Genomic DNA, 288,358 nt, shown 5'->3' on the forward strand with positions numbered 1-288,358 from the left:
CAACCTGGACTAACAACAAATAAATGCCGAACTCGCAAAAAACAGTAGGCTATATTTTTTCTGTTCAATGTAACATTTTGTGTGAAAAGCATTGCCCTACCTACCAAACTGATATAACCTGCAGACTTTACAAGGAAAGCACCTATATGACCGGGCGCCACAGTGCTCCGCACCTAAATATTGTGACGCCACAGTGTGCGTGCCTATTTGACCGGCTCTTAACTGTCTGCATCTGAAATACATGCTCCCCTGTATGCAGAGATTAGAGGCCAAAGAAACTTTTCTACTTGCTTGCCACTCGTCCCACTCAAGATTGACCAATCACCATCTAGTGTTGAAGTTAGTTGTAACATCACAATATTCAGTATATATAGTATTATTGTGTTCAAGAACCTCTGTTTTAAGTTACATTATGTGATACATTAATTACTTGACCGTCCAATACTCATTCCTAAGTCCTACCTTTACCTACATTGTGTGCAGTGTAAATGTTTTTCTTATAACTACCCTGACTTTTTTTTATTTTGTTTATTACATTCCTAACCGCTGTATCATATTTCTAACTGTTTACACCTTCACTATTAGGGTTTGTAGCCTATGCTGCAGTGAACTGTTATTGCCTGCTTATCGCTTAGTGCTGTATTCTACACTGTTTAGCTGTACTTGCAGAATGTCTTGTATATATTGTGTTTTGGTCTTCATCTTTTGCTATTTTATGTAACATACAAATGCATTTTTCTGCTTTTGTCTTCAACATGTGCATCTTCTTTTTTTGAAAAGTAAGAGGAGACATAATTCACATCTGGTCAACTTTCTCAATGTAGCACAGCAATGTTGTCCTAATTTCACACTTGATTCAAATTTTTGGTATTTCTACTCATTTTATCAGCACTGTGTTACTTACTGTGTAGTGTGTATTCACAACCTATGATATTCTTTCTTTTCCATGCTTGGCATTTCTGTAGTGTAAGGACAATTTCAAGTTAACATAAACCTTGTCATTATTTAGATGCATAGGAATAGAATTTAATTTAGAATAGGCCAATCTCATTCTCTGTTGCTATAAACTTGTATTTTATGATGCTCAGTCTTATCTTACCTGGCAGTAGGGCAGGGTAGGCCTGTATCATATGAGGTAAGTGACATATTTATCTTTCATATTCAATATTATTGTGCATAGCGTATTAAAATTAAATAATAGTTTTATTGCAGCCTGATATATCGCACAGATGTCTAATTCTGCAGTAAAATGTTGTATGGTGTGCAATACGCCTAAGCAAACATCACGCGCTTTGCCCAAGATGAAGGGGGCCCGGAATGACTCTTCGTACCCTTGGTGAAAACTTCTCTCAGAGGCCCTGGTGGCTGGAGTCGAACATGCAGGCTCTCGACTGCAAGCCCAACGCGCTAACCACTCGGCCACTGCTGCCAAATTGGTATACTTTCTGCGACCCCTGAGGTTCGTTACGCGACCCCTCAAGGGGTCGCGACCCCCAGTTTGGGAAGCCCTGATATAGACGAAGCTCAGGCTATGACGAAAAAGCAAAACATCGAAAGGAAAATCACACGTACAAAAATCACCAAACGTAAAAAGAACCTAATGAGAGTAGGATGGTCAGTACTCAGTTCCATTCTCTCGGCCGCCTTTCCTTCAGCAACTACGCCCACCCAATTTGTTACACCCTGAGTAGAGGTAAGCAGTGTTTTTCAACAACCAGCTAGAGCTGAGGGTCAAACCAGGATTGTACGGCTCAAAAGTGGGGCAAGAAAGCAGTCGATTTCGGCCGTAAACTTTTTCAATGCATGGAAATAATAAATCTCATCAGTCTGTTTAGCAAAGTTCACATTCTCGAGAAAACATAGGTAGTGTAGCGATCCATTATTTCATCATATAAATTCGCTTTCTTTAACTAAATTGAACCATTTTAACCCATGCGTAATTTCCTAAAGAATTGTACTTTTCCAATTAAACTGTTGAAATAAGAAAAAGGGAACAGAAAATAAAATGATTTGTTCGCATTTGGCGAGAGCTCAGTTCGACCATTTCAGCTCTCAGAAAAACATTAAATTGATTGTTTAATTAAAATGTAATAACTCGTGATAATGTTTCACTATCCTATAATTTCATTATTCTGTACTGTTTAAATTCAAATTGTGTTATAGACCTACAATATTATGTGAACACCTTCTGATACCAAAAAATTATAATTCGAATAACAATAATTGTGTGGACATTATTTCATGGAGTCAGATAGCCAAACTAGATAAATTAGATAAATAGAAATTTCATTAAGCAGTTAGACACCCTTAATATAAACAAACATTAGACCTTAAATAAAATAGACCTAAATAAATATTACCACAGTAGGCTAATGTGCAAACAATGCAATAGCCTATAGTAGGCTATAATTTGCATAAAACTCTGTTAATGATAGCCTGTTTTATTTTATCGCTTTATCACTTTGCCATTCACAAATCAGACTTAAATTTCTCAATATTTTTACGACTTTCTCGCAACGTTTGGCAAGTGCTGCACAAGGTATCTTCTCTCACTTTCATAAACCCCTTTAATTTAAAAATAATTTAAAAATATCCTTCCACATTATGCGCTTTGTCAAAACGATATTCTGAGGTTCAATTGCCTCAACTACTAACGGCAAAACAAAGTTGGTCTTAAATTTTATCTCTTCACAAAAATGACAGTGCTTTTGTCGTAATCATCAAACATTCCCTTTTTTTCTGTGACTGGTTTCAGTTTGGTGCTGGCAGCAAGGAAGTTCCAAGGATAATCTGAGCCTGGCAGCAATGAAAAATCTGGCTCTAAAACTTGTAATTGCACCACATTTGAACAACACAAACTAAAGATAAGCTGAAAGAAATAGTGTGACGTCGTGTTTGTATTGCAAAATAATTAGGCGCTGTAATAGATGCAAAAGCACTGCTCCAAAATATCAAGGTTGCTACAAAAAATTGGCGTTGTCGAGCTCATTTCGGTTGCAGACCCTCAAAAAACTTTTTGCCCTCAAAATCCTGTTCAAAAGTAAAACCTGGACCATTTCTGTCAACACTACTGGCCTACAGCATACTTTCCATTTTACCAGAGTTTAATGTTAGAAAAGGCCTATTTTACCATCTACTAGGCCAGGGATGTCCAACCTTTTATTATAGTGGGCCGCATTGTCGCTTGAAATAAATCAATGGGCCGCAGGACCTATTAAATTTGAAGAAAAATAGGTACATAAAGAAACAATTAAAAACCATTAATTTCATCTTTGAAAATAGGAACAAATAACACATAAATTGAAAGATACAAAAAATTATTTCTACAATAGGCTACAAAGTCAATGAGATTTTTGACATTGTTTTCCAGCTCAGAGGTTATCAACATTTGCATTAAAGGACGTTGTCTTGATTCTTAGGATGTTTGCTAAGTGTCTGTCGGTCAATCTGCTTCTTTCTGAAGTTTTGATGTTTTTCATGGATAAAAATAACTGCTCGCAACAATATGTGCTGCCTCACATAAACAATAATTTTTTGGAAAAATTAACTAATTTAATAAATTCATTATATGAATGTAATTCTTTATAAAATAAGGGAAGAGTGTGTTCTCTGTGGAAAGTTTTCAAACTTTCTCGCCTTCGCAGTTTAATCAGTTCAACTTGGAATTCGGGTGTCGCTTTTTCTGTAAACTTTAACAAAACAGCACATCCACGTGCATTCTGGTTTCGTTAATTGAAATAGTCATAGTCTACCAAACAAAATCGGCCAGAATAGGTCTCTCACCACCCTGGTAGGTATTACCCATGTAGGCTAAGCATGGTGTGCCTGCTGAGTGTTTGCGTGTGTGGATGGCTCCTGGAACGGACGCACTAATGATGAGTCAAGTAACAAATCCATTTGAAATGGAAAAATTGTAAACCTGCAAGATGTAGTGGTATCCATTTTGAACTCTGAGCGCTGCGCAAAAAATAAGAAAAAGAAATGCTTGGTCAATGGTCATTGCTTGCTAAGCTAAGTTTGCTAACTTGTGACATGCCAAACTTCATCTTGCTCAGTTTCCAGAGAGTATATCTGTCATTTTTACATTGATTCAACCTATGTATACGTTGAATCAATGTAAAATGACGCATTTTTCCAAATAAGTTCTTACTTGCCGAGTTTTACCATTTGCCAACTTCACCTACTTGCTGAAATGTGACTTGCTCAGTTGTCGCTTGCTCAATTGCCATTTGCTCAGTTCACAACTGCTGACTAGTAGGAGACTCCCACTGCGAGTAATAATAAATTTATCTGGATAATGAGTTTAGTATGGTGGCATTGCTTTGGCTTAACACTTTGCTCCTCAAAGGGAGGCCAGATTTGGCCCCCCCCTCATATTTCTTTTGATTATTTGAAGCACAGTAACGCCATGCACTTGGTTTTTCTTGACTTTTCCTAAAATTGCCAGGCGGATCTGATGATATTAAATTTGATGCTAACAGTTGTGTAGTTTTCTTGTAAATTCAAGATTTTGGTGAATTTTTGCTATTTCTAGCTAACTTCCAGCAAAGCGTGAAATGGATTACATTGCGATAACAAGCCATAAGCTCATAATTGCTTCGTGCATCGATATGCGCGAGCAGAGAGAAACATCCTCTTGTTTTCCTTTGTTTGGTTTGACCTCAATAATACAAAGCGTGTTATTTCTTATGCTACAAAAGAAAAGCCAGTGATCACAAAGCTGTTAATTAGAAAAAATAATAGCAAACGTTTTTTGCGTTATCAGCTCTACAAAAAAGAATAGCAATCCACGATCAAAATAGTAGGCTATGTAGGCCACAAACTATTCAAAACAGTTGTTTCAAGCAGATAACAACATCAAAAAAAAAAAAAAGCGATTTTAATGAAACAAACCAAAGCGGCTGAAAATTGAATGAGGCTGTTCACCAGGCATTAAATTAAATAATAGGAGATGTTCTACTGGTGCAAGTTGAGCTAAACTATCACAAGATGTATACAGTGACAATTTGCTTTTATTCCGACGTTTCGTCAATCAGACACGACTGACTTCTTCAGGGACTAGACCAGGTAGTGACTACCTGTCTAGCATGGCAAAACACAGGACCATGTTGTTGAAACCAACTAAACACGCAAAATGAAAATTCAACTCTAGACAAAATTATCGCGCGCAAAGTTTGAATTAAGTTAGAAAAAAGGAAAGATTTAAATTTTAACAATTAACAACCCAGACAAAAATCTGTCATTTTTACATCTACCCAACGTCCGCAGACGTTGAATCAATGTAAAAATGATGGATTCTGCTGTCAGGGAAGAAACTGAAATACTGACAAGAGAGGAGGATGAACGGCATGAGTCATGATGAAACGAGTTTAAAAAACGCACTACTGCACAGTTTTACAATCAGCGTGAAACCAATTTAAAAAACGTAAAATAACCACTTACAATAGTTTTTTGTAGATAGCAGGAAAAGAGATGCCATCATTGCGATTCATTACATGAGGCTTTTGATTGATGAACCAACTTTCAGAAAACATTCGCTTTCTATAATCACTTTCAACTTTTAGAATTTTAGAATTGCTCCAAGTTATTCTATGGTCTGAAGTTATGGCATGCATGCAAGGAGCAGAATGTTCCGGGCGTTGATATTTGAAAGCTCTTTTGTGTTCATTAATGCGAGATTTAAGATCTCGTTTTGTTTGGCCAACATAAATTAAATTACAATCATCACAAGAAACTTGGTACACCAAACCCGAGATTTCGCTTTGTTTCAAGGGGTCTTTTAAAGACGGCAAAAATTTACTTATTTTCAAGAAAGGTTTCAAAGCGACTTTTACACCAATTTCATTTAGGATACGCCGAATATTTTCAGAAACTCCCTTGATATAAGGTAAAGAAACAAAAGACTTATACTGGGTAGATGGATGTGCTAAACTTTTTGGTTGTCGTTGGCAAGCATGCTTTCTTGGAAATCCATTGAGGCGCAGCGTTTTGTGTAATGCTTTGTTCTGTCGTGAACGTTCATGCGGATCTGTGACATGTGTGTCAATGCGGTCATACAAAGTTTTAGCTACAGTAAGTTTTTGATGTTTTGGATGGTGTGAATTAAAATTTAAATATCTGTCAGTGTGTGTGGGTTTTTTGAAAATTGTAGTGGTCAACGTGTTTGTGGCATTGTGACGAATAACTAAGACGTCTAAAAAAGATATGGAGTTGTTTTTTTCATGTTCTGTTGTGAATTGAATTGAAGAAGATATGCTGTTCAAATGTTGATGGAATTGGTTGACCGCAGACTTTTTTATAATGCAAAAAGTGTCATCTACATATCTCACCCAAAGTTGCGGTGGTGTATGGAATGAAGTGATGGCAGTGCGCTCAATGTATTCCATGAAAATGTTAGCCACGACCGGGGAAATGCAAGAACCCATCGGCGTACCATAAATTTGACGATAAAGAACGTTATTATAACAAAAGACAGTGGACTCAAAACACAATTTCAAAGCTTCTGTGACGTCATTGATGGAAAGTTTCGTGCGTTCGTGTAAAGACTTATCTTGCGAAAGTAATTGAGAGATAATCTGTAAACATTCTTTGAGAGGAACGGAAGTAAATAAGCTCACAACATCAAAAGAAACAAAGCAATTATTGCAATCAACAGGGGTGTTTTTGATTAATTGTACAAACTCAGATGAATTTTTTACAGTGTATTCTTGGTTCAACAATGGCGATAAAATGTCAATTAAAAATTTAGATAAATTATAAGTAGGCGAACCGATAAAGGACACGATAGGTCGGAGAGGGGTGTTGTTTTTATGAATTTTGGGCAATCCATAGATTTTTGGAGTTACACTCTTATTACAATTAAGATGATGATAAACTTGCATAGTGATTTTACGTTGAGTTGCCAATCGCCAAACTGATTTGTTTACAGATTTTTCAATAGATGCAATAGGATTAGGTCTACGTTTTAAAATTTTATATGTAGCATTGTCGTTTAAAAGTTCAGAGAGTTTGTTATGATACTCAGAACTGTCCATAATTACCGTTGCGTTCCCTTTATCGGCTTTCATTATTTTGATGGAGCTGTCAGATTTCAATTCTTTTAAAGCTGTCATTTCTTCTGGAAGAAGGTTGGGTGGAGGGGGTCTTGCCGAGTTCAGAATTTGAGTAATCTTTGACCTGGCCATTGCAACATACAGCTGCGTCATTCACTCCTCTGTATCCTTTTTTTTATAATTTATCTAAATTTTTAATTGACATTTTATCGCCATTGTTGAACCAAGAATACACTGTAAAAAATTCATCTGAGTTTGTACAATTAATCAAAAACACCCCTGTTGATTGCAATAATTGCTTTGTTTCTTTTGATGTTGTGAGCTTATTTACTTCCGTTCCTCTCAAAGAATGTTTACAGATTATCTCTCAATTACTTTCGCAAGATAAGTCTTTACACGAACGCACGAAACTTTCCATCAATGACGTCACAGAAGCTTTGAAATTGTGTTTTGAGTCCACTGTCTTTTGTTATAATAACGTTCTTTATCGTCAAATTTATGGTACGCCGATGGGTTCTTGCATTTCCCCGGTCGTGGCTAACATTTTCATGGAATACATTGAGCGCACTGCCATCACTTCATTCCATACACCACCGCAACTTTGGGTGAGATATGTAGATGACACTTTTTGCATTATAAAAAAGTCTGCGGTCAACCAATTCCATCAACATTTGAACAGCATATCTTCTTCAATTCAATTCACAACAGAACATGAAAAAAACAACTCCATATCTTTTTTAGACGTCTTAGTTATTCGTCACAATGCCACAAACACGTTGACCACTACAATTTTCAAAAAACCCACACACACTGACAGATATTTAAATTTTAATTCACACCATCCAAAACATCAAAAACTTACTGTAGCTAAAACTTTGTATGACCGCATTGACACACATGTCACAGATCCGCATGAACGTTCACGACAGAACAAAGCATTACACAAAACGCTGCGCCTCAATGGATTTCCAAGAAAGCATGCTTGCCAACGACAACCAAAAAGTTTAGCACATCCATCTACCCAGTATAAGTCTTTTGTTTCTTTACCTTATATCAAGGGAGTTTCTGAAAATATTCGGCGTATCCTAAATGAAATTGGTGTAAAAGTCGCTTTGAAACCTTTCTTGAAAATAAGTAAATTTTTGCCGTCTTTAAAAGACCCCTTGAAACAAAGCGAAATCTCGGGTTTGGTGTACCAAGTTTCTTGTGATGATTGTAATTTAATTTATGTTGGCCAAACAAAACGAGATCTTAAATCTCGCATTAATGAACACAAAAGAGCTTTCAAATATCAACGCCCGGAACATTCTGCTCCTTGCATGCATGCCATAACTTCAGACCATAGAATAACTTGGAGCAATTCTAAAATTCTAAAAGTTGAAAGTGATTATAGAAAGCGAATGTTTTCTGAAAGTTGGTTCATCAATCAAAAGCCTCATGTAATGAATCGCAATGATGGCATCTCTTTTCCTGCTATCTACAAAAAACTATTGTAAGTGGTTATTTTACGTTTTTTAAATTGGTTTCACGCTGATTGTAAAACTGTGCAGTAGTGCGTTTTTTAAACTCGTTTCATCATGACTCATGCCGTTCATCCTCCTCTCTTGTCAGTATTTCAGTTTCTTCCCTGACAGCAGAATCCATCATTTTTACATTGATTCAACGTCTGCGGACGTTGGGTAGATGTAAAAATGACAGATTTTTGTCTGGGTTGTTAATTGTTAAAATTTAAATCTTTCCTTTTTTCTAACTTAATTCAAACTTTGCGCGCGATAATTTTGTCTAGAGTTGAATTTTCATTTTGCGTGTTTAGTTGGTTTCAACAACATGGTCCTGTGTTTTGCCATGCTAGACAGGTAGTCACTACCTGGTCTAGTCCCTGAAGAAGTCAGTCGTGTCTGATTGACGAAACGTCGGAATAAAAGCAAATTGTCACTGTATACATCTTGTGATAGTTTAGCTCAACTTGCACCAGTAGAACATCTCCTATTATTTAAACCAAAGCGGCGTTAAAATCATGCGTCTGCCTTGCCACGCATGACTGGTGCTTACTGGCTTTCCATTGGCAAAACAGAAAATGACACTTTCTTACAATTTCAAACATATGGGAGCGGAAACTTCATGCTTATACAAGAATAGCAATGGCAGTGTCTGGTGAAAACCTATTTCTTTCTGATGAAGATTGGGAAATACACGTGAAGGTAATAATTGAGACCGTGCTTCAGACAGTAAAATATTTGTTCTGTGATTATGCACTGCCAGTAGCCTAATAAATAATTCGTTTAAGCAAATATGGCTATTTTTTGGTATTTAAATGAAACACTTGCGGTCTCTTAAAACTACTTAGCAGTCACCCAAACCAAACCTTAACAAAAACCCTGTGTGCCGTATTCTTATCTGCTGGCTGTGATTGCTATATTTTATCTGTTATTCGGCTTGCGTTTTTAAGTCATGTATTATGTCTCTTATGACCTTACACTAGAGTAGAGGACGAATTGCTTTCTTTTCGCTTATTGAATACAAGTATTTCCAGTTATTTGTTGCTTTTTTGTCCAAAAATAATATCGATCAATAATAATTCATTTGCAGAAACTCAACATTATCATAAAATATTATACACAGGACAAAGTAAGACGATAAAACACTAAGCAGTCACAAGCAAAATTAAAAATGGACCACTACTCTTTCCGGCATTTCTTTAAAGGCTGACCAACTGCACAACCGTGATGTAATTCGCGCTTTAACACAATGGTGTTGTTTTGGTATTCAAACTCATGAATATTGGGATTTTGGTGCCTTCTCCCCAACGCTCTTTGGTGACCAAAGTAGACTTCGAGGCTGTCTTGAGATATTCGCCTTGTTGCCACGCACCCAAAACCACGACGCAGGAGATAACGGACAAGCTCGACCATGCTCTTTGTGGCCAAGCGTAAGCCATCAAACGTTTGTTTTGATAAAAAAGATTTTTCTAACGAGCTTCTTCCAAACTTCTGCATGTTAGCTTCTCTCCACTGCTCTAATCGCGGAATGAAGATGTTTCCAACCAACTAAGACGGTCATCATGGATATCGCTAAAAAAATTGAAAACTATGAATATGGAGTATGCTGGACGTCTGTTAGCGGTATCGGTGAACGGGAGCTGAAGAAAGCATTATCGGAAAAATTGTGTTTCAATTCTTGTCGGAATCGCCAGCATACCAGCTTTTTGTTTTTACAAAATTTGCAAACTGCGTTAGAAAAGTTTTGAAAACTGCTTTACCAGCGACCGTCCGCAAAACCTACACAATAAATCATATGACTTGGTTATAGCTAGGTGTCTTCCTCTCTGTCTCACACACACCTAAAATCTGTACAATACATTTGACAATGGCGATGAAAATAGAAAATACCTATAAACTCGAATACTTCTTTTCCCCTTGCCTGGTCGAGCATTCATGTAGTCGAACCACGAGTCCATCATTGAAACAAAATCTGCAGTCTCTTTCATTTCTTCCCTTCTTTCAATTGGGAAAAAGTTCTTCATGGCCGTAGCAACAGAAGCAGATAATGTTTGAGCTGCCAACTTCACATTCATTTTGGAAAGCTTGTCAATTGAATGTGGCGGGCTGACAAGCGATTTCGAGCTAATTCGCCTTTCTGAAATCAAATATACGTTTCCGTATGAGAGAGTATTGCCATTGTGCCATATGAAGCAGTAGCCTACGGTTACAAAAAAAAAAATTACTAACTGCAGATTCAGTCAATCGCAAGACTGGTATAAACAACAGAAAGAAAACTCTTGTCTCAAATCGGCTGTTATGAAAAAAGTATCCACCACGAGGGCAAATAATGAGACTACAACACTCAAAAATATTCGACTAACCATTGAAATAGCAAATAGGAAATTAACCTCCCATAAAAATCAGCCCATCTCACCAGTCTGCACAAACACATTACAGGGTTCCCACACATTTTTTATAAACAAATTCCCTACTTTTTCAATACTAAGTTCTAAAAATTCCCTACTTTTTCAATACTAAATTAAAAAAATTTCGACTTGATTTTAATCTAAATTGCGCATTAACAGTGCTTAATCAATGAAAATTTCTGTGCTGTATTATTTCCACACACGATCATGCACAGTATGAAAAATAATAATAATGTACAGTAGAAGATTCCTGTTTGAAAAAAAACTCTTTTTTTTCAAAAGACCCGAACTGAAATCAGTTTGGATAAACTGTCACATTTATACTAAAAGTGCAATTCAAAGCCTCATTCCATCGGACATGGCAACCTGCCATAAGCCAAACCAAAGCAATTAAAAATCACACTACTGACAAAATGAAGTAAGTGAAAAGAACACTGAACAGTAGAACACTGTCTGTGTGATTCTGAACACTGAATCACAAAGACATTGTACAGTAAATAAGATTTATGAATGGTATTGTCTTTGTTGTTGTGTCATAATAGCCCAGTAGGTTTTACATGAAAAGCCACCGTGATTGAGGACTGAGGTGTTGTGGTCTTGGTCACAGATATTGCCTGCATTAACGATGTCTCTTACCGCTATTATCACCTAGCCAACCTGACATCATTGTCATATGCGGCCGCTAATCGACTTCAACGATCATGGAATGTTACGTAATAAGAACGATTATACTCGCAAAAAAAAAAAAAATTGATTGCTTAAATCAGCTCTTTTGTCTCGTGAGCTTTGCGTATTGCTCAACAAGCGTATACGATGCAGTTTAGAATCGACAAAAATCATTAAATTTGAAACTGAAGTTTGAATCACGGCAAATAAACGTATTCAAAACTTTTACTTCAGCCGACGCTGTTTCACACTCAGTAATCTAGGTCGCAATAATTTTGCCGCAGAAAAAATGCGTTAATTTTGAAGGCTGCCGAGCTGGGAACAGCTTGTCCCGTGTATAAGTCGAACCTGGCTTTTTGAGGTGAAAACCACTTGCGAAAATCTCGAACTACACTCGAGTATATAGGGTAATAAGTAAAATTTTGAATGTTAGGCTACAGAACAAAAATCCCGAGGCTAAATTTTCATGTCAAGTTAAATATTTCTGCTTCTGGAGTGCCCCACAATTAAATAAGTCATGCCATGGTTACGCTACGCCACTGTTTGTACAGTATAACTCCTGTTGCAAGTAGGCTAACCACAGTTCACCTAAATTGCTTAGTGGATGAACAACGGAAAATGACCGGTATTTAAAGCGCAGATGAACAAGAAAAAAACAGTTACCGAACTTCATTGAAAAGCTGCATGTTGCGCCACAACATTGTTCTTTGTAATACCGCTTTGAAGGAGGATTAGGAGTATGAACGAAAGATAACTTTTAAAATTCATTTTGAATTGAAAAGACATGACTGACGTAATGTCTTCCATCCTTAGTTATCATATATTTTTTCATTACGTAATCATAATGTCTTGTAGGAATAAATTGAAAATCAGTATGATCAGTTGATCACTCAAAATGAAAGCAATGGGATTTAGGTGATGTCACGTCATTACGCCGATTTGAGATATAATTTCATTCATAACGTCGTATGGAAGAAAAACTTTTACAAGTTTTATACTCTGCTGAGAGTAAAAAAGAAACACAAATGATAAATATTGGAGAAATTGAGTCTCCTTTACAACTTAAGAATCGAACAACGCAAAACTGCTGAAACAAAACGTTTTGTTTGAGTGAAAGAATCAATGCAAGTAACCAAAGCCAAAATGCGCGCGCAAGAAGTCATGGGAGTGTGAGATATCAAAAATTTAACAGGTTGTTATTTTTCTACATCAATGTGACGTTAGTTACTACTTTAAAAAAATTGTATCTTTGCTTCTGTAGAAAATCCGCAGCAAGCGCCTTTTTTACATGTTTAGTATCGGCCAAATTTTGCCAATACCGATACTCAAACAATGGCCGATATCACCGATATCGAAGTTTTTATCTATAATTTAGTCATCAAGGTTTTCCATACTTTTTCAATACCACGAGGGAGGTTTCACAAAATTCCCGACCTTTTCCCGGTCTGGAAAACGGGTTTTCAAATTCCCTACTATTTCCCTACTTTCCCGACTGCGTGGGAACCCTGACATTAGCTGTAGCATGGTGATATATCACTCAATAGCAACAACAAAAAAATAAATGGACTTACATTTTCAGATTCTATTAATGCAAAGTGTTCCCACAAAAGAAACTTTCCGTTCCTGTGAATTAGGCTAATCTCGGAGGCTTCTCACGTTTACTGCTGCCAGAAAACAGGCAGTTTCTCGTAGTTTTCAAGAGATGCGGAGGATCGGGAATAAGGTAGATCTGACGATCCATTTCAGGAGAAAACCAGTTAATAGCTTGATGAAGCGAATCACCATCGGAACTCAGAGTTTGAACATGGTTCGGTTTGCAGCAAGACCATCAGCCACAATCGCAAGCACCTACAGTAAAAGATCCAAATACACGCTTAACAGACCTACTGTGCCTGCACATGGCAGATTTTGTAAAAAAAATTGCAAACCTGCTACACTATAGGCCTACAGTACCAGTTTTTCAACAAAGGTAATATCACTCATTGTGCAATAGCAATTTAAAATTCCTTTGCGATATTTTATTACTAACTGAGTATGTCACAGAAAAAGAAAGAATATTGCACTACCCAATCGAAGTAATAATAAGGGCTAAAAACGCGGTTTATCATGAGCTATTGTAAATAAATGATGTAAGAGGAAAGGAAACGATGTCTGGTTTTGGAGATATAAATTAAAAAAGCAAAACAAATAACGCAAACCTGCAATCCATGTGTTTCCAATAGACCGATGCATTCCCACATGATCGATACAAGCTGGGATCCAGTCACAGTGCTCGAAGCGAATTAGGCCTACAAAAGAGGGAACTTTAGACCGGGATTTCCACTAAACGATTTCACATACACTGTAAGGGCATGTGTTGCAATCTCACCTTGTTTAGGATTCGATCGGTTTCCAAGGTCAGTAAACCCCACAAGCGTGCCCGTACAAGCATCGTACACCAAATCTTGTTTAACTGTAAAAACATATTATGCACTTAATTAGATACAACGTAGTTTACCCAAATAGACAGTATACCGATAGGCATACTGTCTGTAAACCTACCGATTTTTCATGTGATACCAGCAATCAATGATGAAATTCAACAGAACTTACTCAAGATGAAATCAGAAGTTTTGAAATGCTTCTCGCAAATTCCACATTGCCCACGATGAATTTGAGACTTTATGTTATCTTCTTTTGCATTTGGATTTCGATATGATAATATGAAACGATTAAGCAATTCTTGATGTTGATATTCATCAGTGTCTTTCTTCAAAAACTTTAAACTTTTCACTTGCTTAATGTGAACATAGTGTCCCTTTTTATGCCTGGTAGAACATCCAGGAGCAGAACAGAAACTTGGAGCCATGGAATGACAGAATGTTATACCACTAAGTAACTTGATCTGGGCCTACCTACCTTGCTTAAATGCTTATAATGCAAGTTGCAACTGTTAACTAGGTCTATAATATGATTATAATAATATGAGATAAGGTCTCACTGGACATCTCAATTACCGTACACAAGCATCATTCCATCAAACCAACCGCTAATTTGCTGCAATAGAGTTCTTTATAATATGCTGCATGCAATCTCGCAACCTTCTGCAAATACCTGTGACACCACAGACCTTTCATTAGACACAAATACCCTGCGTCGCTGAGCGAAGTCAGTAAGCACCACTGAAGCGTGACTGGAACGGAGATAAAGCGAGAAAAAGGCCAGTTTCTTTTCTACTAATGTAAAGTCTATGTTGCCACGCAGCAATAAAAAATAAAACGTGATAGCTTGTAACGTATATCGGTCGCTTTCATACCGGCATGGTTTACAGTACCATCAATATACAAATAACCCAAATCCAATGGAAGCAAGAGAAAAATGATACAGTAAAAAGTGGCCTAATAATTTCTTAACAACATAAACAATTAAGATGTGTTTATTTAAGACAAAAGTCTACAAAGTATACTTAACATTGTACAACTTTGAAATACAAAAGTCTGACACATGGCAAATATTCTGACATCAAACAAGCTTCTTATATCACAAAGATTGTTTACGGATCAAATTTTTTTTTTCAAGGCCTATAGTTAGCGACTTCACTTTCAGACATTTAATTCCGTTTAAACAATGTAGGCTCCAGTTAACAAAATAGATATAAAGTACAATATTTGTTTGCAGCCTTAGCAACCAAATAAATCGACGATAAAATATTGATCATTGAATGTCTTAGTCTACAAGGTTAATTATTGGCAAAGACGACACTCTATTTTCACATTTGTCTACATAGAATATGGATGAATCTGAAGATTACGAAGTAAGCTTAAGAGCTGCGTCATTAGTTTAATCAAAGCCTCAGACTGAGTGGTTTGACCGTTAGAGCAACATTTAGTTCAGTTTATTTCATTTTATTGGCGAATTATGGGCTACAACCAACCCAAATACCAATAAGAGAAATTCAATGTCCACAACAAAGACGGCAGTGAAGTGAGAAAGCACAGAACATAGTCTATTGTTATCTAGAACAGGGGTCGGCAACCAGGGGGCCACTGCCCGTTGCCGGTCCGGAAGGAATTTGTCCCCGAGTTATATACCACTAGGCTTATGTACCTATAGTAAATTTCAACTAGAAAGTTAACAAGAATTTTTTTTATATTTCTAAGACAAATATTCATACATTGGGTACAAAATAGTTTTGCCAAAATATTAAAAAAGTGCAATTTTTTTACCAACCCGCTAGTGAGAAAATATAAACCATTTTTAAACATTAATAAACATTTACAGCAATAATATAATCAAACCAAAAATAATAATTTTATGAAGTTTCCTTCAAAAACAGCAAACAAACCTAAATGACGAAAAATAGGCTGGGAATAAAGAGCACACTGCTGGTGTCATTGACTACCATAATTCCTAGGTGGAGTGGAAGCAACCTATTGCTGTAGCATAAGCCGATTCACTGTAATCTCATCGCGGTAATTTCATCGTGGTAATTTCATCGCAGTAATTTCATCACATGGTAATTATATCGCATACATGGTCATCGCATTGTAATTACATCGCAAGACACCACATCGTCAGTAATTTAATCGTCTTCGTCAACGTCCACCCATTTTTTTTAAAGTGAAAAGGCGAATGATAAAGTAAAAGAAACCCATTAAAATTCAAAGTTGTTGTAATAAGCAAATTAAAATGAAGTAACCATATTAAAAATATCTGAGACAGTTGCTTTTTAATCAAAACGACAAGTTATGTGCAATTCCTCTCAAGAAATCCAGAATTTTGCAATTTTCAAAATCGTTGACTATTCTTTGAATTCTGGTACCTAACCCTAACCCTGCTGGTAGCCCACGCAGCTCTCATACTGTGATGTAATTACCTGACGATGTGATATACTGCGATGTAGCCTAATTACCATGCGATGAAATTACCACGATGATATTACCACGATGAAATTACTGCGATGAAATTACCGGACACCGCATAAGCCAAGGGCTTTCTGCATTACGTGATCGAATGAGCTGTATGTATATACGTGCATACTGCATACACCAAATAAATGTGCTTTATTGTTTAACTGTAGGTAGCATCATAAACATGCGGAACGAAGAGTGAAACTCGACCCGGAACGCTCAGCATAAGACCCCACGAGAACCGCTATTTTCAAAGCGCGTCAGTTTCAGTGTCAAAAAGCACCATCGTCCCACCGTCTTACAGTTGAACGCTGAGGGCATCGCATCCAGCAAAACTGATGTGAGCGAGCAGCTCGCTCAAAAGAACCAAGTTTTTGTCATCTTACTCCAGAAGACCCATGCACTTCTGCAGACAAGCTAGTAATTCCACACTATTCACTAGCTGGGTCTACCCAAAGCAAGAAACATGGCCTTGCCACGTTTGCCCATGAGAGGTTGAACTGGACGCTTGCAAACTCCTCCGCCAATGAGAAAACAGAATGGGTTTGTGTGAGCAATGAAAATTACAACATCGTCAATGTATATAAGCCACCATCCTCACGCCTGAACCTTTCATCCACACCAACATTCCCCTCATCCAGTATCTATGCTGGTGATTTTAACTGCCAGCACACCCACTGGGGTTGGTTACAAGTACATCAACAGCAGAGATGTACGTATGCGCCGCAAATTCTACGCCGCATACATGCGGCGTAGACTTTTTGTTTGCGCTAACGCTTGTGGCCATATTTTTTTGGATAGTTTGCGCTTGAGGATACGCCGTAAAGTTTTCCCGGTTTTTTAGCGCATAGCGTCAACGCATACTTTTTAATGTCTTAGTTGTTGTTTGCAATTTTTTTTGTCAAACTGCAAAATGTTAACGTCTTGCAATTGCCCATTGTTCTAGTGTTGTGTCACAGTGTCATCTATTGTTCAGTCAGCTGGAGTTTGTTTGTATATCGCACTACTGCCTTTGACGCTAGGGTCCCACGTGGAGACTGAAGTCTTGCAGAAAAAAAGAAAGAATTAGTTAAAACAACTTAGGCCTACTGAGAAATTACGGGTCAAAACAGGAATGTAATGTAAGCAAGCAAGTAGGTAGGTTGGTAATGCCGCTCCATGTAAAATGTAAACAATGACTTAGCTTCGTAGTGTGAAGTTTTTTTAGGCAAGCAGTGTTGAAGGCGTTTGTAAGCAATTGTGAGCACTTTAATTTATATTATTTAAGTCTTGCATTTTGGGGCAAATCAGAAACTTCTCAGGCAATGAGCAGTGCAGCCTATGTATCTAAACAAACTCAAATATTTGGTCTCCGACCGTGATTGCTTGCATGATGTTGTACTCTGTATGTTATATGTACCGTAGTACATTACTTTGCCGATTATTCTTGTTGTAGGCTAGGCTATGTAGCGTAGACTGCGTAGTAATGTGTAGGCCTACATACAGTAGGCTATCAAGCTAAGGTAATTTTTACTTGACAATTTATACATTCTGTTGCGTAAGTATGTAATTATATATGTTTTGTAACTTGATGAGCAGTTTAGCAAAACATGCATCCAGGGGCCAATTGTGAGAGGCTTTTGAGTAGCCTACTGCTAATAACACTAGTAATGCTAACTATCCCTGAATGCTAATAACAAAGAGTTGTGCAGTTCAGAATCTAAACTTGCTTGTGTCTGGCAGTTTTGTCTTCCATTAACCCACTTTTTAAAAATCTTATCAGAAAAAAGCATAGAGCTTACTGAGAGAATTATGGCATTAAAAGCAATATTAGTCTTATTCAAACGGAATTATTTTAAAAAAGAGTGTTTTTTATAATGGATTTTTAGGGAGCGACAGTTAGTATATTACTAGGAGCGACAGTTAGTATAATACTAGAATTTTCTTGATAGGCATATGCTACAGTTTCTTACACTACACTATTGTATTCAGGGAATAACTTACGGTAATACTAATCTCCAAGTGAAATGGAGCATGATAATACAAATCCATGGCCTTACATGGAAAAGTATTTTAAGCTCTTCTTCGAAAGGCAAAAACTTATATTTTCAATGCCAGATGTGCCTTCCGGCCAAAAAGATAATTTCTTGTAACGAGAAATCGCGAAGTGGCTTGAAAAGTGTGTTGTTTCGAGTGGTTTATACCGTGTGAATGTTTGGCACCTAGCAAACAAAATGAGTATGCGCTAGAGTATGCGCTAACGCTGACGCCGCCAACTTTTTTTACAAGTTGCGTTGACGCATGCGGCGTATAGTTTTTCGAACGTTTGCGTTTGCGCTGACGGCGTCAATATTTTTTGTATGCGCGTACATCACTGATCAACAGCGACGGAGAATGCCTGGCTGCTTGGGCTGCGAACAACAACCTCGCCATTCTTAACAACCCAAAAGATCCAGCCTGCTTCTGGTCCGGACGCTGGGGAATGGGCACAAATCCTGACCTGGCCTTTGCAGGCATGGACGCAGACAACTCGCTTTCTGACAAACGTGTGCTGGAGAAGTTTCCACGTTCCCAACACCGACCTTCACTTATCACTGCCCCAAAGCTTGTCCCTCCCATTCTAACTGCCCATGTGAAGCGATAGAACTTCGGAAAAGCCAATTGGAATCGCTACAGCCTCATAACCAACCAAACCGCAGCAGAACTACCATCACCTTCTACCGCCAATGTGGATGAGACTTATCAAGACTTCTGCCGTGCTATCAAATCAGCAGCTAAACAAGCTATCCCTCGCGGCCGCAGAAAGAAATACACGCCGTGCTGGGATTCAGAGTGCGAAACTTTATACCGCTCTTATGTTTGTGCCTCACCTGAAATGAGCAGTCTTGAAATGCGTTGCGCATACCTCGAGAGCCGAACCAGCGCCGCGTGATCTTGAACCGGGCGCGTAACCACTGAGCCAGCCAACGGGGATGAATGTAAAATGACATCTCAAACATCCAATCAACAAAGTATGCAATACCTTTGGCTTACATGTTTGCATAGATTAGAGAAATTACCGGATTTTGTTGTACACTTATTTCAAAAATTCAAAGAGTCGCGGTTAGCGAGCTAGCGAGTATTCAAAGAGTCCAAGGTTAGCGAGTTATACATGCAGCTCATGAACCTCGATTTGTGGAGCAGAGGAGCAGCGGGCTTGATTAATCAATAGAAACAAAAAATATAGGTGGGATTGTAATACATACTCACTGGAGAAGAGTAAGCTTTGATTCGGCGAGCACGGATGTGCACTGGCCAGACGTTGACGCAGGTTCGCCCAGCTGGGTCGGGGAGGCTAGCGATTGAAACTAGAGGCACTGATAGGCTACATTACCAGGAAAAAGTAGAAAATTGGGGTGGAAATTTTGAGGCTGCATCGAGTTGATCAGGGGATCGTGTTGATCAATGCGTTGAAAGCAGAGCGAGGTTGATCCGAGCGGGCAAGAACAGCATATTCGACCACCGCTTTACCAGTCAGTTTAACTCTTATCTTTGTGGAAACAAAGAAAGAGCCAACAAAACCAGCAGGCGCCAGGGCAGAGGACATGTGAAGAGAGGGGCGTTCTTCCTGGCTATCAGCACAAGGCTGAGCACTCGCTAGTACAGCGAGCAGCTGCGATTCGCTAACCATAACGGTGTAGCTTCCACGCAAGCCATTCAGACTTTCCAATCAACGATATGTTTCTCGGCAGCCGATTATGCTGATAGCCGGGAAGAACGCCCCTCTCTTCACAAGCCTAACCTACTGTTAATTTTATAATCGCCTTGAGTATTATGTCAAGTACCAGCCGAACAAGCAAGTCTTGTTGTTTCAAGAAAACCTCTGAAACGTCAATCGTGTTTTCGTGTTGATAGAATTATTACGTTACTATTACAGACATAAAGCTTGTGTTTACTTAAATCCATATATCTCTCTCCACAGAGTTAGTAGTCTATCGAATTGTACAAAAACAATTTACATTTTTAGCAATTCCTTATTCTTCCCGAAACACAAGTTTAAATAATTGCTGTCAGTTTCTAGACAAGAGACTGGGCTTGCAAGGGATTGACTCATGAAACGGCACCAGAGTATCTGTAGTGTGTTGTTTTAAAACGCTATTTTTAACTCTACTGCTCTAAAAAACAATTTATGTCATCTTGTGGGCTGAAAATTAATCGTTGTTTTTCATCATCCATTTAAACCATAGCACGGCCAAAGGTAATTCAACGTCTAAATGTCGTTTGTCTGAATGTGAATGTAAATACTTGGTGTAGCACAATATTTTTTCGAAGCTTTCGCTGCATCTTGAAAGATTCCGCACAACAACGTGTCGTTGGTCCAACGTTAGACCATCGGAAACGTCCTGTGGGCCCTCCGTTGGTTTCCGACGTTGGCGCGTAACAAATTTGGCCAGCGGGCCACCTTGGGCGAATCGTCAGTCACAAAAATCGGTTGGTTAAACGTCGATCCCACGGTGGCACACTGTTGGCCAACCCTTTTCCAACCATTTGCCACCTGCGACCAACCTGCGACCAAACGCTTTCGTTGGTTCGACGTGGGATCCACGACGCAATTTACAACTATCCTCACTGTGGCGAAAAAAGGCTTGGCTAATCGTAGACCCAACGTTGATGCACTGTTGGCCAACCCTTTCCCAACCATTTGCCACCTGCGACCAACCTGACGACCAAACGCTTTCGTCGGTTCGACGTGGAATCCACGACGCAATTTACAACTATCCTCACTGTGGCGAACAAAGGCTTGGCTAATCGTAGACCCAACGTTGATGCACTGTTGGCCAACCCTTTCCCAACCATTTGCCACCTACGACAAAACGCTTTCGTCGGTTCGATGTGGAATCCAAGACGCAATTTACAACTATCCTCACTGTGGCAAAAAAAACGCTTGGTTAATCGTAGACCCAACGTTGGTGCACTGTTGGCCAACCTGACGACCAAACGCTTTCGTTGGTTCGACGTGGGATCCACGACGCAATTTACAACTATCCTCACTGTGGCAAAAAAGAGTTGTTTAATTGTAGAACCAACGTTAGTGTACTGTTGGCCAACCTACGACCAAACGCTTTCGTTGGGTCGACGTGGAAAACGCAATTTACAATCATCCCCTCAGTGGCGAAAACGATTTGGTTACTCGTGGGCCTAGCGTTAGCCATCATTTGCTAATCTACGACCAAACGCTCACGTTTTGCTCTGACAAGGGTTAGACATTACGACCTCACCAAACCGAAAACGTTTCTTAACTTTGACCACATGGTGGCGTGTTGTTAACTCACTTTTTTCGAGTTAATCTGTGATGATAATGATGACCACGAAGACGTGGGATCGAGGCCTCAATTCGCAGTAAACCCTATCACCTACCATACTAGCATTTCACTCGGTACAACATTGCTAGAAAAGGCATTCATACAAGCAAAAAGTAGGACAGATGGCAGTTAAGTTTGTTTTTATTTCTAACCATCACAGCAAAAACAAATAACATGCTAAATATAACAGCGGTCCAGAAAAGGGCATGAGGCAAATTAAAATCAAATTTCCTGTCTTCCTCTTCTCAAACTTCTCAATCCCTATCTCTTGCGTATTTCAGCCAGTCTGAAATAGCGGCATGGATATTTGAATTTGTTGCTGTGGACAAGTTATGGGTTCTTCGTACTCCATCTAAAAATAATAATGTCATTGGGATAAATTGCCAATAGCTGGTCCAAACCAATATGTCTAGTGGAAAAGGTTGGTTGCTGAAGCCACGTAACTAACTTTAACAAGCAACTTTTTCCCATAAAGCAATGAACTAATCACATTGAAAAAGCTCTGAAAGTATCTCCCATGGATAAACTCAGAATTACATTGATTACAACAGTCTGGAAAAGAAAATGAGAATTATCCTGCTACAAATAAACTTTGAAATCATTTCTTCAAAGATTTTGCGAATTACTTCTATTACAAATACAAAATTATGATTTTCGTCACTGTAATAAACACCTTTTTCATGCAACCTTGCATTAAATTAACTACAGAAGCTTTGTCTGTAGTTATTATTCATTAAAAACTGAGAGTTTGTTGAAAAAGAAACATAAGGTAAAGGGGTAAATGCTTAAGCCGACCATGCTTGTGCTTGGAGTGAAAAAGAATTATCGAAATCTGATGTAGCCTCATCATCATCCGTCATCACCATCATCCATCATCATCAGCCTATTCCTCACCAATAGAGCAAGTTTTCATCGACCTGAATATTCAAAACAGTTTACTTTAAAATGTGAAAATGACCTTAATGACCTAACAAAAACTTGACCAAATAATTTAGTGTTTTTTTAGATTTTATGTTAAAACTAATTGCTTTTAATCAATTAGATCGTACCAAAATTGCAAAATTGCGATAGGCTACAACACAGTAGTCTGAGCCACAAAACTGGCGACATAAAAATAAACAAATTATTGAGGGTGAGCTTTTTTTATCAATGTAGGAGGAAACACTTTGCTTACCAGTGTCCATTTAAAACAAACTGACTTGAAATAAGTAATGGTATTGAATTGACTTTTCATTGATCTATTAAATAAGCATCTGGAACCTTTTCCTTACTTTCAGAATCCTTACAAAAAACGCACCGCGCAAGCTTGCTACAAAAAGTTGACTTCATTGAAAAAACAGGAGATAAGCTATTTAGTAATATCGAAACTAACACAAAAATCAATGCACTGCACAGTACACACCCAGGTGTGTCCTAAAATCTAAATTTATGAATAATTATGTATCGGTATTGCATTATAATTAATTATAGTACTACATTGAACTAATTGAACCATCTCATGCTTTATCAAAAATGCTAACAACAATAAAAACAGCGACATGCAGTACCTAGTAGGCCTATACACTCACCAATGTTTTTCCAAGCGACTAATGATATTATTCAAGGCTGGATCTTGTAGGCTTAAAATCTTTCGCAATTTCATTGGTTGGACCTTGCTGACATACCAAAGCACCGCAATATTATCTTTGTAATTCGTACAAGCCCTCAAGCCGTCACAACTCACTGTGAATAAATTTGAAAGCATGGCAGCATAGGAAAAAAATGAAAAAAGAAGAGGATGACCTAATTAACACCAATGCATGACCTAATTAACAAAGAGCTGTTTATGGCCAGCCAGCAAAGCATGCTTTTGTATCAACATCTGTGAACGTTGAATCAATGAAAATCAATTTCTGCTCTGTTGTCCGGGTGAATCTAGTAATTAAACTTAATTCAATTCAATCAAACTTTGGATTTAATTAAACCACAATTCTATTTGGGTTAAATCACTGGCGAACAAAATCAGGCATTTTGCATTGATTTAACATCTTCAAACATTGGATGAATGTGAAAAAATTGGACTTTGCTTTTCAAAAGAAACTTCTAAGTCGAAACGAAATACTTCGAAAATTTGAAGCAAACGAGATGAGAACAAGTTTTGTGGCTAAAGGAAGTAATTTGTATTGAACACTCGAAAGTCTGAATGGTTGAGAAATAGGTTTTGCCCACCACAAACATTCATATGATCATTTGTAGGCTACTTTATGGGGGATATTTGCGGTTATTGTAAAAACATGATAAAATCATTTTTTTGGTCCAAATTAAATTATTTTATTTTGATGTAGTTAATTCTAGTCAAACGTTATATATGGCAAATGTAGGCTAATGAAAATCCTTATCCTCAAACAAGACAAAATTTTTGCATTTTGAGTTTTCTTGGTTATATTTTCAACAAAATATTATTTTTATATGAATTTTTGGCGACGGCTTATATTTCATTTCCAAAAATTTCCGATATCCAACCGATTTACTGACTTATAAACTATTGAAAAGCTGTAAAAACGTTTATCAAAAGAAGATGAATTTCTTTAATCAAATTTATGCAGCATTTGGTCATGCAACATTTTAATATAGGCTATTTGTATGAGTGATTGTAACATTTTTGTTTCGTGAGACTTGTGTTTTCTCTAATTGAAAACTATTTGATTCAATTGCATAAGCATTTTGAATTCTATGGACTTTGAGTCTGATTGCAAATAAATAAATAAAATAAAATTAAGATTTGTTGGCAAAAGGTTTGCTTACAACCGAATGCCCACGGCGACGAACGCGCTGTGGGGCCCACCATTGGCTCAACGTCACGTCTACAAACTATTTTTTATATAGCGTTTTTGTTAGAATAAACCTTTGTTCACTTTAATTTCGTCAAATTGTAACATATACTGGCCAATACTTCGAATTATTTTGTTGTGAATACGAAAAATGATATTTGTTGTAGAAAGGTTGGTTCACAACCGAATGCCCACGGCGACGAACGCGCTGTGGGGCCCACCATTGGCTCAACGTCGCTTCAACAAACTATTTTTTATACAGCGTTTTTGTTAGAATAAACCTTTGTTCACTCTAATTTCGTCAAATTGTAACATATACTGGCCAATACTTCGAATTATTTTGTTGTGAATACGAAAAATGATATTTGTTGTAGAAAGGTTGATTCACAACCGAATGCCCACGGCGACGAACACGCCGTGGGGCCCACCATTGGCTCAACGTCACGTCAACAAACTATTTTTTATATAGCGTTTTTGTTAGAATAAACCTTTGTTCACTTTAATTTCGTCAAATTGTAACATATACTGGCCAATACTTCGAATTATTTTGTTGTGAATACGAAAAATGATATTTGTTGTAGAAAGGTTGGTTCACAACCGAATGCCCACGGCGACGAACGCGCTGTGGGGCCCACCATTGGCTCAACGTCGCTTTAACAAACTATTTTTTTATAGCGTTTTTGTTAGAATAAACCTTTGTTCACTTTAATTTCGTCAAATTGTAACATATACTGGCCAATACTTCGAATTATTTTGTTGTGAATACGAAAAATGATATTTGTTTTAGAAAGGTTGATTCACAACCGAATGCCCACGGCGACGAACACGCTGTGGGGCCCACCATTGGCTCAACGTCACGTCAACAAACTATTTTTTATATAGCGTTTTTGTTAGAATAAACCTTTGTTCACTTTAATTTCGTCAAATTGTAACATATACTGGCCAATACTTCGAATTATTTTGTTGTGAATACGAAAAATGATATTTGTTGTAGAAAGGTTGATTCACAACCGAATGCCCACGGCGACGAACGCGCTGTGGGGCCCACCATTGGCTCAACGTCGCTTCAACAAACTATTTTTTATATAGCGTTTTTGTTAGAATAAACCTTTGTTCACTCTAATTTCGTCAAATTGTAACATATACTGGCCAATACTTCGAATTATTTTGTTGTGAATACGAAAAATGATATTTGTTGTAGAAAGGTTGATTCACAACCGAATGCCCACGGCGACGAACACGCTGTGGGGCCCACCATTGGCTCAACGTCACGTCAACAAACTATTTTTTATATAGCGTTTTTGTTAGAATAAACCTTTGTTCACTTTAATTTCGTCAAATTGTAACATACACTGGCCAATACTTCGAATTATTTTGTTGTGAATACGAAAAATGATATTTGTTGTAGAAAGGTTGATTCACAACCGAATGCCCACGGCGACGAACGCGCTGTGGGGCCCACCATTGTTTAGGCCTACTGTTAATAATGAATGAACCGATGATTGACTAACTACAAAAATATGCTTTCATCAAATAATTCTCGTTCTCACCATACACATTTTCTCTGATTGTAACATTCAAAATAAATGAAACATCATCAACAAAGTGCTCGAGCTCAAGGAAAAAGAATGAACCAAAAAGCAAAGGCATCAAGCAGTTTTAAGTTCTTCATGATTTTACGACAAAGCAACTTTTCATACGCTTAGGTCGACATTAAACCGAAGATGTAGAGACGAACGGCTTGATGTGCCTACAGAGACTGGGTTGGGCAGGCCTAACATTATGCCCTGCGGCTTCATGGCATTAATCTCTTCTTCTTTCGGAAGAATGAAAGTCAAAATATCATGTGACTTCGACTTCGACTCGAACTCTTTTCATTCATTTAATATTGTACTCTTCGTCATCGTCGCTGTCGCTTTCCATTGATACCCACACAGTGTTGAACCAATTTTTTTCGTTTCCACCTTTGCAAGTATGTAGTCGTTGACTTTTACTGTTTTTACTTCCTGTCGGCTTGCTTCTTCGCTTTCAAAGCTGTTTTCACTCGCATCATAGCATGGCACCTCTTTATCGGAAGTGGAACTTTAATCAGCAACCACAAGCGATTTTTTAATTTTTTTTTTTTTGTCTGTGCACTTTGCACTACCTTTTGTCATTCTTGGTTTTTCTGCCAGCTGTTTGCAAAGTTTATTTTTAACTGGTGTGTCTGTTAGCACTAGAGATCTTCCCCTTTTCCGGGTTTGTCCTTTGGTAGGTTTGGGTCTATCCGCTTTGGGAAATGGGAAATGATCTACTGGAGAAAATTCTTCTTGGGATCCAATAGCAGCATCTTTCATTAGCAGTGGTGTATGAATTTGGGCTCCTGCCATACTATCACTAGTCGCTTGGGGCTGCTTTTGGTCTTCTGATGTAGGTCGATTACGTTCTCAAGAAGCTTCTGGAGATGCTGCGGCTGCGTGGTGCAGGTCCTCTTCTTCATCTGACCGCGCCAATGGAAGGTTTGTAGCATATGCTGCCTGGAAGTCATCGTTGGTAAAAATATTTTCATTAAACGGGTAAACAGTGAACACCTGTGGCTTTATATCCAGACGTAATGTTTTGAGGACTAATAGATCTCAAAAAATATTTTCCCAGTAACTCAATCCCTTCATAAATTGTTACTCTTTGACCTGGATTATTATAGAGCCAATTATTGCTTTCAACGTTATAAAATCTTTTCAAAGGCCCAAATACACTCACATGCAATGGTTGAACACGATGAGAACAACGCCGTGTGATTGTAAACAGCACTATTCCGTTTTCTTTGGCAAAGTCAAGGGCAATGCCTCAAACTCGTTAAAGCGTGAAATCAGAATCCATTACCGCCAAAAACGGGGTTGAGCACTGTAGGAAACTGGGCAATTTTGGAGGACCTCCCCTACATCAAAGCATTTGAACTCGGGAAATGAAGTGGTTTATTCATCCAAGTAGGCAAAGCAAGAGTAGTAGGTTTACAATTAAAATGCAGTAACCTACATCTGATAGTATGATCATCGAGGCTAACACTGCCTTTTTTTTTATTCAAAGCTAATGTACAATCCACGTGCAATGCATTCAACTTGAAAGTCAATAAGTCCTTTTCTTAAACAAGTATACTTTTGCCACAGCTAAAAAAACAGTCTTTTCCTTTTGATTTATTGCTTAGCCTTGTTGAGCTTTCACATACTAGTAAAATTTTGTGGAACATTTTAGCAAGAAAATTCAAAATACTAAAAAGGAGGACACTTGAGCATTTTTTGGTGTCCTTGGAGAACAATTTATTTTGTTTGAGAAAGAAAGACAATTCTCCTTAAAGAGGACATATGGTAGCCTTAGCTATTCAATAACAGAAGTTTAACTCTTCTACGACGAAGCAGACTCAGATGCCTGAGCAGTGCCGGTCTTTTGGGTGTGCAAACCGTGCTATCGCACAGGGCCCGCAATTTACAACAAGAAAATCCCAGATCCCTTCACTCACTCAAGAAAACCCACTTCCCTTTTCAAAATACCTAGCTACGCTACTGAATTAGATCATTGTCATTGGGGTCCGCAAAGCATATTCCGCACAGGGCCCGAAATATCTTAAGACAGGCACTGGCCTGAGACATGAGGTCCCACAAGAGCCATTCCTGGCTGCTCTGCTTTTTTACAACTACACCAACGACCTGCCAAACACAGACTATGGAAATACGCATACTCGGACAACCTGGCAATTTTCCACTGCGTAACGTCCTGGAAAAACCTAAGACACTCTGAGCTGAGGCATAAAAACCTCAACTTATTTACAGACGTTTTATAGCCAATGACAGGCAATATATTGAACTTTAATCTTTAATTTGCATGACAATTTTCGTTTTATTTGAAGGTAGGCTACTTTTTAGAAGTAAAAAACTTGAAAAAGTTTTAAACCTTAAGCTACGTTGCTTTTTTAACATTTAGCTAGATATTGCAGACTACAGTAGCCTAATATTTCATGATAAACGGTATTTGTATATGATAATTTTATCATCACTTTCAATACACTTGGAACAAGTAATTAAAGATGTCAAGCAACTACACAGCGGATGATGAAGAAGTCACTCTTGAACTGGGCGAGGTAAAGATTGCCGTTGTAGCATAATTAGGCTATGTTTTTTTTTTGTTCGTCTCTTCTTGTCCGACCCCTGTAGTTAAGTCGGTATTGCCTACACTCACCTTTGTAAAGAAAGAAATATTAAAATCCAAAGACGATGTTTCAACACTTTACATGTGAAGTCGGGTAGCGCATTACAAGAATACTGTAGGGCTACTTCTCTTCTGTTCACAACATTGAATAGATGAAATTGTTTATTAACAGCAACGCTTCCACTGCACATGGTATTTTCAAAACCAAGTTGTCAACTTTGGTTATCGGCTTGCATCGGTGGGCCGCAGAGTTTTTTAATTGTGCATTTACGCTGTAGGCTACAGGCTACAAATTTATTGCAGCTACTAGGAATGAGTGGAGAAAATACTTTTCTCCACATAAACATGTAGGCTATCTTGCTTAAATTGATCAACCAGTAATGCTACTGTAATTAAACTGAACAGTAAAATTAAGCTGAAGCGAATTTAGTTATAAACAAATGGTTAGGTCACCATCATTATCGGCTGGTTGAGTTGCCATCGATTATGTCCTTAAAAATGTTATATTTGGAAAAGTTGGAATATTTGTTTGAAATAGAATATTTCAAGTAGGCTACTTTAGCATGCTCTCCAAGGCAGAACAAATCCTTCTTCAAATTTGTTGGCTATCCTATAATACAAAGAGAGAACACGATCGTGTAAAATAATGTAGCCTACGGTTGCCAACAAAAGCCTAATAATTTCTAATTAGAAATAACAGGGTAGGAAACCAAAATTTGTGTGATATTATGGCTGATGTTCATTATCATTGGGAACAATTGACAATGATTCCAAGATGTTTTCTCAAAGGACATGTCTTCCTAATTCCCTATGAAAATAGGTGTTTGTAGTAGGGCATCATAAGTAGGCCTATGACCATACCCCAAGCGCCTTACCATTTTTGCTGTAAAATGAAATGTGTCTGTGTTGTTTCGAACAAGATTGAAAAACACCGCCCAAGCATTTGCATGAAAATTTGTTGTTTTGCAACGCTAAAATAAGACTTGTGGATTTGAAAAGATATAACTTAGCTCCCTGGGCAACTGCTTATTGTTATTAACCATATATTGCCCAGGTGGTGCTGAATCAGCACCAAGCACTTCAAATGTGCTGTCGCGGCTTAAATTGATATCAGTTGAGTGTTACTGCATAAAGTTTTAAAATACACTAGGCTTTATAGCCTACCGATATTAAATTTCAACTAGAAGAAGTTTTTATATTTCTAGGACAAATATTCATACATTGGGTACAAGCAGTGTCTCAGGATGTGGACTACAGGAAGAAGAGGCGTTTTCGTAAAAATAACAGTCGGGATTATTCTATTTTTGGCAATATTTTTTATCGGGTATGGAGTCGGCTTAAGCATCCACGATCCTTCCCCCAAACAGTTTCCATCCACAGACACGCCTCCAGAAGGCTCAGGCTCAGAGAAAGAGCTTTTAATTGAAATATAGCTTAAAGTTGTTACTGATGTAAAAATCTGGCTTCTGTTTGGTATTTTTACGTCAACACCAATACAATTTGTAACTTTGACTTCATTTCAGCATGTATAGTAGAAGTCGTTGCAAATTCAAATAGCTTTTTGTGTAATAAAACCTGATGAAAAATATTTTCAGACTGACTTGAAACTAAGCGTAGAATATCATACTAAATTGATGACAACAAGTTTATTAAGACTACAGCATAACTACTGTTTTTCTACTTTTTGTTGCATTGTTGGATCATTGTTGAAATCAAAGAAACAAATTTATGAAAACTTCAGTGACAAAGTTTTATATTTGAATTTGGCTTGAAAATGACGGCCATTGGTTGTTCTTTATAGTAAAGAGCTTTTTGTAATGGAGTAAATTTTTGATGTGTTGCAAATTTGATTTTGGTTTTTCTCAATCATTTTAACTTCGTATTCTGTCAAATGTGATGTTTTGCAGATCAGAGAAATTTATGGCACTACAAACAACATTTTTTTACAAGCGATTTTTGGCAAGGTCACGTTCGAATTAACCAAGAAGAAAAGTTTATCGAGTTCATATTTATCGTTTTTATTTGTTCTGTCCACTTTGCAATATTTCAAGCCTTACGTTTTGCCATAGGCTATACATTAGATGGGAAAGCTGCTCGAAAGGCTTAATATATTTCCGAAACTTCTGTATAAGTTTTGTTTCCGATAATTGTTATTTCGTAATCATTCACTCTTGAATCTTTTAAGAAACTACTTGTTTTGACTTTTAATACATGAATCTAATTTCTATCCAATCTCCTAAAGACCTAAGATACTTTAAAACATAAAACAAATTTGCATTAATCCTTAAATCTTAGATGACAAGAACTGAGCTGAAGAAAACACATATTTGTATTTGAAACAATAAAAGCTATTAATACTACAAAAAGTGCTCAATGCCAAGCAAAAAGGCAAAGCAGAGCGAATTAAATCAAATATAGTTATTACTATATTTGATTTATTTGTATTTGATGTATCAAATACGGTAGTTCGTCGAAATTACTTTCATTTCAAAATTGATTGTACTACAGTTCCGAGATGGAAATATACCACAATAACACAGTTCCTGCATTGAATTAGTGGAAAGAATAGCGAAAGAGTAGTTGTAGTTACATGAAAATTATCAAAGATTTTCAAAAACAAAGTATTTTACTTGTAAATCAACTATATCGACACTTGCAAGATCTTTGAAGAAATATTTAACTATGTCAGTCGTGTGGTCACAGCGGTAAACCATAATCTCTTCGTGGGAAAATTTTAACATAAAGTTCCCGAATCCGTTCGTCTGTATATAATGACCGAAGAAACACACACTTAAACTTCTTTTCAAACAGTGTATTTCTGTAAAATTAGCCCGCGGCTATCGAAATTGAGATGCAATGCGTACACCTCTAAAACTGTCACTACGATACAGATTACTTGGATAAAAGACGGAGAATTTGTCCAGCTAGCAAGCACCAAATAAACCAGTTAAATGTGCGACCGACTTCCAACACACAACTTCAAGAATGAATCAGAAAAATTTGTGATAACTCAAAGGCACGCCAGCAGTTCGTGACGCAATATTTCATGTCCAAACAGGTCTCAAACTGAAACAGGTTTAAACCGGTTTGACACAGTCTTACGAACGATGGCGCAATTTTGGCTCATGTTTTAGGAATTTCCATGACGTAATATTCAGTAGACTTGAACGGTTTTTATATGACGTTTGACCAGGCGAACAACCGTCTGGAACATAGCGACCCTAGTTATGACAGTCTGACATGGCATAACTAAAAAAGAATTGACGACGATTGTGAGCCAATGAATAAAAACACATGATACACAAATTGTTTGAATCACTCACGTTTAAGTTAATACGCAAACACAAAGGGCATGCAAAGAATGAACAGCAATAAGAATAAACACGACGATACATGAAATTGATACCATAGGTATTAGGTACACGCAAAAAATGACGCTGTATACAATGGTTGCGATAATAACCGACTGTTCTGGGCTCAGACAAGTGTCGGCCACCGCAGACAAAACCAGGCTCAAACCCTAACACTTAGGTGTTCTTTACGGGGGCGAGGCACGAAATATCCCTCAACACATAGTCTACTTTCACTTTCCCCGTACTCTCATCATAGTTGCAGACGGCAACTATAGCTCTACGAACCACAGGCTTCCCTTTCCTAATTTGTGGAACTACCTCATGCACCCTCCCAAGTTGATACTTCCCACGTTTACCAATGTCCTGGAGAGAACCTACCACTACAAGTTGACCAGGCTCCAAATTCTCGGCCATTTTTAGCCATTTTTTCCGGCCCTGAAGACCTGGCAAGTAAAAATCGATCCATTTACTCCAAAACTGCTGAGAAAATGACAAATTGAACCGATAATCCCTTCTTAGTTGGTCACGATCATGTGGTTGCCCAACAGCACAGTATGGGTCTAAGTATGGGGTCAAAAGTGAGGCAGGGGTGATGACAGTAAAATCCCTAGGGTCGTCACTCAAAGGTACCAAAGGGCGTTCGTTCACGATCCGAACGGCACTACTGGTGTACGTAAGCAGTTCAATAAAATTGGGCTTACGAATTGAAGAGTCCAAAATGTGAAAAAATGCAATTTTAAATTGTTTAACCATTGCCTCCCAGGCGCCACCTTGCGCCGGAGCATACGGAGGTATAGATTCCCAGTTTATCTCTCTCTGTCTCAGGGCGTTGTGAAATTCAGCTGATCCTATCAACTCGGGTAACTTCTTAGATGCTGCCTGAAAGGTACTTCCATTGTCGGAATAGATAGCATTAACCTGCCCACGTAAATCTGTAAACCTTGTAAAGGCAAGTAAAAAATCACTCAGCGACAATGACGTAACCAGCTCAACATGAATAGCGCGAGATGCCATACATGTGAACAAGAGTCCCCAAGCCTTTTTGTGACTTCTACCTTCAACAAAAGTTAAAGGTCCAAGATAGTCTAAGCCGCAATCAAAAAAGGGTTTCCTATGCGCAGTTGTGTGAGACAAAGGTAAATCAGACATGAGCTGCCTTATAGGTCGAGCTTTCTCAATCGCGCATACACCACAGTCATTAAGATACCTCTTCACGGAGGCATTACCATTTGCGATCCAAAACTTCTGTCGCGTAGACAACAAAGTGTGCTGTACTCCACAGTGCGCATTTCCATTATGATGCGACAGTACAACAAGCCTAGTGAAGGGGTGCTTCGAAGGCAAAACAATCGGATGCTTTGCTTCAAGAGAGATCTCGGGAGAATTACTTAAGCGCCCTTCAATGCGGATTACACCAGCGTCATCTACACAAGGTCTGTACTTTTTAAGTGAACGCAATTCTTTCAAGCGTTCCTTCTCACGTTGCGAAGCGCCAACACTACCTCGCTTTATCACTTCCTCAAGGGCATCCGGCGATCGTTTGGTCATTAAATGTACCACATCGCCATACACGCTCTTCTGAACAAACTTCACAGCCAACTCTGAAGCACTGTTAAGATAAGATGCATCCAGTTTTGGCTTCACAAAGCTACGCTTTCTCGTTTTACAGCACAAAAATTCTACAAAAGCAACCAAATAAGCGATTCTCTTTTTCATAACATACAAAGAAGGTGCGGCCTCGATCAATCTGTGAAGACCACCCTGTCCAACGTCAAGCGACTCCTCTTCGTCACGAAGATATAGGCTATGGACAGGTACTGGAGTGGCATTTTCTACAGATGGAATTTCCTCACACTGGTAGAGAAGACTAGAACCATTTAACCACAACTCTCGAAATTCTTTCTTTGTAATAAGATTTGGCCTTGTGCCAACATCAGCTGGGTTCATATCGGTAGGGCAAAAACGCCAATCCTGGGCTCCAGACAACAATAAAATATGCTCAACTCGACGCGTAATAAACTTATTCAAACGTAAATCAGGGTTTTTAACCCACTGCAACACAGTACGAGAATCACACCAACAATACTTAAGGCAGTCGGGCATCTTCAATGCTTCGTAGGCCTGCTTCACGAGTCTTGCTGTATTCAAAGCGGCAACAAGCTCTTTCCTAGCTGTCGGCCAAGAAAACTGATTTTTTACAACAATGGTAGATTTACCCAGAACGAAAGACACACTCAGAATTCCGTTAACCAGTCTACGTAAGTAAACAACAGAAGAGAAAGCTTGATTCGAAGCATCACTAAACCCATGCAATTGATATGAAACAATATCATCCGGACTGCACACACCAGAGTTTGCAAAATACCATCTCGGTAACGAAAAATCCTTAAGCAGGTCCAAAGAGCGAAGCCACAACTCCCACTCTTTAACAAAGCTATCAGGGACCTCGGTGTCCCAATCAAACTTGTCTATCGCCAATTGCTGAAGTATAAGGCGTGCTTTTAGAAAAAATGGCGCTCCAAAGCCTAGCGGATCAAAATTTTGTCCAAGCTGACTGAGCATACTTCGGCGCGTGTGTTTAGCTAAGGGCTTTAAGGAACATGCGATACGCATCTCGTCAGACTCGGTTTGCCACACACAACCCAATGTCTTCGCTGATGGCAAAGTCATATTTTCAGTCTGAAAGTCAATGTCACGAATCAAAGGTGAAAGCATCTCATTATCCAAATTTGACAAGACAATCATAACCTCCTTGTTAGCACTCCACTTACCAAGTTTAAACCCACGGCTATCAAACAAAGCAATTGATTCATGAGTAATTTGCTGAGCTTCCTCTAAGCTATCAGCCGAAAATATAAAATCATCCATGTACATATTATTTGCAATATTGCAGAGAGTCAATTCACCAGCACTGCTGGGATTCTGCTCGATCATTTTCTTTATAGCCAAGCAAGCGATATACGGGCTACTCTTTATTCCCCAAGGGTGTACACAAAAACGAAATGGTACCATCCTACCATTTTCAAGGTCATCATCTTCAAACCACAATATACGAAACAAATCCCTTTGCGACTCAGGTAACTTTATTTGAAAGAAGCATTTAGTCACATCAGCCATGAGACCAAATCTACCAAGCCGAAATCTAGCCAAGACATCTACCAGAGGGTTTAACAAGTCAGGACCCGAAAACATTACATCATTAACACAAGTTCCTCGAAATTCAGACTTGCCATCGTAAACAATGCGCTTTTTTAATTGTGACGTAACAAAGTATGGTAAATACCATTCAAATCCCTTGACATTTCTTGCTTCACCAGTACGCTCAATATAGCCATTTGATTTAAGATCTTTCATGGTGTCAGTAAGGAAATCACGAAGTTCAGGTTGTTTTAAAGCCTTCTTCCTTAAAGCAGCAACTCTATCTGACGCCAACACAAAATTGTTAGGTAGATCAATAACTTCCTTCAACGGAACAGGTATCTCAAATCGACCATCTTTCAACTCAATATTCGGTTCAACAAGTTCTCTAGCCAACTTATCATTGCGAGACAATTCACAGGTTTCATTTTGCAACGTCAAATCCTGAATGACTTTATTCAGGTCTGCTATTTCCATTTCAGGAGACTCAATTTTACGCTGAAAGCCAGAGATGACATCCGACTCTGAAGACGTCTGCACTCTGCACACTTTAGCAACGCTTTCATCTAAGGGTGACTTACCACCACAAGCCAACCAACCGAGAGGAGTGAGCAAAGCATGTGGTTCACTACGATTTTCACCAACACGCTCTTTTTTTGCACACATCAAATAAGCGTTGTCGTTGCCAATCAGTACATCTACAGTACTACAATCATTCAAATGAAACATATTCACGTCATGAAAATGACGGAAACCATTTAAATCTTGTTTATGCGGTAAAGTTTTAACATCGTCAGCCCAAGCTGGGTTAACCACCGAAGTTATATCACAAAACAGTTCATCTGTCTCTAACGACTGGATGTTGAGTTTGACAAGGTCAGCACAAGTAGCTTTCTGACCAGCAAGGGTATCCATTTTAAACGACGCTTTATCGTACGGTTTAAGATCAAGTTCACACACCAAATCACTCGAAACAAACGTCAACTGCAAACCAGGATCATGCTGACAATACACCAACTTCGATTTGCCAGTCATTGGATTCAAAACACGAGCAGCAGTAACGCGGTTAAAGGCTGCTTTAACATTTCCAATCTTAACATTACGCACAGGAACTCTGGCACGAGCCTCATCTTTCCCAACAGAATTCAGAGAATCACGTGACGTCACATAAAAATCATGCAGAAGAAAATAGTGTTTCCTATCGTTGTTAGGCCCACACTTACGACAGTTATTTGCATGAACGCAATCCCTAACCATATGCTGGCGCAAACAATTCAAGCATTTGCCAGCTTTCACAATGACATCTCTCCGATCTTTAGGTGTCAAGCGCAAAAATTCTTTACAATTAGACAAAAAATGATATTCAACTTGACCACGTGACGAACAACAAATGCATGCCGGTAGGTTTTTACGTCTGGCATCACCACCGCGCGGTGCGCCAACAACAGTCGAGTACTGCGAACTCCCTGACATCACATCATCGTGGGGTTTTACGGACGTCTGCCTAACCGGACATGAAGGCAATTTTCCTTTGCCAAACTTTTTAAAATGCTGCGACTCACCAGAATCGCCCATTAGCATAATGCTAAAATCAGTCGACTTACGCGTTTCCTCCCGTACTACAAATTCAAACAAACTCTGAAAAGTAGGCTCATCAGTGCCACCATACTGATCACCTAAAAAGTCAAGATAACGCTGCTTAGCGTCAAACGGGAGTCGCTTAGCCAAATCCAAAACAAAACGTCCTTCCAATTTGTCACGCTGACCATAAGCTTGCGCGTAAAGCAAACACTGCGATAATTCATCTTTAAACTCTTTCAGATCACTGGAAGAGGTCGAAGTCAATTTGCTACCATAGCGATACTTTCTAATTTCCGGTTCTGCAAAAAGACCTCCACGAACCCCAAAACGCTGGGACAAGCGAGCTAACGACATTTCTATCCTGTCTTCCTCTGACAAGCCAGGGGTGTCAGAAACCAAATTAGCAATCGTTTGCGCAGCTGTCCTAACACAAGCTGCTTGTAACAAAGTCAAACGAGTCCCCTTAAAGGGCGAAGCTGCCATTAAGGCCGTAACACGATTTTTAAAGAAGATAAATGGCATATTATTACCATCGTAACCAATCAAGGCCGCCTTATCGAAAAACGTCCTACTATTTTGGTATTCAAAAAAGCAATCCTGCTGTTGAGAACTCGATTTAGCGGGAGAAGACAAGCTATATCCCTTAAGGGGCTGAGTGGGCTCAGTCACATGCACAGCCCGATCACGATCCTCACACACGTTAAAATCAGGAGACGCGATACGCCTCTCACAACCACCCAAATTACGTGTAGCTGGGCGATCCACAACTAGCGGCGCAGAAAACTTTGAAGGGGGCAAAGCATTACTGGTAATGGCGGCCCCGTGACCTGTACGCTCTGGGGGAGGAGTTCGGTTGTAATTCGCAGACCTTGGCTCTACAGCATTCGGAAGACCCTTAGCCGCGGCCCCAAGACCTCTTGAAACAGCTGGAAAACGTGTGGATTGCCCTGGTCCACTCACAGTTTGAACGGGCGTTTGGAAAAGGTTATGTAAATTAAACTGCGATTGATGTTCATTTCTGGAATGCCTAGAAGAGCCCTTCTTAGAGCTACGCCGAGAGCCCACCTCTGATCGATATTCAGCTAAAACTACCTCTTTACGTTGTTCAGCCCTCAACTGAGCGTCTTTGAGTGCGAACTCAGCAGCTCTCGCGGCGGCCTCAGCAGCTCTCGCTTCGGCCTCAGCTCTCGCGGCAGCCTCAGCTCGAATGGCCTCAGCTCTCGCGGCAGCCTCAGCAGCTCTCGCTTCGGCCTCAGCTTGTATCTGGAGCTCCTCTCGTCTTAGCTGCAGGTTAATTTGTGCCACTATCCGAGACGAAGTCCTAGACATCCTAGTGCTTACATTTGAGGCGCTATCCTCAGGATGTATGTCAGCATCCAACATATCTGATAACTCACTTTCTTTTTGTTCAAAGTTATTTTTTAACGAGTTAAATTCGGGATCTACCCTATCACGAAGTTCTGCCAAGATTGCAGAGTTAAAGATTTTAGTCAAAAGAGCATGGAAATGCCGTAATTCCTCTTCTAAAGTAGATAACTTAGATCTAAAAATTAACAGTTCCTGCTTATCACTCAAAGAACCTAGGGCTACAGAAAGTTCCCCAATTTGAGTCAAAATATCCCGTCTAAGATGCCGGGCCTCTCGAACTGACTTAGCCTCATCGTTATTGGGTCCCTCCCCAGAATGGCCTGCCCGACCGCAAAGAACATCATCAGGCTTAAACTCAGTCGAGTCTACGGCGGTCGAGTCCTTGTCGCCACCGAGTGTAGACATATTAAATGTTGGGGCTAAATTAACAATTAAAAAAATGAAGTTACACAAACACACAAATTTATTAGGCTACAGTAGTTATAAAAAATAACTGCCAAGACCGTAAAAATACAAAAAAGAATTTAAATGCACGATACCGTAGCTGTACGGGTATGAAGTCCTAAAGTCCACAAAACTTGCTTGGATTCTTCCACTTGAATCTACAAACACAGATGGATTGTCTTTTAATCTTCTTTCTTGCCAATGAATGTCAAAGTTATTTTTCTTCTGTACCAAACTGAGAAGAATTGTCTTTACTTTTCTTTGCTTCTGTAAGAGTGTAGACTACCAACCAACAAATCTTCTTTTATTATTTCTTGTACTTCTAAGTAGTTCTTCTGCACTAGCTGACAACAAACACGTCGTTTATTTTTATGCCTTCAAGTGCTTCTTGGCCTACCAGCTAACAAAATCGTTTTTTATTTTTCTTGCTTTAATTTCTTGACCTACCAACTGACAAGAACTCGTCTTTTATTTTTTATGGTCACAGCGGTAAACCATAATCTCTTCGTGGGAAAATTTTAACATAAAGTTCCCGAATCCGTTCGTCTGTATATAATGACCGAAGAAACACACACTTGAACTTCTTTTCAAACAGTGTATTTCTGTAAAATTAGCCCGCGGCTATCGAAATTGAGGTGCAATGCGTACACCTCTAAAACTGTCACTACGATACAGATTACTTGGATAAAAGACGGAGCATTTGTCCAGCTAGCAAGCACCAAATAAACCAGTTAAATGTGCGACCGACTTCCAACACACAACTTCAAGAATGAATCAGAAAAATTTGTGATAACTCAAAGGCACGCCAGCAGTTCGTGACGCAATATTTCATGTCCAAACAGGTCTCAAACTGAAACAGGTTTAAACCGGTTTGACACAGTCTTACGAACGATGGCGCAATTTTGGCTCATGTTTTAGGAATTTCCATGACGTAATATTCAGTAGACTTGAACGGTTTTTATATGACGTTTGACCAGGCGAACAACCGTCTGGAACATCGTGATATAAGTTGGTTGGACATTCATCATGCACGATTGCGAATGGTGATCTTTAGGATGACACTCTTAAAAGTAAGGTCTTCATCCATCAATCAATTTGGACGCATCTTAACGACTTGTGTTTGAACAGCAGCCTGATACAGAGCTTGAGTTTTCTTGATGAACAGTGACGTCATAAGCATTTATCATCTTATCCCAAAGAAAAAAATTGTCATTTTTACATTGATTCAACGTCTGCAGACGTTATTAAATGTAAAAATGACGTATTTTGCTGTCTGGGCTGTGATTCTCAACTTTTTTTTACTTTTTCTACGCTATGTTTGCTTGCTTGAATTCAGTTCATATTGATACGCTATGGTGCCTTTCCACACATCAAGTTAATGCAAAAAGAATGAAGTTTACAAGCTGGGCAACGTATTGGTTGCCTGCAATGAAATGATAAGTTAAATGCTTCATTTTATATCTCAGGAATTGATAAAACATCCATACGTGCCCACTTAGGCTATATATATATGTTTACGTTTAATTATAGCTTTGCAATAGAATAGGCTACAAAACTACACTAGGACTAAAAAACTTTTTTTCGAAGAAACACTCGGAAGCACTGGTCTAGCCTGATGGAAACAAACAATAAAAACAACCAATCACATTTATAACCACGTCACTTTGTTTTGGAAACTACATTGAACGGCAAACTATTAATATTACCAGCAATATATAGAGTATATTGCGAGTAATATACACTATATTTATAGATCAATAAATTAAGAACCATACTTTGTGCGTCTGTACTTCCACAAGAACTAGGCGTAATTACATGATATGTTACAATCGCGATAGTCTATGGCTAATTGGTTATTCTTACATTTTTACATTTCTAAACAATTTCATAAATTATTATTATTAATATTTCATGTACGTGTCGAAAACGTTTGAGTTTATTTTATTTTAATTATGTTATATTTTGTGTGAAATAAAGTATGCTAAACCCGCTAAAGTTACTATGTTTTATTTCTCTAATTTCATAAATTCTTATTGAATTCATATTCATTGCAGACCAATATGTAAAGTTTCTAGAAGTTTTAAATCTGTTTCATAACAACTTTCTTTGGAGCGTCTCTTTTGAGTGAAGTTTTATCATATTAATAACAATCAGTGTTTCAAATTACACAAATTGTTTTTTAAAAAATTTGTGCATTTCGATTAAATTTGCATCATTTCAGCGTTTTCTTTCCAGTTGCTGCTACGGTTTGAGAGATAGCGCCTGAGTCAAAGCATCAATTCAAATCGAATTCAGGAGAGTTAGCTTGTCGATCAGACAAATGATAATAAACAGCATCACATTAATCAAGACAGATCGGCCTACTTCCGCTCTCAATTTGAATCAATGATGCAAAAAAGTCGTGACGATAATCTGAAAAAGTTTGTGTTTGCCAGAAATCTGAAAGTCGCTGTTGCCAGCCGGACGTGCAAAAAAGCAACGAAAAGCCGGCGCTGAAAGTAGACCGCTGTTTATAGCAGTTGAAGTTGTGGATTTAATGTTCTGCAGCAAATTTAAAGCCTTAAACCAGGATTTACGTGGACTCAACATACATGTGAGTTGATACAACACAAGAAAGCAAGTGGGTCTACTACTGTTTTCTTTCGCAAGAAACCACAGCGAATGCATGTTCGTTAGTGCTTGTTTAGAAAACTAGGAATGTGGTAGAAACCTTTAAAATCGCATCATTCAAAGAACAACTCTGACGTCAGCACATGAAATGGACCACAAAAAGGCGATCCAGTTCAGATAAAAATGGCATAAAACCACATAAAGTTGTCCCAGCTGGTAAACCAGTCCATTTTAAATTTTTACCTTGTTTCATTCTATGCAAACGTTGAATCAACGTGAAAAAATGATTTGATGACTGGGATGATGCTGTGCTTTTACTTTGCCTATTTTGAACAATTCCAAACGTCAGAATAAGACTAACGCAAATTAAGACAGCATAGCCAAAAGGGCAGACCTACAATTGAGAGTTAAGATAGAATCTGTCTCAGTCAGTGTTTGACACGTATTGCTTGAGGCATTGATAGTTCAAAGGGCTAATGATGACAATATAGCCCATTGCACACACGTTCGCACTGAAATGTTTACAAGAACAGGAAGCGTGTCATGCTCAAATAGTAGCCAATATCAAGGCAGAGGCTACTTAGTTACTATTAACGCATTGAAAATGAGTGTACGTGAGTTGAAATTAAATAAAATATAGTTGTTGCTTACAATTAAATGAAAGATTATTGCAATCTATAGTTTGTTGTTAACCTGATTGAAGTCTTGTAAATGTTTGCTTCGTTTCAATAGAGATTTTTTGTCTTGGTTTTGGTTTTGTTGAAAGAAAAGCAATTTTGCTTCGTGTGATTGTGAACTGAAACCACCTGTTATTATTCAGATTTACAGGGGTTCAGTAAAAAAAACATTTTGTTTTATTTCGATAGAAAAGTTTAATTAAGTTATTTGGAAAGAATTTTGCTTAAACAGCACATAAAAAGCATACAGAAACTGATATTGCTTATGCAAGCAGAGGAGTTTGAGAATCAACTCCCCATAAGAATGCAATTCTTAGTTTTTCTAACGTTTTGTTGTTTATTCATCTATGTTTTCATAGACATTATAATCTATTTTTGATCATCACCGCAATTATTTCTGTTTTTTGTTTCTTTAAATTGACTTTGCGAAGAAATATTTTTACTGATATGATTAATAATGGAAGGAAAACAAAACTAAAAAGACACCTAGCATTGGTATCGAAATTTCTAATGGTGGGCTATTGCAGAGTTACATTTAGTAGTACCTCATGAACAAAAATCTCTGCGCAAGCCATTAAAATAACAGATGGTACAGTAAATTATACGCTGTCGATAATAAAGTATTATTACTGGTTTGGTTCAGGATCATAAAGGGTACCAAAACCTTCCTTGCTAGAAAAAAGATGTGGCACAGAAATAAATTAGCTTACAATGCAACCTTTCAATTTCTACGGGAAATTGTGCGCTACGATGCCATTACAATATTCTAAAGCTACCTTCGAAGCAGCAAAAGTTTAAATAAACGTTTACCTACCCAGACAGCAAAACCATCATTTTTATATTGATTCAACGTCTAATGTAAAAATGATGGATTTTGCTGTCTGGGTGCCTCCAGTTACATTGTGTTGTAAAATGACAAAACTATGACTGTTATCATAACTTGGATTCCAACCGAGCGCACGCTGCCTCTTGTACGTCGATTAGACGTCGCCTGATGATGACAACACTTAAAAACAACACGTTGTTCTGCGTAGGAGACTAAGGTTTGAAAGTGAACATTCAGGCATAGTGCTAAAGCTGTTCATCAGGTTTTGTTTATAAACGTTAATGTTGTGTGGAAGCATATTCTTCGACGGCCTGGGTGAAACAGGAATTGGCGCTGCTTGGCATTGCGCTTGGCGTTGAACATTCTTTTGTGATATTAATACCATTTATAGCATAACTTACAAATAGCCTACACAGGAATAATACAAATATTGTACTAGCTGAAAAACGTAGTCAGTGGATCTGCTCTTCTAAAGTAGAGCTACCGTATTTGAAACAATTTTTTTTTATCGAAACAAAATTGTACTTGATGAAAACTGAATTAAAGATATAAACGGCACTAAATGTTCCAGTAAAAAATAGCTCAAAACGAAATCACGGCAACGGAGATTAACGTAGGCCACCGATAAATTGTAATTGATAAACTTTCGAAGTAGACTATCTAAAGTTTAAAGTTAAACACTTGCCAATCTAAACAGCTTGTAGTTTTTTTGAATGGCATGAATCATGGTCACACACTTTAAATTGTTATAAGCTTTCTGAAACAAAATGGTCCAATATGATATATTTTCGTTGCGTAGGCTAGGGCTTTAAAAGTTGCCTAGCTGTTATCGTTGGAGTCAATAAAAATGAATGGAACTTGTTTCAGAAATGTGGAAATCAGGCTGTTTCTTGAATATATGAATTTTCCAAGAACTGATATTGCATATCCCTATTGCTTGTTACTTGATGACGTCTTTTAAAAATAATATTTAAAGCTACTGCACAGCAATGCGATATTTTAATTCAAATCATTTGAATTGTATTTGCTGACGACTAGATAGTAAAGAGAGAAAAGAAAAACCTACCAGAATAAACATTGCAAGCACGTAGCCTACCATTAAAGACAATTGGTGGAAGAAATACGCAAACCTGTAAGCGAGTGAACAATGATGAAATATTTTCTGCTCATTTTGTTCTTTTGCAGACGTTAAATTAATGCAAAAAAGAACTGATTTGCATGCTAAATAAACTACATCAGCAGCTACCTCCTTTAAATAATTTGTGGATTATTTAGTACTGAGGCTCGCTTTTGTATTATCTTTTAAAGCAAATTGCGAATCAAAGTAAGCTATGCGATCGTTCTTTCTTACTGTCGAAAGCTCATTCAGTTCATCAAGTTGAACGTGGGCATAATATTTCAGCTTTATTATTCACCTGATAAGAAAAGTCATATGCAAACAATGCAATCCATTTAACCTGTTGTATGTTTGCAAAGAAAGTAAGGGGCTGTTAAAAAAACCATTACCAAAGTACAGCTGCGCCAAAACAAATTTGATTTCTAACTAATCTCTATCAAACTGTTATCTAAAGCAGGCTTACTTGTAAACATTCCATTTTTTACTTGAATTAAAATGCACTTGTTAAACTATTTCAAACAGACCATGACAACAGTCCGCCTTGATTGTTCAATCGGTTAAGCGCCCGAATTTGTAAATGAAGAAACTTCGTCAAACGAAAATATTATAACTGCTTCTTAGTTCTTAGTCAAGAGATCCCCTATCCTGGAACTCAGAAAATATTATAGCTTAATAAACTTCTTCAGAGGCTTTCTCAGTCCGAGAGCAAGATTTCCAGAATCAACATTTGACAAATCAGGCATGTCTAAGCAATCATTGGTAGGTCAGGATTTCATTGCCTTGGAACAAATGAATTGACTTGATTAACCTATTGCCTTTTCAATCAGCAAAGAACTGAAAGAGAAAGATTTTAAAACTGTATTGAATTTGTCTATTTGACCTCATAGCCTAGGCTTGTACTGCATGATTTTTTCCTCAAAACAAATTGTAAAGAAAACCAGAGAGACTGTTTGCGCCGTCTTGCAACATTAGTTCAGAGCAAATAATATTTGAACTGTAAATGCCTTAAACAAAAAATGACGTCAATGCAATTCAAGGCGAATTAAATGAGAAAAGTAATTCTCAGGATAGAGGGGGATTTGGACGGAAATTTAAAAAGAAATCCAAAGGTTTTATAATGTTCTGTTGTATTCTGAAACCAGGGCTATAGTTGAAATTAAAATTGAACCCCCGCCCTAGTTTTATCTAATGCAATGTAGACGTAAGCCTCCCTGACGTAAGCATAACCGATTCAGGCCAACGCTTTTATGGAAACGAGGTACAATTTTTTTCAAGAGGAAGTCACCTAACCAAACGATTGTTTTACATCCAGCAAAGTATATGACGTAGGATTGTTGTGTAATTTACATTGTCTGTGCTTTTTAAATAACAAGCTATGGCCACTGCAGCTTATGCATATCAAGAGGACACAGTCTCTTCGCAAAATGTCACAGTGTCAACACAAAACGTGAGTACTCGGTTATTTCACCTAGTCATTAATCTTTTTTTCAAAAATTACTTTAGCAGTCAGTGTTATCTCTTCATTTTGAACGGTTATTGTGTGTATGGCCTAGTTCAGTGGTTCTTAACCTGGGCGCTACCGCCCCCTAGTGGGCGCTGTTAACTTTTAGAGGGGCGGAAATATTCAGGGAGCGTTATAGGGGGCGCTACATTCAGAAGGTGTAACGATATTTTCCTCACTGCAAATTTGCTTTAGTAGTTCTGCTGGGGGTACGAGAATCCACCGAGGATGAGGAGCTATATACAGTATAGAGATTGTGTTTAACAAGGGAAGCAGTGATTCTCTCTCAGAGCATTCTATGTTGGCCTATACAGCACAATGCACAACACCATCCGACAAGCGTGAACGTCGGATGGTGTTGTGCATGGCCTTTGTTGTTGATAATGGGCATTGTTTCCCTTTCCTTGTAGTAAGTAAATGGCATTTTGTGGTCAGCTTTTGGCAGGGACAGCGGGCAGGCAGTGCAAGCAAACCATAAGGACTGGTCATAATAATAGTCAGTCAATAATGGTTATTAGTGTAACTCTTACTAACTACTAAAAAATCAGCAGAGATGTGCCTTAAGACTTTAAGTTAAGAGCCTTAAGGCACATCTGTGCTGATTTTTTAGTATTAAAACTAACATCGGCTTAAACTAGTTTTTTCTTACTAACTAATAACTAATTACTACTGGCTGTAGGCTAGCCTTATAGTCTTGGAAGAAAATGTCATTAGTAGGCTACAGCCCTTATATTATGGTGGGCGCCAGACTATGGAAATCTCTGAAAAGGGGCGCTGGGGAAAAAAAGGTTAAGAACCACTGGCCTAGTTAAACCTTAATGTTTTGTGGTCTTTCTCTTTCCTTTATTCAGCAAACTTTGCGGTGGCGCTCGGCCGGACCATTTTTTCAAATAACTTTTTTATTTCAACAAAAGATTGTGAAAATCTTTATCCTCAGACTGAAGAAGCTTTTCCTGGCAGTCTCGCACACTTGTAAAGGCTCTGAAATTACTGACGCAGACACAACAGATAGGCAGAATGGAGTTTTCGCTTGAAGTGTTGTTCTCTATGAATTATTCTATCCACAAAATGGAGGGCAGTCCTTGAAATGCGTTGCTCAAACGTACACTCTGAAAGGCGACTAGACCCAGCGCTGCTTGATCTTGCATTTGTTTTGTGCACAAAGTCCGGAGCTTAACCAACTGAGCTATCACACAAAATTTCTCACAGAAATTTTTCAAAACGTTTGATTTCCTTCACCCAATCCTTTCTTTTCCAGATATCTTTGTTGCAAAGAGCTCTTATGTTATTAGATTGGTTGTTGATATGAATTAGGGCTGTACATAAAAAAAAAAAACATTACAAAAAAGGAGAATTTTTCCTTCACTTAAAAAATTGTTTCAAACTCTTACAAACAAATTTAATGTTCATGTAGCTTACACCCTACATCGATTGCAGCGTATGATTAGCATAAGATAAACTTAAAGTCCATGAAAAGTTGGTTGGTATTTATTAGCCTAATCGTGCTGAAATAGCTAACGTATTGACGGCTGCTATACATCTTATCCAACATTTATTGTTTGGGCGTAGCTTCTGCAGCAATTGCTTGCTCAACCGGTTGGGTTATTAGAGTCACATTGTGGGCTACAACCTACAGCACTTACAAATGAGACAAGCAAATCAAGAGAAAAATGTTGAACTGTCTTATCTTTTGTCAAAGTTATTGACAGTGAATGGACTCAGTGACGCAACTAGAGAGAAAATTTTAGGAGTCAAAAGCAACTGTTGGGTTGCTTTTGACAGCTAAAGCAAGCAACTGTTGGGTTGCTTTTGACAACAAAAGCAAACGTCATTCAACATAAATTACAATAGTAGTACAAACATGTTTTTGGAGGCAAGATAAAATTTGGGATGGGCGATTGGACCCCAAGCACCCTGTGGCTACGTCCCAAGGCGGATTTATGCCAATTCTGTGTCCCGTGTAGGTTAACATTATTATAGTTGTGCCAGCCCAACACACATGGCGGATTTCAACTCTGTTGCTTACTGATTATCACAATTTATCAGAAAATTCTTTACTTTTAGCAAATCAAATCGTCGAGACGAAGATCCTGCGTTGAGGAGTGGACAACAGGAGCTAAAGGGATCATCATCAAATTATTATTCGTTCTCATTTTATTTTTTGTTGCATTTACGATTGGATATGTAGTTGGTTACAGAATCCATCGTTGCAAAGATGGGCCGTGTCTCCCATGCAATCAGACCGCCACAACTCCGTTTTCAGTAAATTAGGCCAATTATGTTATTGCCCAAAATTTTAACTTTACAAAATGCACCATAAGAATTTCTGAACTAAAGGTCAACCTTTTTCTGATTTGATATTTTGTTGATATAAGATAAAAAGATACCAGCAGCATCTTACGTACACGTTTGCAAACCTCCCATTTTTGGGCGGGAGTGTGGTTGCGGATGACTGATGGTGGGGCTAGAGGGAAACCAACCGTCTGGCAAACTAAATGTAAAAACTGTGCCTCGTATAATTCGTAAATTTAATTTTTGTTAGCAAAAGCAAAAACCAAACGGCGGTAGCGGCCAGTGGAAAACTAGTCAGTGTTTTCCCCTGATACAAATCTTCAGTCACCCTAACATCTACCACTCTATTCTTTTATATGTCATGCTTTTTCGATATTTTTCCTCAGTTGATTTACTTGAATTTACGTTATTTCAACGTCAACGACGCGTGCTTTTCCGCTGAAATATATTGCAACATGCAGTTTATAAATAAAACATGTGTATTTTACGTATAAGAATGCTGTGATGTTTTTATGTGATTCTCTTTGTTCGAATGAAAATCTTTGATAGATGATCGGAAGAGGGGAATCCCATGGTAGGTGCTTGGCTTGTACGCAGTGAGCTGTAACAACACAAAGGTTCCGTTACAAGATGCAATGCAACGCGAGAAAGACCGTCTTTTGGTGATGCGACGCCGATGAAAAATAAGACGCACTGAGCGTCTTTTGAGCATTATTAGACCCTCTCTCGGTCGAGGCCTGTGAAGTGAGGTTCCTGTATCGCACCGAGCGACCAAAACCGAACCAGCGTCTCACCGCCAGCGTATTTGTAATCTGCATTTCACTGTAGCAGATGGAGTGTTTTGACCGGTAGACACCTTAATTTTCTCAAAATCGACATGGTTTAGAAAACCGGTACAAACCAGTCATAACCAAGTCTCAGTTTACCTTCACAGCGACGTAATCACCAACTTTGATTGGAACTTTCTGGATGGAATCTCTCTCGCTTTCCAGCTCGATGTTCGGAATAATCACTTTGATATTTCCGTCGTTCCTCGCGACTAAATGACTGGTCGATTTTGGTGAGACCTGGTGGTTAATATCAACATGTTTTAACGTTAGTATAACGTCAAACAATGTTAAGAATATCGAAAGCCAATTTGGCAACAGATCGTACAAGACAAATGTATTGCTAAACATAAAAAAGTTGGATTGAATGATGATGATTTTCTCAAGTCAAGACCTGACCTAGCAGGTTGGATGGTTCGTGTCTTGCACCAAGATACACGTGGTAAGTAGCTAAGGACAAGCATCTTTTTACAAAACGCAAAAGATTTAATGCCAAACCTTTGGGAGAGTGCAGACCCTTCAAAATCTATTCACTCCTTTTACCACAGTTGTTGGCTGAGAAAGGAGAGAGTTGGCTTGTTTTGGACAAAAAACAGAGGTTTTCCAAATAATCATTTTTTACGAATATAGATGATAAACTTTATGTTGAAAAACATACTTCGTGCCACACGTGAGTGGATACAGAACATGAACAAAGCAATAACGACTGATTTTTTAGCTGGAAATGACGCATATCACTTACTTTTTCGACCAACACCAATTGAACATCGCCAAGATATTTCTCTTGAACTTGGGTTAGATGTTGATGGTAGACGCTCATTATCTCACGCAATCTTCTAACTTTGGTCCTGTCCGATACGTCATCTTCCATTTTGTGATATGCATGAGTTTTCTGAAAGGTAAAGAAAACATTGCGGTACTGGTTTGAAATACAAGCAATTGTAGATCTACATAAAATAGGGAAGGCAATTTAACGTAATATAAGTTATTAGAGAACTGCAAGCCCAGTCAAGCCGGTGCTAGAGAGAAGCCCAACTACGGGTTCAAAGGATGCAAATGCCTGGGAACTTTGTATTCATCGTAATGCATGAAAAAGTCCAAATAACCATGCTGTAGATCGCGATTTCGGATATTGAAGCCGCTTCAGTACAACTTTATAACACGTAAAACAGTGCCCTTCCACAAGGTTTCGTCATTCTAGATTTTTAGTGCATCATTCTGAATTTTTTCATTCTTTCAGGATTTATTTCAGTTTTTTTTTCATTCAGGTTTCTGCGGTGTCAAGGTTTTACCAAGAGAAAAACGTCTAAGAAAAGCTTCTACCACTTTGTAACAATGCAACAGACATTCAACGGTTGGCTGAAGAACAATAGACTGCTTAATATGGCCCTTACTATGAAACGGTGCGATAAGTATTGACATGCTAAGACCAAGACAGCAAATTAATCTGTTTTACATAGTCTGCAGACGTTGAATCAATATAAAAAAACGACTAATTTGCTGTCAGGAAGACGAGTGAAATTGCTGTTTACAGAAAACAGTGTACAGTATATACCTTGCGCATGCTGTATTTAAACAGAAAGGCGTAATTGTATTTGACAAGTTCCATCAACGATAGGCTATCTTGATGGTCTTCTTCAGTCTCCCCGCAAAAGCCAGTAATCATATCAGTAGACAGAATTACGTCGGGAATAAACGCCCGGATGCGTTCAACCAAGTTGAGGTAATCTTCTCTTGTGTGACTGCATAGAGGTAACGGGTATGCGTGAAAGCTTTGTGAGCTGCAAATACTTCACAAACAAGCATATACATTATACAACTTAGAAACGTCAATGGGTTTACTTATATATTTTTTTTGTTTAAGCGAAAGAAAAAATACGTAGACAACATAAACAAACAAGTAAAACACTTTCGAAAGTTTTCAAGACATCATTGTGATTTTTCTTATCAGAAATATCCTAACAGTGAAAAGTTTGGTTGCTGCGTAACCAATCCATGGTCTTTTGGAACAAAATTATAAAATCTGATTAAAAAAAAAAAAAAACGATGTTCATTTGTTAAGATGTCTAAACTTGGATATTATATTTCTTTTGTGCGTTTTAATGATGGGATAGAAGTTAAGTGGTGGCCTATGTAAGCTCAGCGCAACATTCAAATACTTTGTGCAATTCAAGCCAAAAATTAACATGGATCAAAAAGTTTGCCGGTCAGACACCCTGGTAAAGCAAGGACCATGTCCTTATTAAATGGACATTCAATGATGTAATGTAAATGCAAGAATTTGCTTCATCGCCTTCTCACACACAAACTACAACACCTAAATCTACACCACCATGTTGAATTTGAAGTTGTGTGAAATTAAATCCACTATGCCGAGGTACAGTTCTCGACTACCACCAAGCGGCCGACATTTTTCTCACTTCTTCCCACAAGATCGCAATATTCATTCTAGTACTCACCCTCTTCTCATCTTTTCCAAAATCCTCGAGCTTCCACTTTGCGCAGGCAGGTGGATCTGCTTACATATGTTGCTGCGTTCCGATATAATTTCCAAGACCTGCGCATTAAACCAAATTCGGTCCATGAAAGAAATAGCCAAAGGAGTTGCGTAGACGCAAATAACCTATGGAAGGTCGATATAGGCCTATGTAATTACACTTCTATATTAGCCGCACTAATTTACTAGAAGCATGCTGGGGTAATGCTGCAGTAACAATAGACATCGAAGAGTACAATTAATTAAGAAATAACCATATCAATTTATGTAACGAATTGAAACAATGACACTGAAGACGAAAACAGTTTTAGTTTTCAAACGTTTGCCGAACATGGATTTAGTTGCTAAATTTTTCCTCTTGAATTTTAGATCAAATATCTTAACTGCTGTTTAGAACTTCTCTTTCTACTGTGACGTAAGGCTCATACTTCACACGACGACCGCTTTGAAGTTAATCACATTACTGCCTGTGCCACTGGTGCAAGTCATATTGAGAAAAAAATGGCATCGCCGCCGTTTGCTCGAATGCCAGACACACTCCTCAGTAAACTTAAATTGTCCAAAAGACAGGATGACATTGTGCGGCAATTTACCTCGTCTGGGAAGTCCTTCGGATGAGGAGAGATAAATCTGACTCGCATCTCCGGATCAACATCTGAGACCTTTTCGAGTAAATCGGCAAAACGTAAACCTCCCACCTTGGGCTTGTAAATCGTTTTAAAACCTAAAAAGTAAATTAAGGTTTCTCTAATAAAGATCCAGACGACAGAACTGGATAGGTTTGTTCCCGTACAATAGTGCTCCTGATAATGTTTCAACTCCTCTATCGCGCTGGAAACTGAAATTCCCAGAAGTTTAGCGTTTTTTTTTTTACTTTTTGTTTCGAATTTAAAAAATTTAAAACTCTTTACAGGCTAAAAATTATAAAAAAATAAAATAAAAAAAACATTGCAGTCATCTGAGTTGCGGACATGAACAATTTCTGTTTATTGCTGATTGGAATGGAAGAAACTGATCACATTTACAGAACCTTACAAGTGCTATACAGATGGGGGCAAATCTTCAAACCCACCCTACCTTTGCTCATAGATGTTTGATTGACAGCTGTTGTTTGATGTTGAACTTCGGAAAGATCGCGATAACTGTTCACATTCTGCCCAAGCAGGTTGACCTGTTTTATACCCTATGGATATAAAAATTCTTTATAATCTCACAGCAACTGTTGGTTGGTGGTACAACACAGAATCACTGTAGAAAAAATTTGGAAAGTTATCCAAGTTACGTTTTACATCTTTCTGCTTCTGGATAGTATAAAGTGGACCTTGGGATGGATTAGCAATTGTTTGTGCCAAAAACTTTCAGACAGGCAAAATAGCTACGTGGTATTAAGAAAATGTCACAAATGTTGTTATCAATCTGCTTGGTTTCCATTTGAATGTCTGAATTGAGGCTTTTGTGGTATCCGATGGAGGTAGCCTTAGTAACTCTGAGGTTTTTTTTATAGATTATACTAAAGTTATATATATGACAATATTTAATATCTTTTCAGGTATCACCGACTTATTGCTTTTGCATATTTTTCAGGACCTTCTGATGATCCCCCTTTTAGGATGAAACAGGCTGTAGAGGTTTTAGAACTATAGCTATTTGATGAAAATGCTACTATTATGTTTGTTGTAAAATCTAATGGTTGAATTTCACATGATAAACACGCTTGGTACAGATTCGCAGTTTTACTGATTACTGATATAATCGGCTACCAGTGTGTAGGACTTTGTATATATGTGTGCTACTTCGCAGATACGCCACGGAATCATAAACAGTAAGTACGGTACTTACCATGGCAGACAGCTTCTTAACTTCGTCAACGATTGATTCCACAGGCCTACTTCTTTCCCGTCCTCTTGTAAACGGGACTATGCAATAACTGCACATGTTATCACATCCTCTCATGATGGAACTATGAGCAAAAAACATCACAGTTATGGCATAATAAGTCTACTAGGTCTACAGTCCACACGCATACATTGCTCTTGCAAAATAACCATCATAAAAACATTTTCAAAAATATATATACGACATTAAACCCAGATGATCTTGACAACTTAACACACTGATTAAGTCACTGATGTCATTACGGAAGCTGACAAGCTGCATTAACCCAGACAACAAATATTTCATTTTTAAATTGATTTAACGGCTGCAGACGTTGAACCAATGTAAAAATGAAGGATTTTGATGTCTAGAAAGTTGGATGTTGTCTTTATTGTAAGCAGTATTCAACGAGTATTACTAGATCAAGAAATCAGATTCAATCGAACCTGTTGATATGATAACATCACCACTGATATATTGGAATCAAATCATGTTCAGTCAGTGCCGGCTCTCTAAAACCCTACGCAGTCTCACAAAAATGATACAAAAGTTAGCAGCAAACAGTGATTGAAAAACCTTATGCTGTATACCGGTATACAGAGACTAAAGCTACAACAGTATTTGTACCATTTGTTTGTTTGCAAAGTAATATAAACCCAATGAACTGAAGTGGGACAGGTTTCCAATAACTGATACGCTTGAATGACATGGCAACAGGAGACTTACACAAAAGCCGTTTTTGTTCTTTCATCAAATCGGACAGGCATTATGTCTGCATATGTCTCATCAACTGACAACATAACATTTATAGCAGTAGTCATTTCATCTGTGGCCTGCTCCAGCAAACGTGGCAGATCTCTGCAATAGATTGGAGTAAAACGAAACTATCTAGACATGTGACAGCAATCAGGTTATGTCAGGAATTCTAGTGAAAGCAAATCACTTTACAAATGACAGCACATAATTTTATGGTAGTTAAATCAATAGACTGAAGAAAATCAACTTCCATGTCATAAAACTTAAAAATATCATATCGACTATATATCAGTTTAAAGTTGCTGCACCACCTGTATGCATCTGGGCCAGCAACAATATCCACTGCTTTCTGCTTTTCAACTATTTTCTTTTTCAAACGTTCAGCCATGCATCCTAAAAAAGAATATCATAACTAACAAAGTCATACACACAACTTTGTCAAATAAAATACAAAATATAAGCTATCATGTAGCAAAATAAATAAACAGTACCATACAGGTAGCCAACTGAAATACTATTTAAGCTAGGCCTAAAGGTGTAGCCCATCACTTACAACGGAATGGCCCGTTTCGGTGAATCCAATTCGGTGAGTCCAATTTGGTGATTTTTTCAATTTTTTTTTTTAATTATTGGGTACCGTAGCTTAATTATCATTGCCGTTTTAGAGTTAGGGTTTAAGGGTTAGGGTGTTAGTGTTAGGGTCTTATTTCAACGTTTAGCGACGTTAAAACGATGTATAAGTGGCAATGATAATTAGGCTACTGTACATACCCAATAATTTTTAAAAAAATTTCAAAAAATCACTGAATTGGACTCACCGAAACGGGCTCTCACCGAATAGGAGCAGACCCCACTTACAAACACAGAATATAAATCACACCATTAAAAATACAATAGATATACCGTACAACAAACAAACTCATTCAATTGCATAAACCGTTTTATGACATAAGATTCCTATACCCCAAACCATAATTTGATTTCAGAGATAATGGCATATATTGATTAAGTGCATAAAAAGCTTGACAAATTGACAATGTGATTATCTGGTTTGGTTAGTATAAAATAATGTTTTATTAAAAAAATAAAAATTTAATTGTAAAATATAGTTTGATATCACTCACCTAGAATTCCAATTTTGGGATAGCCAACAGTGTGGTAATTATCTTTATGCTTTTTCAAGTCCTCTAAACGTCTCCATATTTTGTCTTCTGCTTTTTCACGGATAGAACAGGTGACCAGAAGTATAACGTCTGCCTTGAAAAAAAAATAATTTCGCAAACACGACACTGTATCCAAATTTTAACAAAAAGTGTTTTAAAAAGATAGTGGACACAGCTACCTCAATAAGTGCAAAGTCTGAATACCTCACACAAACAACCATGCATGCATGAACTCCATATGCAGTATGCACACTAGTAATCATTTCACAGTAAAGAAAAACACTTTCATGACAAAACACAGGCAAACGCACTGCAACAAAAGAATCCCTCCTTTCAAAGACAATAAGCTGGTTTTAATACCATAATAAAATTGCAGAATGTAAAAACAAAGATGTCAAAATAAGTCCTTTATCATGTTATGCTCTTTGCATTACAAAACACACCTTCACACCTATACCATAAAGCACAACAAAACAGTAAATATACCTTTTCTAAATTGTCAGTCTTTTTGTATCCTGAGTTTTGTAAAATAGCCCAAGCATATTCAGCATCATTTACATTCATTTGACAGCCATAAGTCTCAAAATATACAGTTTTTCCATTTGGAGGTTGTGTAAACTTGGCTTTTTCTAAATAAGGAGGCGGATCATCATCTTCGGTTGGCATATGTTCTATTAACTGCTGTGTTGATGCAAGAAAGTCTTTAATACTGGGAACATGATCAATATTACGCTTTTTAACTTTTTCATCACATGAATAATCCCTGAATATTAAATTGAAATGACTTCCAGAGTTTGAAGTCAAGACACAGAAAGTTCTTCGATTTACCAGGAAGTTAAAGTTTTGTTGACAGGAAGTAGACTTTATATTTTGACTGAAATTTGTTTTCCAAAAAACTACTTGACTGATTAAACTCTTATGTCTTTTAGCTAACAAGTTTGTCAATTGCAATGTCATTCTTTTGACCTTTATGACTACCGCATTTGCACTGAGAATGTTGTCCAAACAAATAAATCTAGGACTAACCTCTGCAAAATAATAGTATAAGCAATCATTACATTATGACCGTAATATATATGCGTACATATATATCAATTCTATTTGAATAAGTACCTTTTGATGATGCTAATAAGGTAAAACAGGCTATTAGTGAGTAGTAGAACAACTGAATTTGATGAATTCGCTCTGCTTGGCGTTTTTGCTTAGTACGGTACTGACTACTGAGCACTTGACTCACCAGGACGGTAAGCACTTTAACATTACCCACTGGTCGAAGAGGTACGCAATCATGCGTGACATGTTCATTCGCGATTCAGCTGATTTCAGTCATGTGACTCGTGACGTGATATTCTGATCAAAAATTTTGATACAAAGAAATTTAACTGAATGCTTCACCACAACCAACGTTGCCTAATGGTTAAGGCAGAGGAGTATAGTAATTTCGATTTCGTGGGTTCGATTCCCACCCTCTGCTAATACTATTTTTTCTTCTGCAACTGAACTGAGTGCAAGAATGATGTTAATGGTAGCCACTTTAACAAGTCGAAATTGTGACTAAAACACAAATATTGATTGAACATGTCACGCATGATTGCGTACCTCTTCGACCAGTGGGTAATGTTAAAGTGCCTACCCACCAGGACAAGGCTTGACAACAGCAATTGACCAGGGTTGCCAGATCCAAAGTAGCTTTGCCTGCCAAATGTTTTATAAAAACCGCCAAAAAACTATCAAATTTTTCAGGGTTTCAAAATAAACTGCCAAAAAAACTGCCAAACTGGTAGTGTTAGTAGTTACTTGTCCTGTTAATCAGAAAGGTCATACACCATACTATTTGGTGCTACATATAGCTCTGTCTGATGGTATATTGTCTTAATTTAACTTGATAGACCACTTAGTATGAATAATAAAACACAAACTGCATGTATCAAGCTAAATTAAAACAAACTTTCAAAGGTTGTATGCAGCCACATAGTTGGAGCTATCAAGCATCAACCAAGCGCAACCAGAGGAAGGTGATAAAAACCACTTGGCCTTGTAGTGCATGTTTTTACAAGTGGATGTGGAGCTATTCTGGCATCCGATGGGTTTTCACATGCAGTTATAATATCAAACAGCTGTCTAAAACTTTTGCATCGCAAATATTCTGTTTGAATAAGCTTAACTGAAGATGATCTACAGTGGCGTATATAAGGGGGGGGACCACCCCAGGCGGCACGTCTGGGGGCGGCACTTGCAGACTACAATTTTAGATTTTGATTATAACCGAATCTGATAAAAAAACGCATGTCATTTTCACATGCCATATATAATTGACTGCATGTACGGTAGCCTACTGGTGAGGAACTTCCGGCAGGGATATCTAGAACAACGGGATTGCTGACTTTGCAAATTTCGATAAAGCGATGGACACTAGAAGGGTCAGCGCTGTTAACGCTCGAAAAGGAAAAAGGCGAAAGCGCGTGTCAATTACGCTGTTGACGAGTCGCCTTTTCTAGATATCCCTGCTGTGAAGCTAAAATAAGGTCTTGAAAGTGGGCACTCCTAGGCATCTTTCCTAGCAACGCCCATAGCAACAACTAATGGCTGGCCTTGTCTATAACTTAAGATCATCATTTTAAAGCAAACTTTTGCTGTTAAGTCATCCAAGACTATTGAGTATTGAACACAGCTTTAGTTTTCATATTTAATTGATTATTGCATCACTTTTAGGCAAGTTTTAGTCATCAAAAATAGGAAATAAAAAAAACATGAAAAGAAGTAAGAAAATTTAATTTCATGGTATTGCTAAACAAAGAAAGTTGGATAAGGTTGGTTATAAGTCTAACAATGGTGGTAGACTTGATGAACTGTTACTGTAACACAAGTGTAACCTTTCCTGTAACACCAGAAAGCCATCCAACAACAGAAGATCAAAGCCCTTTTTGCCAACCTTCTACTTCAGCAAAAAAAATTAGGAAAACGAGACAGTAGCAAAATCTCTGCACATAGGCGTCGATTTTTTCTTAGAAGAGAGGAATTCTGGGTGGGCGAGAGGTTTCAAACAGATTTCATTGAATGTGTAATAGGGTGGCTCGTTTTTGAACTTTTTTTTTTAATTCTCTCGGGGTAGTGAGGAAATGGTGCCAATGAGTGAGAAAACAATCATGACAAAATTTGAGATTTGTAAAAAATTGTCTTCAGCCTCCTCATGGGGCCCAAAAATCGAAAAATGGGGTCAAAAACGCAATTTTTTTTTTAAATATTTTTAGTTTGGGTAGATACAATATTGTTTAGATATATCTAAATAACCTATAAAAAAAAAATTGGAGTCATTTGAATGATTCCTTCAGCTTCCTCACAGCTTCTAAAAATTTTTATTTTGCTGAAAATTTCGCATTTTTGTTTGTGGTTACATAACTACAAACTTTGTCAGTGACGTAAATTCAAATAAAAGACGTCACTTTTTCCTACCAAATTAACCCAATTTCATTAAAAAATGACGCAACAGCTCAGGGCAGGCCTATAAAGAGAAATACAATGACGTTTTATAGCTGGCAAAATGTCTAACGCAATTATGTATCATGTACCCACCCACAAAAATGCGAAATTTTCAGCAAAAGGGAAATTTTCAGAAGCTGTGAGGAAGCTGAAGGAATAGTTCAAATGACTCCAATTTTTTTTCTTAGGCTAATTAGACATATCTAAACAATATTGTATCTACCCAAACTAAAAATATTTAAAAAAAAAATTGCGTTTTTGACCCCATTTTTCGATTTTTGGGCCCCATGAGGAGGCTGAAGACAATTTTTTACAAATCTCAAATTTTGTCAAGATTGTTTTCTCACTCATTGGCACCATTTCCCCACTACCCCGAGAGAATTTTAAAAAAAAGTTCAAAAACGAGCCACCCTAATGTGTAATGCAGGCTATGTTCGCAAATGGTTAGTCTTGCTCACAAAGACTGCGTTTAGCGTCGCTGCAGCAATTAAGCTTTAATAGGTTTGATGTTTGCTTTCTTGCGATCTTTTGAGTGCTGCTAAACTAAACAAACTTCTTTTATGTTTTCCTTTGCGACCTAAAAAGCGCGTGACTCGTGACCTGTTATCTTTAAAGTGGCGCCTTCGGATTTGCCACATTTTGATTTGTAAAAAGCCATTGTTGCAGTACGTCTTTAGTTTGTATCGGTTATTTTATTGTCATGTTCATTAAGATGTCATATTTATATTCCCTTACGCTGACCCGAAACTGAAGTTTGATTGTGACGTAACAAAAGTGAGACCATTCGGAGAAAAGATCAAACGTGGCTTTCTCTCGGTAGCCACTTTAACAAGGAAAAATTCTGCCACTGCAAATAACTAGAATGACACCGCCAACCAATCATAAGGTACAGTGCGTTTTCCGTGACGTGAAAAAAGGGCAAAAAGAAGATGATACAAAGTAAATTAAGTGATGGATTCTCTGCCAGCTGGTTGGCTTAGGGGTTAAGGCTAGAAAGTAGTTATTTCATTGTAGTGTTGGACGATATATCAAATTTTCGATTTGATATCTTTTCAATAACGATATTTATTTCAATGTCGTTCGATATTTTAACTATTACAGCCCTAACTCGTAACTGCAAACCCCTACAAAAACATTGCCAAGGCCAAACGGCAAAAGTTGAAATTGCCTTGGCAATTGTTGTGAACGTTTATTACGAAAAAAATTGTACCAAAACATGTAAAACGAGAAGCGAAAAATATACTGGAGTAGTCTATCCCGACCGCAATGTTTGATTTGTTGTGCTGTAATAATACCAAAAGTAACGATAAAGCGAACAACGCGATACGCACGCTGTTACGGTAATTCACGTTGAATATCTCACGGGGAGGAAAAGTAAGTTAATTTTGGATTGATTCAACGTTCGAGTCAGCACAAATCGATTTAATTTTCCCGGCAAGTTATATTGCGTAACAACAATGCCTAATAAGAAATTTACGTTTGTTTTACATTAATTCGACATCTAGCGACGTTGAATTATTATAAAATAACGTTAATTGCTCAACCAGGTACCGGTAACAACTTAATAGCTCCCTGCGAGAAGATTGCCTCGATTTACGTATGCACTAACATAATTTCGGCACAATTGGGATACTGCGAGCAACACAAAGTCTGTTTGATGAAGAACTAGATGTCATAATCGGAATCATCAGATGCTGTATGGAGGATGAGGTTGTCGCGTTATCACTGGAATCGGACACATCAAGAGTTGCATCGCTTGGCTGTAAATCTACACCATCTTCGCCGTTCGCAATGAAGCGTCCACGTTTTGCGGCATTCGTGCTTTGATACCCATCCACACACCTCTTTCGCAGAGCTCCATCAGGGTGTTGACTAAGGAACAAATTTATGGCTGTGGCATAACGACTGGGAGAAATGTCTAACCCTAACCCACGGATATCTAGAGAGGGGAATATGAAGGCTCGCAGTGATTGCCTTATTCTAATGACACTACCAGGGCGGTAGTTTGTAGTGCTTTAAACATGTGGTTCTTTTTAAAATCGTAGAAAGTTTTGTAGTGCAGCTGGTACAATGAGCTACAGAAGACAGCTAGCAAATGTTACGTAGAGCATTATTTAAAGAATACTTGTGTACAAAGACAGTTGAAAAGTTACCAGTAAGCTGGGTTTTTTTAACAAAGCCTTTGCAGGAGGCTAGATGTAAAGCAAGTATATGGGTAGTTAAATTAACAAGCAACCATGAGCAATGAGCATGCTGTGAATATCCAGGCCTGATGCTAATAGCGCAATGCAAGTTATCATAACAAGATTTATTAAACTACTATCGGTGCCCTGGGTTTTTTTTTTCGCTGAGACTTTTCGGTCATTTGTCCGAAATGACTTGAAAAAATTCGGTCAATCTTATTTATTTCGATCATTTTTGGTCATATACAGTCAATTGACTATATATTTTTTCGGACATTTTGACCAAATTCACTAAATTTTTTTCAGACATTTTGCTAAAAAATCGGTCAATGACCGATAAATGACTGAAAAAAAAACCCAGTCGGTGCCAATTGTCATTTTACGATAAACAAAGATTATTTACAGATTACAGATTATTACACACAGATTATTTACGATAAACAAAAGCCCTTCTATTGTCAGACGAAATAAAAGCCTTCGTATCCCCTTCTTTAGATATCCCTGCCCTAACCTTACAAGCGCTCGTGTGGCCTCGGCATTTTTATTGCCGACGCTATAATTCGCCATTCATGCATCTACGCCGACACTAATTTCGAAGACTGAGAAACTCTTTTCTTAATTAGAACAAAAAATCGAAATATCGAGCATTTTTTCAAATATCGTATCGTTTTTTTCAATATTGCCCAACACTATTTCATTGACGTGGGTTCAATTCCCACCACTGCTATTGTTCTTTTTTCTTTGTAATTACCAAATAAAGTTCAAAACAGGCATTAACTTTCTGACTGAGTGCTAGAAGGGTCACAATTGGACGGTAGTCTCTTATAACATGTTCTGATTGGTTGGCGGTTGCATTGTAGTCATTCGCAGTGGCAAAATTTCTACTTGTTAAAGTGGCTACCCTTTCACACATCAGGAATTGCCAGCGTGTGGCAGTTGCCGTAGCAACAACAATGCAGTGAATACGGTACTGCCTTTTTTTCAACGCAGGATTGTTGCGGAATTGCTTTGTTCTGTCGGATACCTAGCGAGAGACATAGCGTAAAACAAGAAGTTGCGCTGCAGTTGGTTAGATAATTCAGCGTTTAACAAAAACGGAAATAATTGTAACGAACACTTCATAAGTGTCATGAAAACAGGGCGGGCAAAACATATTTTGCCCACCCTCGTTTCACGGCAGGGTGGGCGTCGCCCACCCTGCCCACCCTATTTCGACGCCTATGTCTCTGCATATTCAGAAATCTGCCAAATACTTGACAAGTATTGACTTGACAAATCAAGAAAAAGAAGCTTTGACATATCCAAGGCCAGGAGAAAAACATTAAAAGCACTTAAGAAAAAATTACAAACCCAAGCAGAGGCAAAAAAGGGTCTACTTATGATAAAGGAGGCTTTAAGGTGTTGAAAATGTTTATTGTTGTTTTTCGTAAAATGTGATTTTTGACCAAGTACCAAATTTTAATCCCAAATATCTCTTTCATTTATTTGCCAATCGCTTTCAAATTTTTAACACTATCAGACAGAGTAAACATGCAAAGCCTCTGGTCAAAGAATTTTGGAAATTTTGTCCATGATGTTGTCGGCACCCATTTGTTTCATGTCCGAGGATCAAAAATTTTTGAAAAAATGCAACAATTCGAATAACTTTTTATTTTCTCAAAATATCTTCATTTCCTTCCATAGAGCTTCAGTCTTGATACTTATAAACATTCTGTTAAAATTTGATTCAAATCCAGTAAGTGGTATTAAAAATATTTGTGTTTAAAATTTGTGTATTTTTCACCACTTGGTGGCGGTTGTGGGAAAAACGGCCACATTTTCAAATTTTTTTTTGCTTTTTTTAAATTATTTCGTCTTCAAGCATCATGTTAAAAACAAGAAATGGGTTGTATGTTGAGAAATCCACATTTTAGTTTGTGCAGTAATGATGCAGTAACCCTTCTATTGTCCACTTCAAAACAGAGTCAGCAATCCGACTTCCGGTACCAATTCAGCAGCTCAAGTCAACGAAATTCCTGTTAGGCTGCACAGTGACCGTGTGCTCTTCGAGACAGTAGCCTCCCGTATAGGTTTATAGCCTACCTGTATGTCAATGTGTTCTGCCCAGCCAGCCATTCATACACAGTACAGCATACCGGTAGGCCAAATACGTTCCGGTTCAAATTTCTACAAGATCTCTGGCCTAAGCTATGCTTTCAACTCAAACGGTGCGACTGCGCATCATTAACCATACCCTGTTAACACTTACTATTGGCAAGAAAATAAATGTCAAAACCGCATCCCTCCAGCTGCCCAGTCCAACTCCAACTTTGGTTGGTGACTGGAGAGACTGGCCAGTGGTCTCTGGTCTGGAGCTTCCATTTCAATAAATCAGGAATTCGGAGTTTCCAGTCCATAAATTAAAGTTTTTTGATGGACTTTCATTAATAAAAGTTTTTGAAAAAACTGTAGTGGTGAGTTGTACCAGTACCGTAATAATTACAAAAAAATGCCAGACACAAAAATAAAAAATGCCAAAAAAATGCCAAACTGCCAAACGTAATTTTCTCCTGCCAAACGCTTTCAAAAAACGCCAAGTTTGTGGAATTTGGCAGGAAAAACGCCAATATGGCAACTCTGCAATTGACCTGGCGAAATCGGACAAATGGTAAACCTACTGTGCCTTTAGTCATACTAAAATCCTGGTATCATAAGCAAGAAGATCGTTACAAAGCAAATAGTTAGACTACGTACGGTAGGGCATGAAAAAAGGCAGTTTCGCATATAGTGACCGCAGGTTCACCAAGCACCTCTAGCAGTTTCCCCTTCATAAAAACTTTTCTGCAACGAAGGACTTATACAAAAACTTCAAAAAATCTGTGACAAATTTTATCGTATTTTCCGTCCCAACAATGATAGTTGTAGCAAGATCCCGATATCAATTGAGCAATTGTTCAAGCTGGAAATTGGTGTTTTTGTGTTTAAATTTCACAACAATTTACTACCAGATTGCTTCATCAACCTTTTTAAATATGTCAAAGAGGTTCACAGCTTGTCTACAAGAAACCATGATAATGATTCTCTAAACATTCCATACTTCTCAAAAACGCTTACTCAAGTCAACATTCAATAGAATTCACAGGTGCGAAAACATGGAACGAATTTCCTTCTTTAATTAGAAAGACTGATACAAAGTCACTTTTTATTCACAAACTAAAACAACATTTAAGCAAAACGGACACTCAATAGATTGAATAGAAAGACAACATAGAAAGGCTTTCTTGCATTCTTGTGAAGATTTTAGTGGAAATCCGAAATTATTTACAAAAGACTAAGCTTACGGTAGGCTACCTAACAATAATATCGATTGCTTGTGCTGTACTTTTATGTTTGTAGACATTAACAGCAAACGCAATACTCCATAATCAACACGACACGTCGCAAAAGGGGATGAGAGCTTCATCAACACCATCAGGACATCATCATCTACCAGCTCATCCATTCCATCACCCACCAGGATAAGAAACAATAACTTAAACTGGATATCAAACCTCAATCGTCTTAGGCTACTGTGTGATGTGCAGTCTAACCATAGAAAGAGCTCAACACCTGATCTCCTGGGCCACGTTGAAACGGGCTTTTGCCTGAGGATGGGTTTCTTTTATGTCCGGTTTTTTTTCTCCATCCTATTATTATTATTATGACTGCTCATCCACATCAATATTGGAACTGGCAAATTCTATCCACAACACTTTTCATTAGGCTGTCATTCATTACTACATGTGTGCTTCTCTCTGTTTTTGTTTTATTTTTTGCCATTTGTTTTTTGGGTTTTGTGGCCGTGCTAACTACTGATATACACTATACAGCCTACTACATAATTTTTCATTCAGGCACGTTTTAAACCTTTCAAGGTTTTGCCACTTTTTCCCGTTCGTTAACGTGCTAGTAGGTTTATATCGATTTTGTAGTTACGATCGGTGAGGGAAAGCAAGGAAAGCAGTGCTTACCTGAGCGAAAACTATGCAAAATATAATGACTGAATTCTAGGTTTAACTTCTTATTATTTTTATCACGTCTATTTTAACTTGAAAATTACTGTGTTTGTGACTAGAATTACTCGTAACGCTTGTGAGTAGTCTAAGTCCTCACCAAACCACATGTCTTGCCTATAAATGCCAATTAACGCAAACGCTCCTGTCAGAAACAACCACTGAGGATCCAGAAGAGCAACTTGCAAAGTTGCTTTCCCCACGTTAAAAAACGTCAAAAAACGCCTTCGTTTTATCCAATCCTCACTCGTTTTGCAAAACGTCACCAGCTGCTTAGCCAATCAGATGTGTTATGGTTAGAGTTGCTTTCCCAGTGACGTCAATGCGTAGTCCACAATCGCTAGACTATCTCGTCATAAGCACAGAATGTTCTCTCGTCACGGTACACAGCACAGCATCATAAAGGCGAAAAGATTGTTGCTGTTTTTTGATGCCTCCTCGCCATGTACTTTAGCCTACTAGCTTTCATACTCATGCCTTTGCCCTTTTTACAGCGTTGATATAACGTTACTTCGCCAATGAACGTTCAGGTGCAGATGCAATATTTATAGTTCGTTAAGCTTCTATACGCAGGAGGCAAACTTATCCAGCTTTTTGTACAAATTGCTTACGGTTGTAATGTTTAGACCTAAGTGTTAGTTTTTGTAGTGTAGGCCTAACTGAATATCTGAGAATGAACATTCATGAAGAATTAAATATTTAGACAACTATTATTCCATGTCTAACACTGGATTTTGGTCCTGCAACGTTAAAATTAAGATTGTTCATGACTTCTAAACATTAAATGGATGTATGACCACGACATAGGCGAAGCACAATTTGACAGATTTTTATTTTTGATTTGTTTTGGAAATGCTCTCAGAGCGCACCAAATTGGAAGTGTTTTTCAAAAATTTCTGTGGGAGGCCCCCCCAGACCCCCCGCTGGAAGTGTTGCCTTCGGCAACACGCTTTGGGGCTTCGCCCGACGGTTACGCCCTTCGTGCCTACTACCTTGCTGCAGCATATTTCCAAGTTGCTTTCCTAACGGTTTAAGTCACCGAACGTCACTGCTGTAGTATCTTTTTCGTCCCGGACGCGTTAATGACGAAACATAAAATGATTGATTGATTGAAATATTTCATCCACTAGATGCCGCTGAATGTTCAATTCAATTTTATTTTTCATTGCTGGTGCAGTAGCCTATGGCAGTAGCCTATAGCCTACCCCTACGCAATAAATGCAATTTTCCGAAAGAACAGATTGTTGTGTAGCCTAGGGGAGACTCGGGTAAGTTGGCCCAGCAAAATGAAAAATTGAATTTGTGAGCTAATAAAAAAACATATGTTAAAGCGAATGCTATTGAAGAGTAGAGAATTCATCACTCTAGAAGTGGACATATTCTTGCATCAAACAAACATTCTTAGGTATATAATTTTTCAAGTTTTCCGAAAAAAATAAAATGGACCATCTTGCCTTCCTGTGCGGGTAATTTGGCCCACCATGGAAGGTAAGTTGGCCACGTGGGCAACATGTCCATCTACGGTATATGAAACACTTAAACAGTGGAAAGTTCTCTTTTTCCCCAATTTTATTTTCTTTCTAATTATTTCTTGGTTTTATAAAGGCATACATACCGTACATAATTTATTCTATGTATGCATTCATGCATGGTTTATAATATAATCTATTATTAGGCTATAATGCTGTATTTTACCTCAGTAAACTTTTTTTTACGAGTAGCCTACACCAAATAAGCTTTCGAAAATAACAAAGGTTGTATCAAACATCATGTAGTTGGAACGGCATGCCTTTATTCCTAACGATCTGGTCACCTTAACGATACTGATAGGTAGGACCTTGTTTGCAATAGGCTACAAATCCCATTTTTGCATGGGTAGCCTACCAATATCGGAGCATTTTTTAATCTATCTCCAAAACGAGGTACGTTTTAGACCGTCGTTTGAGAAGTGGTTGATAGACCTACACATTTCCGCGATTGGTTTTCTTGATTACTTACTAATATTCTATTATTTATTACCATATGGGTTAGGAATAAGTTGTCGCAAATTGTGGCATAAAAACGATGTTAGGAAGTGTATTATTGATCGTTTAAAGCCGATGTAAAGCCGCGATTTATTTGCTGTGGATACTTGATGATAGGCTACTTTAATCTTGCAAAAATGAGTCATCGTATTAATTAGTCCATTATCATTCTATGTAATACCTCATGAAGGCAAGTTGGCCATGGTGGCCAACGTACCCACCCACAAAATGGGCCAACTTTCCTGCATGGCAACCATATTGTAAAAACTAAAATTTTTGTCAAACTATCGAGCTTCTAACAACGGTTTCACCGTCAAAGTGAGCCTTAATAACCACTTTAGCGCTGCACTCACTAAATAATAACCTTTCTTATATAGTAAGAAAAAACTCACTCGACATCTAAAAAATTCTAAAATCCAAAAATTTCAAAAATCATAATTTTTCTTACAAAAATCGTCCTCACATTTTTATACTGCTTGCTAGAGCCTCCCAACTTGGTGATAAGGTAGTTTCAACAGCACTTTCTCAGTATGCGTACGATACGTAACAATAACTATTGTAGTAAAAAAATTATTTAGAGTGGGCCAACTTGCCTATTGGGCCAACTTACCTGAGTCTCCCCTACAGTTGTCAACAGATTTCGCAGCTTGTAACCATAGTGCGGTCGACCATGGTCGATTATGCGTAGAAGAGTGACAGAAATTCGTCTCCCGCTTAATAAGCCCAAAATCGTTCGATTCCGAGTTGGGCTTAATAAGCGGGGACTACTGTAATAGAATAGAGAAAGAAAACTAGACCAAAAAACATCAGGCAAAATCCCGTTTAGTTGTTGCCCAGGAAAGCACGGTGTTGAGCTCTTTTTATAGTTTTGCGGATTTCTTGGTTTTGCACAAAGTCTGGTACTTTAACCAACTGAGGTATCGGGGCGAACAACACGCGTCCTTTGATACAACACAAAAATTAGGGCTTGAGACTTGCGATCAGAATTTATAGGTTCGCTAGGGTGAAATGTCCGCCCCTCCCGATAGCTCAGTTAGTTAAGTTTTTGTCTTTATGAACAAAGAAGCATCAAAATCAAGCAGCGCTGGTAGCTTATGGCTTAAGGGGAATGTTTGGACAAAGCATTTTAAGGACTACTCTCTGTTCAGCGGGACCCGGGAGCGGGACCTAATGGATTCCAACATTGCACCTACGACTTTATCTAGCTGTAGACAACGTACAAGCTTTAGTGCGCTCTGCAACTGTGAATAAGCTAGGTTAGCCTATTTCTCTTTTCTACTGCGTTTTTTTACATCCTGATCATAAGGACTATGAGCTTACCAAAATGCACAGCCTAGGCTTGTCAGCGGTTGACTGCTGTGGAAGTTGACATTGGTTATTTTTTATTATGGTGTGGTGCCATCTTTCACTTTTGAGAGTTTATTGCCCTTTTTGTGAAAGCAATCAAATGCTTTCGCAACGCTACATCCGGCTGTATTTTAGCAGGAAGCGCAATGGAATGCCTGAAGATACGGTACCGTAAGGGACCGTTCAAATGTTACGTAACGCTATCGAGGGGGAGGGGGATTATGAAAAGCGTTACGTTAGCGTCACATCGGGGAGGAGGGGGTTCAAGCAAAAAATTAGGCTACGTAACGCTTATGAGTACGGTACGGTAGTTTATTTGTGCTGGCTGGTATCGTCGTTTGGATACTAAATTAAGCTGAAATCATATCCAACAGCACCTATTCAGCATCAACAAAATCTCTATCAAGTATCAACTACGATACTGTAATTCTCGTAATTCCATACAGGTTCTAAGTCAGGGACGGGCAACATACGGCCCGCGGGCCGGATCCGGCCCGCGACGGGATTTTGAGCGGCCCGCAGACAGTTTACGGTCTTTACATAAAATGTGGCCCGCGGCCACACTCTGCCGCAATCCACCACTACTTGCTTACTACGTCAAATAATAGTGACTGTTGGTTACTTTTTAGTTCTTTGATTATTTGTTTTCGGTTTTTAGTCAAGTGACAAACATGTTATGTTCTGTCATAAACGGGCCTTCCATTCTTTTTCTTTGTCACTTGTAAGAATCTCCTTCAGTCTCAAGCTGGAAAAATAGATCAAAGTGAAATTTGGCTGATTAGTGTAATAATTAAACCGGGAACGTATACAAATAATACTGATTGTTGGTTAAACTTTAGTTCTTTGTGTTTTAGTTTCTTTGTTTTCAGTTAGAATTAGATTTTGAATTTACACTAAATATTTTTCTATGGATTTTGCTAAAAAACGTAAAGTTGAAAAGGAGTGTCGCGAATTTAACAAATATGCTCAAGCGCTTTTTCACACAAGTCGGCAAGAAAGCAGTAGGCTACCGTATGTTTGCTTTGCAATGAAAGTGACAACTTCGATCGACCACAGATGTCTCATTGACTTCAGCAGCTATTGAAGTACATTACGTTAATAAATTCATTAAAGGCTGTTTTTTGTCTTTATGCTTTACACTTAAAGGTGCACTGCAACGAAAATACATGACTTTTGTATTTGTAGATCTTTCTAAAATAAAACGTTTTTCAACAGTTTTTTTATTTTTTGTGTTACCATTAATTAAAAAACCTTTTTTGATTTGAATGATTTTGATTGGTCAAAATTTTTGATGACGTGATTGGCTGGCAACGCCGCATCCAAGGTCTACTGTTTTGCGTGCAAACACAAGGAACAAATCGCGTAGGCTACCGAAACAGCGAACAATTTTGTGCTAAGGGAGTTTTTACGCCCTTAAAATGGTGGCTTCTTGTATGGCTCCCGGTTGTACTAACCGGGGAATCGTCAAAGGGGTATCCTTTCATCGTTTACCTCTGAATAATGACGACAAGCTGAAGAAATGGATCTCGGCGATGAAACTCAAAGACCCGCCTGTAAACAAGCACTGCCGTTTGAGCAGCAATCATTTTCTGGCCAACGATTACCAACGTGCTCTACAGGCAGAGCTACAAGGCACCAAGTCCAGACACCTCCTCATCCCTGAAGCTGTTCTTTCTGTTTTTGATTTTTCAAGATATGTGAAAGCCGCTGTCAATGCAGTAGCCTACCCACAAAACTCGATCGACCTAGGTACAGGTCTGTGAGTACGATCGGGCGTTTGGATCGAATAGCAAAGCGAGAAAACAAGACTTTGAAACAGTTTTGGTTTTGGCTAACACAGAGTCATTCTCCTGGCAACATTCGCTTTCGATTATTGTCGGCATGATGGCACAATTACCACACATAGGCCTACACCAATGCAAATTTTCCATCCGCTTGCTGTAGGCTACTAACGTTTTCAGTAGGTACATAACGTTTTAATTCCAAAAAAATAATATAGCTAAAATTTCACGTCTCAAACGCAAGCTTTAGGTGCATACAAACCAAGATATTTTATCAGCACGTATTTCCACGTCATAATTTTGATATACACTGGCAAAACGGGCTTTGTAATGGAAAAGCGTCACGTGGGGGAAGGGAGGGGGGTCAGAAATTCGGAGAAACAGCGTTACGTAATATTTGAATGCTCCCTAAATTGGCTTCCTTGCATTTCTGTCTTATTATGGTGTGTTTATTTATTTGTTTTATTTATTTATTGTGTTTATTTATGGAATGCCTGAAGATACGGTAGCCTACCGTAACCTAATTGGCTTCCTTGCCTTTATGTCTTTGATGGTCTGCACACTACACATCTTTTGCGATGCTGTTCGTTTGCTTAGCAAAACAATAAGAGTGTGAATAATCCAGAGATTTGGCGCTGGAACCGGAACCCGGCGCGTTGCATTTTCTAAACGAGCTTCAGTTGTATGTAAAATTCAGGTGGATCTGGAGCCAGTTGTTTGATGAACAACTCAAATTAATTTCATGAGATGCTATTGGTATTGGTTGATTTCACAGAATTTAAAAGCAAACCACCACAAAATTGATAAATGTTAACTGGTATTTTTAATTGTTGTGCGTCTGCTATTTCGAAGGACTTTTAATTGGAGATGATTGTTGATTGAGGGCTACTAATAATAACGTCATAGATTATTCCAGAAAATACGGTAACCTAATGGCGCTAGAACAATGGTATGAAAGAGCTCCGGAGCTGGAGTTATGCTCTGATAGAAGAGAGTTTAGGAGCAGTTTCATCTTTATGCCAGCTCCAAAACCCTGATGATTACCGCATTTACTATAAAGTAGGCTCAAGGACATTTAAAACAATAGCTTTAGATTTTTTAAACGCCAAGTCACAAAATTATATCGCATCATCACCTTCCTTTTATCGATGGTTGGAAGTAATGAAGCGCCAATTTTTCTGTTTTGTTGTCAAATCCTGCCCAGACTTTAACGTCATTGATCCAAATTTTTGGTGTTTGTAAATAAACAAATCGCCTGCAACCGCTACATTTAGGTTTTCTTTGCGAAGCTGGCGATAAAATGTTTCGATTGTCCAAAATTTCATGAATGCTTGGCGCCAAATTTGACAGACCTGTGTAAAATTTCAGGGTTAACATGCATTAATTGTCAACTACGGTAGCGTTTCAAGGGATAGTTTTTCTTCTTACCTAGTGATCAGTTTCCCCTAATTCTCCAGTCAGTTGCTTGTTGTGCTCGTCAGGCATTGCCATTGGCAAAGAAGCTTGGAATGAAACACAAGTCAAATATTATAAGAAAAACGACTAACATTGCTACTCCTCATTAACACTTACGGTACAGAAAGTACTGATACTTGACCTCTCTTGCTAGAAGCTGCTCAATATAATCATATTATCGTGGAATATCAAAATCATCATATGCGCAATAGGTTGAAACGATATAGGCCTATTTGTATTATGGTAAAAAAATGATGTAATATCATATTTGAACAGCCTAAACAGACGAGGTTACTGGCTTGAAAAGCGGGATTCTTCGTTTTCTTTCCAGACGGGTTTAGCGGGTTTCCGAATCGTTGAATAAATTCTGATCTTCTCTGCTTCTTACACGCGACACTGAAAGCGCCAATTCAACGGACACACAAAATCATTTTCAACGCAAATGTAATGTTCATTAGCTCATAGCCTATCAAACCACGAACATAAGCTATAGAGAATTTTAGTCACAAAATATTGAGTCACAAGTTACACGGTAAAATTTTAGACAGGTTGACGTAGAAGGTCTTGATAGACCTTAATTTTGCTAGAAGTGGACATATCAATGTACTTCATGTCTGTATACTGGTCGCCAATGTCAACAATCATCCCACCCATGATGGAAGGATCAACCTAAACAATAGAACAAACTGTAATAAACACAACATCTTTAAATTTAGCCTAAAACTTTGTAGGCTTAAAGCCCGATATAAACATACGGAATGGCCCGTTTCGGCTAGTCCCTATTCGGCTACAGTCCGATTCGGCTAGTCCAGTGGTTCCCAAACTGTGGTAAGCGTACCACTAGTGGTACGCGAAGGTCTTTCAGATGGTACGCGAGAAACTCACTTGAGTTGACACGTGGACGTCCACGGTTGACAGTAGTTAAAATAAAATAATACAATTTGCGCAAACTTTCAGATTACTCAATGTGCATTATTGACTGTGTCATGCAGGGTTGTCGGTATTTTACCCGACCCAAAAAAAACCGGGTGGGTTTTTTCAAAAAAACTCACTTAAAAAAACCCATAAAAAAACCCAGAGCATCATATTTGTCCAATTTTTATCAAAAAATTGAAAAAATGAATCAAAGTACTACAAAGTAGGCTACTTAAAACAAACTTCAAATTAGGACTTAAGGATGTGATTGTGAAGGAAATTTCCAAGGATAAATTGAAAACACAGTGGATATTTCTGTACACAAAAATCAAGTAATGCCACTTTGTACTACACTAAAACTCATTTATGCAAGAAGGCCTTGTAGTTAAACAGCCCTAGTGCATTATTTTATGGAGTTATGCCAGCATGTACTGTGAGTGAGAGGCACTTCATTGGTAAAAAGTAGTATTTGAGGTGAAACAAGCATGAATCTACCTTTTTCGCATCTTTTTTAAATAAAACCCAAAAAAACCCGGGTTTTTTTAAAAAAAAACATGCGGGTTGGGCTTTTTTTAAAAAACCCGGGTTTTTTTTCAACCCTAGTGTCATGATTAATTTATTCGTAAGAGATTCAAGCGTTTATGACGCAACATCTAGGTCAGTGGTTTTTAACTTTTTTCGTTGCGACGTTTTTGAAATTTTTTGTTGGATTTGCCACGCACTCAGCGATAGGAATTTCAGTAATTTTTATTTATTTGTATCTCTAGCCTTTATTTGTCGCGCGACGAAATGAATTTAGAGTTGCGCTATGTGATTGTTAAACCATAAGCATTTGCTACAGTTTCGCAATGATGAGTTCTCATGCACATGTCAGGGTATAACAATATCTGTGAGCGCTTTATTATGCAATTGAGATTAGATACGAAGCGGAATCATTGTGTGACGCCCTTGAAAAATTGAAACTACGCACCAAGAGCGTGGCGACGCACAGTTTGAGAACCTCTGACCTAGGTTGTTTAACAGAAAAGCCAAAAGTTTTCAGTTTTCAATGTTGCTACAATGCTACTGATATTAGCAGTAGTAGTGCACCCTATTCATTGGTCTTCTACTAATCCGACAGCGCAACAGCTTACTGCTTACTGTAATTATATTTATTCTAATATTACAATATTTTAGTCTTGAAGCGCTGTGCTAAAATTTGTTAAACTTTCTTGCCTTTTATTGTATATTTTTGAGATTTTCTGGTTGTAGCGTAGGTGGTACGCGAGCACTGTATGAAACTGCTAAATGGTACGCCAATAGAAAAAGTTTGGGAACCACTGGGCTAGTCCGATTCGGCTAGTTCCCTATTCGGCTACAGTTTTGAATTGTATTTTGTATTTTATTCCACAATATCGTTTCTTTTGCATTCCGACAAAGAAAAATAAATTGAAATGAAATTTAGCGCAAAATGTTTGAAATATTAAATTGAAATGTTTGCTCACATAGAATCGACATATATCCTACGTCACCGTCTGTATGCAAACTTAGAATATATTCGAATCCTCAACTAATACAAAATTCTAAATCCAACGACGCCATCTGTTTATTACTTAGCGATATTTAGTGAAAACTAAAAAGCAAATTAAATTTATTTTTGAACTATTAAATTAAAATGTTTGCTCAGATAAAATTGACATGTATCCTGCGTCGCCGTCAGCATGCAAACTTAGAATATATTCGAATCCTCAACTATTACAAAATTCTAAATCCAACGACGCCTTCTGTTTATTTAGAGAATGTTGTATTTTATTCCACAATATCGTTTCTTTTATAGTTGAAATTATCGAAGCTTTAGATGAGTGCGGTTTAGACCTAACCACTGAGATCTTAAATCATATTTATGACACCGGAAACATCCCTAGTGATATGGTGCGTTCTATATTCATAACTTTACCAAAGAAAACCGGAGCAACAGAATGCTCACTCCACACAACAATTAGCCTTGTGAATCATCTAACAAAGATCTTACTCCGAATCATGATGATGAGATTGAGACCAAAACTAAAATCGAAAATTTCAACAGCACAGTTTGGATTTGTTCCAGACAAGGGACCACAAAAGGAATTTTTACATTAAAAATGATAACAGAGAGATGTATGTCCGATTCTTCTGTTTATTTAGAGAATTTTGTATTTTTTTCCACAATGTCGTTTCTTTTGCATTCTTGCATTTTATCCAGTGTTTACCTTTGAGTGCCTTCCCAGACGGCAAAATCCGTCATGTTTACATTGATTCAACGTCTGCAGACTGCAGAACAAAATACAATTGATTCAACGTCTCGTTGAATCAATGTAAAAATGACGAATTTTGTTGTCTGGGTTCGTTCAAAATATGTGTTTTACATCAAAACAACAGTTTTCATGAGTAACAATAGAGGTTAATGAGATAAAGTCTCAGCGAAAACGTGTCAACGAAAAAAAGACAGTTGTCAAATAGCGTTTGATATAAAAGATGAAGTTAATTGGACTGTAAATTTAATTCGCTTTTTAGTTTTCACTAAATATCGCTAAGTAATAAACAGAAGGCGTCGTTGGATTTAGAATTTTGTATTAGTTGAGGATTCGAATATATTCTAAGTTTGCATACAGACGGTGACGTAAGATACATGTCGATTTTATGTGAGCAAACATTTCAATTTAATAGTTCAAACATTTTACGCTAAATTTCATTTCAATTTATTTTTCTTTGTCGGAATGCAAAAGAAACGATATTGTGGAATAAAATACAAAATACAATTCAAAACTGTAGCCGAATCGGACTGTAGCCGAATCAGACTAGCCGAATCGGACTGTAGCCGAATCGGACTAGCCGAATCGGATTAGCCGAATCGGACTAGCCGAATCGGACTAGCCGAATCGGACTAGCCGAATCGGACTAGCCGAATCGTAGCAGACCGTAACCCTTGGACAGCAAAAGTTGGGACAAAAGCAACAATATGTAATACCGTACATAAGAACCGTAAGATTGACTTGCGATTTCGTGAAACTGATACAGTCAACCCCGCTTAATCGAACCACGTTTAATGGGACCACCCGCTTATTCGGACCATTTTGCACTGGTCCCGAATCCAAATCCATTTTTCTGTACAATTTTCCCCGCTTAAACGGACCACCACCCCGCTTAAACGGACCACCCTTCGCCCTAAAATAGGCCTTTATGGTTAACGTGTTTTACTTTTTGTACATTTTTCTGCGAGGTGACGCGTCAAGAGTTGTTGATGGGCAACGTGCTACGTTCTCGCTAAGCCATTTTAAAGTGAAGTAGGCTACAGATAAACAAACGCTTGTTGTCACGTCATAAGGTCAATTGTCATCTAATCAGAATTGCAGTAATTGTGATGCGGCACCGAATACTGTATGATACTGTACAGAAGAATGAATGAATGCTTTTAGTGCTTGAATAAAAATGGCAGCAATAACTTACTACTGTACACTGTACAGTACTGTATTTTGATTGTTGATGGTGTTTTGGTTGTGTTTATAGCCGCAATTGTAAAATGCTTAAACTATTTTCAAAAACGATGAAAAAAATAACGAAATTCGTTCTCCCCGTTTAATGGGACCACCCGCTTAATCGGACGAATTTGGCTTGGTCCCGATGTGGTCCGATTAAGCGGGGTTGACTGTATAAGCGTGTTAGTCCACATTGCATTGAACTTTCATACGACAGCGAATATCCAATTCAAACCATAAAGCAAACTGAAAATAAACAGACCAGCCAATACAACGTCGGTTGGCGATTTAACTTGCATTTGCAACAAAGCGAAGTCAGTTAAATATGTATATACCTGAAATATATTTATTTTGAAAAGATTTAGTGAGGCTACATGATTTTTGACTGCATGTTTCGAGAAGCTTCACATTTTGATGACGTGTCAATTTCAGATCTCACCTTTTCTTCAAGAACAATCTTTTCGTTTTCCTTGACAAACTTGGCAAGGGCCGCCGCAACTTCTTGCCGCTGTTTATCATCAAGTGGTTGTGCAGTTGTGACCGAAGCGGGAACTTCTCCCTTTTCTGCACTCATCAAACGCGAAAATATGCTCGAAATATCAGCTATCAAGTTGAAGCGGTGGTTTTCAGCCAATGCTCCTTTATTTTTGAAAAAAAAAGAAAGATTGGAATAAAAACATAAACTTTGTACCAACATAGCATAACATTGATACAGAACATGTTTCATCCAGCCCAAGGAAAGATATTAATTCACAAAACTGTTCAAAAAACTTTATGTTAACGTGATTCACTTATAAAAATAATAATAATAAATATATATATAATGGTTGTTTTTATATAGCGCTGTATCCATCGCAAAATACGTTGCTCCTCAGCGCTTTACAAAGCAGACAGTGTCAAAGCAGCCGTATAGAGGCGCAGCTGAGTACGATACATTATTACTCGAATCTATTCCATTGCTCAGTGCCAAGCAGGAATTAAATTCAGTATGATACCACTTTAAAAAGTCCTTGGCATGACCCGACAGGATATCGAAGCCATGTCTCCGAGCCGGTTAAAATTAAAACAGTCGTATAATAAACTTGTTTACTGCTTTTAAAAATAAAATAAAATCAATTTATTATTGAGCTCATGAGCTTTTCGATGCGTATGTGAAGTATCATAATAGTTTTATTTGTCTGACAAAGTTTTGGTTCGGAATCATAATAATGTTGCATATATATTTGGTAATAGTGATAACATAGGCGCCGACTTTTATTTTTGCACGGGGTGGCGGATAGCACAATATGGCAACCTAAAAACTTTCAAACTGCATGTTTTTGTTTGATTTTTACTAAGCGTGTTTCGTAGATGCAATTGTCTTTTCACACCTGATTTGTAGCTCGATAATTTACAAAGCAACTTTAAAAAAAAGCACAGGAGGTATCATGTCGTGAATTTTATTGTTACGTGGCTGCTCTGACACTTAACATTTGGCAAAAGTATTTTTGCGAGCAACAGCTCTGTCAATCCAACTGTTAATCAACTGGTCAAGTTGTAACCGTGAAGCTTCAGCTTGATAAACATCTAAAATCAAGACGTGGTTCAATCGCTGTTGCGTCATGGTAGATCGCAAGTAGGTTTTTATGCGCCTGAGACCTGAGTGCACTAAACGATCGCTCCGCCTCGCAGGTGTGGAAGACAACGATAAGTATATTTTCAAAACTTTCTTTTCAAAAGTATAGCTTTCCTCGAATAGAGTCATGTAAACGTGTAAATTTGCAGAACGTTAAAACTGCTACTATACTAAGGGCACTTTTTAAATAAAACTCAAAAAGTTTCAAAAATTGCATTTTTTTAATGAAATTTGAAAATAGATATTCATTTAGGGGGTGGAGCTATCAATCATCGAGATACTTTTATTTCCAAGTATTTCATAGCTGTCATAATTTATAGCGATATTATGAGCAGTTTAAAATTTTTCAAAAAGGATTTTTGAGGGAGGCAATGGAAAGATCGTATTTTATTGATTAATAAATCCCATTGTAAACCTAACAAATGTAACAATGACTTATGACAAGTAACAAATAAAATGATCGCATCAACAACAAGGAAAACACTCGTAGCCACGTGTTGCGTAATCTTCAAGTAGCTTGCTTGATGTCACGCGAGTCATGCTTGTGACAAAAACAATCATTTTCTTTGCAATACTGTATTGGTTCACCTCTTGCTTTACATTGACTTGAAGCGAAAACCAATGATCAAAAAAAGATTTAAACGTCCGTTCAAATTACATTTATTTGCAGTAAGTAATGTAACCTAAAGTTAGCTAAACGGGGTGGCTGCCACCTCGCCACAGCGGTTATGGTAAGTCGGCGCCAGTGAGTGATAAGTTAGAGCGGGGACGCAAGTTTCCAAAAGGTACCATTAAAAAATCCCCTTTGAAGTTTGTTGGGTAATTACAGAAGAAAAAAGAGCAATAGCACTGGTGAGAATCAAACCCACGTCAATGAAATGACTAACACCGCCCTAACCCTCTGCCCCAAGTCAGCCGTGGGAAAACGGATGACTTAACTTAGCTATGATTTGCTTTTTTTTTTGCTGAAAGGGGATTTTTTAATGGTACATACCTTTTGAAAAGTTGCAGCCGGGACCTTTAAGTTCGGGATCATTCATTCACAACCTATTCTTTGTTTCAAACTTGCATTTCCAAAAAGTTACTTTAAATTTATAATACAAATAATAAACTCAAACAAAATTACAACACCTAACCATTGACTAGAAATGAATTAATGTGACATCTTAACTATCCATGTCTTACCTACTAGACGCAAATCAAATTCCTTGTCAAATTAAGAAGATCATACAGGAAATATAAATTAGCTTAATTTTACAATAAAGCTTACCAAATAAGTTGACAGTTGTTGCAGACATCTTCCTGCCACCAGCTTCTTTGAGCAGTTCTATTAAATAGATAGTAGTTAAATGATTTTCCTTAAACCATGTTAAGCAAATTACACCAAACTACGCAAAAACACAAGAAAAATGTATGGTAAAAATGAAACACAAATAAACAAAAACTTTATTGCAAAAAAACTTTATTCCATTGCAATTCTTGTCACAAAATCTCGCTTTTATTGTCAGACAGAGAAATCTTTTAAAACCAATGTAAATGGAACAAGTCATTATGACATTGTTCGAATGACCAATCGAAATGATGTCATCAAAATGCCACCATACTCGAATGACGCCGTGACGTAATAACCCCATACCTGAATAAATTATGTTGCTACATTTATTAGGCTATCTTCCTACAGTTAATCTCAAATCCTGCTCCTATTATAAACAACAGGGGGAAGTTAGACTCTTACAATAAGTAAAGAAAAATATATTATTTCTCTAAAACATTCATAAAAGAAACAACTTTGGAGTTGCAAGCACAGGAGGTATCATTGGGGCTGGAGCCTTTCGAACAGCATCATAAAGTCATGAATCTAATTTGGAACAGTTAAATGATTTTACTTGAGAATATACCAAATGGCTTTATCTCTGGAACACATGACTTATTAAAAAACACGCAATTTTAGCCATAACATAGTTTGGAGTTTTTTAATTTTAGATTACCAACACTTGAAAGCGTTCTTTTTTGTTGTTGATATATGCACTAATCATGAAAAATAGCTATGACAATCCAAAAAATATTCACATACTTAGTTTATCATTACTCCTAATAAAGGGATCAGTGACATAATCCGATATTTTTTGGTTCTTTAGTACATCTCCAAATGTGATTAAATCGTTTGCCACTTGATCCTTTGTCTTTGACTTGATGGAAGCAGAATATAGTGCCTGTGCGTATGTTCCGGCTATTCCAAAGGTCGGAACAGGAGTTTTCACAAGATTTTGATGAGCCATACTTGTGGACAAACTTCTCCTTAACTAAAAACAAAGGACATATTATTAACTCTGATTTGATACAACTCTCATGAGATTTAGATTTTAAAAGTGGATGGGAAGGCAAGGAAGCCAATCTTCATGTCCACCTTCACTCCTTCAGACATGTCTTTAAGTGTCCTGCCAAAGACACAGCCGCATGCTTTTGAGCGGTGTCAAACCACGCGCTTTCGATTGCCGTTCCAGCGCTCTCACTACTCGGCTATGCACCCGGCTATGAGATGCTTTTGAAGTGAACTGGTTAAAGTAACTACATGATCAATGAAGCTGACAATTGCAAAATGTACAACTCCACTTTGACTGGTTCAAAAAGTTAAACAGTATGTTGCTATTGTATTAACAAGCATGTCATAAACTATACTACTTGTTTTGTTCAAATCAGAAAGGTTTTCTAAGCTAGTTTATTCTATTGGACAAAAACAGATGACATATTCTTATCAATACAAATTCTATGGGAAGTAGGATACAATGCAAAAATGATAAAAATCTACTCACCAAAAGGGAAAGCGAAGATGCCATTTTCAGTTGTTAATTTGGTGATTAAATAATGAAAGCTTACCAGAGCTAAAACACAAACGAGATAAAAATGTCAGAAATCCAGGAAAACACAGTTCAACAACAATTTCACCATGGATTAGAAATCCTTTTTTGGTAATAGATAAACATAACTGCATAAAGGGTGGACCTAAGTGAAATAGCTCGTGCCATTAATGCAAACTAGTAACATCCAACTTTGGTAAGAAGCGATATTTCAATGGAGTGATACTATAGAATCAATACCAAAAATAAAAATGAAACACAATATATATATATATATACAATATTTTCAAATTTTAAATATAAATATTTAAAAAAAAAAATTATTTATGTTTAGTTTTATATGATATAGTTTAATTTCTTTAATTTGATTTTGGTAGAACCAAAATGATTCAAGTTGAGTAAGAATAACTCCTTGTTAAAGCATTGTCACTCTGTTAAAGCATTTGCTAATTCTAGATTGTGCATAAAACCCACCAAAAAATCACAACAAACAAATTCTTGCTGATGCAAATCTGAAATATGACCAAACCAATTTTGCAAATCCTGAAACTTGTACCGGTAATAGTCTTCCCAGTCAGCTGCTTGCCTTATTTTGGCTTGCCATTAAGTGTCTTTCGCCAAGACACAACCGCATGCTCTGAAGCGTGTTAAAAACACACCCTTTTGAATGTTGCGAAGACGTTCTCACCACTCGGCTATGCAGCCGATGTAGTCATTCAAATAGTTTAGGTTTGCTCATTTAAATTGCCCATGTCCAGCTGTGGTATTTTTTACTTAAAAGACAAATTCAGTGGAACCACATGTTTCTGGGGCAATTTTCTTAAAAGGTTTTTTAAAATCAGATACTTCAAATACGAAGAAGCTATAGTTACCATATGGGAGCACTTCTTTTAGGTGCAGACAGGTAGGCGCCCGGCAAATAGGCATTAACTGCTTAAAGCTGCTTAAACCAGCACAGCTTTTCACACAAAAGTTACATTGAACAGAAAAATATATTGTTGCTTTAATGCACATATTTGCCATTTATTTGTTGTTAGTCCAGGTTTGAGTCGGCGAAAGCTTTATCGATAAATTATTCATGTTTCCGATCATTACTGAGATGGGTGCAACCTATTTCGTCCCCTGCACACTTCGTACCCCCATTTCGTACCCTGAAAAGATCAAGAAAAAAATTCAACAGAGCTGAAGCCGCTGATCGGAGTTGCCGCAAACATTTCAAAATTTTTCTTGATCTTTTCAGGGGACGAAATAGGTTGCAGGCCTCGAAATTCAATTTTGTTGACAGCGGACAAACGTGTCCGGTCTGAGCAGCTATCTCAGCGAACAAATTAAGTCTCACATCAGACACATGAGTTTTAACGTCAATCGTCATGCTTAATCACTTTATCTTGAACTACAATTACAGTTTAGAAGACTTTTTAAAATTTCAGCGAAGTCATTCTGAAAGGCTTTGTGATGTAAGACTTGAACTAAATTGCACTGATTAGTGTAGAAGTAGGTACTCCCATCCATTCTTAGCAAAGAATTCACCTTTGTTACGCTGATTCAATGTCATCAATTGTTGAAGCAATGTAAAAATCCAAAGCTTTTATGCTTAAATGGTAGCTAAGGGATACAGTATTAACATTTTCTAGATGCGCGTTATAATGCGCTGGAAATTATATTCTCGCAACAATTGTTCGTGCTATGCAATGACGTCAGGGTTAGAAATGTTTAAGCCAAGGATTCAACCTATTTCGTCGCCAGAACACTTCGTACCCTGATTTCAGGGTACGATATGGGGTACGAAGTGTTCAGGGGACGAAATAGGTTGCATCCACTGAGATCACTTTTAGTTAAGAAACTCGAGAAACTCCCACATTGTTTGACTGGAGCTGCCACTTCTCCCGATGAAGCGACTCACCAAAGTCAACAACCTTTCGTCTGCATCTCTGTACTTCCTACAATTTGTTGGCGGTGCACATCCAACAAACATTTGCTTGTACTCTAGATCGCGAGATTTTTGCACTTTCTTTAGACTAGTGTAGTTATTATTGGGTGCAACTTAATTCGTACCATGAACAATTTGTACCATCAGTTTGTACATTGAAAAGTTCGAAAAAAAAATTTAAAAAAACCGAAGTCGCTGATTGCAGTTTCCGCAAACATTTTAAAAGGATTAGGGTATCGGAGTATCGGTATCCGCAAACAAAATAACTGAAAAGATCGAGAGAAAAAAATAGAACATTGCTGATCGCAGTTTCCGTTTTTCCGCAGTTTCCGCAAACATTTTAAAAGGGTTAGGGTTGATCGGAGTTTCCGCAAACATTTTAAAAGAGTTAGGGTGTTTCCGCAAACAAACAAACTGAAAGGATCGAGAGAAAAAAATAGAACAAAGCCGAAGTCGTTGATCGCAATTTCCATTTTTCCTCAGTTTTCGCAAACATTTTAAAATTTGCGGTAATGATCCTAAGAGTTTGCCGAAGTCGTTGATCGCAGTTTCCGCAAACATTTTAAAAGAGTTAGGGTTGATCAGAGTTTCCGCAAACATTTTAAAAGGGTTAGGGTTGGTCGAAGTTTCCGCAAACATTTTAAAATGATCCTAAAAGTTTTCGTTTGTTTGCGGAAAATTTTAAAATGTTTGCGGAAACTGCGATCAGCGACTTCGGCTTTTTTTATTTTTTCTCTTGATCTTTTCAAGGTACGAACTGACAGTACGAATTGGTCATGGTACGAATTAGGTTGCATCCGTTATTATTTGACTTAACTAAAAGTGAACTCAGTCATTTCACTCACTGAAGCCATGACATATTTTTCTGTTGAATTGATAACCCAATCATGGAGTTGCGGGGGAGGGTGACTAGTCCCCACACCTATTGATCGACGTTGCCTTACATGCGAGAGTGGGAGCTCCCGATCTGTCAGAAACAACTTAGGTTTGTAGCACCGACCTAGAGCGAAATCGGGAAACCGGATTTAGCTGCTTTGTGCCACAGAGTGGCTCAAAATCCTGCCTGCAAACGCTGGTAATGATAAGAAATAGCTCATCAATTAAACAAAATCAAAAACTATACTCTCACTGGGGTCTGCTACTATTCGGTGAGTCCGATTCGGTGAGTTCCTAACTTCTAACCCCTAACCCAACCCCCTAACCCTAAAACGGTAATGATAATTAGGCTACGGTACCCGATAATTAAAAAAAAAAATTGAAAAAATCCCCTGCTAAGGGATCGGACTCACCGAATCGGACTAACCGAATCGGACTCACCGAATCGGACTCACTGAAACGGGCCATTCCGCTCTCACTGGGCCTAATTAACCCATTTGTGCCGAAAGTGAAACTACTTAAAAAAAAAATTTGAAAATTTAAACATTGCATAATCATGACCTAAAAAACATTTCACAATTAATTTTTTTCTTAATTATGTTAGTACCGGTGGAGAAAAAGACTGTGCTACATATAGGACGCTAGGCAAATCCACTATCTAATTTCGCAAGTTTCTTGTGCGTAATGCGTAGGCCTAATCTTTATCGCTCAAAGCAGTAAATGAAAAATGTCTTGTCATCGAGCATTTTATTGAAATGAAAGTTCACAAAATACGGATGCAACCTAGTTCGTACCCTGAACACTTCATACCCTCAGTTTGTACCCTGAAAAGATCGAGAGAAAAAATTTAAAAAAAGCGGAAGTCGCTGATCGCAGTTTCCGCAAACATATTAAATTTTCCCCTTGAAAAGATCGAGCAAAAGATAGCACAACGCCAAAGTCGCTGCTCGCAGTTTTCTAGTTACCCTAACCGTAACCCTCACCCTAACGCTAACCCTCGCTGATCGCAGTTTCTGCAAACATTTTTCTGCACTTTCCGCTCACCCTAACTCTAACCATAGACTAATCTATGCACTAACCTTCGCTAATCGCAGTTTTTGCAAACATTTTTCCGTAGATTCCGCTAACCCTTATCCTAACCTTAGAGTAATCTATGCTCTAACTCTAACCCTCGCTGATCGCAGTTTTCTACTCAGTCTTTCTGTTATAGTCGTCATCTACGTTGAATATATGTAACTCGTGACCAGCGTCACTACATAATCACAGTTCAGCGTTTTCTGGTACAGACGTTGGAATTGATTACTACCGCACTGCGCGTGTAATCAATTGAGCGTTCTGTACCACGTTCCTTAGTTGATTGTTTTGCGTTTCTTTCTTACTATATATTGCGTTGATTTTATACACTGAATCAGTAAGTAACAAGAGGTAAATGGTTTTCTCACTTGGTTGGCTATCGCTACAATTATTATTGTTTATTTTATATTAAACGTCTGGAAATACAACAGACATTTAACTGGCGTCGCCGGCAGGATTCTTTACAGAATTTCTACAGGATTTTAGAAACATGGAGAAACTGATCGAAGTCCTGCAACAACAAATTGCCAACCAAGAACGCCAGACGAAGGAGCAAATTGCCAGGCAAGAAGAACGTCACCAAGAACAAGTACAACGTCACCAAGAACAAGTACAACGTCACCAAGAACAAGAACAACGTCATCAAGATCAAATTGCCAACCAAGAAAAGCGCCACCTTGAACAACTACGAGAAATACGAGCCCAAACTGCGAGATCACAGCCAACAACAATACAACAACAGGTATCTTTACCTAAGTTCGTAGCGTTCGATGCCACCACTGAACTGTGGGCAGACTATTGGAAGAGGTTTAACACCTTTGTAGCAGCACATTCAGTCGCACAAGACAAAATGCCGCAGGTTTTTCTCACCAATCAATCACCTACAATCTACAAAATGTTAACAAATTTGGCTGCGCAGGAAACAAACCCAAAAGAAGTCAACGATCTCACCATGACGGAAATTACAAATTACATGGCTCAACAATTCGACCCAAAACGCTTCATCGTGAGGGAGCGATTCCGTTTCTGGAGCGAAATGAAGCGCAAGCCCGGTGAAACAGCTCAAGAACTAGCCATCCGCATACGTCAGGCAGCTGCCACCTGTGACTTCTCGTCCATTTCAAATCCATTGGACGAAGCTTTACGTACTCGTTTTATTTGTTCAATAGGTAACGAGGCGGTGCTTAAGGCGTTATTCAAAATCAGAGCTGATGAACTTACTTTCAAACGTGCGGTAGAGGTTGCATCAGAAACCGAAGAGGCAGCCAAGGTGGCCAAAGAAACTGTTTACGGCACTCCACCAGCACCAGTTGCGAAAGTAAGGACCATCAGCAAACCTCCAAAAACTAGGCAACTTACAGGTACTTTCTTTACTTCTAAAAATAAAGAATGCTATCGTTGTGGTAATTCCAACCATAACGCCAATGACTGTAGGTTTAAGAAAGCCACTTGCCATTTCTGCAATATTACGGGACACTTACAGAGTGTTTGTCGAAAGAAAGCTAGACAGTTCAAACCTTCTAAGGTAAATTGTATCGAGGAAATTAACATGCTTTCTAGTTCTTGCAGAAAACCTCGAAATTCAAAGTTGGAAGTACCGATCTCCATTAATTCGGTAACCACACACTTAGAACTGGACACTGCTACAAATGGAAATTTCCTTTCCAACGACGTCTGGACTCGGGTAGGCGCACCTCAATTGCAAGCACCAGTGTCGCAGTTCCAATCTGCTACCAAGCATCTAGTACCAATCACGGGTTCTTTCACGGCCCAGGTAACTTGTCCTTCCACGGGAAGGTCAGATAATATTTCTTTTGTAGTCACGACAGTCAAAGGACTGAACTTGCTAGGTCGTGATGCAATCTCGTCTTTAGGAATTTCTATCGATAAATTCCTTCTGTCTAACTATTCTACTTTACAGAGTATCCAGTCATACGACAAGCCTGATAAGAGTCTGGAGAAAGCATGCTCCCTCTTATGTGACGAGTTCAAAGATGTTTTTAAGCCTGAACTCGGGTGCTTGCGAGATTATGAACTAGACATAGATTTTAAGTCTGATGCTAAACCTGTTTTTCTCAAACCTAGGCCTGTACCTTTCGCGCTAAAGGAGGACTTAGCACAAGCCTATGATTCGGGCATTGCACGTGGTGTATGGACACCAGTTCAGTTTTGCGATTGGGGCACACCGGTTGTTCCAGTCCGTAAGCCTTCAAACTCTTCAGAAGCGAAGGCCAAGTTACGCATATGTGGCGATTATTCAGTCACGGTGAACCCTTCCCTGGAGACCCATCGTCACCCGTTACCCTTACCAGAAGACTTAATGCTAAAGTTGGGTGGTGGGTACGGTTTCAGCAAGATAGACTTGGCTGATGCCTACAATCAGATTCGACTTAGTCCTGACAGTCGAAAACGACTCGCATTAAGCACTCACCGTGGCGTACTTTTACAAAATGTTTTACCTTTTGGCATATCTTCTGCTCCAGGTTATTTTCAGAAGATCATGGACGACCTTACAGCCGACCTTCCAGGGGTCGCAGTCTACCTAGACGACATTCTTGTCAGTGGCAATACTGCTGAGGAGCATCTCCAGAATCTTAGACGGCTCCTCGATCGACTTCACTCAAAAGGCCTGAGGTGTAAGAAAGACAAGTGTAAGTTTGCACAACCTCAGGTAGAGTATCTCGGACACATTTTGTCCAGGCAGGGCATCTCCAAAGGTCCCAAGGTAAACGCCGTACTGGAGATGTCTGCCCCCACTGACGTATCTTCTCTTCGTTCATTTTTAGGTTCCTTACAATTTTACTCGAAGTTTCTACCGTTGAACGCTTCTACTGTAGCAGAACCACTATACCATCTCACGAAAAAGGACATTCCTTGGAGATGGGGAAAACAAGAGGAAAACTCTTTTGCTCAGCTGAAGCATCATCTATCTACTGATGAGGTTCTTACACATTTCAATGCGTCACTTCCGGTAGGTATCGCATGTGATGCTTCTAGTGTGGGCATCGGTGCTACTTTGTTTCACCGTTACCCAGATGGCACAGAACGGCCTATAGCAAACGTTTCAAAAGTATTAACAGCCTCTCAGAGAAACTATAGTCAAATTCAGAAAGAGGCTTTGTCGATAATTTTTGCGCTAAAGAAATTCTATCAATATCTTTTTGGTAGATCATTCATTTTGGTCACAGATCATAAACCATTGCTTAGTCTTTTTGGCCCGACCAAATCGACACCTTCTTTGGCAGCAAATCGTTTGGCTCGTTGGGCACTCTTTTTGTCGCAATTTACATACACTATTGAGTACAGGAAGACGAAGGATCATCAAAACGCTGATGCTTTGAGTCGCTTACCAGCAGGAGGGGATAAAGTCTTCGAAGAGGAAAGTGCGGATGACATTGATATCGTCTGCGCTATCGATGCTTTGGATTTGCAGGTCCAGACCCCAAATGCTGCCTCACTACGTAAAGAATCTTCTAAAGATCCTATCATTTCCACGGTAATGCGTTTCATTCATGAAGGATGGCCGGCCAAGTCTTCTCCACAAGACCCGGTCGAACCGTTCCAATTTCAAACTTTCTGTAAGGAGAGGGGTATGGTACACATCACGGGTGCCCCTTACCACCCGGAAACCAATGGAGCGGCGGAGCGCCTCGTACGTACGTTCAAGCAAGCACTTCGCAAATCTTCCCTGCCCCCGAAACAAGCAGTCTTGGAATTCCTACAGCAGTATCGACGCACGCCAACTCCGAGTGGCTACTCTCCTAGCCAATTACTCAACAATCGTCAGATTCGAACCAAGATCGACACGCTTCTCCCCACACCGTCTCAAGTGGTACCCCGACAAAACCCTCACAACACCGACGCCTCCGAAGGTACCAAACGACATTTCAAACCGGGAGATCCCTGTTACGCGCTATCATTCACTCCACGACGGAGCCAGGATCCTCGTTGGGTTCCAGCCGAGGTGATCAAGCGACAGGGTAGCCGAATCTTCCTGGTACGTCTGCTGCCACATGGTCCGACGTGGAGGCGCCATATGGACCAACTGCAACCTCGCTATGCATCATCGGAGGACCAGGAGCCGGGAGATACTCCTGCACCAACAATCGACTCTTCCGCTGTCTCCACCTCAGCCCGAACGAATTCGGACGACACACCGACTGTACCGGAATTCGGGCCACACAACCCACGAAGGTCGAGCCGTCGCCGCAGACCTCCGGCTCGTTTCGGACTTTGAGTTTTATTGTTAATTCGGTGTCTTGTTCATTTTTTATGTTTGTGTATAAAAATTATCGGGGAGGTGTTATAGTCGTCATCTACGTTGAATATATGTAACTCGTGACCAGCGTCACTACATAATCACAGTTCAGCGTTTTCTGGTACAGACGTTGGAATTAATTACTACCGCACTGCGCGTGTAATCAATTGAGCGTTCTGTACCACGTTCCTTAGTTGATTGTTTTGCGTTTCTTTCTTACTATATATTGCGTTGATTTTATACACTGAATCAGTAAGTAACAAGAGGTAAATGGTTTTCTCACTTGGTTGGCTATCGCTACAATTATTATTGTTTATTTTATATTAAACGTCTGGAAATACAACACCCTCGCTGATCGCAGTTTCTGCAAACATTTTTCTGCACTTTCCGCTCACCCTAACTCTAACCATAGACTAATCTATGCACTAACCTTCGCTAATCGCAGTTTTTGCAAACATTTTTCCGTAGATTCCGCTAACCCTTATCCTAACCTTAGAGTAATCTATGCTCTAACTCTAACCCTCGCTGATCGCAGTTTTCGCAAACAATTTTCCGCAGTTTCCGCTAACCTTTACCCTAAAGCCTTGTTCACACTGACAGGCTTGTGCTGTGCCTTGTATTGAGCGGAGCTTTGAGCATTGTGAAAGTAGGTTTACATTGTATGTACCAGACAAGGCTCCAGGTCCTGACAAACGGGTGTTGCTAGTGAAAACCGTCACGCTTGACTGATATACTCAAAACAAACATGCAGATGATGCAGTATAGCCTACTATCAGTGTTTTATATAGCCTATATGCATTTCAAAATAACAAAACACATTCTTTATATCATACAGTTTTCTCATATGTTAAATTTTGCTTTACAATTGTAGTCTCCACAGCTTTGGTAGATGCAGGTTTAGTTGCCTAGTATAAAGAAGATGACACTGACATAGTATGTAGATACTAGCCTAACGTAATCAACTAGTCACAAAACTTAGGAGTGCCGGTATATCATTTTTAATGATTAGCCTACATGAGAAGCCTGCTGAAAAATTTACAATTGCAAAGCAACTTTTCTTCTACCATGTAAATGTACATTAAATCTTTGTCACCCTACACTTAACTAGATTCTGTATTAGTAAAAGCCTAGGCCTATTTCATCTCTGTCTAAGCCTCATCATGCAGCTTGTATACCTGGAGGGCAGACACGAAAAAAGCACTGCACTTGCAAGGAAGGTAAGATAAAATAACATATTTTGCCTCCTATCTCAAGTCAAAACCTTTTATGGGAGTAATTTTCATTTAAAGCAGTTTTTGTGATGTCACAGCACGCACGAAGGTCCTGCTTGCCTTTCAACCCTTGTTTACAAATCTCGGTTCTCGCTTGTGACTTAAGCCGAAATCGCTCCATTGCAATTTTCGCTCAACCGTACAAAGAACGTCTCAAGCGACCACGTTACAAGCCGCGCAGTGTGAACAGCCGCACTGAAAATCATTGGAGCAAAAACATCTCAAAGAACAACACGAGACATGGCACAACAGTGTGAACAACGCTTAACTCTAACCATAGAGTAATCTATGCTTTAACCCTAACCCTCGCTCATTGCAGTTTCCGCAAACATTTTTCCGCAAAAATGTTGGCGGAAACTGCGATCAGCGAGGGTTAGGGTTAGAGCATAGATTAGGCTCTATGGTTTGGGTAAAGGTTAGCAGAAACTGCGGAAAAATGTTTACGGAAACTGCTATCAGCGAGGGTTAGGATTAGTGCATAAATTACTCCATGGTTAGAATTACGGTAAGGGTTAACAAAAATTGCAGAAAAAATTTTGCGGAAACTGCGATCAGCGAGGGTGAGGGTTAGAGCATAGATTACTCTATGGTTAGAGTTGGGGTTAGGGAAAACTGCGGAAAAAGGTTTGTGGAAACTGCGATCAACAAACTTCGGTTTTGAGCTATTTTATCTCTTGATATTTTCAGGGGGAAAATTTTAAAATGATTGCGGAAACTGCGATCAGCGACTTCGGCTTTTTTTAATTTTTCTCTCGATCTTTTCAAGGTACGAACTGACGGTCCGAACTGTTCATGGTACGAACTAGGTTGCATCCGTCCTGGGCTAACACCCAATGCTCATAGCCTAGGCATCATAACATACATCGGATAAAACCTTTTGTGGTCTGCCCCGCTTTCCTTGTTGTGACAAGTATACTCTGGCAAAGATATCTTCGAAATAAAAATCCATTGAATTGCCACTATTGCAGATTCTTGGCAGTTGAAATGCATTGTTGACAGAAATATCAAGCATGTATAAAATCAAGCACGAACAACATTTTTTACCTCTCATTGCGATGAGATAGTTCGAAATGTCCTGATCCATTATGTCAACGCCCTCCCATATGTTCGTTATGGAGGTTGATCAAACAAGGTTATTCAATTTGCACACGCTTCTTTTCAGATGATGAATATCGAGAGGCTTTAGAACTTGGGTAAACTCCACTCGCATTCGAGCATAAATTTACAGGCCTCGAAATTCGTTTTTGTTGACGGCGGACAAACGTGACCGGTCTGAGCACCTATCTCGGCGGACAAATTAAGTCTCACGGCGGACACACCAGTTTTAGCGTCGATCGTCATGCTTAATCACTTTATCTTGATAATTCTTCGCCATTTGAGAACTATAGCTACGGATTAGAAGGCTTTTTAAAACTTCAGCGAAGTCGCTGACTCTGAAAAGCTTTCATCAGACCAACGACGTGTGCTTGAAGAGTCAAAGCGTTGTGCAGCTGCTCAATACACCGCATAACTGATTAACTTCCACTGAACGAGGTCGTGTGACTTCTTGCGTCACAATGCTCCGGGCACGAGTCGACAAACTTCTACACTGAAACGCTACTATTTTCTGTTGTGCAAAGTTTGACTAGGCTTTTTTCTTTAGGTTTATTTCTGCGCGTCATGTGAGCAAAAGTGAATTTTCCCTGGGCCTTTCTTTCTTACTGTAATACCAAAACTAAACAAATTTTGCTGCACCTTGCTTTAATAGCCTACTCGTATAATCTAATTTTGTAACCAACCTTGCCTCATCAATATTACTCAGAGATCAAAGCTAGACATTGTGACGTAAGACTTGAACTAAACTTTTGCGCTTGATAAGTGTAGAAGTACCGGGACTCCCATCAATTCTTAGCGAAGAATTCACCTTTGCTACGCTGATTCAATATCATCAATCGTTGAAGCAACGTAAATGTCGAAAGTTTTCCTCCTTGAATGGAATCTAAGGGATACAGTATTTATTATATATACATTTTCTAGATGCGCGCTAGAATGTACCGGATACTACCCGTATATATTTGCAACAATTGTTCGTGCTATGCAATGACGATTTCTATCGATATTTCTCGGCGGACAAATATGACCGATCTAGATGGTACTTCCCGCGGACATCACATGCTGTGACGGCGGACATGACCGCCGTGTCCGCCGTGAATTTCGAGGCCTGAATTTACCACACTGTTGTCATTCTATTTGCAAACCAGCATGCCGTTGTCGGTAACGGTTCTAAAATCGAACTTGCCTCTTCCTTGTTTTTTCAGAGCATCTTTAGCAATCAGCGGATTTTTCGGTCCCATTTTCACAAATTATACCTGTTGCTTTCATTAATTTGTCCTGCAGCGTTGTAGCCTAATTCACACTACTGAAAACATTGTCGTAGCACAAGTCTTTCTGTCGTACCTGGCGAGGATATTAGCAAAATTGTTGACAAGGTTTCCTCCGAGGCCTAAACTACTTCTTACTTGCCAGATCCTTACTTACTTTGCTTACGTCACAATGCGCATGTAAAAACGCCAAGAGAAAACTAAAAATTTATCAAAAAATTTCAGTAAAGTACAATAAATATGTAATTGTTCTAAAAACAAACACAACTACTTTGTTATACAGCGTAGAAATCGTAGGGAATCGCTATTTGATACCGCTTGATGCGTGGGAATTGATTGCCGCTTTTGCTTCATTTTGCTAACACGTGTGCCTGGCAACCTATATATAGCCTTATAGTAGGACACCAATCTTTTGAACCAATTTTCTCAAAAATTTTACCGCCAATTAAACTTAAACATTTTCTGTAAAATATGTTGATACATAACGAATAAAGACAATGACAAATATTTTTGGAAGCTTATTTTCATATGCGGATTTATTACTATAATTCGACATGCACTTTCAAAATTTCAGACTTAGCAAAATCGGGAAAATTGAAAATGATGTCAAGTCTCAACCACAAAAGCAATTTTTGAAAAAAGTTGTGAGATATGCTGCAAAAATACTCATAAATGTATTTTGACTTCGTCTAAATCTAAAAACTGAACGTGCGAAGAAAATTTTTAATTTGAGTAGGTGTCCTCCTACATATAGGACGCTAGGCATAAATGGGTCAAACAGTAATCAATACGATTACGATTTACATGATTGCGGATTTGCAAGGTCGATTGGAATAAAGAGTTGCCAAGAAAGCGTAGGCTGTAAATTTCGTGTCAAAATGCATCTGTAGCTCTCGCGAGTTTTACAAAAGCCTACGTCGTTTCTACAAAAAACTGCCAAGTTTAAATGAAATACTTCAGAGAGCTTGAAAGATATTTTTGAAACAAAAGGAAATTTTATTTGCAAATAAAATGTTTATTTTGCCCTTTTAGACATTTTCGAGTATCTAAAGTGTAGCGTGCAAAAACATATTAAAAACAATATTCAAAATAAATTCAAATTTTTCATTTACTACTGCATTCCCTGTTATTACATCAACATAACTCAACACCAAAATGCACAAAGAGTGCTTATCGAAACCTATAAAAACTCTTTCAAAAGTTTTTTTTTAAACAACTAACTTGATTTTCAAGGATTTATTACATGATTCCCGCCCCATTAGCTTAGTTGGTTAGCGCGTGACTTCTGTCACGAAGAAGTTTCAAGATCAAGCAGCGCTGGTTCGATTCTTGGGGTGTGCGCTTGAGCAACGCACGTCAATGACTGCTCTCCATCCATCGGCATATAATTTATGAAATAATTCCCCAGCACCAAGACTTCAACAATCGGAAACTTCACTCTGTCAATCTCGGTGATCGAGTTTGCGTCAGTGATTCAAAACCTCCACAAGTATGAGAAACTGCCGGGATTAAGCTCTGCAAGAAGCTTTCCTCGTCCGAGGATAAAGATTTAATCAATCCATCAATAATGAAATGGCAACATCGGCTACTGGCAAACTTTCCAAAAAAGTAATGCAAATAATATTTTCAATATTTTAAGGGATTAAAAAAACTTTTTTTGCTTGTTTGTTTATCTTTATCTTGCATTGCGGGAAAGCGGACTTGAGCGCTATGCATCGGTGTACGCCTTCCGACATACACCTGAACCACGCTGCAGCCGACGGCAATGTCTGTTTCCGGTTGTCTACTCTACTTATGACTTAAATTTGGTACTACCCATTACTCGAAATCGATCACTGGGTGGAGGCAATTATCGTAAAGTTTCTTGCCCAGAGAAACAACAGCAAGTGCGAGTGGCTGGAGTCGAACATGCAGACGCTCGACTGCGAGCCCAACGCGCCGACCACACGGCCACGGCTGCCGCTGCCAACTTAATATCAAACAAGTGCACAACCTTATAAGGCAAAAACCTATTGATGCAAAATCGTGGATATCTAAAAAATGGGAATATTAAAGCTTTTATTACGTCTGACACTATACGGGCTTCTGTTTATCGTAAATAATCTCTATTTGTCTCAAAATGACGATGGCACCGATAGTAATTTAATAAAGCTTGTTGTGATCAGCGAATATGACTGACGCTCAATTAATTTCAGATCAAAAGAGACCATGCTGCTGTGCGTTAAGAAACTTGCACAATTATTTTAAAATTGTTTTTTGAACAAGTCCATTTTAAGCACAGTCATGTTTTTGCCCTAAACAGTTAGCAGTTAAACAAAATTTTATTTCTGATTTATAATTTGATTCAGTGCCAAATCTGATACAGACGTTGGCGATCATGGTCTTCCTAACTTCTCTGCCATTTGACAGTCGTATGAATTTATTCTGATTTACCTCAAATACAGTTAAGCTACCACTTTCTAAAGCCTCTACAGCCTGTTTCACCCTTACTGGGATCATCTAAAGGTCCTTATTCAAACAGAATTAATTGAATTCAAATAGAATCTTTAGAAGGTAATTATTCAAATAGAATTTTATTTGAATTAAATTTATTTTATTTTAATAAAGACTTTTTGATAATCCCCAGTACGAGTGAAACAGACTGTAGAGGTTCTAAAAAGTGGTTAGGCTACTGTATTTGAGGCAATTTACTCTGCTTGGCATTGAGCACTTTTTGTAGTATTAATAGCCTAATAGGCTATAGCCTACTTATAGAGCAGGAGCCAGGTCGATTTATTTGACTGTGTGGGTCAATAAGGTTTGACATGACATAAACATGACATTGGGTTAATAAAAAAGTCATAAACTCCTGAATTAGTCTTTGTGGTAGGCTACTCTATCTGGACACATGGCAACTGCCCCACTGCCGCTCGATATAGTGCTATAACTTATTATCTTATTACAATGTTAATATAATATCTCCCAACATTCTACAGAAGTTTTTTAGAATAGCCTACTATTAACAGGGAATTTAGCAGTAGCATGTGAAAAACAGGAATGCCGGATACAATCCATTTCGGATGACATTGTATTTAATTTCTGTGAACAGGGGGATAGTTAAACCTCAAAAACATGGCCTTGGTGTGAAATCCATAACTGGCCCTAGGAAACTATAAGTTACTCAATGTAGCCTACTTAACAGATTAGGACATTGCTTAGGCTAAGCTATAGGCTACATTTATACAACAACAGAAGTAGAAACTGAATTGGCCTCAAATATCGCAAATAGGAATTCTGCTACACCTGATGGACTACTCAATATTGCAAATTTATCAACCGGACTGGTTTTCGACAATAATGATGAATTGACTGAAACATTGGATGGAAGCAACTCTCTTCACGACACCCTCGGTATATTTTATTAAAATGTTTGTAGGGAAACAACTGGGACAGTGAAAGATAGAAATAGCTACCTGACAACACAGAATATGGTTCACACACAACTGAGGATGAAAGTGTATCTGTAATGATCTGTAATCACAACTGCATACAACTCTGAAGACACAGATTTTCATTATCAACCACCAGTAAAGAAAGAAAAAGTGACAAAATCATCAGCAGTTAAACAGAGTGGGACGACATCAACTGCCAAAGCTTATCTGAAGCAGTGATGTACGCGCATACAAAAAGTATTGACGCCGTCAGCGTTAACGCAAACGTTCGAAAAATCATACGCCGTAGCCTATGCGTCATTGTAACTTGTAAAAAAAGTTGGCGGCGTCAGCGCATACACTAGCGTAAACTCATTGTGTTTGCTAGGTGCCAAACATTCACACGGTATAAACCACTCGAAACAAACAAGTTTTATTTTGAATTTCCACGAAGAAACACAAGCACCTGAAAGTGTTCATCTGACATTTTGCTGTGTTTTTGTTCCAATATGTCTTTGCTCATTGAAAACATTCTTTCAAGTGCAGCGCTGGAAAGTATTGGCATGTTGCAGCGAAAAAAATACATTAAAAAGTATGCGTTAACGTTATGCGCTAAAAAAACGCGAAAACTTTACGGCGTAGCCTCAAGCGCAAAGTATCCAAAAAAATGTGGCCGTAAGCGTTAGCGTAAACAAAAAGTCTACGCCGCAAGTCTGCGGCGTAGAATTTGCGGCGTATACGTACAATCTCTGTGCATAGCTTGACTATGTTTTCGGGGTTAGGAGAAGCTGTTTACTTTTTTCAGAAGACTGTATAGTCTAGCTTACGTAGTCTATATTTAAAAAAAGCCCTGGGTATACGGTTCAACTGCATTAGGTCCACCGTTTGTTTAATAGGCTACAATAAAGCTATGCTAGACTATATAGCCTACTGGGTAGCCTACTAAGTTTTACATGAGTTGTATGTTTTCTTAACTTTTAATGTGTAGGCTATTTTGTCTATTATATTGTGTTTTAAATAACAAAATCATCATTAAATTTTACATGAGTTAAGTTTTTACTAAGTTTTACATAGTTTTACATGAGTTAATTTTACTAAGTTTTACATGAGTTATATTATGTTTTTTTAACTTTTAATGTGTAGGCTATTTTGTCTATTATATTGTGTTTTAAATAACAAAATCATCATTATCATATTTTCTTGTTCTTGGAGTAGAAAATAAATCAATAGCTTTTTTTCCTTGGTCTGAACCTTAAAACATTTAACCAGGCTAACACTCACAATAGTATTTCAATAAGATTTAATTTATGTTGTGGAACCGGTTTTCTTCCATTAGGAATCATCAGCACAACTGAGTCGAAATAAAAATTAGCCTACAATATCAATAGATGTCAGCACAACTGGACCAAAAACAAACGAAAAATTAGGCTACATATTAATTAAATAAATAAAAATGTTCATGACCTCCAATCATCCATATTCATTTCAAATGATAATAGATAAAATGAATATGGATGATTGGAGGTTATGAACATTTTACATGTACCATGTTTTTAACTAACAAATTTATATTTTAACATTTGACCGAAATTTATCATTATTGCAAAATGCATTTCAATGCTGCAAATTCAAAACCTAACGTTCTCACAGAACATAAGTCAAGCTTCCTGTTAACAAACGCCACTCACACAGAATCTAGCTCAACACATCTGTATTTCTAATGCGACATAACTTTGAAACCGGTAGCCTATAGCTTTTCCCTTGATTCTTACGAAAGCTATTATTGAAATTGAATGAACCTCACCACATGGTTGTTACTAGATGAGATGCGAGAGACCTTGAGAGACCTTGAGAGACTACAGCACTACGACGGATGACACGACAGAGTTCTCTATCGCCACCACACGGTGACTCTCATCAACTTACCTTCACGCGAGATGCCTCTATTCAGAGATGCCTTTACTTAAAAAAGTTCTGCGCAGACGACGTCGACTCGGCTAACCTCATAGCCGCCAACATGCACCGAAGCTGCATCGTTACCTTTCAACATGGTCAATTCCATGTCCACTGCTACATTGCGACACCACGCGTAGTTGCATTGTTACGCACTCAAGCCTTCTTCACACAAGAAGCACTGCTGCTTGCGACACACCAACGTGCACCACAGTTGCACTGTCTATCCAGCATCCAGCTGCTCAAGACGTCTGCTTTACAGCTTGCGACCTTAAAAGCTGACCACTCATTCATGTCGTGCTCACTGCTCATCATCCGTCAACAGACATAAACTGAACTGCTCATCAGCACTGCTTGTCATAGTCTCGAACTCAACATGCTTGAACTGTATAGCATAACTGGTCCTCAAAGACATTACTCTCATAAACGCCATCTTTGTCTAGCTAGTAGCCTACAACCTTCGCGCACGCGTAGCTCACCGCTATTCTATTATTATTATGGTTGCTTCTATGAGTATCAAGCCATCTCCCCGGACGCGGGGCATGAACAATCAAGGACACTCACCTGCCTATATAGCCTACTATATTTGTGTCTTTTATTTTTAAAACTATTCGTAATGCTTACTCAAGAATGACGCAGCAACGTAGCAGCTGCCCTATTTCATAGATCCTCCTGAGCATGAGGTGAAACTGCATCCCTCCTGGACAAGAGGTAAAACTTACCCGACCCATAGATTCTCCTGAGCATGAGGTGAAACTGCATCCCTCCTGGACAAGAGGTAAAACTGTAGCCTACCCAACTCATAGTTCCTCCTGAGCTGAAGTGAAACTGCATCCCTCCTGGACAAGAGGTAAAACTGTACCCAAGCCATTAGTTAAGCCACTGCTGCCTTGCCTAAATAAGCCAAAATGGCTCCCAGGGAACTTAAGACATCGCCTTATCTCTTATGATAAACGATTGTTTCCCTGCAACTGCAATTTGTGTATATCGTCCTAGCCAAAAGGATTCCAGGGAACTAAGACATCGCCTTATCTCTTATAATAAACAACTGTTACCCCTCAACCGCAATTACTGTAGCCTACTACAGTCCTGCAATTATTGTATATCGTAGCCTACTAAGCCAAAATGGCTCTCAGGGAACTTAAGACATCGCCTTATCTCTTATGATAAACGACTGTTACCCCTGTAACCGCAATTACTGTAGCCTATTACAGTCCTGCAATTATTGTAGGCCTATATCGTAGCCTACTAAGCCAAAATAGCTCCCAGGGAACTTAAAACATCGCCTTATCTCTTATGATAAACGACTGTTATCCCTGCAATCAGGTTATCGACTACTTGTTAACTTATGTGTGCGTCCAATCTCCTCATCCCACGAAAGGAGAGGGGTCATGTGTCTTCCCCTAGCAATTGTTAGCCTACAATTGTCAATTTTCTTTGTAAAAAACATATCTTATAACCACACACCTATATATTATTGCATCATGTATAACCGAGTTATTGTAATATTATTTATCTGTTATTTTGCCGTAAGGAGGGAAGTGTGTAACATGTACCATGTTTTTAACTAACAAATTCATATTTTAACATTTGACCAAAATTTATCATTATTGCAAAATGCATTTCAATGCTGCAAATTCAAAACCTAACGTTCTCACAGAACATAAGTCAAGCTTCCTGCTAACAAACGCCACTCACACAGAATCTAGCTCAACACATCTGTATTTCTAATGCGACATAACTTTGAAACCGGTATAGCTTTTCCCTTGATTCTTACGATAGCTATTATTGATGAAAAAGCTCTACCGGTATATTATGAAGTAAGCGGGGAATTGAAAAAGGACAGGCATTCGAAAATAGACTTGCAAGCAAACGGACTGAACTTTAGAACAAGAATGTTAAATTCACGACTGGAGAATGTCGCTCTTCTGACACCGGTCGCAATAAATTAAATTAGTTAAACATATTTTTCAATTTCCCGAATTTAATAAAAAATGATTAATTCTATTTAATTCGTTTGCTTTTATGCAGGAAGTCATACCCCTAGACAGCCAGAAGCCTAAATTATCCTTTTTTAAATAGAGACTTAGAGTCTCTCAATATCCTTTTTATTATCCTTTTTTAATTAGAGACTTAGAGTCTCCCATATTCTTTTAAAGTTTACTTTTAGAAGCAAAAAATATAACAAGAATAAGCAAATCCCTACACAGGGGGCTCCAGACAAGAAAAACCCTACAGCCGCATGTCGGCTTCAACTTCCAGCCGGTTTTGCTGTTCAGTTTTCAATACACACATGGCGCTAAATCCAGTCTTACAAAGTCAAGTTGTTGCAAATGGAATCTGTTTTTGAATCCCTAATTGTAAAACTGTGGGGTACACTTTGTACATGGAAGCCCAAAAGTGGATGTTTGCAGAATCTTCGGGGTAGCCTATTTGTCTTTGGAAGACGCAAAAAAATACGGTTTGCTACTTCTGTCGTTATGTCCATAAACTGTTCTGCAACATGGATGAAAAGTTGAGGCAGATCTTTTCCAACAAATGGATCAATTATCCAATCATTTTAGTTATTAGTTTAAGTGTTAGAGATTCTCCATGGTAGTGCACAAACTTTTTGGCAAACTGTTATATTGATATATTGCGTTAGCTGAGGAAATATATCGTACTCATCTCTGGTGACATAACTTTTCCAGAATATGAGTTTTTTGTGGTAAGCAGAAACTTTTGCGGCGCGATCAATCACCGTAAAACCGTTGCCTTGCATAAATTTAGAGAATTCAGAGAATCAAATATATCGGCAAGGTAAGCAACTTTTGCGTTGAAATCTTCTTGCAAAAACTTCTCGGCTAATCTCACGCAGTTCTGTTGCCTCAAGAAGATAGCAATCTTCTCTCGCAAATTACAAACTCGGTTCAGGACACGACCTCGTGACAACTATCGCACTTCTGTGTGCAACAGCAATGCTTGATAATAATCAGAATCCACAAAGACGAAAACAAATGCCGATTTAGTGGACTTGTTTTGATGAAGTTTACACACTTCACATCATTCAACACTTCGTGCAGCTCTTGAGACAGCTTTTTTGCAGCAAAGGTCTCTCTGTAGAGAAAGCAATAAGTCCATACAGCACTTGGGGCTTTGTCTTTGATGCGTTTTACCACACTAGACTATGCGTGGTCCAACGTGTGGAAAACTTTGTCATAGTTTATCCGACATAGCGTTTGTGACATATAGTGCACGTTACAAAATATAGATCCTGTAACTTTGTCAAGTTAATTTATGTTTGAGACTGACATTTTTGTTGGGTTTACATTTAATAATAATAATAACAATAATAAAAGCGAAAATTGTTAAAACTTCTTGCACTACGATCATGCTACAAAGCTTTCCGATGTCTCGACATGAAACGCTTCATGACTTGTGTTCATATTTTCCAGTTTTGTAATCGATCTCTTCACGTCATAAATTTTTTTTATTGTTATTTTTTCGCCCAAGATACAATAGGCTATGCCTGAAAAACAAGCGACCCAAAAAAATTATCAGGCGACCCAACTTTGGGTCGCGACCCATGAGTTGGGAACCACTGGCCTACAGTATCGTTGCCCAGTGGCGCGGGAAGTATTTTTCTCTAGGGGGGCTGAAGCTGCCGTAATTTTTTCAGCTTCTGGGGGGCTTCGCCTCCCAGACCTCTTTATGTGGGGGAACATTTACAACTGGTAGTAAGCATTCGGTCCCCTCCTGTGTATAAAAAACGACGCCAAAAAAAACACAATGTAAATTGTAACAAATTAATGAAGAACAGCAACAACAAAGCAGCTGTTCAGGAAATTAGAGTGGAAACGAACAAATTAGAAAGTGACATAAAAACGACATTTTGCCGAAATGAGTTCTCATACACTTCCAAAGATTGCTTTTCGCTCAGGTGTTTTCTCTATGAACTGTGTCATGTGTTCTTTGCATCAACGCAAGATCAGTAGCCTAAGTCTTTTTTGTGTCATTGAACTTCTCAACCATGTTTTCAGGCGTCTTAGAGCAGAAAAAGAACGTTCTAATGATGCCACTGAAACCGGGAGGAAAAGGCACAGCTCCACGAATTTTCGAGTTTCTTTGAAAAGATCTAAGTTAGTGTTTGAGGGTTGTTGCGATAGTATCTCAGCAACCTTTTGAACGGAGTTTGCGGTTTTTCTACTTACAACATCGCTGAGCAAGATAAGTTCCGTTTTTACGCGATTTTTTCTGATGGCATCGTGTAAGCTGATCTTAGTATCAGATCTTTTCTCACCGTTTGCTCAGCTCAGAAGGGCATTTTCTCTGTTGGCTGCTGTAGCCTAAGTAGATCCGCCTGGTCGAATCTTCGATCAAGCTCAGGTTGAACCAAATCAAGGGCTTCGATGTATTGCCGTTTCTACGCTCCTTCTCCGGCAGACGACAAAGCATCCGATTCCTCTGTGTTTCGAAATCTTGCTGGAGTTTTGCTCACTTGAGGATCTTTTGGCGTCTTTAGGTTATTGACAGACGCAAAGACGTTCGCTGCTTCCATAAGCTTGGAAACGGATTCATCTTTTCTGAGATTCTTGATCCGTTCGCGGAGAATGGTGATGGATTCCAAAGCTAAAAAAGCAGAGATCTTGTTTTGGAGCTGCCTTGCGACGGCTTCTGCAGGCTGAAAAACTTCACCGCTGCAGGTAATCGCAAAACAAAGCCGCATCGTGCGTGCTTGTTTTACCAAGCCAAATATCTTTGCACGTGCGTCTCCTCTCATTGCACTATCTTCTGTCATGTCGGTCAGACATTGCAACAGGGTAGGGTAGCACTTAACAACACGAGCGAGGGCAGAAGCACGAACGTACCAACGAGTAGGACACCAACCCTGCAAATTGCAGGCAACTTCTTCTGAACCAAAAAGCGACATAGGACTAAATAAAGATTTACGTTTAGACGATTCACGAGTTGCAACTGCAAAACTTTGAACGAAGTTTAAGGCATTGGCAATAAGCCTCACCTCCTTTACAACGTCTTCCAACATCAAATCGAGAGCATGATTAGTTGACTACTGCAGTGAATGTATAACGATCCAGGACATAATGCTTTAAGTTTGGCCCGCACTCCGTTACAACAACCAGACATATTTGCTGCACCGTCAAAACAGTAACCTTGAAGGCATTCAATCGGTAAATTCAGCCGGGAAAACAAGTCGCTAATAAAACAAAATATGTTAGCCTATTTACCTTAAATTGTCAGAATTTTCTAGCGGGGGGGGGAGCTGAAGCAATTATCGAAAATTCCAGAGGGAGCTGAATTAGCTCTAGGGGGGCTGCAGCCCCTTGTGCACCACTACTTCCCGCACCCCTACCGTTGCCTGTAAATTGTTCTATTTGCTTGATTCAGATGAATGAAGAGCTGTTCTTGAAGATCTTTGCCTGAGCGCGCAACCCGAGAGTTAAACCATTGCTTCATTTGTTTTCAAAAGCTGTTGTTTATATTCACTAAGGTACTTTGGTAGCCTATTGGGAATACACGTTAAGTGGCTGAAATACGAATTTCTATCCACCTTAGCAAAGTGGAACTTTAATAAAGCAAGCACACAAAGTTTACTCAACCCAAAACGATGACAGGAAAATAACTAGGCTTCATCTGTCACAGATCTCTTTCGTATTGATGTACTGCTTCAATACATTGAATTAGCGCTTTTGAAAGGGCTATATTTTGCACACCAAGTCTGATTTTAGCTAGAGAATACGCAACCAAATCGTCATGATTAAGTTGAGTTACAGCTGGCATGTGGAGACGTTTCTTTTTGGAGTTGCTCTCAGACGAAGTCACGCGTTCTGATCTTCCTAAAAGAATGTTAAGGTACATTGAATTACAGAAAAACAAAGACTCTTTATAAGCGTAAACATTTATGTTCATAGGCTGTAGTGGGCTAAGTGTATATTACATAATATGAAGTGGCTATAAGCCTATAGATAGATTAGCCTTAATCGTTTGCCTGTCTCAAGTTTGCTTCAAGTCCAATTAGATTAAAAAGGAGACTATAAGCCTCATAGTATAAGGTGTAATCTAGAAACCTAAAGACAATCAACAATGTAGTTCAGTAGACCTAACTGCTTAGTGTTGTCTCATGCAAATTTTGCATTCAAAATAAAGTAAAATAAGATTTTTCTACAAAAAAGTAAATTTGAAACAAAGTTAAGACAACGAATTAGGCTATGTGTCGAAACTAGGTGCTTTGAAGTTGCCACATATTGAACAGTTCAATAAAAAAGTTTTAATTTTACCCTTCCTTCTATGAAAATTTTCCACTTTCTTGTGCCATATCAGGATAGTCCAATGCCCTAATAAGATCATATAGCTTACGTGTGCTTGACGTGTCGCTCAAAGGATCCACTTCGTCTTCAGATGATGAAGTGTCACTTTGTATAGACCTTTTAGGAGATGAAACTTGTTTACTGGATGACCCAATCTTTTTCTTTTGTGAATTTGTGGAATCAACTAAGAAGGAATGCAGTTGGAATACACAACTGTCATGTCTTCCATCATTTGTAATGTTCAGCTTGACAGCAATGCGATCATATTCCTGCGATAGTTCACTGTAAAATAATTACATTTTTACCGCAATGACAATATTTTGAGTGCGTGCCGTAGGCTACTCAAAATTGTAAAACAAGTGGTCTACCGTAGCACAGTTGATAGAAAAGAGATTTGAGTGTTTCTCGGCAAGCATCAGCGCTTAACAGTAGCATAAGCTGCACCATCACCCATACAACTCAAACCTCTGGTTTAGGCTATTCTTTCTCAAGATATCACAACAATACATTGGTACACAGCTAGGGTCGTGCGAGCACAATCTTGCGCCTCCCCCCAAAATCCTCTAGTGGGCCCCTATGTTTATTGATGGCTCTTCGAATTGTCTAGAGTAGGCCTAACAATCACCGACCAAATTGTTCGATATTGCTTTTTGAATGAAAAAGGAGGGGGACAAACATTTAATTTTTGAAAGAACCTTACCCCATGCCTAGGGTCCCAAATACTGTAGCAGTTTTTGCCAGGAATTATTGTTAGTTCCAGGTAAGAAATAATGAGATTTTCTTTTATGACAAGTATCATGATGAATGGATATTATTTAAATCCAGTGTTGTACGCATCAATAAAATAAATTGACGGCGTCAGCGCGAATTGCCTAAAAACTTTACGGCGTAAAGTACTGCGTATAAGCTCGTAAAGAAATTGACGGCGTCAGCGCTAATTTCTAGCGCTATTTTAGCCAGGGTCTTACAAAACGGAAGTATTTCAACCAAGTTTAGGCTAACAATAGCTATAAATGAAGAGCAGGTTTTATGTGTTGAGACGGTATTGTAACTAGCTGCTTTAGCTTATTAGTTATTTCCTTGTAGAAATACAAGCATTTCAAAACGTTTGTCTGACAATCTGCTGCGTTTGGGACGCCTAATGTCCTTTCCAAGTGAAAACATGCGTTCCACAGCAGCGCTGAATGGTATTGGTGTGTTGCATTTCAATAATAAGTCTTGAAAACGTTTACTCGGAAAGGTATCACTGTTCCAAGCGTGCTGTGATGGCTTAGCATATACAAATCTTTTAAAGAGGTCCACTGCACCAACATCGCTCTTTTCAAGGGCATAGAGTTCTTGAAATAAAGTATCTTCAACCATCGCGATGACATTCATTGATTTTTCGCTTTCTCTCTCTGATCCCTCGTTCTCGATACTGATCACGATATGAGTGATCACCATTTGGCGAACTTCTTCCACTTGTATTCCAGGTAGCTATTCCAACCAACGCGAAATCGGGTAATTCGGATGAATTGCGCTGGCCAGAATACATTGTGAAACTCTCATTGTGAAACGAGATTTTCCATGAAAACAGAATATGACGCTTAGCGCTTGACGCTTACAATCGGCAAAATAAATGACGGCGCTATCACTTCCGTCAACTAAAGAATAAACTGACGGCGCTAGCCTCAGCGTCAACGTACAACACTGTTTAAATCATTAAAGTAAGTGCTGAAGCAATCAGGCAGAAGTCCAATTTTATATTTGTGCATGAAGTTTTTGGTAAGCTACTGCATGTCCTTTTTCTATTTAGGCTACATTAAAACTCTGAAATTTTTTTTGTCATAAACTATAATGCAGTAGGCTAAATAATAAATCAAAGTGTACTTTACCGATCTTTTGTTTTCAATCGATGCAACATGGATACTGATTTGATCGCAGAGAACCGGGGGTTGGCTTTGTGCAAGCTCTTTATAATCATGAAAAATAATTCTTCAACGTAACGACAAAATAACTTAATGTCTTGTTTCGAAAGATGGTGATGGAGAATATCCTGGAAATTGATGCAAAATATTAAATGGCTTATGCAGTCAAGCCCGTTCAATCAACCACAACCGAGTAATACAATGCTTAAACAGCGCCCAGACGAAACAATTGAACCAATTAAGCTTACAAACAAAACAAGTGAATGAACAAAATTTTCTGACTTTATCGGTTTATATAGAGTAGACTATTATGACGTACATTTTATACTACTAGTCTAGTCGAGTCTAGTTAAAAGTAGCTATAGCCTACCTGACTCCGGATATTCTTAGAGCACCCTGTCCGAGCGAAAAAATATTCGTTATATGCGTAGGCCATTATAATAAGGCTTAATGTTTTTATAGGCTACTTGTGAGACAATTAATGTATTATTATTTAAGTAGGTCTACATTCAATTTCAAGCATACAGCTTACTTGCAACACCATTTTTTCATGCATATCTTGGCAACCACTTTCTGTCTTCTCATATTTTGTGGTAACTCGGTCTGCTAACGTCTGAAGGAGATCGAAGTCGGAATTTAGATTTTCCATTCGTTCACTGATCACATTTAACCTACAAAAGAATCAGGTGAAATATTTGTATGAGAAGCTGTAGCCTACGAGACGAATGATTGTAAGTCTACATTTTCCCCTACTTTTCTGTCGCAGTGTTAATGCAGGTTTGAATGTTTTCCCTCCACTTGTTTGTAGCGTCACTGTCCAGGGATATTTCAGGTAGAAATTTAGAAGGCATTTTTACTCGTTCTTGATGGTGTGAAGAATACAAATCTTGAAGCGATGCAGTCTAAAAAGAATTATTGTAGTTTTTGAATCGAAGCTGCGTGGAGATATAGACTAACTCATATTCTCACATGCAGTGAGAACACTTGAAAAGAGATGTAGCGTACGCTATAGGCCTATCCCTAATGCAATGCCTATCTTTTTAATGTACCGATATTATGAATCTAAAAGAAGATTTTTAGGGGAAGGATAATTTCAACAAAGCAAAAGTTCTCAAGAAAATCAACATTGTAAAATTTGAAACCCCAAAAACAAAATAGTAGACTTTGTTAAGGGGTGTGGTGGATTGGCCCTCCAACAATTTAATCTTGTTTAACTTTTTTTTTGCATATTTTCGGACCCAATATTGGCTTTGAAAGACGCACATTTTGTATTTAATCAAATTCATCAAATTAAAACTATAGGTTTCTGTAAAAAATGAAATTGATATTTTTATAACTACAGAAGAATTTCAATATTTATTTATAGCTAGGCCTATAGGCAGTGATGTACGCGCATACAAAAAATATTGACGCCGTCAGCGTTAACGCAAACGTTCGAAAAACCATACGCCATATGCGTCAACGCAACTTGTAAAAAAGTTGGCGGCGTCAGCGCATACACTAGCGTAAACTGATTTTGTTTGCCAGGTGCCCAACATTCACACGGTATAAACCACTCGAAACAAACAAGTTTTATTTTGAATTTCCACGAAGAAACACAAGCATCTGAAAGTGTTCATCTGACATTTTGCTGCGTTTTGGTTTCAATATGTCTTTGCCCATTGAAAACATTCTTTCAACTTATTCAAAGAGGAAGGAGCGCTGGACAGAAGCCATAGACTCAATCGACTTCACGCACTCCAGCCGCACAGCATGGAGTACACTCAACAACCTCACTGGCAGATCACGTGCCTCTCGTCGCCAATGCCCCATTTCAGCAAATGCCATCGCCTCACAACTTGTGAAAAATGGAGTGCACAGAACGAGAGACCGTGAATCAGACAAGTCCGTCCTCAAGGAAATGACGGACCTCTGGAAGGTCCCAACACCTGTCGAGGGCAACATCTCTGGTGAGTTTACCCCAGAAGAATTTGCCTCCGCCCTCCAGCACCTAAAGCCAGGCAAATCCCCGGGCCTTGACCACCTATGCCCGGAACTAATACTCCAAGCTGCCCCCTCTATGAGGTCCTGGTTATTGGTTAAAAGACTTCCTTTCCTGCTGCTTGCGTCACCTACGCATCCCAAGAAGCTGGAGAAGAGCCCTAGTGGTTGCAGTCCCAAAGCCGAAGAAGCCCCCAGAGGATCTGAAGAGCTACCGCCCCATCTCTCTGCTCTGTATCCCCTTCAAGATACTCGAGAGACTTATCTACGCCCGTGTCGAACCGACAATAGACCCTCAGCTCCCTCGGGAACAAGCCGGCTTTCGCCACGGAAGGTTAACCGTAGACCAGGTCACTCTGATGACCCAAGACATCGAAGACAGCTTCTCGGCAAAAAAGAAGGCTGGCGCCGTGTTTGTCGATCTCACGGCTGCCTACGATACTGTATGGCACAGCGGCTTTACCTGCAAACTACTCCGTCTCCTTCCTGACAGGCACATGGTCCATAATATTATGAAACTTGTGCAAAACCGCAGCTTTACCCTTTCCACCGGTAGCGGCCGACGAAGTAGACTACGTCGACTCATTAACGGCGTCCCACAGGGCTCTGTCCTGGCTCCCCTCCTCTTTAACACTTACATCTATGACCTGCCTGACACCATCTCCAGGAAGTACGCTTACGCAGACGATCTGGCTCTCCTGCATCCAGCCGGAGATTGGCAGTCAATGGAGAGGAACCTAAGCCAGGACATGTCAACTATATCAACATATCTCCAGAAATGGAAGCTACAGCTCAGCAAGGCAAAGACAGTGTCGGCGGCCTTCCATCTAAACAACAAGGAAGCAAAACGTGAGATCAACATTACCACCGATGACGAACGCCTGCCATACTGCGCCGAACCCACCTACCTCGGCGTAACCCTGGACAGGTCACTCACGTACCGACGACACCTGGAGTCACTGCGCAAAAAACTATCTGCGCGCGTTGCACTTTTGAGGCGACTGGCGGGTTCCGGCTGGGGAGCTGATGCAAAAACCCTTCGCACAGCTACCTTGGCCCTCGTCCATTCTACCGCTAAGTACTGCGCACCAGTGTGGTGCCGCAGCTCCCACACCCGCCACATTGACACCGCCATCAATGACGCACTACGCACTGTGACTGGATGCCTGCGTCCCACTCCAACGGACTGCCTTCCCATCCTTGCAGGCATCCAACCTGCTCAGCTTCGTCGTAAAGGAGCCATGATTTCCCTTGCTCGTCGCGCACTGGACCCCGACCACCTCCTCCACAGTATATTCCAGCACCTACCTGGAGAACAGCAGCGACTGAAATCAAGACGCCCATTTGTGCACGCCGCACGACAGCTTCTGAACAACGTTGAAGATCTTGAAATAAGTGCGGCACACTGGACGAACTACACATGGAACATGGAGTGGCAAAACAGCACCTCCAGACTCCGTGATTTCCTACCCGACGTCGATCCCCACCCTCCGGGAATGTCCCTCGCAAGACTTGCGTGGGTCCGGCTTAACCGCCTACGAACCGGCGTCGGTCGCTTTCGTTCAGACATGTGCAGATGGGGCCTGGCTCCTTCACCGGGATGCGAGTGTGGCGCCACAGACCAGACAGTAGACCATGTCGTCCATGACTGCCCAATCCATCAACCACCACATGGAACGCTTGGACTGAAGGCCCTGGAAGACGAGACTATCGAGTGGCTGATGACATCATGCCCAAACATATAGTCCCGAAGAACAGCTCATACGACGAAGAAGAAAAACCTATTCAAAATTTGAAAAGTTTGATAAAAAAAAATGCAAACAACAGCTAAGACATTAAAAAGTATGCGTTGACGCTAGCTAGACCCTAAAAAACCGCGAAAACTTTACGGCGTAGCCTCAAGCGACAACTATCCAAAAAAATGTGGCAAGCGTTAGCGTAAACAAAAAGTCTAAGCCGCAAGTCTACGGCGCAGAATTTGCGGTGTATACGTACATCTCTGTATATAGGCTACATCGTGGTCTTGTAGGCTACAGTGTAATTGATATAGCCTAGTCCTTTACTAAAATGTTAAAATTTTTGTCCATTTTGCTTTATACTACATTGAAATTGTTTTATTTAACTAGGCCACTAACCAGAATAATGAGCAATACAAGCACGGTTTAACAGAAATGAAACATAGGCCTGGAAAAAGCAAATAGTTTGCTTTCAAAAATTGTGTTAAATACAAACATTAGTCGATTTAATTCCACTTAAAATTAGGCTAATAACCTAAACGTAGGCTTAATATAATTGATCATATTAATTATAATTAAAATAAGTTAGCCCATGCCTATGAGCTGTAATTAATCGACACGGTAATCTAAAAAGGTTTACAGCAAATCAATATTACTATTTTAATCAATTTTAGAAAGAGTCACCTTTTTTCCCTTTTTACTTGTGTTTGGATACGTGGGGTCTGCTAAATAACTCGTTCTGTGTCAAGCAAGCAGCCAAAAATTGTGTGTGCTACTTATACGATTGTTGGTAGGAAAAATATGAAGATCAGGAATGACATCACAATTAAACGTCATAAAGCCACCATAACAAGGCAAGAAAGTCCAAAACTAAAATAGGCTACATTTCACTAATAACAAATATTACATTCCATCTGTAGCAACCGAATGTTGCAGAAACATAAACGACTAAACTGAACTGACTTAGTCAATGGTCATATATAGTGTGGTACTTTGCCGTTTTTTGTTTTTTTTGATTATTGTCGTAGGCCTTATAGCCTATCACACACCATGTTTCCATTCCTTAAATATTTGTGACTTGGAATGTCCATTTCTAATCATTTGCAGACAAAATTGATAGTTTATGGCACTTGTTGATTGTCATCATCAACCGGCCAATAGGTAAAGTCACTGCTGGCAGATGGCGTTCACATGTGTTTCGGCAGCCTACTATTTTTTCTTTCGCTGTTCTCATCTCGATGATAACAAACTTTTCTCCAACGTCGTCCAACCATCTCCAGGGAAGCAGTAGCAAACGAGAAAAAGTAAGTTGAAAATCGCTGAATCAGACTGTTATTGAAAAATTAACAGTCTGACTAATATCTTCGAAATCAAATTTTCTTTGTTTTTCAACATCTGAGGATCTTAAAATCTATTGTGTCATCTGGGGAAAACAGTAAAGAAAGCGTAAAAATATAATTTTTAGAAAAAATTATTTAAACTTTTGCCAAAAGTTAGCAAAATCTGGAAATTTCTGCAAAATGTGACAAATCAGGCCGTATCTTTAGGTAGCCATGGACAAACATACAAGAGGTCTAGAAAAAGATAGAAGCGACAAAACGCGGACGTCATATCGTACATGATATCAAAGCAGGACAATCAGTTTAAAACATGGCACGGTCGCAAAACCTTATTTTATGTGACACTCCATCTGCTGCAGCAAACTGCAGATTACATATACGCTGACATGAAGGCGTAAGTAATTCCACCTCCACGTTGCTTATGGGTAATTTAATTCGACGCCACTTATGGTGTTTATGGGTAATTCGACGGGACTTATGGGGCTTATTATGGGTAATTTGACACAACTTATGGTGCTTATTGGTAATTCGACTCGACTTATGGGGCTTATGGGTAATTCGACGCGACTTATGGGTAATTCGACCCAGCAAACATTGATTGTTGGGCCAATTTTGGCTATATGCTGGGTGTGTTGGCACAAGGTTGGCAATTTTGTCCAACATTTTGCCAACATTGCCAACAATACGCCAACGTTTACGATTATTCTTATTATGCGTTCAAAAAGCTCTCTAAGATTTTATTTCAGGTTTATTTGTTTTAATCTGTAAATATACTAACACAAACCTCTTTTCAAGTGGTATTGCTTCAAAACACAGTTGCGTGATTGGCCAACATCGGCCAGAAGCATTGCCAACGTTGTGCCAATTCATAACAATTTTGGTGTTTTCTTTCAAATTATGCAAATGTATACCATCATTTTGCTACAATTTTAAATTTTAATAATAATTAAGCTATCAATGCTGCTATTGTTTTTCTAATATCTTACAAATATACTATGAATATTTAAGGCCAGCGTTGGTCAGAAGTGTAGCCAACGTTTTGCCAAAAAAGTAATTTCATTTCGGTTTGTTTATGCCAAACTGAGCAGAAATCTAGAAAATGGTAGGAGCAAAAAGCGCTAACGGGATAACGTGCTTGATGCCGAAACAGTTTAAAGTTTCCATCAACCTACACGTTTCCACAAAATAAACAATTGCAATGTTGGTTATGCTGGATGTGTTGGCACAAGGTTGGAAATTTTGTCCAACATTGCCAGCAGTATGCCAACAATTATAATTTTTCTGACTATGCGTTCAAAAAGGTATCAAACATTTTATTTCATGTTTAGTTGTTTCATTTTTTAAAACACCAACACAAACTTCGTTTAGTAAAAAACATAGTTGTGTGATTGGCAAACGTCGGTCAGAAGCATTGCCAACGTTTTGCCAATTCATAATAATTTCGTTGTTTTCTTTCAAATCATCCAAATGCGGTCGGTAGGACCTGCCATCATTTGCTACAACTTTAACAACAGGCTTTCAATGCTGTTATTGCTTTTCTGATAGCGCTACAGTACAAATATAACCTACTATGAATAGTTAAGACCAGCCTTGGTCAGAAGAGTACGAGTAGCCAACGTTTTGCCAACCAAGCAATTTTATGATGTCATACCTCAGAAAGTGTGAAATGCTGTTTCAGCTTCTCAATGCCAAACAGAGCAGATGTCCATAAAAAGCTAGAAGCGACAAAACGCGAACGTTATAACATGCTTGATATACTGAAACAGCCTGAATACTGAAACAGTCGGCAGCCGTGGCCGAGTGGTTAGCGCGTTGGGCTCGCAGTCGAGAGCCTGCATGTTCGACTCCAGCCACTCGCACTTGCTGTTGTTTCTCTGGGCAAGAAACTTTACGATAATTGCCTCTACCTAGTGATCGATTTCGAGTGATGGGTAGTACCAAATTTAAGTCATAAGTAAAGTAGACAACCAGAAACAGACATTGCCGTCGGCTGCAGCGTGGGTCAGGTGTATGTCGGAAGGCGTACAACGATGCATAGCGCTCAAGTCCGCTTTCCCGCAATGCAGGATAAAGATAAACAAACAAACAGTTTAAAGTTTCCTTCACACGTTTGTACAAAATGAACAAGTGCAACGTTTGATATTTGCTGGATGTGTTAGCACAAGGCTGGCAATTTTGCCAACAATTTTTCCGATCCAAAAGGACTTTTGACACTTCATTTCAGCTTCACTTGTTGCATTCTTTGAAAATAGGCCAGGGATCTCTGAAGGTCCCTGGTCCTTGAAATAGGCTATTAGCCTACATGGCTTTTTCATGTGTTTAGTCAAAATACATTACACAGTATAGTGTTATCAGCAAACTTCCAATAGCCTATTTTATCAATATTGCCAACAATTGCATTTTTTATTTATTATCCGATCAAGTTTAAAGGACAAACACTTCACTTCAGTATTACTTATTTCCATTTTACAAAATATCAATAGCCTACAAACCTTTTTTAAGAGGTTTTGTTTAAAAATATGTTTGTGTGAGCAAACATCGGTTAGAAATGTTGCCAACGTTGTGCCAGTTGAACAACTATTCTAAAGTTTTTTTTCAATTTATGCAAATGTACACCATCATTTGCTACAGACCAGGCCAGTGAGAAGATAATTTGGGCCCGGTACTAATGAGATCTTTGGGCCTCTAAACAATTTTAAGAATAACGCACTACATATAAAGATACGCGGTAGTTTGTTTGTTTTTCCGGACACCTTGAAGAAGTTACGGGCTCCTAAAATTATCCAGAGCCCCAGTTCAAAAGTACCCCCTGAACTCCCCTGACACCGCTACTGGTGGGCAATTCCCAGCTTCAGGAGCAGTCATGTTGCGTCGAAATCTCTCCTCAATTTCTTGAAGCGAGATTTCATAAAACGATTGCTACTTTTACTTTCAACGATCCGGCAAATTGTTTTTTCTCCTCCCGCGGTGCATAGAACAACACTGCAGGCACAATTGTTGTGAAAACTCCATTATGACGTGACTACTTAAACTTTGACTGGGCAACATGACGCGTTGAAGTGAAATAGGCAACAAAGTTTTAGAATGCATCGATGTGTTATATCAACGTGAGGAGATGCAATTTAGTAGAAGAACTTGGTTTGTTTTGATGAAGGAAGACAAAGGCCATGACTTAATCCTTTGCTAAAGGGAGTATGACGTCACTCGATTCACTTCGACTGTTCTTCTTCTTCGGGGACGAAAGCAAGTACCTCCACGTGGTCGTCCCCGCAAGTAGCCTACCTACTTTGGGAAACTAAACTTGCTACAACTGTCGCTATAAAAGTCATCATGCGGAAGAACGAAACCCTGGCCATCCGCTACACACAACCACGCTGAGATATCCACCAAAGCAGCGGCTAAAATCAAGAAAACCATTTGTACGCGCTGCACAAGACCTTCTGGCAGCCTCTGGTGGAAGCCCTAGCAAACAGTGGTGCCACGCGGCGTGGTGTGAACAATGGTCAAGCAGCACGTCCCCACTTCGCCAAGTATTCAGATCCCCGTCCGAAAACCAGCTGGGACATGGCCTCTCTAGACTTGCCTCATCAAGGCGTAACCGTTTGCTCACTGGTGTTGGACGCTATGGTGCAGACATGTTGCGTTGGGGCTTGGCAGAGAGTGCTGCTTGTGAGTGTGGCGAGATGCAGACGGCAGCCCACATTATCAAGGATTGCCGGCTATGTAGACCACCCCATGGTATGGAAGGTCTAATTTCCATCGATGACGACACCAGGCAGTGGCTAACCAACGGATGCCCTGACATATAGCGACAATACGAGAGAAGAAGAATTACGTGAAGAGCCGAAAGCACATTGCTTATGTAACAGCGCTAAGAGGAATTTTCGCTTCTTGCATCGAAAATATAAAAAATCGAATTCAATTGAGATATTACGGCCGAAAGAAGTTTTAGAAATGATCAAAATGAAACTATAGGAATGACCTACGACAATGTTTATGAAAACCTGGTAAGTGAATGTCTTTTATTCATTGAACCTGAAATAATTGTGTAAAGTCGTTTTGTCACTAGGTACGTTTACACAATTTAAAGAAAGTTATAAAATTCAATTTAGAGAAAGTTATGAAACTCAATGACCAATGGAAAACTTTCATATTATGAAATATTCTCGTGACAAATTTAGTGCCAGTGCTCCTAGATGAGTGCTAAGAAGATATCAGCAATGTAGCAGAGCTTGTGATGTCCCACAACATGTGTAGGGTTTTGCTCAATCTTTGATTTTGCTGCTCCGGCAGTGTTTGCCTGACTGCTTATATGTGTTTGTATTTTTATGTCGTGTGGATAGGTCTGTGATGGTTGTAGAGCAGTGTTTCTTAAACAGGTGAATGGTTCACCCCAGGGTGAATAAAATTTTTGCAAGGGTGAATCAAACAAAAGGGGTGAATAAGGGTGAACCGTCAGAAACGGATGATAGTTTGCGAACAGGGCGGATATTCTGGGTGTTCAGCCTGTTCAGTAAACAAGTGAGAATTTCCAAAAACAAAATCAATTCTAAGTTTTTCATGTTTTAATCAAAATTAATTGTTTTTTTTATATATAGACGAGATAGTTTTATCATATCACGAGCAGGCCGGGAAAAATAAGGAATCCGGGAATGACATTCCCGGGAAATTTGTCGGTTCCCGGGAATTTTTACCCTAAAAATCACGTTACTAACGTTTTTCATTCACCGTCATCGTAATTTGCTGGCACATTGCAGTTCCGACACTGATTCGTATCACTGCGTATTTACGACCACCAACTGGTACCCCAGAGCTGAACATGTTCTTAGCTCAATTGCATAAATATATTGCAGTAGTCCGCCCGAAAGCGTCGTAAAAAGCATGGGAAATGGAAAGTGTCGTTGAAAAAATTCAAAATGTTTGCGAAGGTACAAAAACATCCACAAATAAAAAAAATAAATAAAGACATTAGTGTTCCAGACGGTTGTTCGCCTGGTCAAACGTCATGTAGAAACCGTTCGGGTCTACTGAATATTACGTCATGGAAATTCCTAAAACATGAGCCAAAATTGCACCATCGTCCGTAAGACTCGTGTCAAACCTGTTGAAACCGGTTTAAACATTGTGCCTTTGAGTTATCACAAATTTTTCTGATTCATTCTCGAAGTTGTTTGTTGGAAGTCGGTCGCACATTTAACTGGTTTATTTGGTGCTTGCTAACTGGACAAATTCTCCGTCTTTTATCCAAGTAATCTGTATCGTAGTGACAGTTTTAGAGGTGTAGGCATTGCAACTCCATTTCGATAGCCGCGGGCTAATTTTACAGGAATACACTTATTGAATAGACGTTTCAAGAAGTGTTTCTTTTTCGGTCACTATATGCAGACAAACGGATCCGGGAACTTTATGTTACAATTTTCCCACGAAGAGATTATGGTTTACCGCTGTGACCAATTAGCGACAAGCTGCTCATTCACTGGAATGGGCCACACATAAGCAAGTGTAATAGCATCGTGAAACAGACTCTTAATCTAAATTTCAAAGGAAAACAATGGCATTTTAGTACTAATGACGTTCACTCGAAAGTGTACAAAGTGTCTGCTGTGGTATATAGACCCAACATCAAGAAATCGTCACCATCCTTTATGTCCCGGTAGTGAATTTGTATTAATTTCGCATGGGCAAAACTTGCTTGCGGTTTCTTTGATTTACAAAAAGAGCTGTTTTAGCGTCGTAATTTTGATTTTGTTGTCAAATTAATTAATGCGTTTCGTTATTCTTCGTGCAGCGGACTGGTTGTTTTGTAAGTTACAGAAGTAATTTTCGCAATGTTTTGTGTTCTCACTCAGCGAAACTTGTTGTGCATTCAGCCGTCTGGCCGTTTTTTGTGCCATATGCCTATATCGCTTTTTGTGATTGGTTATGCTATTCATGCACAATTGCACATACTATCAACCCGTTCGAGCATGAAGTGTTGTTATTGTCAACTTGTCAAGTACCGTACGTAACAAGCGGCTCGTGATGTCGTATTATTGTTTCATGACATTCACACGGTGACTCAGTGAGTCAGTGGATCTAATTTTTAAGCATGTGGCGCGGCGTCTAATTTATTAAGCCTATTGTTGTTCCAAATTTTTCCGATCAAAGTGGGCTCATCAGACACAAACAGTGCACCATGCCTGCTTACGAATAAAATACGATACCAAGACTGTTTATTGGAACTATGAAGCTACGGATGGACGTCTATAATATATTTTTTGCGTGAGGCTTTTCGTCGGAAAACTAAAAGATGTAATTATGACATCATTAATTATCGTGATTATAAGTCGCGGGAAATTTTTTCGCTAAAAAACAGATTCCCGGGAAGCTAAACATTTTTTCCAGTCCTGATCATGAGACAAGGGTGAATGAAATCTGGAGATAGATGCTAGGGGTGAACAAAACTAAAAATGTTTAAGAAGCACTGTTGTAGAGTATTTCCAAATGTAGCTTTCATTGCCGTCAGCTGAATCCCAAAATAAACTTTAAACGTTGGCTGTCATTTATAAGTCGCAAAATTTCTGCAAGAAGTGCTGAAGCTTTTTAATATGATGGATGAAACCCCTGTCATTACATTCGATGTACATTTTGCAGGTGGCAAATTTAAGTCAAGTTGTTGGCAAAAATGCAAACGATTGTATCAGTGGACTTATGCCAACTATTATCGAACACAACACAGTTCAAGTCATGTCGAGAACAAAGAAAGAAAAAATCATCGTGAAGCCTATAAGCACTCGTTTGATTGTTTAAAAAAGAATCTGAAAAAGGTTGTTCTTGGTGAGTACGGATAAATGTTTCTACTACGACTAAATGATTATGTCATAACTATGATATTTGCTCTTTTGATTAATGTATGATGTAATTGTGAAGAGTATTGAGTAATGTATGAAAATGTTTTAATGGTGTACTCGCATTGATGTGAACAACAAACATGGTGGTTAGTAGGCTATGTCGGCATTTATATAGGCTACTGATTTAACATTTCTTTTTTTACTTTCATGATTAGACGTGGTGATGGCGCACGACAAAGCTGCTGCCGTGCAGCAAATTGATGAAGTGTTTCAGAGTGATTTCGAAATTGGAACGACAGGCAAGGTGGCCGAAAACGGCAAAAACTAACTTTTGGTGAGTTTGTTAGGCCTATATGTTTGAAAGACAACTGCGAATGTGTTGTTTTATTTGTTAATTAACGTCAATTAACGTCGTATTATCCTGGACGACAACTGCTCAAAATCCTACACTGTTGCCAAACAGCCCTCTTGAATTAAATATTTTTGTTTCATTCGCAGGAATTCAGAATGATGAAGATACATAAGAAAAAGCTGCTGATGTGCAATGAACCTCCATCTATCAATAGGATTTGATGTGGCTTGTTTCTAATAAATGTAAAAATATACGAAGCTCGGCTGTTACTTTGCTTTGTCACTAAGGGAGTAGTGTTGCTTATAAATCCGTGTTACTGCTGTTCTTTCGCCCAAGGATTAGCTAGGTTCAACAATAAACTTTTGGTGATGAGCGAGGTTTAGGTACAGAGACGTTTGGCAAATGTAGATGCTAATGTTGTTCAGATGTTTTATGCACCAGCTTGCTTCATATGGCCAACCTTGGTCAGAGCGCGGGCATCACAATAGGTCAGATGAAGCATCATGGTGTATAAAACATCTGGCCAACGTTGACCAGAATTTGGGCGCCAACGTTGGCCAGATGAAGCAAAATAATGCATAAAACATCTTGCCAACGTTGGCCAGATACAGATGCCAACGTTGGTCAGATGCAGACGCCAACGTTGGCCAGATGAAGCAAAATGGTGCATAAAACACTTTGCCAACGTTGGCAAGATGCAGACGCCAACGTTGGCTAGATGCAAACGCCAACGTTGGCAAGATGCAGAAGCCAACGTTGGTCAGATGCAGACGCCAACGTTGGCTAGATGAAGCAAAATGGTGCATAAAACACTTCACCAACGTTGGCAAGATGCAGAAGCCAACGTAGGCAAGATGCAGAATCCAACGTTGGCAAGATGCAGAAGCCAACATTGGCAAGATGCAGACGCCAATATTGGCCAGATGAAGCAAAATGGTGCATGAAACATCTTGCCAATGTTGCGGCCAACTTCTTGCCAATGTTGCCCCAACAATCAATGTTTACTGGGGACGCGACTTATGGGTCTTATGGGTAGTTCGACGTGACTTATGGGGGTTATGGGTAAATCGACGCGACTTATGGGGCTTATGGGTAAATCGACGCGACTTATGGGTAATTCGACGCAACTTATGGGGCTTATGGGTAATTCGACGCTACTTATGGGGCTTATGGGTACTTATGGTGCGTATGGGTACTTATGGGTAATTCGTGGGACCGTGCAAAATTACAAATGGCTTGCACTTGACAGGGCTTTTGGGGCTGGCTTGTGAGGGAAGCTGTACAGTGTACGAGTGTTTTTGGTTAATAGCCTAGCTGATAAGCTCAGCTCCCAGTTACCAGGCTATAAGCCTAGCGCAACTACCGCACTAGTTTTAGTTACTATAACAGTTAGCCCAGTGAGTTCAGGCTATAACTTTTACTCTTGACATCTTGTCTGTCTGTGTAGTGTGTAGTTCATACAGCCCATGACATTAAAATTGCATTATTGCTTACAAAAAGTGTTCAAAAGTCCTGATGCTGGATCCAGGAACATTCTAATTTATTTGAAAAAGCGTGATGTCTTAGAACTTCGATGCTTTGCTGATGATGGTTAGTCTAGTCCAGTGTTTCTCAACCTTTTGTGGTTCACTACCGCTTTTAGGCGTTTAATACAGCCTGCGACCCCCTTCCTGCTAGGTTTTCTATAGATATACAAATTAGCACAAAAGTACATTTCAATAACATTAATTCCAAAGAAATGGTGAATATGTCACAACTTTTAATGCGACGGTTGACTCTGCAACTGCTTGGCCAACCTCGAAATTAGTGGTTGAGTACTTGATAACGCCAATCTCACATCATCTTCAACTTTCCTTCGATTTCTTGCCTTTGTTTTGATATGGACAAGAGCAGAAAAACCACTTTTGCAGAAGTATGTTGTAGAAAATGAAAATAATATTCGAAAAGCTAGTTCAAATAGTTGTGGGTATGATTTACGCATAGCACACCAGAACTGAGAGAGTGGCATTTCATGAAAAACGTCACATGCGGATTGCGGAAGAATCATTATCAAGATCATAAAATTGGTCTGGTAATTCATTTGGAATATCACCAACATCCAAAGCAGTAGAAAACGGATTCCGTACAAACGCGACATCTCTTTCTTTGAGCTCAGAGAAATATCGTTATGATAAATTGGCTTACAACCGAGCTACCCGTTCTCTTTCATAACAGTGTAACCAATCAATCACTTGCTACGACATTAATGTATACTAAAGTGATTGCTGCAAAGATTTTTCATTTTTCTGGAAATCTTTGCAATTTCGAAAATTTTTTATGAATATCTTTGCTACCCCCTTGAAATGACCTTCGCAACTCCTTTGGGGGTCGCGACCCCCAGGTTGAGAAACGCTGGCCTAGTCAATTAGTGCACAACTGTACCGGTAGGTTACCAATTATATGCCATAGGTGGTATTTGCCACAGTTCACTTTCTAAAAAATAACGCATTAAAATGTTTTTTGAAAATTTTGTAATTTGCGGTGTGCGGTGCAGTGTCAAAGTTCCAGATAAATTGCGGTGCGGTGTGCGGATAGGTGATTCAGTTGCGGTACGGTGTGCGAATAAAAATTTTGGGTTTGTTGCATCTCTATTATCCACCATTGCATCTTAACAACATCATTTACCGCAGAAACGTAATTGGGAATAAAGCGAAAATAAGATGAAAGTTAAAAGATGAGTTTTGTACCAGAAATTGTTGATGTATTGGAATGAAATTTTAATTTGTAACAAGCCATTTACGTATCATTTTAACCTGATTCATTTGTATTATGCCATTTGAAGTTGTGTCCGTGCCTTACGCGCGTTGGCAAAGAAATTGGCATGGGGTGGTGGTTGACTAGATAACCGCTTATGGTCTTTTGCTGTCATCCTGATTGTGCTATGATGCAACCTATTACCTAGCAATCTACGATTCACAACGTAGTGTTATGAGTGTTTTATTGACTCGTTGTATGGCGCTATTGAAACAAATAATTTGATTGATCATCGCTCCAAACATGTCAAAGCTTAAATCGTGGTGGCATTTAATAGGCTACAGGCCTTAATACACCATGCAAAGTTTGCATTTGAAGATAAAAAGAAATTTGAGATAAAAAGAAATTGACCTGTTGTCGTTACTCACCAATAAAACTATGATGCGTAACTTTATAAAAAATATTTTTTTTTTAATTGGGTAGAGGAAAGATTGACAAAAAGTTTGGCAAAAACAGAAAAGTGCTAAAGTCTCAAAGTCGTGCAAATTAGTTCAAATTGGATAGATTAAGTGCAACCATATTTCTTTTAAACATGACTATGACATCACAATTGACTTTACGTTGATACGGGTTTAAAGTAATCGCCCCTTTTTTTAATAATAAGTTAGAAGTATCTTGCATCCGCTAGTTCGGATCATGTAGGCTAACAGGAGGCTGGCTTGACTGGTCCCAGGCTTTGGTGTATTTCAGCTTGACTTACCCCATTGTTTGTTATTTACATTTAAATACTTAATATTTTCGTGGTACTTTTTATTGATGCAACTGTCAAAAATTTCCTAATGTTTGTCACTTCACTTTTATAATGTATGACTTAATTACCATAATTTGCATAAAAATTGTCATTATTACTGCTCGTAAACTAATTTCGCAGACTAATTTGTTTCTTGGCAACCACATAACATTTTTAGTCATTTTCTAAAGTGAACTGCTGTAAATTTTATTGTAGGCTACTATGCTGTTGATAAAGATGTATTGAAGAGGGTTCAATACCCGAAATCGCGATATACAGCAGAAGAATTTGAAAGGTTTCGAAGGAAGAATTTTAAAGGTCCTGGCTGAACAGCCACTACCATTCATTTTCTGTTTCTGTTTAAATTAACATGTACTCTGAAAGGTCGTCGTTAATATTACAGTGTTCACATTTTTCTCAAATTTAAATGTGATTTGGGCTAAAAGTTGGGAGTTTAGCACTACACTGTTTTTGCCAAACTTTTCATCAAACTTTCCTCTACCCAATTGAATTTTTTTTTTGTAAAGTTACGCATCATGGTTTTATTGGTGCGTAACGACAAAAGGTCAATTTCTTTTTATCTCAAAAAGTAGTAGCCAAAACTTGTTTTAGGGTCTGTGCATAGACAGATAGCCCACCCCAGAAAACATGGGGGTAGAGCTAAAAATTATCCAAATATGTTGAGCGATTCTTGAGATATTGCCGTTCTTCTATTGCTCCTTTTCTATGAAGCCACCTAGCGGCCAAGAGTTATTTCACTTATAACTCGAGAACCGCTTGTCTGATTTTCATCAAATTTGCACCATTCTTCTCAAAAAAGTGAAAAGCATGTTTTAAGTCAATAAGAAAAATTAGGTGGTGCCAAAATTTGAAAAGTTTGTCTGTATTATAATGAAATGACCCTGAATTCATTGCTCTCAAACTAATGCAAGCTTGTCAGTTAACATTACAAAATATTTATAATTATTAATCTGACCTTTTGAGAGGTTAAAAATTTAATTATTTTTCAAAACAAAATAAAATTTAAATGAAGTATTTGGCAACCTTGGTAACTTTTGGCCCGCAGTGCCAGTGCCAATGGCGAGCGGTTAGCGCGTTGGGCTCACAGTCGAAAGCCTGCATGTTCGACTCCAGCCACCCGCACTTGCTGTTGTTTCTCTGGGCAAGAAACTTTACGATAATTGCCTCTACCCAGTGATCGATTTCGAGTAATGGGTAGTACCAAATTTAAGTCATAAGTAAAGTAGACAACCAGAAACAGACATTGCCGTCGGCTGCAGCGTGGGTCAGGTGTACGTCGGAAGAGCGCTCAAGTCCGCTTTCCCGCAATGCAGGATAAAGATATACAAACAAACAGTAACTTTTGGACTGCTACACTTGTAGTCCTGTAATCAATGCTTAGCGAAGAATTCACCTTTGAATTTTGAAGCCTGGGTAAGACAATAAGGCATACCTACCGTATATACCGCAGGCCTCGAAATTCCGGCGGTCATGGTGGACATGACCTCCGGAATGACCTTGAATGTCTGCCGAAGCCGACTCATTGGTCGATCATAAATGACCGCCGCAAAATTCTTGACAAAAATAGAGCTAATGCAGCAAAAATATATTTTAAATTTAAATTGTTACAATTGTTTGTTTAACGCGAACAAATACTGAGCTGAAACAATAATAGTACAGGTAATTGCTTTAAAGATCACATTAGAGTGGCGTGGTTAACAAGCTGATGGCAAAAGTAGCCATTTTTACATCATTTCAATGCCTTGCAATGTTGCCTTGAAATAAAGTTGTCTGAACTTTTCGGCAGGATATGTATTCTAATTTTAACATTGAGGATTATTGCGTTACATTGATCGTTTGTTAAAAAGAAACGTCACAGAGAAGCAAGTTTCAGCTGGGTTCCGCACGTGCTTAGGCGCATGTGGCGACCTTATTCACGCTGATACTGATAGAAATAGAATTTCTGCACAGAAGGGAGGGTGTTAGACTAACACAATTGTGTTAGTTAGTTAACACTAACACTATTGAGGGCTAACACTATTGAGTCACTAATGTCACTGACATGGAGATTTACAACCCCGGGCCGGCAGTAATCGCTTGGCACAACGATTCTATAACGCGAAAACCACGGAATAAGTGATCGTAGTTGCTTTTGTAATAAGGAAATTTGGATTGCTGTTTTCTATTGTGTTTATTGTGTCATTACACGACTGTCATTAACGCACTGATTTATTTGCAAGCAATCTACTCCAGTATACTTCAGGGTCGGTTAATTAAGCCATCAACCATTGCAGAGTTATTCTGTTGTAGAAAATCTTCTTCTACAAACACGACTACACAATACTGTAGTGTGATTTTGTGCAAAATCTACATGTAAAAAATATATCCGATTGAGATATTAAATGTCCGCTGAAAGGGCCAATCCGGTAGGACATGCTTGACCGCCGGAAAAAAGTACAAATTTCGAGGCCTGTACCGGTACCTTTATGTTTTTCTACATCCCTTGCAGTTACCTATAATCAACCTACTGTCTTACGGCTGGGTTTTTTTTTTCGGTCATTTATCGGTCATTGACCGATTTTTTAGCAAAATGTCCGAAAAAAATATAGTCAATTCGGTCAAAATGTCCGAAAAATATATAGTCAATTTGAGTGTTGCACGGTTGAGTTTTGCTGATAAACGTTGAAGAAAGTTTTCTCAGATAAAACACCACAACGTTTCTCAGCAAAACTTAATGTTGTAGCTCATAGGCGCCTAACTATTTTTTTGGCCGTGGGGGCGAAAGCTTGTTTCATCAGCAGCAACGTAAATTCAGCAAAATGTCACGCAGATGGATGACATAATTATGTCGTCACACTAGGATTACTTTTATTGCCACACTCGGAGTTATCGCTACGTTCGACCTACCGTTAATTATTATAAACAAAACTCGACCACTTCGGTTAAGCAAACACATGCCATGCGTCTGCGTAAACTAGCAGTTGATGGACTGCGACTCTTTAAGCTAAGCACAACATAAAGTTTAGCAACGAATTAGATTTATTACCATGAAACAAGAGACGAAAAGGTTTACTAAAAAGTAAAAGATATACTGTAAATGGAATGACAATGTCTTGAAAATGGAATGCAGATACTAACTTGATTATACGCTTGAAAATGTACCTGTTGAAAGTAAAATCATTCACGTTTACATCAATTCAACAGCACGTCACCTTGAATAAATTTAGAAGTTGCTGACATCCGTAAACAGCCCTTGAAAAATAGTTACGGAGAGACGTTTGATTATCTCCCTTTTCACTACAATATCGCAACTTATGACTGACCTGCTTTCAACTTTATGACTGACCTGTTTTCGTGTTGCAGATGAAACAAAATATGCGCATATTCCCGCCTTTGATCAGGTTTCTATGGCAACGGTCGTGTGTGCACCATGCAGTTTGCGCGAGTCCGTTGTTGCGTTGATTATTCCGCATGTGCGCAATGCGGTTTGTACGGTTGTACCAGCCCTTGTTACGTTGGTTGGTGGTTACGTCGTGCCGAGACTTTAAGTTCATTTTCACAGCGAGTGGTTCACTGCAGAGGTTTCGACTTTCGAAAGCAACATCGAGTCTGTTTGCAAGCGCATAAAGCTAAACGCACTCTCCGTCTACGTAGCAAATTATGTTGTTTTTGGGTGCATTCAACATCTGATGACATTGAATCGACACAAAATGATAGATTTTTGCTATGTCGCAGGCAGCAAAGTCAGTCATTTTTACATTGATTCAATGTCTGCAGACGTTAAATCAATGTAAAAATGACAGATTTTGTCTGGTGTAGAATTGTAGCAGGGTCCCACGAATTACCCATAAGCCCCATAAGTACCCATAAGTACCCATAAGCACCATAAGTCGCGTCGAATTACCCATAAGCCCCATAAGTAGCGTCGAATTACCCATAAGCCCCATAAGTCGCGTCGAATTACCCATAAGCCCCATAAGTCGCGTCGAATTACCCATAAGCCCCATAAGTCGCGTCGAATTACCCATAAGCCCCATAAGTCGCGTCGAATTACCCATAAGCCCCATAAGTCGCGTCGAATTACCCATAGGCACCATAAGTAGCATTGAATTACATAGAAGTAACGTCGAATTACCCATAAGCCTGTATAGTGTAGAGTGTAGTCTATAGCCGTCTAGAAGCCTAGTAGTCGGCTGCATAGCCGAGTGGTGAGGAGCACGGGCTGGGCGTTCCAAAATATAGTTCGACACCGCTCAAGAGCAGGACACTTGAAGGCATGCCTAAAGGTGGACACGAAGATTGGCTTCGTTGCCTTCCCGTCCGCTTATGTGTAATCTGCAGTTTGCTGCAGCAGATGGAGTGTTTTGTCCGATAAAACACCTTAACATTGGGCAATTTTCCCTATGAACCAGGTGACTGCAGCATAGCAATCGTTCTCGCACTCAGCTAGAGACTTAATTCTTGCTTTGAACTTGATAATTAAAGAAAAAAAAGAATAATGGCAAGGGTGGGAATCAAACCCGTGTCACCAAATTCAATAGCCTTTGCCTTAACCACTCAGCCACGCAAGCGCTTGGGAATTTTCGCTTAAATTGTTTATATGGGTAATGTTTCGAGAACGCTCACAATATTATCAGTTTAGTTTGTTTTTATTTCTGACCATCACAACGAAAAAACAATACACGACAAACTTAGCACAGATCTATAAAAGGTAGAAGCGACAAAACGCGGACGTTATAACGTGCACAATACCAAAGCCTGCAGATTACATATACGCTGACATGAGGCGTAAGTAATTCCACGTTGCTTATGGGTAATTCGACGCGACTTATGGGGCATTTGGGTAATTCGACGTGACTTACGGAGCTTATGGGTAATTCGACGCGACTTATGGGGCTTATGGGTAATTCGACTCGCGTCTAATTACCCATAACTCGCGTCGAATTACCCATAAGCAACGTGGAATTACTTACGCCTTCATGTCAGCGTATATGTAATCTGCAAGTCGCTGTTGCGACTTGCGATCGTGTCACTTAAACTGATTGTCCTGCTTTGGTATCATGCACGTTATAACGTCCGCGTTTTGTCGCTTCTACCTTTTATAGACCTATGATCCAGGTGACTGCAGCATAGCAATCGTTCTCGCACTCAGCTAGAGACTTAATTCTTGCTTTGAACTTGATAATTAAAGAAAAAAAGAATAATGGCAAGGGTGGGAATCAAACCCGTGTCACCAAATTCAATAGCCTTTGCCTTAACCACTCAGCCACGCAAGAGCTCGTGAAATCTTTTCTTAATTTGGTTTATATGGGTAATGTTTCGAAAACGTTCACAATATTATCAGTTTAGTTTGTTTTTATTTCTGACCATCACAACGAAAAAACAATATACGACAAACTTAGCAGAGGTCTATAAAAGGTAGAAGCGACAAAACGCGGACGTTATAACGTGCATGATACCAAAGCAGGACAATCAGTTTAAGTGACACGATCGCAAGTCGCAACAGCGACTTGCAGATTACATATACGCTGACATGAAGGCGTAAGTAATTCCACGTTGCTTGTGGGTAATTCGACGCGACTTATGGGTAATTCGACGCGAGTCGAATTACCCATAAGCCCCATAAGTCGCGTCGAATTACCCATAAGCCCCATAAGTCGCGTCGAATTACCCAAATGCCCCATAAGTCGCGTCGAATTACCCATAAGCAACGTGGAATTACTTACGCCTCATGTCAGCGTGTATGTAATCTGCAGGCTTTGGTATCGTGCACGTTATAACGTCCGCGTTTTGTCGCTTCTACCTTTTATAGATCTGTGCTAAGTTTGTCGTGTATTGTTTTTTCGTTGTAATGGTCAGAAATAAAAACAAACTAAACTGATAATATTGTGAACGTTCTCGAAACATTACCCATATAAACAAATTAAGCGAAGATTTCGCGAGCTCTTGCGTGGCTGAGTGGTAAGGCAAAGGCTATTGGATTTGGTGACACGGGTTTGATTCCCACCCTTGCCATTATTCTTTTTTTTCTTTAATTATCAAGTTTAAAGCAAGAATTAAGTCTCTGGCTGAGTGCGAGAACGATTGCTATGCTGCAGTCACCTGGTTCATAGGGAAAATTGTCCAATGTTAAGGTGTTTTATCGGACAAAACACTCCATCTGCTGCAGCAAACTGCAGATTACACATAAGCGGACGGGAAGGCAACGAAGCCAATCTTCGTGTCCACCTTTAGGCATGCCTTCAAGTGTCCTGCTCTTGAGCGGTGTCGAACTATATTTTGGAACGCCCAGCCCGTGCTCCTCACCACTCGGCTATGCAGCCGACTACTAAGTTTCTAGACGGCTATAGACTACACTCTACACTATACAGGCTTATGGGTAATTCGACGTTACTTCTAGGTAATTCAATGCTACTTATGGTGCCTATGGGTAATTCGACACGACTTATGGGGCTTATGGGTAATTCGACGCGACTTATGGGGCTTATGGGTAATTCGACGCGACTTATGGGGCTTATGGGTAATTCGACGCGACTTATGGGGCGTATGGGTAATTCGACGCGACTTATGGGGCTTATGGGTAATTCGACGCTACTTATGGGGCTTATGGGTACTTATGGTGCTTATGGGTACTTATGGGTAATTCGTGGGACCGTTGTAAGCATCCTACTCGTTCTAGTGATTATTTATCGCGAAGCTGTTGCAATTTGCATTCAAAAAATGTTGTCCTGCTGCCGATTGCTAGTTCATCTATTGTTTTATGTATCAATACAGCATAAAAAGTTGGCGCCTATGTTGTAGCTAGTCAGAAAGTGCAAATTTTGGTTTGTATCAGCTACTTGAAAGGAAATATTTTCCTCAGAAAAAATGACCGAAATAAATAAAAATGACCGAATTTTCTCAAGTCATTTCGGACAAATGACCGAAAAGTGTCAGCGAAAAAAAAAACCCAGTCTTACGGTAAACCTCAAATAACTTGTCGGGCATTCTATATTATTATACAAGTGCTCCAGTGATACCGGTATTAAAAATGTTCTATTCCATTCATATTGTACTCCGATCATCCGATGCATGCATGTCATCTGTGGGAAAATTATCATCAACGTGACCTTAATCGCCTGCGTGTTGCCTTCAATAACGCATTTAAAATTATACACAATTTGCCTAAACACTGTAGGCCTAGCGTACGTAAACATCAAGTCTTGTGCAACATTATAACATTTGATGCATTACCGTACTTCAGAAATATGTTTTCTCTTTTGTTGGAAGATGCGAAGTATCGTCTAACTCTATTGTTGCCTCCCTGATGAGGTAGGCTATATCAAATTATCATCTTCATTATAATAATTCTATGTATGTTGTTACCTAGTCTTGATGGCCGCCATGTCATCTGATTGTTTTTATCGTTCAGAATATTTTCAATTCTTCTGACTTGTAATGCTACCGTACCATTGTATATAAACTTGTAACAGTAGATAGCCTATTTAGTGAGAGTTTAAACCGACGGGTGCAACCTAGTTCGTACCCTGAACAGTTCGTACCCTCAGTTCGTACCCTGAAAAGATCGAGATAAAAAATTTAAAAAAGCCGAAGTCGCTGATCGCAATTTAATAGCACAAAGCCGAACTCGCTGATCGGAGTTTCCGCAAACAAACTCGAAGGTTAGGGTTAGCGGAAACTGCGGAAAAATATTTGCGGAAACTGCGATCAGCGAGGAGAGAGAGAGAAACCTTTTATTAAGTCTGCTGCAAAAAATAGGGTTAGGGTTAGAGCATAGATTGTGGTTAAGGTAAAGGTTAGCGGAAACTGCGGAAAAACGTTTGCGGAAACTGCGATCAGCGAGGGTTAGGGTTAGAGAGCATAGATTACTCGATTGTTAGAGTTAGGGTTAGCGGAAACTGCGGAAAAATATTTGCGGAAACTGCGAACAACGAGGGTTAGAGCATAGATTACTTTATGGTTAGAGTTAGGGTAAAGGTTAGCGGAAACTACGGAAAAATGTTTGCGAAAACTGCGATCAGCGAGGGTTAGGGTTAGAGCATAGATTACTTTATGGTTAGAGTTAGGGTAAAGGTTAGCGGAAACTACGGAAACATGTTTGCGGAAACTGCGATCAGCGAAGGTTAGGGTTAGAGCATAGATTAGTCTATGGTTAGGGTTAGCGGAAACTGCGGAAAAATGTTTGCGGAAACTGCGATCAGCGACTTCGGCTTTGTGCTATCTTTCTCTCGATCTTTTTAGGGGGAAAATGTTTGCGGAAGCTGCGATCAGCGACTTTGGCTTTTTTTAATTTTTTCTTTCGATCTTTTCAGGGTACGAACTGAGGGTACGAACTGTTCAGGGTACGAACTAGGTTGCATCCAAACCGACGACATCCAAAGTGGCTCTCTGTGACCTGTTTGCATTTGCAGCTTATGTATTATTTCGTTGTTTTGTTTTGGATATGGACAGCTTTGTCTGACGCAAATAAATAATAATAATAATTAAAGCCTGCAAAACTTAATGTGCAACAAACCTTTGTAACATTTCAGGGAATCATGCTTTGTAAGCAAATTTTTCATTGTTTTGTCATGTGATTGAATCTTAGTTTGTTAAAGTGTCTAATATTGTGGCTGATCGTTTTTTGTTTGATAGTGATAAAGTCATGTTTTTAAGAAATAAAACCAGCAATCCACTACCTGGTGATGATAATTATCTTGAAGACAGCATCAGTTGTGATGCAGGTATAAAGAAGAAATCTGACGAGTGTTACGTGTATGCACCTATTGGTAAGAATCAAATACAGTTTATTTCACCTAAAGTTGTTTCAAACAGAAAGTAGTAGATTTAATTGATAAACATCAATTTTAAGAAAAGCCTCTTTCGACACTGGACTTTTGCAGTTTTTCACATATGAATATTTACACAAGTTTGCATTTAGTTTTGTATGAAAACGTGTTTCTATTGCCCAGGTCATCAAATTGACCAATATATGACTTCAGCTATTGAAACAACACTCTCCATTGAGCTTATTTGATGTCATGTCAATGAATTAAAAATACATTTTTAACTTACCCAGTACAGTATTAGAAACTCTTGGTCTTTCTGTTTCTTATGTAATGATGAGATGTTTGACAAACTGGTTGCCACTTGCCAGAATGATTTTTCACTCTATAGCAAGCTTTGCATTCATCATCATTATGAAGCTCACTTGCTTTGTTAGGCCTATCTCCTTTATCGTACAATACGCTCTAAGATAAGGGTCTCAAAGTTGCATTGCTCTGAGAGCCAAATGAATACTTGCAAATTCACCCGAGTTCCGCAATAAACAATAAGAAGTCGATGAACAAAATAACACAGTTAAAACGCAATAAAAATGATAGTAAGAACTCACCAAGAACATTAGATCGCAAGAAAACGTAGTAAGAACAAAAATATGGAAAAACAATGTAGCCTACGAATGCAAAAAAGCAAACAAAAAAACGTACATGAAGCGACAGCGTTGGAGAGTAAAAATCTTGCAATCAACTTTCAAAAGCGCGGAAAATATTAAACCCATCGGCATCAAGACCTGACAATGTGGTTGTGATGCAACAATACGAGTTTCTTGCACGCAATGCAATGGCGCGATGGTAGTGCTAAAAATTCGTGTGAAGTTTGATGAGCATTTTCAGATTCTTTGAGCAATTATAGAGTGCATTTTATTTTTTTTAATTTATAGAAAAATTATGTAATGTATATACATAATTAATTATTTTTCAAAGTTTAAAAATACATCACGGGCCGCACCCAAAGTTCTTGCGGGCCGTATGTTTAAGACTCTTGCTCTAAGACAATACTACTTAAACTTTTTAAAACCGCATACTGCTAGAGGTCTTATTAACATTTGGCATACCGGTCACACATTCCAAACGACAAAAAAACTGACAATAACGAGCCCAATTTTGGTTTTACGGATCTATAATGAGCAAATTCACAAACAGGTTTTCACTAACATTTCGTTAACGGTGTGGGATTCGAGTTTTACAATCCTTAGCGCTACATATGATTCACGTAAAGCTTTTATATTTGCATGAGAGTGTCTGTACAGTAGGGATGCACAATACAGAATACCTGGCTATTCTAGAATATTCTAGAATACTTAATTTCGGATCCAGAATTTCGAATCTATTCTGAAATTACGCGGCAATTTTTTCCAAATAATATTGAACAAAAAGCAAAAATATTTGTACCACTTTCAGCTTCACCCTGTTGCTGTTGCCACTGTAACGATCACAAAGCTTTTGCCTTGTGTGACTGCTTAAAATATTGCATCAGGTGCCTTGCAGCTGCAAGAGCAAATTTTATAGCATGTAAGGAACAAGCATCTTTGATACACAATTGCAGAGTATGTGCCGAGCATCGAACATGCGTCCAGTTATGCCGTTCATTTAAAATATCACATGCACGAACCATGTTACTACCGTTGTTTGATGCCACAGCAAATATTTGACTAGGGCTCAGTGAATACTCCTCAAGTGTGGACTCAATCCAATCTGCTACATTATCACCAGCGTGTGAGTCCATGACTTGCTTAGTAGCTATAACAAAAGTTTGTAACTGAGTACTCTTTGTGTCCAAGCAGTGAGCTGTTACACCAATGTAGGATTTGTAGGACGTAATGAATCATTTGTGGCCGCACACACAAATTATTCACCCGTACAGGAATGCACTGCATGTGTGCAGTTCTGATAACTGTGTAAACCCTATGAAGGAAGAAAAAAGGCGCTTGGAACGAACAGTCCATGTAGAAAAAAGCCGGCGCCAAGGCGGAAAATATCAACTTTACATTTGTTTAACGTCGCACACTGTTCATTTAACAGATTTATTTTCGAATCCTGATATCCGAAAAGAAACTGCAAATGCGATTCGAATACATTGAGATTCGAATCTCTAAGATTCGATATTCTGTATTGTGCATCCCTACTGTACAGTACATTTTTTTGCGCAGGTTTTAATTTGTTTTGTTCCTTTCAAAAATTAATTTGGTTTAGGCCTAGTGTGAACATAATTGTTTCTTTACTGTAAATCTAAAGGTTTGATTGAGTCATTGCTAAGCACAACTCCACATACGATACATTGCGGTTTCGAAACACTTGCATTATCTGTTGCTATTAGGCCAGATTTTAAATATGATGCATCGTATTGTAAAGAAATGAACGATTTTTTTTTACCCCAGCACTTTGATACTTGCGATACCGTATCACTTTTGTCCGAATCGAAATCAATTGAATTGGAAAGTGATTATCTGTAAATTATGTAGGTCAGTGTTTTCAACCTCTTTTGAACCACGGAAGACTTTATGCATTAAAATAATCTTGCAGAACACCAAACGAAATTTTATACAGTGATGCATTAACATAAACAACACAACAACTTATTCACTTTCACTTTTTCTCAGTGCAATATCTGAGCATGTTTGGATGAGCACAAAGTTAATATTCCGTCAGGAAAAGCAGAAAGACAAACGCGAAGCTTTTGTAATTTTGATTGTCGACCGGTGTTCCATGGAACACTAGTCAAACTAATAAACTGCTTGCGAAACACTTGACGATCTTTCACAGAACACTTGTGCTCCACGGAACACCTGTTGAAAATCACTGCTGTAGGCCACATGTCCATACGACTACGCTTTGCCATTTGAAAAATTAACGCTCAGCGCAAGTACATAATTGTGAAAATTATGCTGAAAAAGAAAAACAACCTGAGCAATGAGCATGGTAAGAAGCACATTCTAATAAACACAAAGCAATACTCAATTATAGAACACCCAATACTTTCAAGCTAATCGCTTATGGCAGTCATCTGCTTGCGTACGCAAGTAATTTGAGTAGCACTGCTCCAAGTGCTCCAAAACAATCACTGACAATGCGCTGTGCTGTGTAACGCAGTTACTGATAGTCCCTCACAAGTTAATAAACAAAAATTGAACAACGTCGATAACGTTTTTTGTAAGTTCAACTTGCAATACGTGCAATTCTTTTGCAGGCAAGTTGCAAATCTAATGTACCTGCAGTATGCGGTGTAATGTTTCAAAAAACAGAAAGTACACATACACATTCCCAACAATAACAACTGTTCACAATACAGCTTTATTTAACTCACAAATCAGATAATTACATCAAAATGTTAGACAAATAAGGTGTACAATTAACCGAGTTCGTCTGTATCAATGCAGGCCTCGAAATATCCGGCGGTCATGACCTCCGGAATGACCTCGAATGTCTGCCGAAGCCGACTCATTGGTCGGTCATAATTGAAAGCCGCAAAAGTCTTTGCCGTTTTAGGATTAGGGGTTAGGGTTAGAGGTTAGGAACTCACCGAATCAGACTCACCGAATCGGAATCACCGAATAGTAGCAGACCCTGTTTATATTGACACCTAGGTCGCAAACCAAATTTATTAGAACCGCTGCTTGAAACGATCAGTTTTCCGCATGCAGTAAGCATAGTCCTAGAAATTTTGATATTGTTAGCTCATAATTAGAACAGTTGGAAAACAAGCTGATTCATTTCCTTTTTGTGCGAGTGAATAACAACGATCAAGACACTGAAGTTATCGAAATAAAACGCAAAAAATCATGATTTCAAGCAGAGTGGAAACCCGCTATCAGTTTTATTAACCTCGTTTTGCTAATTACTTACCTTCAATGCGTTAACAACGGCAAAGTATTTTCTCTTTTGTTTTTTATCGAAATTCTTTAGTCTTTTATCGAATACAGTAGTACTCGAGTATAGGTCGTGATGTTCGCAAGTGAATTTTACCTCAAAAAGACAGGTTCAATTGATACATGGACAAGCTGTTGTCTCCAGCTCTTCAAAATGAGCGCATTTTGCTGCGGCAAAATCATTGCCGACGTAGATTACGGAGTGTGAAATGGCGTCGGCCGAAGTAAAAGTTTTGAACACGTTTATTTGCGGTGATTCAAACTTAATTTTCAAATTTAATGATTTCTTGTCAATTCTAAACTTTATGAACTTGTTGATTGTTGAGCAATATGCAATTGCAAAGCTCACGAGACAAAAAAGCAGAAAGAGCTGTTTTAAGCAATCAATTTTTTTTATTTTGGCGTGTAGGATATAATCGTTCTTACCCAGTCAGCAAAACCCGTCATTGTTACATTGATTCAACGTTTGCAGACGTTGAATGATTTTGCTGTCTGGGTATTACGTAACATTCCACAATCGTTAAAGTCGATGCCATACCTTAGCGGCCGCATAAAACATTGATGTCAGGTTGGCTAGAGGTGATAATAGCAGTAAGAGACGTCGTTAATACACTAATACAGGCAATATCTGCGACCAAGACCATTAAACACCTTCTCTTTTATCGGTTTTCGATTTAATTCTTCCACATTGCGAACAAAACAACGCGTTCTGTAGAATCATTAATCTCACAGCGGGAAGACCTCGTTGAAAATAACACGTCTAATTTAGCTGGTTTACTTAATATTGCCGTGAATAGTTACTACTCCAGCAGCGTAAGTTACTCTACGATCTACTTTGAAATTTCCATACCGTATGTCAATACGGTACTTAGATGAACCATCGAATGGACTGGTAGTGTCTCGAGAATAAGCTGTTCGACTTATACACAGAAGGAAATATCACCGATTTTCACCTCAAAAGTAGGGGTTCGACTTATACACGAGATCGACCTATACTAAAGTATATACGGTAGTGCAGGAGTGTATAAGATATATATATTTTTACAATATATACATCAATACAGTGCTTATTGAACCAAAACACGGATGACAGTTTTGAAAAATGCATTTTTTCTGCTGTATTCACGTGATTGTTCGTTATGTCGTATAGTATCAACTCGATAAAGTTTGCTAAAATCGATTTCATGTTTGAAGTCACAGAAAATCTAACGGATGTTTGGATAACTCGTGAAATGAGAATAAACATTAAACCTCGCATTCGCTTTTTCGTTACCACGCGTTTTGACTTTGGAGTTGCTCCTCACGCGCGGAAGATAAGCAGTGTGCAAGCGTGCATGCCGTGCGCATCTCAGTAGTAATCACGTTCCAGAGAAAGCCATGCGATCAGCTGCTGTTTTGCCGGCAAGAGCAACGCAGGCTGGTTTTCGGTTTCGGCATTTTTTAAGTCCGTTTAAATGATCTAAATCTCTTTTGCGAAGTATTTTATCTTTGAAACACCACTTATAATAGCCATTTTTGTTGCCTCTCAACCATAAATTTAAAGGGGCGCCGCCCCCCGGAAGTGGGCGGGTATGATTTCAACGCCTTGCAATGTTGCCTTGAAATAAAGTTGTCTGCACTTTTCGGCAGGATATGTATTCTAATTTTAACAATGAGAATTATTGCGTTACATTGATCGTTTGTTAAAAAGAAACGTCACAGAGAAGCAAGTCTCAACTGGGTTCCGCACGTGCTTAGGCGAATGTGGCCACGGAATAAGTGATCGTAGTTGCTTTCGTAATAAGGAAATTTGGATTGTTGTTTTCAATTGTGTTTATTGCGTCATTACACGACTGTCATTAACGCACTGATTTAGTTGCAAGCAATCTGCTCCAGTAGGCTATACTTCAGGGTCGGTTAATCAAGCCATCAACCATTGCAGAGTTATTCTGTTGTAGAAAATCTTCTTCTACAAACATGACTAGTTGACTACACAATACTGTAGTGTGATTTTGTGCAAAATCTACATGCAAAAAATATGTCCGGTTGAGATATTAAATGTCCGCTGAAAGGGCCAGTTCGGTAGGACATGCTTGACCGTCGGAAAAAAGTACAAATTTCGAGGCCTGAAAATGTACCGGTCCCTTTAATTCCATACATAATTCATAACATGGAAATTCACCAAAAAATGAAATTGATCTTTAACTTAGTTTAATGCTAGTGGATATGTTTTATATTCTGATGCAGTTGTTGAAGATGAAACAAAACTTGTAAATTCCTTTACCTGTATATTTCATGGCTTGTGTTAAATTGCATGATGAATTTTATGATGTTTTAACAGATAAATTTGGCATTGTTGGACGATGGTTCCGGCACAAATTGTTAGATGGAATATTAGTTGGAACTCCGGTGATTCTCACTATCCAGAAGCACAGAACACCCAATCGGACTACTTTAATGAAAGCGCTAAGTTATCTGGGAACGGAGGACTTTTATACAATACTGTTTCTTTGCATAACCTGGTAATCACCTGATAAAAAATATTTGAGAAATGTAATTGAACAACAGTAAAAAGCTCATTTTTACTGTCCTTAGTTTTTGTCCAGTATCATGTACTTTTTCAAAATTTATCATAGATTTGTTTGTTTAATTTTGCGTATGTATATATCTATGACAATGACATATGAGAGAATTAGCTAAAACTCGCTTATTGTAGATTTTTGTTGACAGTATTTTATAAGCAATTGGTGTAAAAGAAATTATTGTTTCATCGCATAATTAAAAAAAGCGGCCTGCAAATTGAAAGTTCTTTCCGACCATGATACATTTTTATGCTTTAGGCTTTTAGATCAAAGGTTAGGACGCTTGTTTGGTGTCTTGATGTGGGTGGGATTTTACATTACCGGCTTTCTGAAGACTTTGTTGTGTTTACCTCGGCCACCATGTCCACCGGTTATTCCACTCGAGAAGGCATTTGATTGGTATGAATTTACCAGTCTTCTTGTTGAAACGTGTTCTACATGTAGGGCAGAGATGTACAGAGTCAGGTTTTCTGGACTCCTGTTCCACTCCGATTCTGAAGTTTATGACTCCAAACTCCACCTCAGCTCCAAATATTTTGAGGATATTGACTCCAAATTCCAATCGCATTCCCAGTGTTGGCTAAATATTTGTACGCTAAGACTCCGGCTGACTCCTATTTTTACCAATAATTTCAAACTCTGACTCCTGTACATCTTTGATGGGGTCTGCTACTATTCGGTGAGTCCGATTCGGTGAGAGCCTGTTTCGGTGAGAGCCCTATTCGATGTTTTTTTTGAATTTTTTTTTGAAAATTATCGGGAACCGTAGCCTAATTATCATTGCCGCTTTTTTCATTGTCATTGCCGCTTTATCATTGCTCTCCTATCCCCTAACCCTTAACCCCTAACCCTATAACGGCAATGATAATTAGGCTACGGTACCCAATAACTTCAAAAAAAAAAAAATCACCGAATAGGGCTCTCACCGAAAAAGGCTCTCACCGAATAGGAAACTCACCGAATCGGACTCACCGAAACGGGCCACTCCGCCTCCGATGTGTACTAGCTGGAAAAGATGATGCAAAGTTAGCACTTTGTTTAAAAAATCATCTAATGTGAGCGATCTTGTGTAGCTTGAAAATTTGTGTTGTGCTTATGTGTATAATAGTGCTGTATATATAAGCTTTTTTTTAAGCTGTTGTATTATTACAGGGCTCTGCCAAGCCACCATTCTTTATTGGGTGTGATAATGCCATGGTATATTTGGCTCTATGCCACTTTACACTATGAACTTTCACCATTCAATAGAAGCATTCTCTGTGCCCTTATTGTTTCATGTGAGTAGTTTTTTCAGATTTAAGATAAATGCTGTTTTTGTTTTTTACCGTCTTTTTTACTTTGCTTCAACGTCTGCGCGCGCACATTAAATTAAGGCAAAAGACACAAAATTGGCAGGGGAGTTTTGAAATCTTCAGATTGCGTTTCAAAAACATTGTGTTTTTACATTTTTTTGTTTCGGGTGCTTTCCAGGTAGCTTTTAATGGCTGATTGTCTAACGGGCCCTGTGATTAAGTTAGCAGCCAGCTCAAGAAAGCTTTGCTATCTGGTAATTATATTATGATGCTGATCCGTTGGTGTAACAACAGCCAAAAAATTAGAGACTCTCCAAATTGATTATCGAGTGGCTCACTTTAGTTTGAGGTTCAATAGTCGTCGACTTTGACTGTTTTTAATTTGCTTTGAATGGAAAATGACGGTTTTAACTCTATATATATACGTTGCGTAAGAAACAGTCCCACGTTGGACATTTACACCTTGTATGATACATCATTTACATTTATGTGAAATTGGTTTGTTCTATTTTCGCTTTGAATGAAATAAAAATGCCGATTTGGTGCTCATCATTGTGTCCCAACGACTATTTTTTTCTTTCGTGGATAGAATTTTTGTTTTGGTTTCAGGGTCATTTGGAGTGATGCTGAGTAGATTGTATCTTGGAGTACATAGTCCGGCCGATATAGTATGTGGGGGTGTTGTCGGTGTCTTGATTCTGTCAATGTGGATGCAGGTTTGGTCCCTTGATTTTTTAGCAATGAATAAGATGATCTAAAACAATTTAATCGAATTCAGCTTTATGTTTGCCGATAATGTACCATAAGCTATAGCACTCATTTTTAATATTAGAAAAAGACATATCACTTACTATCTGTTGCATCATGATTTGATTATGTTATAACGCAAAACCTTCAAAATTTCCTTCTTTTTTTTTGTCAAACGTAACTGTTGCTTACGTTTTAGTTCCCCGTTTTTAAAATATCTTTTCAAAATTGACAGGTTGATGACTATGTTGATTTCTACATCAGCCAGCAACGACTTGAACCACAGCTGAAGCTGTTGGCATTCTGTTTCCTTATGCTGTGCTTGCATCCAATCGTTGAGGCAGGAAACTCCTCATTCTTAGACACGGTGCGTTTTTTGTAAAAGAAAACATTGTTTTTGACGCTTTTCTTGCAAAGCTAATTGTGACAGTGAAATCTATATATACTACATGGCTTATAGACTGCAATATCGTATATGAGCGGCTAACTACCCAGACAGCAAAATCTGTGATTTTTGTATTGATTCAATGTCTGCAAACTAGCAGTTTATGAATAAGTAATGGTGTCCCACAAGGTTACAAAAAAGTTCCACCACAAAAGACCGACAAAGGAAACGTTTCTTACCTTCATTATTGTGCAATCCCGACCACTAAATCCATCCTTTTTTACATTGATTCAACGTCTGCAGACATTGAATCACTGTAAAAAGGATTGATTTGCTGCTGTGGCAAACCAAGATGAAATTAAGCGACCAAATGTCACTTAAACTGTTTAATATGTTTTGAACTTCTCGATGTGGTTTTGTAAACGAGGCGTTTTGTAAATTCTCGGGTGGGTTTGCATCACAACGTTCACTTGACAGGTGCGGGTGTACCTGGTGCTGTTGTTCGGATTCATGTTTTATTATAGCGCGCGTGTGTTCCGTGTAACCTGATATGCACTTCCATGTACGATCATCTTTTATGCATTAATTAATTTTATACTTTATAAATACTAGCAATGCAACCGAGGAAGTCATTTACAATGAATCAGAGGATTAAATCCAAAAGAAAACTCGAATTGCAGGAATTTTGTTGTGTCCAGAGTGGGAATCATTAAAAAAAGGCCAACTGCGGCTTGATACAAAACGATGAACAATAAAAAAAACGAATCTGCTTGCCTCAGATATTGTTTGAATTTTAAACTGACAATGTGATAAATGACACAAAAAACTATATAGCTTATGAATACAACACTACAACTTTCATGCATGACGTTTCATAAAGCTGATGATTAGTTTTTGAAAAATAATCCAAAAGTTTTAATCAATGTTAATCAGTTTAAGCCAAATCAATGTCAAAAACAATCGATTTTCCGTCTGGCTTGGAGTGTTTTCACTTCATTAAACCGTGGTGTGACATTTTTTTCCTGGACACCTTTTTAGTTTTACAGCAAATCAACCGTTTTTTACATTGATTGACGATGATTTGCTGACCTTTGATTTACTGTCTGGGTATTGATGCGATTGGAAATCAAGCTCAGTCTGATACTTACACAATCAATGCTTGCAATGTGAATCATATGAAGATCTACGCTCAGCTATTCGAAATTCTATGTGGTTCACTGCTCGGTGTCCTCAATCGGGGTCTACTTGTCAGGCCGGAAACAATGATATAGAAATTGTGAAAAGCGCATCATCAATTCGCAATACCAGCAGGATACACAAGTCCGGGATAGCCATGTTTTCCAGATTACTTGTCTAAGTGTGTCGGGTGCATTTGTGTTGCATTAGTTACTTTGTTACACAACCCAAGTCCGAGTGAATAAATTTATTCAATTACCAGCCTAGTGTAGTGGAGTATTGATCAGCATGTTCCTGCAGCGCAGAGTGGCAGTGATCAACAAGCAGACAGTCTAAAAAAGTGACGCTTTTATAGGAACAATATAAGCCGACTTCCATTATTTGCTTTAATTGAATTTGTGTAGTTTTTCTTTCGAATCTTCGGGTTCTGAATTGCACACCAGACCATCCTTAAACATTGTTGGAACCAGAAATGCACAAGCTTCAGTGAAATTGCATGTCTCGTTTTACCCAAAAGAACGAGTCTGTTTTGGCAAGACCGTCAAATACTTAAAGATGAATATAGAGGTTGACTTCTTTACGTAGGCCACACTTAAAGTTTTTTTAGTTTTTTTACTTCTAAGTAAAAGCAACAATAAACAGGTTGGTTTATTGCTTCTGTGACGTTTCGCGCACCATGACAATGCGCATCCTCAGAGCGAATAACAAACAAAAAAAATTCACAAGGTTATATCGAGGGCTAAATGACAGAACGAGCTAAGTCCATTTTTGCATTTTTTGTGGTTAGATACTGGAAAGTGTTTCTCAAGCCCCGTATTTTTACTGACAGAAAGAGCTAAGTTCTAGCCTGAACAGGTTTCTCAGAACTGACTGCTCCATTTAAACTAAGTCCAGAGGACTATACGACACAATGAGCTATTGCTACATAGCTCATTGTGCCGCTTCTGCATCTATACCATCTCTATTGACAAAATGAGCTAATGTGACATAGCTCATTTTGTCATCATTGCCGACTTGCCGTCACAGGTCCAAAATATAGTCACACAGTAAAAAAGAGTGGTTTGACTTCAAATTTAAAATTAAAATTTTTAAATTTTAAAATGCCATTTTCTCAAAACTACTTTTGGGTGACTTGGCTCGTTCTGTCATTTAACCCTCGAATACTGCAGTGCGAACCTTGTGAAATTTTGTGAAACTTTACCTAGTAGCCTATAGTCACCAAAAGAACGCAAGTCACTTCATTTATCAAATGCCTGGTGAACAGTTTCACTCAGTCTTTGTATGATTGTATTATAACTTTATTATCAGGTTTATGAAAATTTCATCACTAACTGCTGCTTTTTGCTTGATATGATCGCAGTGTGTGCTTCACGGTGTTGTGAGTGGAATTATTCTTGCCAGGAGCCAGAGGTCCCGCATTCTAGGCTCACCACCACTGCTGGAAACTCTTCCCGGAAATTTTTGTTCTGTTACATTTTTGAAACTTTCTTTTTCGCGTGTGCTGCTAGGTAAGTTCAGTACAAAATTTCACCACTTTTTGCTAACATCTGCTGATGTTTTTAACTGCCCGAACAACAAATCAATTGTTTTTGACATTGATTCATCGTCTGCAGACGTTGGATCAATGTAAAAAAACGATTGACTTGCTCTCTGGGTATTAATTTACCTTTTAAATAGTATGTTGTTACAGAATCTTTGTTGATATTCCCTGACATTTTATAATACTCCCTTACGACTACGACGCGTTTTCCGTAGCACTGTAGATATTGGACAACTTTTTCAAGAATGTGTATTTCATGAAACTGATATTGCATTTTACTGCTTTGGGTCACATAAATGAATTCGTTTCTGTCTTGTTGGTAAATTTATATAATATACATCCGTATTCTTGAAAGTCAGTCAAATAGTTGATTTCGGCTTTTATGTTATTATACAGAATAACCAAATTTATGAGAATTAAGTGAAAGTTTTATCACCCCTGAAGCTTCTGGTATTGGACTTGTCTGTTAAAAGAATTGCTCGCAGAAGAATGTTGTGATGTAGTTGAAATGTCTTCGACATTTGGCGGATGGGCATACGTTCAGAAAAGATTTTTGACTTGTAAATATTTTAAAAATACCTTGAAGAAAGTCACCTCTTTACCAAAATTGTATTTTAAAAGTAAGCTTTCATCTTTACTGATTTTCTTGAAGAATCCACTTTGCAAGCTTTGGGATGGGTGTGTTTCATTATTCGGTTGTGTTTAATTATGAGGTTCTATACAGAGGAAATTTACACACACTACACAGCTGTCGACAGTGCTTCCGCTTCGCTTGATAGGCAACGGTTTTTGAGAGCTGCCAAAAAAACTAATCAAAACTACGATAAAACATGAGTTTTAAAGCAATCACATCTGCATCGTCATTCCAACTCCATGTATGATAACTTCTTGCCTGATAGTCCACACACCCTTTGTCAATTGGCCCACAGAAGCACTTCTTATATTGAACCAACCGGAGAGAAACCACTTGGAATATTCTGTGATGAGCACACTTCACTAGAGTTTGAAGTGTCAGGTTTAGTGTTCTGGTAAAGACCTGTACTCGCTTACACCAAAATGGATAAGTTTGTACACAAGACAAAGATGTTATGAACATGATTTTTGTGGGACTAAGCTTCCAAAATATAAATGTGATAAACTCATCATTCCTTAACTCCAGTTTGATTGAAATGCAATGGCGCGAGGGTGTGAAGCATCATATTTTGTTTAAATATGCTTTGTCGGTATTGTTGACTTAAAATTTGTGTCAACCTTTTCCCCAATGGTAGCTGCTGCTGATGACTCTTTTTAAGCCATTAGAATATTAGGCGGTCGTCATCAAACGGCTGCCAACTCAAACGTTATGAACAGCTGTTATAGTATTAATAGAAAAATTAAAAACGATATGTCTGTTTCACCGCCTTAATCAGTCAATCAGTTATTTTTTAAGTTGAACCAATGTAGAAAAGCTAATTAGTTTCAGTGAACAAAGTAGTATTCTCAATTACGATGATAGCTTCAATCTAACCTTATTTTATGAATTATTTATAAATTTACTTGTTGCCATTCATCTCGCTCTCGTCTTCATCTCAACGTTGTTAAAGATATTCATTTCATTTTCCTAATGAGGGCTAAGTTTCCTTTGCACTTGGACAGCACCATTTCCGAAAGTGTTAACTTTGTAGCGCGATAAATATCGCTGTATGGTGTTTTCAACTTCTGATAATAATTCTTACATTGTAGATACTATGTTGCCACTTTTCAGACAACAAAATCCATCATTCTTACATTGATTCAACGTCTGTAGATAACCACCTTTTGAAGAGACGGCTGCAATGTGCTGTGAATAGCTGCCCTCCTGCCCCAGACAGCAAATTAACCATTGTTTTACAATGATACAATTTTGAATCTACTACAGACGTTAAATCAATGTAAAAAAACGGCTGGTTTGCCGTCTGGGGCATGACAGCAGCGATTGCTTCACTTCCGCACATTCATTCTCTCCTTCTACATCAGCCTTAAAAATAAGGGAAGTTCGAAGCTAATGTTTACAGTTGCGTTGTAAATATCCTCTTCTGCAAACAAGACAAGAAACAGTTAGCTATATTTATCATAGCATAATATGCATCATGACATCATCATTGCTCACTTTACCATGCCGTGTAAGCAGGGGTGGATCAAGCAAGTAGCCTTGGGGGCAATTTTTACATAGCACAATGATGTGTGTGTCTACTATATTGATCCCACCATGCAGTTACATCGTTTCTTGCATTGCTTGTTCGATGAAACCCCATCAATCGCTTATACTAATATTATTACTTCAGCACTTTACTTTGCCACGCTTACTTTTGCCTGTTTTCACCTCTTAATTGATAATAAGATTTTTCACATAGTGTCAACAATAAAATGTCAAAGTTTTCCTGCTACTGTATTATTGGTAGATAACACGTCAGTAGGGTACACCGCATGCAGGTTTTCCCACTACATAATAAGTGTTGAATTTTTTTCTCTACAGTACACCGCATGCGTTGCAAACACTGCCACCGATGCGCAGTAAAAACACCGTCCCGAATAACAAGTATTTTTCCTAGATTTTGAATAGCGCAAGTAGTCACTGACAGAGGATTTGCTCGTCTATCACCAATTGACTCATGTTTCAACTCTGTCAAAAAGGCAATTTTTATCAGCTGGTTTGCTCTAATTTATTTTCAGAGTATAAAAAATGATTAAATCTATAGTGCGTCTAAAGAATTGTTGAAACTGTGGTGTGTAAAAACTATGGTAGCGTGTGTAAAGAATGGTTAGAAACTATGCTGTGTCAAGAAACATTTGATATCTAGTAGTGTGCTAACTTTTTACGTTTTTTGAACACAAGCTTTGTCTTCCCACGCTTTCGTGGCGCGTAATTGTTGCGAGTGTTTTTTTGCTTGGCTCAATGGCAATTATGTTGTTGGACACCGTCAATGCGGAAAAGCTTTTGCATCAGTCTTCAGACCGATTGTGATTGGTACGGGTCGCAGATATGTTGCTGATCTCGTAAAAGTACCAAGTAAAGTATTTTCCCAAAGTGATTTGTCGCAATTTTTTTGGATTATTAGGTTTTTAAACGGATGATAGACAAAACAAGCCAGAAATCAAAAGTGTCTATTCTAAAATTGCTTCTCTCTCAAGATAATAAGGTATGATGGTTTAACTTTGAAGGATACTGTTGTCTCTTAATGCCACGATGCGTTGTGCTCTGTGGCATTAACTTGACTTATTAGCCATGTGACAAATTTGCTATCTTAACATGGTTTCAATGTGAAAATGATGATTATTACTGGCTCGACAGGTGCTGTGCATGCTAGAAAAAAGGTCAATGACAAGCTAAAACATCACAGTTGCTCGATACATTTAATTGGCTGCGTTCTGTCTCAAAACCAATTGCAACGCGTATGAATAATGGACGACACTTTCTGTAACGATAATGTTATCGATATCTTTTGTGCCATCGCTTGTTCTTCGTGACACTACTGAGTAGATTAAACACGGTCGAGGATAAATTGGTCTTGGTCTCAGTTGTTTTGTTTTATTTCCTTCCTTATCCATAATACATAAGCTGATAGTGGAGTGTCAGAAAGCTTGTTGTTTGATTAGTTTTTGTTGGCGTTTTTTGCTACAGAGCCATATTTACGCCATTAGAGAGTTCTGACACGAGACACATGGCTGAGCCAGTTTCCTTCCATGCTTGTTGTGTATACAAAAACTTGTAATTGTCTTACTCCCAAAGCAGAACTCATACAAGTCGAGGTCGATTTTACATCGAAAGGTTGCTTACATTGAAACTGTGACAATAAGTTTCGGTTTGTTGCGATACGTTGAATCAACATCGTTGATGGCACTGCAAACATTGCAACTGGTGCATGTCGACATAAAAATATCCAAACCGGTATTTTCAATCGGTTCATTGTGAACAAGTTGATGAAGTCAATTGCTATTTTGTGTTTGTTTGCTAATAGAAGAATAGTGCAAAATATTTTCAGCTACATATCACTGGGAATTAAGTGAAAAATGTTGCGTGCATTGTATCTTCGAAAATTTCTCCATACGATCTCTTGAGTTGGTGGCCCGTGGATATACACGCCGTGGCTTTTATATATAAATCATATCTACTACTGCATCCTTGCGTTTTATGCAAGTTGTTTATGTCATACATATTTTATTTTTTCAGGTGGAGTTGTTATTCTTCTCCTTCGAATCTGCCTCAAAACTATTTGTCTTAACCTGGTTGAGAATTTGTATCGTTTGATTGGTCTACGAAGTTTCAACAGCAGTTGCTACAGAAAATCCATGCCTCCCAACCCCAAGCATTACACCAAAGAATTCAAGCTTCCCCCGATTTGTGTAAGAATACTTTGAGTTAGATTTTATATATACAGTATAGTAGAGTAGACCTTGTCTCGAGTTTTGTGTTCTGATGAATTGACGCGGTTCAGAGATGTTCACCGGATCCTGATTCTGTAGAATCTTAATTTTTGCAGAAAAGCAGCATCAGGACAGGTTTCAAAAGTTTTTGCAGCAGATCAAAAATTGAAAGCAGCGTTTAAAATTATTCAAGAACTTACTAGATTTTATTCTTTAGATGTATTTTAGCCCCATACCTGACATGAATTGAGCTATAGACTATAGTTTGATGTGCATCCAAATTCAAAATGACATTGGTATGGATTCTAAACCACATTGTCACGTCATTTTAAACTCAGTCACGTTTTTTCTAAAGGATTAAGGACTGTGTATTAGGTTTGCCAGGAAACAGAGATGTTCACAGAATCTTGGAAAAGTTAGATTCGAACATCTCTGACGCGTATGTTGCACTCCAGCATCCGGGATACTTACGATGAGAAGAATGTCGTGCACAATATTCTTAGTTTTGCTCAATGTTCTCCGGCGAACTTAGCTACCAAGAAGTTAAATAGCCTCCGATACTACCGTGCCGCTCGGCCGCCGGTTTCCACAAGCCGCCATCATTTCTCTGCTTGCATTGGTATTTCAAACTTTTTCCTCCACTCTCTTTCTATATGTGTAACTTTTTTCTCTTCACTCGCAACTTTTTTCACCAACAATGCAAAGTTTCTCACACGCCAATGAGAAATATTGCTGTGAACATTTTTTTTTTTTTTATTACATGGTTTGCATTTTTATTCAAATAGCACTATTCCGTTTCAGGAAAAAAACTCAAGCGACCTCGACCTTTCTGACGACAACGAGCCTTCTACCTCGAATGACATCACCGCTGACAGCGAAGTGACGTCATCGAAAGATGATCTTATTGGCGATGGTTTGGACGAACCAAAGTGGTTTAAGTTTATTCAAATATCGAACACGTTACATTCTTTAACCTCAAAGAAAACGATTGTGCAACCTTGGGATGTAACCATACCAGTTAAGCTCATAGTATACTTCCTTATTACTTTCACGGCCGTGGAGGTGTTGCCCCATCTATTTGTGTGTCTTGGAATTTGAGTATATTCATGATTGTTTTTGTGATCCGATTTTGGCAAGACATGCTCTGTTGATGCCGTTCTTAGCTAAGTTCTGACGAAATGCTTTATACCGTTTTTTCCCCTTTTTTGTGAATTCGTAAGCGCGAACGCTCCAAAAGAATTGTCTGCGTGATGACCGCCCATCTGTACATTGCGCGTTGTTGCCCACGGTGGTGTGTATGTTCTTAGGTCATTTTCTTGGTCAGCACTGGCTGCAGTTTGTACGGTGTCTACCCTTGTTATAAACGACTATTGCCCATGATTGTTGAACGTATAGAGAACAATATCATCTAAATTCCTTCCATCAAACATCCCACAAATGATTGAAGGTTTCTTCTGGTTACTTGGGATTAAATGCACTGTAAGCAACTGTAAGAAACAAACAAAAGTTGAGACTTACTTACGTGTTATTTTTAAATGACATTCAAAAAATTTTTTCGTGTCATGCCTGACTGTGAGGCAACTGCAGTTGAAGCTCCTGCTGCTCAAGTTCAAGTTCTGGTACATTTAATAGTTCACTAAGAATCTGACTGCCATTATTTTACAAGGCGAAATTTCAATAGTACGCAGCTTTTAAGCGCCGTTAGTTGGCGCGAGCCCAGCTGACAAAACCAAAGACGTATCCACGGAGGGCGATCGCGCCCCCAAAATTTTATCTTGCCCCCCCCCACCCCAAAAACGTTTCAATATTATTACACTTTTTAATATCCTTGTAATTAATGTTAAATGACGTTTGTCTCCCTAAAGATTTCTATGTAGCTACGTCACTGAACAAAATCCGAGTTTACTTGGTGTAATGCAGGGGCGGGCAACATACGGCCCGCAGGCTGGAGAAGTTGCCCGTCCCTGGTGTAATGCCTCTGAACATGTTAACAATTGTCCACAAATGCAGTTACCGGTAATGACGCACTGTGAAGACGAATCCATGGAGTTACGACCAATGCGTGAGGCGTTGGTACATTAATTGTTGCCCAATGTGATTTATTCAAGGCTAACCGTGTTTTTATAAAACATTGCAATGCGACACCTATTTTTGTGATAACTTTTCGAGAATGTGCTGTATTTTTTTATTTTTTTTTATTTAACATCATCGTCATCCAAATTTGTTTTTTTCCCACTTATTGGTCAATTGTTTTCACCCCTTTTTTCCATTCTGTGTATTGCAACTCAAATATATTATTTCTTTATACCCAAAGCAGAGAACGTGGTGTAACTTGTGTGGTATGTGAAGGTATTTGTGACAAAGATATCTGTTTTCTGATATGTGTTTCTTTATTAAATTGTCTGCTCCTGGAATGGACAAACACCTGTTTTGAAGTGCATGGGAAAGATGTTATGAAAAGCTACAGCTCTGAATTAAATGCTTGACTCGTAAAGAGCATGGTGCATACAGTATATTTGTCTGAGTGAGTTGCATGTTGCTTGTAGTTTTTTGTAATAATACAATAACTTATATCTGCATCATCACCTGTCTTAATGACAATTGACAGCTGGAGCCTTTGACAAAAACTCAATCGTGCGAGAACTAACTTAGGCTATGACTTTTCTAAATACTTTGATTCAGCTTTCATTTTAGAGACCAAGTAACAAAGAATAACTTGCAGAATATTTCATGTGTTTAGCCTATTGGCTAAATTGATTTATTTAATTTGAGTCTTCAGGCTAAACAAAGGGCCAGGACATAGTTCATGTGTTAAAGACGTTACTACAAATATAGCCTAGTCATTATGTTTTATTTTGTGTCATTGCGACAATACACAGTGTTGGGCGCGATAACTCATTTTTCAGTTAAGCGATAACGATAAACGAAAAATGCCTAAAGCGATAACGGTAAATCAAAAAAAAGTTAAGCGATAACGATAAATTATCGCCGAAAATGTCCGATAACGATAATTTTTTTTTTCTTCATTAGCGCCGCCCCATCCCATGCAGCACGAACTGTTTTCATCAACATGACGAAAAATCGAACATAATATACTGTAAAGGGACAAAACTTTTTGTAAGTTATGCATGAATAAAATCGCAACAGCGGCAGTAGGTATCGAATCTTCAACCTCTTGATCCAGAATCAAATCACTGAGGTAACCGCCGTGCTTATAATTATACCTTCAGATACCAGTTGGATGCTTTTATCAATTGAGTTACACTGCCGCTTACGAGCAGTAGGCAAAATAATTAAATCAAACGAAAATACCATAAAAAATTCCAAACTTTGTATTTTGCTTTCTACGGGCGGTTTACAGCAAAGTCAGCAATAATTGAAAAAATTCCAAAAAACGTAAAATGCTTGAAAATTTATCAGTAATCTTAAGCGTTATTGATAGAGAACGTTCAAATATTACGTAACGCCTTCGAGGGGGAGGGGGGGTTTATGCAAAGCGTTACGTTAGCGTCACATCGGGGGGGAGGGGGTTCAAGCAAAACGTTACGTAACGCTTTCGAGTACGGAATGGTAGTTTTTTGTGCTGAATTCGTAGTGAAAAAGCGTTACATGGGGGAGGGGGGGGGGGCCAAAAATTCGAAAAAAAGCGTTACGCAATATTTGAACGTTCTCATAGTAAAAATGTGCATACTGTGAAATTCATCAAGCTTGTCAAATTAGTCGTGTTTGTTCAAGAACAATGACATAGGCTAATTATCGTAATTTACTGATAATTTCAGATAAATTTTTCTGTTTTCTTTGTGAACACCATCATTAAAGCAATGGCAGAACGCTGAGTTGTTGAGATAAGAATTACAATATAGGCACTGTATTATTAGTGGGAATAAAAATATTTGATTGAGCGTTGGCTATGTCGCATAGATAAATCGTCGTCGTATCCAGGCTTACGCCCGGTGGTTGAAGATTTAGATTAAGTGGACGGGAAGGCAAGGAAGCCAATCTTCATGTCCACCTTCAGGCATGCCTTTAAGTGTCCTGCAAAAGACAGACCTTTTCGATTGCCGTTCCAGCGCTCTTACCACTCGGCTATGCAGCATAGGTAAATGAGAAAGGTTATACTGTATTTAGCATAATTTTACCACGCAACTCGATGCGCCTATTGTCATGCAAAAACTACAACAAGATGCAAAAAGTGTGATGTCGGTCTGCATGTCAAATGCTTCAAGCAATATCATATTCTGCAATGACTTGTTTCAGTGATGGTGGCGCGAAAGACCATGTTTCCGATGTAAAAGCGACCTCGTATTACGATACTTTCATAAACCACTTGCCAATTTCTTTCGCTTCGCTTCAAAGGAATCTGTACCGCCTGTGCGCTTACATTTTAATTGTAAAATTCACTCGCGATTGCCGATTGCAGCAAAACAACAAGAGACTTGTTGCATGCATTTCATTGCATTGCAATTTGCAACTCTAAAAATTATTGTGTTGTCAGGGCCGTCGCTGCAGGGGGCGTGCCCCTCCCATGACAACGACCTGTGCACACACACTTCAGGCACTGAAGAAGAACTGGTTTTAATTTTAGTTTCATGAACTAGGTGGCTAGTAAAAACATTACTTTTCATGGTCTTTCCACTTGTGTGTTGATCCGAAATAAAATTTATTGGCGATTAATTATCGGCGATAATCAAATATTGCCTTTGGCGATAACGATAAACGATAACTGAAAAAATAATTAAGCGATAACGATAAGCGATAGAAATTTATCATCTATAATGCCCATCACTGACAATACACAATAGCTCACGGCGATTACAGATACAACACCACAGACAACTTTAAAGCAAAGAAGGAACGTGTCATCATAGGGTCATCTGCTTTCATTCGCCCATGTTGACATGCAGCATCTGTTTGCTTGGAAGCGGTGCCGAATCGACGTCGTTTCGAGCGTCCTGCAAACGACCTCACCACTCCGCCGACGGTGTAAGGCCTACTTTGTGATAAACATCAAACTGAGCGAAAGTAGGACTACGCAGCATGCATGAAGTAGTCCAACCGCCACTACTCTTTTCCAGCGGCATCTAATAAATTGAATAATTCTCCGGCAACAGAAGACTTCAACAATCAGAAACTTCACTCAGATGTCAATGTTGGTGACCGGGCCGCGAAATTTTTTTCCCACGTACTTTCTGTCTCATTTACATATTTTGGTGAAAGTTTGTATTAAAACCGTTTAAATGCAACAGTTTCTCGTTGGCACAGTGGTTTCATCCTCTGCCTAGTGTTCGTGAGAACGAGGGTTCGACGCCCGTCGAAGTCAAACCATTTTTTTTCTTTATAAATTAATTTTTGCGTTGCACAAGAGCTTTTCAAAAAAAGTAGGGTTAGGGAAAGCTTATATTTTATTATCATTGCAGAATTTCATTGGCAAATAGTTATTTCGCAATCTGAATCAACCAATCTCTCAAAACACTTTCGGAAAATCTTAGCCTACTTTTAGAGCTGGGGTCCGCGGATTAGTTTTAGGGGGTCCATGAAAGCCCAATGGAAATCTTAGTGTATATTAGTTAACTAACCTTAAACCTAGCTCTAACCTTAACCCTGAAATGAATCGTTCTGTCGACCCAACGTTGATATAAGCCGACGGAGTAATTAGCAATAAGAGAGACGTAGACCTGATAGTCTCAGCCAGTAACTCTTGCCGCCAAAAGGAAGCAGTGACAGCAGTAGTGTAGCCATGAATTTTGAAAGGGGGGGTCTTGACGACCCAGCGTCGGGGGGTCTGGGGGGCCTCCCCCAGAAAATTTTGAAAAATAACCGGTAGCTTACTTTGAATTTGGTGCATTCTGAGAGCATTTTCAACAAAAATGTGGTACAAATATTCCTGTAAAATGGTGGTGTCTGGTGGCATAGCAAAAGGATAATATTATGTTTTCTTCGGCATTTTTTGGAAATAAAGCTAAGTCTCTATGTTCTCTTGTTGCTAATTCCTGGCTGAGATGTTTGGTATTGGCAAAACTTGTTCTTTTAATGCAATTTTGTTTAAAATTAGACAGTTTTTTTAGACTGAAAGCATCATTCTCAATATCATGACGTCACACACGTGCCAAAGGGGGGATTGTAACCCCCAACCCCCCCCCCCCCTTGGCTACGCCACTGAGTGACAGATACGGTTAAATACATTTGTTTGAAGTTGTAACGTTAATTATTCATGACCCTGTATATACTGTATACTTTAAGCAATAGAAACGATGGGGTCCTTGGAGGACCCCACCTTGGTAAACGACGTTGGTGAGCTAGGCTTGGTATGTTAAAGGTTAATCAGATGCACTGAAAAGAGAGGCTAAGCTTCCGTGTTTTTAAAATCGGCATAATTTTGTAACTTTTGCGGAAATGTGTCATATTTATTTCCGCCCATCCACGTATCCGCCTTTTAGTATTGTCCAAGCTTTGTTTGAGCACGCTTTGTCTTGAAGTTTTGATTTATTAACAATTATTTTGTTAATTTACCAATAAAAGCTACAATCTCAAAGAAAAGGAAATTTGGGCACGTGTATTTGTACTGAATAAAAAATAATGGGTGAAACACACAATGATGGAAGTCTAATTAAAGCTGCAAGTGATGAGGAAGGGTGAGATGTTTTCTGCACACTGTTTTTATTCTTTTTTGAAAAGTTTGATTAAAGATAACTCAATCATCTTTGTGGAATTAATTAGGCAGTGGCTATTTGACCGGTGCCGGTCTTTGAATCTGAAACACTATTTGACCGGTCATGACGTCACTATATAGGCATTTTTTTTCTTTTTCTCTTTCAAAGCAAAAGACGAGAAGAGTGCCTATACAGGCCTTAAAACTCGTGTTTTTTTTTCGGCAGCCATTGTGGCCTACCGAGAGCTCCTTCTCGGCGGCCAAATCTGCGTGCTTGGAGGCCAAAATACAATAACGATAGCACAAGTAAATAGCATTAAACTTGCAACAATGTTAAAATGATCACTTAGCGTTGTTGAAGTCTGGGCGACGTCCTGCAATAGAATCGTTGTACCACGCATTAAATGCTTTATCGGGATTGTAATCTGGTATTGCGGGACCATCTAACGACTCTAAATTGTTTTAACTGCTCGCAGCTCAGTAAACTGTTTCAACTGCATACCGCCTTTCATAAAACCTGACCATTTATTCCGTTATGATGTCACCATTGAGGGTGTGAAGTCACTAACCCACAGCGTTCTCAACTATGAACATGAAGACACGTGTTTTACCCACGGATGTCAACTAACCTAGTTCTCCTTTTTAACAACGATTCAATATCCGACAACATTGAATCGATATAAAAACGACAATATTGCCAGCCGATGTAAATTAGCACTTCGGATTAACACTTCGTTGAAATAAACATCGGGAATTGCAAACAAAACTTACAACGCTGGTGATCGCAGCTGGATATATTCAATACAACAGTAGTGACTAGGATGCAACCTAGTTCGTACCCTGAACAGTTCGGACCCTCAGTTCGTACCCTAAAAAGATCGAGAAAAAAAATTAAAAAAAGCGAAAATCACTGATCGCAGTTTCCGCAAACATTTGAAAATTTTCCCCCTGAAAAGATCGAGAGAAAGATAGCACAAAGCCGAAGTCGCTGATCGCAGTTCCGCTAACATTTTCCCATAGTTTCCGCTAACCTTTACCCTAACTCTAACCATAGATTAATCTATGCTCTAACCGTAACCCTCGCTGATCGTAGTTTCCGCAAACATTTTCCAGCAGTTTCCGCTAACCTTTACCCTAGCCCTAACTATAGAGCAATCTATGCTCTAACTAACCCTCGTTGATCGCAGTTTCCGCAAACATTTTTCTGCAGTTTCAGCTAACCGCAGTTTCGGCTTATCCTAACCATCGAGTAATCTATACTCTCTAACCCTCGCTGATCGCAGTTTCTGCAAATATTTTTCCGCAGTTTCCGCTAACCTAACCCTAACCCTTGAGTTTGTTTGCGGAAACTCCGATCAGCGACTTCGGCTTTGTGCTATTAAACTGCGATCAGCGACTTCGGCTTTTTTAATTTTTTTCTCTCGATCTTTTCAGGGTACAAACTGAGGGTCCGAACTGTTCAGGGTACGAATTAGGTTGCACCCTAGTGACTATGATGCGCTGACCTGATTCTGCGTCACTCTTTGATACTACATATTTTCGACATTTAATCCACGATCATTCTATTGCGAAATTAAATAATGGGCTAGAAGAAACCGGCGGCCAAACTTGGCCGACGGAAGAGGTAGCACCGGCGGCCATTCAAGCACTACTTAGCGGCCATGGCCGCCGGCTGCTTTAAGGCTTGCTATATAAGTTTTAAATTCAACACCTACGTTCAACTGATTCGGTGGCGCGTAGGATACGTATCGGGCTGGTGCTCCAGAGGGGATGAGTTCGAAACGGTACTATGCAAAAGCGTTTTTTTTTTCAATTTTGATTAAATTTTTACCCGAAGCGACTCAATCGTTAAGCTTCTGCATTTTTGTGGTCAATTTTTAATTTGAGTTGCCTACAGCCCAATTTTTTATGTCTTTTCAAATATGAGTAGAGTTTTTCAATTTTCTTGAATTTAAGAATTTCTCTGGATAATTTTCCGTTCGTCATAAGAGGATGTGACCGTGTTTGCCAAACGACGCAAAAATGTAATGACCAACGGACAATTATGACGAACGGAAAATTGCCCAGAGAAATTCTCAAATTCCAAAAAATTAAAAACTCTAACTTTATTACTTAATTTTATTTTTTTAATTTTCTTGAATTTAAGAATTTCTCTGGATAATTTTCCGTTCGTCATAAGAGGATGTGATCGTGTTTGCTGAACGACGCAAAAATGTAATGCGTTGTTCGGCAAACACGGTCACATCCTCTTATGACGAACGAAAAATTACCCAGAGAAATTCTCAAATTCCAGAAAATTAAAAACTCTAACTTTATTACTCATAGTTGAAAAGTAGTAGTGTAGTAGTAGTCCAGTTTTAATCCGGTGATGTCCGTCGGACCGTCAGTTCGTACCTTGAAAAGATCAAGAAAAAAAATTAATAAAAGCCGAAGTCGCTGATCGCAGTTTCCGCAATCATTTTAAAATTTTCTCCCTGAAAAGATTGAGAGAAAAAATAGCTCAAAACCGAAGTCCGCTGATCGCAGTTTCCGCAAACATTTTTCCGCAGTTTCCGCTAACTCTAACCATAGAGTAATCTATGCTCTAACCTTCGCTGATTGCAGTTTCCGCAAACATTTTTCCGCAGTTTCCGCTAACCCTAACCCTCGAGTTTGTTACAAATTGTTTGGGGAAACTCCGATCAGCGACTTCGGCTTTTTTAAATTTTGTTTCTCGATCTTTTCAGGGTACAAACTGACTGTACGAATGGTTCAAGGTACAAACTAGGTTGCACCCCCCTCCCTCTGCATCGATCTGTGTAACGCGTCCTCTCTTGTTAAGCCCACCTTGCTGCTTTCTTCCTCAACTTGCCTTTTCCACGTTTTCTTAGGTCTTCCTTGTTTTCTACGACCCTTTACTCGCAACTCCAGCGCTCTTCTCAAAACATCATCTTCATCCCTTCTCAAAACATGCCCATACCACCTCACTCCATTCGCTTTTGCCAACTTATCAACATTTTCATTCAACCCAAGCAAGTTCATAAGTTCTTCAGTATTCCTTTTGTCCATCAGCTTCACACCACACATTGCTCTCACCATCGCTCTCTCAGTTCTTCTTAAAATCGCCAATTCGTTTTCCCGTAAGCACCATGTCTCACTTCCGTACAGCATTGCAGATCTCACACAACTAGTATAAATTCTTCCTCTCATTTTCAACGAAAATCTTCTACCACATAACAACTCTCGACACTCTCTGAATTTCACCCATCCAAACCTTACTCTTGCAGTCACTGCCGCTTCACAACCACCACTTGTATTCAATCTATCTCCTAGATCAGAGTGGTCCAACTACGTTTGACTTACGGGCCACTTTACAAAAACGTGACAACTTGCGGGCCATTTCCAATAAAACAATAGCGAGTGTTTTATAGTTAGCGCGTTGGGCTCGCAGTCGAGAGCCTGCATGTTCGACTCCAGCCACCCACACTTGCTGTTGTTTCTCTGGGCAAGCAACTTTACGATAATTGCCTCTACCCAGTGATCGATTTCGAGTAACGGGTAGTACCAAATTTAAGTCATAAGTAGAGTAGACAACCGGAAAAATACATTGCCGTCGGCTGCAGCGTGGGTCAGGTGTACGTCGGAAGGCGTACACCGATGCATAGCGCTCAAGTCCGCTTTCCCGCAATGCAGGATAAAGATATGAAAAAAAAGGAGTGCTTAATCGAAATTGTTAAACAATAGCAAATAGAAATTTATTGCAAATCTTTAACAGTGAGATGCCTGTGGTCGAGGTTTCTCTGATACTATCGTTTCTACATCAACTTCAATGTTAGTGGTAGCAAGTCGGAGACTATCTTCCAATGTTTCGTTTATCATTTGATTTCTGTTTTTAGACTTGACTCGCTTCATTCTAGAAAACGTAGGCTTACTCTCACACATGTATGTGCTTCCAAACATTGAGCGCATTTTTAATGCAAATTTTTTCAGTTTGGGAAATCTATCCTTGCTGGCTAATTTCCAGAAGCACTCTGAGGTTTCATTTTTCCTTGACAGCAAGAATTGGTTGCACTGAAGCGCGCAGAGTTTGAGCTGAAGTTCTGGTAGCTGTGTTTCCACATTAACATCCATATAGGATTGTTATACAAATGGAGATAGGTTTTAATCTGTCAAAATCTTTAAATCTATTCTCAAATTCACAAGATAAATCCTTAATATCTTTCACAAAATGGGAGCATTCCACTTCATAATCATCTACTTAAGGAAACAAAAACGTCCGGAACACTAGGTACATATCAGCCTTTAAGAAGCCCAGTTATCTACTGACGAGACCTGATAGGTTGAAACAGTATTATAGGCCCTGCTGTCTACAACTTTGAATTAAATTTTTAACACTTTTTATCCAAATGCTATACTTGTTCTAATTGAAATTGAAAAAACATAAATAAAAATTAAATTAATACTGTGAGAGCTCGCGGGCCTGCAAAAATTCTACCCGTGGGCCGCATGCGGCCCGCTGGCCTGTAGTTGGACCACGCTGTCTTAGATAGCAAAAGGCATTCACGGATTCAACTTCGTCATTCAGCTTTTCAACATGACCAACCATTCCTTCCTCAATCTTCCTGCATCTTTCACATTCAAAACCATCTCCGGATCTGCATGTCACTCTCTTCATCTTTGCACATCTCCCATGCACCCACTTCCTGCATTTTGTACACTTAACAGAATTTGCCATCACTCTTTTTCCACATACACCACATGGGTCATTTTTGCTCATTGTGATTTCCCCTTCCGTTCCACTTAGTACGACCTTTGTCTTTTTGATGTTCACACACATATTTTTATAATGAAGTGACTTCTTCCACATCTCAAATTTCTCTCTCAGGTCTTCCATTGTGTCACTCAACAAAACCAAATCATCCGCGTATAGTATCTCCATCAATGAATCTTCTCATACAAAGACATAAAAAAATTGGGCTGTAGGCTACTCAAATTAAAAATTAACCACAAAAATGCAGCAGCCTAACGATTGAGTCAATTCGGGTCAAAATTTAGTTAAAAATTAAAAATAAAAGAACGATTCCGCATAGTATCGAACTCATTCCCTCTGGAGCACCAGCTGGAGACTTATCCTATGCGCCACCGAATCAGTTGAACATAGGTGTTGAATTTAGAACTTATATAGGCACTCTTCTCGTCTTTTGCTTTGAAAGAGAAAAAGAAAAAAATGCCTATATAGTGACGTCATGACCGGTCAAATAGTGTTTCAGTATCAAAGACCGGCGCCGGTCAAATAGCCACTGCTAATTAATTACTCTTAGAATTAAAAAAAATCCAGAGTCTTGCTGGCACTTTAGTTATCAAGCGTATTCAAAAAACGCTGTATGGTAAACCGGGGTAAAATGGGACGAGGGAAAAATGGGACATGTCTGGATAAAATGGGACTGTTTACAAAAAGTGCTCAATTGTGGTGTAATTGTTTTCCATGATGTCTACTTTTGCTTTAATAATGCAGTATTTTATCTGTAACTTTTAGGTTTACACTTTTACAGCTGCGCATTAAGTGCGCAATGACCAAGTGCACATTAAAATCACAAAGCAGTGCTTCTGCTTTTTTTTAAAAAAAAAGTAGGGGCAATAAAGGCAATAAATCGTACAATATCACAGCGTTTAGTGGCAATGTCTATTCCAGCAATATATCATTCTGTAATTTATCTTTTTAAATTTTAAATGCAAATCTATTAACGTTACTACTGCATCACCCACTGTTTTTTGTTTAATTTGGTTTTTATTCATGCTACATATCTTGAAATAGTGTTCATTTGTACATGAACATTTCATTTTGTTTGTTGTGTTAAATTAGCAAAATGTTTGTTCATTCAATAAACTGTTATTGTTAAAAGTTGTCTCACTATACCCAGTGAATAGAAAAACTAGACAAAAGGAATTTTATTAAGTGTCCCATTTTTCCCACACCCTGGAAAAATGGGACACTTTTTCTTTTTTAAAAAAAGTTGACCTTCCCGAAGCGGCAGCCTTGAAATTTTTATGGGCTTGTGCTATCCTTTGATTGTTTGCAAAATCTGCAAAAAACTATTCATGCCAGCTGTAAGGTTATTTAGTCCAGCAACAGAAATAGTTATTTGTGTCCCATTTTACCCCGGTTTACCCTATTCCAAAAAGAAAAAATCTATTAATTAATATCGTGTTTTTTGTGTTCACCTAGTTAAGAACAAGGCCGTAAAAATATTTGCATTTATATTTAAATACAATTTTGGTACTAGAGGTGATTTTCTTTACTCATTTTATTTGCTTTGCTAATAAAATCTTGCAATCCTCGCCTCAATACGCAGTTGTTTGTCGCGGGTGCAACCTAGTTTGCACCCTGAAAAGATCGAGAAAAAAAATTCAAAAAGCCAAAGTCGCTGTTTGGAGTTTCCGCAAACGAACAAACTGAAAAGATCGAGAGAAAAAAATAGAACAAAGCCGAAGTCGCTGATCGCAGTTTCCGTTTTTCCACGCAAACATTTTAAAATTTCTGGTAATATCCTAAGAATTTGCCGAAGTCGCTGATCGCAGTTTCCGCAAACATTTTAAAAGGTTTAGGGTTAGGAAAAGATCAAGAGAAAAAATTAAAAAAATCCGAAGTTGATGATTGCAGTTTCCGCAAACATTTTAAAATTGTTAGGGTTTAGGGTTAGGAAAAGATCGAGAGAAAAAATTACAAAAAGCCAAAGTCGCTGATCGGAGTTTCTCCAAACAAACAAACTAAAAAATTGAGAGAGAAAAATAGAACAAAGCTGAAGTCGCTGATCGTAGTTTGCGTTTTTCCGCGCAAACATTTTAAAATTTCTGGTAATGATCTTAAAAGTTTGCCGAAGTCGCTGATAGCAGTTTCCGCAAACATTTTAAAAGGGTTAGGGTTGAGATCAGAGTTTCCGCAAACATTTTAAAATTTCCGGTAATGATCCTGAGAGTTTTTGTTTGTTTGCAGAAACTGGGATCAGCGACTTTCGCGTTGTGCTATTTTTTCTCTCGATCTTTTCAGAGGGAAAATTTTAAAATGTTTGCAGAGACTGTGATCAGCGACTTCGGCAAACTCTTAGGATCAATCATTACCAGAAATTTTAAAATGTTTGCGCGGAAAAACGGAAACTGCAATCAGCGACTTCGGCTTTTTTAATTTTTTTCTCTCAATCTTTTCAGGGTACAAACTGTTCAGGGTACGAACTAGGTTGCATCCATTTGCTGCAGGTGCTTCCTATCTCCTAAACGTTTTTTATAATTTGTTGTATGATGTGCTTTTTTGCCTCGCGCAATTAACTGCCATGTGATGTGCCTTTTTCCTCTGCTTTGCAGTTTTATTCTTGTGCATTTTGTTTTTAATTCATTATTATATTTAGATCAGTTATTTTCGTTACTTGAGTATGGCCGAATACATTCGTAGTTTAACGTTTACGCTAATGCAGTGGTTTTCAACCTTTTTTTGGCTGTTACCCTAATCTCCACCCTGAAGTGAGCCAATTAGCCCCACGATCAATTTTCAAAAACAGAAGTGTTTATTGCTATTAGGGATTTGCTATGTGTTTCAAAGAGCTAACTATGACAATCAAAATGCAATACAATACTGAATACAAGATAAAAATGTGTGGTAAACATTCAGTGGGAAGGTTGGGCCTAGACTTCAGCCGCCAGCTTTGTGATCCTGGGCTTAGTGGTACTGAGGGCGATTCTTGCGTCGCTTTCGACATCCAGGCGATTGTGCTTCTTTGTCTTCATTCCCAAGACAGTTGAAAATCTTTGTTCACAACCATACGTTGTTGAAAAAGATGTCAAAATATTTAATGCCTGTGTCGCTAATGTTAGTGTGTCCTGGAGTCTGCTAAACCAGAAGGGTTCCAACCTTTGGAATGGCCCGTTTCGGTGAGTCCGATTCGGTGAGTCCGATCCCTTAACGGGGGACTTTTTCAATTTTTTTTTTAAAATTATCGGGTACCGTAGCTTAATTATCATTGCCGTTTTAGGGTTAGAGGTTAGGAACTCACCGAATCAGACTCACCGAATCGGACTCACCGAATAGTAGCAGACCCCCAACCTTTCCCCCTTGAAATCAAGTTTCAACTCCTCGTTCATTCGGAGAGTGATAAATTCTTCTTTAGTTGGAAAGTCGTCATCATCCACCTGGCTGTCATCACATGTGAAGGGCTCAGTGCACCATTGGAGACTAGCCGTGTCCAAATTCGGAAAGTAGTTGTCCATCTTCTTAGCTAGCTGGCCTAAGTGGTCAGCTATGTCCTCCTTCAACGCCGCTGTCAAATCAAGTCCATTGCCTTCGAGGTAGGCTACCTGTCAAGCATGTGAAACTGTACCCCTTCCAACTCGCTTGTTCCACAATTTAACCTTTGAGATAAATGCTGCTACGGTTACTTTGGTGTCGATCACAATTAGCTACATTCTTGCCTTGAATTAAAAGATTACCTTTGTTCAATTCACCAAAGATATAAGCCAGATAGCACAGCTGGGAAATCCACTGTTGGTTAGAGAAGTGTTCAGCCAAGTCGGACTTCTTTTTTACCGATAAACATGGGCAGCCTCACGAAGTTCAACCAGACAGGTTATCACTCTGTCGTGAGACAGCCATCGTACTTGTGGTACAGTAATCAGTAAGGCGATTTGTGTGGTACAGTAATGCTTCGTATTTTTCTTCCATCTTCTTGCACAGTTCTTTGAAAAGACGGCTCTTCAATTCCTTCGCTTTTATAAAGTTCACAACCTTCACTTGCTTCACTGCTTCTAAATCGGGTCTTGTTACCCCCCAAAAACAGGCAAATTACCCCCAGGTTGGGAACCACTGCGCTAATGTATGATGATAAATGCCGTGTGGTTGCTTGGTTTTATCTGTCTATTATATTTAAATGTATACTACATTACTGCTACCCAAGCAGTGTAAAGCTATTCTTGAGTTTTTATTGAGTTATCCTCACCTTTTTATGAAACTTTTTTCAGCAATAGTTCTCATCGTATGAGAAACTTTGCATTCTTTGTGACAAAAGGTTGTAAGGGAATAGAAAAAAATGTCACATACAAACGCAAGTGAAGAAAAACTTAGAAATACTTTAGTGATAAATGTAACAAACGTTTGCTTGTTTAAGCAAGTGACCAAACATGGCTTTACAACAGATCGGCAGTAATGTCAGGCGGGAGCTTAGAGGCCTGAGTTATTGAGCATCATATGATAAATCACTGTTAGTTTTATTGAGCATTGTATCTCGTCGAACTGTAACAAAGCTTTTTGAATTCTTTTGAAAACATGGTTTGTGCAATAATATGAATTTTGACAAACCAATCCAAGCTTTCATTACATAATGTTGTTAAGACAAGCTTACGCTATGTTTGCCAAGTATAGTACAACAACAACAAGGCTATAGGCACCTTACTATGTTAAAATATGACATTGATTATATAAAATCAAATATAGTTATTACTATCTGAAGCCTTTACAAATTGTTTCACCTAACGGATCATCAGAAGGTCTGAAAAAACATGCAACCAGTAAAGAATCGATAATTCTGAAAAGATATTAAATATTACAACTGTAATTTAATCTGCCAAAAAAAACTTCTAAACCTGTACTTCCTGAGAAGATATTAAATTTTAAATATTAAAAGTTGTAATATTTAATATCTTCTCAGGAAGTACAGGTTTAGAGGGTTTTTTGGCAGATTAAATTACAGTTGTAATATTTAATATCTTTTCAGAATTATCGATTCTTTACTGGTTGCATGTTTTTTCAGACCTTCTGATGATCCATTAGGTGAATCAATTTGTAAAGGCTTCAGATAGTAATAACTATATTTGATTTAATTCGCTCTGCTTTGCCTTTTTGCTTGGCATTGAGCACTTTTTGTAGTATTAATAGTTTTCATTGTTTTAACATTGATTATATATATATTTTTGTAACACAAAAGTTTGTGCATAACCACATGACCTTGGCACTAATAAAAGCAAAATAAAGTGATCAACAAACTGTAAAGTGTTAACGATCTAATTGGGTCCACGACTTTTAGGCGCGACTTTTAGGCGTTAGGCACCGGTCAAATAGGCGCGCACACTGTGGCGTCTGGATGTTAAGGTGCGAAGCACTGTGGCGCCCGTTCATTTAGGTGCTATTCCTAGTAAAGTCTGCAGATTGTCTCAGCTTGGCAGGTAGGGCAATGCTTTTCACACAAAATGTTATATTGAACAGAAAAATATTTTGTTTTGTTAATGTGCGTGTGGAGATAAGGTGCGAGACAACGCTCTACTATTGATATTAGCACATCTCCACAGGACATTTGCTATGCATCCTGAACACAGGTTGCAGCCAGATGGAACCTTACTTAATCTGTTATCTTTCGCAATTACTTCTACTCTGGATTGATTAGTTGTGTGGCGAGTTTGTATGATACAACGCTCTACTACATGAATACATTTCTATAAGGCATACGAACCCTAGTTACAAGTTGCAAGCATAATGGTGCGACTTTGCTCGTTAAACCTAGTCGGGGTTTTGACAGAAAAACTAAGTTAGGCTACTCTTCAATCAAGCCTACCACCCGCTTGAATATAGGCTACGGTATATTTTTGACCGATGTTTAGTGTATGATAGTTATTATTAGACTCACTAAAAGTGAACTCACTCATGTTCGGAAACTTGAATAATAATTCATTGATAAAGCTTTCACCGACACAAACCTGGACTAACAACAAATAAATACCGAACACGCGCATTCAAATACAATATATTTTTCTGTTCAATGTAACATTTTGTGTGAAAAGCATTGCCGGTTTAAGCAGCTTCACTCACGGAAGCCATGACATATTTTTCTGTTCAATATAACATTTTCTGTGAAAAAGCATTGCCCTACCTGCCAAGCTGATACAATTTGCAGACTTTACTTGGAATAGCACCTAAATGAACGGGCGCCACAGTGCTCCGTACCTAAATACCCAGACGCCATAAGTGTGCACGCCTATTTGACCGGCGCCTAAAAGACTTGCTCCCGTCTAATTGCCTGTGGCTATCATTTACGTTAACTGTAGCCACTGCTTTTATCTAGTAAGCATGACATAGATCAGTGGTTCCCAACTCGTTTTTAAGGCGACCCATTTAAAAAAAAATTCAGTTCGGTAAAATCTTGCGACCCAAGCAAATTGTCGTAATATTTTAAAAGCCATACAAGATTGTGTTGCAAACAAACAGCACTACAAAAGCAGTAACTTTTTACGAAAATAATTTGTTTATCAAATCATTAATGAGATAGCTGTGCTGGCTTGCTGTCAGTGAGTTTTTGAAATCGAGGCGTTATTTTGCTTAGGCATAGCCGCATGTCGGCTTTAACTTCCAGCCGGTTTCGCTGTTCAGTTTTCAATACACACATGGCGCTAAATCCAATCTTACAAAGCCAAGTTGTTGCAAATGGAATCTGTTTTTGAATATATTGCCTTAACTGTTAATAGCCTATATAACGTTAACTGTTAACAGATATATTGCGTTAACTGAGGAAATATATCGTACTCATCTCTGGAGACATAATTTTTCCAGAATATGAGTTTTTTGTGAGCAGAAACTTTTGCGGCGCGATCAATCACCGTAAAACCGTTGCCTTGCATATATAAATTTAGAGAATTCAGAGAGTCAAATATATCGGCAAGGTAAGCAACTTTTGCCTTGAAATCTTCTTGCAAAAACTTCTCTGCTAATCTCACACTGTTCTGTTGCCTCAGGAAGATAGCAATCTCCTCTCGCAAATTAAAAACTCGCTTCAGGACACGACCTCGTGACAACTATCGCACTTCTGTGTGCAACAGCAATGCCTGATAATAATCAAAATCCACACAGACGAAAACAAATGCCGATTTAGTGGACTTGTTTTGATGAAGTTTACACACTTCACATCACTTAACACTTCGTGCAGCTCTTGAGACAGCTTTTTTGCAGCAAAGGCCTCTCTGTAGAGAAAGCAATAATCTATAGGCTACAGCACTTGGGGCTTTGTCTTTGATGCGTTTTACCAGTTTTACCACACCAGACTATGCGTGGTCCAACGTGATGAAAACTTTGTCATAGTTTGTCCGACATAGCGTTCGTGACATATAGCCTAATGCACGTTACAATATATATCCCGTAACTTTGTCAAGTTAATTTATGTTTAAGACTGAAATTTTTGTTGGGTTTACATTTAATAATAATAATAGCAATAATAAAAGCGAAAATTGTTAAAACTTCTTGCACTACGATCATGCTACAAAGCTTTCCGATGTCTCGACATGAAACGCTTCATGACTTGTGCTTACATTTTCCAGTTTTGTGATCGATCTCTTCACGTTTTAAATTTTTTTTTTATTGTTATTTTTTTCACCCAAGATACAATATGCCTGAAAAATAAACGACCCAAAAAAATTATCAGGCGACCTAACTTTGGGTCGCGACCCATGAGTTGGGAACCATTGACATAGATTAATGTTATTGCACTGTAACTTAATGCATAGCTTAGACGGTTTATGCATAACCTAGCACAGCGTGGTCTAACTGCAGGCCCGCAGGCCAAATTTGGCCCGCGAACTGATAGTCAGCTTTGTTTTAATCTAGCGATATCACTTCAATTTTTGTTTCTTTGTTATTGTAATTGACAAAAAAACTTTTTGAATGATCCTTTGTGATGCATGACAATACCACTTTGTTTAAAAAAATTTCCCATGAGCCGCTGAGCGTGAGAATTAGTACACAGCCCCCAGAGCTTTAACTCCAATTATGTGAACTTCAGAACGATCCGTTTTTGCTGTCAAAGAAAATGAAAAATCCTGCAAGCTTTCGGAAGGTAGTGTCAAAGGAGAAGTTTCCCCTTTTAAAAATTGCTGTTCTGAACTTGTAGGCCACTCGATGTTTGGAAATACGTACGTCGTACATTTGCAAATGTACGTTTTCGGTAATGAACAATATTATAACCAAAAATCGAAATCAACTTGGAAACGAGGCTCTTTAGGCTTGCGTTCGCATGGCCACAACTACGATTCTTGTGGATACCAACGCTATTGTCTAAAATTAAAATCTAAAATTGATAAAGTTAAAGGTGATTCCCCTTTAAGGGTGAAAAAAGCTGTAGAGATTTTAAAGTGTAGTAACTATATGCCATAGGCTATGTATAATTTGCCAGCAATAAGCCTATGAATCGCTATTTAAAAACATTGGCCCGCAAGATAAAAAAAAATTGGCCTGTGATGAAAAGAAGTTGGACCACGCTGACCTAGCAAGTTGTTTTGTTTATGCATAATAGTAAACTGTGCTAGAGTTAATTATTTTAATTTGATTTACAGAAAGTTATTTGTCGGAGGGTTGTCATGGGAAACAGATGAAGGTAAGAGGCTGCCTTGTTTTGATGAATATAGCATGCTCGCTCATGCTCAAAAGTTTTTCACTTGTCAAAAACATGTGTGATGTGATCCTTAACTTAAAATTAGGTAAAATATCTTCAAAAAAGTTATTGACTTCATCTTGGCAAGACAATTGGATAGCAAATAGTTGGGAACAGTTGCTTGCATGTCCCTTTGGTGCTTCTAGTATTTGATTTGCAGTGCACTGTATGTTGTCGCAGTTGGGCAAAATAAAATGTGATTGTTCTTATTAAACGTTGCCGCAAAATAAAGTGTGGAAGATTTACAAGCGTCATAAATATTGTTGCATGGAATTATTACTGTGTCTAGTTTGAATGCTGCTTGGAACCAACTAATTTTCTTTGATTTATAGAAAAATTACGAGGTTACTTTGAACAATTTGGAAAAGTAAGAGATTGTGTTATAAAAAGAGATAACGAAACAAAGCGTTCAAGAGGTTTTGGATTTGTACTGTTTGCGGAATCCAGCAGCCTTGACAAGGTAATTTACATTTCAAATCGGAATAAAAGAAAATGTTTTGTTAGCAGTATTGGTTTTGTGAAGAAGAAGCGTTCTTCCCGGCCGTCAGCACAAGGCTGTGCACTCACTAGTACAGCGAGCAGCAGTTGCGTTTCGCTAACCATAACGGTGTAGCTTCCGTAGTATTGGTTTTGTTGTTACTGTCTTGTTAAAAGTATCACACATATTATATACGGTAGTACGTGTAATTTAGTCTTATGTGAATAGCAGCAAATATCTCAACAGTGAACACCCTTTTCCATTTGTGACTTTTGTTTGGCTTTGTTGGCTGCTGCATTACTTTTGCTGCAATATTATATTTGATCAACACTTAAAAGGTCAGTGAGACTAAGTTGGGGATTACATAACTTTAGGTTAGATTTCAAAAATTAATTTCAGTAGTTTGTGATGTTTGTTTTGGACAAGATCTTCTCATCACTACACATTTATGCAGCATGAATTATGATAGTTTGTACAGCAATACAGTACCAGAGTTCAGACTGTATTGATTTTATTTCATTTATGATTTTCAATCAATTATATTAAATGGATGCGGCGACAAAAAGGGATACAATGCATGTTTCACTGAAGCAGGTCTTTATGATAGCTTAACTGTCTCTAACATGAACTGTATAAATGCCTGAATTACATGATCTCGTTCACTAAAGTAAGCATCCACCTTTTTGTATAATCAGTTTTTAGATCAACTTATATGCTGGTATCTATAAACTGATGTCACAAATTGTCAAATTACTCAGCAAAGTTGTAAAACTGAATTTAAATAGGTAATTATTGCCGGTAGTTATTGGGTTCCCACAAGTGGCACAGTTAACCCCATATCTATTAATCATCTATCTATCAATTAGATTTCTGTAACAAAGGAAAAAATAAATGTAGTTATCACTAAAAATATTACATGGGCGCATGTATAAGGGCAGGATGCTTTGTTCCATTTTAAGAGAACCTGTTTGAACTGTCCAGTGTCCACAACGTTTTAGAAAATTAAAATTGTTCTTAAATCATAAAAGACTAAACAATCACAATGTAAAAGGGAAAAGACTGTTTTTGTTTGACTTCACGCATCATTTCCACAAAATGCCAGCACGGTTGCAACAGGGTGTTTCAAAAAGGCAAAATATGGAGACTGTAGATCGAGCATGCACAATTGCACATCAAACCATTTTTGTATTTCTTTTGAGTGGTGTTCTTCACACTAACTCGCGAATAGTGACCTGCGTCATTCGGCTCAGGCGTCACTTGGGAATGGTGGTGCAAATGACGTCATACGCGTTGGAGTCACTCGGATGGCATCATTAAGTCGTGGATCGTTGTTTAAAACCTCCCAGTTATCTTTTAACATCGAAAAAAGCGAATTTCAATCTAGTCAAAGACGCCCAACTAGTTTAAAATAGTGAACAAAGTCTTGTAATGAATGTGAGAAGTCATCTCTCCCTCCTAAATTAGTTGTGTGCAAATCAATTGCAATTTCTTTGATCAGGTTTTTGCACCCGGTAACGCTGCTAATGTTTATCAAGTCCATTTGGTTTACTTTAGGTTTCAGCAACTTCAGTTCATTCACTGGATGGTCGGAACATCGATCCCAAGCGGGCCAAAGCATTGCGAAAAGATAATAAATTGTTTGTTGGTGGTTTGAATCCAGACACAACCGAAGATGTTATTAAGGCTTATTTCGAACAATTTGGAGGAGTAAGTCTATTTTATATCATTACTTTCATCTTCATGTTTTCTTACAATACGGTATGCTATGGTGTGAATAATATAGTGTTTGAAGAAAATTTGACTACAATCCTCATTTCTGTGAAGTCAATATTTTATTTTTGTACTTTTGCCATTGCTTGATTTTTGGACAAAAAAGCATATTTTGCTTTGCACAGATTGATACCATTGAAAGGCCAACAGACCGAACAACTGGCAAAGCTAGAGGCTTTTGTTTCATTACTTTCACCAAAGATGGCGTCATCGGTGAAGTGATTAAAACTGGAAAATTTCATCAAATCGATGGTAGACAGGTGATTGTGACAGAAGTTTTAACTTATTCTGACTTCAACGAATTGGTTTCGACAATTTGGGCTTCTTTTCTTAGCATTTAACTTTAATTTCTTAATTGATATTTCTGACATTCAAACCCTACCAACCATTAAAGTTAAGCAGAGAAAACGTGATGGCCAATTGTTTCCACAGTGTGAGTGCAAAGACGGCGACTCAAAGAAGCAAGGGGGTAGAGGCAGAGGTCGAGGCAACGATGGTAAGTTTAAGTTCATGATAGGATTGTTTGTCTAACCGGCTCAATCCTGTTTTGTCTGCTTGATGCGCTGTACTCATGGTGGGTATTTCGGCATGTGACGGACTGTATGTTTGACTTTAAATCTTATTCATCATTTGCTTATTACACGTCTGTATTTGCATTGTCTTTCAGGTAATACGGGCTACGGTGGACAGCAACAAGGTTTAAGCCAATGGGGTCAGCAATGGGGGTATGGTGGTGGGGCTGGGGGCTACCCGGCCGCCGCGGGAGGAGGTTTTAACTACAGCAGCGGTTACGGAGGCTACGGCGGTTATGGAGGATACGGGGGGTACGGAGCCGCAGCAGCAGGAGGTTACGGAAACTATGGCAGTTATGGATATCCTGGTTATGGTGGAGGTATGATGACGTCATACCGCAGTTCTTTATAGAAGTGTCAATGCAAATTGCAAAGTCTACGTGCCCTGTGGGCGTCAAGCATAACTTACCTAATACTTCCTTTTGTACTAACTGCTAACTTTCCTTGCTTGGGCCGAAGGGTCGATGTTCTGCTTGACATTTTATTTGCCAAGTCAGTGGGATGAATGTAATATGTGTAGTTATATTTTTTTTCTCTAATGCTTCTTTGGTCTTTCAAGTTCTCTTCTTTTAGTTTTTTAAATTGGCGACAAGTTTTCGGTGCTTATTGCCAAATTGTAGGTTCTGGATGGTTTAAGCTTCACCGATAGTAATTCAAAACTTGCATTTGTATCTAAAACAACTTCAGAAAAAGAATTCGTTTTCTACCTGTCAAAGCTTGATTCTAGCTTCTTCACGTTATAAAAAAGCATTTTGCAACGCTCTTTTCAGAGAGTGCACATATTCTTTTCCTCCAGGTGCCTATGGAGGAGGACAGCAAGTGCAACAGCAAGGTCAACAAAACACTGGAGGCAAAACAAAGACGGCTCGCGGAGGGTCACAGAACAATTACAAGCCATACTAAGATGAAAGGTATACTTTCGTGACACAATCACTCCTGTTAATCAAGGGATCATTTTGTATGGAATTTTGCACTATCTGATAAAATTTTCAAATCAATTTTTTTTTTCTTGTAAGTCTTGCAAGACTAGCAATGAGAAGTGTTTTTTTAGTTTCCTTTTAAGTTTTTCAGACACAGTTACATTATTTCATGCACGAATGATCCAAGTTGATTGAGGTTTTACTTTACTTCCTGGAAGCAAAACCTTATTAGATGTATGAAAGTAACAAAGTTTTCGTTACTAACTTATTATTACTACTTTATTTTCCTGATTTCAAAGTGTCGAGTTTGTGAAGTTTGTAGTGATGTAAGATGGCTGTTGTTGGCCTAGCAAACAATCACTGGGTTTCTATTGTCAGATCCTCACTATGGTTTGATCTGCTAGGTCCAGCGTGGCCCACCCGGCTTAAAATGATCCGTTTTCCGAAACGAGGTTGGAAAACCAGCTGCTATTTCCCCTTCGGTATAAGTCATTGACTCTAGCTGAAGTGTAAATGTAATCAAATTAGACAATGTGATGAATCAAGTGTATAGTAAAGTAAAAGTTGGTTGTAAAGTAGCGGGTAGTAGTGGCTTGAGTCAATATGTTACTCCCATCCCCCAACGAAAGCATACGTGGAAGAGCTTGCACCGAAGAGTCATCTTGGAACTGGCAGCAAAGTCTACAATTGTGGTAATCACCAAAATTGGAGATAATGCAATTGTATAGCAGAATAGAGTTAGTTTAAGACAAGTTTTTTTTGCATTAAGTTGCTTTTCAGTTTGCATAACGGTATTAATAATATTGCCTACACCGCAGATATTTCAAGTGAAATTTGAAAACTGTTTTCTACTTTATTCTCTTCTGTATCCCACACTTGTAAAAATCTGCCAGTGACGTTATTCTTTAACGTTAGTTGTTAAAAGGTTTTGGTTTCTGTAATTTCAGCTATAGTACATTAGCCAAAGCTATAGTACCAAAGCGTGTCTCTACTGACATATCCTGCGTCAACACGATTGCAGATAAATTTGTTCTTAAAAGCCATTGTTAATCTATCACTTTCCAGCATGAGCTAACCAATATTGGGTCAACAACAAAATCAATAAGCTGTGTCGTTGCTTAAAAAAGAATTTTGCAGCAGTGGAAGTAACATAACTCGACAAAGTTTTGATTTCAAACGCTGAAATAAAATTGTATCACCAACTTTTCACAACTGTGCGGTATAAGTGTTGATCGGATGGTATTTTGTGAGATCTACTGGCAGATTTTTGCATGATCGTGTAAAATGAAACAACTTAAACCGTACCGTATCAATGCAGGTATAAGATGTCAACACGCCTGGGTAAGTTTCGCACAAACCTTACCGTTCCACTAGTGTAAATTAACAACCAATTCTCTGTTCACAGTGGGTGATACTTGTACAAAGCTGGAAAGCAGTGAAATTTGGATTTTCCTGCACCTATCTTTCTGTAGAGATTTGATGTCGAGCTTCGACTTCGGCATCATTTTTGACTTTTCGAAGCAGATTATCACTTTTCATACGTTGTTGAAATGACTCGATTAGTTTGCCTTGAAAAAAAGTATAGTTGATTCCAACCAACGCTCCAACGAATAGAGTTGTTGGTAACATAAAATTTTGTAAACGTCATTCACATTGTTTCTCGCCAGTGACCTTTCCAATTTGACGGATTCGTTGGATTCATCGCCAATTTCCTTTGATCTAATAAATCTAACACGCCAAAAAATATTTGTTTTGTTTCGAGTTTAACATCATGCAGCCACTGGTAGAGGAAGCTATTTTTAGGCTTCGGCTACTTTTATATGGTTCGCCACCAAAAAACAGATTTACCAGAAGGTAGGCTACCTAGTACCTATTGTAAATCGCAGTCCAAGTGTGTATTGGAATTATAAAACTTGGAAAAGGCAACAAATTTTGCTATTTGTTAACCTTGCAACAGTGTAAAAGAGTGGAATCTTTGTCTCTGGTAGAAAGTTTTTTTTACTTGGTTTGCTTTCGTAAACACCTTGACTGACCAATGATACGTTAGCGATAATGTAGGAAGGCTAAGCGTATAAGCTGTGTAATGTGTATGTTACAACGATTTAAGGGTTTTCTCTTTGGCTACGTTCCTGGACCCCAGTAAAATGTACAGTAGACAGTGGCGTAGCTAAGGGGGGGCGGGCGGCACTTTCAGACAGGACGTTTTTTTTGATAATGCAAAAGTACACGAAAAATAAAAGCAAACAGAATGGCAACGTTCAATACAGAATAATTCCACGTTAAGTCAATACTCTCCATTGAGCGTGATCTTGCAGATTCGATTAATTTTGATTTGGTAGTTGACTTTGCAGCCAGAGCAGAAAAATTAACTTTTGAAGTGACTCATGCACAATCTCACTTATGTTACAGTAGTAACTGCTTTAAAATGTAGAACAGTTACATTTGCAACATACTATTTGATTCCTAAGTTGAACCCTTTGTTGAAAATGTAATATAATTTGTATAAATTTATATCGTTTTCCAAGACATCTGGCTATTAACACCCCCCAGGACTTGTTTTAGACACACAGAAAGACATCAATAAATTTTGCAAATCGTAAATCGCGCAAAGTTTACGCGATTTACGCTTAATCTGTGGAAGCAATTTTAGAATCGCTAACTCTGTTGGGTTTTTGTGTAGCTGAGTTTTTTGTGTTCTCTAATTTTAGCCGCAGTTTTTGCCCGTTCATGTGTAACAGCTACCTAAGTTAATAGCTGTTTATCTGCTAATAAATTTCATACAAATATTACCCCAAAAGGGAACGTTCAAATATTACGTAACGCTTTTTTTCCGAATTTTTGACCCCCCCTCCCCCATGTAACGCCAACGTAACGCTTTTTTCAATCCCCCCCTCCCCCATGTAACGCTTTTTCACTACAAATTCAGCACAAAAAACTACCATTCCGTACTCGAAAGCGTTACGTAACGTTTTGCTTGAACCCCCTCCCCCCGATGTGACGCTAACGTAACGCTTTGCATAAACCTCCCCCTCGAAGGCGTTACGTAATATTTGAACGTCTCCAAAGTGTTTCCAGAAAGCGCTATAATCCATTATTTAAGTGTAATTTTGCAAAAATTTTCCGGCTTTGAGCCACTGATGCATGCTCGGTCACAGGTTGACAGAGTGAAGTTTCCACTTGTTGAAGTGTTGTTGTTTGTGAGTTATTCCATCACCCCAGAGGCCACATGGAGAGCAGTTCAGTCAGGGCCGTAGCTAGACCGCAGAGCAAGGGGGGCCGAAAAATTTGAATCATTATAATTGTAGCTGTTGCTCGAGAATGTTTGGATTTTGCCAGGTGAGACGAGGCCCCGGCTGGCTGCAGGCCTGAGTTCAGTTGTTTTTATTTCTGACCATCACAGCAAAAACAGTAGGCTACACGTCAACATAGCAAAGGACGAGAAAAATTATGATAGAAGCGACAAAAAGTTCTTGAATGCGTTGCTCAAGAGCACACCCCGAGAAACCGAGGGCATTTTTAGTTACCATTTGCAAACTATGAAGTTAAATTATCCAATTTTATAGTTACTTGTTTGCCCTGGTAATAAGCTATATTGTAACAAAAATTTAACTAAAAATTGTGCTCTCACCAGTTTTGGAAACAGCTCGCCGAACAACAGCAACTTTTCATTGATGCTAGCGCCATCATCATTAAGTTCCTCTCGTCGAGGGTTGGAGGCAATGAGACGCAAAGTTTCTCTGCTGTGAGATTTTTCTACTGCAGTTTTGTAACTAAGTCTTGACCAGTCTGAAATATCATTAGTCCAAATTCTTGGTTGTCTGCCCATATTTCGTTTGACGTTTATTTATCCTTCTAGTAGTTAGGCTATGTTTGAACAGAATTATTGCGAATCATCTGGCCAAAATATTTCAATTTTCTTGATTTAATTGTTTGTAGAATTTCCATGTTGGTTTGTATTCTAGATAGTACATCTTTGTTTGTGATTTTATCCTTCCATGAAATTTTAAGCATTCTTCTATAAATCCACATTTCAAATGCCTTAAGTCGTTTAACCATTTGTGATGATAGTGTCCATGTTTCTACATTGTAAAGTAACTAGTCCATGTTAGCATTTCACAATTCGTTTTCGAGTGTTGATGTTAATTTTGAGTGTTGTCAGGGCCGGATTTAACTAATGGGGGGTCCGGGGCACTTTTAGATCGGGGGGCCCCCGTGCAAAAAATTTTTTCAAGCCTACGGCGCGAAAAACCACCTCTGCGTCTACAGTAGCATCAGTCCAGTAGGCTACTGCACAGCATTTTGCAGAAACTTTAAAGGCCAAAATGAAAAAAATAACACAAAATTACATTTTTTTTCCACATAGGGGGGCCCTTTAAAAGCGGGGAGCCCGGGGCAACTGCCCCCTCCCCCTAAATCCGGGCCTGAGTGTTGTTAATGTCTTTTTCATTTTTGCGAAGTTATTTCTTGCTATTTCTATTTGTATCAATATTTCCATATCGCATCTGCCATTTTCAGTTATTGTGTGTCCCAGATAGGTAAAGTTTTTGAATTGTTTGACGGTTTGACCACAAAGTAGAATTCGCTTATATTGACTTCGGCTATTGTGACATTTCGCCTATACTGACACCTGTTGCAAAGTCCCTTTTGCATAGATTACAGTAGAGTAAAATGCGTCTATATAGACATAGTGACACTTCGCTTATAGTGACACTTTTTCCGCGGTCCCTTCAGGTATAGGCGAATTCTACTGTAGTAATATTTACTAAATAATTGCGCCGCCACACGGAAAATGCGAAGCTCAAGAACAGCGTCTTCGTTGCCAGCGTAATGGCAACTTGTGAGTGCTGGATGGGACTTTTGTTGCTAATTTACATAAATTAGGAAAAAGTTCAAGGTGATTGAAGACAATTAAATTGTAATTAGAAAAATTTGAGGTTTGAGAAAGAACGGCTGTGATGAAATTTATTTGGCAGCCTCTAGGACAGTGGTTTTCAACCTTTTTGGTGGAACAGAACCCAATGAAACATTCCAGAAGCTCGAGGAACCCCTGTTCAATAATTTAATTGCCTTATGCAAAAAAACCTCGTTTGATTAATAAAATTCAATTAAAATACTCATGTTCAGATTTATTTATGTACAATAAAAATACAAAATGTCGACGAAATTTGGCGGGAAGGCAGAAAATTAAAAGGTAATCTCACCACAAGAAAACAACGAAAGTTCGGGATCGCAGCGAATGTGTTAAAGTGTAGCAAATTTATTAATAGTGGCAAACCTAATCAATATTTCATTATATTTAAACAATATGCATATAATAATAAAATAGACTCTCGGATTTCAATGTAAACTTGCGGAACCCCTAGACTTACTGGTGGAACCTTAGAGTTGCATGGAACCCTGGTTGAAAACCACTGCTCTAGGAAAACACTAAAAAATTGGGCTGATGGGAATCCAGTCTGGGTAACCATTAGGCAAAATGTTTGGTGCTTGCAAATTCTTAGATAGCGACATACCTATAGTATCTGAGTGATAAGTAATATTTTTCCCCATAATTTTTGCGATTCAGGAAGAATTATCTTTTTTCATTGGAGACAGATTGTTCAAAGTTCAGGCAGGCAGAGGAAAGCCAGATTAAGGTAACTTTGTTCAGTAGTAGGCCTACTTCTGTTTCTAGGCCATGCATTTGTTCAGTGTTTGTAGATTGGACATTTAAAAATGACATGATCAGCAGTTTTTCTGTTCTGCGTTCACAGGCCACTAAGAAACTAAACCCCACTTGAGCAAACTAAAATCATCAATCATTTTATTTTTTGTTATTAATTTGTCCCAGACGAAAAAGGTACTCCTAGCTACAATAGTCGATATGGACCTATCAGCATGTTAATGAATGGGAAAGGTGGCAAAACCTTGAAAGGTTTAAAACGTGCCTGAATAGAAAATCATGCAGTAGGCTATATGTGTGTAGTTAACACGGCCACCAAAAATGAAAGCAATCAGACTCAACTTACATTAATTAAGCTTGGCCCAATAGTAATAACAATCATGTTTTATTTTGCACTCATTGCATCAATATACAGTATACTGCAATCATACCAACAAAGTAGACATCAGTTTGGTATGTATATACTTTGTGAGCCAGAGGTCATACCAAAGATGATAATACAGATAGAGCTGAAATTTATTCTTACTTAGCACTCTGCATTAAGAGAAAAGATTTAGGAAAATAATGTACGTACTCAGTGGCATTGCAACAATATACAGTACACTGCAATCATACCAACAAAGTAGACATCAGTTTGGTACTTTATGAGGTCATACCAAAAATGATAATACAGATGGAGCTGAAATTTATTCTTACTTAGCACTCTGCATTAAGGGAAAAGATTTAGGAAAATAGTGTACCCAATGGAATCTTTGCATGACTGTGCTGAAAATGCTTGCCTTATAGACTGCTAAGAGCAACACATCTCTTATGGATATAATAGTGCTACATAATCACACACCCAAATGTTTTTATTTTGTTTTTTTTATTAAACAAAACTCGCAAAAAGGCTATGCAAGACAAGTAAGCAAATAAATTGTGCAAACTTGATCAGATTCTAAAAACCACTTGATAAAAACCATTCATTTAATTGTGAAGTAAGGCATAGGCAATTGACTGTGGAGTAAATTTGAATGTTCAGTTGTTCACCAAAGGTTGTACCTTCAACTAAACATCAACATGGAACAAATTTTATACTCAAAAGCATGGTGCTTTTACCAGCAAACCAGTTTGCGAAGTACGGTACTAGAATAGTAGACGCTACTTGTGAAACTTTGTTGTCCAAACATATTTTTAGTATCACAGAAATAGGCTACAAAATGTAGCTTATTCACAAGAAAAAAATTTGATGACATTATTGGAGGCCAGGTAAACAAATTTGGTTATCACATATTGCTTGCTTAGAATAAATAATAAATGTTGTTTAAAAAATGGTTTATCAAACATGTTGTACAAACATTCATCATCTTTTGATTTTTTTAAGCAATTTATCCAATATAATTATGTAACTTGTGTGTACCTACAATTTAGTCCAAAAATGGTGTTGCACTGTGAAGAAGATGGACTTGTTTTTAGAATATCAGAACATACTCCAGAAGTTATAAGCCAGGTACAGACAAGCTTAAGTTAATGTGCTTCTGTTTTTGCTGTCATTTAAATAAATTGTTTGCATATAGTAATGCCAAAGTAATAGCATGTAGTAATAGTTAACCTCAGACTGAGAAAACTTCTTCAGCAGCTTATTTCTGGCAGTTTTTTGCATACCATACTTGTAGACGCTTCAGTCACCAAGATTGACAAACTGAAGTTTCAGTTTGTTGAGGTGTAGGCTGTAAAATGACATACCATAATCTTCTAGAAGAAGGCAATATGCTGAAAGGTCCCATTTTTGTACCGGTACTTTGTGGTAAACTGGAGACACACAAGAAAACAGTCAATTGCATAGAGCTCAGTATCACAGGAATTGGGCCTGTTGGGGATTTGATGCAGCTGACACCTGCAGCCAGTTTAATGCTTCCTGTTTGCCCAAGAAGCATTTCGGTTTTGCAGAAGGCATGGCAATGGTGAAATCTTTATTTACAGTATCGTATTCATGGATTGGTAACAGTCATACATCTGAAACAAGCATATACTTGCATTGCAATTATTAAAAAAGTTGATTGTTCTTGTCACTGCAATGCATTTGGCCTTTGGGGTCACTAAAATTGTTCAATTGTCTATTTGTAATGTTTTAGGTGCTATCAGAACGTGGATGGACACAATACGATGAGGAAAATGTCACACAGTTTGAAGGATCTTGGAATTTGTGGTGGAAGACACAACGTTTTCGAAAGACTGAGCATGATGACATTGCCCCTTGGCAAAGACTTAATCATTTTCCTCGAACTGATGCTATTACTCGAAAAGACTGCCTGGTTCGCAATCTTCGTCGAATGAGGTTTGTAATATTTCTTGTTTGAAGCTACAAGGAAATTTAATTTTAAATGATATTCTGTACGCAAGAAGATGACAAATTCATGACAGTAGAAGGACATGTTTTTTGGTATTTTTTCATATATTTCAATCAGCTTAAAAACATTTTTGTTTACTTTTTGTCAAATCAAAAGTCATTATTCGGATTTAGAGAGTTTTGGTGGTTATTGCTACATTGATATTGAAATGTCCTACACACTGCTACGTTTGATGCACAACCAATTAACATGACATGTTTTATTTGAGTTGACAACTAGTGCAAATAAACAAAGTCTTGGTCACCTGACTTTTAGCCAAACATGCTACTATTCTGCAGCCTTAAGTAGGCCTACCTCTTTGCCTCTTCGATATATTGGCAACTTTTGTCTTGATCAAGAATATAAATTAAGTGAACATGACAACATATATATTTAAAGTTTAATCAAAATTAGTTATTAGTTCACTAATACCGTAACCTTAATAACCTGTTTCACTTCAATAGGATCATCAGAAGGAACTTATTCAAATATTTTTTTTTTTGAATAAAATCCTTCTGATATTCTATTTGAATAAGTTCCCTCTGATGAACCTATTGAGGTGAAACAGGCTGTTAAGGCTTTAAGTGTACTAGTAACTAATTTTGATGCAATTTGCTCTGCTTGGCATTGAGAACTTTTGTAGTATTAATAGCATTTATTGTTTAATAAAAATTTAAAGTATTTGAGTTTAAAGCTAAAGTCAACATTTATCTTACCGGTATTGCTTACACTTGCTTTGCCCCAAATTGAAAACTACATTTTACCAAAAAATATATTACAAAATCTTTAAAAAAATGTTTGTGTGTTTAGAAAAAATGTGCCAAGTAATGCGAAGCAATGGAATGGCAGGGTATTGTTGTCTTCGTCACGTTGTTGCTACACCTCCTCATAATTTTTCTTGATCACGTCTAACAGGTGCGTCCATGGAACTCCAATATTTAACTTTCATCCTTCGGCTTACATTTTACCAAACGAGTACACAAAGTTTGTCACCGACTATGCGAGGGAGTCTCAAAAGAACGGGAAAAAGGTGCCAATGTTTATATTTTGTGAGATACGAGTAGTTTTTATTACATGGTTTGTTTTTCTCTCTTTGAATCCGTTTCATGTCGCATCATATGTAAATTGCAGCCAAAAACTTTGGACGTACAAAGTTAGCTTTAATTGTCTAAAAATTTATGTCCGTTTTCTAACTACCGTACGGTCGCCTTTTAGTTTGTGACTTGTTGATTTAGTGGTAGGTTTTACAAGTGCTTCAAAGTTTGAGTGCCTTGCCCTTTCATGCTATTTTATTGTACATGCGTTCATGCTATTGTACTGGGATACTGTTAAAGCTTCCCAGACATGAAAATTCATCATTTTTACATTGATTCAACGTCTGCAGACGTTAAATCAATGTAAACATGACAGATTTTGCTGTCTGGGTAGTCGCACAACAATTTTGTTGCAGAATCTTTACTGGATTTGCAAGCCTGTGGATTTGTCACGTGGTCGCGGTATCTTTGTCTTCAACGATCTGAAGGATCTCAATTACGATTGTTCCGTCGTAGTCCAGCGATACATCACCAACCCTCTTCTTATCTCCGGCTACAAGTTTGACATTCGCATATACGTTTGTGTGCCAAGTTTTCAACCTTTGACCATCTACATTTACCAGGTTAGTCTTCAGTTTTATTTACGTCAAAATTAAGAGGCCGTTATGTAATTTATTCGGTTGTCATTTTTCCGCTAGTGATCCATTGTTAGTTGGGACCCAAAGCGATGTAAAGAAAACCTAGAAAAGGTAGCACGCCAAACTACCGTAGTAAATATGCATAATATTAATAATTCTTTAAATACTGTGGTTTATTTGAAAGTAAAAAAATAACAAAATTACCCAAAATGATCAATCAAGGGCCAATCCAAGAGTTATTTGGAGACAAAACTACTATGCCGTGTTCTGCGTTTGGAATTAATTGGTAATTTGAATAGTGTCGCATATGCAATGTACATCTCATTTTAGAGAACCGATACACTATACTGTGATGTATTGGTGATATTTCACGATTTTGTGATAGTGCTGTTTCTTGTTTGCTTGCAGGAAGGTATTGTTCGTTTTGGAACCGATAAATTTGATTTAAATCAGTTGAAAAACGTCTTTTCTCATCTAACCAACACTTCCATAAACAAATACGGGCCAAGCTACTCCACGGACAAAGAGAGAGTCGGTCCAGGTTGCAAATGGACGCTTTCCCAGGTAGAAAATCTTGTCCCATGCAGCAAAACCTTTCATTTTTGTCTGGGGTGTTTCTGAAGGATTTTGTTGTCTGCGGTGTTTCTGATGCGTTATGTCTGTTTATGTTTCTGATACAATCGCGTTACAACTTATTACGTAATCTCACATTCTGTAACATATGGCAATTTGAAAGAAAATGTCTTGAAATAGAGTATTATCGCTTTGTTGCCATACCGTATTTAGCTTAACCCTTAGAGCAGCGTTTCTTAACCTTTTCTGACTCTAGCACCCCTGTAAACAGGCCTGAACATTGAACACTTGAACAGTCTAGCACACCCTAATTATCGTTAACCTACAAGCTACAACTACTACAGTGCCGGCCAAAAGGTTAGTACAGGCCGAAATTTTGACATGTTTTCAGATCGCTGGCGATATACTCTGTAATGAAGTCTCTTGTTGTCTAACAAACTGTGCTGCTGTTTTGATTCAGGATTTGGTATTTGACTTTCATTTACCAACAAAATTTCAATTGTAACCATATGTAAGTGAATCAACTCTCTTATCAGCACATTTTGTTAGACAACAAGAAACTTTACTACAAAATATACCGCCAGCGAGCCAAAAGCATGTCAAAATTTCGTCGCTATTAAACTTTGGCCTGCATTATTCAAAGGAAAGCAATGTAAAAAGGGTATCGAGAGTTTGTTCACGTTCTGCAATTGGATGCTTCAACTGGTGTTGCCACAGTCTAGCAGGTTTCAAATTTGAGTTGCAAGAGACGAAATGGCAGGTCATACACTGCGCCCGGTCTGGTCCTCCACGATTGTCCAGGAATACAGGAAAGCCATACTTGACATATTCGTCACTCCATTTGCGAATCTGCTGATACTGGCAGAAAGACGAAAAATTACAGAAAAGTAAAATGGCATTTTTTGATATTATACTGCATGCATTTAGCACCCCCTATATTATATTCCAGCACTCCCGGTTAAGAAACGCTGCCTTAGAGTCTACGTATGGTGCTAAAATTTTATCTGATTTTATCGAACAGACTTCATTGGCAGTTGTGTTCGTTTAAAATTCTGTTTCTTTCGCAACGTTTATCGATCAGTACACATTTCGACATTACAAACCTAAGTTTTGTCGCTTTTTTTTCAAGTGGATCTTTTTCTCATTTAGCTACTTGTGGCTACTCGAGTGCTTGTTGGAAAAGCTGAACTTGAAGTTGAGTTTGCATTTTTTCATTATCTTGACAAAGAATTCAAAGCATCTACAGTAAACTTCTTAAACTTAAAGCTATCCTCTGCCAGAAAAGTATTCCTTTTTTCATATCAATTCAACGTCTGATTCGATTTTGCTGACATTTTGAGATTTTTTTTCTCGCAGCTACGTAGCTACCTGAGGCAGTTGGATTCTGTTGATGAAACCTTGCTCTGGAATCGGATCTCGAACATAATCACATGTACACTGGCCACACAGGCACCTTCTGTACCAAAGTGTCAAAATTGCTTTGAAGTATTCGGCTTCGACATCATCATTGATGACCAAATGAAGCCATGGTTGTTGGAGGTTTGTCGAGCTGAAAAATATCTCATCCCTGCAGAAAACTTACAAATTTTGCATCGTTTAAATGTCTAACAATGTAAAATTGGTAACTTTTCTAGCTGAAATTTTCTACGGTTCGAGAAAAAGTTTTCTCTGCCTATAAAACGTTGAATGGTAGTTTTATCAATTTTTTCTAGCTGTGATAGCATACGATTACGATCCTTTCTGTTTTGAGTATTTCTGATGAACTTGTTTTTTGTTTGCGACCGGAATTTATCTGTTTGCTGTTGAAGGAAAATACGAAATTGTCTTTGAACTATCCAGTGGAAATGACTATTTTCGAATGGCATGTATTTATGTCAGTTATTTGTTTTGCAAAAACTTCAGTGTTATCACCAGAAAAAAAAAGAATTTCTTTCACGTAGAAACACTTTCGAAATTTCAACTACCCACTACCCAGATGTTATTTGTTACATCAAATTTATTCTTGATGATGGTAAACTGGTTTTATTACCTGATAAATACGAAAAGCAATTAAAAAATCTGTTCATTTAAGGCTAAGTTGGCGGTGATATGCTCACTGCTACGATCAGTGGTTCTTAGTTTTTAGCGTTATTATTCCAGGTAAACTTTAGCCCGGCTCTCAGTATGGACTGCCAGGCTGATTTCATTGCCAAACGCTCCATGATCAATGACCTTATCGATTTGCTCAACTTCAAGGGTAAGCATGTGTGTAGAATTGATTCCTTTTGAACATATTGTTGTTTCAATATTGTGCTCTGTCACACAAACGTATTTTGTTAGGGAATGTTACACAAGCGAGACTTCATATGTTTTTAGGATATTTTGTATAAACTAGTTGTTTAATAGGATAGGCTACTTTTCTACTCAGTTTTCTTGATGTTAACTTGAGCCATGAATGTACGAAACATAGATGTTTCGTGAGCACAACTTCGTTTCACAAGGTTCAATTCATATAAGTTCAATACAACGTTCATGATATGAAAAGAATGCTGAGATTGTTAGCTGTGAGACTTTTTTTGTTCTTATGAACCTAAAACTACACGCAAGGTTTATTAATTTGTGTTGGAAGCGACATGGCTTCCCTTGCAGGAAAGCCTTTTAGTTTTTTCGATCAGCAAAACTTTGCAACATTCCAGAATATTTATTTGAAAACTCTTGGTCTTAGTGGGTGCGTTTCACTTTTCGCGGACCTCAATGTCGATCCGCTTGTCTACAAGAAAACGGTTCTATCAATCTGTACAAATTTTCTTTCAGAGAAAGACAGTGAGCACGGCGGCGAAACGTACCGAAGTTGCCCAAGTCCTACATCCAGTAGCCTGCGAAGCATGTACGGGGGGCAGGATATTTACGGCTCAAAGAGGCTGAGCGCAAGAGCTTCAACAGGAAAAAGCAAACCCTTGCAGAGCAGGAAAGTTTCAACACCCACCAGAAAATCCTTTGATACAACTATCGATAGCACGTTGAGCCACCCAGCTTCGAAGCGGAAAGAGTCTGGTCGACGAAGATCGGATACAAAATTGGTGACGACTCGAAGCAATAGCGGGAAGGAAGCGAATAGAAAGACATCGCGTTCTACATCTTTGCCACAGATCAGGAGACAATCGCCGGAAACCCTAGATTGTAAGTTTCTTAACTTGTTTGTGATGTTTGGAGATGATGCCGGAAACGTATGGGGTAAATCTCAACCATAACGATCTGTATAAAGGTCGCCATAATGTCAACGTTGAAGTTGATTGACCCTCACTTTTTTTCTAAACAAAAATAACAATTTTCTACCAGTAAGCCTCCTCATTTCATATGCACCATGGCTGTCGTTTACTCGCGAATTACAATCTAGGTTAAACTCGTGGCCTTTAAAACTCAATTAAACAATGACACACTGGCAACTCTTTAATTGGTAGGACTTCATGAGCTCATTCTGTATTGTGTCGTAATTGCGCTGACTAAACTTATTAAACTTAAGCTTTGTGTCATTCTTATATCAATTTAATCATTTTGATCTGTGATGAGGACATTGCCAGGTCCGTTTTTCATATATCGCAAAGATGTTCTTTCTATATATTTGATGCACATTTTATTTACTTGACTGATTTTTTTCTCCTCAGCTCCGACCAACAAGGTTTCTAATCAGGACGATTTTCCACGCAATCTGAGCTCAAGCAGTGTCGCTTCCAGTATTTCATCTATCGATCAGCTGAATCAGCCTGAGAATTCGTTGGAGCACTTTAACGATACTCTATCCCTGCCAAAAACTTCAGATGCGACAAGTGTAGCCACCGGCGTTTTGCAGGATAACCGTGAAACGAGACTTTTTCAGCATAAAAAAAATAATCTGCAATGCTTGTCCACTATTGCTGAAATAAACAATGGAAACACTGCTGCTTCAGGCGACCAATTAAGATCAGATCGTTTGAAAACTTCTCTTCTTCCAATTAAATCTACGTCACCCCACGTCACGCGAAAGAAGAAAGCAACGAACTCGGCTGTTGACAAAAGACAATCGAAGGTTTTCAGTTTATCCGCCTCGTGGAAGCCCAACAGCGGAAAAACAAGATCAAAGTCATTTAGCCAATACAGTGAGTGAAATCATATGCTATGGTTTGTCAGCCTTGTACTATAAAACATTTCAATCAGTTGTATTGTGGAAGGGCTGCCAGCTCGTGTTTATGTATTTGAATTTGCAAGCAAGGGCTTGGTCGCTATTTTATGTCATCCAGTTGTTTGCACATGACGTCTCCGTGTGTTACAAGTTATTGCATTTAAAAAACATTAAAACACATTTTGTTTAGAGTCGCCATATAGTATTTCAAGCACATCCCCGCACAAGTCATTTGCTGCCACCCCGTGGCCCCGAACTAGGGTTGGGGATTTCATTCTCACTTTCCCCCTAAATGAGGCCATGAGAAAAGCTTCTGGACCCAATTTTGATATGAAAATCATTTTAAAAGAACAGCAAAAAATGTTGAAGGTAACTGTTTTCAAAAACTACTCACTATGGATTTATTTCAAACCCGACGTTTGAGTAGAATTTTTGTGTTTATAATATTTATTAATGTTTAGTAATTCAATGAAATATTTTTACTTACCTCTGTTTAATGTGTGAGTTATAATCAGCGTTTTGGCAAGAAAGGAAAGTATTTATTTGTTTAAATATTTTAGCACGTGCTGCTTATCCTAAAGGGCGGGGAAACCGGAATTAACTTTTTGCGAGTTTTTCGTTTCAGCGTTATGTCATTGTGTACAACATGCGTTTTAGCGAAAAAAAATCCAAATTTTGTAGCCCTCGTCTCGCTAAGGCCGCTTTTGTTTGATACCCGTTTGCGAGGTCTCGCGCGCATCAAGCTGTGATGCTGTTCGCTGTGACGTCACAAGGTACATATAGTTGTGGCCAAAAGTTTAAGACCAGACTTGATTTATGACCATTTTTGCATTACTTCAAAATACTGCATCATATATTGTTTCAGTTGCATCATCTTTATGCATCATCTTATATCTGATGCAGTATTTTGAAGTAATGTAAAAATCGTCATAAATCAAGTCTGGTCTTAAACTTTTGGCCACAACTATATGTACCTTGTGACGTCACACCGAACAGCATCACAGTTTGATGCGCAACGAGACCTCGCAAACGGGTATCAAACAAAAGCGGCCTTAGCGAGACGAAGGCAACAAAATTTGGATTTTTTATTGCTAAAACGCATGTTGCACACAATGACATCACGCTGAAACAAAAAACTCGCAAAGTTAATTTGGGTTTCCCCGCCCTCTAAGAGAATTTGTCACTTACTGCCATTCCATGTGGCAGCTTTCCAAGAATAGACATTTTTCTTGTAACAACTAGAGCAGAGGTTCTTAAACTTGGAGAATCTTCACCCCCCCTAGAGGGGCGCGCCCCCCAGTTTAAGAACCACTGATCTATTGAATATCGTCTTGCAAATTTACAAATCATTGAACATCTGTGTAGAGTTGGGTAAAGAAAATATTGTAGGTTTCTTTCTAAAGAAAGTTTATTTCACAATTTTCTATACAGTTATACGAGGTTGAGCAACCTGTTGTTAAATGTAAACTGCACAGTCGTATAACTTTATCAGGGCAAGCCGTACAATGCTTTACTTGATGCAATTTATGATTTGAATTTTTTAGAAACTGAATGCAAAATCCATCAAGCAACGTGATGTTCTGCGGCGAAGTAACTCAACTTCGGTCTCAACATCAGAGGCTCTGCAGTTGAGTTTTCATTTGAAGTTTGAAGATAAGGATTTAAACCCTCTCTATTTTTGGGGTCCACAGCACCCGCCATTATTGACAAACCTTTTATCATAAAAACCAAAGTAAGTGAGAAGATATGTCCCAGGCAACAACTCATACTGAAAAATCAACTTTCCAAACGTTATTTTACGTTTAAAGTTGCTTTTATTGATTTGTTATTAAATCTAAACTGTGACTCGAAAAGATTTCACTCATGGTATGTGTTCTAGTAGATTGGATCACGCCACAATACCGACCCTTCCCCGGTTCTATATTTAGACCGCTTTGTTGTGTTTAGCAACAATTTCCTTTGTTTTGTGGTAACTTTATCTTTTGTGAGGAAGCCTTATAATAGACGTTGGCAGTGCGATGGTTTACCCCTTATCTACTGGAAGGTTTTGTGTGACTGAAATCACAATGAATTGAATGTTGCCGCTGTGTTCGACAATCCTGTGTTCGACATTATGTATTTCAAAAATCCAAAACAATCTCCGTTGGGTTTCATGTAAGAAACAATCAAAGAAAATTCTCTTCTTTGTTTTTAAAATTTCTTGAATCTCACGAATGTGAGAGATGAAATGGATCCAGCTGTTTAAATCATTGTTATTCATTTTGAGCAAAAATGCATTGCAATATTGCTTTTGCACAACAATTTTCCAAGCGTAAAGCACGCGCGTGGCACTTACAAATTACTTGTATTCTTGTTTTCGTCTTTTGTCTATTTTTCTCTCTAAACGCACACCACCTTTGCTCTTGCTGTTTATGTCATTTGTAATCCTTTCCAGACAGTAAAATCAGTCGTTTTTACATGAGCGTGCTGAGCGTGCATGCTGATTCTTCATGATCAATGTAGCTACCTCACTTATACGGTTTAAAAAGTGGCTTGTGAAATTAAATTTAATATCGTAAGCGCCCATTTACAATCATGAACCTAATAATCTTGAAAATTATTAGATTTACCAGATTTGTTGTTACAATGTTGCTTGGATATGATAAGCTATTGTCAAATAAAGGAAGCGTGCGTAAAGGCGGTTTGTAATAAGATACTCTGATCTCACAATAGGCAATTGCCACATTTTATTGATAAAGCAATATTACCTTTGCTTTTGTCCGACTTATGACAATAAAATAATTTGATGTGTAAATAGTTGCTTTTTCGGTTACAAATGTATCTATGCTAATTCTTAACAATTGAGTATTTGAGTAATGGTGAGCTGCACATTCTCTCACCTTTTTCGTGTGAAAAAATATGTATTTCTACAGAAAGTGATTGACATTATTAACAAGATTAAATTTTTTAATATTTAAGCAGATTGTGAGTGCCAATTTCGTAGGGTTATAACTTGGAGTCTGTATTAGAAGGTTGCCAGATGTTTTTTAAATTTCCAGCCCAATGGTTTCTGAAAAGCAGCCCAAAAGTATCCCAATCGTCAGAAGTGATAACACAAATCCAAAATACAGTATGAGAAATTTGCGCAAAATATTGTCAAAGTCGAAAAAAATTGAGTTAAAATGGAATAAAATCAAACGAAAAAAAAACGCGACTGCTAAAATTTTTCCTCCACTCCAAAATAAAACCAGCCCAATTTCTCGTGAAAACCACGGAACTGGCAACCCTGAGTCTGTAATATGTGAAACTTGTGACTTGGCTAACTGTTGGGCTTGAGCATGGGCTGTGGGTTTAATGTGCGACTGGTAACTTGTTCTTTCTTTAAGTCACAATTCCATTTTTTGCATTTCATAACTTTAAACTGTAATAAATAAAAACGAAATTTTTTCTTGTAGATTTCTGAAGTGCTTTCCTATTGGTTCCTTCGGTTGTTCAACGCTCCGTGAAAATGGTTTTCACTCCGTTGCTCTGTCAGTAGTGCTTCGCCTCTTATCTCCAGGATATTTGCGCTCTCCTCTGGATCAAAGTTGTAACTTCGGAGCCGAAGATTCTTATCAAAGAATTTTTTACTTCAAATCTACGATACTTGTGATCTGGGTCAAACTACAAACAACTTCAAACTTTTTCAATTTTTTGCCTTTTACTTTTCACGTTTTTTCGCTTAGAACTTGTATGGCAACTGCACAACACGAAGTGTTGCTTCTCTCAGAGCTACGACTGCCAGCCCTCTACTTTCATGCGTGCCAAATACTATTGTCCTATTATTCCAACTTGTCTCGTTGGTTAGTTTTCTTTTGTTTGATACGCGATGCTTTTTCTTCCTGCGTTGCCATCATCTATGATTGACCCGTTTTGCTTTTTTGAAGTAACAGCAGTCCTCACCAGGTCACCAATTGTTAAAATAAATGAAATTATAAACGAAAATATCAAATGATTTTATTGTTGTTTGTGGATGTATGTACTAACTAGAAAAAGACGTTTACCATACAAGGAATTCAACCCTTTTGCTGTAGCACATTGTACAATTAACAGTAATAGAATCCGTAAAAAAAACGAGCAAGCTTATCTATGTCTTTAAAGACCTGTGAATCTTAGTTTAAGCGCTACTGCTTTGAATGCTTACTATGAGTTAATTGTTACCTGACAGCAAAATCCGCAATTTTTACATTGATTCAACATCTGCAGACGTTGCATTAATGTAAAACTGGCATGTTTTGCTGTCTGAGATGTGTCGCTCCTCCTCTTGTATGCTCCAGCTTTCACTTTCACTCTTTGTTTTTCTGAAATCAAACGGTATCCAACTATTATAATTCATTTGCATTTTTTTCCGCTATCAAATGCTTTGCATTCGCTGTGTTAGAATTGTTTGATCATTTTCTTTGTGCTCTGATTGAAAATCCATTGAGCATGTTATGTCCCGTTTGGGCCACGTAAGCTATGGGCCACGTATACCACGTAAGGTTAATAAACTATGGGCCACGTATACCATGCAAGCTAAAATTTACATATTTGTTTCAATTATTTTGAATACTTTTACGTTTTGTTTCCACTGTAGTGTTCACTTGATTGAGACAGAAAGCAACGATTATATGACGTAACATTGCTGAGCTATGTCAATGTGAGCTTCAAGCCGCATTGGTGGAATTTGTTTGAAAGTAATTTCGTTCAGAGCATGATCGGCAAATACAGGTCTTGTTTAAAAGGTGTTCATGTTAGCTCAATTTTAGTCCAAAGTTACAGTTCTATGGTTTATTGTTATCTCCCTGTGTTGTGTGGCAATTGTGTGTTGCGTTTACCTAACTCTATTGTATGGCTAGTGATTCTTTGTTTTAATGCACTTTCACATCAATTGCCTAGCGAGTTTGTGTACTTGGCCGTATTTGTGATGAATACTGTTTTAAGTCTAAATAAACACATTCCTACACAAGACGAACGATTGCTCCATGAAACCAATACAGGTAGCCTATGGTCGTTGGCTATTTCAGGCATTAAAATCCGTCGTTTTTACATTGATTCAACGTCTGCAGACGTTAAATCAATTTAAAAATGGCGCACTTTGTTGTCTGGGATATGGCAGTATGAGAAAATTATCATGCTTTTTTATTTTGGCTAATTAATTTGTCATAAGTACAAAAACTATAATACAGTTATAGAAACCTAAAGCTGGACTGTTTATCTTCTGTATAGGTTACCCTTTCTCAATTAATTTGTTTAGATTTTGCTTATATTGACGGAAAATCTGTCGGTATAAGCAAATGTGGTTTCAGTTTATTTATTTGTATTAGGCACGAAGATTAAATATTACATTTATTCTAACCTGCTTTGCTTCTTTAAATATATTTTCGCATGCAATGAGCCAAGAATAACTCAGTCAAGATTAGACCAATGTTACCAGTTGCTAACGTTGAATCAACGTAAAAAAAACGATTGATTTACTGTTTGGGACAATACAGCAATTATTTCCTTGTTTGTTTGTTTATCTTTATCCTGCATTGCGGGAAAGCGGACTTGAGCGCTATGCATCGGTGTACGCCTTCCGACGTACACCTGACCCACGCTGCAGCCGACTGCAATGTCTGTTTCCGGTTGTCTACTTTACTTATGACTGAAATTTGGTACTAACCATTACTCGAAATCGATCACTGGGTAGAGGCAATTATCGTAAAGTTTCTTGCCCAGAGAAACAACAGCAAGTGCGGGTGGCTGGAGTCGAACATACAGGCTCTCGACTGCGAGCCCAACGCGCTAACCACTCGGCCACTCGGCCTTGCAAACAAATCTCCAATTTTTCAATGGAAAATAAGTTTGATATGTTATTGTTTACGATAAGCTTCTACAGTAAAGTACAGTAGGCCAAGTTATACCATAGCATTAACAGTCAATGGTGGATATAACTAGTGAGGCACCTGGCCACTTGCCATAGGTAAATAATGAGAAATTTATTTATTTTTAATCAAACAGCCTTCCCTACTAAACTATATTGGAAAAGCTATCTATTTTCAAAATGAAGCAATAGAACAAAATAAAAATTAAGCAAAACGTGACTATTGAATCGAAGCAGAAATTCCTTAGCGGACAAATGGCCCAGGCTCCTTTTCCATAGCCCCCAACCAGAGAATAGTGCAAATTCCAAAACCTCCGTTTTGAGACACGTGTCACATCACGATAACTGAATTAATGATAATAATAATGAATAAAATATCACTACTTTTTGGATTACCGCAAAGACACACCCGCTATAAAATGGGAGCGAGGCACAACCTCCCTGGATGCGCATCCTTTCCCCTTCAAGACTCACTTTAAAAAATGCTTATTCTGTTTTTACAGCCTTTAATTAGACAAAGCAATATGTGCCATTCAAAAAACCTTGCAAAAATTCAAAAAAAAATTGCATACATTGCATCCGTTATTGTTGTAGACTAGTTTATTGTATATGTTGGTGTGTGCATAACAGGTAACCGTCACTTGAAAGCAGTCAGAGCCGCCGCATTGTCGGCTTATAGCCTCCATCATGCAATGCGCTTCCACAGAGTAGCTTATAGTATTTCTAAGTTATTAACAATGCTAAGTCGTGTTATATGTTACGCAGTTTAGTTTACTACAGCACTCTCAATGCTGCTTAATATAACTTATGTATGATGCATTCTGCATGACTTCCTTTAACTTATTAATTCTTGAGGAAGTTATACAACGTAATAACGCTTACTATTGCTGCGTGTCATTCGCAGGAAAATGATTTACTGTATTTGAAGTATTAAAGCCTTGCCGTTTGCGTCATAGAAATTAATTTATCTAGCTTAGATTTCAAGTTTAGGCTTTGGTATTGGCGTCACAAACTTTGCAAGTTCGGTGATTAAACAAGCCACTTGATGTAGTATGATATGATAAACAATTAAATAATATCATAGCCTACTCAAGTAGGCTACAGTATCGAGTAGACGAAAGTAAAGGATATCGAGGCAGTAGCGTATAGAAATAGTGGCTAAGCCTATTGAACAGCTAGTCTTTGTAGTTAGTAAGTTTTTAAGTTATTAACAATGCAGATTCTTATGTGCATTCAATGCTTCATTTAGCAGCACTTCTGGTTTCGTGAATAGCTTAGGCTACCATGCTGCAGGTCTTCTTACAATGTTAGCCTACTTGTTGTGACGGGAACCTCGGCTATAAATTCATAAAGTAGGCTATAGAAGTAATAGCATCACTGACAGTTTAAATGGAGTAGGTTAGGCCTCTTCATTGTATATTAGCCTACACCTTGCAGGTTGTTGCAAGCAGTAGAGAATCTATACTATAGTATAATCTAGCGATTTTCAATCACTTTTTCACGGAACACTGGTGTTCCGTGAAAAACTGTCAGGTGTTCCGCAAGAAATTCATTAGTTTTATTCGTGCTCCATAGAACACTGGTCAAAAATCAAAATCGCATGAGTTTCACGTTTATCTTTAAATAATTCCTGCCCAAATATCAACTTGTGCTCATTCAAACAGGCCCAGATATCGTACTAAAAAAAATGAAAATGGATAAATTGTTGCTGGGTCGTTTATTTTATTACATCAGTTTAAATTTCGTTTGGTGTTTGCAAGATTAGTTTAGGCCTAATACATAAAGTCTTCGGTAGCTCAAAAAGCTTGAAAAACGCTGATGTAGTCCAACCTGTCCAACAGAGAACGTAATGGCAAAGGATTTGCGACATGTAGAATACTATTAGCCCAGTTGTAGGTGCCTAATCTGCTTTTCAAACCAACATATTGCATGATAGCTCTTTAAGAAAGGGTTTTCATAAAATGTCCATGACCCAAAGAGACCATGCAAACTCATCAGAGATTCATTTAATGTACGGTGACCAAAGTAATTTTTTTTGACATTGCTGATTTTGAAAAATGCTATTTTAATACTAAAGCAAAACAATTATTTACATTTACAAAAAACGACTTTTTTTAACCTAAGTTAATAATACGTAAATGCTGTTAGATTTATTTTACAAAACAAGTTTTTTAAAAGTTTTTCTGTAAAAAGCATGCATAAAGCAATTTTAAGTATTGACTTTTAATTGCTTGTGCTCTCCAGTCGAAACGATCATTTGTATTAACTCTTATTCAAAGTTATAGGCTATTATAATTTCTTGAAGTCTTTTTTTCGATATGGCGGTATGCAGTTCTTTTCATTTCCGCAGATCACAGCATAAAGGCCCTGCATAAAGGACAGAAATGTAGTTTCAGTTGTGATTTTGATAACTCTTCGATTGAAACTTCACCTTTCTGAGGCAGTGATTTAGAGCTTTTTTCTGTTTTTATATTGCACAGGCACCAAGTTAGACATGCATCAAAAAGGTCTGTTATTTATCGCAATCTGCTGCTTATCGTATGAAAGTATTGCTAATGCCAATCTTATTGTTGAGTGGAGCTCTTGGACGGAGTGCTCTTCAGTAAACGGGTCAACTTGCCTTAGTAGAACATTGAATTGTCGAACTGAATCCACAAGCTGGCAAAAGTGCCGGCAAGGGAACAGCAGCGTTGAGGAACAGTTACTGAATTGTACTGGCTGTAACGGAACTTGGATAAACCCAAACGACGTAAGCTGTTGCGATGTAGTCTCATTTAAAGTCAAAAGTTAGTTTGGTCTACCAAACTTTCTGAACCCGATAAATTTAATACATTTGAAATAGTCTACCTGAATATTTTGAGTGCTTAATATTTATGCAATCGTACTTAAATTCTTCATAAGAAGTCAAATGTAGAAAGCAAAAAGTTAAAGTACCATACAAACTCAATGCAATTCCTTATTTTTTTTTCTTTCTAGACAAAGGGAAGTTGTGTTGCATCTTGTTGCAACTCATCCCGGTGGCGGACAAGTGCATGTTCTTCATCTTCTGCTTGTGTCAGACGCTCTAGGACCCCCTGTAACGATCTATCTTTATGTGCTGGTGTATGGACAACAACTGCTGTTTCAAAAGTGAGTTTTCTCTTGAAAATTCAGAATATTTTATTTCTTTGACTTTTTTCCACTTAGGTGGGGAGTTCGTAATGTCGGTTTCCTACGCCGTTTGCTACGGTTCTGGTCTTGGTTAAAAGGCAAACTTACTGCACTCTATTCTTTGTGAAGGCTGCTAGTCTACTCACTAGCATTTTGTTTAGTCTCTTCATTTACTTCCACAGCCATGTTGGTTTAGGAAACTTTAGGCTAAAGTGTCATCGCTGGCAGCCATGGCAACACCAAAGCAGCCTCGTTAACCCACAATTTTGTTTTAAATCTATTAAATCTTCTATCATTAAAATAAACAAACAAGCACAACAAGGGTATTAAAACGTTCCATAAAATTTTTTGTTGTTTCAAAATAACCATTTTCACATAGCTTATACGGTGTCGGTAAAATGCAATTGTTTTTGTTAGCCTGCTTTAAGATGGTTTTAACCTAATACTAGGGGCAACCTAATGTTAGCCTATTCATTTTTGTAAAATTTATTTTGTAAATACCCTAGCCAATGAAGGGGTTGTGGCACATGTTTTGAATACTGTATAGAGTGATGCAGTAGCGTTGACAGGGGGTCCAGAAGGTACTTTTGAACCTGGGTCCGGAATGACTGTAGGGGCCCGTGACCTTTCCAGGAGGATCAAAAACTTGAAGAAATCACCTCGTACATTTTTTTTGTATAGCGCGTTTTTCTTGGAAGCGTCTTGACTTGGGGCTCCAAGATCTTATTTGTACCTGACGCAAATTATCCTTTCAACGGCTCTGGAGTGATCTTATTACTAACACAACATCATATTGTAATTGTGGATCAAAGGTCAAAGACAGTAAAGACATTTTGACAGTTCTTTATAGCACATGCTTTAAATTTGTCATTGGGACTTCTTCAGATCCAGCAAATTCGTTGTTGGGTTTAAAATAACAAGAATTTAATTGTTGTAGTGCGATGCCACATGCAGAGCAAACGGAACGCAGTTGTTGTCTCAAAATTGCATAAAAGACAACCAACTGAGTGTTGAATGCGCTGGAAGTTATGGTTTGATTAAGCAACGAAACATTACTAAAGCTTGCACAAACATAGTAAGTCAAGTTAGTATTGGTGAATAATTACAATGTTTGCGTTAAAATGAAGAAATTATTGTTACCGATAACAAAAATTGAGTAGTAGTGCAATTGTATTAATGGTATTAATTAACGAAGAAGCTTCGTTAACCGAAGAAGGTTGTCGGCTGCATAGCCGAGTGGTGAGAACACTGGAACGGCAATCGAAAGGGCGCCGGTTCGTGCGGCTGTGTCTGTGGCAGGACACTTGAAGGCATGCCTGAAGGTGGACACGAAGATTGGCTTCCTTGCCTTCCCGTCCACTTAATCTAAATCTTCAACCACCGGGTGTAAGCCTGGATACGACAAACAAAAAAAAAACGAAGAAGGTTCAAGATCATGCGGCGCTGGTTCGACTCTCGGGGAGTGCGCTTGAGCAACGCACGTTAAGGACTGCTCTTCATGCAGCGGCATCTAATGAATGGAATAATTCTCCGGCAACAAGACTTCAACAATCGGAAACTTCACTCTGTCAATCTCGGTGACTGGGCCTGCGTCAGTGATTCAAAGCTTCTACAAGTACGCAAAACAGCCAGGATTAAGCTCTGCAAGAAGCTTCCCCAGTCCGACGATAAAGATTCAATCAATCAATTGAAGATAGAAGGTTAGAGATTTGTCTTTGAGGTAGGCTCTCACAAATTCGCAACATTAGTCTTCCTGTTGTAACCTAGTAATAGAACCGCAATATATCCAGGAATGCAATGGCTGGTCAGAATGGTTTAGCACTGCTGCTTGTTCACAGTCTTGTGGAGGTGGAATGCGTTACTTCACTCGAAGATGTTTAAACAACGATACATGCTCTGAACCAAAAGGTACGCTATGTTAGGATAATTAGCTACAAGCCGCTACACATCACTGCTTTCGAATTCAAAGAAAAGCAGAATAATGTAGTAGCTTATAGTAGCAAAAAGACGACACATTTTGACATCTAACTTCAGTAGACTTATAGTTTACATCTTCATATTTTTAAGATTTGATTATGCAAATGTTTAAATAAATAACTTAGCCAAATTAAAAACAAAAAGATAGATTGCGTTTATATATGATCAAATTAATTGATGTCCGTTTCATATCAATCTCTTCGCAGCGTTATTTTACCACAACGTCAGCTAACGATAAATTAATGTCTTGTATAAATTTCCAGGCTTCCAAATGAGCACTCAACCATGCAACAACCACACATGCCCCACTTGGACAACTTGGTCTGTAGGGGATTTGTGTATGAATAATTTACAAGCCATATCAAGAGTTTGCTTATATTTAGAATCGGTGCACAGTGATTGCAATGGTAAGTTGCAGGAATGGATATTAGACATTAAGAATTTACACAATAAACTCATTCAGCTTACCTACTGTATTTAGCTTGCAAGGTGACAATCCAGATTAATTACTTAGTTCTCCAATGTGACATTGCGTGCACTATTGGTGGCCACAGGGGAAGGGCCGGTCATTTGGCACACTTTTTACTTGTTCGCTTTGAAATAAACAAAATAAAAGCTTGAATTTTTCAAGTCTAGTGGGATATTGTCTCATCTATTCATTAGTAATCTTTCAGATTTGCCTTTTCTTAAGTTTACCCATAGCGTGCAATGTAAAAGGTGTATTCAAGTCTATCGACTCACCTGCCACCGCAGGTCATTTGATACACCATGTAGGGTCAGTTGATACACTACCTAAACTGCAAACTGTGCTAAAAAATAAATTTTAAAATGCAATGTTGCAAGCATCTTTATAATATATCTTGGACACAAGCAAAAGCAAAACATCATAGAGCAATGAACGAATAATTATACACTGGCTTATAGGACTTATGCACTGAGAATTAATAGATCATGTAAATTTTATCAACAATGAATAAAAACATGTGCAAGACTAAATGACTATAGCATAAAAGTAGAAAAAACTTGACATAAAAAGATACAAATTATTAAATAAGCACCATAAGAAAAAATATCACTTAAAATTTGTACGTGGGTACCTTTATCAATACATAGCACGGTTCAGTTGATACACGTATAAAGTCGTATATTAACTGACCCCTAGCTATACAAAATAATAAAATGTCAAATTTTGAAGTTTACCTATGCAGGTAAGCAAATAAAAAATATCTTATCTTATAACCTCTACTCTGATTAAGTTAAAACACTATCCCATTTTATCTAAAAAGTTTTCTGGCTTTTGCAAGACGACGATAAAAAACATTTACTCACAAACTTTTACTCAAATTTACACAAAAATTTACTCACAAACTAAACTTTTTTTTTTCAAATTACACCATAGTTTTTTCGGGCAAATTGATTTAATTATGTTTTCACTGCGTCTTTTTAACCTGAATTATAGCTCGCTAGCAATACTTTTCTTGCAAAAAGTTTTGGTTTTCCCTTGTAGAGTAGTGTATCAACCGATCTTCCATATCAACTCACCCGCCCATCCCTTACGATTTTGTTAGGTTTATTTATTTATTTTCATAGCCTGTCTGATTTTAGCGTAACCTTTTTAGTTTGTTTATTATGCAATAGTTCTTGAAGCTTTGTTGCATTTTCAAGTTAATTCACTTTTCTGTATATTTGAAAACTTCAAGTTATCTTGAAAGCTTAAACAAAACTTCATTTATTTGCCAAAATGATATTTACTGTTTCACACCGTTAATAAAATGTTCGTGACAAAAACTTCCAATAAACTCTTGTTGTATCAATGACGTTTTGGTTCGTGACGTCACCAGGGAGCAACGGAAGCATCTTTCAAACGTCTCTCCAAGCTTGCCACTCAACATCAAACCGAACCATGAATTCAGATCCCAACAACTGTGACAGCATTCTTCTCTCTTTCACTATTCCCCTCATTGCGGGTACGTTTGCAAACCGTATAAGGTTTTAAACCGCATAATTATAAAAGTTTTCATAAGCAAATAGAACTTTAAAATTAACCCTAAAACATCCAAGCAATTTTCTTATGTTGATAGCCTGATGGCCTTCTTGTTGCTTACAAACAGAACTTGTGCCATCAGTAGGCCAAGTCTATGTCTTACTGCATTTCCCTAAATTCTGTGCATTTACAATACCTTTATTTGGTACGCCACATAACTTGTATTGTTTTTTCAGGATTGTTGGTCTGTTTTGGGATTTTAGTTACAGTTTTGATTTTATTTCGAAAGAGATGCTACAAGAAATCTTCTCACAACGATGATAGCGGTAAGATAGAAAATAAATCTACCAAAAGGTTATTTTATTTAGGACTGACAAGAAAGTTTTGTAGAATAGTTCTGTAGGCCGCTATCTAAGAAATGACTGACTGAGCGATTTTTTTCTCGGGATGGGAAAACGTTTATGAAAAAATGCTTGTTGAGCTCTTCAATCTCTGACAAAATCTAGGACACCGAAATTGAAAACATCAAGTTGTCTTTTAATCATTCACCACTAGGTCCCGCTGAATAGAGAGCTGCCTAAAGTAAACTTGGAATTGTAACTCGATCTTGGTATTTTTTGTTCCCTAATCACTTGAATATCCAATGATTTATCGTGAAGAAATTACTGCGCGTCATTATCTCGTTTTCGTTTGTTTTTATTACCAACCATCTTAGCAAATACAATGCTTATGAAAACACAGTGGAGGTTAGCAAAATGACTGCAGCGGCAAAACACAAACGACACAGCGCTGATCGTGACTGCAATCAACGTGAAACAGTCAGCGGTCTTTAGTCAATCGAATGGAAAAGTAGGCCTACAACGCTATGACTCCTCGGAATAGCATAATTGCATAAAAAATGAACATGATAACTTTGTTAGTCACAATACACAACAGCATATAGTCTACAGAAGCTTTGTGTCAGCTGTATTGTCAGTATTTCCGATTTTCTTGTCTTAATCAGCTAAATTCTTTAACACTTTGCTCCTCAAAGGGAGGCCGGATTTGGCCCCCCCCTCATATTTCCTTTAATTATTTGAAGCACAGTAACGCCATGCACTTGGTTTTTCTTGACTTTTCCTAAAATTGCCAGGCGGATCTGATGATATTAAATTTGATGCTAAAAGTTGTGTAGTTTTCTTGTAAATTCAAGATTTTGGTGAATTTTTGCTATTTCTAGCTAACTTCCAGCAAAGCGTGAAATGGATTACATTGCGATGACAAGCCATAAGCTCATAATTGCTTCGTGCATCGATATGCGCGAGCAGAGAGAAGCATTCTCTTGCTTTCTTTTGTTTGGTTTGACCTCAATAATACAAAGCGCGTTATTTCTTATGCTACAAAGAAAAGCCAGTGATCGCAAAGCTGTTAATTAGAAACAATAATAGCAAACGTTTTTTGCGTTATCAGCTCTACAAAGAAGAATAGCAATCCACGATCAAAATAGTAGACTATGGAGGCCACAAACTATTCAAAACAGTTGTTTCAAGCAGATAATATTCATTGACGAATAAAAAACGTTACAATAAGAAATCTTCTCTTGGATAAAGACACGAAAACTTGGTTTCGAAATAAACGTTCTATGGAAATGCTCTCATTGACAAAACTTGCAATTGAGGAAATGTATCACTGCAAATGCTTTTGGGAGAAGCCGGAGAAATAGCGTTTTTGCAAACAGTAATTGTGAGATACTCAAAATTATGAGATAGGCTTCATTTACACGTAGCAGCTAACTCGATGGCGTCCCTTCACTGATTTATGTCGCCTACTTGTTGTTATGTCCTGTATTTTTGTTTCACAGTGCACTGTGTTTTGTTCCAAAGAGCGCAAAATAAAGATGATAATGCTTCATCTACATTACAAAATATTTTGTAATGTAGGCCTACAAACAAAATGTACAATGTACACAATGTACATTACAAAATATTTTGTACTGTAGACGAGGCATAAAGTTAGGCGTCACATAAGACAAACAACAAATCAGCTTTCTTCATCATTGATTCAACATCTGAATACGTTGCGCCAATGTATAAGAGGCCGGCTATTGTGAAGACCCGCCATTTAGGCTATAAACGATCCGATTATACCAAAAGTGGGACAAACTAGTGGATCAAAGAATGAATAAACAATGCTGAGAAAACTAAATCTAAGTGACGAACAATACCGATGTCTTCATTTATCTTGGAAAAATGCTGCCCAAACTTATCAACAAAAAATACCGTAAATAACGGCAAGGATCCCGAAAGCAGAATTTGCTCAACTTTGGCATGAATTTAGTCAGACATCTACAGTAATAATTCCACACATACAATAACGGGCTCTCAACTGCTGTAAGATAACACGATGGTTCTGGTTCTGGGCGATTTGTGTAACAGTTTAGGGGAAGACACTACTTGAAATGATGCACCACACAAAAGATTTTCAATGAAGACTGAGTCTAAAAACCGGTGTGGATTGTGCTGCACAATGACTTCAAGTTCAGGACAGACAAGGCACAAAAATATCACGATAAAAATAAAGACCTTGTGGGAGATTTTCGAGAATCATAACACGATGCAAATACCAAAAACGCATGGTTTGCATGCTGCTCTAAGCTGGCCGGCAACCACAAAGGTAGACAATACAGGCAGTTTATAATTCGATAACAGCGCAATAAACATTATAAATACGTAAACCGACAATTTTCTTTTACAAACGTTTTACGTCTAATAGTAAATTTTCCCTCAACAATTTTTTGTGAAGCACTTGCAAACCACGGTTTTATAAAATAATTCATCATTATTATTTTTTACTTCTCGGATATTGTAAAACGTCATCAGCAAAATCACAAAAAAATTTCATTACTTCAATGTAGTAGGCCTAAGAATTTCTTATAGAATTGTAGCCACGTTGTTTCAACAAAGAAGCCATTTTTTAGCAATATAGAGTTATAGAAAATAATTTGCAATCATGCAAATGGTTGGAAAGAATCTAGGAAGTCTTCTCACAATCTGGCACAAAATGATTATGTTTATTGTATCTCTGTAAAATGTTTTACGACAAACTTTGAAGCTTCGTTATAATCATTTTTATCTTTGAAGTCAAAAGTTATTTTTTTTTTTTTGGCCAGAAACATAATCACTGCCTTGCTGATGTTGTCGATATTACGCGTATTTTTAGTGCTTCAAACAATAAGGACCCAGTCAGCAATCCAGTCCTTTTACATTGATTCAACATTTGTAAACGTTAAATTTATGTAGATTTGCTGACTGTGGGTTATTTCACATTTCCTTTGTTTACGCACGTTCCTCAATTCGCTGTTGCATTATTTCGACGCTGGCGGCAATTCGCTGTTGCATTATTTCGAATTGATTGACACAATCTTCAATAAAAAGTGAGCTTCGAACTTAGCTTTGTTGATATAAATGCTGTATTTTTTGTGGATGTAATTTATGAGTCATGTTTATAAACACCCGTAAGCGAAATGACTTATGATGTGGCCTGCATGATATTTGTGATGCGACTTGACACAAATCCACAATTTCAAAAGCACCTAATTTGAACTTAGAAATTTCAGATAATTTCAACAACTTGTTCAACTGTCTTCTCTCTACTAAAAATATTCATACTACAAACTCAATTGTAGACCTAAATACACAAACGAAGATGTAAACAGCTATTCAAGCAGGCTAAGGTGTTACTTATGAGAAATTTGGTTCCATAAAACTAGAAGCTAGCCATGAGTTTGGGAATGCATTAGTTTAGGATAAAAATGTAAGACAACAAACGCAGTTTTGTTTTTTTTTCAAATTCGTGTAACAATGTTACTTTGATTGTAACTATTTTAGAATCAGTGAGTAGCTTACAATAAGATTTGCTCGCAAGTCGTAAATTCTAATCAATGCAATGATTCGGCACACCGCACACACACTTCGTGCGTTCGATCGAGCTCTTTGTTATTCAGAAGTTTGCATGAAATCGGATTAGCACGGTAATTAAATAGCGGCAAGTTAAATCAAAATTGTCGTTTTTGGGTACCTTTGCAAAAATTGAAATATCAAGTTTAACATATAAAATTTTAAAATAATGACTTTTCAAACTTATATACAAATGATTTGCTTTCACACCAGTGCAACTTCTGTTCAAATAGCATCAGCGGATAACACGTAACAGCTGATTGAATTTGATCCAAAAACGGCCCCCCCTTGAGCAGTTAACTTCCAAAAAAACGTTGAAAAGCAAAGGGTTAAACATCGATGTATTTTTCAGCGTTTGTTGTAGTTAGAAGTGCATTGACAATTGAAACCGAAAAAAAGACGACGCCGATCATCAAATATTAAATAAACTTGATCCTGTTTTATCATTTCCATGCAAATTTAATTCCTTCATACGTTAATTATTATCGTACTTTATTTTGTAATAAACATTAAACTTTTATTTTAGGAACTGCTGCCTGTTTTGACAAGCAAAAGAGGTCTCTTCATAGCCATAGAGAGTTCAATACCAAATCTGGAAATGAAGAAAATAATAAACACAACAAAAACGCTTACAAGATGTCTAAAAACGATTCTTTTATCTCGCACAACAATCTCAATAGAAGAAACTCTCATTGCTCCGGACCTCATCTTTCTTCTTTAGAAACAAGCACAGAAGAACATTTAAATGATTTAAACGCAAACGTTCAGTCAAGACTCAACAATACGGAATTCCATCGTTTCGCAAGCTTCCCGGATATTCTTCAAAATGAACAACAAGACAAAATACCATCACAGAACGATCAACTTACTATCAAACAAAGACCATCAGTAAGGTAGCCTATGGGTAGCTTACCTCAGCAGTTTTTAAACTATCTTGGACTACGGATAGGCTACGCCAAAGGATTTCGGAGTCTACCGCAGTACATACGTCACTTCTTTTTCGCAATATTGTTATTGACTAACTGTTGGAACGATGCTGTTTCATTGAACAAGTTACAGGATAGAAGTGTCAAGTTAGCTTTACTTTTAATCAACATATGCCGATAAAATCATTTGATTTTTGCTGCATTGCAAAAGATGTAGACCTACTTGCTTGATTAGGGGATTGACTTCACGTGGTTTACGCAGTTAAATGTCAGTTTATCGTAATATGACTGCAAATAAATTCCTGCTCAATTAATTTTACACTTTGCAGCTTTGCGCTAAGGCTGCCACATTCGAATCACCAGAATTTCGCGGCACACTTTCGATACTCTTGTGGCACAACAGTGTGCCGTTGAATCAATGTACAAATGACGAATCAATTTTGTTGCCTGGGAAGTTATTCCAGTTGTTAAAATAAGCCCACAACACTCAGGAATTTTTCAACAGCTTCCCAGATACATACTTTAAGTGTTTAAGTGAGTTTACACTTTGTTTGCAGAAGGGCAGCAAGACTAAAGAAGAAAGAACAGCAAAGAGAGAAGAGGATGATGCGAAGAAGACCGGACGAAGCGGATGGACCAGAATGGAGACGGACACAAACAATGCGTCAAATAACTTCAAAAGAAAACGTAAAAATATTGTGTTGTCTAGCAACACTCTAGCCCACTGCAGATTATCTGCAGGCCTAAATTATTGTAGGCTACAAAAACAACCTAATCAGATAAATATACAAGAATTTTGTGTAAATGCGACACATTTCTTCTGGTAACTGTCGCGTTGCTGTATTTTGCAAGATATTATTTTTATTTTATTAATTTATTTGCATCAGACTCAAAATAGTCCACATTACAATCACACATAAAAAGTAGAAACAAAGCAGATGCTCAACTTCGAAGAGCTGAGTCTTCGTGTACCAAATACAAAAATTTATAGTAGCAGTTTGTTTGCATCAGTTCATAAATCAATTGATTGGAAGACAAGTTACATTGGTTACAATGGTTGCAAACTGATATATTTTTTTACGAATGAAAGCTTGAAAAGTTGTGGTATTGCTATCAACGAATACAGAAGTTTTGTTTTGTTTATCTTTATCCTGCATTGCAGGAAAGCGGACTTGAGCGCTATGCATCGGTGTACGCCTTCCGACGTACACCTGACCCACGCTGCAGCCGACTGCAATGTCTGTTTCCGGTTGTCTACTCTAAGCCTACTTATGACTTAAATTTGGTACTACCCATTACTCGAAATCGATCACTGGGTAGAGGCAATTATCGTAAAGTTTCTTGCCCACAGAAACAACAGCAAGTGCGGGTGGCTGGAGTCGAACATGCAGGCTCTCGACTGCCAGCCCAACGCGCTAACCACTCGGCCACGGCTGCCGAAGTAATGCTGCATCGTCTCTGCAGATTAAACAACATTCTGTAACAATTATTGTATCCAACACGTAGGCTAAGCGATTACTACTGGATAAAAGATAGTTACTACCATAGTTGGCAGGCATACAATAGGAACGAAACAACACATTTTTAACAGCAATCAAACATTTGGAAAAACTTGTTTTTAACATGTTTCCAGTACAATACAACGACTGTAATTGTCTTTTCATGTCTTCATCATCTGATAGGAAGTCGTTAATTACTACTCCTAAATATTTCACAAAGGTCTCAAAGCAGATACGTTATTCATTTAAATATATGATCGGATTAAAGTCAAGTTTTAACATCTTGGACTTAAATACAATACGGTATTATATAAGATTTTATATAATATGCTACAAAAATCATGTCTCTATTTTCAGGAATTGCAAAGTTGTCAAAAGGTGTCAACTTTGTCCAACCACAAAAAGGCTCACAGTGCAGGTTCTCTTCTGGAGTCAGGTTATTCGCCAACTTCGTTTACACCTTTAAAGCCCACAAGAAGAAGCACGACTAGATTACAAGTTTGTTGACTTCACTTATGAACTTTAAAACTTGCGTTTGTGATTTGAGAAAACAGCTTTGAAAGCTGAACACAGTAGGCTATTAGCAGAGATGGGCGTGATCTTGATCTTGAAGATCACTTTGTTTTTGGTGATCTTGATCTAAGATCACTTTTTTTGTGTGATCTTGATCTTGACGAACAATAAGATCAAGATCACTTTAAAATTGAAGTTTACTTACTAGATAGAGGCATTTTTTAGAACTCGTACTGTACAAAGTAGTTAGTGGCAACTACTAACATTAAGCCACTGTGAATAGGATATGTGTCCAACAAACGACGATTTCAAAGTCTCCATCTAATCTGGTCAGTGTTGCCATTTTAAAATTGAAAAAGTTTTCTGTGTTGGTCATAATAAAGAAGTCAACTTCCGTGTACTTTATGTTGACGTATAATAAAAAATGATTTAACTTTGTTCACAATTTCCATGTGTGAATTTTAAAGAAATGTTTGCTTTCTTTGACCCATTTTTAGATGTTTCAAAAGTCTAGAATGGCGGTGTTAAAAAAATCTGGACTCTAGCCGACTTTGGTCATGTAAAATGGTTTATTGCAGCAAATCAACCAGACCAAGACTTGTTTAGGGTCTGCGTATGGAGCGGTTTGTCTGACCGCAAACCTCTGAACTTTTTTGATAGCAGACAACAGTATCAAGGTTGCCAGATGGGTAAATGCTGCAATAAACATTGACATAATACAGTGAAAGTTAAAACTACTTAGTAACACGAATAAAAACTCCCACATAAACCAGACAAAAATTTGGTAACAACTGACGCAGTTCAAAGTTTATTTTTATTTATTTATTATAAATAAAAAGTATAAAACTAATTGCAAATTTTGCGATTTTTTCAGAACTACTGTAGCCTAATTAACCTCGGCCTTGGGTGTGACGTTGCGATTCTACGCAAACTACGTCAACAATTGATAGGCCTAATAGCAACAGTCACTAACTTATTACAATTCTTAGGCCAGCGATCGAGTAGTTAAAAGTAAAAGTTAGCAATACCATATACCAACTATATACCTTTACCCAGGTTGCTTATAGTAGCTTAATTATTTTTTGCAACATCATTGATCAAAAACTTCATTTTTTTTCAAGTAGGCTACACAAAAAGTGATCTTGAAAGTGATCTTGATCTTCAAGATCACATAGTTTGATGATCTTAATCTTGATCTTCAAGATCACCAATAGAGATCTTGCCCATCTCTGGCTATTAGCCTCTTTTGTAACGTGATTTAGCTTATGGATGAAGATGTTGGCTGACTGGTAAATAAACCTGAAAAAAACATAAGCTAGTTCCTTTGACCGCTACTAGCCTACCTATGTAGGCCAACTTTAGCAACTTTCTAAGTTTTAATTTTACTGGATTAAACTCGCAAGCAAACATTGAAGGCTAAATGCAGATCAACCTGCAATTATTACATGTAGGTTAGTCTATGAAACTTTTGCTTATCTTAAAAAAATTCAATTAACATCTTATTAACTAACAACCGTTTACTTTTTCAACAATTTGTTTTTTTCGCTTACTTAGCTAAAAATGTGTCTAGTAACAAAGATAAAGCTGGGGCGAGAGATATGATGCAATAATAAATAACTTGACTGCAATTATTCTTTATCAAGGATTCGTCAGAAATTTTGCAAAGAAAACAGTTTTCCGCAAACCCAACGAAACTCAAAAGAAATTCGTTGCGAAAATTGAATCCACCCGTAATTTGTTGTCAAGAACCGTACAAAGTAGGTTTTATGATCTGATCTGATAGGCTACCAATGCTGTCTTACCGGCTAGGGTAGCTACAAATATTTCAACAATGGTAGGCTACTTTAACACGGATGGCAAAGCAACAAAATTTTCTTGATAATGATAAGTCAAAAAAACATTTAAACCTTAAAAGCTTGGTTTTCCGTTTGTAATTTACACTATGGAAACTCTGAATTATCCGAATCGAACGTAACTTAACATAGTACGCTATTTAAATATGCCGATTTAGGCCGCAGGATTTGTGATTGTTTTCTGCTTCAATGTATTAGTTGTAAATTTTAGCCATTCACTGTTAATGCTGCCAAAACAGTCTATTGCTGTATTACACCGCATGCATTTGTTGGAGTTACTTGACCTTATATGCTTCAAAAACAGTCAAATACAATTTACAAAGATAACTTTTGATTGAAAGGATCTTTCCACCGTTGGTTCAACACTTGCGCTACCTCGCGGACGTTCAAGAAGTGAAGGAAATTTATTCCAACCATCTTCACTAGCCCTCGATTCTTTTATTAAAACTAGAGCAAACAGCACAATCAAGAATGCGGTGAGAAATTATTTTTTGGCAGAAATTAGAAGTAGAGTTTTTGATATTCGATTCTTGCAGTGTTGTTCGGTTGGTTTTGGATCTTTATCCTTGGACTGACAAAGCTTTGATAGGTTATTCCTGGTAGTTTCGCATAAGTTACTTGTAGATGCATTTGACGCAGAGCCGGTTATGGAGATTGACAGAGTGAAGTTTCCAATTGTTAAAGTGTGGTTACCGGGGAATTATTCCATCCATTCGGTGGCGCTGAATGTCATAGGCTACTATTAGATGTATCAACTATTTCTCATCAGCTTGGTTAGGGGTGGTTACATGAGAAGAAGTCATCATGGTCGTTTCACAGTTTTATGCCGTCATACGGAAGATTCGGTGTATGTTCATTTTATTAAACTTTGATCAACAATCAATTCCTATTATGATATGACACAAAAAAATCCTGTAATATCTGACAACTGTTGTCAGATATTACAGGATGAGAATGATGAGAATGTTACATTCTCAACTGCAAGTTGATTTGAGCCTGCATAGTGCATAGGCTATCATCAACATAACCAAACGGCCAAGTTACAGGAAGAAAATGTTTGATGATTTTTCATCCAACTTAAAACTTTTGATTACTTAAATCTTCATTTCTTTGCTTATAAGGTACCAATTCAGTTAGGCCACCTGTAAGTAGTGCCTTTGTCGCAACGTTAAGGTCTGTGACTGCAAAGTATATAGGCTATCATTATTATTTATTAACCATTCAGAATCATGTCGATAGGCTCATTTACGTGTTATTTAGACCCATTACAATACGTTGCTTGCCATAAACGTGATCGTGTTACTAAAACTTTAACATTTTCCTTTTCTGGTGACATTTTGTGATTGTTTAACTTGCGGAAAACTTCAAAGTTGGTTGTCTCGTGAGCAACCCCTCTCATTGCAAATGGTTTTATGGTTCTTTGTATTCTACACATTTACGCATCACAGACCGGCATCAAATTTGTTTTTAAAATTTTCCTTCAATTTCTTTAACCCTAGGAAAACCATCGAGACCTCAGAAATGCAAACTCTCTTTCTCGTCCACACAAACCTCGAAGAAATCCAAGTTTCAGTGGGGCATCATTTCAGGGAGATCCGTCCAGTTTCCAACCATCCTACCTTTTGCATCCCAATTCAACCCTTGATCAACGTATTGGGTCCGGATATCACTCTTCCAGATCATTACAATCTGTGGCAGAAGACACGACAGCAGCTGATGGTAAAGACAAACATAAATCTATGCCAGTGGAGTAGCCAGCTAGTGCAATTAGCTATTTTTTCACTTATTTGTTTAAAGTTGTTCATGCTGATGTTATCGCTATAGTAAAGACAAAGGTGTTATAATCTGATTTGAAGTTTTGTGTAATACGATTGGTCATGGTTGATTAGAGATACCAACTAATGTTTCACATTTTACGGAATCGGCGTATTTCTAAAAATATTTTTTATTACATGGTATTGTAATAAACTTTTATGCTATTTAAAAGAGCCACTAAAAGATGGGAAAATGTATCTTGCAACTAAAGATTTTCAGCCAGATCACAAGCAGCCGTCTGTAAAATGTAACAAATGTAACGTATCCTTAGGTAGGCTTGAATTGATGTTAGTTGTAGTAAACATAGGTGGGCAAAGTTACTTTCAAAAGTAACTGAGTTACAGTTACAGTTACTTGGCCAAAATAGTAACTGAGTTACCGTTACAGTTACCGATTTTAAAAAGTAACTAGTTACCGTTACTAGTTACTTTCAGTTGCTCACAAATCTGAACATAAAATTCTGCACCTGGCCAGCTCTGCATGCAAGTCCAGGTTAACCGCAATATTTGATATATAGTGTTAGAGCCAACCATGCTAACATAACAGCACAAGTACAAAACCAACAAGGTTTTATTTAAAAAAAATACTCGTGGCTTATATGTTTATTTCCTTTGAGAAATACGAGCATTTAAAAGTGCTCGTCACTCAGGCCTGCCCTTTTGGGCTTTAACCCTTATCAGCACAGACATATACAACCAAGCAACCACACGGCATTTAACATAATCGATTAAAAATTGAACAAACTATAAGCTACAAACGTTTTCGGCCATACACACGTTAGCCCTTATCAAGTAACAAAAACAACTACTTATCATATCTACAATGAAAATGAATAACTGATCTAAACACTGAATTGAAAAACGAAATGCAAAATGAAACGGCAGAACAAAGGAGAAAGGCACATCACATGGCGTTTAAATTACACCAGGCAAAGACGCATCATATGACGTATCAAGAAAAGACGTTGAGTAAATAAGAAGCACCTGAGGCAAACAACTGTGTATTGAGGCGAGGATTGTATGATTTTATTAGCAAAGCCTCGTGGATTTTAGTGTCGAATTCGGTGAAACATTTACGCATAATTCTAAAGGACTCCAAGGATGGTTTGTTATTTGAACATGTTTGACAATCGAATATGTGATCTTTAATGGCACTTTGCTTGTTCAAATTAGTTAAATCTAAGTGCTCCCTCACTCTCGTGGCCAAATGCCGCGTAGACATACCGATGTATGTACAATTCGCGTCATGCGAACAAGTGAACTTGTACACGACATTTGAACACAAGTAGGAGGGAGTCCCAGATTTAAGCTGAAAATAATAGCCAACTTTGACTATGTCAAGTTTTATCAAAATGAAGTTCAACGTGGATATTGTTCCTGTGTATAAAACGTTCAAAGTTGGCTATTATTTTCAGCTTAAATCTGGGACTCCCTCCTACTTGTGTTCAAATGTCGTGTACAAGTTCACTTGTTCGCATGACGCGAATTGTACATACATCGGTATGTCTACGCGGCATTTGGCCACGAGAGTGAGGGAGCACTTAGATTTAACTAATTTGAACAAGCAAAGTGCCATTAAAGATCACATATTCGATTGTCAAACATGTTCAAATAACAAACCATCCTTGGAGTCCTTTAGAATTATGCGTAAATGTTTCACCGAATTCGACACTAAAATCCACGAGGCTTTGCTAATAAAATCATACAATCCTCGCCTCAATACACAGTTGTTTGCCTCAGGTGCTTCTTATTTACTCAACGTCTTTTCTTGATACGTCATATGATGCGTCTTTGCCTGGTGTAATTTAAACGCCATGTGATGTGCCTTTCTCCTTTGTTCTGCCGTTTCATTTTGCATTTCGTTTTTCAATTCAGTGTTTAGATCAGTTATTCATTTTCATTGTAGATATGATAAGTAGTTGTTTTTGTTACTTGATAAGGGCTAACGTGTGTATGGCCGAAAACGTTTGTAGCTTATAGTTTGTTCAATTTTTAATCGATTATGTTAAATGCCGTGTGGTTGCTTGGTTGTATATGTCTGTGGTTGAAGAAAGTGACCTCTTTACCAAAATTGTATTATCAGCACATGCGTTGACATTTTGTCAACATAGACTTTTTTGTGTGAGATTGCTTTCGCCCCTGATGCACTAGCCCAGCAACTTTCAGTGACGAAGGAGAACTTCTAAGTAGCTTACTGCTGTAGCGATTTCAAAACGTTAAATTGTTTCCACAACGAGTTATTTGCGTTTTAACTTAATCGGCACATCTGTTGACAAAATGCCAACAATCAGAAACAATAGGAGTTTAGAATTTAAAGCCACTATGCAGTAGCTGTGTATTATCACAAAGTGATAACCGGCGACTTACAGAAAAGTTGCACGTGTACTTAGTGAATCGCTGTCTGACTAGGTCCTAGTCACCTAGTGACCTAGTCAGTAGTCATCCTATAGGTCCTATAGTCACTAGGAGGAGTTAGACTGCTGGTTGATATAACTCAGAAGAAAAATACTGTCTAAGCAGTTGTGTCGGAAACGATTGCCTTAGCTCTAATTAGCTCTTACAAGATACTTGGGATGAAATACTAACTATTAGAAATTCAAAGATTGTTTCGGCTAATTACAGTATGGTGCAAATTTACTGATGGACAGACAGAGAAGATTTTCATGTCAAGAGGCCCTAAGAACTGCAAATAACTTCTGATGATATTGATAACGACTCCAGTGCTGAAGCTACAAGTAGTAGTGAATTTGAGTCCATACCAGATGTTGATGAACTGCCTTTGGAAGAGGAGGAACTGTTCGATATAGATGTCTTTGATGAAGAAAGTGAAGATGACGAGACTGATAGTGATGTAGATTAAGAATCTAATGATGGTTCCTCAGAAGATGAAGATAGCAGCTAAAGAAGATAAAGTAACAGAGAACAGAAGATAAAGTACCAATAACAGCTGGCAATGCAACCTATTATTCAAATCCTTTTCCAGGCGGGGTCAGAAGAAGAAATATATTGACACAACAGCCTCAGATTAATGCTGCTCCTGAACTTGAAGTGGATGCCTTCAAATTATTTTATCGGCCTGAAATTATACTTCAGATAGTACGTGAGATGAACAGAAAAGCAGGGGACGTGAGATACGAATGTAAGATGTTGCCTAATTCTGTACACAAAAACTTCACAATTGAAGAAGTTGAGACAGGTCTTGCAATTATGATACGTGCTGGCTTGGACAGAGATAACTTCACCGATTTACGTGGATTGTGGGATCCTCTTGATAGTAGGCTATTTTATAGAGTGGCTATGGCACTAAATCGATTCAAATGTCTGCTACGATACATGCGTTTTGATAACTATCGCAATCGACTAGAAAGACAAAGGAACGACAGGTTAGCTGTTATTTCAGAGGTATGGGAAGCATTCAACAGTAGCCTGCGCAACGTCTACATTCCTAGGGAAGCATTGACTGTGTATGAACAACTGGTCGGATATCGAGGCAAAATTCTTGGAAGAACATAGGCTACACGCCATCGACACCAAGGAAATATGGTGTATAGTTCTTTTGGCTGTGTGAAGCCACATCAGGTTTTGCTCTAAGTGGCATTCTTTATTCTGGAAGAGAACCCGACTCGGCCTCTCACAGAAATCTTGCAGATGATATAGTGATGAACCTGTGTTCTGTGTACTTTGGTAGTGGTCTGGATGTATACGTTGACAGATATTTTACATCTCATGTACTGGTTTGCAATCTTTTGCTTTAAAATCTTACATTGGTAGGAACAGTAATTGCTGATTGCCGTGAAGTTCTATCGCTGCTCAAATCAGCAAGGGGAAGAGAGGTGAAAAGTACTGAAGCGTTGTATGACCATTTGAACAAGTTTCTGCTATTGTCATATATACCAAAACGAAGCAGGAATGTCCTCATGATATCTTCTTCACACTCTTCTGTTTCCATCACTGACTCTCACAGAAAACCTACAGTTATCATGGATGATAACAAGCATAAAGGTGGAGTTGACACTCTTGATGAAAACTGTGAAGACTTCAATTGCTTGAGGAAAAAAATTGTTGGCCAATGGTTATAAATTACAATTTGATAAATGTTGCCAGTAACAACGCATTTCTCATAACTAGAGACAATGGGAAAAGTAACAAAAAAAACCCAGATTTTCTCAAACTACTTAGCTTTGCTTAACTGTATGTAAAGAAAAAGAAAATTGGCGGAGAAGCTAAACTACTTGCCGAAAAGTTTGGGTTTATTGATGCTGCTACTTCAAGCACTTTCAATCGCACAGTTCAAAGTATCAAACGGAGAAGATGCTACAGATGTGCAAAGCATAGCCTACTCGATCTACATGTGTCACTTGTAGCCGACGGGTTTTCCCGCGACACAAAAAACTTCAGAAGAGCCAATATTGCTTGAAATGCTGAACAAATTTGTTGTAGTGGTCCACGTTTCTTCGTTTTTGTGTTTGAAATATACGTGGTAAAACTTCGCTTGTTAAGATTTCTTTGCATTTTATCTGAGAGCTAATAAGTTAAAAATATGTCCTGGGTAGGACGCAGACCTCCCAATTAGCATTAATAGTTGTTCTGTTAAGGTTTTATCAATGTCAAATCATCTAAAATAACAACTTCACTTTAAGACCAGCGAATTTGTATCGAAAAATACAATGAAATGCCATGTTGACAATTTGTCAACATCTGTGCCGATTAAGTTACCTAAAATCCTTGTGCTAATAAGGGTTAAAATGTCCCTGCCCAATCATCGTCGTCGTGTGAGCCTCTGGGGCCGAGAGTCCATCCTTTTACCGCCCCAGATTCACGATGTTCCCGGACTACACTGGAAGGCTACTAGAGAGCAGCCAGTTTTTGGTTTCATCATTCATGACACGCAGACCTTCCACTCCGTTAGGTGGCTTGAAGATGTTAGGCTACAGTCATTGATGATGTCCGTCCCGATAGTTCAATTGGTTAGCGCGTCACTTCTGGAACGAAGAAGCTTCAAGATCAAGCGGCACTGGTTCGACTCTCAGGGCATGCGCTTGAGCAACGCACGTTAAGGACTGCTCTCTATTTAGCGACATCTAATAGATGGAATAATTTCCCGGCAACAAGACTTCAACAATCAGAAACTTCACTCTGTCAATCTCGGTGACCGAGCCTGCGTCAGTGATTTAAAGCCTTTAGTCTACAAGTATGCGAAACTGCCAAGATTAAGTTCTGCAAGAAGATTTCCCAGTCCGAGGATAAAGATTTATTCAATCAATCAATCAATGATGTGGTCTGCGGTCTGTTCCTCGGCACCACATTCATATGATGAGAAAGAGGCCATTTCCCATTGGTGCATGGTTAAACAGAAAAACCCGACGCCCGTACGGAGACGGTTGAGGCGCACCCATGCCTGTCTTGGTAGTGTCAGGTCGATGGAGCGTGTGTCGGCGTCGGGGATGAACGAATAAAGTCTGGTGATGAACAAGTGCTTGCAATGAAAACAATATTTTTACTGCAACACTTGACGGAATGGGAGTGTTATGTTTTTAAAACAGTTTTTTCATCGGTCCAATTGTGAATCTAGATCCGCTTAACTTGTCCTCAGGGTCCGCTTCCAAATACTCCTGTAACAGATTCAACGCGCATTGCTTTCTTTTCTTGGTTTTTGAGTAAAGTGGTGCAAAAAGTCCTCCGTGGCTCTACCTACCACCATCCACTTCAGTGTCGCTGCTATACTCCCCTCTTCAGCAGAGCAGTTTGCTTCTTCAATTGCTTGAAGCATGTTCTGTTTTATTTTGGTCTTCAATTCAGCAGTGTCGCTTAATGATCTGGCATTAAACTCAGATAAGTCTAAATTGTGGGTGGAATGCAGTCGCAAGCTGAAAGTCGCTGTTCTCGAACCAATGACCAAATCTGGTTTGTATTGCTTCCACAAGAACGTCCACCAACGGCAAGCAATCAGCAATGCTGTTGCTGGTTTTAATGTCAGACAATCTTTTTAGAGGCATTGCAAGCGTTACACTAAATGCAATAAATTTCAACTTCTTGAAGGTAACCAAGTCACTGACTATAAGCATCAACAAATTGCTTTTAATCGCTGCGTGTTTCTTGATGCTTATAGTCAGTTAGTTAGTTACCTTCAAGAAGTTGAAATTTACTGCATTTTTATAAATATTTTCAGTTTCCTGATGAGGGCTTAAGTTAAACCGAAAACGTTTGACTGTTAAACTCATTTGTAAATATGTAAAATATATTATTATAATGCTCAACCCTGTTGTATTGTTGTGTCTTGCCTGTCTTTGGTACATATTGATTAATCGCCAAGAACAATTGATTTAGCCAAATCAGTTATCAAAAATCGCCAAAAAAGAGCCAAATCATAAATATGAAGCTAAACGTCTTAAAAAATCGCCAGATTTCTGGACTTTAGCGATAAATTCGCCAATATGGCAACCCTTCTCCACCAGACTACAAAACAAAAGTAGAACCGCGCATGCGCAGTGCTGCGCCGATACATCTGCGAGAAAAATGCATTATTGCGCAAAACGCAGCAAACACGCACTAAGCAAGACACAAACACATGTAGAGAAATAAACGGCAATTAAAAACTGAAATTTCAATACAAAAGTAACTTGTAACTGTAAAAAAAAACAAAAAAAAAAAAACTTGTAACTGTAAAAAAGAAAAAAAAACAAACTTGTAACTATTGAAAAAGTGCTAAAATAGGAACTAGTTACCGCGTTTCGTTACTTTTGGAAAATAGTAACGAAGTTACCGTTACAGTTACTCAAAAAGTAACTAGTTACAGTAACTAGTTACTTTTGTAACTAGTTACTGCCCACCTCTGGTAGTAAATCTACATCAAGTAATGTCATGTTTAAGTTACTGAACCAAATATTTAAAGATCAAGCCTTGTTAGGCGAGATTCACACCGAACATACAAAACTGTCTTCACTCTTCAGCATGCAAAAATGGCGCATGTTTATTTCCTTTTACCATTCACACCAGAAAGTGTATTCCTGGTGTGAATTGTACGTAAAAGGAAACAAACATTCGACATTTTTGTATGCTGAAGACAGTTTTGGATGTTCGGTGTGAATCTTGCCTTGTTGTAATTTATGCGTTTGTTGTGTTACAACGACCTCAAGGTTTTAAGTTGTAAAATCTCATGAATTTTTTGTCAGTGCCTAGCTGAGCTGCAAACTCTGTTGGTTTATACCCCAGCCCAAGTTCAACCTACTAATTTTCAGTAATTTTAAATTTTTTCAACAAGATTAACTTCGTGCCTTTGCAAACTGTAAAAAATCGGCTTTGAAAATTCAAAGAAAAGAAAAGCCGCAAGGAACTTTTTCTATTTTTGCAAATTTATTTGTAATTTTCATCCAGCATTTCTGTAGTCAGTTTGAGTGACTGGTGTCTAAGTTTCTATTTTTGCACAAGACAAGAAAAGATCAGTTGCTTGGAAGTGGTACTTTGTTTCCTTGATTTCTGGTACATTTGGGGGGAAAAATTTACGCTTCTAAAACTTTTCAAGTAGGCTATTTCTCTCAGATGAAAACAACTGTTTTTTCCTAAATCATTCGTCCGAACGTATTTTCGTATCTTTTTCGGATCAGCTTTTCAGATTTACAACCGACCTGCAAATTCAGTTTATTTTGTTTTGTTGTTGAAATAACAAAATTATGCAAAACACAATAATTCGCACATCAAGGATGTCAACGAAAGACTAGCTGCCAAAGTCAGTTGCCAGAAATATTTTTTCCCATTACTCTTCGAGCCGTAATGCCGTCTATCTCGGGTTTTAAACCTCTCAACGCTTCTTTCTACGTTTCAGCCGCTGACTTTGACATTGTAGCTGGCGTGAAATCGTAAGGTCTGACTCAACTGTATTTTGTTGTAAGTTTTTAATTTATTTTGTAACTCATGGCACTGTAGCTGCTGTAATCTATTTGTTTAAAGTTTATTTAATTTGTGAACGTTGTGCCATAATTCATTCCAGTCGGCCTACATAGGCAGCTATAGGCTATTTTGAAAATGAAAAGAAGACTTTCCATTAAAGCAAGGAAGTCTGATGATGAAATAAGAAATAGTAGTGATTTGGGCAAAGAAATAATCGTGCTCTTAACAAAGCGCTTTCAGCAAAGCAACGTATTCTCGAGCTTCTGTGTGAGATTAAATGTGGCTTAAACTGCACAAAAGATATTCTGGCATACTTATGCCTTGTACAGCCTACTCTCTTACAGTATATTCAATATTGTGCATGCTAGAAGCTGGTTAGTGTTGTTGACGGGCGTCATCATATTGTACAAACGACGCATCTCAGTTCGCGGCCAACAACAAAAGGTTCGCAAAGTAGAGATGTGCACTGTAGTTCCACCAGGTGCAAGTAGGCCCCGTTTTGGTTTCCTTGCGTTCCAGGTACCACTTGAGGTGTGTCATCCACACACACAGCCGTGCTGGAGTGTTTGTCACTGTGTCCTCCGCTCATTATAAACCCGGTGTATTCTCTTGTCCAACCTTCTGGACAAATTTCCCTCCCCGGAATCATCAACTGTGTAACAATTAAATATCAGTGTTGCATTTTCAATTTTACTAAAATTTATATCGGCTGTGAATAGAAAATTTTAAAAAAATGTATTTTTTTGGTTTGATTATGTTTGTTTACGACATCGAACCAGGTACCAAAAATTGTATTTTTCACTGCTATTATTTTTCACATGAGTTGACAATATGACAAAACAATACGCAACTGATGAAAAAAATGAACATGTTTCGGAACTCAACAACCCGGTCAATGTCTTACCTTGCTGGTTTTTCTTTTCGCAAGACAAAGTGCACAAGGCACGGAATGATACTGAAGCACTCCTTCGGTCAACGAAAGATCAAATAAATTGTTGGCCCAAGCTGCGTCCCTGTACTCCATTCCGTAAACGTACGACGCTCCTAAAAACGCCAATTTATAATTAATCATAGCGTTCTAACATGAAGAGCATACTCGTATGCTAACGTTTTGCCCAAAAACTTGCTCATTTTACTGATTATTTTTTGTACAATATCAAACTAGTTAAGTTTCTCAATGCCTTTTATAAAAAACATCATTTTATTAAAGAGTTGTCTTTTAATTTGTGATATTTACGTGGAAGTAAACATATCACACATAAACATGCTTTTTATATGTTTCTTGTTATCTGCTATATTTGTACGAGTTGTATTTGCTGCCATGGTTAAAAATAAAAGCAACGTAAACTTAGTCTTGACAGTCAACTATTTTCAAATTGTGAGTTGAAAAAGTTTGCTTTGGTTTTGAGTAGAAATATGACAAAGGAGCTAAATAGTTAGGCTTAGCTTACCTCTAGTCTATATAGAACCGGTAGTTTATATTTAACTTCATAGCTTTAAAAAATGTAGCCCACACACACGCTAAATAGGCTTCTCGTATGATTTCGTTTGGTATGCACAGTTGTACGCACCTAAACGTTTGAAGAAGCTTGGAGTAGGCTATAGGAAAATTGTTCGTAAACAGCTGTTCGTAAAACAATTCTTCGTAAACAGTTGTTCGTAAAACAATTGTTTGTAAACAGTTGTTGGTGAAATGAAATCCGTAAAACAATTCTTCGTAAAGCATTTCTCCGTATACATCAAATCTGAATTGCATGCACGAAGAAATGCTTTGGGAAGAATTGTTTTACAAAGAATTAATTTTATAAAGAATTGTTTACGAAGAATTGTTTTACGAAGAACTGTTTACAAAGAAAACGTCGGACGCCGGCTACACTAAAAAGTTATTCTGAAAACTCTACTGGGCTGATTTAAGCTACAGTAGGTCTAGGCCTATTTTTTATTGTTAGCTTATCGTATACCATAAGCCGTGGCGATGCGTATTGCATACGTATTGTATAAAATGATTGTTGTTCAACTTTAAACTGCATTGGCCGGTGAGTGTATATTTTTTCATGCAAACTTGTTGAGTGATTCCACAAGAAAACGTCATTACCTTGATTGTTATCGGTGTAATAGCCTGGACTGTAGGTGACATTCATGTCCAAGCAGAGATAGTTTGCCGGCCCTCCTGTGTGAGCGTACCAGGAACCACCAACCATTCCTGCAAACGAAGTATTTGCTAATATTGTAGCTAGAAAAGTGAACAAAGAAATAAAATTCTTGAAACGAAAATGCCTTTGACGAAAATGAATCATAAAGCTCAATTGGTTAGCACGTGACTTCGTGAACGACTAAGCTTCAAGATCACGCGGCTCTGGTTCAACTCTTGGGATAAGCGCTTGAGCAACGCATTCTAAAGACCGCTCTCCATTCAGTGGCATCTAGTGCTGGATGGAATAATTTCCCGGCAACAACACTTCAACAATCGAAAACTTCACTCTGTCAATCTCGGTAACCGCTCTGCGTCACCAGCCTTTAGAAGTATGCGAAACTACCAAGAATAACCAATCAAGGCTGTGTCAGTCGAGGCAAGATTCAAAACCAAACCACACCATATGATAAAACAGTTTGCAACTATGATAGTAAAATCATGCAAACTTTATTTCAAGATAAGCTTATGGTTTTTTACTTGAGCGCGTAGGCCTATAGATTGCATTGCTATTACCGTGGTACACAAGCTTGTTATTTGGACCTGAGCAATCTCTTCTTCCCCAACGTTCGTATGTCACACCACCGGCTGGAACAAATTGGCAATCATGAAAGTAACATTACCCACAGCGTCAAAGAACGTCGATGCCGGAAAAAAATAACTTAAAGAAAAATTAAGGTTTACCATGTCTTTAAGCCAAAAAAGCCTTCCTGGATGTGTTTACTTCCACGATAAAAGTCATGTTGCTGTTGGTCACACTACAATAAATACGCTTCTATTTAATATTGTCTTATTTCTTTGCTTTCCCTATAAATGTTTTGGCCTTCACGATACACCGTTGTGGATCGGCAATTGTACGAGAACGAATTGTTTTGAAATTTAAAGTGACTGTTCCCAAGATTGGAAGATAAGAACGCAGGATAATTATTTTTAACAAACTTGATGGAATAATCTAATTTGTGGCAGACATAGAAGTTATTGCTATTTTTTATTAACCATGCAAAGCTTCTTTTTATAGAAGTAATAACACTAAAAAGATACGCAAGACTAATAAGCCGTGATTTGATACGTAGGCTGTAGCATTACGCGTGCACTTCAACATGAAATTTGTCCAAAGGGAAATTGAGATAAATTGGACCAAACCGTATTCTGCTAACCGTTTGACACAAATGTTTTTCAAAAGGAAATCTTTCTTAACAATCTACAAATAACATAAGACACTGCTCTCCACGATCGGCAAATTGGACGCTTTTTTGCATTGTTTCAACCTCTCAAGAAATTTTAAATACTGTCAAATGTAAAATTCCTTTGTGCAATTAACTTGATAAATAATTATGTAGTAGCCTAACACTAACAGCTGTTACGCTAATAAAATCAATCACAAATTCTAAAAATTTGCTTACCTCCGTACAAACTTGTCTGCAAATAAAAATATTTTAATTAAAAATAAATAAATAAAACAAATTGCCTAACTTAACAGCATTAGCAATAATGTCACTTTTTTATAATTAGGCTTTGCGTTATGGGTTAAACCTTTGGGTTTATAATTGTACAGAGTGAATACAATATATAAACACAAAGACTTTTAGTAGCTTACTTTGTTTCAATCCGATATAGGTTGCTTTAATTCAAAGAGCTTGAAAACAAACTGTCATTAATGTAAATCAATGTGAAATAGATGCAAACAAAAAACGTTTTAAAGATAAAATTCTTTAAGATTGACAAACCAAAAACAACAACCCTTTTCCGAAAAAGCACCTATGAGCTTGCATGTAGTTCTTATTTCTTGCTATTTTTTCTGAGTATTCTTAATCCTTACTCCTTAGTTAGCACACTAAGTTCTTTTTACATCAATTTTACGTCTGCTGGAATCGTTTTTTAGACCAATTTTGCTGATTGAGAATGTAGATTGTAGGCTAACTATATTAATGTCCTTAGGTATCGGACAAAAAATCAGCTTTTCATCCCATTCGTAAACTCAATCAATTCGTCAAAAAATAAAGAATGGCAAGATATGTGCGTGGCAGTAGAGCGAGCAAAGTAGGAATTGTAGGTATAAGTAAGCATCTTTGCTATGAGGCTGTCTTTTTGAAGACACTCTCTTCAAAAAGACAGCTTCATAGCAAAGAAACACTTTTGTTGGCTTCGTGATCTCTAAAGAAGAAGTTAAGCAGAACTAAAGAAGAGCTTAAGAAGAGCTTACGACTATTTCTTCTTTAACGTCTCCATCGGTATCACTTGCGGATCTTTTCAGTCTTCTTTCCTCTTCTTTTACTTGCACTGATTGAATAAACTTTGAAGTGGAGACCGCATTGCGTTTAATTCGATTAGCAAGAAGAGCATTCTTTTTATTGAAATCCAATCGTATTTCAGAGATTTCAGATTGCAGCCTGATAAAAGCAATTGTTTGTAAAAGATTTTGAATTGGCTCCTCCGAACTAAACAAGCTAAGGCTGAAACAAATTCAAATTTATTTCAATTGAGGTTAAATTGCAAAATTTTGAAACACGTTGATTGTTCCACATTAGAATCAATAGAAAAACAGGTGAGTAGGCTATATAGCCTACCCATCCGAAACTATTCTTAAAATCGCTACATTTAGCAAACAGTTCCAAGTATAGGTTTGCAAATAGCCTATCTTATTTCAAAGTAGCCTAGGTTATTGAAATGAAATACGCCTAAGCAATAAAACAAAAAAAAACATGCAGTTAAAAATATGTTCCGCTAGTATTCAGCCTATGTGGGCTTAGGCTACCAATTAACTAAATGAAACAAAAATGGCTTTTGACATTAGGCTACCGGTATGACTTTTGGTATCGTATATGGTAAGTCATATAGGCTTATGATTTGCTTACTTTCGGTTAGTGTTCACCACATACGTTATACTTCCAAGCAAGACAAAAATAAAAGCAGCCAAAACCAAAGTTCTGATCCACCCCCAAATACTTCTATGTGATATTCTTCTTCTAATTTCAAAAGACGCTTGAGCTAGGGCGGCAGAATCCATGCTGAAATAATGTGAACTTTACGAGAAATAAAGCATAATGTCAAACGACACCTTTTTATACAACTTCGGACGATTAAAAAAGGCATTATTGCTTTTACTTTCATCCCTCAAACTGACAAAATTTAATGATAATTCTCTTAATCTTTTTTTCTACTCAGTTCATTCCGCTTCACAGACCGCAGTAAATAACAACGTTTAAATTGATACTTATATTGTTTCTATGTTTTACAATAAAAATTTATTGTCAAAAAAAATAATAGTAGCCTAACTAATAAAATTGTGTTTCTTTTAAGATAAGTTAATTCGTTTAAACTTTTGGAAAGTTTATGGCCTCAAGACTGGAATTACTTTTTAGTACATTTATGTTTGACAAACAGTTTTAACCTTCAGTCGTTTTTCTGCCTACAGCAAAAATTTTACCTGGTCTGACAGCAGTGCATTGAAGCATGTTTTTACCAAGTTGAGAATTTTAACCTTAACAATAATCAAAACAATTATGTGAGCTTATCATAGCTTGGCCTGACAATTCCTTTACTGCCACGGAGTATTTTTTGCTTTGAAAAAATGTTGCAAAACGCAAAACAAAATTTAAGATGTGTCGTCACCATCACCTCTTTCTGTTTGTTTATCAATATGATAGGCTACTATCAGTGGCGGATTTAGGGCAAAATTTTAGGGGGCGCCAAAGAAGTATGGAACAACCTCGCCGCAAATGGCTTGGGAAAATTTTTTGCGTTTTTATTAATAAAATTGTTTTTATTGATTTTAAAATTGTTTTTATCAATACCAGTCATTCCCACATCACAAATCAACACCACAAGTGACAATCAGTTGTAAAGTTGAGGCAATGCCATAATGCCGCTCGTGGCAAAAGCAATAACGAACGTGAAATGATAATTTAGGTATTTTCCACTAAAACTTTAGGCTATACAACAGTGATTGCTCCAAGTGAATGAAAAGGGGTAGGCTAAATACCAAAATCCATTCCATTTCAATAAATCACCAATTTAGAGTGCCTGAAGCTCACTGGTGCATAGCCCAAAAAAATGCATTATAAAAAACATTCAAACATTATAAAAAAACATTCAAACCTAAGTGTACTTAATGCAAGTGAGTGGTATAAGTAGTTGGAGATGGCTGTCCATTGCCCCGTGTATCACCGGATGTGGTAGCACCAAAGGTAGACCCAAGGGTATTGACGGAAGTGGTATCCCCGGGTATCACCACAGGTAGGGTATCACCATCTGATTTCGGCGCGTGACATCATTCTATGAAAGTATTTTATTAAATATGATAAATAATAATTGTTTTTGAAATGTGTACTTTTCTTATTTTTCGAATCTGTTTAAGAGTGATATTAATGAAACCGTTTTGTTCTTCACAGCTGGTGGTGGTTAGGCGTAAAACTCTCATAACCCAGTAGGTCTAAAGTCCACTAAACAGAGATTTGTCTATCATAAGCAGTTTTGTTGTGGATGCACGAACTCAGCCTGCTTTCTGAAGTAGACTTTTATAAAATAGCCTAGCAAGCAGCTGGTACAATGCACTCTTAGTCAGTTAACATTATCTAGTTTTTCTTGTGTTGTTAGATTGTCAGAGTATGTTAGTAAAGTTTAGATGTGATAATTTGTACTGAAATATGTTAGCAAAGTTTAATATTGAGTTGGATATGGAATAATTAAAGCTGAAACATAGCCCCAAAGTTGATTTTAATTAGATGTTGAATTGGTATAAAAACGCCAAGAAGGTTAGAAAGAATAGCGGTTTTGAAAGAATAGCGGTTTTAGTTGAGTGGTTTGTATTAAAAAGTTGATTTTGATTAGACGTTGAATCAGTGTAGAAAGAAGGTTAGAAAGAAAAACAGTTTTGGTTTAACGGATTACATTCAAATTACGTATGAGCGTTTGTAAATGACCTGATTTTAATTATTTTTCATCTTTGCAGGAAATAATCTATTGTTAAGTTGCGGGAAATGTAGGGCCTATTAATAATCCTTATATTTGATTTTAACACAAAAAATTAACATCAACACTCCAAAGCGAAATGCGAAATGTTATATATGGACTACGCTACTCTACAATGCAGAAACATGGACACTGTCATCACAAATGGTTAAACAAGGAGGCTGCTCCGCCAGACCGACACTGATTGCAATAGCGAACAGCTCATCTTAAATTGGATACAAAATATAGCCTAATTCGAGGAAATTCTGAAGTTCGTTCAAACGCCAATGAAACTAGATTTTTTTTTTCTTTTAGCTACTTCTTCTACTGAAAGAAATATACAAAAACTTTTTAAATCAAAATAAAATACATGGTCAGTACGGGGATCGAACCCGCGACATTCGCGTTATTAGCACGACGCTCTAACCAACTGAGCTAACCGACCAGTTTTTTACTGGAAATCTTGTTGTTTAATAAAACCTATGTGCTGACGGACAATAGGTCTATTGGTTCGATTCCAGGTCTTTCCGAATACTGTGTTGCATTCTTATGGGGAGTGGATCTTTCGAGTTTCATAACTTGTCATTGATTGGTGGGATCTTTTGGTGATTTTATTGGTATATGAGGTTTCACTGTTTTTTGGAATGTTTAGGTTGATTGAACATTTCGTTGTACTTTGATGAATCTTTTAATCAGTGGAATTGTTTTAGTTCATTGTAAGGCAAAACCCATGACTTGAACGAAAAAACTTAATAAATACTGCATTTAATTATCTTGAACACTAATAAATACTGCATTTAATCATCTTGAACACTAATAAATATTGCATTTTATCATCTTTTCAGTTAATGTTGGTTTCAGTAAACCTTTATTTCACCAGGTCTTCGTTTCGCTGTAACAGCGGCTTCAGCTAAAACTTTATGGTAAGGTTTGATAAATGTAACTAGCCTGGAGTAATAGCTTGGTCAAAACAACATAACTTTAGGCTTATCATGCAGGAATAAATTTTACACTTTTATTTTAGATGATGCTAATACCAGCTAAACAATCAACATTTCTTTTAAACAACGAGAACACCCAAATGAACAGCTATAGAACAAATTGTTGCAACGTATACTTCTACAATCTGAGGACTGGAAAAAAATCAACAAACCTAGGGCAATCTACATCACAAATTGTTACCTCAAGACAAACATAAAAAAATACAAACTCCAGCAGAATGAGAGCACAAATTTTGCAACACGTAATGACACCTGCTGATAAAAACACACAAACAAATATCCAAACACAGATTTTAACGTTACAAATTTTGCAACACGTAATGACACCTGCTGATAAAAACATACAAACAAATCTCCAAACACAGATTTTAACGTTACAAATTATACAACAGAAACTTGTGATATTTTGTTATAGTTTTTTAAGCTTGTAAAAATAAAATTGCAATTTGTTAAAAATATTTTTTAAGTTTGTAAAAGAAAACTTAAGTTTGTCACTTAACATAATTTTGCATGTGTATGTTTTCATGTGTTAAACTTTCAGATTATAATTTGTTAAAACTATTTTTTTATGTTCAGTTTGTAAGTTATGGAGCTTATAAGTTTGTAGTTTGTTAAAACTATTTTTTTAAGTTGTAAATTATGGAACTTAAACGTTTGTTAAAACTAATTTTCAGTTGTAAATTATGGAACATAAAGTTTGCATCTCGTTACTTAATGTTTTTTTTTTAAATTTATCAATCATACAAACTGAAAGTTTGTAGCTTGTTAAAAATATTTTTGGTTGTTGGTTTGTGCAATTAAAAGTTTGTGATTTGTTAAAACTATTTTTCAGTTTAATAAAAGTTGAGTTTGTGATTAATTTTCGTGTTTATGTTATTAGAATAAAACTTTTAGTTTACGATTTGTCAAAACTACTTTTTAGTTTGTAAAACAAAACTTAACTATTTTTTTTTATTTGAAATAATTTTTCATGTTTATGTTATTAGAATAAAACTTTTAGTTTACGATTTGTAAAAACTACTTTCTAGTTTGTAAAATAAAACTTAACTATTTTTTTATTTAAATTAATTTTTTGTGTGTATCTTATTAGAATAAAACTTTATGATTTATTAAAATTATTTTTTTTTTAGTTTTGTAAGTTGCAGAACTAACATTTTTAATTTCTTATTTTTTTTTTTCGTGCTAATGTTTTAAAAAAGTTTTAGTTTACAGTTTGTTGAAATAATTTTGTTTTCAGTTTTAAATTATGGAACTTAAAAGTTTGTAGTTTGTTAAAAGTATTTTTTAGTTGTTGGTTTTTGCAATGAAAAGTTTATGATTTATTAAAATTATTTTTTTTTTCAGTTTTGTAAGTTACAGAACTAACATTTTTAATTTCTTAAAATTTTTATCGTGTTAATGTTTTAAAAAGTTTTAGTGTACAGTTTGTTGAAATAATTTTTTTTATTTCTCTCAAGAATAATACATCCGCTTATTTACTCTTTTCCTTTTAAGATAAAGTATTTCCAGCAACCATAAGCTTACTCCCAGCAACCTTAAGCGTATTTCCAGCAACTTAAAGCACACTTATGATTTGCAAACTCTTAAATTGTTTTTATAATCTTAATCTAAAAATCATAAAACACTTTGGATGTGTCTCATGAGACTTTTAAATGACAACACTGTTTACTTAGGGTTTCACCTCCATTCGGTTCTGAAGGTTTTGTTGTTGAGCTGTTGGATCCGTGATCGATCCCACGCTTACATTTTTAAAACGGATTAGTGTCTTGTTTATACTATGGTCACAAGTATTTTTTTTTTCACATTTTCAACCCCTGTTATTTTTGTTAAACACACGCATGGTTTACTTTGTAGATGATAAAATTTTATACTAGTAGCCTAGTTTTATGAAGCATATTACTTTAAGTGATTTATATTTTCTACCTGCTACAACTACAATTTAATTTCACATTCATTCTTAGCGATTTAGAGATTACTTATGTATATTCTTCCTATTCCATAAGTACAATTCATCTGTAAAGATAATAATTACCTATAACTAACTGTTTTGAAATAACAACACATTATTTTTGAATGGTGGTAAGTTGTATTGCATAAATCAGTCTTAATGCTGTTTTATTAAAAACGTCTTTGGTAGGCTTCATATGCGTTGCATTTTACAAACTCCAGAACCACTCCACAAGGTTGTTTAAGAAACAGAAGAAGTCACGGAGTTGCATTGTTTTGATGAAATGCTTTGACGGGTAAAAATTTTGTAGTATTGACGTAAATTTACCATTCAAGGGTTGGTAGTTTATAAGTTTATAACACAAGATTCACTTTAGTTATAACTTAAGATTCACTTTAGTTTCCTTGTTGACTTGCATAAGTAACTAATCAATGTTGTTTTATGAACTTTCATGACAGGTTGCTGTTTCGTTAGGGTTCTTCAGTTTTATAACGCTCAGTGCTTAAACTGTTTTGTAATTATATCTTACCTAATATGTAACCTCTAACAAATATACCAAACTATTTTATCACATTGAAAGATGTTTTTCTAGTAACCCATTGTTTTATACGTTCTATATGCCTCTAACTTTATGTAATGATTTTTCCACATCTACTTATAACCTAATTTCAGTGAGGTAGGTACATTTAAGCCAACAACTTTCTATGAGTATCAATCCACAACTAAATTTTTTCACTTCAATTCATTGCTGGGTGAAAGCACACAAGCAGATCTCGGAAACAAAAGATTATTTTATACCAGTCCTAATACATTGTCTTGTATTACATCCAAACTTCAAAATTTATCTGTTACACTGATTGATTTGTATAAAAACGAACCCATAGTTCCTTAATTCCTATCAAATTCGTCTAACGAAGTGGATCTTACAACTTAATCGCTTCCCTTAATTGGATGACACCCTTTAATAAACTGCTAGCATCTCCTGTTTGAAAAGCTTAGGCACCTGCTATAGCACATAATTTCATGATCACGAGTTTTCACAGTTGAATTATGACTTTAAACGTCTTTGTTTTATCATAGTCAAAACATTTTTTAAATGAAATTGCAATAAACTGTTTTATGTTGTTTAAAACAGACGTAATATAACAATTTTTAGTTTGGTCATGCGTACTGAACACTAAGTTAAGGTGTTGATCTTAAGAACCAATGAACTAAAGTCCGCGTGGGATCGAAATCCCACATCTAGTACTTCGATTTTTGGGTAAATGTTTAGCACTTAATTCTGTTTGTTTTGTTTCTTAACCTCACGTCAGTTGCTTGTACACACGGTTGTGGTTTTTCTTAATCACAACAAGATTCACTTTTTCACATAAAAAACATAGACATCTAAAAATTTGCCAATAAGTCCCTTTTGTTTGCTCAGATTCCGACATAAATAGATGAAAAATCGCTTTACCTTTGATCTATTTTACTATTTTCTGACAAACAATCAGGTTTTAGCAACACTTTTGCAACAACTTATTAGGTTTTTACGTGTTTCTAGCTACAATCTACTTATCACGAGTTTACTTATAATAAAAACGGTGGATAAAAATAAAGAAACTCAAGTTAGAATGATGTAACCTTCGTGATTTGCGATAATTTTGTGCCTACAAAATGTCAATTTTGAAACTGAATCAAAGTTAAACACATATAACGAATAACATTTTACTTGTTTGTATACAGAAATACCAAAAGTATTAATTATTTCCAACCATATAACGCCATCCATTCGTTTAGAATCGACATAACCCATTTTTTTAAAACAAGTCTGAACACGATTTATATGAAATTAGCGGTTTATTTTAAATCGATTACAATATCGTTTCAAATTGATTTTGTGGCAAAAATGTTTATTTATTTACATCACGTAAAAGTACGATTTTTGTTTTTTCATTGTGATATTGTTTGGTAAATTTTTGTTAATATCTCCGCCTCTTGTGTAACTTTAAGTGTTTTACAAGATCTAAACAAAAATCAAGCAGTCTGATGCATTTCATGGTAACTTTTGAACAGGTTTAAACCGGTTTTGATGAAAATATGCTTGAAAACACATGATGATGCTTTATTAAATGATCCACGTTTATCACCACGAGCCAAACCAGTTGCAATAATTTTGTTTCACAACATCAAAAAACTTTGTGTTCGTAGATTTTAACAATTGTTTGGTCTGTAATCGACTTTACCGGTTTGTTTACCATCAACTTACGTTTAAACATAAAAAAATTACTTGAACGTTCTACTTGAATACATAGTACCATAGCATTTACGCGTGATGATTACTTTTAACAACTGCAAACCAATGACGCCAATTTATTCAACAGACCCATTAAGCAAAGATTTGTTTATCATTATCCGCAACTATTTCTATTGTCTTTTCACCATTGAATCAGCTCCTCAGACTTTCTTTTGTCGTATGTTGTGTAATGTTTATTTCTTAAAAATATGTTATTTGAACAATTTTCCGCTTTTATGCTTATCCTCATCTCAAACAGATTGCTTGTGAAGACCGTATATTTTAATAGTTTCCATATTTTAGTAAAGATTTCCATGTTTCATTTAACTCTTTTATCTTACCCCTACATCTAAACTTATTGTTTAGTTCCTCTTGAACTGTCTTTTGGTCACATGTTCCTGGTGCTTCATCTTTATTACCTTATCTCACTTAGAATACACTGGTTTGTGGTTAGTCTATGTAATTCCGACATATACACTTGGTACTAATTATTACTTCCAGACAGTAGATTCATCCTCTTTATCTTCAATTAATCTTACAGTACAACGGCTTTAATCTCTTCCAAACTCCTCTTCTTTAGTCTTTCTCTGATCTTATTGACTCAAAACGTAATAAGTTTACCAACTAGTCTTTCTGTTTTTACATATTCATGGTATTTTACCGCCACTCGTGTGTTTTTCAGATATAAATCCAAAGGTAAAGCTTTAATTTTGTGTAACATTTTCAAAATAACGTCAAACGATTTTTTAAGACATGTACAAAATATCATAAAATTGTGTTTGAACCTAGAAACAAATAGAAAAAAAATGTATATCTACGTAATACTTTTCACTAAACACAGATGCAAAATTGTTAAATCACTCAGTTTTGATGATCACTGTCTGTTACACAACAACAATCTATCTTTTGCATGAGTAAACGTTTTTTTTTCTTTTAGATAAGTCACAATATCTGTACACACCTTTCCACAGTGATTGTCTACCAAAGTGGTGCTCCTTCCACAACACTTGTTCGAAATATTTGTAGTGACGTACTTGTATTTAATATGACTGTGATATGCTAACTGTAAGCTATCAAACAAAATCTAAGACACTGTAAAATATATACCAAAGAGCATTTGTCAAGAAAAACATATTATAACTAGATTATCCTATAAAATTATACCTCTCTATTATATTTTTTATTATATGTATATCATATTATACCTATTAAAAATTATATAGAATATGTTAAAGTAGTTTTCTATTATAGTATATTATAGTTTTTCTTGACAAATGCTCTTTGGTATATATTTTACAGTGTCTTAGATTTTGTTTGATAGCTTACAGTTAGCATATCACAGTCATATTAAATACAAGTACGTCACTACAAATATTTCGAACAAGTGTTGTGGAAGGAGCACCACTTTGGTAGACAATCACTGTGGAAAGGTGTGTACAGATATTGTGACTTATCTAAAAGAAAAAAAAACGTTTACTCATGCAAAAGATAGATTGTTGTTGTGTAACAGACAGTGATCATCAAAACTGAGTGATTTAACAATTTTGCATCTGTGTTTAGTGAAAAGTATTACGTAGATATACATTTTTTTTCTATTTGTTTCTAGGTTCAAACACAATTTTATGATATTTTGTACATGTCTTAAAAAATCGTTTGACGTTATTTTGAAAATGTTACACAAAATTAAAGCTTTACCTTTGGATTTATATCTGAAAAACACACGAGTGGCGGTAAAATACCATGAATATGTAAAAACAGAAAGACTAGTTGGTAAACTTATTACGTTTTGAGTCAATAAGATCAGAGAAAGACTAAAGAAGAGGAGTTTGGAAGAGATTAAAGCCGTTGTACTGTAAGATTAATTGAAGATAAAGAGGATGAATCTACTGTCTGGAAGTAATAATTAGTACCAAGTGTATATGTCGGAATTACATAGACTAACCACAAACCAGTGTATTCTAAGTGAGATAAGGTAATAAAGATGAAGCACCAGGAACATGTGACCAAAAGACAGTTCAAGAGGAACTAAACAATAAGTTTAGATGTAGGGGTAAGATAAAAGAGTTAAATGAAACATGGAAATCTTTACTAAAATATGGAAACTATTAAAATATACGGTCTTCACAAGCAATCTGTTTGAGATGAGGATAAGCATAAAAGCGGAAAATTGTTCAAATAACATATTTTTAAGAAATAAACATTACACAACATACGACAAAAGAAAGTCTGAGGAGCTGATTCAATGGTGAAAAGACAATAGAAATAGTTGCGGATAATGATAAACAAATCTTTGCTTAATGGGTCTGTTGAATAAATTGGCGTCATTGGTTTGCAGTTGTTAAAAGTAATCATCACGCGTAAATGCTATGGTACTATGTATTCAAGTAGAACGTTCAAGTAATTTTTTTATGTTTAAACGTAAGTTGATGGTAAACAAACCGGTAAAGTCGATTACAGACCAAACAATTGTTAAAATCTACGAACACAAAGTTTTTTGATGTTGTGAAACAAAATTATTGCAACTGGTTTGGCTCGTGGTGATAAACGTGGATCATTTAATAAAGCATCATCATGTGTTTTCAAGCATATTTTCATCAAAACCGGTTTAAACCTGTTCAAAAGTTACCATGAAATGCATCAGACTGCTTGATTTTTGTTTAGATCTTGTAAAACACTTAAAGTTACACAAGAGGCGGAGATATTAACAAAAATTTACCAAACAATATCACAATGAAAAAACAAAAATCGTACTTTTACGTGATGTAAATAAATAAACATTTTTGCCACAAAATCAATTTGAAACGATATTGTAATCGATTTAAAATAAACCGCTAATTTCATATAAATCGTGTTCAGACTTGTTTTAAAAAAATGGGTTATGTCGATTCTAAACGAATGGATGGCGTTATATGGTTGGAAATAATTAATACTTTTGGTATTTCTGTATACAAACAAGTAAAATGTTATTCGTTATATGTGTTTAACTTTGATTCAGTTTCAAAATTGACATTTTGTAGGCACAAAATTATCGCAAATCACGAAGGTTACATCATTCTAACTTGAGTTTCTTTATTTTTATCCACCGTTTTTATTATAAGTAAACTCGTGATAAGTAGATTGTAGCTAGAAACACGTAAAAACCTAATAAGTTGTTGCAAAAGTGTTGCTAAAACCTGATTGTTTGTCAGAAAATAGTAAAATAGATCAAAGGTAAAGCGATTTTTCATCTATTTATGTCGGAATCTGAGCAAACAAAAGGGACTTATTGGCAAATTTTTAGATGTCTATGTTTTTTATGTGAAAAAGTGAATCTTGTTGTGATTAAGAAAAACCACAACCGTGTGTACAAGCAACTGACGTGAGGTTAAGAAACAAAACAAACAGAATTAAGTGCTAAACATTTACCCAAAAATCGAAGTACTAGATGTGGGATTTCGATCCCACGCGGACTTTAGTTCATTGGTTCTTAAGATCAACACCTTAACTTAGTGTTCAGTACGCATGACCAAACTAAAAATTGTTATATTACGTCTGTTTTAAACAACATAAAACAGTTTATTGCAATTTCATTTAAAAAATGTTTTGACTATGATAAAACAAAGACGTTTAAAGTCATAATTCAACTGTGAAAACTCGTGATCATGAAATTATGTGCTATAGCAGGTGCCTAAGCTTTTCAAACAGGAGATGCTAGCAGTTTATTAAAGGGTGTCATCCAATTAAGGGAAGCGATTAAGTTGTAAGATCCACTTCGTTAGACGAATTTGATAGGAATTAAGGAACTATGGGTTCGTTTTTATACAAATCAATCAGTGTAACAGATAAATTTTGAAGTTTGGATGTAATACAAGACAATGTATTAGGACTGGTATAAAATAATCTTTTGTTTCCGAGATCTGCTTGTGTGCTTTCACCCAGCAATGAATTGAAGTGAAAAAATTTAGTTGTGGATTGATACTCATAGAAAGTTGTTGGCTTAAATGTACCTACCTCACTGAAATTAGGTTATAAGTAGATGTGGAAAAATCATTACATAAAGTTAGAGGCATATAGAACGTATAAAACAATGGGTTACTAGAAAAACATCTTTCAATGTGATAAAATAGTTTGGTATATTTGTTAGAGGTTACATATTAGGTAAGATATAATTACAAAACAGTTTAAGCACTGAGCGTTATAAAACTGAAGAACCCTAACGAAACAGCAACCTGTCATGAAAGTTCATAAAACAACATTGATTAGTTACTTATGCAAGTCAACAAGGAAACTAAAGTGAATCTTAAGTTATAACTAAAGTGAATCTTGTGTTATAAACTTATAAACTACCAACCCTTGAATGGTAAATTTACGTCAATACTACAAAATTTTTACCCGTCAAAGCATTTCATCAAAACAATGCAACTCCGTGACTTCTTCTGTTTCTTAAACAACCTTGTGGAGTGGTTCTGGAGTTTGTAAAATGCAACGCATATGAAGCCTACCAAAGACGTTTTTAATAAAACAGCATTAAGACTGATTTATGCAATACAACTTACCACCATTCAAAAATAATGTGTTGTTATTTCAAAACAGTTAGTTATAGGTAATTATTATCTTTACAGATGAATTGTACTTATGGAATAGGAAGAATATACATAAGTAATCTCTAAATCGCTAAGAATGAATGTGAAATTAAATTGTAGTTGTAGCAGGTAGAAAATATAAATCACTTAAAGTAATATGCTTCATAAAACTAGGCTACTAGTATAAAATTTTATCATCTACAAAGTAAACCATGCGTGTGTTTAACAAAAATAACAGGGGTTGAAAATGTGAAAAAAAAAATACTTGTGACCATAGTATAAACAAGACACTAATCCGTTTTAAAAATGTAAGCGTGGGATCGATCACGGATCCAACAGCTCAACAACAAAACCTTCAGAACCGAATGGAGGTGAAACCCTAAGTAAACAGTGTTGTCATTTAAAAGTCTCATGAGACACATCCAAAGTGTTTTATGATTTTTAGATTAAGATTATAAAAACAATTTAAGAGTTTGCAAATCATAAGTGTGCTTTAAGTTGCTGGAAATACGCTTAAGGTTGCTGGGAGTAAGCTTATGGTTGCTGGAAATACTTTATCTTAAAAGGAAAAGAGTAAATAAGCGGATGTATTATTCTTGAGAGAAATAAAAAAAATTATTTCAACAAACTGTACACTAAAACTTTTTAAAACATTAACACGATAAAAATTTTAAGAAATTAAAAATGTTAGTTCTGTAACTTACAAAACTGAAAAAAAAAATAATTTTAATAAATCATAAACTTTTCATTGCAAAAACCAACAACTAAAAAATACTTTTAACAAACTACAAACTTTTAAGTTCCATAATTTAAAACTGAAAACAAAATTATTTCAACAAACTGTAAACTAAAACTTTTTTAAAACATTAGCACGAAAAAAAAAAATAAGAAATTAAAAATGTTAGTTCTGCAACTTACAAAACTAAAAAAAAAATAATTTTAATAAATCATAAAGTTTTATTCTAATAAGATACACACAAAAAATTAATTTAAATAAAAAAATAGTTAAGTTTTATTTTACAAACTAGAAAGTAGTTTTTACAAATCGTAAACTAAAAGTTTTATTCTAATAACATAAACATGAAAAATTATTTCAAATAAAAAAAAATAGTTAAGTTTTGTTTTACAAACTAAAAAGTAGTTTTGACAAATCGTAAACTAAAAGTTTTATTCTAATAACATAAACACGAAAATTAATCACAAACTCAACTTTTATTAAACTGAAAAATAGTTTTAACAAATCACAAACTTTTAATTGCACAAACCAACAACCAAAAATATTTTTAACAAGCTACAAACTTTCAGTTTGTATGATTGATAAATTTAAAAAAAAAACATTAAGTAACGAGATGCAAACTTTATGTTCCATAATTTACAACTGAAAATTAGTTTTAACAAACGTTTAAGTTCCATAATTTACAACTTAAAAAAATAGTTTTAACAAACTACAAACTTATAAGCTCCATAACTTACAAACTGAACATAAAAAAATAGTTTTAACAAATTATAATCTGAAAGTTTAACACATGAAAACATACACATGCAAAATTATGTTAAGTGACAAACTTAAGTTTTCTTTTACAAACTTAAAAAATATTTTTAACAAATTGCAATTTTATTTTTACAAGCTTAAAAAACTATAACAAAATATCACAAGTTTCTGTTGTATAATTTGTAACGTTAAAATCTGTGTTTGGAGATTTGTTTGTATGTTTTTATCAGCAGGTGTCATTACGTGTTGCAAAATTTGTAACGTTAAAATCTGTGTTTGGATATTTGTTTGTGTGTTTTTATCAGCAGGTGTCATTACGTGTTGCAAAATTTGTGCTCTCATTCTGCTGGAGTTTGTATTTTTTTATGTTTGTCTTGAGGTAACAATTTGTGATGTAGATTGCCCTAGGTTTGTTGATTTTTTTCCAGTCCTCAGATTGTAGAAGTATACGTTGCAACAATTTGTTCTATAGCTGTTCATTTGGGTGTTCTCGTTGTTTAAAAGAAATGTTGATTGTTTAGCTGGTATTAGCATCATCTAAAATAAAAGTGTAAAATTTATTCCTGCATGATAAGCCTAAAGTTATGTTGTTTTGACCAAGCTATTACTCCAGGCTAGTTACATTTATCAAACCTTACCATAAAGTTTTAGCTGAAGCCGCTGTTACAGCGAAACGAAGACCTGGTGAAATAAAGGTTTACTGAAACCAACATTAACTGAAAAGATGATAAAATGCAATATTTATTAGTGTTCAAGATGATTAAATGCAGTATTTATTAGTGTTCAAGATAATTAAATGCAGTATTTATTAAGTTTTTTCGTTCAAGTCATGGGTTTTGCCTTACAATGAACTAAAACAATTCCACTGATTAAAAGATTCATCAAAGTACAACGAAATGTTCAATCAACCTAAACATTCCAAAAAACAGTGAAACCTCATATACCAATAAAATCACCAAAAGATCCCACCAATCAATGACAAGTTATGAAACTCGAAAGATCCACTCCCCATAAGAATGCAACACAGTATTCGGAAAGACCTGGAATCGAACCAATAGACCTATTGTCCGTCAGCACATAGGTTTTATTAAACAACAAGATTTCCAGTAAAAAACTGGTCGGTTAGCTCAGTTGGTTAGAGCGTCGTGCTAATAACGCGAATGTCGCGGGTTCGATCCCCGTACTGACCATGTATTTTATTTTGATTTAAAAAGTTTTTGTATATTTCTTTCAGTAGAAGAAGTAGCTAAAAGAAAAAAAAAATCTAGTTTCATTGGCGTTTGAACGAACTTCAGAATTTCCTCGAATTAGGCTATATTTTGTATCCAATTTAAGATGAGCTGTTCGCTATTGCAATCAGTGTCGGTCTGGCGGAGCAGCCTCCTTGTTTAACCATTTGTGATGACAGTGTCCATGTTTCTGCATTGTAGAGTAGCGTAGTCCATATATAACATTTCGCATTTCGCTTTGGAGTGTTGATGTTAATTTTTTGTGTTAAAATCAAATATAAGGATTATTAATAGGCCCTACATTTCCCGCAACTTTTCCTGCAAAGATGAAAAATAATTAAAATCAGGTCATTTACAAACGCTCATACGTAATTTGAATGTAATCCGTTAAACCAAAACTGTTTTTCTTTCTAACCTTCTTTCTACACTGATTCAACGTCTAATCAAAATCAACTTTTTAATACAAACCACTCAACTAAAACCGCTATTCTTTCAAAACCGCTATTCTTTCTAACCTTCTTGGCGTTTTTATACCAATTCAACATCTAATTAAAATCAACTTTGGGGCTATGTTTCAGCTTTAATTATTCCATATCCAACTCAATATTAAACTTTGCTAACATATTTCAGTACAAATTATCACATCTAAACTTTACTAACATACTCTGACAATCTAACAACACAAGAAAAACTAGATAATGTTAACTGACTAAGAGTGCATTGTACCAGCTGCTTGCTAGGCTATTTTATAAAAGTCTACTTCAGGAAGCAGGCTGAGTTCGTGCATCCACAACAAAACTGCTTATGATAGACAAATCTCTGTTTAGTGGACTTTAGACCTACTGAGTTATGAGAGTTTTACGCCTAACCACCAGTGGCGCCGGCAGGGGGGGGGGCAGGCGGGGCAGCTCTAGGTTAGGTTAGCTCGGGGTTAGGCTAGGAAGCTCTCTCTTTTATTTAAACTTTTTCTTTGTGCTGTAGTTATTATTATGATTTTGTGATTCTAGTCGCAGCCCAGCAGATTGGTTCTTGCATAGGTTGGCTATTTTAGTTGCGTAATATATCATCTTTTTACGTCATGCGGTTGTAATTCTTTAGCTCAGTTTAATTTGTTTGCTGCATAAGCATAAGGGTCATTTGCTTCCACAGTGTAACATCACTTTTGTGAAAATAAAAGTTGTGTGAGCGAAATCAAAACTTTCCTATCTGGAAATTAGGTTGTCTGTTGGGTTACAGAAAAACATTTACATTCTCCCTTTGTCTGCAGCGTCCGGAAAAAACAAGTCTATTAACTATCTTAGATTCTGACAGTTTTCAGACTCAAAAGGAGTCTATGCCGCTTTTTGTCATACAGTGGAGCCCATATTTCTGAAATGTTATTTTTAACTTTTAACGCATCGAAAATAGCCTGTGTTGTCGGATTCTTTCCAGTTGATTAATTATTGCGAGATTACATTTGTGTAGGCCTATACATTGGCATAGCACAGTTTGACGTTGATTCTAATTTCTATGCTAAATGGGTTCACTTGTTTGTAAACGTATTTCTTTGTGTCATCATCATCATTAAGTTCCTTCCTCTCGTCGAGGGTTGGAGGCAATGAGACGCCAAGTTTCTCTGTTGTAAGATTTTTCTACTGCAGTTTTGTAGTTAAGTCCTGACCAGTCTTCAATATCATTAGTCCAAATTCTTGGAGTTAATTTCTTGAAAATTTGTTGTATTGTGAAATATTCAGCATTAACGTTAACGAACAGCCTTTTTATGCAACTGTAACGTTTTTACATTCAGCATCAGGAATAGCCTTTTTTCTAATCCATCGCTTCAAATAGAAGAACTTCGCATTGTTTCTCAAATTCAGCAATAATAGCTCAGCTAAGCGAACATTCCTTTGGATCATGTATTAATGGATAGAATTGTTCAGCAGTTTAGAAATAGATTACTGCATTTGTTAACTGAGCTATTGAAATGAACTCTTGATCGTAATTTAAGAAAGGTCATGTTAGATTTTCTGGAGTATTTGTTAATTATGATTCTATTTGAATAAGTCGTGATATAACGCTTAGGCGTATCACCTTGTAAATGAATTCTGGAAAAAGGTTTGTCAAATGTCAACAAATGAGAATTTTGTTAAACCGTACAATCAGTGTTCTTTATTTAGAGCAGTGATTCAGTAAATCTTAATATTTACCAACTAAAATTCTACAATGGACTTAAAAGATTATAAATTTGATCCTGCCTTCCCTTTGCCAAAACATAGTTATGGCCAAAATGCCGTGAAGCATGTAATTATGTTATTAGTAGAGGACGAATTAAAACTATCAAGGCCAACTATCCGAAAGTTAAAGGTAGAAAATTTCGCTCACAATGGTTTGATGACTATCTCTGGCTGGAGTGTTCAGAAGCTAAGAATGCCGCATTTTGCTTTCCTTGTCGAGTGTTCAACAGCTTGGTATGTTATATAGTCCTGTTAAGTGTTAATATTATTTAAAGTTTATTAAACTGCAATTATGCTCCACCGGTGTTAAATGATTATTTGTTCTTAATATTTCTTCTTCCTATCCACGAGGATTTCATGCACAATTGTATAAATTGTAAGACCTGCGTCCCCGTGAGGAAGATTGTACATTTTTTTTACATCGATTCAACGCCCTACAACGTTGAATCGATGTAAAAAGCAGCAGAATCAGCTGGCTGGGGTTAGGGTTTTAATTGATTATTTTTACTATAAGTGAAGCTTGTTTTCACGTCTAATAAACGAAGAAACATGTTGACTTTAACTGTAGCCTATTGTTCCGTCATACTGCATTTTTGGCATCTTAATAAGAAATATAAGAATTGTTCGCTAACTTTGTGTTTTAAACTTATCATTTGATATAGTGCATTCTCCTGATGAAATCTTCGTGGAAAGGAAAAAGAAATATTAAGAATAAATAATAATTTGCAGAGCATTTATTGCAGTTGAACTATGCCTGGTGGCCGTCACAGTAAATTTGTTCTATTAACTTTTATTGGCCTCAATGCTCGCAATGTCATAAGGCTACGCATGTGGCCGCCTCTGTGTTTGATATATCTACTATGTCTTGACATCTGTATTTTGTAAGCATGGAAAAACATTTTCACAGCGTTTCAGTGCAGTATTTGATAATTTTTCTATCAACTGACAGACTAGTCCAAATCATGAGGCATATTTAACTAACAGACTGTTGGATAATCAGAAAGTGCAGCTACGCAGAATTTCGCTAGCAATGGCAGTTGCAAGTCCCATACGGAATCAAACTGTGATTTATTTTTTTCAACAGATCAGACATGTCAAAAATGTAGGACTTTTGGTAGGCTATATTACAGTAGACAATAGCAGTAGAAAACAAGAGAAATTAAATAATATATCACTGTCTTGCATGTCTTGCACCAGTGGCGTAGCCAAGGGAAGGGGGGTTGGGGGTTTCAACCTTTCAAATTGAATTTACGGATGTTAATATATTGTAAAGCTTTGGTAGAGAGTTTGCTTTATATTGTTTGCTTTGCTTTATATTGCGTAGTTTAATATATTGTTTGCAAGAAAAGCTTTAGCCTATGATGTAATTTCAGGTCAAACTGTGCAAGGATGCAAGCCATCTGTAACTGCTGAGATCGCTTGTTCGATATAGATTAACGTCTAAACAGCTATTCGTTATACAAAACATGAATATATTAGAAATAAAGTAACTTCATTCTCTCAAAGCTTTTTGTTTGACACTCATCAAGATGTATGACGTCTATGACGTTACATTTTCTAAACTTTGGGTTGACTTTAAAGCATAAAAGTTAGTGACTTACCGGAATAAGATCGCTTTTTGGATCAACCAAGGAGAAAATTGATAAATATTAAAACTGTAATAATCTCGCAAAAAAAAGCAAATCAACCTATGTCTCTAAAACAAAGTTTGCCTAATTTTAAACGAAACTGCATTAAAAGAGCGAGTTTTGCTAATACCAAACATTCAAATATCTCAGCCTGGAATTAGCAACAACAAAACATAGAGACTTAGCTTTATTTTCGAAAAATGCCGAAGAAAACGTGATCTTATCCTTTTGCTATGCCACCGGACATCACCATTTTACAGGAATATTCATACCCACAATTTTTTTGAAAATGCTCTCAGAATGCACCAAACTGAAAGTAATTTTTCAAAATTTTCTGGGGGAGGCCCCCCAGACCCCCCGCCGCTAAGTGTCGCCTTCGGCGAACACGCCATCGGGCTTCGCCCGCCGGCCGTCAACACCCTCTTTTCAAAATTCCTGACTACGCTACTGTCTTGCACTGTCAATATTTTGCCCCCCCATTGTTGAAGGTCTGGCGGCGCCACTGCTGTAACCACCACCAGCTGTGAAGAACAAAACGGTTTCATTAATATCACTCTTAAACAGATTCGAAAAATAAGAAAAGTACACATTTCAAAAACAATTATTATTTATCATATTTAATAAAATACTTTCATAGAATGATGTCACGCGCCGAAATCAGATGGTGATACCCTACCTGTGGTGATACCCGGGGATACCACTTCCGTCAATACCCTTGGGTCTACCTTTGGTGCTACCACATCCGGTGATACACGGGGCAATGGACAGCCATCTCCAACTACTGGTATAGGCTACTCAGTTAAGATATTGCAAATAAAAAAATAATTCAAATATGAACAAAGCGCTTGCAGCAATAAGAGTCTACTATTTCTATTTTGTAGAATAAGCGAAATTGACCCTAGCCTATGCCCTATCAGTCAGCAAAACAAAATATTGTAAACTGATATTGATGCAATTGAGCAAAAGAACAATACGATTAAATTACTCATGCTGATAATGTTGCAAAAACGTCTCAATACGTAATTGTAATTTGTAACAACGTATAAAAATGACATTAGATTTCCTCAAACAAGTAATTCGATCACAAACATGTTTTGAATAAAATACGTAATAAATTTAGCAGAGATGTGTTCAAGACCAGATCCAGCTTTACTGTGCATTGTGCAAGAGGTTGATGTATGGCATTCAATCCTATCTCTCTGCCTAAACTGCCATAAAATCTGGATTGCTACCATGCATTATATTATTTAAACTCGAGTTAAAAAAAAGTTTCTTTATTAGTTATTAATATTTTATATAATGTCCATTGTCTCTTGTACCGTTATCAGCGGTTAGTAGGTCTACTTGCCGAGACTAAACATCACGCATTGTTTTACGTTAGTAAAACGGATATTTACAAGTTAAAGTATAGCATAAAAAGGAAATTTGTATGCAGACATAAAAAAATAAATTGGAATTTTAGGGGGCGCCATAGGTAAATCCGCCCCTGGCTACTATATGATCTGTGCAACACCTTAAGCGTAAAGCGCACTTTCGCGTCGCGCAATGGAATTCAGAACACTAGGCAAAAGAATAAGTAATGTAACTAGGCAAAAATTATCCTCTTGACGGTACTGCCCATATTATGTAGGCTATGATGCGAGTGTGGTTCTTTGCTGTTTACAAAGTAAAAAAACGCGGCTCTTAATCACTGACTGGTTGGCCACCTCTGCGATAGGGTATCGAACCAAGCTCAAAAATAATAAACATTAAGATGAAAAGTCCTGGGTCAAAGACGGTAAACTGCATCCAGTGTAAACGCTCTAATTCGAGAATCTTAGGTTTTTGGGAAAATTGGAGCTGCTCCTAAATTTACATTACTGCAAGGCCCACGCTGGTCCTCAGTCGTGGCACCTGTTAAGATCCCAACTGAGTAAAATAGACAGAGATGACTTCTCAATAACAGTCAACTCACCTTCCGACTTGCATTGCTCGTTGACTCATTCTGCTCATTTAAGTCAAAATTGCCCCTTTCTCTCAAAAAACAAGTCTACGACAAATGCATTCTTCCAACTATTAATAAATACATATAGCACTGAAACTTGAAACCTTACAAAAAGTTAACTCTCAATTAAAGATCAATGCAAAGAGCACATGAACGAATTATGATGAGTTTAAGATGGCGAGACAAAAAAACTGCGGAATCGATTCGAAACCAATCAGAATTAAGGGATATTGTGATAACTATCAAAAAACCTAGAAAAACAAACGCAAACGAAAAATGAGACGGAGAGACGAAATTGACAAAGAATGTTGAACAACAAACTGGTAGGCTAGCCTACATAAAAACACACGATCGACTGCAAGAAAAGAGAAAAGCCTTCGCTCAGCAGTGGGCTACCACAGGCTAAACATGATAAAAAAAATAGCTGAGTTGGTTAACCAGTAATAACCACCCAACTTTCAGAACAATGAAACGGCTATTTTAAGCAACCCTGGTTCAACTTTCGAGGTGTGCACTTGAGCAACGCGTTACAAATGCAGCGGCACCTGGAATAATTTACAGCCAATTCTTCAACAGGCGAAAGCTTCACACTGTCAGTCTCGGTACGTAACTGGGTCCGTGTTAGAATATGTTTTTGCTGGCACATCTAGTGCATGCTGCCTATGAGTAAATCTAGTGACGCACTGTGTGTAAATAAGCCTGTAGAACTGTCGTTAGCGCTTACGGCAAGACATAATACAGTGAGCTGATTCTAAACCTAGATACGGTACCATATATTGGTGCGGTAGGTATTATTGTCGACCGTTTCGAAACATTCAGTGCACTCTGTTGCAATTTGGCCCATTTATTGCCAACTATTCGTATTAAATTGTCACTGTCATTTCGTTTGCATTGATTTAATTTTTTTTCAAAATTCTGATTGCTACTGATTTTTCGTTACCGTACTCAAAATGTTTCGTGAAAGCGAGAGAAAAGATCACATTTCAATTAACCTTGCTTGATGTCTTGTCGCTTTGTACTTTTAACAGGGAAAATCGACACTGCAACAAGTAAAGCAGTTGCCTTACTGAGCCATTTGCAGAATGTGAGGAATGCCCTGCCCGACACAATGCCCTGGTAACTGTAGTTCTCTGACGCGAAATCTAATTTTTGTTTTCTGTTTGAAAACAAATTGACATTTCTTGACGCGAGCTGGCGAAGAAATCGTCATAGGAGTTTCATCAAATACGACGGTTCGGACGCTTCCATCCCAGTGAAGTCCTAGAGCTGGTAACGGTGAGTCAGAGCTTGTAATTTTAACTGGCTACAAGCAACCGGTGGAATGGCGCAGCAGATAAGGCGTTCGCTTTCCAGTCATACAATCCTGGCTCGACACCCGGCTTCAGCTGGTTGTGGAAAAATATCGCTCACCTTCACAAGCAATCCAGGTAATGCAGATCAGCCACAACGATTGACAATCATTTTCAAATAACCTTACAATCAAACTAGCCCTCGGAATTCTATAACCGACGTGCATTAGGCAGAAATCGAAATATACCAAAATCGTCTGCTTGCTAAAACAGGCAAGACTCATGGGATGAACTACACATCGACACCACATTAACCTTCGTAATATATTGATTTAATAAACAGAACACCACATCAATCGCTGTCACGTCCGATTGAGTTGCTTTCTCATGTCATCATACATCTTTCGATCCTAAACATTGAAACAGTTTAGCAACAGGCACATATTTCTCAAGAATTTCAGCAGTTTTTACTCATCCTTATATGTACAAATTGTTTATTTTCTTTTCAAATGAGGCTAAATGGAGGGCGCTGAACAAACTACCCATTTTCGATACTCTGAAAACTTCTCGTTATGCAGACATTGTTTCGATCATATGATGCATTGTGACTGCATGAGTGCAAGACAGACAATATCGAAAGTAGAAATAAGCATTTAAAAAATTACAGAGTGAATGAAAAAGATTTTCAACACAAACGAGAGTTCAGGAAAACGAAACATAGCCTACGTTGTGAAAAACAACATTGGAGATCATTTATCCGATGAACGATTAATGACACAGAGTGGTAACTGGTAACATTGTTAAATTATTGTCAAAGGTCAGAAAGCAAAGTTTGAAAGCTGTGTTGCAAAAGGATAAAAACGCAGTGGATAAAAATCTAAACAAGCAATACGCACCCTTTCCGATATCGAGGGAGAGACTTTGCAGAAAGCGTCATCAAAGTTTTGTGCAGTGACGTCAACAACAGTTTCGCTTGACTGATCTTGAGGTAAAACAACGTTCCACTCGTGTTTAATACTGCCACGTATGGCGTTGAGAGCAGCTTCCCTCACAAGAGCAGACAGGTCAGCGCCTTGACAATGACAAAGAAAAACATTGATCTTAAAAAAAAGTTTGCGAAGTAACAGAAGATATTTCACATTTATAGCACTGAAAATGACACTGAAGACAGTATACTTTTCGAGTTTTCCAAACGTTTGTTGAACATGAGTTTAGTATCTACATTTTGGGCGCTTTATTTTTTGATTAGATTAACCAGGCGTTTCAGCCATTTTACTCCTAACAGACATATTTTAGCAACTTCTAGACGAAAGGGTAAAGTCGTCTACATTGAGCGTAAAGACTGTGAACACCCGAAAGCAACATTCCCTAATTACACTTATGTTAGTTTCCAGTAAAATGGAAGTGACAATACAGAAAACCTGGACAACCCTGATCATTCGGGATGACGCTCAGGTCCTTGCCAGTAAGTCGAATGTTAAATATTTACACTTTCCTTTACGGCAAGAACACGAGTCGTCAACGCATCAATACAGGTTGACAAAATGAGATATGATCATCATGCACTCACCAGAGAAACCTTGGCATCTCCCATCCAAAGCCAACTCTCGTAAACACACATCTTCGGAAAGTGGAGGCTTAGTTCCGTTCTGGAACAAGGTAAAGTTACAGTACAATATCATACTAAAGCCCGAAAAACATCGCATTTCACACAAGATTAAACTGCATGTGGACAAGTCGTATCATCATAAAATTACCTTGGTGATGGTCTCTAAAATCTTCACTCGGTCTTCTGCAGACGGAATGCCCACGTACAAAGTTTTATCCAATCGCCCAGGCCTGCCAAGACACAGCGACGGTGTAAGTATGTGGTGCGATGCGTGCATTAACTTGAAAACCATAAAATGTTACTATTATTTTGCAAAAACACACTTGGAATCATACTAGTTATTATAGCTGTGAGTCAAATCTATAAAAAGACGAAAGCTACTTTCTCATAAAGGTTCCTAGTGGTGAGCCCTGGTAATTTATTCTTGCCATCAAGCGAATGACAACAAATCGAGAGAGCAATTATAGCTCACAAAGCTTTATGCAACTCCATCCTTATAAAAAAAAGAGAAAGCTTGTCATTAGGTCATCTGCATCCTAGAAGGATTGACTGACGCCATAATGCTTGCATTGTATACCTGAGAACAGCAGGGTCAATGATGTCAGGTCGGTTGGTAGCGGCGACTACGAAGACTTGCTTGCGGGATTCCAGACCGTCCAACTCGGTCAACATTTGATTGACAACCCGAGCGGTCGAACCAGCCTTGAAAAACAAAAGCCGTCAACAAATTAGTAAGGATAACAAGCGTAGTCGTTTCTTGCAACAATAATGACACAGGTGTGCTTGGGATGACTATTGGGTGGTGTGATAAATAACAAAATTCGGTCATCCGATTGTCTACAGGCTGAATAAAAAACTAACAATTGTGACGTATTTCCTTACGGGCACTCGTGGAGGGAGTATTTTAATATCAAATATTCTGCTCAAAACTTTAGTGCTTTGGAAGTGGTAACATAGACGAAAACATTCAAAAAAGTCTCCTGACCTCAGCAGAGGATCTACGGGGACAGAGAGAATCCAATTCGTCAAAGAAAATGACACACGGCGCAGAATTCCTCGCCCTCTCAAAGCACTGCCGCACTGCTCGTTCGCTCTCACCTGGCGGAAAGAAATTATTGCATCACCTTAGATTGCATCTGTTGTACCAGCATGAACAATCAGGCATACTTCACAATGCTTCCGTTGTAACAAAAAAGTTGAGTGAACAACGCATGGCCCAACCTTTAAGTGGCAGACTTCAACAACAATTAGATGGTGGCTGTTTTAAGGCCATTTTAAAACCCGAATAACCAACAGGGAGTCATAAGTCTGATTGTTGTTGATGTCAGTGCAAGCGACCATGAGACCTTGATCAAACAGAGACACGACGACTCACCCACATACATGTTCAACAGTTCTGGTCCTTTCACAGATACAAAGTTTATGCCGGACTCGTTGGCTATGGCCTTGGCCAGCAAGGTTTTGCCACAACCTGGTGGGCCAGCCAGCAGCACGCCCGATGCTCTAGAGAGGCCTAGTGCAGCAAACGCTGCCGGATTTCTAACAGGTCCCTGTAAATGAACGCAAGTTTTAAATTAAGTCTGCTGAATATGTAACCCCGTGAAAGTACACGAAAACAGATACCACATCCAAACCGATGGGGAACTCATCCATCAACGGATGTTGGTAGCATGCTGATTGCTTTTTTGTTTGTTTATCTTTATCCTGCATTGCGGGAAAGCGGACTTGAGCGCTATGCATCGGTGTACGCCTTCCGACGTACACCTGACCCACGCTGCAGCCGACGGCAATGTCTGTTTCCGGTTGTCTACTCTATTTATGACTTAAATTTAGTACTACCCATTACTCGAAATCGATCACTGGGTAGAGGCAATTATCGTAAAGTTTCTTGCCCAGAGAAACAACAGCAAGTGCGGGTGGCTGGAGTCGAACATGCAGGCTCTCGACTGCGAGCCCAACGCGCTAACCACTCGGCCATTGCTGCCGCATTACAAGCATGTGCGAGTGTTTGGTTAAAATCTTTCGCATCCAAGACGGTGGATGACAAATTATACAATAATTGACGCTGACTAACAAACAGCAGTGCACTTGCCAAAATTGCAATTGACAGCTCTTCTCGAACGTATTCCAGTGCACCGATATCTGCCCAAGTCACGCCAGGGACGGTGGCGAATCCTTCACGCTTAGCCGACGGCTGCACGTCCAACACAGCCAACTCGAAGTCTTTCGTCTCAATGGAAAGATCTGCCAGCTTGTCCTCCCCAAAGGGCTCTAGATCTCGCAGCCACTCCAGAATATCCCGGGAGCCTGAGGTTAGATTAGTTTTATTTCGAAATGATAAACGCAAGAAAAATTTTAATTGTAAATCATCATTACAGAACACAGAGAAATGCTTCGACAAAGAGTATCCTGCTACGCTCGTTCTTGTTCAACGATATGACTTTAACAGTTAACAAGCTGCCATCGACACTGCAAACCTGAAACGGTGGCAGCTACATCATACAATAATTTGCTTGTTGTACTAAGAATACTAAACGACCACACGTATCACAGCTGGGGTTGGGGTTTCGACATTTTAACTTTTTTTTACAAATCCAGAGATTGGCTTAATCTGGAAAGCGTGAACAAGCCATGAGACTTTAAAACGGTTTGGAGCAATGACAACCGTCAAGTCTGAGCCGTGTCTTCTCAATGAGAAATTGTTTCTATGATAACCCTCTTAATTGATACTTTTAATATTGTGACAATATTACAAATATAAAGCTAGTTTTGATTGCTTCTACTTTGGAGGTTAGTTTAGTTTGGCGATTTAGATTACAAGGTAAAAGTTCCACGTGATTTCGTAAAGTCCTTTACCAGGCAAAGTTCCTTTCTCTGCATCACTAAGGTCCAGTATTCTCGTCACAGCTCGCATGGCAGCTTCTCGACACAATGACAGCAAATCTGCTCCAACGTATCTGAGAAAGTGTTAAAATCAATTTGTTGATGCATGTTGCTGCTTATATTTAAATCCGAATAGATTTGTAATTCTAACTGGAAATAAACTTAGTTGCAGTTCGTCTATAACGAGAAAACTTCAGGATCCGATTTTTTTTTCAAATAAAATAGGCTAGTGTGTATTTCCTAGGTGATAGTGGCCCATTACAACGCTTTTGAACTGACCCTGGTGTCAAACGAGCGATCAAATCAAAGCTGATATCTTCAGCAAGCTTCAACTTCTTGCACAAGACCTCTAAGATTTGTCTCCGAGCATTCTCATCAGGGATTCCCAGACAAATTTCGCGGTCGAACCTATAAGAAAAGATGAACGGAGATGTATCAACACATTCAACAGGTGCAAATTTTAAAGAGAATGTCTTGTATTGAGCTACATTGTAGGTCTGCTCAAAACCAAACTACACAATTGATTTAAAATCATGCCAAGTGGCGTAGCAAAAAAACAGACAGAAAAAAAAAGATCTAAAAGTTAATGGCAAAATATAATGCTACGCGGCTAGCAAGAGCGGGGGCAAGAATAACTACACTACAGCAGTTGTATCAATGGTTGAAAGGTTACCTGCCGGCCCGTCTCAAGGCTGGGTCTAAGGAATCCGGCCTGTTTGTTGCCCCAACTACCATAACTTGGTGAGAATCCTTGTTTAAATCGTCCAAGCAAGAAAGCAATTGCGCAACAATGCGTCGCTCCATGTCTTTGGAGGAGTTATCGCGGCGCTGTGCGACGGCGTCAATTTCATCTAAAAACAAAAGGCTCATTGCATCCCAGAAACACTTCGATAAATAGCAAGAGCTCTTGCTTAAGTAACAACACTGCTGTAAATTTTATATAATCAACTTTCACTACACTTATTTGTAAATTGCTTCAATCAAAACCAACCTAAAAATAGAACGCACGGTGAGTTGTCGATTGCGGTTTCAAAAATATCTCGGACCCGACGTTCGCTCTCCCCTGAAACCCCTCCAATCAGCTCAGGACCAACAAGGCGAAGTATGGGGAGCCTCAGTTGACCGGCCACTGCGTTGCCAAGAAGGGTTTTACCACAACCAGGGGGGCCATGTAACAAGACTCCACGAGGTGGGGAGACCCCTAGAGTGTGGTATATCTCGGGGTGGCTCATGTGCAGGAGGAGCCGAGCTAATTCTTGCAAGGAATCTGGAAGAACATTTTAAAAATGAAAAGCCTCACTGTGAGTGCTAGTTATTGTTAAGATAAAACTTTGGTAGAGAGTTACATCATCTACAACAACAACTACTACTACAACTACTACTACAACAACAACATCTTGGAATAAAGAAACAATTCTTGTTGGAGTGAGCAACAACTTTTTATTTACCATGGTTTCCAGCTATGTCCGAAAACGTAACGTCGACTTCTTGGAGCGTAAATTTCTTTCTTCCCGGAGGAACGAATTCATCTTCTTCATCACTTTTCGAAGAGTCTTTTTTATCGGGCTTTGTTTTGCGCTTTTTAGTTCTTTTGCCACCTGATTTGTCATTTGACTTTGAACGTTTTTTATGGGGAGCGTTAATCCTAGTCTCCAAGTGACCAGTACCATTATGTAAATTTGAAACTGCCACGTTTTCTGTGATAGAATGATTGGGAGTTTGTTTAATTGACTCTTCCGATCTCGATTCCGTCTTGTTGCTTTCTTCTTGACGAGGAGTGTTTGTGGGATTGCAGTTATCCACATCTGGTCTTGCAGTTCTTTTATTATTTGGTCCGGTGTCAATGTACCATCCTATCAGGAAAAAATAAATGTATAGACACAACGACGAGACATCCACACACAGGGCTGAGGGTCTTTGACACTCTAATTTAGCAATTTATCAAACATGTTCAACTATGCTAATTTTATTAAGTAAAAATGGAATTGATGCTGCTACACATGAGCTACTGCTATACAGTTAGTTGACATGCTGTGCTAAGTTATTTTTGACTCACCTAACATCTTAGATGCTGTCTTTTCTTCTTCTTCATCTTTAGAACCTGTTTCTGCAACTTCAAACTGCTGTGGGTCTCGGGAGGGAGTAAACTTTTGAGGGGACCCATCAATGCTCTTGTTGTACATCGATGACACGGATATGTTCATCATGTTGGTATTCTAATCAATACAATCATTGCATTTAATGATTGCATACACACTACTCAGTGCTGTACTGCATGGACTAAATATCACGAATGTGGTTTCTGCTAAATGATGTTTGTTGTTGACTTCAAAAAGTGGGAAAAGCTAACTGAAAAAGGCAATCTCGTTCTATGACACTTCCTCAAATGGGCAATCTGCCTGATAATCAGAAGCAATCGCAAAAGTCTAAACCTAAAAATTATTTGGCTAGGCTATCAATCACAACAGTATTGCAACAAAACTTTATGTCGCAGAACTGGTTTTTGTCCAAAACGTTCATTGAAATACTGTTGTAAGACATCGGAGTGGCCCGTTTCGGTGAGTCCGATCCCATAACGGGGGATTTTTTTTTAAATTATGGGGTACCGTAGCCTAATTATCATTGCCGTTTTAGGGTTAGGGGTTAGGAACTCACCGAATCGGACTCACCGAATAGTAGCAGACCCGTAAGACATAGCCCAGCCAAATGATTTTACGGTTAACTTTACAAAAAAACAACTATTGATTTGTTTTCTTGGGTTTTAATTACCTCCATAAAAAATTAAAAACCAAAAAAATTTATGTAGTTAAAAGATTGATTTTAAAACCGTTTTGAAAGCATATCTTGATGCCAAACAAGTATTATATATGGTAAATCTAAACACCTCATATTCAACATACTGCTTCGTTTCATCATCTGAGATGTCAGATGAACCATCCCTTGTCAACTTCAGCTTGCTCTTCTTTTTTTGGGGCTGTTGTTGAAGTAGTTCACCAGAATCCAACATTTCTTGGTGAACTACAAACAAAATAAAATTGAAACAATCAAAGTTCAAGCTGCAAACACAACTGATTTTTATCTGAGCTCATCAGATACAGCAGTTTCAGTTTTTGCATGTTAACAATTAATTGATATCAGTATGTCCCAACAGAGTTTTAGGCATATCTGTATTTGAGTGTATTCTAATGCACTTGAAAGCTTTTGAATTGAAGTTCAATAAAAAAGAATGAAGCTTTGTCCTCACCATCATCTTCAAACAGGAATATGCAGAAACGTGAACTAATAATATTTAAAATCAATACAGTTTTGTATAACTACACCAGTTTCCCCTTTTTTGTTTCACTGATTAATTACTATACACGTAGCCTATACATAGCAGTTGAATAAAGACCATGCATGTTGTCATTCAAATGTTGATAATAATTACAGTTAATTAATAGTGTTTTGCAGTTAATATTCAAGTTGTCGATAATATATTAGGCTTTTATTAGGCAACATGTTGACATCAAATTGCAACAAACTGAAATATTTTAGTGATAATTGTAAGAAACATACTTAGGACGTTTAAACCAGATTTATCCTCACCTTGGGAAACTAGTTTCCGAAACATGTTTCTCTTTCTTCGCCCATAATCATTTCTGCAAAGTAATCATATATATACCAATGTCCAGTAATGATTGCATTTTTATTAATCAAGATTCCGGTATAGCTCCACATTCATTTCAACGTACAAATAGCAGATAATATGAGGATGTGCCTTGCCAGACCCCGTCCTACCCTGATTCTAGGTAATGAGACGTAAAACAGGAAGAAGAAGAATATAACTTTTATTGATGTGGAAGCTATTCCATGCAGGCAAAAAAAAAACATGTGCTTATCTATGTCAAGGTGCCCCCACAATACATGGAATTTTTTACTGTGTATTTAATAAATAAGGAAAAATCAAAATAGTAGTATGGAAGAAACAACAAGAAAACTAGTTAAAAGGCACCAGATAGAAATATTAATTTAAAAAAATGTCGATAGAAATGTACATCAATCTAGCAACTAAATGACAAAAACGGTTGATAAGCACATGTATACAATTAAACATTACTCTGAAAGTTAGATCATTTAATGTTTGTATTTTAAAAAAAAAAGTTAGATAGTATTTTATTGTCGGTAAAACTGATGCCATTTATTGGTTTCAAAAATTAAATTACTAGTCATAAAGGAATAGGCTACAGTGCCATAATATGAAATACCAGATAGCAACAGACAATGAAACTGTATAAATCATATGTAGTAATATTTACCTATACTGTCTTTGTAAATCCTCTGCCATTGTGTCGATATCAACAAATGAATGTGCTTCAATGTACTAGAAAAAGTATATAATATTACATGCATATAATATCAGGGTCTGCTACTATTCGGTGAGTCCGATTCGGTGAGAGCCTTTTTCGGTGAGAGCCCTATTCGGTGATTTTTTTTTTGAAAATTATCAGGTACCGTAGCCTAATTAAAACCCCTAACCCCAAAAACCCCAACCCCCAAAAACCCTAACCCTATAACGGCAATGATAATTAGGCTACGGCGCGCAATAATTTTAAAAAAAAACTCACCGAATAGGGCTCTCACCGAATAGGGAACTCACCAAATCGGACTCACCGAATCGGGCCATTCCGATAATACCATACAGTTTTAGGTTACTGTACTGATGAGCCAGGATGCTACAAAACCTACTCAAGATAGTACGGTAGGTCCAGCCCTGATAGCTCAATTGGCTTACGTGTTCAACTTCACAAATGAAAGAGGTGGTGCTGTTTGAACGAACTCTCAGGCATGTGCAATGCATTTACAGACTGCTATCCATTAGATAGATTAATTCAGACAACCAAAACTTCACTGTTAATCTTGATAACCAGGCCTGCATCAGTGATGTATAAGCCTGTTAATACTGAGGATGCGAATTGCGAAACTGCCTGGATTAAGTTTCAAAAGAAACTTTCTCAGTCAGAGGATGAAGGTTCTCGAAATGAAATCATCTGACACGAGACTAAACTTTTGTTGCACACTGTAGAAACAGCTCTGAAGGCGGGTGCAACCTATTTCGTCCCCTAAAAAGATTGAAAAAAAATACAACAGAGCCAAAGTCGCTGATCGGAGTTGCTGCAAACATTTCAAAATGAAATGCCTTCTATATATGAGCAAAAGTAGGCTGTGGCTATATTTACACTATATAGTGTAAGAATAGCCTCAATAGTGTTGCCAGATAAGGAATTCTTCCCTAATTTGAGCAAAGTTTAAAGCTGTTGAAAACAAAAACTTGTATTTGGAAATTTTTTTGGTCTTGGGCAAAGATCAAAACCCTAAACTTATTCCTAACTCTAGCCCTCATCTTAACCCTTCCTAACTTTAATCCTAACTCTGGCAACACCTCATTGTGTAAACATAGCTACTTCCGCAAAAGTAATGTTTTGTTTAGTTTAAAATTACTCTATGTTATATAATTCAAAAATTTTTAGAAGCAATTTTCGGAAAATTAGAATATAAACCGACTTTTGGACGTTTTTTTTTGGCAGTGGCTATTTGACCGGCTCCGGTCTTTGAATCTGAAACACTATTTGACCGGTCTTGGCGTCACTATATAGGCACTTTTTTTCTTTTAAAGCAAAAGACGAGAAGCGCCTATATAAGTTCTAAATTCGACAACTTTATTCAACTTGATCCATGGCGTGTATGATATTTCTCCGGTTGCTATTCCAGAGGGAATGAGTTCGATACTACCCGGAAGCGTTCCTTTTTTTAGTCAATTTTTAATTTGAGTTGGCTACAGCCCTATTTTTTATGTCTTTTCAAATGTGAGTAATAAAGTTAGAGTTTTTTTAATTTGCTGGAATTTGAGATTTTCTCTGGGTACGGTAAATTTCCGTTCGTCATAAGAGGATGTGACCGTGTTTGCCGAGCGACGCATTACATACCATTACTATCTTTTAAAAGAAGCATTGTATATAACTAACTTGTTGAGAGCAAAAATGTAGTGCGTCGTTTGGCAAACACGGTCGCATCCTCTTATGACGAACAGAAAATTACCGTACCCAGAGAAAATCTTAAATTCCAGCAAATTAAAAAAAACTCTACCTTTATTACTCACATTTGAAAAGACATAAAAAATTGGGCTGTAGGCAAATCAAATTAAAAATTGACTAAAAAAATGCACTTCAGATCAAAATTTAGTTCAGATCGAACTCATTCCCTCTGGAATAGCAACCGGAGAAATATCATACGCGCCACACATCGAGTTGAATGAAGTTGTCGAATTTAGAAGTTATATAGGCGCTTCTCATCATTTGCTTTGAAAGAGAAAAAGTGCCTATATAGTGACGTCATGACCAGTCAAATAGTGTTTCAGATTCAAAGACCGGAGCCGGTCAAATAGCCACTGCCTTTTTTTTTATCTCAAACACTTGATTTCAATAAATTTGTTGGGTAAAAATTTAATTTCTATACACACAATTCATATACTGGTAGCTATTATCTTGTAAAATATTTTGGCTCTGTGATTTTCATAGCTCCCGTTATTAGCAATCAATTAGCAATGGGCTAAGATAGCCTGTGACATGCTTTCCGCGTATTAAAACAACTCGTATTAAGATAGGGTTAATCTTTTCAGGGGACAAAATAGGTTGCATTCTCTGAATGCTACCGTACCTTTGCAACTGCTTTGTATTTGCATGAACTACAGGCTTATGAAAATGAAATTTGAAGCAAAGCTAAAAAAGTTAGATATTATGAGCTGCATAATAGATTGAGTAATCAAATGCAAGAATTGGTATTGGGAACTCTTTCATGGTCATAAATGGCTATCTGCTGTTAAAAGTAGGCCTACTAATTCTAATATATTTTATGTCAATAAATATTTCCATACCTTTTTAATGCGAAATGGTAAAGATCGATCAAAGACTGAATGGACTGGCATGTTGTTCAAGTCAGACTAGTTAAATGGAAATATTCACTTCATGCAGTTGACCAGCAAAGTATGAGCACCAAACAACCTTTCAACTCATTTTATTAAGTAAATCTTTGCTCAAGCTTAATGTACACCTGCAAACTAAGTGACATATACACTTAAAACAGCAGAAATAAAGTAGTTGAAAATTTTAAGCTAACAGCTAAAAGCACATCCAAAACTGCGACACATTAGCGATAAAGTCATCAGATCATCAATTTAACTGGAAAAATTCAAGCAATACCGCACATGACAATGAACAAATGGTAAATATAGTCATGATCAAACAACTTCATCTTGGCAAATTACTCGTTAAGCATGATGTTCACTGGATAAAATACCAATACAGGAATTAATACTAAACTGTGTCATGCATTTAAATTTAGTAACGATTACAAATATCAACATAGCAATTACCGCAGCCTACGGTACTCCATGTAGATGGAAAACCGAAAACATTTCTTATGTTTTGTTATCAATGATTAGGCCATACGAGAATAACACAACTTGCAAAATAACATTTCAGATAATAATGGAAGTTATACCGTACTAACAACAATATTGCTAACAGATCAAGTCTTTGAGCACTTTTAGTGAAAGACTACAATTTTCAATAATTTATTTTCCAGGCAACAGGATTCCGTCATATTTCTGCTGGAACCATCTCATCCCGTCGGTCTTTGTCAGCCTGTGTTGGTGTCCAACCCGGTTCTTCTTTTTTCTTCGGTATCTCACATTGTAACCTGGACGAGACAACATGATGTAAAAGTCCATGCCATAAATACCAATGGAAGGATCATATTTGATTCCCAAATCAATGTGTTCCTGAATACCAAAGCCGAAGTTACCCATGGTGGAGAAATTTGCTTGACGCAACTCATATTCTTTCACTTTGAGGCCTCTTTCCAAAATTTCCTCAGCTTTAGGACCCCTTACCGTGCAATGAACTGCTATCTTCTCATTTCTTCTTATACCAAAAGATCTAACAGTATAACGGGCCTTGGAAAAAACAGGCGTCTGACCAGTCAGTTGCTCAAGGACCTTGGCAGCTCGAGTCAAACGATCCCCAGATTCTCCAACACAAATATTGAGACATAACTTTTGAATGCTAATATCTCGCATCACATTTGATGCCTTCTTTTTGCCTTCGTCCGCCATTATTGCAGAAAACGCTCGTGATAACACAAGCTGGGTGCACCTCAGAGCCACAAAAAACAGAAAAGAACCCGATTTCTCAGCGAAGCTTTGATTGGACCATTTCACACGTGTCTAGATTTATAACGCCATCTTGTGGACGACAAATAGGTTTGGTTTGGTTTTGAAGCTTTATCCTCGGACTGACGAAGCCTTGATTGGTTATTCCTGGTAGTTTCGCATACTTGTATAGGGTTTTGAAGCAGGGCCGGTTACCGAGATTGGCAGAGTGAAGCTTTTCTGATTGTTGAAGTGTTATTGCCGGGAAATTATTCCATTCATTAGTTGCCGCTGAATGGAGAGCAGTCTTGAAATGCGTTGCTCAAGCGCATACCACGAGAGTCGAACCAGCGCCGCGTGGTCTTGATATACAGTATTAATAAACTTGCTTGGGAAAAGATGACTATTCGGGGGGGGGGAGAGAGAAAGAAATAACTATATTTTCCAAAACGTTTTTGTATTAGTACGGTACACAATAAGCTTACATCACAATAAAATACAATTCATAAACATAAACAAATAAGTCCGCTCAGTGTTCCATGTGATCAGCCTTGTCCCAGAAGCAATGAAAGGCCAGTTTGCCATCTATTCACCTGTTTCCGTGTTTAATGGTGAAAGTTATTTTTGCAGAGATATTATTTTCAATCATTAAAACAGATTCATGCATGAAAATTGGGTAAATTAATATTGGAACAATTTGTTTCTCAACGGACTTAAGCAAATCTCACGTCCCTCACTCCAGCTCAAAATATAAAAATCATTTATTCACGAGCACAACAAGGAGGATGATCATGTATTTTTGTTTGGATGCGAAACAAAACGTACGTACGGTACACAAAACAAAAACGTACACTGTGCATCCAATGAGAGAGTGCAAAAGACCGTAGTCCTAAAAGGGCGTAGAATATTCTGCATCTTTCATTCAAACAGTTAGCTTACCGTATGCGAAAGCAAGTAGGCTATTGCATTTTTGAATAACAAATGGACACAATAAAGAAGAACAAGGAAGGAATGCAACAAATTAGAGCTAATAATGAAAGTGGACATACAGCCTGGGTAGTGAATGTCGCTTCTATAGCTCTTGATTCTTGAAGAAGTGTTTTTTGCAAGTTTTACCCAAGAATATCTAAAGAAGGGGGATGCGAAGGCTCACAGCGAGCGATTGCCTTATTCTTATGACACTACCATGGCGGTAGCCGGTAGTTTGTAGCACGTTAAGCATGCATTTTTATCAAAATTGCAGAAAGTTTTGTAGTGCAGCTGGTACAGTCAGGTACAGAAGACATTTAGAAAATGTTATATAGAGCATGTTTAAGGAATTCTTGTTTGGAAAGACTAGGGATGGTAGGCTAGAAGTAGGGGATTGCTCACTCAAAAAGGAGGTGGACAACTGGAGGGTCAAAGTGTTGTGACAAAATTTTGTGCAACTACAGCTTGAGGTCTACCGCGATATATCGAATATCCAGGTCAGTGCCGGTCTTAGGGTATTTCGGGGCCTGTGCGGAATATGCTTTGAAGGCCTCAATGACAATGATCCAATTCAGTAGCGTAGCTAGGTATTTTAAAAGGGGAGGTTTTTTTGATGGTAGGCGGGCGAAGCATGACGGCGTGATCGCCGAAGACGACACCTAGCGGCGGGGGGTCTGGGAGACCCCCCCGGAAAATTTTGAAAAATTACTTTGAATTTGAGGCATTCTGAGAGCATGTTCAACAAAAATTTGGGTATGAATATTGCTATAAAATGGTGCTGTCCGGTGGCATAGCAAAAGGATAAGATCATGTTTTCTTGGGCATTTTTCGGAAAAAAAGCTATGTCTCAATGTTGAGTCTGGATGCAACCTATTTCGTCCCTTGAAAAATTCGTACCCCGATTTCGTACCCTGAAATCGGAGTAATAAAATCAAATTTCGACCTATTTCGTCCCCTAAAAAGATCGAGAGAAATTTCGAAATGTTTGCGTCAATTCCGATCAGCGACTTCGGCTCTGTTTTTATTTTTTTTCTCGATCTTTTCAGGGTACGAAATGTTCTGGGGACAAAATAGGTTGCACCCGTTGAATCTCTATGTTTTCTTGTTGCTAATTCCTTTGTTGAATTCACTTGCTGAATTTTTCCATTGGAAATGACAAAATTACTCCATTTTCTGAGTAAATTGCGGGCCCCCTAATTTGCGGGCCCTGTGCGATCGCACGGTTTGCACACCCCAAAGACCGGCACTGTCCAGGTGCAGCGTATGTGATCTGGCTGCGTATGCACAAAATGTGCATTGCCATAATAAATGTATGAAAATATGTGATATCATGCATATGTAGGCTAATGCTATACTAGTCATAATAATGCAGCAATAGATTTCACGCTACAGTGGTAGGCTAACATAGTAGCCTAGTTAACCTCACCCTGCTGTAGCAAGGTTCTGTCGATGTTCTAGCATCCTAAACCTCGCGTAAAATACAGCATTTAAATTGTTAAAAATGAATTTACGTAAATGCACACAAAACTTTTTGCAGTTCTGCCAATTTTTAAATTTTGCAGTGACCCTCCAGCTGTCCATATCGCAAGAAAAATCAATAAAGCGAGCCGTCCCGCTATTCCACTGTCCCTAGGAAAGACACTTGAAAAATTACCAGTAAACTGTTTTTCTTATCAAAGCCTTTGCGGTAGGCTAGATGTAAAGCAAATATACGGGTAGTTGAATTAACAATTAGCGCACACCCCGACAGTCGAACCAGCGCCGCATGATCTTGGGCACGTAGCCACTGAGCTAACGGTGTGCGCTTGAGCAAGGCATTCTAAGGACTGCTCTCCATTCAGCGGCACCTAATGGATGGAATAATTCCCCAGCAACAATACTTCAACAATCGGAAACTTCACTCCATCAATCTCGATAACCAGTCCTGCGTCAAAAGCCTCTAGCCTACAAGTAGGCCTATGCGAAACCTAAATTTTGAAAGCTCATCACTATCTGTTTTGAACGTGTAGCCTACTTGCCATATTGTTGCAGTGACAATCATGATAATTTTGTTGATTACCTTGGCAATCTGCAAGTAATGTGCAATGATCTCAGTGGCAGTGATCTTATCATAGCTGGAGATTTTAATGCTAGCAATACCGGTACCAATGCATTTGGTCCTCTTCTGGATAGCTTTTGTGAAGAGAAGGGCTTTTCCATGTCTGATCGTCTGCTATTACCCGCTGATACATTTACTTATATCAGTGATGCTCATGGTACAACAAGCTGGTTAGATCACTGTTTATCTTCATGCTCTGCTCACAATACTATTAACACTATTGCTGTGCTTCATGATTCTTTTACCTCTGATCATAGACCTTTGCTCTTTGAGCTGTCTGAAACTTCTCTTTCCAAACTGGATTTCAAACAAAATGCAAGTGATACTTCAAGTGATACTCAGTCCTATGCGGAAGGTGTAGTGATCAACAGTATTAATAACCAAGGTAATTATCTTGACCTTGACCAGTATTGTTGCAATGTTAATATGCTAGAAACACTGTGTAAGAAAATTTGTATTAACAAATCAGCTGGGGATGACAAGCTTTCAGCTGAACACGTCTTGTTCTCACATCCTGTAGTTTACCTCTATCTTAGCTTATTCTCATGTGTTTGTATCACGGATATGTAACTAACAATTGTATGCGTACAGTGATTGTAGGCTACCTGCTGTAAAAAACAACAATGGCGACATTAGCAATACTGGTAACTATAGACCGATCGCTATTGCCACCATTAATTCTAAAAATTTTGAGTACTATATTTTGCAACAAATTGAGCCTTTCTTAATTACAACGGATAATCAATTTGGCTTTAAAGCAAAGCACAGTAGCCTACTGATATGTGTGTATTTTTGTTGAAACAAACCATTTCCCATTATGTTAAACACGGTAGGCCTACTCCTGTTTTTACTGTGTTTTTGGATTCATCAAAAGCATTTGACCGAGTGAATCATTCGGTTCTATTTTTAAAACTTATTGAACGATCTGTGCCAATGATATTTGTACGATTGTTATGTTATTGGTATGCAAATCAATCTATGGCAGTGAAGTGGGGTTGTCACTACTCCCAGTATTTTCATGTTTCAAATGGGGTGAGACAAGGGGGGTATTAAGCCCTCACTTTTTTACATTGTACATGAACGATTTATACTCCGAATTAAACAGTCTTTCTGTTGGCTGCTGCATTGGCAATTCCTGTCTTAATCATTTAATGTATGCTGATGACCTGTGTTGTTTTGCACCAAGTGTCAAGGGTCTCCAGAAACTTATCAATGTAGCCTATGTCAAAAATATGCCATTTCTCATGACATTATATTTAATTGCAACAAAACTGTTGGTGTTTTATTTAAATCCAAGATGTTGAAACTCGACTTCAATCCGATCATAGGCCTATTTAAATGAAAAACGTATCTGCTTTGAGACCTCTGTGAAATATTTAGGAGTAATAATTAACGACTTGCTCTCCGATGATAAAGACATGAAACGACAACTACGGTCGTTGTATTGTGCTGGAAACATGTTAAAAGCAAGGTTTTCCAAATGTTTAATTGCTGTTAAAAATGTGTTGTTTCGTTCCTATTGTATGCCTTTATATGCCTGTCAACTAATGGTTCAACTATCTTTCATCCAGTAGTAATCGCTTACGTGTTGGATACAATAACTGTTACAGAATGTTGTTTAATCTGCAGAGACGATGCAGCATCACCTCTGCATTCGTTGATAACAATACCACAACCTTTCAAGCTCTCATTCGCAAAAGATTATATCAGTTTGTAACACGATGTAGGCTAACTTGTCTTCCAATCAATGGATTTATGAACTATTGCGAACAGACTGTTATTATCAATCTTTGTATTTATTGCATTACGACTCAGCTCTTCGAAGTTGAGTATCTGCTTTGTTTCTACTTTTTATGTATGATTGTGTAATATGGACCATCTTGAGTTTGATGCAAATAAATAAATAAATAACAAAAATGAATTTAGACATTACAGAAAAACGAAACAATAAGAAGTTACGAATTATCACATTTTAACAGTCATCCAAATTGCATAGGCTACTGGTACGTTCTAATTTTCATTCTCCCTCTTTTCGCTATTCGTTTCTCCACGTCTCTTCGTTCAATGGTGTAGTTAAGGGGGGGGGGGGGTTTCAACCCCCCTTTGGCACGCGTGTGACGTCACGATATTGAGAATGATGCTTTATTCAGTCTCTTTATGTCTCTAAAACAAAGTTTGTCTAATTTTAAACGAAACTGCTTTAAAAGAGCGAGTTTTGCCAATACCAAACATTCAAATATCTCAGCCTGGAATTAGCAACAAGAAAACATAGAGACTTAATTAGCTATACCGTATTTCCGAAAAATGCCGAAGAAAACATGATCTTATCCTTTTGCTATAGCCTACCACCGGACAGCACCATTTTACAGTAATATTCATACCCACATTTTTGTTGAAAATGCTCTCAGAATGCACCAAAAAGTAACTTTTCAAAATTTTCTGTGGGAGGCCCCACAGACCCCCTGCCGCTGGGTCTCGTCTTAGGCGAATACGCCGTCAACCCCCCCCCCCCCCCCTTTCAAAATTCCTGGCTACGCCACTGCTTCGTTCAAAGTGCGAGTGTGGACAGTTTTGTTTTCTGCTACCTTTAGCCTTATATTCTATTTGGATCAGCTTAGATGGAAAAATAAAAAATCTTTAGGAAATTGCGCATGGTTGAAGGAAAACGTGTTTGGCATGATATTGGATTGTTACAGAGTCATTTCGTCCTTGACATTTTCCAATCCATTTGTCCGCCCCGATAGATCAAACGTTTTAGTTCATTTTAAGCGAAACAATTCGAAGTTTTTACAATCAATTCAAAGTTATACTGGCCTATGGACAAGCTTCATCAGCCTGCAAGCCCAATGACGTCTCTGCGACATTCTTAACAGCTCGAACAAAAGCAGAGCGTGGGTTTGGTAAGGTGAACATTTTTCATAGAATAAACGTTTGAACGCTCCCAGCTATGCTCCCAGGCGCGAGGAACCCGCGAAGATGGCTCGAACAGTTCGCAAGCTTATGAGTGGTGGTTCACGCAAGACCGCGAATATTTGAATTTATGTCATCACTTGACTGTGGTTACAGTTTGTAGTTATAATATCTAATTGTCCAATGATATTGATGTGCATTATTTTTGTTGTGTGTATAATATGTTAGCCAAGGTAATGCACAATATGGCAATAGTTGTTGTTTTACTTAGCCTACTTTGTCCGTTCTCCATGTAACTTTATTATGTAATAGGCAATAAACTCATGAAATATTAGGCTAATACTTTTATAAAAAAAAAAAAAAAAAACATAACAAATACCACTTTTGTTGTAGTATTTGCAATAATATGCCGGAAGCACTGCTTGTTGCAATCAGCGCGAGGAATGTCCGATTCTCCCGAAGCTACATTCTTGCGCTGACTGCAACGTGTTTATGTTAAGTTTAATCAGTTCGACATATGCACTGGTAGAGATTAGCCTACACGTGTAGTTCTTTTTCCTAAGTTTTCACAAAAAAAAGTATCAAACATGGCGCTGCAAACAGGATAACAATCCTTTTTAAAAAGAAAGTGAAATGGCTTACACGTTTAGAAAAAGCGACTTTCCTAGGCTAGACCTGGAAGTTGACAGAGGCGATTCCTTCAACGCTTGGGAGGAAGAATGGAACGCTTGTGTAGGTGTAGCAGTGTCTGGGTTAGTCGACAAAGATAATCTCACAGTTTACAATGTAGGCCTATTAAAGTCATACTAAAGGAAAAACCTAACTTGGCAATTTTCCACGTTCTTTGTGTTTAACATGCTACCATAAAACGATTTTGAAAAAAATTTGGCCCCATTGCGGTCTGACCACCATTGCGCGCGTGCTTTTGTCAGAGGTTTCAAAACCGGAATGGGCTTGAGTAGCGAAGCGTGCGATTATACAGTCTACGTCACAAGCGACTAGCAATCAGCTGATCGGGCAAGAGTTTTTACTGCGTGAGTTTCAAATGGCAGATCTTGTTCTTCAAACAGTAAATCAGCTTCGTTTACATAGATTCAACGTATTCAGGCCTTCAATCAATGTAAAATGAAAATGTAAAAAAACATGTTTTTGAAGGCAAACTCCACAAAGGCATGTGAAACAATTTCAGTTAGGCAATTCAGAAGGCGTGGAGTAATCAGCACTTTTTACATGGATTCAACGTTTCCAGGCCTTGAATCAATATGAAAATTCTTGGCAAGCAACACGTTTGAACTTTCCAACCCAACGCGAGAAAACACTTTTGATAATGCTACTGCTAGTCGCTTGTGACGTAATTGTCGAGCAGTTTTTCCACTTCTTGGTCATTTTGCAAAAAATAAAAAATAAATGAAACACTGGACTTTGCGCCTTGCCAGCGCCATTGAAAACAATTTTTTTCAGTAATTTTTTATGAAATGTATTTTTGAGTGTTCAGTTTACGCATTTTAATGCTTAATTCCCGTTTGAAAATTTCATTTACTATGCCTTTAAGGCTTTCGTTCTCGAGAAAAACTGCCAACGTCGTTAGCAACTTGGGGTTGAGAGAAGACAAAGAGAAAAACCCTAGGCGTAGCCTATCATAGAAGCACTGAAAGCCGATGTGAAGGGATCTATAAACGAAACTGTGGAGCGCAGAAACTTAAAAAAACGCCTGCAGGGACCACAAAAGTCTTTCGTTGACTATTTAGTATGGTTGCGTGACTTAGTGAAAACCTGTAATTACTGCAATGAAGAATGCGCAAACAAAGCCTTGGGGATCAAATCGTTGAAGGAACTCACGCTGAAGAGACCGTCGAAGAGTTATTGAGAGAGAAGCCTTTAAAGGCATACTAAATGAAAATTTCAAACGGGAATTAAGCATTAAAATGAGTAAACTGAACATTCAAGAATACATTTCAAAAAAAATTATCGAAAAAAATTCGTTTTCAAAGGCGCTGGCAAGGCCCAAAGTCCAATGTTTCATTTATTTTCATTTTTTTTCAAAATAACCAAAAGTGCAAACACTACTCGAGAATACGTCACTAAAGACAGCAATAACAAAAGCCACGTTACCACATCTGATGTTTTGAGCAAACTGTCTGATGTTTTGATGTTGAAATGTGTTGTTTTGATGTACATACATACATAACCTACAGTCAAATCGCCCGCAGTAACAATTATTGCGCGATTAGCTGATTGCTATAGTCTGTAGTGACGTAACTGTACAGTCGCACGCTTCGCTGCTCAGGCCAAATTCGTTTTGAAAGCTCTGACAAAAGCACGCGCGCAATGGTGGTCAGACCGCAATGGAGCAAAATTTTATTGAAAATCGTTTTATGGTAGTAGACTATGTTAAACACAAAGAACGTGGAAAATCGCCAAGTCAGGTTTTTCCTTTAGTATCCCTTTAACATTGGACAGATACGTAGTAATTTGTCGAGCTCGCGAATCTGCCCGTCGGCAAAGAGCAGACCTTACAGTTCATCGAATAAACCACGCATCGGTCTACAAGCGGGACAAAAGAAATTTAACACAGACGGCTAAAAGGACTACGGCGAGTAAAGAAAGCTCAACTTGTAGCATGTGTGGCCGCCCGTGGCATAAAACTTTAAAATACTGTCCAAGTGTCCAGCTCGCAATAAACCCTGCTTTAAGTGCGGCAACTTTATCATTTCTCGGCTCAATGTAAGAACCACAACGCAAGATCGGGTAATAATTGCAGTTACTAAGCACTAATAGCAATAAGGCAGATAAAGCACTAAAATTGATGACATTTCAAGAAACGACGCGTTCACTACGTGGAATAAGTAGCGCACCACGAGTAAATTCGGAAGTTAGGTCATCTAATGGATCGGCGAAAATCACTGTGCTGCCGGACTCAGGAGCAGATATCTCGACCGCCAATGAAACGACCTTAAGTTTGCTAGGAGAAGACGTACGGAACATGGGCCGTGCCACAGCACCAAGAAGTACCGTATATAGGCCTACGCAGTCGATGGAACACCACTGAAGGAGATTGGACAGCTCAACGTAGGCCTAGGCCTACCTACAGCTAACGCTGGGTGAGGTAACTACTGAAGACATTTTACACATTTTTCCTTCTATTCCAGGCGGCATGTTATGATGTTAATCTCGTGGAGAACAGCTACAACTTTGTGAATTCTCCCATCGTTTTATCCCAAGCAGATTAATAGTGTATCACGGAAAGCAACCAAGCCGGCTGCATAGCCGAGTGGTGAGAACACTGAAACGGCAATCGAAAGGGCGCCGGTTCGACACCGCTCAAGAGCATGCGGCTGTGTCTGTGGCAGGACACTTAAAGGCATGCCTGAAGGTGGACACGAAGATTGTCTTCCTTGCCTTCCCGTCCACTTAATCTAAATCTTCAACCACTGGGTGTAAGCCTGGATAAGACAAACAAAAAAACGGAAAGCAACGACGAGCACCACACTGGAAGACTTGGTGGAAGAATTTCCAACCGTCTTTGATGGAAAAATACGGGTAATGAAAGAAGAATTTTGCATCGACTTAATGGATCAAGCGCAACCTTTTTTGTGAGTACCGGTACCCCTAGGGTGGTGCCTTATGCTTATAGAGATAAATTAAAAGAAGAATTAGAGCTTTTGGAATCTCAAGGCATGATAAAGACCGTGACGGATCCTACAGAATGGTGTGCACCTATCGTGGTCCCACCAAAAAAATAAATTCGTGCGACGTGAACGACTGAACGTTATACATCTTCCTCGCCGGCTGAAGCTGTAGCCGACATTGATGCAGAACAAACATGTTTTTTCACAACATTTGATGCTTTGAAGGGTTACTACCAGTGTCCTTTAGAAAACAATAGCCAACTACTAACAACCTTCATCACTCCATTTGGCCGGTATAAATTTCTACGTGCCCCATTTGGTATTTGCTCAATCTCTGAACATTACAATCGAAGAATGGATGAAGCTTTCTCTGGATTAGACAACTGTCGAAAGGTAGTAGGACGCAGATGACGTTATTATATTTGACTCTAAAGTAACCGATCACATCAATAGAGTAAGAAAATTTCTTTAGAGATGTGCAGAACGAGGGATCTTTCTTCATAAAGATAAGTTCAAATTTTGTCAACAACGCATTAAGTTTGCTGGATACTATCCCAGGAAGGCTATAAAATTGATAGCTCCTTGTGTAATGCACTTGGTGACTTCCCAATACCTTCTAACGTCACTGACTTACGTTCATTTTTTGGTCTCGCTAACCAGTTGTCCAGCAATTGCAAAACCGTAAGCAAGTAGGCTACTTATTGCCTTTAAGACCTCTCCTTAGCAGTAAAAACGAATTTATCTGGCCTCCGGAATTTACTGAAAATTTTAAATAAGCTAGACAAGCGTTGTCTGAAATCCCTCTTCTTGCTTTTTACGACGTTAACAAACAAATGCGATTACAGACTGTCAGCTCGAACAGTGGTCTAGGCTTTTTACTTCAACAATGCAGTGACAGCAACTGCATGGCGTACGGCTCAAGCCAGAACGCGCTTTCTGACGGACACAGAAACTAGGTAGGCTATGCCATGGTCAAAAAAGAAATGCTGGGTGCTACCTGGGCGATAAAAAAAAATGCCGCAAATTTCTTGCAGGCTTGCCTCATTTTGACGTCATAACTGACCATAGCTCTTTACTTTCGATTTTAAACCACAAGCGTTTAGATGAAATCGAGAAGTTACAGGTTACAGCGCATGAGGATGAAGCTCATGGAATACAACTTCACTGCGCACTGGCAAAAAGGTGCATCGAATCAAGCCGCTGACGCCCCGTCTCGTAGCCCCGTGTCGGACCCTACACCAGATCATGAAATAGCAGAAAACGGTGTCCAATCTATGCACAGGTTTGCAGAACTCAACGGTTGCGTAGATTTAAATTTACGGCTTGTCAATCTCAAGGAAGTTGCATCAAACGACAAATGTTATCGCCAACTAAAGCAGGTCATCGTCGATGGATTTCCCAATTATAAATCTCAATTGTCTAATACGTTAAAACACTTTTGGAAGATAGCCTACGACATGAATTATCAGTTGACAATGACTTTATTGTCTATGGTGGTCGATTATACATTCTGAAAAAACTTAGAAGTTAGATACTTGCTAATTTACACGAATCTCACCAAGGCGTTACCCCTACCAGGGAACGCGCTCGTTTGACCGTTTATTGGTCCGGTATAGACCATGAAATTAAAACCGTAATTTTATCGTGTCAAAAATGTCAAGATGACCTCCCCTCGTTGTGCAAAGCCAATGGTGTTGAGAAATCAACCCATTTGCCCTTTTCAGGAACTAGCGATTGACTTAGCTGAATTTAATGGACAACACTATCTAATTATAGTACATTGCGTTTTACAGATGGGCCGTCAATTTATTTCATTAGACATAATGTAGAATTTTGACGCGAATTCTACGTTAAAGAATATCTTTCTCACTGGCGCCAAACAGTGGATTGGATTATTATATGCGTCGCTCAGTTAATACGGTTATGCGCCTACAACAGACAGAGAAACAAAGCCAAGTAGATTGAATCTGAACACGGTCTTGAGTTCTGTTAGTTTATTGTGGCAGATAGGTTGCAAGATCACAAATCAGAAGATCACAAGTTGCAGGTCGAAGGTTCAGCCACAAGATCACAAGTTGCAGATCGCAAGTTTACGGGGTTGCAGGACGCAAGGTCATTTAACAAACTTAGTGGGCAGATATAGGCTACTTCAATTGTAGATAGAGCTGGTGATTACAGTTCAGACTCACCGAGACAGCAATCAGGGCTTGAAGTGATAATCCGTACAAATAATAATCCAAATAATAATAGTCGTAACAGTCATACAGCAATTGATTCTACTAGTGCATCTTATTCAAATAGAATACAAAATGTACAATTAGTAAATGGTCAAGAAATATTTCACATAAAGTTTCTCAATTTATGCTTAACTGTTTGAAGGTTGGGGGGGGGGGCTGTCAATTCAACTTTTTTGCATCAACAGTTGTATCTCTAAAACCACTGAGGCTGCGACTACGAGATTTCTTGACTTTTCCTAACTTTCATTCACCTCTATTGAGCTAAAATTTTGAGCGAATAAAGGTTATAAATTGAGAGATATAAGGCATTTCTCAGCACATCCTCTGAAATATTTCATATTCTATTGTTCAAAATTTTCCCACCAGCTGGATGAAAGTAATTAATTTGGCCCATGTCTCGTTAATCCTAACTGCTTCACAGCGTGAAGGAAATTGGCAGAATGCGTGGACCTTTTGTTCTCACCACGGCTTATAAGCGACTTCGATACAAGAAAAGCTTCAACTTTGATACGATGAGTTACCGTCGCTTGCGGTTGAAATTGCTTAAAATTAAACATAAGACTTGATGCCAATGCATCTAGAGCGAGAATTGTTTTTCGCAGACAATTATGTCCTTTCAATCAAACAAAGCATAGGCTACAACGTTATTGCAATGACTCAGCGTCATTTGGAGTAGATTTGATGTAAAATGTGAGATAAGTATTGAAAGTGATCGACTTGTTTTGTTTCACTCTCATTTCTCGTGACATATTCAACGTTGTGGACTGTTTTTTGAATTGTTCTGTTTGGGCCACAACGCTTTTTTGAATAATTAGAAATTTACCTACTATAGAAGCTGCGCTGTAACATATTATGATTTTGGTTTCAAATCTTTCCTTTTATCCGACACACTATCAAAAGCAGAAAAGGCGTCGATGTTCCCAAAGCTTCTCACATATACTTGTAAACATTTATTTCCAAGTCGACATGTAAAGATTTGAAATGCAATACGCTTCTCATTTGTGTAGGATAAACCAGAACATCACGCTTTTGTGAAAAGGACGATCGTTCCACCACGTTTATACGTCATGCGGCTTAGTTGAATCAATATATTCGAGGCTTCTTGTACCAGGTTCACTGTCACTGATAAACTAAACCGCAATGCAGTACCTCGCAAAGCAATTGTAGCGTAACATTTCCATGTGCTATAACTCGTCATAAACTGTGAAAACTTGTGTATTTACTTGTCAAGTTATCTCATGTGAAATATAAGTTTGCATGGCAATGTCACAATGAAATCTTATCTCCGTTTACCAAACTAAAGATATGAACTTATGCGACGTCTTGCAACGTTGAATCGACGGAAAGGCGGGTAACTGCCAAACTGAACTGAGAATGCATGAAAGATATCGTTTATTGTCGAATGGACGTGACGTCAGAAAACGATGAATCGACATAGGCTAGCGGCGAGAGATATTTTAGTTAGATAATGACACGCGGCAGCGCGTTTATATTGAATAAAAATACCTTTATTTATCCATTTCTATTTCCATTCTTCCTAGTTTCGTCTCACAATAACAAACAGATGAAGTTACGCATATTTACTAAATTATTCAATAAACAATAATGCATCATCCAGCATTATGTCAGCGCTGATTGACTAGACATATTCACGAGTTGTGTGAGAATTGTATTCGATTAATCGCATTATTTATTGTAGGTAACACCCGCAAAAATTCAAGTAATTGCAGACTCTGCCTTCATAAGTGTAGTTTAGAAGTAGCCATCTCATATTGAGCCAATCCAATCAATGTAAAATAGAACGCTTTTACTTGATAGCGCGTGTGACGGTGTGATATATAGGTTTTATCTAACAACTACTTTCAGTTACATTGAAAGTGAATGAGTAAGCATTATGCAGTCTGTGACAAGGACTGGAAATGTATAATCAGAAAATATAATATCATAAAGTATATTGCGTTATGTACATCTAGTAATTTTTATGAACATGGTATCATTTTGCAGGCAGGCGTTTTTATAGGGATACAAACTTATTCCATAGTTTGATTTATGGCACTTATCCAACTGTTTCATAATGCGAATAGCTGTTTTAGTTGAATTTAGAAAAAAATATAACTTATAACCGCAGACAGATGCAACTTTTTTCATGCTTTAGGCAATCGGCAGTACGGTGAACTATAGTGGTACATAACATAACCCATATGCGGAGTAATCGCAAGGGTCAACCCAAGTAATGGAAAGGTTCTTTTTGAATTATGGTGATGGAATTCTTGTAATGCTATTGAACTTCATCTTTTTTTGAAAAACTTATATTGTTTGCATTTGCAAGAAATATCAAACTTTTGGATTTTTTTTATCACTGAACTGTCCGTTAGTAGAATGTTTCTTTATTACCTTAGTTAGGCCTATTGGTAAGTCAGGAAAGTATTTGTTGATGTGACATATGAGGATATTCTAAGAGACCGAGTTATTTTGTAAATAGTATTTGATTTTTGGACACCATCAAAATTTTCACACAATACACAAATGCGCATCGAGATATAGTGCTCATAGTTGGGAAAAGTTAGATTGTGATAATTACAACTTGCCTGAGTAGGCCTACAGCAAGGGACAATCAAAATAGATGAAACCGCATTCATGGTAATATAGACGTTTTGCAAACTGCTCTTTTCGTTTTCAATATAATAACAAGAATGACAGCTTATTTTCACTAAACATATAAACAAATATCAAAAATTATGGATGAACAGCGCATCTATATTTTTCGGTTTAGGTACAACAATGCATTCTAGCCGTCAAAATGATGGAATATTTGGTAATTTTGTTGAGACATACCATTGCCCAATCGTTGAATTTACATCAGAGATAATTTTATTAGATAGATTATCAGTTTCATGCACATGGTTTCATTCAGCGTTATAATGTTGTTTTTCAAGCCACGTGGCGTTCATGGTCATAACGCAACATTGCAGAAACAGCCAATATTGATACCAGGTAGGCCTACTAATTATTACGCCGCTTTCGTCGAATCTACGTCGCTAAACGACGAAATTGTGCACACGCCTGTTGGATTTCCCTTCTACGTGTAGTTTATCATAAACGTGAAGCATTGCTCAAGAAGCTAATCTGAATCACCATGGATAACCATAGCATTCATATAGTTTCATCATCAGTAAATATGTAAAGTGCACTTCACAATTTTTGACAACGGTCTGACAATTTATTATATTGCAAAGTTTTGGTTTATTCTTGATTTTTATAATTCTGTGTAACAGTTTTTTTCTAACTAGTTTCTATGGGACTAACCATTTGTTTCATTATACATTTTCTTTAGTATTTCAATGCCATTATTAAAAACATTACGTCCTTTTCACTTTTAAATAAAACATGGCAAGGCAAGGATTCAGTGCTGAAGAAATATTGCAACACAGTGCTGAAGAAATATTGCAACATCTAAGTCAAGATGGCACACTTAATCCTGAATGTAGAATCGATTTAAACGCATCGCTTGCTTCCTCTGGCAATACGTCAAACGAATTCGGGCAATTCGATGCTTTTTTCAATGACAGCAAGTAGGCCTACTGGGACACCAACTTATTAAACAATAACCTTGTTCTAAAAAAATTCGATGCTTTATTTTTATTACACATCAATATTAGAAGTCTACAAAAAAATATTGATAAACTGGTTAACTATTTATCTGAATTCAAACAACAACCTGATATCATTGCTATCACCGAAACGAAACTAACTAAAGATCAAATTTGCACCAATATTGGAATCAGCGGTTACGCTTTTATCCACTCTGATAGTTCAACCAAAGCTGGTGGAGTGGGTTTGTACATTAAGGACACTCTTGAATTTTCAATTTGGAAACAATTTGATCCAAACTTACCAAACTCTGAAAGTTTGTGGGTAAACGTAGAAACGGGAAATAACCACGTAACGATTGGTGTAACTTATCGTCACCCTGTGTACACTGTGCAAGATGTAGACAACTTTTGCGAAGCTCTATCAGATATTTTTCAAACTTTAACTTGTAAGAAAAGCCCATTTTATGTATTAGGTGATCTTAATATTGATTTGTGTCAAATATTAACAAACGATTCGTATCGCAGGTATGCAAATATGCTTTTAAGTTTCTCTTGCAAGTGCCTTATTAATCAACCTACTAGATTAACGCCGAACTCTAAAACATTACTTGATCATATTTATACGTCGGACATAAACAACCAGATGTTAAGTGGCATCCTTGTGAGTGATCTCTCTGATCATTTTCCTGTATTTACCCTGATACAGACTCCAATAAAAACAATGAATAATGACTATGTATACTATGTTCGTGACATGCATAACTTTAATCTTGAACTTTACATTGACGAATTAGACCGTAAACTCAATTATAATAATAATCTCAACGATCTTTCAGTGCATGAATGCTTTGATAAATTTGAAAGCATTTTCTCTGAAGTAGTAAACAATCATGCCCCTTACAGAAAAGCTACCCGTAAAGAAAAGCGCCTCAAGCTTAAACCGTGGATCAGTCGGGGACTGCTAAAATCAATTAAAACGAAAAATTCCATGTTTAAGCGACTACATAAAAAATTTGAGCATGTAATGCATGAACGATATAAAACTTACCGTAATCTACTAAACCAGCGTTTCTTAACCTTTTCTGACTCTAGCACCCCTGTAAACAGGCGTGAACAGTCTAGCACCCCCTAACTATCGTTGACATACGACTACTATAGTGCCGATAAAAGTTTACTAGAGGCCGAAATTTTGACATGCCTTCAGATAGCTGGCAATATATTTTGTAATGAAGTGAATTGAAGTCTCTTGTTTAACAAACTGTGCAGTTGTTTTAACGAATTTGATTCAGGATTTGGTATTTTACTTTCATTCACCAACAGAAATTCAATTATAACCATATGCAAGCGAATCAACTCTCTTAAAACAACAGCACAGTTTGTTAGGCGACAAAAAATACAAAATATACCGCCAGTGATCAAAAAGCATGTCAACATTTCAGCGCCGCCATTAAACTTTGGCCTACACTATTGAAAGGAAAGCCATGTACAAATTGATCATTTTGTTTATTCTTCAAAACTACTGTTGTCATTGGTGATAAAAGAAGTAGGAAAACCAGAGAATAGTGAAATAACATGGGCAAACTTTAGCACACTTAAGTTACTCAGCTGGGTAACTAGTTACACATGAATCAATGTGATTTCTGTTGTTGCTTATATGTGACCAATGTCTCTATTCGAGGCTTCGTGTTGGTCAAAGCCACTCTCATATCGTGGAGCAACCCATGTTGAAGGCGGTTCCGGCCAATTGTTTTGATTTGGTGCATGGTGGAGAACGCCTTTTCACACAGGCAGGTAGTCGGAAATGGAACGATCAATTCCAATGCTGCCCGTGCCAATGCAGGATATGCTGTCAACTGATTACACCAGAAATCAGCAAGCGGAAGGACGAAATTTTGTCCGACAACTCTGATTCACCTGGATGTCAATCAGCTCCTCCTTTAATATATTATCATCACTCGCATGGAATGTCCCTCGCAAGACTTACGTGGATCCGACTTAACCGCCTACGAACCGGCGTCGGTCGCTTTCGTTCAGACATGTGCAGATGGGGCCTGGCTCCCTCACCGGGATGCGGGTGTGGTGCCACAGACCAGACAGTAGACCATGTCGTCCATGACTGCCCAATCCATCAACCACCACATGGAACGCTTGGACTGAAGGCCCTGGATGATGAGAGTCGAGTGGCTGATGACCTCATGCCCAAACATATAGTCCGGAAGAAAGCTCATACGACGAAGAAGATCACTCATGTCTGCCAAGAAGGGCTGCTGTATCCACTCTGGATAGTGGATATGAGTGATTTGTGGGAACGTATTTTGCCATGGTGGTTTCTAGAAGCGAGAAGTGAGCAACAATATTACAACAAAGCACCCACCAGTCGCACAAACTAGTCACGATCAATTTGCGTACTTGACTGGGAGATGACTAGTGACTACAATAACAGCAAATCATGTAGGCTACTTCGAAACAGCAACCATTGATATGACAACTGCTGATACTGGCAGAAAGACAAAAAAATGCAGAAAAGTAAAATGGCATTTTTGATATTATACTGCATGCATTTAGCACCCCCTACAGACTATTCCAGCACCCCCAAGGGGTGCTAGCACCCCCGGTTAAGAAACGCTGTACTAAACCGTACTATCGAGGCTGCTAAACGTAAATATTATCACAACACCCTAACAGAAAACAAAAACGATTCCAACAAAATATGGAAAAGTATTTATGAATTATCTAGTATCAAAAAGAAAAAAACAACAATGCCCTCTAAAGTAATTACTACAAATGGCAAACCTCTGACGTCTCCAAAAGACATAGCAGAGGAACTAAACAATTTTTTTGTTAACATCGGGCCAAACATGGCAAAAACAATTAAACAATCAAAAGACCAGCGTAATATAACTTCGTCTCCAGACAGTGTCAAAAACTCTCTTTTTCTTGATCCCGCAAGTCCAGAAGAAATATATAAGTTAATCTCTAATTTGAAAGACAAAAAGTCAACAAGGAAATCTGACTGTGAAACTAAATTTATAAAATATGCCAGCCCTGTGATCTCTTTCTTCCTAAGTAAACTATTTAATTTGTGCGTCACTACTGGAGTGTTTCCTGATGCCTTAAAAATTGCTGAGGTTATTCCGGTTTATAAAAAAGGTGATCCTCATAATTCCACCAACTATCGACCAATATCACTGCTATCTCCATTTAGTAAAATATTTGAAAAGCTTCTTCACACTAGAATTTACACATATCTAGAAAAATTCCACCTTTTGAGTGCTCAACAATTTGGATTTCGTCAAAATACATCCACTGCAATGGCAATAAGCACGCTGTATGACGATCTGTTAAACAATGTGAACAAAAACTTCTATACCTGTTGCATATTCCTTGACTTGTCAAAGGCATTTGATACAGTTGACCACAACATACTGACAAATAAACTTCAACATTGCTACGGAATACGTGGCACTGCTCTTGAGCTGATGAAAAGTTATCTTACTAATCGATACCAATATACCAAAGTGTCTAATTCTGCTTCAAGCTTGCAAAAAATCCTTTGTGGAGTCCCTCAGGGTTCAACATTGGGACCCCTTCTCTTCCTAATGTATATTAACGATCTTCCTTTAATGTCTAAATTTTCTACCGTGCTTTTTGCGGATGACACATATCTAGCTTTACGTGGTGAAGACTTGGAATCTTTACAAACAGAAACCAATACTGAACTACAAAAAATTGATGCTTGGCTACGAAGAAACAAACTCTCTTTAAACTACTCTAAAACAAGCTACATTTTAATAAACAAAGTACCTAAGCGTACTGTTGAAACTAATTTCAGGTTGTGTATAAACCAAACAGTGATTGAAAGAATGAAAACAGTTAAGTACCTGGGAATCCATGTCGATGAAAATCTAACCTGGTCCTCACACATTAAACATTTGTCGCTGCAGTTGGCTCGATATTCCGGAATTTTTTATCGCCTTCGTAACTATGTGTTAGAGGAAACATTGCTTATGTTATATTATAGTCTAGTATATAGTCGTGTTCAATACGGTATTACTATATGGGGTACTGCAGGTAAAACACTAATCAAGGAAGTTGACGTAAGACACAATAATATTATTCGCGCAATCACTAGAAGTACAAAATTCAGTCACGTCACTAGCTTATACAAATCTTTGAATATTTTACAACGTGAAGATATTTACAAACTCGAAATTGCAAAATTTATGCATAAAGTTTCCAATAATAATCTACCGCCTGTATTGCAAGATCGTTTTATAAAACTTGATAATATTCACTCGCACAACACTCGACAACTAAATAAAATGAAGTATTTTCTTCCACAAATAAACAAATCCGTGGCACACAATCTTCTGACACATCGGGGTACTAAATTGTGGAGTGAATTGGATGAATGTATTAAAAGCAAACACCTAGCTTTGTTTAAAATGTCCGCCCCGTTAGCTCAGTGTCCGCCCCGTTAGCTCAGTGGTTACGCGCCGGGTTCAAGATCACGCGGCGCTGGTTCGACTCTCGGGGTGTGCGTTTGAGCAACGCATTTCAGGACTGCTCTCCATTCAGCGGCACCTAGTGAATGGAATAATTTCTCGGCAACAACACTTCAACAATCGGAAAAACTTCACTCTGCCAATCTCGGTAACCGGCCCTGCGTCAAGAGCCTCTACAAGTATGCAAACAAGTACCAGGAATAACCTATCAAGGCTTTGTCAGTCCGAGGATAAAGATTCAAAACCAAACCAAACCAAACCAAAAAACTTTATAAAATTACCTTGTGTTCCAGACAATGGTTCACCTAATCAAACGTCATATAAAAACCGTTCAAGTCTACTGAATATTACGTCATGGAAGTTGCTAGAAAATGTGCCAAAATTGCACCAGCGTTCATAAGAATTGTGTCAAACCTGTTTGGGCCTGTTTGGGCCTGTTTAAACAGGAAATATTACATCAGCTTTAAACACCTGTTGGAATGACTTCATAATTGTCTTTCATTATTGCGTCACAGTACTGCATACGTGAATTTGAGATATTGCTATCTATTCTGGTCATTCGTAAAATGATTGTTTGAAAGTTGGCCGCACATTTAACTGTTGGCTTAGTGCTTGCTAGCTGGACAAAGGTTCCGTCTTTTATCCAAGTAATCTGTTGTGTAGTGACAGTTTAAGTGGTGTAGGCGTTGCACCCCCTCGTTTTCAGTAGCCTCGGGCTAATTTTACAGGAATACACTGTTTGAAAAGAAGTTCAAGTGTGTGTTTCTTCGGTCATTATATACAGACGAACGGATTCGGGAACTTTATGTTAAAATTTTCCCAAGAAGAGATTATGGTTTACCGCTGTGACCACCTTGTTAAGTTCTTATTAAATCGTTAAAATCGTTCAGTTAAATTATTTTATCTCATGTAACCTCGTATTTGTGTTCTTAAACGATATGATTCATTATATGCTCATGTTTTCCCAGCTGGTCTTGATTCAATATTCTACAAAATCTTATATATACAATTCGATTTCGAAGCTACTGTTCCATCCATCATTATATTTTATTGATACAGTTATAATGTCTGATGCTGCAATGTAAGATGACTGATGACAGGCAGCACCTTGACTGGTTAACCGCAAGGTTGTTCGGTGCTGCCAGACCTTTCTATTGCCATATTTTGATTTGTACGTAATTGTGTTTCTTTATATCGAGTCGTATTAGAAAGGCAAATAAACAATATCTCTCTCTCTCTCTCTTTTACTGGATTCTGACGACGAAAGCCAGGCGGATGATTTGGAGGATTTATGGCACGCCGATTCAGATGAAGAAGCGGATTCTTCTCCGTCAACTTCCGCAACAGCGATTCCGATCGAGATTGACGACCAGTTACCTTCCATGGGCGATGTTCAACCGGAGTTTGCGCCATCACGACGGATTATAACATCGAAAAGACTGGTGAACAGCATAGATTCCTCTCTCGACATGAACAACTACGATGCTGTTGAGTTTCCCGACACACTGAAGTCTTATACAACTTTTGTAGAAAAGCCAAAGAACAGACAAGAGGGCGGCGTCAGCATTACTTGGTCTAATGCGAGACCGGTGCACAATGGGAGAAGGGGCCGGGCTAACATTATATCTGGCCGATTGGTGTTAGAGGAGAAGCCAAAGAAGCCAAGACTCCTCGGCAAGCATGGGAACTATTTTTTTCTTTAAACATTTTGAACATTATTGTTCAAGAAACAAATAGAAAAATTGCCACACTCATTTCTCAATTGCCAGAGAGAATTTTAGATGACAGCAGGTACTGCTATTTTGGCCCAACCAACAACGAGGAGATGCTGGCCTTTGTTTGATTGGAGTATTTTCGGGGGCTTTTAGGACAGGCTGGTCATTCCACGGATGTATTGTTCAATCAACTGCAAGGACATCCCGTGTTTAGTGCAACAATGAGCATAAACCGCTTTAAATTTTTATTTTCGAACATTTCGTTCTACGACCAAAATACTAGGCCGCAACGTTGGAAGAATGACTGGTTGGCCGCATTTCGAGTCGTTTTCGAAATGTTTAACGAAAACTGCGGCAAACATGTCATTCCAGGTGACTACTTGTCGTTGGACAAAACGCTATACCCCATGAGGACACAAATTGCCTTCAAGCAATATAATCCAAACAAGCCTGCGAAATATGGCCTTCTGTTCAAGTCGGTAAACGCCAGCAGATTTCCATACACATTTGCGGCATCGGTCTATTCAGGTAAACCGAAGGAAGAGCCATTTAATTTTTACGTTCGTGGAACAGAAGAACTGGTAAAAGGAATGGTGATGAGCCTGGAACAACACGGTGACCTTCAAGGTCGGAATATTTTGTATGACCGCTTGTACACCTCCATACCACTCGCGCAGTGGTTGCTTGACAGGGGTATAACGTCAGCTGGAACCCTCAATGCTATACGTAGAGGAATACCCCTGGAAGTGAAGCAAGTGAGTGGTAGGGAGAAATTTTCGTACGAAATTTATTGGCAGACGAGTGAGGCTGATCTCAGCCTACATTCTTATGTAGTAAAAACGAAGAATTCTGGCATGCGGAATGTGTTGATGTTGACGATCATGCAACCTCTATTGGGGATTACCAAGGATGACGGCAAAAAGAAGCCAGGCTTGTATAAGCTTTACGACTTCACAAAGGGTGGCACCGATATCATCGACCAAAGGATGGGTTGGTTCATTCACGTGCAAAGTGAAGTCCCCACGGTGGACAACTACTGCGTTTGCTTATTGAGAAGGTGCCAAAGCCAGAAAAAATAAACTACCAAAAAACCGTGGCCAATGTCAGTGCTGTGAAAAGCCTTTATGCCCTGCACATTCCATACGAGTATGTCAAGCTTGCTTTTGCGCAGAATAAACTATTTGAATGATTGCGGTTTTATAAACTTTGGCTTCAACTACAGCCTAAATAAAACGCGGAGCTCAATGAAAGATTTTCCTTTTTTCCTTTCATTAGACAGATAGCTATTTTTACGTTGATTCAACATATCAAGACGTTGAATACTTGTAAACATGTGCGGTTTTGCAATTAGATTGCTTATCAAAATCATCTATCCTTTTTTGTATAAAAAGTGGATCATAAAACTAATCGTAATACTCGATGTAAAATTCAGCATTTTTATATGCTGAAACAGTATTGTATTCATATTTTATAAATCCATTTTCTATTTAGAAAATATCAACATAATGCGGTTTGAGCATAGCTGAATTTTAGCACGGATACAACGACTGATTTTATGACTTTTATACAAACAAGGACAGAAGAGAAGTAATCTAATTGCAAACCCGCGCATGTTTACATAATGATTTGACGCATAATAAATACTACTTTGAATAAATTTAAATATTGTTTGGATTTTAGTGTGTGGCATATGAATCTTAGAGAGCTTATTGAATCCACAAGAAAATGACCCGAGGCATTACAAATTTTCCTTTTGATGAAAAGCGTTGTGACGTTCTGTTAATTAATGAACCGTAACTGTTTTATTTTGAATTTCTTTCTGACTTCTGTTTACGTGAAGCATCATCGACTTTATCGGGTACTCTTACTCCTAGTACTAGCCTTGTATGTAGCCGAGTTCACATTGAACTTACATTGAGAGACGCTGTTGCAACTACAATACATTGCATTTAAACCGCGTTTTTTGTTGCATGATCTTCCATTCGTTTCGTGGATTACATAATAGTATTTGATAAACGCCACCCTGCTTCTTCAGCTGGTCTACATTTGTTAATAAAGCGTAGGAGTTGCTGTTCTTGGAACCGAGGTCACAAGATCATAATCCAAATTGGTGTGACACGCGTTCAGAAATCTCATTACTGCATGTAATTGATGAAGCATTGTTCTTTTAGTCAAGGAGCGAGCTTTATTTTGAGCGTGGGAAAAGTTATTATTTTGCATGAAAAATATAGATTCAAATTGAGATTATGTAAAAAAAATTATATCACAACATTGCAATGCATGTTCTTCATTACTCTACCAAAAAATAATGTGTAAACTCACGCTACAATTGCTTTAATCGCAAAATAATCCAAAAGTCATAAGTCACCTCAACATTTCAACGTCTATGAGCAGTTCTAAAATTCACATAGGTTTAATTTTCGGATATGCTCAGCGTGAATAATTTTACAAAGTGAATCCCAAAGTTTGAAACCGTACCTTAAAAAATAACAGAGATATCACTCCTAAAGCATAAGAAGAATCGACAGCCCCCCCCAAACTGAGCAAGACTCCAGAGAGCCCAACCTCGTAAGGGTTAAGAGTTAAGATTTAAACATCTCGTTTTACCAAATGCAGCTAATACAAAACTCAACGGAATTTCTGGTCTATGCTCTCAAACGTTCGCTTTGCTAAGCCTTTTATGCTGATATTGCAAAACACAAAGAAGATGCGCTATATAAAGACAACGATAAGAAAAAATAGCTTCAGTAATATGCCTTGGTTGAAGCAAGCAAGCAGATAACAATCGTTCGCCAACGTTGATACAACATCTTTCAAGAGGCTGCGAAAGCCTTCGAAGAAATAACGCGCTTAGCCAGTATTTATAGTCACATACAGACACACAGCATTTAGACGTTGAATTACCGTTGGCCGTGCTATGCCAACGTTTAAATGGATGATGAAAAACAACGATTAATTTTCAGCCCACAAGATGACATAAAATTGTTTTTTAGAGCAGTAGAGTTAAAAATAGCATTTTAAAACAACACACTACAGAAACTCTGGTGCCGTTTCATGAGTTACAATCCCTTGCAAGCCCAGTCTCTTGTCTAGAAACTGACAGCAATTATTTAAACTTGTGTTTCGGGAAGAATAAGGAATTGCTAAAAATGTAAATTGTTTTCGTACAATTCGATGGATCACCAACTCCGTGGAAAGAGATATATGGATTTAAGTAAACACAAGCTTTATGTCTGTAAAAGTGGTCACAGCGGTAAACCATAATCTCTTCGTGTGAAAATTGTAACATAAGATTCCCGAATCCGTTCGTCTGTATGTATCGACCGAAAAAGAAACACTCCTTGAAACGTCTATTCAATAAGTGTATTCCTGTAAAATTAGCCCGCGGCTATCGAAATCGAGATGCAACGCCGTACACCTCTAAAAACTGTCACTACGATAGATTACTTGGATAAAAGACGGAACTTTTGTCCAGCTAGCAAGCACTAAGCTAACAGTTAAATGTGCGACTAACTCTCAAGCAACCATTTCACGAATGACCAGAATAGATAGCAATATCTCAAATTCACGTATGCAGTACTGTGACGCAATAGTGAAATCAATTGTCACGCAATTCAAAACAGGTGTCCAAAGCTAGTAATCCAATGTATTCATGTTTAAACAGGTTTCAAACTGAAACAGGTTTAACACAAGTCTTATGAACGATGGTGCAATTTCGGCACATTTTCTAGCAACTTCCATGACGTAACATTCAGTAGACTTGAACGGTTTTTATATGACGATTGATTAGGTGAACAATTGTCTGGAACATAGCGGCCCCTAGTTATGACAGTTTGACATGGCATAACTAAAAAAGAATTGACGACAATTGTGAGCCAATGAATAAAAACACATGATACACAAATTGTTTGAATCACTCACGTTTAAGTTAATACGTAACTACAAAGGGCATGCGAAGAATGAACAACAATACGGGATAATACACGACGATACATGAAATTGGTACCATAGGTACATGCTAAAATGACGCTATATACAATGGTTGCGATAATAACCGACTGTTCCGGGCTCAGACAAGGGTCGGCCACCGCAGACAAAACCAGGCTCAAACCCTAACACTTAGGTGTTCTTTACGGGGGCGAGGCACGAAATATCCCTCAACACGTAGTCTACTTTCACTTTCCCCGTACTCTCATCATAGTTGCAGACGGCAACTTTAGCTCTCCGAACCACAGGCTTCCCTTTCCTAATTTGTGGGACCACCTCATGCACCCTCCCAAGTTGATACTTCCCACGTTTACCAATGTCTTGGAGAGAACCCACCACTACAAGTTGACCAGGCTCCAAATTCTCGGCCATTTTTAACCATTTTTTCCGGCCCTGAAGCCCTGGCAAGTAAAAATCTATCCATTTGCTCCAAAACTGCTGAAAAAGTGACAAATTGAACCGATAATCCCTTCTTAGTTGGTCACGATCATGTGGTTGCCCAACAGCACAGTATGGGTCTAAGTATGGGGTCAAAAGTGAGGCAGGGGTGATGACAGTAAAATCCCTAGGGTCGTCACTCAAAGGTACCAAAGGGCGTTCGTTCACGATCCGAACGGCACTGCCTGTGTACGTAAGCAGTTCAATAAAATTGGGCTTACGAATTGAAGAGTCCAAAATGTGAAAAAAGTACTTGGTCATATCGGCCACGAAACCAAATCTACCAAGCCGAAATCTAGCCAAGACATCTGCCAGAGGGTTTAACAAGTCAGGACCCGAAAACATTACATCATTTACACAAGTTCCTCGAAATTCAGACTTGCCATCGTAAACAATGCGCTTTTTTAATTGTGACGTCACAAAATATGGTAAATACCATTCAAATCCCTTGACATTTCCTGCTTCACCAGCACGCTCAATATAGCCATTAGATTTAAGATCTTTCATGGTGTCAGTAAGGAAATCACGAAGTTCAGGTTGTTTTAAAGCTTTCTTTCTTAAAGCAGCAGCTCTATCTGACGCCAACACAAAATTGTTAGGTAGATCAATATCTTCCTTCAACGGAACAGGTATCTCAAATCGACCATCTTTCAACTCAATATTCGGTTCGACAAGTTCTCTAGCCAAATTATCATTGCGAGACAATTCACAGGTTTCATTTTGCAACGTTAAATCCTGAATGACTTTATTCAGGTCTGCTATTTCCATATCACGAGACTCAATTTTACGCTGAAAGCCAGAGATGACATCCGACTCTGAAGACGTCTGCACTCTGCACACTTTAGCAACGCTTTCAACTAAGGGTGACTTACCACCACAAGCCAACCAACCGAGAGGAGTGAGCAAAGCATGCGGTTCACTACGATTGTCACCAACACGCTCTTCTTTTGTCCACATCAAATAAGCGTTGTCATTGCCAATCAGTACATCTACAGTACTACAATCATTCAAATGAAACATATTCACGTCATGAAAATGACGGAAACCACTTAAATCTTGTTTATGCGGTAAAGTTTTAACATCGTCAGCCCAAGCTGGGTTAACCACCGAAGTTATATCACAAAACAGTTCATCTGTCTCTAACGACTGGATGTTGAGTTTAACAAGGTCAGCACAAGTAGGTTTCTGACCAGCCAGAGTATCCATTTTGAACGACGCTTTATCGTACGGTTTAAGACCAAGTTCGCACACCAAATCACTCGAAACAAACGTCAACTGCGAACCAGGATCATGCTGACAATACACCAACTTCGATTTGCCAGTCATTGGATTCAAAACACGAGCAGCAGTAACGCGGTTAAAGGCTGCTTTAACATTTCCAATCTTAACATTACGCACAGGAACTCTAGCACCAGCATCATCTTTGCTGATCGAATCCAGAGAATCACGTGACGTCACATAAAAATCATGCAGAAGAAAATAGTGTTTCCTATCGTTGTTAGGCCCACACTGACGACAGTTGTTTGCATGATTACAGTCCCTAACCATATGCTGGCGCAAACAATTCAGGCATTTGCCAGCTTTCACAATGACATCTCTCCGATCTTTAGGTGTCAAGCGCAAAAATTCTTTACAATTAGACAAAAAATGATATTCAACTTGACCACGTGACGAACAACAAATACATGCCGGCAGGTCTTTACGTCTAGCCTCACCACCGCGCGGTGCGCCAACAGCAGTCGAGTACTGCGAACTTCCTGACATGACATTATCATGGGGTTTTACAGACGTCTGCCTAACCGGACATGAAGGTAATTTTCCTTTGCCAAACTTTTTAAAATGCTGCGACTCACCAGAATCGCCCATTAGCATAATGCTAAAATCAGTCGACTTGCGCGTTTCCTCCCGTACTACAAAATCAAACAAACTCTGAAAAGTAGGTTCCTCAGTGCTACCATACTGATCACCTAAAAAGTCAAGATAACGCTGCTTAGCGTCAAACGGGAGTCGCTTAGCCAAATCCAAAACAAAACGTCCTTCCAATTTGTCGCGCTGACCATAAGCTTGCGCGTAAAGCAGACACTGCGACAATTCATCTTTAAACTCTTTCAAATCACTGGAAGAGATTGAATTCAATTTGCTACCATAGCGATACTTTCTAATTTCTGGTTCGGCGAAAAGACCTCCACGAACTCCAAAACGTTGGGACAAGCGAGCTAACGACATTTCTATCCTGTCTTCCTCTGACAAGCCAGGAGTGTCAGAAACCAAATTAGCAATCGTTTGCGCAGCTGTTCTAACACAAGCTGCTTGTAACAAAGTCAAACGAGTTCCCTTAAAGGGCGAAGCTGCCATCAAGGCCATAACACGATTTTTAAAGAAGATAAATGGCATAATATTACCATCGTAACCAATCAAGGCCGCCTTATCGAAGAACGTCCTACTATTTTTGTATTCAAAAAAGCAATCCTGCTGTTGAGAACTCGATTTAGCGGGAGAAGACAAGCCATATTCCTTAAGGGGCTGAGTGGGCTCAGTCACATCATAGACATTACATACGTAGACGAGAAACTGCGAAAAAAGAAAAAAGCGATTTTAATGCAACAAACCAAAGCCGCGTTAAAATCATGTGTCTGCCTTGCCACGCATGACTGGATCTAACTGGCTTTCCATTGACAAAACAGAAAACAGAAAATTGGCAAAACAGAAAATGACACTTTCTTACAATTTCAAACTTCTGGAAGCGGAAGCTTCATGCTTATTGCTTATACAGGAATAGCAATGGCAGTGTCTGGTGAAAACCTATTCCTTTCTGATGAAGATTGGGAAATACACGTGGAGGTAATAATGGAGCACAGTTTCTATATTAATAATATAATATAGTAATATAGAGACTGTGAATGGAGACCGTGCTTCGGACAGTAAAATATTTCAGCGAAACTTTTACTAGTAATACTTCAACTCTATCGTTGATATAGTCTGTCTAAAATCTATGGTTTAACATGTTAATCTACTTCAACAGAGACTGTTTGTTGTGGCTCTCTTTACAACTGCCTATTTTGGAGCCAGGGATTGTTTGTAGCTGCGTAAAGGTCTGTGACCCAGACTGTTGCCGCTCATACCGACTTCCGCCCGTAAGCTTTATGTTTTAAAAGTTATGAGATAGTTTTTTGTGACTTTGATTACAAAGCTTTAAGTTTAAGTCTTAATACATCGGTAGGCTATACACCAACCAGATACCACTCGAATGCTTTATCGGAAATACTGTAATTCAACGTGGATCGTGCCTAGCAGTTGCAGCAGGATTGGCAAAGAAGTCTTCCGACATTACTCCAAAAGCTATTGAAGTCATGACTTCCATTTACGACCGTAAGTTGTAGGCCAATTTTATGACAACAATCGATTTAAAAACAACCAACTAGTGAAGAATGTTGCATGCTTTTTTTAATTCTTCATCTTTATCCTCCATTTACGGGAAAACGGCGGAGGCGTTATGCATAGGACCATTTGATCCAGACCTGCTTGGGAGTTTCCACATTCAAGTTTCCGATTTCATTTGAAGTTTGATCTTGTCAAATAGTCCTACTACCGAGATTTTAATTCAGTTCAGCCCCCTTAGAGAGTGTGCAATGTGCATGATAAAAGAAATATTGCTAGGCTACTTTTTGTAAGAGCGGTAAGAGTAAGGCTTTTGGTCGGCTGATTTTTGATAAAGTAAAATGTATTCCTGTTTTACACTTACAGATATACAGTAGCTAACATTGAGATGGTTGTGCTTTCTTTTTCAGAGTTTTTAAAAAGTCATGATGAAGGGCGATTGATAGGCTACGGCTATTTTCTCAAGACGCTAAGCGGTTGTCCTGCGAAATTGGTCTTTCGACAGGCGAGCTCCTAAAATGTTTAGATGTCATTCCAATAATTTTTTGCGAACGGAAGAATGAAGCTGCTACCAGCAATCTTCAGACATTGTTATCAGTGACGAGGATAAAAAAACAGTGAAGTATATTGGAGGTTATAACTTAATAATAAAAAATCTGCTACGCAAATCTTGGAACAAGGAAACAAAAAAATATTTTTGCAAAGGTGCGTTAAAAAAAGTTCGGATTCTTAACTGCTCGAAATAACGGACCTCCTTCTTCGCATATTGATTGCTTTGGAAAAAGCCTTTCGAAAGAGCAAGTCGTTCCCTGGTATCGATTTAAATAGGCCTATTATGAACGAGTGTCTGGCATCGCCACATGTCCAAGCACATATACAACAAATGTGTGTACATATGGATCTTGAAGATACCAGGCCATGTGTCTCGTATGTCCACAGAATTGCTCGCTTATTTTTTAAAATTAGGGACCATCGTTTTGCTAAGTCATTAGCAGAAAATGCCACAGCAAAGAACAGTAAGTCTCTTCGCAACTCTTTGAAAAAGCTGTAACTTGCTATTGAACTCTGTACCGTAAGTGATTCGTTTTTTCTATTTGTGTTCTGTGCCGTATTCTTATTTGTTGGCTGTGATTGTTGTATTTTATCTGTTATTCGGCTTGCCTTTTTAAGTCATGTGTTATTTCTCTTATGACCTTACACTAGAGTAGAGGACGAATTGCTTTCTTTTCGCTTATTGAATACAAGTATTTCCAGTTATTTGTTGTTGTTTTTTTTTCCAAAAAGAATATCAATCAATAATTCATTCGCAGAAACTCAACATTAACATTATCATAAAACACTAGGCAGTCACAAGCAAATTTAAAAATGGACCACTACTCTTTCCGGCGTTTCTTGAAAGGTTGACCAATTGCACAACCGTGATGTAATTCGCGCTTTAACACAATGGTGTTGTTCGGTATCCAAACTCATAAATATTGGGATTTTGGTGCCTTCTCCCCAACGCTCTTTGGTGACCAAAGTAGGCTTCGAGGCTGTCTTGAGATATTCGCCTTGTCACCTAACGCACCTAACATCACCTAAGTCACCTAACGCAATATGAATACTTAACATACCGATAGGCCTACTGTCTGTACACCTACCGATTTTTCAACTGATGCCAGCAATCAATGATGAAATTCAACAGAACTTACTCAAAATGAAATCACAAGTTTTGAAATGCTTCTCGCAAATTCCACATTGCCCACGATGAATTTGAGAGTTTATGTTATCTTCTTTTGCATTTGGATTTCGATATGATAATACCAAACGATTAAGCAATTCTTGATGTTGATATTCATCAGTGTCTTTCTTCAAAAACTTTAAACTTTTCACTTGCTTAATGTAAACATAGTGTTCTTTTTTATACCTGGTAGAACATCCAGGAACACAACAGAAACTTGGAGCCATGGAATCACAGAATGTTATACCACTAAGTAAAGTAACTTGATCTGGGCCTACCTACCTTGGTGAAATGCTTATAATGCAACTGTAAGCTAGGTCTATAATATGATAATAACAATATTAATATGAGATAAGGTCTCACTGGACATCTCAATTACCGTACACAAGCATCATTTCATCAAACCAACCGCTAATTTTCTGCAATAGAGTTCTTTTTAATATGCTGCCGGCAATCTCGCAACCTTCTGAGGGAAGTCAGTTAGGACCACTGAAGCGTGACTGGAACGGAGATAAAGCACGAAAAAAGCCAAGTTTCTCGTCTACGTATGTAAAGTCTATGGTCACATGCACAGCCCGATTACGATCCTCACACACGTTAAAATCAGGAGACGCGATACGCCTCTCACAACCACCCAAATTACGTGTAGCTGGGCGATCAAAAACTAGCGGCGCAGAAAACTGTGAAGGGGGCAAGACATTACTTCTGATAGCGGCCCCGTGACCTGTACGCCCTGGGGGAGGAGTTAGGTTATAATTCACAGGCCTTGGCTCTACAGCCTTCGAAAGAACCTTAGCCGCGGCCCCGAGACCTCCTGAAACAGCTTGAAAACGTGTGGATTGCCCTGGTCCACTCACGGACTGAACAGGCGCCTGGAAAAGGTTATGTAAATTAAATTGCGATTGATGTTCACTTCTGGAATGGCTAGAAGAGCCTTTCTTAGAACTACGCCGGGAGCCCAACTCCGATCTATATTCAGCTAAAACTACCTCTTTACGTTGTTCAGCCCTCAACTGAGCGTCTTTGAGTGCGAACTCAGCAGCTCTCGCTTCGGCTTTCGCGGCAGCCTCAGCAGCTCTCGCGTCGGCCTCAGCTCTCGCGGCGGCCTCAGCTCGTATGGCCTCAGCTCTTGCGATGGCCTCAGCAGCTCTTGCTTCGGCCTCAGCTTGGATCTGGAGCTCCTCTCGTCTTAGCTGTAGGTTAATTTGTGCCACTATCCGAGACGAACTCTTAGTGCTTATATTTGAGGCGCTATCCTCAGGATGTATGTCAGCATCCAACATTTCGGAGTACTCACTTTCTTTTTGTTCGAAGTTATTTTTCAACGAGTTAAATTCGGGATCTACCCTATCACGAAGTTCTGCCAAGATTGCAGAGTTAAAAATTTTACTCAAAAGAGCATGGAAATGCCTTAATTCCTCTTCTAAAGTAGATAAGTTAGATCGAAAAATTAACAGTTCCTGCTTATCACTCAAAGAACCTAGGGCTACAGAAAGTTCCCCAATTTGAGTCAAAATATCCCGTCTAAGATGCCGGGCCTCTCGAACTGACTTAGCCTCATCGTTACTGGGTCCCTCCCCAGAATGGCCTGCCCGACCGCAAAGAACATCATCAGGCTTAAACTCAGTCGAGTCTACGGCGGTCGAGTCCTTGTCGCCACCGAGTGTAGACATATTAAATGTTGGGGCTAAATTTAACAATTAAAAAATTAAGCTACACAAACACACAAAGTTAAGTTATAAAAAACTTAAATGCAATGACCGTAAAATACAAAAAAGAATTTAAATGCACGATACCGTAGCTGTACGGGTATATGAAGTCCTAAAGTCCACAAAACTTGCTTGGATTCGTTCACTTGAATCTTCAAGCACAGATCGATTGTCTTTAATCTTTTCTCTTCAAATGAATGTCAATGTTGTTTTTTTCTTCAGAACCAACAAAGAAACGCCTTTAATTTTTAACTTGAAGTTTTTCAGTACCAACTGAAAAGAAATGTCTTTAATTTTCTTTGCTTCTGTAGACTACCAACCAACAAGATCTTCTTTTATTATTTCTTTGCTTCAGTACCAAACACTAGACAGAGCCACGTCTTTTATTTTTTATGGTCACAGCGGTAAACCATAATCTCTTCGTGGGAAAATTGTAACATAAGATTCCCGAATCCGTTCGTCTGTATGTATCGACCGAAAAAGAA

General features: G+C 37.9%; 12 protein-coding genes, 1 long non-coding RNA gene and 2 other non-coding genes across 22 annotated transcripts; 7 read left to right on the plus strand and 8 right to left on the minus strand.

The window, feature by feature from the left end:
* Window positions 1–9,593: 9,593 nt before the first annotated feature.
* Window positions 9,594–14,712, minus strand: LOC145776621 (uncharacterized). Its single transcript, XM_082587851.1, has 6 exons — window positions 14,218–14,712; window positions 13,994–14,077; window positions 13,824–13,913; window positions 13,197–13,473; window positions 10,442–10,688; window positions 9,594–10,123 (listed from the first exon to the last, which is right to left on the minus strand). Exons 1-4 carry the CDS (start codon window positions 14,471–14,473, stop codon window positions 13,454–13,456), a joined length of 450 nt encoding a protein of 149 aa, XP_082443977.1. The 5' UTR covers window positions 14,474–14,712; the 3' UTR covers window positions 9,594–10,123; window positions 10,442–10,688; window positions 13,197–13,453.
* Window positions 14,713–28,614: 13,902 nt separating this feature from the next.
* Window positions 28,615–31,332, plus strand: LOC145776622 (uncharacterized). Its single transcript, XR_014290284.1, has 2 exons — window positions 28,615–28,759; window positions 30,033–31,332. It is a non-coding gene; the product is annotated as an uncharacterized LOC145776622 (long non-coding RNA).
* A 13,919-nt stretch (window positions 31,333–45,251) lies between these two features.
* On the plus strand, window positions 45,252–47,889 carry LOC145776623 (small integral membrane protein 1-like). The gene is made up of 2 exons (XM_082587852.1): window positions 45,252–45,388; window positions 47,507–47,889. Exons 1-2 carry the CDS (start codon window positions 45,317–45,319, stop codon window positions 47,711–47,713), a joined length of 279 nt encoding a protein of 92 aa, XP_082443978.1. The 5' UTR covers window positions 45,252–45,316; the 3' UTR covers window positions 47,714–47,889.
* Window positions 47,882–55,873, minus strand: LOC145776618 (mitochondrial tRNA methylthiotransferase CDK5RAP1-like). The gene is made up of 12 exons (XM_082587848.1): window positions 55,339–55,873; window positions 54,814–54,946; window positions 54,001–54,082; window positions 53,660–53,791; window positions 52,898–53,018; window positions 52,136–52,241; window positions 51,652–51,782; window positions 51,021–51,118; window positions 50,117–50,303; window positions 49,304–49,453; window positions 48,661–48,801; window positions 47,882–48,335 (listed from the first exon to the last, which is right to left on the minus strand). The coding sequence occupies exons 1-12, from the start codon at window positions 55,807–55,809 to the stop codon at window positions 48,219–48,221; spliced, it is 1,869 nt and encodes a 622-aa protein (XP_082443974.1). The 5' UTR covers window positions 55,810–55,873; the 3' UTR covers window positions 47,882–48,218.
* Window positions 55,874–71,580: 15,707 nt separating this feature from the next.
* LOC145777376 (ATP synthase subunit O, mitochondrial-like) lies at window positions 71,581–80,059 on the minus strand. The gene is made up of 5 exons (XM_082588743.1): window positions 79,991–80,059; window positions 79,252–79,480; window positions 78,448–78,504; window positions 76,002–76,201; window positions 71,581–71,822 (listed from the first exon to the last, which is right to left on the minus strand). The coding sequence occupies exons 1-5, from the start codon at window positions 80,012–80,014 to the stop codon at window positions 71,694–71,696; spliced, it is 639 nt and encodes a 212-aa protein (XP_082444869.1). The 5' UTR covers window positions 80,015–80,059; the 3' UTR covers window positions 71,581–71,693.
* Window positions 80,060–101,566: 21,507 nt separating this feature from the next.
* On the minus strand, window positions 101,567–128,644 carry LOC145777547 (uncharacterized). Of its 6 annotated transcripts, XM_082588959.1 has the most exons (8): window positions 128,506–128,644; window positions 106,133–106,281; window positions 105,912–106,050; window positions 105,347–105,507; window positions 103,522–103,754; window positions 102,937–103,001; window positions 102,167–102,296; window positions 101,639–101,775 (listed from the first exon to the last, which is right to left on the minus strand). In XM_082588959.1, the coding sequence occupies exons 2-7, from the start codon at window positions 106,228–106,230 to the stop codon at window positions 102,207–102,209; spliced, it is 786 nt and encodes a 261-aa protein (XP_082445085.1). In that variant the 5' UTR covers window positions 106,231–106,281; window positions 128,506–128,644; the 3' UTR covers window positions 101,639–101,775; window positions 102,167–102,206. The 6 variants fall into 6 exon arrangements, with proteins under 6 accessions (XP_082445084.1, XP_082445085.1, XP_082445086.1 ...); XM_082588958.1 differs by having other exon boundaries at window positions 101,567–102,296; XM_082588960.1 differs by lacking the exon at window positions 101,639–101,775 and having other exon boundaries at window positions 102,188–102,361.
* Window positions 128,645–129,676: 1,032 nt separating this feature from the next.
* On the plus strand, window positions 129,677–148,491 carry LOC145777065 (uncharacterized). Its single transcript, XM_082588349.1, has 9 exons — window positions 129,677–129,908; window positions 136,146–136,326; window positions 136,645–136,785; window positions 137,539–137,663; window positions 138,288–138,394; window positions 138,661–138,792; window positions 141,347–141,494; window positions 145,716–145,888; window positions 146,711–148,491. Exons 1-9 carry the CDS (start codon window positions 129,785–129,787, stop codon window positions 147,005–147,007), a joined length of 1,428 nt encoding a protein of 475 aa, XP_082444475.1. The 5' UTR covers window positions 129,677–129,784; the 3' UTR covers window positions 147,008–148,491.
* Window positions 148,492–152,341: 3,850 nt separating this feature from the next.
* On the plus strand, window positions 152,342–171,469 carry LOC145777487 (heterogeneous nuclear ribonucleoprotein A/B-like). 2 transcript variants are annotated; one of them, XM_082588866.1, is made up of 9 exons: window positions 152,342–152,541; window positions 165,894–165,934; window positions 166,324–166,451; window positions 168,024–168,176; window positions 168,365–168,499; window positions 168,672–168,735; window positions 168,907–169,131; window positions 169,608–169,722; window positions 171,137–171,469. In XM_082588866.1, exons 1-8 carry the CDS (start codon window positions 152,486–152,488, stop codon window positions 169,712–169,714), a joined length of 909 nt encoding a protein of 302 aa, XP_082444992.1. In that variant the 5' UTR covers window positions 152,342–152,485; the 3' UTR covers window positions 169,715–169,722; window positions 171,137–171,469. The 2 variants fall into 2 exon arrangements, with proteins under 2 accessions (XP_082444992.1, XP_082444993.1); XM_082588867.1 differs by lacking the exon at window positions 171,137–171,469 and adding an exon at window positions 170,136–171,129.
* Window positions 171,470–176,758: 5,289 nt separating this feature from the next.
* LOC145777077 (uncharacterized) lies at window positions 176,759–189,577 on the plus strand. Its single transcript, XM_082588365.1, has 12 exons — window positions 176,759–176,882; window positions 177,508–177,710; window positions 178,678–178,792; window positions 179,213–179,419; window positions 179,843–179,998; window positions 181,364–181,546; window positions 182,147–182,243; window positions 182,801–183,166; window positions 183,652–184,122; window positions 184,336–184,514; window positions 185,690–185,877; window positions 187,580–189,577. Exons 1-11 carry the CDS (start codon window positions 176,811–176,813, stop codon window positions 185,867–185,869), a joined length of 2,229 nt encoding a protein of 742 aa, XP_082444491.1. The 5' UTR covers window positions 176,759–176,810; the 3' UTR covers window positions 185,870–185,877; window positions 187,580–189,577.
* A 5,829-nt stretch (window positions 189,578–195,406) lies between these two features.
* Window positions 195,407–207,765, plus strand: LOC145776649 (uncharacterized). Its single transcript, XM_082587881.1, has 9 exons — window positions 195,407–195,542; window positions 196,977–197,102; window positions 197,356–197,445; window positions 201,581–201,947; window positions 202,538–202,667; window positions 203,837–203,977; window positions 205,636–205,749; window positions 206,187–206,321; window positions 207,345–207,765. Exons 1-9 carry the CDS (start codon window positions 195,407–195,409, stop codon window positions 207,597–207,599), a joined length of 1,494 nt encoding a protein of 497 aa, XP_082444007.1. The 3' UTR covers window positions 207,600–207,765.
* A 7,153-nt stretch (window positions 207,766–214,918) lies between these two features.
* Window positions 214,919–220,783, minus strand: LOC145777326 (uncharacterized). Of its 2 annotated transcripts, none has more exons than XM_082588682.1 (7): window positions 220,593–220,783; window positions 219,941–220,127; window positions 219,139–219,156; window positions 218,254–218,320; window positions 217,642–217,749; window positions 216,451–216,590; window positions 214,919–216,198 (listed from the first exon to the last, which is right to left on the minus strand). In XM_082588682.1, the coding sequence occupies exons 1-7, from the start codon at window positions 220,742–220,744 to the stop codon at window positions 215,944–215,946; spliced, it is 927 nt and encodes a 308-aa protein (XP_082444808.1). In that variant the 5' UTR covers window positions 220,745–220,783; the 3' UTR covers window positions 214,919–215,943. The 2 variants fall into 2 exon arrangements, with proteins under 2 accessions (XP_082444808.1, XP_082444807.1); XM_082588681.1 differs by having other exon boundaries at window positions 214,920–216,198; window positions 218,254–218,325; window positions 219,141–219,156; window positions 220,593–220,782.
* A 2,275-nt stretch (window positions 220,784–223,058) lies between these two features.
* On the minus strand, window positions 223,059–223,132 carry Trnai-aau (transfer RNA isoleucine (anticodon AAU)). Its single transcript has one exon. It is a non-coding gene; the product is annotated as a tRNA-Ile (tRNA).
* An 11,949-nt stretch (window positions 223,133–235,081) lies between these two features.
* On the plus strand, window positions 235,082–235,155 carry Trnai-aau (transfer RNA isoleucine (anticodon AAU)). The gene has a single exon. It is a non-coding gene; the product is annotated as a tRNA-Ile (tRNA).
* A 7,442-nt stretch (window positions 235,156–242,597) lies between these two features.
* LOC145777749 (nuclear valosin-containing protein-like) lies at window positions 242,598–253,849 on the minus strand. The gene is made up of 18 exons (XM_082589194.1): window positions 253,711–253,849; window positions 251,096–251,160; window positions 250,386–250,438; window positions 249,685–249,818; window positions 248,857–249,016; window positions 248,249–248,653; window positions 247,792–248,067; window positions 247,474–247,651; window positions 247,080–247,208; window positions 246,774–246,874; window positions 246,010–246,224; window positions 245,293–245,467; window positions 244,903–245,015; window positions 244,495–244,619; window positions 244,066–244,147; window positions 243,879–243,957; window positions 243,205–243,380; window positions 242,598–242,718 (listed from the first exon to the last, which is right to left on the minus strand). Exons 1-18 carry the CDS (start codon window positions 253,759–253,761, stop codon window positions 242,671–242,673), a joined length of 2,565 nt encoding a protein of 854 aa, XP_082445320.1. The 5' UTR covers window positions 253,762–253,849; the 3' UTR covers window positions 242,598–242,670.
* A 44-nt stretch (window positions 253,850–253,893) lies between these two features.
* On the minus strand, window positions 253,894–255,017 carry LOC145777750 (large ribosomal subunit protein uL5-like). Its single transcript, XM_082589195.1, has one exon. The coding sequence runs from the start codon at window positions 254,947–254,949 to the stop codon at window positions 254,410–254,412; it is 540 nt and encodes a 179-aa protein (XP_082445321.1). The 5' UTR covers window positions 254,950–255,017; the 3' UTR covers window positions 253,894–254,409.
* Between the last annotated feature and the right edge of the window lie 33,341 nt (window positions 255,018–288,358).

This window comes from Aplidium turbinatum, chromosome 9 (assembly GCF_918807975.1).
Source record: "Aplidium turbinatum chromosome 9, kaAplTurb1.1, whole genome shotgun sequence".
NCBI lineage: Eukaryota > Metazoa > Chordata > Ascidiacea > Aplousobranchia > Polyclinidae > Aplidium > Aplidium turbinatum.

What these genes read in the sequence shown, in the direction of transcription:
- LOC145777065 (XM_082588349.1), top strand. Translation starts at nt 129,785, where the DNA reads ATGTTTTTAAGAAATAAAACCAGCAATCCACTACCTGGTGATGATAAT. An exon ending in TTACGTGTATGCACCTATTG is followed by an intron (nt 129,909 to 136,145) that starts GTAAGAATCAAA and finishes ATGTTTTAACAG; the next exon opens with ATAAATTTGGCATTGTTGGA. An exon ending in CTCGAGAAGGCATTTGATTG is followed by an intron (nt 136,786 to 137,538) that starts GTATGAATTTAC and finishes GTATTATTACAG; the next exon opens with GGCTCTGCCAAGCCACCATT.
- LOC145777750 (XM_082589195.1), bottom strand. Translation starts at nt 254,949, where the DNA reads ATGGCGGACGAAGGCAAAAAGAAGGCATCAAATGTGATGCGAGATATT.
- LOC145776623 (XM_082587852.1), top strand. Translation starts at nt 45,317, where the DNA reads ATGGCCACTGCAGCTTATGCATATCAAGAGGACACAGTCTCTTCGCAA. An exon ending in TCACAGTGTCAACACAAAAC is followed by an intron (nt 45,389 to 47,506) that starts GTGAGTACTCGG and finishes CTTTACTTTTAG; the next exon opens with CAAATCAAATCGTCGAGACG.
- LOC145776618 (XM_082587848.1), bottom strand. Translation starts at nt 55,809, where the DNA reads ATGACATTGCAATTGACAAACTTGTTAGCTAAAAGACATAAGAGTTTA. An exon ending in TTAAGAAGCTGTCTGCCATG is followed by an intron (nt 52,242 to 52,897) that starts GTAAGTACCGTA and finishes TTATATCCATAG; the next exon opens with GGTATAAAACAGGTCAACCT. An exon ending in TTAAATACAGCATGCGCAAG is followed by an intron (nt 49,454 to 50,116) that starts GTATATACTGTA and finishes TTTACCTTTCAG; the next exon opens with AAAACTCATGCATATCACAA.
- LOC145777487 (XM_082588866.1), top strand. Translation starts at nt 152,486, where the DNA reads ATGGGTGAAACACACAATGATGGAAGTCTAATTAAAGCTGCAAGTGAT. An exon ending in ATTTCGAACAATTTGGAGGA is followed by an intron (nt 168,177 to 168,364) that starts GTAAGTCTATTT and finishes TGCTTTGCACAG; the next exon opens with ATTGATACCATTGAAAGGCC. An exon ending in ATATCCTGGTTATGGTGGAG is followed by an intron (nt 169,132 to 169,607) that starts GTATGATGACGT and finishes CTTTTCCTCCAG; the next exon opens with GTGCCTATGGAGGAGGACAG.
- LOC145776621 (XM_082587851.1), bottom strand. Translation starts at nt 14,473, where the DNA reads ATGGCTCCAAGTTTCTGTTCTGCTCCTGGATGTTCTACCAGGCATAAA. An exon ending in AACTTCTGATTTCATCTTGA is followed by an intron (nt 14,078 to 14,217) that starts GTAAGTTCTGTT and finishes ATGTTTTTACAG; the next exon opens with TTAAACAAGATTTGGTGTAC. An exon ending in CCGATCGAATCCTAAACAAG is followed by an intron (nt 13,914 to 13,993) that starts GTGAGATTGCAA and finishes CCTCTTTTGTAG; the next exon opens with GCCTAATTCGCTTCGAGCAC.
- LOC145777547 (XM_082588956.1), bottom strand. Translation starts at nt 106,230, where the DNA reads ATGCCTTCTAAATTTCTACCTGAAATATCCCTGGACAGTGACGCTACA. An exon ending in ATTAACACTGCGACAGAAAA is followed by an intron (nt 106,051 to 106,132) that starts GTAGGGGAAAAT and finishes ATTCTTTTGTAG; the next exon opens with GTTAAATGTGATCAGTGAAC. An exon ending in ATGAAAAAATGGTGTTGCAA is followed by an intron (nt 105,508 to 105,911) that starts GTAAGCTGTATG and finishes ATCAATTTCCAG; the next exon opens with GATATTCTCCATCACCATCT.
- LOC145777376 (XM_082588743.1), bottom strand. Translation starts at nt 80,014, where the DNA reads ATGGCATCTTCGCTTTCCCTTTTG. An exon ending in CATCTTCGCTTTCCCTTTTG is followed by an intron (nt 79,481 to 79,990) that starts GTGAGTAGATTT and finishes CTTTGTTTTTAG; the next exon opens with TTAAGGAGAAGTTTGTCCAC. An exon ending in TAGGAGTAATGATAAACTAA is followed by an intron (nt 78,505 to 79,251) that starts GTATGTGAATAT and finishes TCTATTTAATAG; the next exon opens with AACTGCTCAAAGAAGCTGGT.
- LOC145777326 (XM_082588681.1), bottom strand. Translation starts at nt 220,744, where the DNA reads ATGGATTCTGCCGCCCTAGCTCAAGCGTCTTTTGAAATTAGAAGAAGA. An exon ending in TAACAAGCTTGTGTACCACG is followed by an intron (nt 217,750 to 218,253) that starts GTAATAGCAATG and finishes CTTCGTTTGCAG; the next exon opens with GAATGGTTGGTGGTTCCTGG. An exon ending in CGAAAAGAAAAACCAGCAAG is followed by an intron (nt 216,199 to 216,450) that starts GTAAGACATTGA and finishes ATTGTTACACAG; the next exon opens with TTGATGATTCCGGGGAGGGA.
- LOC145777077 (XM_082588365.1), top strand. Translation starts at nt 176,811, where the DNA reads ATGGTGTTGCACTGTGAAGAAGATGGACTTGTTTTTAGAATATCAGAA. An exon ending in CTCCAGAAGTTATAAGCCAG is followed by an intron (nt 176,883 to 177,507) that starts GTACAGACAAGC and finishes GTAATGTTTTAG; the next exon opens with GTGCTATCAGAACGTGGATG. An exon ending in AAAGTCATTTAGCCAATACA is followed by an intron (nt 184,123 to 184,335) that starts GTGAGTGAAATC and finishes CATTTTGTTTAG; the next exon opens with AGTCGCCATATAGTATTTCA.
- LOC145776649 (XM_082587881.1), top strand. Translation starts at nt 195,407, where the DNA reads ATGAGCACTCAACCATGCAACAACCACACATGCCCCACTTGGACAACT. An exon ending in TTCTCACAACGATGATAGCG is followed by an intron (nt 197,446 to 201,580) that starts GTAAGATAGAAA and finishes CTTTTATTTTAG; the next exon opens with GAACTGCTGCCTGTTTTGAC. An exon ending in AAATAACTTCAAAAGAAAAC is followed by an intron (nt 202,668 to 203,836) that starts GTAAAAATATTG and finishes CTCTATTTTCAG; the next exon opens with GAATTGCAAAGTTGTCAAAA.
- LOC145777749 (XM_082589194.1), bottom strand. Translation starts at nt 253,761, where the DNA reads ATGCCAGTCCATTCAGTCTTTGATCGATCTTTACCATTTCGCATTAAA. An exon ending in GGACATAGCTGGAAACCATG is followed by an intron (nt 248,068 to 248,248) that starts GTAAATAAAAAG and finishes ATGTTCTTCCAG; the next exon opens with ATTCCTTGCAAGAATTAGCT. An exon ending in CCCGTAGATCCTCTGCTGAG is followed by an intron (nt 244,620 to 244,902) that starts GTCAGGAGACTT and finishes TTGTTTTTCAAG; the next exon opens with GCTGGTTCGACCGCTCGGGT.